Below are 236581 nucleotides of genomic sequence, written 5' to 3' on the forward strand. Positions count from 1 at the left end.
ACATCAAAAGTACGACTTCACTTCTGCCTCTTAGCTTTGTCCTGACAGTGAAATGAACAGGGGGAACCAAAGGTCTTCCTTTCAAACGTGGCTGCAGAATGCCAATTAGGAGAGGCAGCCTCTGATGAGCTAAACAAAAGGGTAATTTTGGGAAACCTCAAGACTGGAGAACAGACCAGGAGGCGCCAATGCATAAGAAATGAGCAGGAACCCAATTTTTAAATGGGCCAAAGATCTGAATAGACATTTCTTCAAAAAAGATACACAAATGGCCAATGGACACATGGAAAGATGTCTATGCTGCCAGGGAATAATCCCAAACCAGACTCAGCCATCAAGTTGATACCGATACGTAGGGATGCTATAGGGCAGCGTAGGATTGCCCCTGTGGGTTCCCAAGAGTAGAAAACCCCGTTTCCTATGGAGCGACTGGTGGTTTCGAACCATAGATCTTATGGATCGTACCCAAATAATTCCACCAGGGCAACCTGTTAGGGATTTAAACAAACAAACTTCCCGCCATCAAGTTAATGCTGACTCATAGCGACCCCCTGTGGGTTTCTGAGACTGTAACCATTTTTGTTTTTTCACTTTTCTGTAACATTGTATGCTACGGGTTTTATTTTGTCAATTGCTGTCATCTTATGTACAGCAGAATTCAACACTTCATCCACATATCATACAATCCAATAGTTCAATCAGATCAAGAGGGCTACAATCATGATCACAATCAATTTTAGAACATCCTATTTTTTTTTCATGGTTCAATCGCTTTTACAATGAGTTGAGGCTATAACTGTTCCCGGGAGTAGAAAGCCTAGCCTTTCTCCCTCGGAGCTGCTGGTGGTTTCAAACTGCTGACCTTGCAGATCACAGCCCAAACCTCCTTCACGCACACTGTAGCTGGAGGCCCATGGAGTTGAGGTTCAAGTTCAGTCGACCCCAGAGGGGTCTGCCCCATCGAAGTTCTTCTGGCTGTAATATTTAAGGAAGTAGATCATTTGCTCTTTCCCCTCGAGTAGCATCTGGGTGGGTTCATACCAGTACCCTTTTGCTTGGCAGTCCAGGCTTCACCACTGCAGCTCAGGGCTCCTTTCCCTTCCCCCAGCCAGGTGCCATCAGGTGTTGGTAAGGATGTGGAGCGATGTCCGAGGGCTTTCACTCATCGCTGGGGGGAATGGAAAACGATGCACATATTACAGGGAAGTTTTAACAGTTACTCAGAAAACATCTGTGTTGTTGTTAGTTACACTGGACGGAGGATGTCCTCCACTCCCCCTGGACAGCCCAAAGAGAGGCAGTCCTCCTGGGTGGAGGTCACCCAGGAAGTTGAGCTTGTTTTGAGCTGCGGTAATCTTCTAGGTTGGCTTCGTTCCTGCTGTGAATGAATCGCCACACACCTGGAGCAGTTTGCCTTTGGCTCCAACCAAAAAGAAAAAAAATCATTTGTTCATTTCTCTCAGGAGGATCAGCTTTTAAGCCCTACAGGGGGCAGTTGGACTGTCCTGTAGGGTCATATTAACGACCCAAGCTGCAGGTTGCCAGTCACTCGATTCTTTCGCGTTGATCGCTGTTCGAATCCCGCTTCTTGGGTTTGGAACAATAACCGATGCATCTGAGAAAGAACCCACCGACTCTTGAGGTCTTTTGTTTTTGTGAACAGCAATTCCTGAAATCTTTAGCTGAGATTCAGTTTGGGGGAGGATTGTTGATCGTGGACCTGTGGATCTGGGCTGAATGGGGGGTTATTGTCTGGGGTAGATGACAGTGTTGTCAGTCATGAGTGTCAAGGTCATCAAAATCTCCAGGAGTCATCTTGTCGTCTTCACTGGGTCACCATAGTTTCGACATAGTCTTACCTGTGTATCTCCCTGGCCTGCCGGCCCCTGACTGTCTGTCCTCTGAGTCACCTGACGCAGGCAGACTGGCAGCTGATGAGAAGCATGTGTGTCTGTCCTGTCATGTCCTCGTATGCGCCTTATCGATCTTGTCCTAGGTGTTCCTTGTTTGTCCCTGGAAATTCACATCATCCTATGGTTGCCTGATTTTTGTTGCTTTGTTGCTATGTTATGTGATGATGTTAAATGTATGTTGCTATGAAAAAACCTCTGGCTTTTTTGAACTTCAAGTCCCATCTGTGGTTGCCTTGGCAGGGCCAGGCCCAATGGTTTTGACGGCCTTTCATAGTCAGAAGGAGCCTGGTGGCATAATGGTTACAAGTTGGGCTGCAATCCGCAAGGCCAGCAGTTCAAAACCACCAGCTGCTTGGAGGGAGAAAGACAGGGCTTTCTCCTCCCGTAAACAGTTACAAAAACCAAACTCACTGTCATCGACTCATAATAGCCCCCTGTGGTTTTCTGAGACTGTAGCTGTTTATGGAGTAGAGAGCCCAGTCTTTCTCCAGAGGAGCTGCTGGGAATTTTGAACTGCTGGCCATGAGGATCACAGTTGGCTTGTAACCACTACCACATCCACATCAGGGCTTCCTGGAAACGGGCAGTTCTACCCTCCCCTATAGGCAATCAATCCTCCTGATATTTCTACTCTCATTGTTGGCCCTGAGTGGGTTTTTTTTAACTCATTTTATTAGGGGCTCATACAACTCTTATCACAATCCATATATACATCAATTGTGTAAAGCACATTTGTACATTCATTGCCCTCATCATTCTCAAAACATTTGCTCTTCACCTAAAGCCCCTGACATCAGCTCCTCATTTTTCTCCTCCCTCCCTGCTCCCCCCTCTCATGAACCCCTGATAATTTATTATTATTTTGTCATATTTTACCCTGTCTGATGTCTTCTTTCACCCACTTTTCTGTTGTCTGTCCCCCAGGTAGCAGGTTATATGTAGATCCTTGTAATCGATTCCTCCTTTCCATCCCACCCTCCCTCCACCCTCCTAGTATCGCCACTCACAACACTGGTCCTGAAGGGATCATCCGCCCTGGATTCCCTGTGTTTCCAGTTCCTATCTGTGGAGGGACAACTTTCAATCTGATACCTACCTGGGGCTCCCTCAGTGAGGCTGAGGGCCCAAGACAGAGCAGATGGAAGTGACAGGGGCAAGCTTGACTTTGATCAAATGAGAAGCAAGCTGGGACTAGAGGCCAGCTCCTGAGGAGAGGGCATTTGAAATTACAGAGCAGGAAGGAGATGGAGGGGATTGTGACTCTGTCTGAGACTGCCTGGGTATGGCCATAAATGCACATGAGGGTGGTGTTAGGGTTCCTGACCAGGAAATGGCTTCAGGGGCTTCCATTTCAAAAGTCTTCAGAGTTGGTCTGGCCACATCTACTTTGACCCAAGCTCTTTCGCCCCAGGGTGATCCTAAGGTTGTGACTGTCCTGTTTACAAAGGTTTATCAGAGCAGATCTGGGCTTTAAGGGATACTCACTAGCTGTGGTGGATTTCTTTCCCCAGAGGAAAAAACTCAAAAAGAGACAAGGAAAAAGAAAAGAAAAACCAAATATACTTCTACTGAGTCCATTCTGACTCATGGTGAACTAACTGCCCCTTTTTGTTTCCGAGACTTCCAATCTGTAGGGAATAGACAGCCTCACCTTTCCCCCTGCCAGGAGGGTGAATTTGAATGGCTAATCTTCCGGTGGGCAGACCAGCAGCAGAAAGGCTATGCTTTAAAGGGTTGTGAAATTAGGAAGGCATTGAGAACCACTGCTCTAGTTCTTTAATATTTTCTCCCCTTACTATTATGATTTTTAATTTGTTTTACCTCACCCATGTTAGACTTGCATGTGTTCATTTGTATCATTAAGATCATTTGATACATGAAAGCCAAGATAGATAACCCTTCAGAAACAGTAACGGGAGTAATGGTTCCCTCAGGGACATGGAAGCGGGTGGTGGTGGAGGGGAAGCAGCCGACAGCACTGATGGCTGTAGAACTCCACTTGAGGGGAGCGAACAACACAACTGTACATTAACGGATATAGTGGACGGTGTAAGATGAGGCAGACATAAAATAAAGTAAGGGTTCCCGGGCTGGGGGTGTTAAAGGAGAGCTGATAAGCAGGAGTCCAAGAAGAAAGAAAATGTTTTGAAAAAAAGAAAATGTTTTGAAACTGACTGTGGTATAGCAATTGCACAGCACTGCTGGATGCGATTGAGCTACGGAATGTTCTGATAGCTGTAAGAGCTCCCAATAAAATGATTATCAATCAATAAAAACAAAGTGGACTGCCGAGACTGCCCGTGAGCCCTGGCTGGAGCAGTATTGCCCTTGGGGACTTGCCTGGAAATGCATTCGATGAGAATTAGGTTATGAATCATGCCCCCATCAAGGTGTCCAGAGGACCCCGAACCAGTTCTGTAAGCTTTTCCTGTGTGTGACGGGCATGTCTCCCAAGCATGGACCCTTTCCCACTTTAGTCGCCCGTCTACAACTGCTGGGTCAATCTGCTGCTTGTCCTGATTTGAGGCCGAATTGCCTTCACAATTTGAGGGTGAACTGCCTTTGTTTGCTTTCTATGCTTCGGAGTTTGCACTCGTAGCTGTGAATCCTTTGAACACCATTATGGCCTCCCACCAGGAGCCCTGGCGGTGTAGTGGATAACGCATTGAGCTACCAGCCACAAGTTCAGCTGTTCAAACCCACCAGGTGCTCCGAGGGAGAAAGAAGAGACTGTCTGCTCCCGTGAAGATTTTAAAAGTTTCAGCAACTTACAAGGTCATTATGAGTCAGAATTGACTCGACGGGCCAGAGGATGGCCTCGTGTTGATGGTCTCCCTCATCTGGACAAGGTCTTTATTCTGTTTCAGCCTTCATAAAGGGACCTCCATTTGGATTGGGGCACCTCCCCCACTTAACAAGGACCATTGTGAGTTGGAATCGACTCCACCACAGGGTTTTTTGATGTGTTTGATTTTTAATATCACTCAATCTGTTAGACCAGTGGTTCTCAACCTTCCTAATGCTGCGACCCTTTCATACAGTTCCTCATGCTGTGGTGACCCCCCAACCATAACATTATTTTCGTTGCTACTTCTACTTCATCACTGTCATTTTGCTACTGTTATGAATCGTCATGTAAATATCTGATATGCAGGATGTATTTTCATTGTTACAAATTGAACATAATTAAAGCATAGTGATGAGTCACCAAAACAAAATGTAATTCTGTATTATGAAATATTTATTTCTAATGACAAATAAATTAAAATTTTGTCTTGAAGCCTGGTGCCGCATGGGTAACAACAGTCTTCACACCGGGTACTCGTAGGTGGGCGTGTCTGCACGTAGGCGGACCTGCCTGGAGACGGATAGAGAAACGGTGCCTCAGTTCCTAAGAAGACCACCGGAAAACACCCTGTGAAAGGGTGGTTCGACTCGCAAAGGGGTTGAGATCCACTAAACCACTGCTTTAGACTAAAACTCTCCCTGTGGGCTGGGCCTGGTGACCAGCTCTTCTGAATCAGGCTGCCTCTCTTACTCCAATCCCAATCTCTGCTCCGCCTGCAGACCTGCTTCAGCCCCTGATGAAGGACCTGCATGGTCATCCTTCCCCCACACCCAGCTCAGGCCTTCTTCCTGAGAGTCTTTCCTTCTCCCCGCTCCCTATCAATCATCCTGCTTGATTTTCTTGATAGCACTCCTTTCAGCTCCAAAGATCTGTCCCTTGATTTGGTCAATGGCTTCTCAGCACTTGGCTCCTCTTGAAGGAAATCTCCCTGCCAGGCAAACAGGACCCTGGTCTAGCTCTCCCCTTTTCTTCTGTGGCTCTGGATCTCAGCAAGACTTGCCAGACATTGGCTCCTGTCCTCCATTCACTCAACAAATGCAAGGGGGCTTCAGAAAGTTCCTGGGAAAATGGAGTGGAAAGACAATGGAATTCTTCTGTGAACTTTTTTGAGCGCCACCCCCCCCCATTGTCTTATGCGAGCACCTACTGTGGGTGAGGTCCTGTGGACAAAGCGGGGCTCAACGGATAACAACCCATCCTCAAAATCCTTCAAGGCTAGTGGCACATCCCGCCCAGCCAGCAGTTGGAGGAGCTGAGTGCCATCAGGGTGGGGGTGGTGGGGATGTAAGGGGTGATGAGGGCTGAGGGCTGTAGGGAAGGCTCTCTGGAGGAAATGAAAGCTGCAGGAGAGCTGAGGTTAAAGAAGAGGTGACTAAAGGGAAGGAGGGGAGCGGGTGGCAAGGACTCCGGGCAGCGGAGCAGTGTGTGCAGCGGCCCCATGGGAAGAAAACCCAGACATTAGAGGCATTGAGAGTAGTGTGGGTCCAGACAGATGCACGCTGGCTGCCCATGGTGTGGATGCTTCTGGGAACACAGGCAGAGCCCGCTGGTGCCGGTCCTTGTGCAAGTGCACTAATGCGGTGAGGAAGAGTGGAAGTGGAGGGGCAGCCCCCACGCCCCCCAGAAGGAAGCTCCCTGTAGTGACAGGAGAGGGAGTTGGCTCAGGTTCAGGGAGACCGTGGCGAGAAATGTGGAGTTGAAGAGACAAGCAAGGCTTGGGGGAATCGATAAGATTTAGTGATGGAGTCGTTGTTGGGGGTGCGGGTCAAGTCAGGTTTTCTGGTTTAAGTCAGCCTTTGGTCATGCTGTTGACTCAACAGGGAAAGCCGGGATTTGGAGGAAGGGGTGTGGTTCTGAGTGGAACAGGCTGATTTCAGGTAAGAACAGGGCACCTGAGTTAGCACTGTATTCGTCTAGGGCAGCGGTTCTCAATCTGTGGGTCGCGACCCCTTTGGGTGGGGGTCCAACGACCTTTTCACAGGGGTCACCTGATTCGTCACAGTAGCAAAATGACAGCTATGAAGTAGCAATGAAAATAACTTTATGGTTGGGGGGGGTCACCAACCACACATGAGGAACTGTATTGAAGGGTCTCTGCGTGAGAACCGCTGCTCTAGGCAGTTTCTCCCAGGGAGGAGCTCTGTCTCATTGATGTGGGTGCTTCCCCATCCCAGTAGGACCTGGCACTCAGAGCAGGAGCCAAAGCTGGTTGGAGATCCAGCAGGATGGGGCAGCCTTAGGAAGTGGCTGGAAAACGGGCTTCAGGTGGAAAATGTGGGGGCCTGGCTGTCTCAGTAGGGTGCACTAGGTGGTGCTGCTCTAATACCAGCCTCAAATCACACTGGTTTCGAAGATGCTTTTACTTTCTCCCTCTCTCCATCTTGAGTCAGAAGAAGTCTTGCTCCAAATGACCTTTCTCCAGGCACGTGGGTTGGTGGCGCTGCCATCATCTGGAGCCCCACTGGCCACCTTGACAGGGGCGGGAACTTGGTCCCTGATGACTCCTGTCCCTGAGGACACTCCCACTCACATTTCCTTGGCTCAAATGTGCCATGTGGCCATGCTGCCGGCAACACAGATTGAATTGCATGTCCAGGTACTACCCCCTATATCTGTGAATGGAACCTTCTTGAGAAATTGAGTCTATGAAGATGTTCTCATGTGGGCTGAGTCCCATCCATATCAAAGAAAAGAGTGACATAGACCACGGAGATACAGCGGGAAGACGGCCATGGGAAGACAGAAGCAGAGACTCAGCTGCAAATCGTGGGACCTTAGCGATTGCCACATACCACCTGCCTGAAGGTAGGAGGAGAGAGGCATGGAACCGATTCTACTTCTGGATCTTCAGGAAGAATCAACATGGCTGATACCCTGAGTCTAGCCAGACTCCTTAACCTCCAGACTGTGGGACAGTAAGGTCCTGTTCTTATAAGCCCACCCGATTTGTGGCCAGGAAGAACAGGAAGTGTCAGTGGACAGTATTGATGGATTGATGGGCAGCAAGAACCTTAGGATTCTAGTGTCAGGTCAATGGGGCAAACTTGGGACAAATCGTTTCTTCTCTTGAGACCCTTAGTTGGTCGTCCTTGCCTGGAGAAAGGGACAATATTTCCCTCACAGGGTTTCAGTTGAAAAAAATGCTGATGAGAGACTGCTGATGAAAGCACCTGTTTAGCTGGAGGAACACGAGTCCAGAGTTAAGACTCTGTGGGCGTGCTCAGAGTAAATGAGCAGGTCTTGGGGTGACTATGACGCTGCCCTGAGCTTAGTCTCTGAGCAGCCTGGGGCTGCCGGGCGTGCAGGGCGTCTACAGTACCGCCACCCTCTCCCTGCTGGGCTTCCTGCACCTGGGGGCATTCCTGCCTCTTATTCCTCTAGTCCCAGAGTCTCTGGTAACAGTGAGTCTCCAAGGGTTCCCTATGGAGACAAAGTGCCCACCAGGTCCTGGCCTGGAACCTAGATTTGGAGCTGGTGGTAGGCCCAAAAGGGGTAGCCCCATCGTTGAATTCCTGGAATCTGTAAATATGTTACCTTATCTGGCTAAAGAGCTTTTGCAGGTGTGATTAAGTTAAGGCCTTTTAGATGATTATATTATTATATATTATCATATTATGATATACAGTATTCTATTCTATTTGTGATTAAGTTAAGGACTTTTGAAATTATATTATGATATTGTTATACAGTATTCTATTCTATGTGTGATTAAGTTAGGGACTTTTGAGATTATTATGTTATTATATATTATCATATTATGATATACAGGATTCTATTCTATTGTGTAATAATAGAATAAATATGATAGGACATGGGGTGAGCGAACAGTGCTTTATTGACTTGGCACTGAGGAAGTATATATATTGTATATATTAATATTCATCATTATTAGTCTAGGTTTCCCACGTGGGCCAGTGTCATCACCCAAACAAAGCTAAACCCACTGTCATCCAGTTGATTTTGACTCACAGGGATCCTGTAGTACAGAACAGAACTGCCCCCGTGAGTTTCCAAGGTTGTAAATCTTTACAGGAGCAGAAAGCCTCATCTTTCTCCCAAGGAGCAGCTGGTGGGTTCAAACTGCCGACCTTGCAGTGAGCAGCCCAATATGTAATCTACTAGGTTACCAAGATGCCTAGTATGATCACAAGGATTTTCAAAAGCTGGCAGAGGGACGAAGAGTCAGAGAAGGAGATGTGGCTTGGGATGGATTAGGATGATGCTATTCCTGGCTGGAAGGCCACTAGGAATCCAATCATCAGCATCTAAAAGCTGGAGAAGGCAGGGACTCAGCTTCTCGCCTCGAGCCTCCAACAGGAACCATTTCTGCCGACACCTGGATTTAGCCCACGAGACCCATTTCTGACTTCAGACCCCAAGAAATACAAGATCACAGGCTGCGTTGTCTCAAGCCACTGAGTCTGTGGTAATGCCATATGGTAGTTATCGGAAATGCAGGCAAGGACCGGAGCTGGACCAGTCCCTGAATCTCAGCAGGCCTGCAGACTGCAGGTGGGATGAGTTACAGGCTGCTCTCTGGATGCCCCCTAGGCCTGCCACTGTGAGTCAGCGTTTCCCGAGCGCTGTGAGCTCACCGGGGATGCTCTCAGGCCACCCTCCACCCTCAAGCTCTGTTCCTTCCCGTGTACTTCCCCGAGGCCACAGAGAATGCACTGGCTTCTGTTTCAAGACACAGGCGGGGGGGGGGGCAATGCTTTATTGACTTGGCACTGAGGGATGGGTGGCTAAGGCCACCAGGTTCTTTGCATCTGCAAAGTGGAAGCTGTGCCACGGGGGCAGCAAAAAACAGAGTGTGGACCCAGCTGCAGGAAGGAGCCACTGTTCCTGCTTTGCCCTCCCCTCCTGCCCCCCATCCCCAGTCCCCGTGTCCAAGCGAAGCACCAATCTGAGCCCAGACCCTCACAGAGTGGGGCAGGGAAATGGCCCGGGTTCCTCTGCAGCTCTGTTGATCTCACATCAACAGCTGTGGTCCTCTCTGCCTCCCCTATTTTGGGTGGGTGGGTGGGGAATCCCAAAGATCGGGGAGAGCGATGGAGAGAGCCACTGAGTCTTCTAAGAGTCTGCATCCCAGCAGGAAGGAGCCCCACAAGGAGGGAGGTGAGAAGTGTATTTCCTTGTCATGTTTCCTACTTGGGTTGAGCAGAACCTGGGGGATTTCATTGAACTGGGACCCAGGAGCGTGATGACAGGCTGAGGTCACAGAAGTTGATGGGGCTGGAGCCAGAGCCCTCTCCTCAGGGACTCACAGTCTGGAGAGGAAGGGCACTTAGTTGTAGTCCTCACCCCAGGAGGAAGGCTTCCTGGAGGAGGAGGAGGAACCAGCCACTGCCAGCTCCCAGAGAGGTGGTCACTCCACGAGGGCTGCTTGGTCACAACAGGTGGCACAGGACACTGGCATCTTCACTGTGATCGCAGTTGTGGGCATCCCAGCGGATGTGAGAACAGAGTAGCAGGGCGCTCTCGTCTCCGTGGCACTTGACGTTGTCCAGGAGGATGGGGCCTCGGCCTGGGCCAAAGTGGGCTTCGCCCGGGGCCGCCAGGGCCTGGCCACAGCCCAGCTGGCGGCACAGGACGCCGGCTGCCCGGAGGTCCCAGGCATCATCGCAGACGGTGCCCCACCGCTGGCCCAGGAAGAGCTCCACACGTCCCTCACACCGATGGGCTCCACTAGCCAGACGCAGATGCCCTGAGGGTGTGTGAGTATGTATGGAGGGGGGTCCTGTTAGGTACATGGCTGGAAGGGGCTGACCCATGCCTGGCCACTCCCAGGCTAGACCAAGCAAGGGGTTGCTGAGGAGGGCAGATAAATGAGACTGAAGTTGGACAGTGTCAACCCAAATTCAGACTCCTAGGATTGGAAGATAAAGGCCACAGGGTATGCTGAGTGCATTATCAGGCCTGTGTTTGAATCTCTGATTGCAACCCCAGATCAGGTCATTAGAGGTCCCCTGAAGTTCACTATCCCTTCCACTCCTCCACCCCTCCTCCTCCTTCATTTTGACTCATATACTGACTCTCTAGATCAGTGGTTCTCAAGCTTCCTCATGCTGCAACCCTGTCATACAGTTCCTCATGTGGTGGTGACTCTCCAACCATAAAAATATTTTCGTTGCTACGTCATCACTGTCATTTTGCTACTGTGATGAATCGGGCGACCCCTGTGAAAGGGTTGTTTGACCCCCAAAGGGGTAGCAACACACAAGTTGAGCACTGCTGCTCTAGATGGATCTAGCTTCCACTCACCTCCCTTTTCCTGGACACCATCCCACTGAGAATGAGGCTGGAGGCCAGCACAAAAGACAAGAATTCAGGCCCTGTGTAAACCCGCTCTGCTGTACAACCCCAGGCCTGGCTTCCCCAACCTAAGTCTCTTCTATCCTGATGTGCCTACCTCATCTTGGGGCCCGTGGGTACCTACCGTCTCTGGGTCGAGGAGTGGGCACTGGGGTGGTCTCAGAACCATCTTGTTGGGCTTGCAGCCCCAGCTCCTCTGGGCCTGTCTCAGCAAGGACAGAAAGAAGGGGCAATCACATGGGAGAGCAGGTTCCTTGGGACCAGGTCACCTCCTACTTGCCCAAGAGAAACCTGTTCTGGGGACAGAAAGAGCTACAGCCTTCTGTCTTGTAGGGTCGTAAGGAGTCAGCTTCGGGGCAGTGGGTTTGGTTTGGGCACAAATCCCCTACCTCTTGGACCTTAGGCCCTGGAACCTAAAGCAAAACCTTCTTAGTCTAGCAAGGCAGAATGGTGGTAAGACCTCAATTCCAATACCAACCAATGATCAGACTCATTTTAAAACGTCCGGCCGGCCCACTGACTCCTCCCAAAGGTCAGATGCTATGATGTCTGATCAACTTTGCTTACTAAAGCTTGGTGGTCCGCAAAGAGCAACCGCTACACATGCCTGCACCATTTTCTGTGCACTTGGCTTTCGGCCTCGCCTCCGCCCCGCCCCGCCCCGCCCCACTCCGCCGCAGAGCGCGCGCCCTCCCCAGGCCGCGCCGCACTCTGCACTCTGCACTGCAGAGGAAACACCCTTTTCGGCCCTGCCCATATCGCGCAGCCGCAGAGCGACTTTCTCGGGCAGCGTGCGTCCTCACGTGGGTCCCCGCCCACTCCTATCAGACCCCGCCCTCCCTATTGGCGCAGGCCAGCAGGGGCCAGCCAATCCTTCACTCCGGTCGGTGCCGGTCACGCCCCGCCACGCCCGTGCCGCAGTGCGCGCCTCACCTGCGCAGAGCGCGCCCGCGTCCTCGTGGTGGCCGCAGTTGTGCTGGCCCCAGCCCAGGTGGAAGCAGTCGCTCAGGCGGCTCTCGGTGCCGGCGCAGCCCACGTTGTCCAGCAGCACGGGGCCGCGGCCGTAGCCGAAGTGGCCGAGGCCCGTGGCGCCCAGCGCGGGACCGCAACCCGCCTCGCGGCAGGCCACACGCGCGTCCGCAAAGTCCCAGTCGTCGTCGCACACGGTGCCCCAGCCCCCGGCGTGCAACACCTCCACGCGGCCGCGGCACGGGCCCGGGCCGCCCACCAGCCGCAGCCGCCCGCCTGCGGGGCGCACAGGCCCGTGGCCAGAGGGGCAGCTGGCTCTGGGTCAAAGCCCCAGCCTGGCCCTGCCCTGGCTCCCCTCCCCCATGCCACCCGTACTCCCCCACTTACTTTTCTTGGGCGCAGCCCAGGTGCTTGTGGTGAGTTGGGTGGGCTCCTTAGAAGGCAGGGCACCGGTAGCTGCGGAGACAAGGCCTCTAGAGCATTTGAAGGAGACAAGGAGGTCAATTTGCTTGAAGCAGGGCACAGGGGTGCTACCGAGGTCCCCTCAAGTGTGCCAGTCCAGCACCCCAGCTTTTATCTCAATCCCCTCCATGTTGTCCCGCCTGGGTTGGGGATTCTCAACATTACCTTCATCTCAGTGATAATTTCCCCAGCTTTCATTCCAAATAATTCTCATCGATTCAGGTGTTTGTCTCAGTCACCAGGTTTCTCAGTTTTTAATCCCGGCGCCACCCCAAATATTCTGTCAACGCTCAAAGATATTTCTGACTGCCCACCCAACTTTTGGGAGTTCTGTGGATTTCATCTGTGCTCCAGCTGCTGATCTTTCTCTCACTTCTTTAACATCTGGCCCAAAGCACTGGCCTGGTGCGTTTAGGGTTCCCATCTGGGCAGCCTTCCCAATCCCTGGCGCCACACACCTTGCCCTCGGCACTCCCCTCCTTACCCAGCGGGTCTGTGCGCCAAGGCCAGTCCTCTCTTGTGGCCGAGGGCGGCAGGGCGGTGAGAGTTGGATTTAACACTAGAGCAGGAGAGAAGGGAAGGACAGATCAGTGGCTTATCCGGTTGCTCCTCAGCATTGGGCTGTCGGGGGAGGGTGGTAGGGTCTTCTGGAAGAAAACAACAGGGCTGGGGGCCTAGCCCCAGCTGGGGTGCCAGGGAGGCTGTCCAGCTTTGGAATGTTGCTGTGCTTCCCCAAAAGCAGAGGACGTTTACAGTTCATGGAGGCGCCCACCAGCAAGCTTCTTCAAGGTTCTTGGCTATGGTGTCACGAGACACGTTCTCAGCGGTGCCCCATTCTAAAACCCAGGACCCGGAGATCCAGAAAGGCCTTATCTTCCAGCGCAGGACACCCAGTCTTGAGGGGTTTGCAGAACAAGTCTCAGTAGAGTCTTGCTCATGTTGCAGACACGATTATTAGATGTATGCATTATGAAATTGTGCTAGAAAGGGCAAGGGGTGCGCAAAGGCGACGTGTTGCTGTGCTTCCCCAAAAGCAGAGGACGTTTACAGTTCATGGAGGCGCCCACCAGCAAGCTTCTTCAAGGTTCTTGGCTATGGTGTCACGAGACACGTTCTCAGCGGTGCCCCATTCTAAAACCCAGGACCCGGAGATCCAGAAAGGCCTTATCTTCCAGCGCAGGACACCCAGTCTTGAGGGGTTTGCAGAACAAGTCTCAGTAGAGTCTTGCTCATGTTGCAGACACGATTATTAGATGTATGCATTATGAAATTGTGCTAGAAAGGGCAAGGGGTGCGCAAAGGCGACGTGTAACCACTACACCACCAGGGCAGCCAAGTCCCCTCCTAAGCTCTGACTTGACTTGGCTTTTTCAATTTTCTCGGCAGAGCCCTACCCTCGGCTGAGGTCGTGGGCCCGCCCCCACCCAGAGACACCCCTGCCGCCGCTGGGCCCGCCCCTGGAGCCTGCACCTGCGCAGAGCACGCCGGCGTCCTCGTGGTGGCCGCAGTTGTGCACGCCCCAGCCCAGGCTCAGGCAGGTTGCTAGGCGGGGCTCGCCTCCTTCACAGTGCACGTTGTCCAGCATGATGTGCCCAGTGCCGTAACCGAAGAAGGCGTTGGTGGTGGCTGCCAGGGCGCCCCCGCAGCCCAGCTGGCGGCAGACCACCGCGGCGTCGGGCAGCCCCCAGTCGTCGTCACACACAGTGCCCCACAGGCCGCCGTGCAGGATCTCCACTCGGCCCTGACATGGGCCGGTGCCCCCCACCAGGCGCACGCTGCCTTCACCTGGTGAGGGGCATAGGGCTCAGCCTCCAAAAGTGGACCTAAACCACCCCTCACCCGCAATGCCCCCACAGACCCACAGCTCCCGGTACCTAGGACCTCACACCCAGGGGACCCTGCTCAGGCTCTGGGCCCCGTGTTCAGCTTGGGGGTGGTGTGAGGGTCGCAGAACAGGTCAAAGAACTATGCTACTCCTAAAACCAATACCAACCTACCATGCCCTGGTCTGGGAGATGCTGCTGCTCCCTAGTTACGCTGCTCAGGGCACCCACCCACCCCACCCACGAATCCCAAGGTCTGGCACCAACAGTGCATTCTCCACGAAGCTTTCCCTGATCTAACGATGGGATGTATTTCCTTTTATGACCTTGCCTCTCTATGTGCCCCTCTCTAGGGACAATTCCCCCTGCTTCCTCATCCTTGTCATTGCTGTAGACCACAAGGGGGGAATGTCCCACCCCCAGGCCATGTAAGGCTTGCAGACTCACCAGTACCAGCTGACACTACGCCCTTGACCAAAGGGAAGCAATCACAGCTGTCACATTCTCACTGCCATCTGAGTCCCACTCATAGCCACCCGAGAGGGGAGGCTCAAACTGCCTCTCTGGGTCTCTGACTCTGTAACTATAGGAGGAGAAAGCCTCTTCTTTCTCCTGCGGAGTGGCTAGTGGCTTTGAACTGCTGCTCTTATGGTTAGCAGCCCGACATGTAAACATTTCACCCCTCAGGCTCCTTAGCCACCACATTAGGGGTGAGGTTAATGAAATGTTTGACCGGTCAGGCCCTCGAATGATCTTATGAATATGCAAATGGCCCTGGACAGAAAAAATTCCCCCATCCATGCAGTAGACTAAGCTCCAGTCCCCACACTCACTTCCCATGTTCCCTAAGTCTGGGCTGACTGTATTTTTAATCATCTCACAGAGTGACCGGTTCCCTGTTTCTCTATCCAGATGAGGAGCTCCCCGAGGGGCTCACAGGGGGTCAGGGCAGGGCCTCACCCATGTGTAATTTCTCTTGTCTCACTACCTAGGGAAAGAGACAGGCAGCGCCCCCTCATCACTGTGACTCACCTTTCCCATTCTGGGCATCGGTGGGGAGAGCCGGGATGGTTAGCACCTTCCTCGTTGGGGGCTGAGTGGGCAAGAACTCTGAGAAAAAAGCAAGGTGGGAAAGAGGAAGATGCGTGACCTTTCTGGATTCCATCCTCAGACCCCCAGGCTGTGTGAGGTGGTGGGGGCAACGGATCCCTAAGGTTTTGGCTAAGAACTCCCCTGGGCAGGGGAGCAGAGTCTCGGGCCACTTGAGGCCAGTGCACTCACTTGTCACCAGCCCAAACCCAAACTCACTGCCATTGAGTGGATTCCAACACATAGCGCCCCAATAGGATGAAGTAGAACTGCTCCTGTGGGTTTTCAGGGCTGCAAATTCCGAGGGGAGTGGAACACCTCATCTCTCTCCCGCTGAGAGGCTGGTGGACTCAAACTGCTGACCTTGTGGTTAGCAGTCCAATGCATAACCCACCACGCCAAGAGGGCTCCTGGAGCTCTTGTGAGAATGGCCAAATCAGAGACTCTGGGGGGTGGGGCTGGCATCTGTCAGTCAAGGTCAAACCTCTCTGAGTGTTCCCTGTCGCTCATTACCCAGTGGAGCTTAGGACCCACATGGCTCCTAGTCAGGTCCTTTGAAAAAGGAGCCAGGGGCTCTGCTGGGACACTCAATGGCATGCATGGAAGCAGTCAAGTTGGTTTTCTTTCAGCCCAAGGTCACATTGGAACCCTGGAGGGGGGTCGGCAGAGGAGGTGCTCAGCCCCAGCACTGTGCAGCCCCTGGCCTGGTCTACACATACCACTTGACATAGCTAGCCTGCAGCCCAGCTGCCTCCCACAACCTGTCTGCCCTCCCGGGGTTCTGGACCCTGCTCACCATCACACAGGACAGCCACGTCCTCATAGTGAAAACAGTTGTGGACGCCCCAGCCCCGGCTGCCGCACTCGCTCAGCGCCGCTTCCTGCCCCCGGCACTCCACGTTGTCCAGCAGGATGGGGCCCCGGCCCTGACCGAAAGCTAGAGGACGGGGCACAGGCAGCGCCAGGCCGCAGCCCAGCTGGCGACACACCACGTTGGCATCCACCACGTCCCAGTCGTCATCACAGACGCTGCCCCAGGAGCCACTGTGTAGGACCTCCAGGCGCCCCCGGCAGCGGCTCGGGCCCCCCACCAGCCTCAGCTCTGTGGAAAGGGTGAAGTTGGCAGTATGGGGATTGCTGGACCCGATCTACAGGATGTCCTTCTTATCAAGAAGCATGGGAGGACCTGGGCTCAGTTCCTCTAAGCTGTATTTCTCACTTGGGTAAAAAGGCGATCCATCCCAGGTGGGTGTATTATTGGTCCCCTCCCTGTCCTCCCGCCCTGCAGTCACCCCCAGACCCCGTCTTCTGAGGGTCTGAGTGCCTGGGGGAGGTGGGGGAGAGCAAGACACTTACCTGGAAAGGGCAGTGGAGTGGGCTGAAGTGCACTGGCTGAAACAGAATGAGGAAAACCATTGGCCCCTCTTCCCTCTATGAGAAGAGACTGCCAACCCTAGTCCCACAACCGCTCCCCCAAGTCACGGTCACCAACCACCCCCCTCCTCTTTGACTCTACTACCCCTGTGCTTCTGAAACCCCAACATCGCTTGCCCTGTCTGTCCCCACCAGCCTCCCTGCCTCACACCTCTTCCATGGGTCCACCCCAAGACCCCAAACCAAACTCATGGCCATCGAGTCGATAGCGAGTCAGAGCGACCCTGTCGGACAGGGTAGAACGCCCTTGGGGGTTTCTGAGACTCTAACTCGCTACAGGAGTAGAAAGCCCCATCTGTCTCCCAAGGAGCTGCTGGTGGTTTTCAACTGCTGACCTTGCAACTAGCAGCCCAGCGCATCACCACTACACCAGCCACCACAACTCTTCTGGCTGTCCCCAGGAAGATCTGCCTCACACCCGCTTCTGCTTATGCCTGCCGGTGCCTGTGAGACCAAGCCAAACCCTTAGACCTTCTTCTCCACAAAGCCTGCTAATAGCCTGACCAGTTTCTCTTTACTTATTATTTTTTCTAATAACACATTTTTAATTGTAATATCTTGTGGGAATTTACATTTCAGATCATCTACTTTGAATTCAACATTTAAGCGACTGGTCCACCCCTCCAAAAGTTTGCCCTTTACTTCTCTTACTTTTGAATCTCCCACCAGCTACTAAACCAGATCCACAGTCCATTCTCCCTTCAGTCTCCTCGGCGTGGACTACCCTGCTGGCTGCCCTGGCTCTCCCAGCCTCGGTAGCCTTCTTACGTCCTCACTTAGAAGTGCTCTCTCCTTGGGAGGGTTGCCTGGGCACCAGGTAGTGCCCCTTTCAGAACCTCTCCTGGTGAGGTGGGCGCGCCTGTCTTACCTGGGTCCAGGGTTCCCTCCTCAGAACCTGCCACTCTATAGATTCTCAGTGGCTCTGCTTTCATGGGCTTGGTGTTCAGTGGCTTTGTGTCAATGGGCTTTGTGAATGATTCTGGTTCGAATCCACCAAAGGAATTCTGAGCCTTTGTATCCTTAGGGAGCATGAGCCAGTGCCTTATCATGTTGGAAAGAGTTTCTCAGAGCACACCCTGGCCTTTTTCTTCCCAGCGCAGTTTTCCATTTTCTTAACATTTCTTTGTAATAAGCCCCCATGAATGTCCTGAGCTCTTTGAGCAAAATCTATCAAGACGACCCTTTGGGAACTCCCAAAAAGAGTTGCCAAGACCTTCGGAGCTGCCCTCTCTGTCTTGAATTGACCTGGCTCAGCAGATTCCCTGGACAGCCGCTGTTTGGATGAGACGTGTTAATTTTTTGAACTCACCCCTGGAGACAGGCGTGTTCCTGGGGAACTTGTGTGCAGCTACCCACCAAGTGCAGGAACATGCTTAAACATGCTGTGTTTGGAAAAAGTCTGTGGGTGTGTATGAATCAGGGAACCCTAGGGCCAGTACTTTTTTACTTTCCCTTGTATTTCTGCCCAAAGGAGTCCTGGGGGCACCCCCGGTTACTCATGGGGCTGCTGACAGCAAGGTTAGTGGTTCAAAACCACCAGCCACTCCACGGGGGAAAGAGGAGGCTTACTACCTCCGTAAAGAGTTAAAGTCTCCCTGTTCTATAGGGTCACTAGGAGTCGGAACCGACTAGATGGCCTGGAGTTAGAATTGACATGTACCTCAGGGAGCCCTGGTGATGCTATTGGAGGAAGTGTCCGATGACTAACTGCAAGGTTGCTGGATCAAACCCACCAGGAGAAAGAAGAGGCTATCCTGTCAAGATTTATAGCCTTGGAAACGCTAGACAGGGTCGCTGTGAGTCAGAATATGTTCCCCAGAGGGTGCTGTACAGTGCGCCGTGGGGTACAGCGTGTGAGAACTGTAAGGCTCTTACATTTTCACCTAACTGCATCTACAAGCCTGTTATCAGACTTCTTACTTTACAGGACAGTGACCCCACTTCTCTTCCCCGCCTGTCCCCTCATGCCACGGGCACCCAGCTGTACCCTTTAGTTGCAGTGTGGCTTTGAGCAAATTGTCTAACCTCCTGCGCCTGAAGCTTCCCCATCTAACCCTCCTACCGCTGCACATGCTCCTGCCCCAGTTTACAGGTGGAGAAACCGACACTCGGCTTTGCCTTTCTGCAGGCCCGAGAGTCTTATGGATTATGCAGGGGTCCTCAAACTTTTAAACAGGGGGCCAGTTCACTGTCCCTCAGACCACTGGACGGCCGGACTATAGTTTTAAAAAAAGCTATCAACAAATTCCTATGCACACTGGACGAGTTGGTGGCAGCAAAAACAGCCGGCGGGCTAAATAAATGTCCTCGGCGGCCTGCATGTGGCCCGTGGGCCATAGTTTGAGGGCCCCTGGATTATGGGATTCGAGTCTACCAGCTGCCTCGCAAACAGCCGCTGGGGCACCCATTCCCTCTCCCTGCTCACGGCCCCTCCCTGGCCATACCTGGGCATGTGTAGCCCTTGCTTCCAACACGGAGTCCCCCAAACTCAGAGCACCCCTCTACCATCCACCCCAGCAGATGTCAGAACTGGAAAGAACAGCACAAAACAACTCCTCCATCGCCCACCTCGCACTGTAGTTGTGCAGCAGGGGAAAGAGAGGCAGAAAGGGGGAGAGTCAAAGATGGGAGGTGACGCACTCACCCAGTGGCAGGAGGAGGAAGAAGGACAGGGCTGGGGGAAGGGGCGAAGGGGCAGGACTCCCATCTCCTGGCTTCCATCCCCGGCTCTTCTCGACCAGCTGGGGACCAATCCTCATCTCGGTTTCCTTGTGCGTCCAGCCAGTGGATGGCCTTTCAGAGGGCACCGTCAAGGGGCCGTAGAGAAGACACAGATGGAACATCTGGAATGAGAGGTCCCCGGATGTTCCTTCCAGCTGGGGGTAGGGGAAGTGAGAATTTCAGAGAGGAGTGACGTTTCCACTGGAGTTTGGCTCCAGCACCGGCAACAGCTTGGAGCTGAGGCATGAGTGAGCTCCTATGGAAATGACTGAGGAGCCACGTTTGGCTGGAGCCAATGGTTGCTCCTGAAGCCCCCTGCTGTGAAGTCACTTCCAACTCAGGATGACCTCATATGCATCAGAGGGGACCTGAGATCATAGAGTCGTCTTTTCTCTCTTCCCTTTTAAACAGTTCCTACACCCACCATGGCAGGAGTCTTGGTGGCGTAGTGGGTAGGCAGTGGGCTGCTAACCGCAAGCTCCACAGTTCGAAACCACCAGTCATTCCTCAGGAGAAAGACGGGGCTTTCTACTCCTGTCCTGAGTTACAGTCTTGGAAACCCGTAGGGGCAGATCCCCCCATGTGCTGTGCTTTAGGGTCGCTGTGAGTCAGAATGCACTCGATGGCAGTGAGTTCGGTTTGGTTTCCACACACAATTTAGTGACATGAATCGCATGTCATGAGTCACACTCTTAATCTGTGCAGCCATTCCCACCTTCCTCTTTTTACGTGAATTAATTAATAACGGTTCTTTTGACATATCATTCACATATACTTATCATATAATCAAATCGTCCAATCATATCAAGAAAGAGATAGATGGACACAGCGGCTGCAACAATAGGCTCAGGCAGAGGACCAATTGTGAGAATGACACAGGACGGGCAGTGTTTCGTTCCATTGTGCACTGGGTGGCTACGGGTTGGAACTGACTCAATGGTATCTATCAAGAACAACAACAACAGTATTTCATTGTGTGTATGTGCCAGATATTTTTTTGATTCATTCTTCTACTGATGAGTGTTTGGATTGTTTCCAACTTACTGTTCTGGTGGACTGTGCTGCAAACGTGGAGAGCACACATCTATTTGTATCTTATCTCTTTGGGAAATAGGCTCAGCAGGAGGATTCCAGTGCCCAGTGGTTTGGGGTCACCTCCATATCGCTTTCCACAAGGGTTGTACCTATCGACAAGCCTGCCACAGTGGATAAGACTTCCAGTCTTGCTAGCATTTATTGTTTAAGATGATTCTCATCATAGTTTGTTTTTTATCTTATTCTCTTTCTCACGGTAGTTTTTGATTCACGTCTCCTGGCTGGCTGGCTGGTGGCTCACTCGTATCTTCTGACCAGCTCCACATTTCTCCTGACTCTTGCATCTAATTTCTGGGTGATATAGACAATATAGTTATTGTTTTCTTTTCATCCGTTATTTTAATGAGTGCCTTCTATTGATAGTAAGGCCGTATTTTTGTTTCTCTGCTGTGTGTAGGGATTGGATGGCCCCAACCAAATTTGTAGCAAAGAATTCTGGTGTCCTATGGATCTGGGCACCATAGCAAGTTTCTCTTGAAACTGAAAGTCCAAGGAAATGAGTTCATTTAAAGCGGAAGGAGAATGAAAATAAAATCACATGGCTGCAAAAATGGTGCCGGGCTGGGCGATTGATGCTGTGTTGGATTCTCTCCTCTTGCGGGAGGGAGAGCCCTGACGGAGTCCATTCGTGGAGCAACTACTAGCCCAACAACTAGCCTAAAGGTTGGAGGTTCAAACCCATCCAGGCTATGCCTCAGAAGAAGGGCCTGTCGGGCTGCTTCCAAAAGGTCATAGTTTTAAGAAAAACTCCACAGAGCATTTCTACTCTGTACACGCAGGGCCACTGTGAGCTGGCATCAAGTCGATGCCAGCTCACAGCAGCAACATTGAGGCCTATCTGTGGGAAAGTGTGTATGCAGTAAGTATAGAGCACAGTGAATATTCACACCAGGGATCCAGCACCCCAGACCTCCCCATGCCCCCCTCTTCTTGCACACACTTGTAGCAAGAGCTAACCATTAAGCATGCGCACAATGAATCAAAAGGAGGAGAGAGAGGAGGCTGGTGTAGGCGCTGGTGCAGTTACCCAGATCCCTGATCATCAGGGGTAGGGAAGGACAGATGTGAACATTATCAGGGAGGCTGAATCGGCAGAACTGGGCTCCCATTGGTTGGGGGCGATTACAGCCTGGGGAGCATCAGTTGATTCTCATACTTAGGGTCTGTCGCTACAGGAGCAGGCGGGGGGCAGGGACGGATGGTTTGGCTTGAAATATATTGAGATTGAGGTGCCAGGGGACATGGGGGTGGAGGGGCCTCCCAGTAGGGAATCTGCCACCCACCCCATCACTCCCTGGCTTTGCCTCTGCCCTGGCCTTCACACAGCTTGGCTGGGGAAAGGATGAAAACCTATCTGCATTCGAGCACAGGGTTCTCAATACCCCATTCATGGGGCCTGGCACAGCCCCCAGTGGAATAATCAGCTTTTGTCCTCCCTCTGCCTGGCCTGGGGACCGCTGGGAGATAGAGCTGGGAGCTGTGGGAGGGGGGACCTATAGGTATCTGGGCCTTATTCCGGCTCCCAGACATTGAGGCCACCCACCTTTCAGGCTGCTCCGACCCTGCTTCCTCCAGCCCCCAGGCCACATCAACTCCTGCCTTGTGGAGGGTGTCGGGGGAGAGCTTCCAAGAAAGTGGCCAGGAATCCTCAAATCCCCTCACTCTATCCCCTACCTGACCCAGGGATTCGAGAGAAGGATCCCTGGCCCTATTCCCACCGACCTCAAATCCCAGTGTATCTAAGAGTTCTCTATGGCTTCCCAAGGCCTCCCTCACCATCTAGTTCAGCGGTTCTCAACCTTCCTGATGCCGCGACCCTTTCATACAGTTCCTCATGTGGTGGTGAGCCTCCAACCATAACATTATTTTTGTTGCTACTTCATCACTGTCATTTTGCTCCTGTGATGACTCAGGCGACTCCCAAAGGGGTCACGGCCTACAGGTTGAGCACCGCTGATCTAGTACTAAGCTTGGGTCTCTCTTGTCTGCTCACGCCCCGTGCCCTGGGGAGCTTAGAGAAGAGGCTGCTTAACTCTTCCCCACTTTCCGTGAATGGCCACTCTCCAGGGCTCTCCGCCTCTGTTAGTGTCCCTCCCGGCCTGGTCTCTAAGCAGGGAGGCAGCACAGCCCAGTGGCTAGACGCGTCTGCTCCATCCCTTACTAGCGGTGCGACCTCACCTCGTCATCCTCACTCTCATCACCTATAACGTGGACTTGGTGAGACCTTTTCCTCTGACCGCTGTTGCTAGATGAGAGAGGAACTGATGAAGACCACGAAAGGCTTACCCAGGGGCTTCAAACGCCACTCGTACCCCCTGCCACCGAGTGGACTCCCACTCTAGCGACCCCAGGGCCTGCCCACCGTAAACCATGGTGGTCATCCTTATGATTTCCTCCCCAGCCGGCCTGGGGACTTCTCCAGCACAGGTCACCTGGCACAGGGGAGGTACTCGAGACATGTTTGTCGAATGATTGAATGCCTTTAGGGCAACTGGAGCATAGAGCATTGAGCCGTGCCAACAAACCATCCTATGGGCGAAAAATGCCACCACCACCAACCCCCCCTCCACACCCCCTACTCCACCCTCACCCCCCCAGCACACACAGGAGGCTCATACCTGGGGAAATGTCTTGGGATCTTCCCGTCCTTTCTTCCGCAGTCAAGCCAAGGTCCAGTGACTTTCTCTGCCTCTGAAAGGGTAGCAGGGGGAAGGGGCCCCTTGGGGCGAGTCCACCCAGTGATCTCTTCTTTCCTTGTCAGAGCTGGCCTGTGAGCAGGGGCAAAGACCCTGTCCATGGAGCTGGCTGGCAGCCCAGCCCGTTCACCCGTCCTGAGGGACAGAGGGCAGCCAAGGGCGGGTGGAGGTGGCCAGCACCGCCTGGAGAAGCCCCAGGGAAGGGACATCCAGAGGAGGAGCTGCGTGAGTGCGGGTGGGAGGACTCTCCGGGCCAGGTAGTCCCTCCTCCCCTTCTCCTCCACCCCAAGGCTCAGGTTTCAGAAAGACCTGGCTAGATCACCTCCCCTTTGTGGGCAGCCAAGCATCCTTGACCATCTCAGACCTCTGGGATCCAAGTCCTAACCGCTTTGCCCTCCCGAGTCCCGCCCCCTGCCCCCTGCTCCCCACTGCACCCTGATCCATGTCCCCGTGGGGGTGGCTGCATATTGTCATGGGGGCCGGACTTCACTGAAATGCTGGTGACTGCCTCACTGCCTGGTTCCTCTTAGGCAGGGATCCTCAAACTTTTTAAACAGGGGGCCAGTTCCCTGTCCCTCAGACTCATTGGAGGGCCGAACTATAGTTTAAAAAAAACACAAAAAACTATGAACAAATTCCTATGCACACTGCACATATTTTGAAGTAAAAACCAAAATGGGGCAAAAGCACCCAGCTGGTTGGATAAATGTCCTTGGCGGGCCGCATGTGGCCCAAGGGCCATAGTTTGAGGACGCCTGCTCTTAGGTGTCTTTGGGACTTTGGGGGCTCTGAAGGTGACAGGAAGTAACACATGGCCTAGTGTGTAGTGTGTAGCTGCAATGAAAGGCTGTGCTGAGGTTTGGCATTTTCCTGTGGGAACCGCAGACTCTCAGAGCTGGAGGGCACTATAGTTAGTTGTGGCCACACCTGGCTGCACGTGACATTCGAGCCCCTCCACTCCATCCACCCTCAGACTCAAAAAACTCACTGCCATTGAGTCAATTCCGACTCATAACAGCCCTATTGAGCAGGGTTGGACTGCCCCTGTGGGTTTCTGAGAGTATAGCTCTTTGGGGGAGTAGAAAGCCTCCTCTTATCCTGTGGAGCGGCTGGTGATTTTGAACTGCTGACTTCGAAGTTAGCACTCCAACGCATAACCACTCGGCCACCAGGGTTCCTCGTCCCTCCCACCCAGGGGACTTTAAAACGATGAACAGAATTCTGTCCCCGTCACCCCTGCCCGAGAGCGTCTGCTCCAGCGGTTAGAGGGTGGGTGTCCCAGCAAACGTGTAGTTTGAACTTCTCCTGGGGACCAGACGAGTCTGAGGACCAGCGGCCTAGTGCCCTTCAAGCTCTTCGTCCTGCAGATGGGGAGACAGAGGCCAGGAGAAACGATGGTCACACAGGACGCAATCTGTGTCTCCCAGGGTCAGGCTTTCTGACCCTCAGCCCCAATCTTTTAAAAATGTTTTAAAACTCTTACTGGGAATTGGGGAAGGTTTACAGGACAGACGATCCATTTTACTGCCCACCATTCCTGGTGTGCATGCTGTTTCACTTCTTAAACAGCAAGAGCCCAAACCTCCCTTCCTATGTCTTGGAGAAAGTCCTGTTGCACTCCCTACTGTCACCTCCCTGCTGTCAGATCTGGTGGGCCCACGCCCATCCCACCTTTCTTCCTGCTTCAGCTGAGCCGCCCTTCCTTAGACCCGAGGAAATCCTTTCTAGCAGCCCAGACCCCATCTGCTCAGGGACCTTCCTCTCTCCCTCAGCTCATCTCTCTTCCACACCCCACTGCTCTGTCCCCACTGGACCCTTTGCTTCAAGCTTCTAAGCTCTGGTCTCACTGCCACAGAGTCGATGCTGATTCACAGCGACTCCCTGTGGGTTTCCGAATCTGTCACTGTTGATGGGATTAGAAAGCCCAGTCTTTCTCCCAAGGAGCCAACCATGCAGATCGTAGCCCAACCCACAACTATACACCCGCAAGGCGCCTTTGCTCTGGTGACTGCCATTAAACTTTATTTTTGCCCCAATGGTTTTATTGGCATATAATTCACATATAAGACAGTTCAATAGTTCTATGACTCCAAGAAGAACTGTATCCACGATCATGGAAGACAAAATGGATACGTGCAAATGTGAAGAAAGCTGATGGTGCCAGGCTATCAAAAGATATAGCCTCTGGGGGCTTAAAGACTTGAAGGTAAATAAGCTTGCTGAGAAGTAACAAAGCCCACTTGAAAGAAGCACACCAGCCTGTGTGATCATGCGGTGTTGATGGGCTCTGGTATCAGGCATCAGAGATCAAGAACAAAAAAATCACATCAATGTGAATGAGGGGGAGGGCGGAGTGGAGACCCAAAGCCCATCCGTAGACAATTGGACATCCCCTTACTGAAGGGTCACAAGGAACAGATGAGCCAGTCAGGGTGCAGTATAGCACCGATGAAACATACAACTTTCCTCTAGTTCTTTAATGTTTCCTTCCCCGACTATCATGACCCCAATTCTACCTTACAAATCCGGCTAGACCAGAGCATGTACACTGGTACAGATAAGAGCTGGAAACACAGGGAATCCAGGACAGATGAACCCCTCAGAACCAGTAATGAGAGTAGTGATACCAGAAGGGGAAGGGGAAGGGCAAGGTGGAGGGAGAAAGGGGATCCGATCACAATGATCTCCATATAACCCCTTCCCAGGGGGATGGACAACAGAAAAGTGGGTGAAGGGAGACATCCGTCAGTGTAATACATGAAAAAAATAATAATTTTTATATTATCGAGGACTCATGAAGGAGGAAGGGTGGGGGAGAGAGGTAAAAAACGTGAGGAGCTGACACCAAGGGCTCAAGTGGAAAGAAAATGTTTCGAGAAGATGTACAAATGTACGTACAAATGTGCTCGACACCATGGCTGGCTGGCTGGCTTGTGATAAGAGCTGTACGAACCCCCACTAAAACGATTCCAAAAAACAAAAAAGAAGAGTCGTACCATCATCACCCCAACCAGGGAAGCAAACATTGTAACCCGATGACCACCCTGCCATAGTCTGTTCACCGTTAATAAGGCCTCTCTCATCCGGGGTCGTATCAGCCCTGGCTCACAGTGTGTGCACAGCTCCTCTGCTCTGCCTTCCATCTTGGTGCTTGTGGTATTATACAATAATTTGTCAATTTGAGGATTACGAGTGAAGGGGTGGAGCCTAGACTGTCAATCAAGATATAACCAGTGCGGCCTCTGTGTAGGCATGGCCTTCTGAGAATTCTGGGAACTCCTGTATTTTCCTCCTTGGAAGCGGGAGACCCAGACCCGCTCTGCTCACTCCCTTGGAGACACTCTACTGACAAGACACATGGACCTGCTACGCTAGTGCCCTTAGCCGGAGAAGCCCCGGGGAGACTCCTGCCAGCACTGAGATGCCTACACCGCCGCTGGATCCAAAGACTTTCTACCCACTGGCCTGTGATCGTCCTGCATTTGGTGTCATTGCATGTGTTTCGTGAGTCTGAAGAGGACTTTGTAGATTGGTATCGGACTTATGGGCTTGGACTGGACTGGGTTGTATCGGACTTATGGGCTTGGACTGGACTGGGTTGGGATGCTTTCTTAATGTGCAACTACCTGAGTTAGTCTGGGTAGATGAGAGAAACAAATTAATAACATGCATATGTATATAAGGGAGAGGTTTATATACAAGAGGAATTGAACATTGAGAAAACATACATACACACATATGCATATATATAAACATATTTGTTTATACAGTGAAAAGGAATTTAACAGCTAATTAGTCCACACAGCAATACAGAGGGTTTAGTTCAACTCACTTCCATGGAACGGTTAATCTACTGGAAGCCCTTCAACTCACATGGGGTGCTGGGTCCAAGGTCAAGGAAGCAGACAGCAGAGTCCTCCCTGGGTCAAGGCAAGCAGTCTGCCCTCAGGCAACAAGCAGCAGGGTGGGACACCAACAGTCAGTAGCTCAGGACTTTAGGGAAGCAGTCCCCAGAGGGATGTCGAATGCTAGCAACGCAAGGTGACAGGATCCACCAGCCTCAGCAAGGTGTGCACCAGCAGCGTGGCAAAGCAGGTCTCGAAGGAGCCTCCAGCTCTAGTGTCACAATCCACAGCCTGGCCTGGCCCCCAGGTGGCGTAGCTCCAGAAGCAGGACAAACACTCAAGCACGCACCAATCACTAGAGAGCAAGAAAGATCGGGTGGGCCTTGCCGAGCCATTTATCTCTTTGCCCTCCAATCAAATTGCAGCCTGATTAACCCCACATGTTCCTATTGGCCAGGATGGCACAATAACTCTGTAGGACAAGGTAGAATTCCCTTGGGACTTTCCAAGTCTGCAGTTCTTTGTTGTTGTTGCTACTTGTTGTTAGGTGCCATCGAGTCAGTTCCGACCGACCTATAGTGACCTTCTGCACAACCGAATGAAACCCTGCCCGGTCCGGCGCCGCCCTCACAATTGTTCTTATGCTTGAGCGCATCGCTACAGCCACTGTGTCAGCCCATCTCGCAGAGGCCCTTCCTCTTTGTCACTGCCCCTCTACTTCCCGGGGACTGACCTCTCCTAACAACATATCCAAGGTACGTAAGAGGACATCTCACACCCTTGCCTCTAAGGCACACGCGGGCCCTGCTTTCTCCTGATTGTCCTTTCAGCCGGCCGTGCCACTTCCAGCAGTCTTCTCCCACACCACAGTTCAGATGCATTGATGCTTTGTCAGTCTTCCTTATTCAAGGTCCAATTGCACAAGCATACAAGATGATTGAAAATAGTATGGCTTCAGTCAGGTGCACCTTAGTCCTCAAAGTAACATCCTTGCTTTTCAATATCCTGAGGGGGTCAAGTGCAGCAGATTTACCTCATGCAACATGTCTTTTGATCTCTCGACAGCTGCTGCCATGAGCATTGATTTGGGATCCAAGCAAGACCAAATCCTAGACAACGTCAACCTCTTCTCCCTTGATCTGGATGTGACCCATCGGTCCATTGTGAGGATTTGGGTCTTCGTTACACCGAGTTGTACTCTACACTGAAGGCTCCAAACCTTTATCTTCATCAGCAAGTGTTTCCACACCCCTGCTTTCCGCCGCATGGTTGTGTCGGCGTACCACCGGGTGTGGCCTTCCTCCGATGCCCCCGTCTTCCTCCTCCTCTGCACCAGCTTGTCAGATGATTTGCTGAGATGATTCCATCTGCATTCAGATTGAGTAAGTTTGGTGAGTGGACACCAGGCGGATGCACACCTTTCCTGATTTTAAACCACGCACCCGTCCCTTGTTCTATTTGAACAACTGCCTCTTGATCCATGTGGAGGAGCCGCATGAGCACGATGAAGTGTCCTGGAATTCCCGTTCTTCTGCAGATTCTCTATCGCTTGCTATGATCCACACAGCTATAACTCTTCAGGGCAGTAGAAGCCCCCCTTTTTTTCTCCCACAGAGCAGCTTGTGGTTTTAGACCATGGACCTTTTGATCAGCAGTCCATGGGGAGCCACCATGCCACCAGGGATGCCCGTTGGGGGCCTGAAAACTGTGAATCACCCGTCAGGTCTAGACATGAACTCCGTTTTCAGTCAAGCAATAGCTGGGTCTATAAAGAGAGTAGTCACACCGGGAGGTATGCATACCATAGAAGAATCAACCATCTGAGAGCCAAAGGGCAGCACTACTCCCAAAGCCAAGGCCCGAGGAGTCAGGGAAGAAGGAATGGCCACAGGAAACCCAGGGAGGGAACAGGATGACGGACGTGACCTGTGAGGTGACCATCACTGACATGGAGCAAATTGGTGCATTGTCGAATGGATAACAGATTTGCTCTGTCAACCATCACTCAGTGCTCAGTAAAAGAAAGCAAGGGGGGGGGGTAATAAACCCCTCTTTTAAAAAAAACGAGAGGCTCCTTCAAAGTGTATCCGAAAACAAAATCCAACCAAAAAAGCTCCAGCAAATTGGCAGGGTTGTCAGATTGTCAGGACTAGAAAGAGATGGTTACGCGTCTTCAACCAAGTCCACGGAAGTAGGAAGAGCCTTTGGAGAAATTCAAGTCTGTCTGGAGTTGTACCTGCCACATCTTTTGAAGCGTTTCTACTCGTGGGCAGAGGTGTTAGTAAACACATGCGATTCACTGTAGGTAGTGAGGGTCCCAGCTAATGTGCCCGGTGGCTTCTCCTTGCGGGCTATTGCCGCCCTGGAGAAAACCCCTATGGTGTCCTGGGGCCCCCTATTCCCACTTCACTGAAGGGGCTTCTGGCTCAAGGCGCTCCTTTATCTTAAAGCAGCCCTTTTCCGACACCGGGTCTCTTGCAATAATTGCAAGTGCAGGGCTGAGGGCCTCCAAAGGGTCTGGTTTAGTCTCCTGATGCAGAGACGGTGAGCGCTGTCCTCGCCAAGCCATTGCTGAGCTGTTGTGAAGGTGGGCTGCTTCCCCTTGGTCTGAGAAATCCACCAGCGATGTAGCTCCAATTGGCACCAGCTGGGCAGTGGGAGCTGCATTCCAATCTAGCTGATGCCTTTTGTTCCTGGTGTGAAAGCTCAGGCAATTACCCCAAGGCTAGCAGTCACCAGGTGAGCACCACAGAGGAAAGAAAGAAGAGGCTTTCTGCGTCTGTAAGCGTGCGGGCCTCGGAAACCCACAGTGACAGTTCTACCCCAGCCCATAGAGTCACGTGAGTCAGAATCGACTCGATGGCTGTGAGTGAGGTTTGCTTTTTAGCCACATCGGCACGGTGCAGGGCTGGGTGGCACAAAGCTTCATGCCCACGCTGCTAAGCTTTCGTTCGTGTTTTGCATTCCTCAACCAACTTGTCAAGATCCTTGCTCCTGCGACGCTGGAAAGCCTGTAGCACTGCTCTCTACGTTGGGGCGCATCTTTTTAACTTAATCATTTTATTGGGGGCTTGTACAACTCTTATCATAATCCATACATTCATCCATGGTGTCAAACACATCTGTACATTTGTTGCCACCATCATTCTCAAAATATTTGCTTTCTACTTGACCCCTTGGTATCAGCTCATTTTTCCCCTTCTTCCCCACTCCCCCTTCCTCATGAACCCTTGCTAATTTATAAATTATTTGTCCTATCTTACTCTGTCTGACGTCTCCCTTCACCCACTTTTCTGTTGTCCATCCCCCACGGAGGAGGTCACACGTAGATCCTTGTAGCGCATCTAATGAGTAAAGTAATATGCGGAGGTCCGTAATAGCCGCAGTGGAACATGTTTTTAAAAGGCATCTCCATGGTAGGCTTTTTTGTGCTCAGCAGGTTCTTCGGGGAGAACGAGAAGTTCAGACAGAGCACTAGCCTAGCAATCTTAGGGCGTAGCCGAGAAACAAGGAGCCAGGGAAGGACACAAGAAAGGTAGTTAGCAAGGGGACAGGGGTTTCCTGGGACAGCTGGAGCAGACATCTGGAATTGCAGCTCCTTATTTTGTTTCGTTCATCATCCTCATTCTCAAAACATTTGCTTTCTACTTGAGCCCTTGATATCAGCTCCTCATTTTCCCCGTCTCATGAACCCTGGATAATTTATAAATTATTATTTTGTCATGTCTTACATGATCTGACGTCTGCCTTCACCCATTTTTTCTCTTGTCCATCCCCCAGGGAGGGGATTTTATGTAGATCCTTGGAATTGGTTCCCCCTTACAGCTGGCTACTACCCTCTCAGCAAGACAAGCATCCTGGGTGCCCTAGGTCTTTTCTTCCTCTGTGCTTTCTAGAACTGGGCATTCTACAAACTTGATACCTTCTAGGGCAGGGAATGGCCCAGAACTTCACACGACTGCTGCTACCAGAGGGAAAGGTTGGCAGTGATTTTTGCAAGACCAGAATGCAAACAGATGAGACGAAACGAAACAGACAAGGACAAAAAACAAAAAACCAAAAGAAACAAACCAAAAAACCCTAGCATCTTTCAATCATTTCCGAGGAGCTCAATGCATGAAGGCTGAGCTCAAGATGTGAGACGCGCTGACCCATCTGTGGCAGTGGATGAGTGTTAATGGGCGCCTGTTGGCCCCCGGACTCCAGGTGCTCATCCTCTCTGGGATACTGAAGGTACATCTCTGCGACTACGCCAGGAGATGGAAGGAGCGGTCAAGAGATGAGTTGCATTGCACGTCGCATTGGGGACATCTGCTGCACAAGAAGCGATCCTGCACCATCCTCAAGATTGTTCTTATGCAAGAGCTCATGTTGCAGCCCCTGGATCGAGTCATCTTGTGGAGGGCCCCCTTCACTTCAGAGGCCCCCTCAACTTTAGCAAGCCTGATGTCCTTCTCCAGGGACTGGTCTCTCTCAACAACGTGTCCAGAGGACGTGAGATGACGTCTCAAGATCCTTGCCTCTAAAGAGCATCCTTGCTGGACTTGTTCCAAGACTGATCTGTTTGTTCTTTTGGCAGTCCCTGGGACTGTGACTCTTTGTCAGCACCAGGATTCAAGTGCATCGATTCTTCTGTATCCAAGGTCCAATGTTCAAGTGCTCATATGAAGCGATTGAAAAGGCCAGGCCTTGGGTCAGCCTCTGTCCTCAACAAAACATCTCTGCCTTTTCAAAACGTTCAAGAGGTCTTGGGCAGCCAGATTGACCCAGTGCAATGCATCCCCCTTTGATCTCTGGACGGCTGCTTCCATGAGCATGGATTGTGGAACCAAGCAAGATGAAGTCTTTGACCACGTCTACCTTGTCTCTGTTGATCATGTGGCCTCTTGGTCCAGTTGTGAGGATTTGGGTTTTCTTTCCCTTGAGTTGTCATCCACACTGAAGGCTACCAGCCTTGATCCTCATCAGCAGGTGCTTCAAGGGCTCCTCACTTTCAGCAAGCAAGAGTGTGTCGTCTGCATAGCTCCAGGTTGTTGCTTTTCTCCGATCCCAATGCTGCATTCTTCCTCATCTGAGCCAGCTTCTCAGCTCATTTGCTCCGCATAGGTTGAATAAGCATGGTGAGAGGATGCAAGTCTGGCACATCTTCCCTGGTTTTCAGCCATGCACTCGTCCCTTGGTCTATTGGCACGACCACCTCTTGATCCAGGTACAAGTTCCGAATGAGCACCATGAAGTGTTCTGGAATTCCAAAGCTTCTCAAGCTCTCCATCGTTGCTATGGCCCCCACAGTCCTCCTCTGGTGAGCTGTCACATGAGCCACACATATGGACGTAATTATAGTGTATTAGATCTCATCAGGAGGGACGACTATAGCCTGTCCACTAAATCGCTGGTCATGCTGGCCCTGCCAAGTTGGCCTACCTGAACCACCACAGATGATGGTATGTACCTAGGAGCGGGATTGTTGGGTCATTTTGCAACTCTGTCTCTCTTTGTGAGAAACTGTCAAACATGAGAAGCACAATGAAGGGTGTATAGGTTGTCTTTGAACTCTCTTTGCTACTCCCTGTGAATCTATGCTATTTCTAAATTAGAAACAAAAAATATGCCACTGTTAAAAGCAAAAAATCTACCCCAAATCCAGACTAATATTTATACATGGAAACAAATTTTGCTAGCACTTCTCTAAATCATCATTTTGAAATGTGACGAGTTGAATCCCACAAGTGTTCTCTCTCTCTCTCTCCCTCTCTCCTGCTATGAGAAGCTGCAGGTGCCCAAAAGCGGGCTGCTTGTTATTGACCTTCTTAAAGATTCTTGGAAGCAGCTGGGCTTGGATGGCTAGCAGGAGAGGCTGGTGTACAGGTTGTGAGTGGATTCTCTGGGCCTCGCCTTCTAGAACACCTTTAATGAGCTGCCCTTCATCTCCTTGGCAGGCCAGTCACACGCAGATGCTCAGTGACCTCACTTGGGTCAGTTCTGAAGAGCCCTGCCAGTACGACACCAGACACTTGTCACTCTGCTCCAGAGTCCCAGGAAATGTGCCTCATTACATCTGACAAGAGGGTCCAAAGGCCGGTCCTAGTGTATTTAGCTAGGCAAAACAATGGAAGGAAGCAGGAATCCACTTGTGGTCGTTGGATGCTTTTATGTCACCTTGAATTTTTATGCAAGTGTTGGGGTGCGGATCCAACCTGTCAATCAGGTCACAGCCTGATGATGCTTCCTTGGGGGTGCGGCCTTCTTATAAGTGGGTTACCTGGGAACCTCCCTCTCTCTCCATCCCCTCCCCTTCCTGTTCGCTGAGACTTTGCTGCCGACCTTGTGAGCTGTCACTGACTTTGGATCCATGCGACTCTGCACCCACTGACCTGTGATCTTTCTGCCTCTTGGTTCACCGTCTGGCATTGCTGCATGAGACTGAAGAGGCCTGCAGGAACCTTCTGGCAACAGCTGTGTCATTCTGTGAGTCAAGCTAAGCCTATTTCCCAGAAAATTGAAGTCATTCTGATTCTTCTTTCTCTGTGATGTCACCGTCAGCACCCATTCCATCAACACATGGTTTCATCCCATCTTCAGTGTCCAGAGCTTAGCCTCTTCTTACCGTCCTCAGGATATATCACTCTACTGTCGTCATTCCCAACGAGGGGTGGCGTTAACCCCAGGGGCCATGTGGTCCTGTCTGAAGGCAGTTTTGGTGGTCATAACTGGGATATGGGGAGTACCGGTGACATGGAGTGGCTAGAGGCCAGCATCTCAGACTTTGTTGTCTGGAGAAGCAAACCTAGTAAAATGGACATCTACAGAGAAGTTCATCTCAAGGAAAAGGCTCACACAGATGCCGAGACTGACAAGTTCCAAGTCTGTGGGTAGACATTGGTCTGGAGGCTTTCCCTGAATCAGGTAGCTACAGGAGCTAGGGGGATCCAAGGTTAGTAGGTAAGATGCTAGACTACTGACAACTCCCAGGACTGGCAGACCACTGGTCCATGTGCAAGGAACCAGAAGTCGGGTGACGAGCCAGATGCAGGATCCAGACCCCACAAAAAGCGAGCAGAATTTGCCAGAGTATCCACACATATTGAAAGCCGCTCACAACCCCAAGGAAACTCCCTTTCCGTTGATTGGCTGCTCCAGGCAAATCTCATCATGGGAATGATGACATCATATTAGATTTTTATCATGGGCACTAACTACATCTTAACAGTCCAACCACTGAGAATCCTGGCCCAGCCAAGTTGACGTACCGCTGAATTCTCATAGCCAGGTATGCGGATCAATATCCCACAGAGCATAGAAACATAGACTCATCGGTCCAAACTGTGGATAGTATTAAGACTGAGAAATCTGCTCTAAGGCGAACCATCATCATCTCTCACCTGGACCTCGTCAGCCGCCTCCTAATTGGTCTCCTTGCTTCCATCCATGCCGGTACATCCTGCGTACAGTGATCCGGGTACCCTTTTGGAAGGGGAATGATGTCCTGTTACTCTGCTGCTCTCACCTTTGAGTCACTTCCCTATAGGATAAGATCTTAAAGCCTACAAACCCTACACCTATCAGTCCCAGGAGACCTCTATGGGCGCATGGCTCACCTCTCCCTCTGCCTCGTTCTGCTCCCGCCACTCAGGCCTCCTTGCTATTCAGTGAACAAGGAGCGAAGCTGCTCCTGCCTCAGGGCCTTCTCATGTACACCTTGCTTTCCCACGGTGGCAGGACTCCCCCTCACCTCATTCCAGGCTGCTTAGAGGCCACCTTCTCAGCACTCCTTTCTGGGCCGCCTTCCCTAGGCTAGCAGACCAGTCTCCATTCCACAGTCCATTCAAAGAGGTTCATGCTTCTGAAAGCCCAGCCTCACATCCCTGGCTTAGCTTTACTAGCCTGGAGGATGTGGCCTGCTTCCCACACCCCCGACCATATGAGGAGACTTAAAACAGTTCAAGGGGTGGGGCAGGGGGAGGAGGGCAGGAGAATTCCTTTATCTTTTTATTCTGTTTTTCCACGAACTTAAAAAAAACAACCTCATAGAAGGTGGCTGGTCCATCAAACACCTATGGTCTTCTGCCAAAATGTTCAATAGCCCTTTGCTTCGAGTTCTAGTGATTTGAGCCCCAGGACAGGCTATAGGAGCAGGGCCTTTGTCTGAGAACTGCTCCACAGGGCAAGCCCATAGCTGCCAGCGAATGTGGCCACATGCTTCCCCAAGTCCTCCCTCCCCAGCACCCTCGCAGACTTTATACTCGTTTGCACCTTCACCTCCACCTCCAGATTCCTCCTCCTCTAGCGTGTAGTTGGTCATCAAGGGCTCAGATCCTGAGGCTGGTGGCCCGGAGGGAGAAACTGAGACTCGTAAAGCTAAGCAGGATGACATGACTTCACAAAAGGAAGATGAACTTTTGAAGCTCAAAGGGTGTCTGTCATCAGCTTCCTTGTCTTGAGTTACAGGGTCCATGGTTCCCTCGTTCTTGCTGCCACTGAGGAAGATGGATCAAGTCCAGTCCTTCCCTGTCCTCATTTCTCTCTCTCTCTCTCCCCCCACCCCAGAACAAAACACAAACTGGTCATCTGATGGTTCCGGTCCTGCATGACCGCACCAATTTGGTCAGTCTTGCTTCAGTCTCTGACCTCTATCTGCATTCTGTTCTCATGTTAAGGTGTTGGGCCAACTTGGCCAATTCTTATCGGTTTGGCAGTTAAGATCCAGGAAGCCTTCTGTGATGGCTTTCCTGGAGGATGTGGCCTGCTTCCCACATAAGTAGATGCTGTGGGAAAGCTTGCTTGCCTTTTGCTGGATCTGGATCCTGCATCTGACTCACAGTCTCTGGTTGCTTGGATTTGAGTCAATGACCTGTTGATCCTGGGAGCTGTCAGTGGCCTTGGATTCCCCTGCCTCTGCAGCTGCAAACCTGTTGTCTTCCTGCAGACTTGGGTTCATCAGCCCCTGCAGCTACAAGAGTCTGGAGACGCCTCCAGCGTAACACCTGAACTATGGACTTGGAACTTGTCTTCTTCTAGAACCGTGTGAACCATTTTCCTGATAGAAGCCTCTTTATATATATGCACAAAGGAACCCTGATAGCATAGTGGGTCATGCATTGGACTGCTAACCCCGCAAGGTCAGCAGTTCAAAACTACCAGCTGGTCTGTTGGGGGAAAATGAGACCTTCTATTCCTGTAAAGATATAAAATCTCAGAGATCCTCATGTAAAGATATAAAATCTCAGGATTTCTATGAGTCAGAATCAAAGTGAGTTTTAAAAAATGTTATTTTATATGTATACACATATATTGGATTTGCTTCTTTAGTGTCCTCAGTATGCCAGCCTATGTCTTCCCAAGCAGATTTCTTCTTGAAGGGATCACCCAGCTGCCCACAAAGCCAGCTTACTTCCACCTCTCCCGACCTTCCTCCAGTAGCCCAGCCGGTTTATCCGCTATGCACCCTTGTGGCCCTGGTCTAGACCTGCCCCCATTAGGGCAACTCTGGAAGTGCATTTGATTGGCGTGATGTCTGCATCTCCCAGGAGACCGTGTGCTCCTCCCGCTAGCTCACGCCTGGTGTTGTGAAGAGAAATGAGCCCAAGCCTCTGCACCAGGCTGACCTGACTATGCACCCTGCCTGGGCAAGAGTGATTGCATCTGTACTCTGCGCTGAGTCACGAGGAGTGCTTGTTATGGATAAAACCGGGTCCCTCTCACATGAAGGCTGCAGTCCCAACGCCTGGTGCCTGTCCTTATTTGGAAACGTTTTCAGTGACGTTCAAGAGGAGAATAGACTCAAAGGGGATGGAATCTCAAGTCTAGGATGACAAGTGTCCTATGAAAGAGAAGGGACAGAAAGACACAGAGAGACAGATGGAGGGAAGATGGCCACGTGATAACAATTACGCTGCAGCTACAAGCCAAGGCATGCCTGGGGGGCACCAGGGAAGACAAGGGAGAATCTTCTTGAACTTTCAGAAAGAGCATGGCCTTATCAACACCTTGAACCATGGCTGCTCGGCCTTAAAACTGCGAGATGAGAGATTTCTGTTTGAAGACACACACCCCCCTGCTGTGGTGGTTGCTTACTGCAGCCCTAGGAAAGGAACGGTGTTCAGCTCACATTGACCTTCCCGGTGCCATGGTGACCTGACATGTAGAGATCGTTCCCAAATGGACCCCAGACCTGAGGATGCCTGTTGACTTCCCTGAACAGGTTCCCTCCACGTGCTCCCCAAGGTGTGCTACAGTCCCGGCATCCTGACCTAGCCTCACCCCATCATATACACTATATTAGTCTGGGTTGACCTGAGAAACTAATCCAGAGGCACTCGTGTGTGTAAGAGAGCTTTCTATCAAAGAGCAATTGCATATTAAGAAAACATCCCAGCCCGGTCCAGATTAAGTCCCTAAGTCAAATATGGCCGATACCAGTCTACACATTCCTCTTCACACTCATACAATGATGCTGAGTACAGGAAGATCACAGTCCAGTGGGTGGAGAGTCTTGTGGATCCAGTGGTGGTGGAAGCATCTCATCACTGGCGTGGGTCTCCATGTGGCTCCTCTAGCTCCGGGGCTCTGGCTGCCACCAGCGTAGGTCCATGTGACTTATCAACAGGAGGAAGACAGGAGTTCCCAGAATTCTCAGGAAAAGAACATACCCACACAGAGGCCTCATTGCCTATGGCCAGACTGGACAGGCTAGACTCCACCCCTTTGCTCGAGTTGACAGATGATGTAATTGTCACATATGCTCACCCTTGGGAATCACTCCCCACTCTCCTCCTCCTCTGCCCCCACCATCTTTTTGTTTTTTCTCTTCTCTGAAGCCCTCCAAGCTCCACGACAGGGAGGGAGAAGAGACAGCTATGAGACTTCAGGGAGGCCCTGCTCTCTGGTCCCCAGCCTACCCCACCCTAATCCCAGCACAACTGGCAGGCACAGCTGAAGATAACAGGCATGCCCATGCCCCTTGCCCAGAGCCCCGCTCCTAGGATTCCGTGTCTCCAGCTAGCTGTCCCAGGGCCACAGCCTTGCTTGGAGGCGAGGATGGCAAGACTTCGTATGTCATTTGGACATGTCAGGAGAGCTCTGTCCTTGGAAAAAGGACATCACGCTCGATTAAGTAGAGAGTCAGAGAAAAAGAGGAAGATCCTGAACAGGGAGGCTTGGCTCAGCGACTGCAGCAATGGGCCCAGAGACAGCCACCCTGAGAGGGGGCCATGGGACTCGTGGTATTTCATTTGGCTCTACATCAGGTTGCTCTGGGTCCGAGCAGATAAGCTTGAAGGCACCCGACCACCCTCCTCCATTCAGATGTCTCCCTACGTCTGAGCCCTTCTCTCCCCACTCCACCCCCCTGCCCTTTTCTTCACATCATTCTCCCTGGCTTAATGGACAGCCCCTCCTGTCCTTCGCCCTTACTGCGCTCCCTGTCAACTCTGATCACACGCACCAGGACTTTCATTCACGGTCTCTCTCCTGGTCTCAGGCAGCCATTGGCTCCCAAGAGGGCTGTGGATTTCCTGAGCGTAGACCCAGCGCAGGGGCTGGGCATGTGTTTGGAATAGAGAGCAGGTCAGAAGTCCCGGCTGCCTGCTCAGCACTCCTGTAGCTCCATCGTGAGTTCAAATCACCTGGAGAAATGCAGTTTGTGATGCAATTGGCTGGGGGGGGGGGAGGGGGAGAGATGCTGTGTGTCACTAACAAGCTCCCAGGTGAGACCCATTGTGCTGGACCAGGGGCCCATCTCGGGAACAAGGGCCTAGCCCACTGGATTGGCTGGAGAAGGGAGGGAGGCAGGTGGGAGCCCAGGTGTGAGTGGGTCATCCTCCCAGGGTATAAGATGGCTGGGCCGGGCCCCTCTCTCCTTTGCCAGCGTGGCTCTGGAGGCACCATGGGGCTGAGCTACGGGCTCTTCATCTGCTTTTTGCTCTGGGGAGGCACCGAGTTGTGCTGCCCCCACCCCATCTGGTTCCTTCACGGTGAAGCCGGTGGCCCCGTGTTGCCTGTTCCCCCCACCCCCCGCTCACCTCCCGTTCTGGTGGAGTGCCTGGAGGCCCAGCTGGTGGTCACTGTCAGCAAAAACCTCTTTGGCACCGGGAAGCTCGTGAGGCCTTCAGACCTGACCCTAGGCCCTGAGCACTGTAAGCCCTTGGCCTCCGAGGACACGGCCGCCGTGGTCAGGTTTGAGGTTGGCCTGCATGAGTGTGGAAACCGGGTGCAGGTGAGGCTGGCCGCTGAGCCCTCGGGTCTGGCTTGGGTGGGAGTCCAGGGAGGTAGGCAGCAGCAGGGACGCAGTGTGACGTGTCCCCATGGAGATGGGACTGGAGCAAGTCCTTTCGTGCTTGTGGCTGGAAGAGGTGGACCATTGAGATCTGAAGCTGGAGATAGGGGTGGGGGTGGGGGTGGGGTCCAGAGTTACCTGTGCTTGGAGTCCTCTGGAGGGTGCATGACCTACAGGCTCCATCCTAAACCAATGACATTGGGAGGGGTGAGGGACAGGATGCCTCCGCCTCCCAGGAGATGCCAGTGCGCAGCAAACTTGGGCAATGCCTTTTTCGTGTGGGGTTCACTGATCATGTCCAGAATCTCTTGGGGCCCTAGCCCACTTCAAGGATGATTACTCTGTGCCCCTCCCACCCTCCGAACCCTCTGCCCATGAGTCCCTGCTGACTCCTGATTGTCCACCAAGAGCTAGAGGGTCCGTCAAAACGGTCCCTCTTCCAGGTGCAGAGAATCTCCCACAGAGCAGCGGGGGGCGGGGGGGGGCGGGGTTGAACGACTGACCTGGTGGTTAGCAGCCCAGCGCTTAACCCTCCCAATGCCCCCTCGGGCTCCTTGCGCTACAACAGGCCTGGGTTCAGGTTCTGCTACTACTGTCCCAAAATTCTTAATTCTTGAATATGGGCCTCTGCGTTTTCATCTTTGCCATCAGCTCCCCCGGTTAGCCACCTGGAGAGTTTGCTAGAAGAAAGCCAAGATGCAGAGAACCCGAAGACGGGGCCAGTCAGGGCAGGGCCAGGTGTGGCCCCTTCTGCGCCTGGGTTTCAGGTACACCATGGGCACAGGGCCCGGTGACTAACCCCTGGTCTTTCCTTCAGGTGACCGGTGATGCCCTGGTGTACAGCACCTTCCTGCTCCACAGACCCCGCCCGGTGGGAAACCTGTACATCCTGAGGACTGACCCGGCCAAGGTCCCCATCGAGTGCCACTATCCCAGGTCGGTGAAGGACAAGGCCTGCCACAGCTCTGACTCAAGCCTCCTTAGATCTGTCAGCTGTCTGGGGCTGCGGCCACTGCGCTTTCTGGGAGGGACTAGGACTTCCTGGGTCTAGCATGTTTCTCCAAAATACCTCGGGGATCTGGCTGCCTCTTAGTTGAAGTCAAAGGAGCCCAGGTGGCCTACTGGGTGATGTATTGGGCTGTGATCCGCAAGGTGTCGGCAGGTCGAAACCACCAGCCTCTCCGAAGGAGAAAGTCGAGGCTTTCTACTCCTGTCAACAGGTAGTCTTGGAAACTGACAGGGGCAGTTCTACCCTGTCCTTATAAGGGTGGCTTTGAGTCAACATTGGCTTGATGTCAGTGAGTTAGGAGCTGAGTGGGAGTCCCAGAATCCTGAGGGACAATGGCCAGAGACCGCTGCCTCAGAAAACGCCTCACGCCAGCCCTGGCGTGTGCAGGGCCAGTCAGCAAAAAGCCGAGGAGGAGGGTTTGGGAACCAAACGTCTGACTTCAGATGTCACCCTCTTCCTGCGTCAGCCCACATGCCACCACAGGGGGAGCCCCCGGGGGAGCCAGAGTTGGATCCCTTGCAGGTGGAAGCAGCCATTCTGGAAGGTCAAGGCGCAGACTCAGACCGCTGGCTTGATTGCAGCTGCGGGCTCTGCAGTGGGGCAGACGTGAGACACCCTCCCGGTTGGGGCCAGCTGGTGTGAGGTGGAGGGTAGGTGTGGGCTGCAGCTGTTTCCCCTCTCCCAGGCAGGGCAACGTGAGCAGCCAGGCCGTCATGCCCACCTGGGTGCCCTTCCGGACCACGGTGCTGTCGGAGGAGAAACTGGCTTTTTCTCTGCGCCTGATGGAGAGTAAGCAAGGGGTCGGGGTGGGGGCCCACAGCGAAATCGCTCCGCATCTTTAAGGCTTGTGGTGGCTTAAGCGTTGGACTCCCATCGAAAGATCACAGGAGTCCACTAGCCGTTCCACAGGAGGAAACAAATTTTTTAAAGTGGCTGTTCCCCTTCGATAAAGATTCCCGGTCTAGAAACTCCCCGGAATAGGTCTGTGCCCCAAGCGCCTTGATCATGGCAGTGGGTTTGCTTTTTCAGAGGACTGGAATGCTGAGAAGAAGGTCCCTACCTTCCGTCTCGGGGAGACGGCTCACCTTCAGGCCGCGGTCCACATGGGCAGCCACGTGCCACTCCGACTCTTCGTGGACCACTGTGTGGCCACGCCGATCCCAGCCAGGACCACCTCCCCTCATCACACCATCGTGGACTTTCACGGGTAAGGGCTCGGCAACCTTTTTCCAGGAACTGTGTAGCAAGGGGCCCGCCCCTACCCTAGCCTCTAAGGCCATCCCGATTCTCTTCCCAGCTGTCTCGTGGATGGGCTTTCCGATTCCGTCTCCGTGTTCCACGCCCCTCGACCCGGGCCAGACATGCTCCAGTTCACGGTGGATGTCTTTCACTTTGCCAACGATTCCAGAAAAATGGTAATCACGTCTTCATTTTATTTTGCCTGAGCTTCAGGATCAACCTGACCAGGCTTAACATTCCGCTGTGATCAATCATGAACGCCCCTGCAACCAACCAGCTGGGCAGGTCCTGGTCCTAGCTTTCCAAATAAAACCATAAACTTGACATATGAGGTCTTTTAGAAGCTCCAGGCAATGTGAACTTTTCAAATTAAATTCATCGGGGGCTCTTGTATCTCATCACAATCCATACATGCATCCATTGTGTCAAGTACATTGTTGCCATCATTTTCAAAGCATTTTCCTATTTGACCCTTGGTATCAGCTCCTTCCCCCCCCCCTTCCTCATGAACCCTTGATACTTTATATTCTTTTTCACATCCTGTCACACTTCACCCACTTTTCTGTTTGTCCCCTTGGGGAGGGGGTTATATATTGACCCCTAGTGATCAATTTCCCCCTCCCCCCCAAACTTCCCCTTACCCTCCTGGTATCTGTTCTCATTGTTGGTCCTGAGGGGTTTATCTGTCCTGGATTCCCTGTGTTTTCAGCTCTGATCTGCAGCAGTGTGCATGCTCTGGTCTAGCCGGATTTGTAAGGTAGAATTGAGGTCATGATGGAGGAGGAGGCATTAAGGACTAGAGGAAAGTTGTATGTTTTATCGGGGCTCTACTGCACACTGACTGGCTCATCTCTCCCTTGTGACTCTCCTTTAAGGGGGTGTCCAATTGTCTACAGATGGGCTTTGGGTCTCCACTCTGAGCCTCCCCACCCTCCCCAATACACATTGGCATGATTTTGTTCTGGGTCTTAGAGATGCCGGATACTTGATCCCGTCAACACCTCAAGATCACAGGTTGGTGTGCTGCTTCCATGTGGGGCTTCATTGCTTCTTAGCTAGATGACTGCCTATTTACCTTCAAGCCTTTAGGACCCTAGACGCTATATAGCAATGTGAATTTTTAAGAGGTTTAAAACACCTCATAAAGGGTAGGAAAGTAAGCCAGAGGCTGCAGAATCAGAACAAATGAGAATGGGGGTGGCGGGGCCCAGAGATGTACCCCGAGTGCAAAGATGAAGACGCACAACCACGGACCAACCGTATTGGCAGGGCAGGAGCCTGGATGAAGGGGGGAGGGGAGGGTGAGTGAGCGACTTGACCAAAGAGTGTAAATGTCAAGGTTTCTGGGGGTTTGAATGAAAAGCAAGAAAGGAGGAGATATAAAGACTTAACAAAAAGTACGCGATTTGGGTGAAGGTTTGAAGGTTTTCGAGCAAATTGATTTTTCTGTTCAACAGTTCACACGCCTGTTTCTTGTCATTGGCTGCCATTCCCACAACGGGACAGCGCTTCCCTGTGGCTGCTTCCCTGCCTTTCGTTTCCATTCGCCTTCACCGATCCTGCCGTCTGGACTTTGTCCTTTGATTCAGAAGGGTTCATGGTGTTAAGGTGTGCAAACCTACCTGATGATCAACTGGTCACCTGTCTACTGTCTGGCTGAAGGTTGAGCCAAGGGGATGGATGCTATTTTGTGATTGAGGGAGGATGGTGACTAAGGGCTATAATCGCAGGTGGCGGGGGGCGGGGAGGAGTGGGTGTGAAGAATTCTTCATAGCATAGCTTCTTGACGTCGATGGTCCTAGACCAGTATTTCTGAAACTTCAGTGCACACAGGTCACCCGGAGGGCTTGCTTGAACGCATTGCTGGAGGTTCCCGTTTCTTCACTTGCCCTGGAGCTGGGTGAGAATTTGCATTTCTAATAAGCATTCAGGTGAAGCTGATGCAGCTGGTCTGCAGGCCACAGCTTGAAAACCAAATCGGAAAGCTCACACACCCCAAAAGGGTTAGAGGTGGAGGGTGGGGAGGGGTGGAGAAGAAAGTAGCTAGAAAGTGGACTCTGCTCCTGATGACTAGGGGGCGGGGCGGGGTGGGGGGGGGGCGGAGAGGGAGCCGGAAGCATGGGAGAAGGACTGACCTCTGGCCTGGACATGCTGGGAGAATCTTAAAAACGACCAGGTTTTCTCTAAAATCCAAGACAAGAGTGGGTGGAGTTGGTGCATTCAGAATAGCTGGTTGGGAAGAAGCGATGTAAGCCAGGGGTATCCAGGCTCTGACTGCCCATCACCTCGGAGGTCAGAAAAACTGCTTGTATAGAGTGCCGTTGACCTTGGACAACACGGATTTGAACTGCTGGGGCCCACTTAGAGCCCTGGTGGCCTAGCAATTACCTATTGGGCTGCTAACTGCAAGGTCGGCTAGCAGATCAAAACCACCCGTAGCTCTGAGGGAGAAGGGGCTTTCTATTTCCATAGTTATTCCCGTCCTAGAACTCACAGGGCCAGTTCTACCCTGTCCTATAGGGTCGCTATGAGTCAGGATTGACTCAAGAGCAACCAGTTTTGTTTTGGGGGGGTGGAGAGGCACTTAGATGCCTACCGTGGTTATGTGTTGGGCTGCGATTTGCATGCTTGCAGTTCAAAACTACCAGCAGCTTTGCGGTCAAACTCTCAGATCACTGAATCGGCATGGATTCGATGACGGTGAGTGATTGGGTGGATTCACCCTGTCCCATGAGGTCGCTCTGGGTCAGTATCCACTGGATAGCAGGCAGCTTTTCTGTTTTATGGCCCTGGGAGTTTTCCTGCTGAAGAACTCGGACACTAGGTGGCGGTCACGGTTCGTAACTTCAGGAGAGGCTTCTGAATGGCATGGGCTCCATTCCTTGGTAAAATTGGATGGGGGGGGGGGGCGGTATTGAAGCCTGCCTAGAGAGGGGGGGGGGGAACTCTGTTGGAGCTATCTCTGACCAGTGGACCAGGGCTTACCTGAGGGGGTGGGATTGGGTGTTGGCTTCACAGCAGAAGGTGGGCCAGGGGACCATGATCCTGACAGCTAAGCTGGATTTTGGGAGTCCTTGGTTCCCAGCCATGTGCTTGAGTGCCTCCTGGAACCCTTGCTAGAGGAGGGTGATCGGATAGCATTTCCTAGAGATGGTGGCTGTGCCAGGTCTAGGTCAGGGTGCTAACCTAGTCACATCTGGTTCACATGCCATGGATACATTGACATGGGGAGCTATCGCTAAGGCAGATAGAGGGGGGTGTCCGTGGTAGAATGCTTACCACCCGTGCAGAACTGGGCTGAATTCCCTCAAGGTACCTCATACAGTGCCGTGACCCACCACCCTCCTGGCAATGGAGGTTTGGGAATTGCACAAAGGCTGGCCAGAGTTCCACAGAGGGACCAGAAAGAGCTGCTGGACTGGCTTCTGAAAATCGGGTTACAGCCATCCTATGGATCCCCAATGATTTGCTTTGTAACTGATCACGGGATATGGTGCTGGAACCAGGGTAGTTTTGGAGTCACAATGAGGAGTCTGGGTTCAGCTTGATGGGAGTTAATGACATAGGGCACGTACAAGGGCACTTCCCACACCCAAATAAGGAGAGATGGAATTGCAAGCTAATGGATGTTTCCATACATTTCTTGGCGCGCTCTGGTACAGCAACCGCTCAGGAGCCATGCCTTAAAGACTAAGGAGAAACCGCCAGCGAGCTAGGACTCCAAGCCTGAAATAAGAATTCCAAAAGTAGTGGAAGGAAGACCCCTTGGTTGCCTAGAGACCTTGAGTCCCCAAAGTGACTTGCACCATTCCTCAGCTGCAAAATGGAGCCCCCCCCCTTGGTGATTTCTCTTGAGAAGAAAAGCCGATTGTTGGCTAGTCAAGACGGCAGTCTTAGCAGGGGTGTTGGTAACAGGGCTCCTCTTCCCCAGCATCACCCTTCATGATTCTCAACGGGGTCAGGCAGGAAAGGCTGCAGACTGGTCGTCCCAAGTGGGATTTGCTACTGGTTCGGCTGTCTTGCGGCAAGTTGACCTTTGCCCCTCTGGGGCTGCATCTCTAGATGGGTGCTCTTCAATGGTCAGAAGGGTAAGGGTTATGTAGGGGCTAAGGTCTCCTGAGAGTCATTAGCATGGCCTACTAATGGTTCTTAAAAAAAAAAATCTTTCTTGGGGGCTCTTATAACCCTTGTCACAATCCATACATCAACTGTATCTGACATATTCGTACATCTATTGTCATTGTTCTTTTCTGGACACTTTCCGTTGAACCCTTGGAATCAGCTTTTTTTCCTCCCTCCCTCCCCCTTCCCCCATCCTCATGGCCCCTTGATTACAGATGGTTATTTTCCATGGTTCTCAACTTCTAGATCTATATCACCTGTCATCTGAAGGTCACTCCGGATGAGCAAGCCCCAGACAGGCTCAACAAAGCCTGCTCCTTCAACAAGACAACCAATAGGTAAGAACAAAGCAGAGCCTATGATGGAAGCGGAAACCCCAACTGACTGCTCCTCTCCAAGTCTGTCCCTGCCATGGAGATGGGAGCATCAGACTTTCCTGCAGGCAGCAAAACCCTGCTAAGCCTCTCCTCTCCTCCTCAGTTGGCACCCTGTGGAAGGCACAAGTGACATCTGTGAGTGCTGTAACCAGGGCAACTGTGGTGTGCCGGATCCTCCCAGGAGGCTGCCCCCCATAGACCAGCTGTCGGTGAGCCAGTGGCAGAAGCTGGTGTCCCGCAAACGGAGACAGGGTATGTCTTGGCTCGGCCGCCGTGCTATCGCTTGCCCCTTCACCTAGAACACCTACCAATGTATGGGAGAGCAGGGGCTCGCCTCTTCTCCCTCATTCTTTCAGGGTGATCATGCAGGGGGGTGGGGAGCTTCAGGGCACCTAATAAAGTATAGGCTTCAATAGGAGGAGCTCCATGCCCCCAGCCCGCTGTTATCCTGAGTCTACTGAAACCTGCCGGGGTGTAGAGAGTAATGCTGGGGGCCAGCGAGCACAATGGCTTAAGCTGATCCTCAGAAAGGGGGAGTGGGAATTGGGGGGACTAAGGTGTCTTTCTTTCTCACAGTGACGGAAGAAGCAGACCTTACGGTGGGGCCGCTGATCTTCCTGGGAAAGGCTGGCGACCACAGTAGGGAGGGCTGGACCTCAGCTGCTCACAGCTCCGTGAGCCTGGCTTTAGGGCTGGTGGTGGTGGTGACCCTGAGCCTGGCTGCTGTGGTCCTGGGCCTTGCCAAGTGGCAGCGTACAATCTCCTACCCTGTGCTGTGTTCCGGGTATGCTTCCCAATAAAGAAAAAGCAACCTCTCGGGTGTCGTGGAGTGACTGCTGATCAGGGGCAGGGGCTGGAAACGTTTGCTCTGGGCTGAAATCGACAATCCAGGTACCAGCAGGTGCTGTGAATCTACCTGTCTGCACAGGGAAGGAAAACCTATATTTCCCCCTGGCTTCTAGGCTAGGCAACACAACCTTCCTGGGGCCAGGGTTCCTTTCCCTGGGGGCTCCTTAGAAGTGAGAAGCGAGACTTCATCTGACAAGCTTTGGCTGTGCCAGGAAAGCCCAGTCCCTGGGAAGGACATGTTTGATCAAGTCTGCCAGTGATACAGGAGGTCCTTCACGGAGATGGATTGACACCATGGCTGGGGCAGGAATGTGACGATGGCACAGGGCCGGGCCATGTCTCCTGGGGTATACAGGGTTAGTATGGGTCGGAACCAACTGAATGGCACCTAACAAAAGTTTGTGGGGGTGGGGGCAAAAGTGGAGTGGGCCTGGTTTCTAGGCTAGCAAAGGGGTCTTGTGTCTAGGCAATAGTGATCTAACTGTAGGTTAGGGGTCATGGCCAAGAGACAGTCGAGCCCCACTTTCCCTAGGGGCAGCAGACAAAGTGTTGAGACGCTGGTAAGAAGTTGAGCGATCTTCCCTCTGCTTCCTCCCTGGTCTTGGGTGTAGCAGTCACCCTGGGCCTGTAGCTCAAACATACCCAAAGGCGTGGACTTGATGTTCACTAAGCCACCAGCTCAGGCAGGAGGCCTCCAGAGGGCTGGGACCTGCGCTGGGATTGCTATTTGGTCTTCCCCTCCATGCCTTGCCAGTCTGCCTGCCTCCCTCTACCCAATCTTAGCGGAAACACTAAATGATTAGAAGTATATTAAATGACTGTGTTTCATGAGCTTAACTCCACGTGGGACCTTCCAAGAACATACCCTCTTTTGCTGGGAGAAATTTTTTTACCTGATAAATTAATACTCTCTGTTCTTCAGTTGATTCTGACTCGTAACCCTACAGGACAAGGTAGAACAGCCCCTGTGGGCTTCTAAGACTTTTAACTCCTGCTGAGTGAGTTTGAGCTGCTACCCTTGTGGGTAGCAGTTCTGTGCATAACCCACTGAGACACCAGGGCTCTTTTTTGGTCAAGCGAAGGGAGGGAGAAGGAAGAAAATGTACAGGTGGTCGAATCACAAGTGTCGTTCCTAGCCCAGCAGGAATTTCTTACATGGGAACTGCTAATCTTTATCCTTCCAATTTTTAAAAATTCAATCGTTTTAGTGGGGGCTTTTATAGCGCTCCTCTCAATCCGTACATCGGTCCATTGTGTCAAGCACATTTGTACATATGTTGCCAACTTCAAAGCATTTTCTTTCTACTTGAGCCCTTTCAGTGCAATTTTTCGTATGTGCTGCCCAAGTGAGCAGCAAACTATGATAAAATGACATTTTTTTAAAGACCTTGAACAGGTGCTTGCAGTTGACTTTTTTAAAAAAAATCAAGCTGTAAACTTATTACAAATTAAAAATGAGGTTCTTAAAAATCTCAACTTGACCAGATAGGAAACAATTTAAAAACCTTTAAAGAGGTATTGAGAAAAACCAGGCTTTTAAAAACATGTTAATACCAAAAAGACATCTTTGGGTAAAAATAAAAACCCTATACTGCATAGATAATGCAAATAGTTCTAGTTATCTCGTCAATGGGCAAAAGGCAAGCACTTCAGGTCTTCAGCTCCAATTTTTTGTTCATTTCTTCTTGCTGGAATGTCATACTCTTGGATGACTAAATGGGATGATGGTACAGATGGGAAGCTACATGTACTCAGCCCTGCCCTGCTCAGCCTTGGGAGTGGACGAATTCCTAGCTAGTGAATTGTCTGCTTTTGTCTCTGCCATCTTGTGATTTAGGGTTATCTGGGTGTCTACATCGGTAATTGAAGTTGCAGTGGTAGCGACATTGAGGTGGCTGTGACCTTGGGTTTTATCTTGTTTTTCCTTATCTTCATTGCCATCCTCTCTAGGCTATTGACAAGGAGGGCCCCTGTGAAATCTTGGCCTATAACCTTGATACATAGTCTGTCTCGCTGGTCTACCTTGTTCTCCTGCACCCTCCATTCTTGCACAGGAGGCTCGGAATACTGCGGCTGACGCCCATAGGGCCTGGGGGTTGAACAACCCTTTCACGGGGGTCGCCCGATTCCTAACAGTAGCAAAATGACAGTGATGAAGTAGTAAGGGGGTCACCACAACATGAACTGTATGAAGGGGTTGAGGCATTAGGAAGATTGAGAACCGCTGGGCTATGAGGTTGAATCAACTTTAAGCGGAAGCCTTTGACATGGGAGATACTGCTTGCTTGGATAAGGGGATGTGACAGGACAATTCACCTGGTAGGTAACAGAGCACCAAGATAAGTTTAGCAAGCACTGTACAATCAATTGGATGAACGAGGCTTTCAGTGGCTCCTTCCTCCTGGGCTCTTCTCCGTCTGGAAGCTCTGCTGAATCCAGTTCACTTTGGGTGACCCCGCTGGCCTCTGAAATACCAGTGACGTGGCCTTCTACTACCCAGCAACACAACTGTGGGTCAGAACTGACTCCAGGACCCCTAACGACCACATGCAATCCTACCACTACTTGTCTGTCAGTTTGTGGTCCCCGGTGGCTTGTGTGTGGCTGTGGTGGTGGATGCTATGTCACCAGTCTTTTTAAATACCAGCAGGGTCGCCCTAAGTGAATAAGTTTTCAGCAGAGCTTCCAGACTAAGAACAGACTATGAAGAAGACCAAGTTAGAAATTCTGGTTCTTGTTTTTGTCGTCTGAAAAGGAAGATTTAAAAAAAAAAGGTCAACTCTGAATGCCTTCTTTAGAAGGGTCGAGATCATGCTTAAAGTGGAGTTTCAGTTAAAGTCTGAGGTCACTATTCAGATATGCTGAAACTTGAAAGCTCATTACCATCTAACCAATTCTCCCCCCATAAATAGTTTTATTTTTTAATCATTTTATTGGGGGCTCATACAACTCTTATCGCAATCCATCCATACATCAATCGTGTAAAGCACCTTTGTTCATTCGTCCTCAGCATTCTCAAAATAAAGTTTTATTGGCATATAATTCACATACAATTCAATAGTTCAATCACATCAAGAAAAGTTGTACAATCGTCACAATCAGTTTTAGAACATTTGCTTCATTCTTGTACTCACCGTTCTTAGCTCCCCAACTTGGCCTGCCATCCCCCCAAGGAACCATAAATCCAGTAGCTGTCTCCATAGATTTACCTAGCCTTCGAGTCAATGCTTACTCATAATTTTCTAAGATTGACTACCGCGTCCCCTCCCCCTCGCTCCTCCCCCTCCCAATTGCCCCTCCCCCTCACGTCACTGTTCTTGCCCTCACAAGACTCTTCTCCCTCTTTTCTCCGCATCACCCTCTCACCCTCTCCGTGACACGAGGACATCTTTCTGGCAGGAAGATCTGGGGCAGTGAAGGCTGTGGTCTGGAGGCCGAGATAAAGGGCATCTTTGGCCCCGCCCCCGGTATCTACTTCCTGCCCTGCTGAGGTTGTGTTGTCGCCCAAACCTGTGGGTTCCTGTCCTGCTTTATTAACCGATTGAAATAAAGTGGACACTCACTGCGTGCAAGAGAAACAGACAAGCGTGGGGTTTCACCACCAGAATGCCACAGGCTCCCCGCACTGAGGGCACCTGGACCCTTTACCCTCTTCCAGTTCAGGGATTTGACCCTGCCCTGCCCTCTCACCAACCTCGATCCATAAACAGAGGTCCGGTAGTGTCGAGTTCTTTAGTTGGACCTCTTAGTTGACAAATAGCCTCGGGTAGGACAGTGCGTTCCCACTGGGGCACTCTGGGGTCCTGGTGAATGGCAGAGGCTGGTGTATTTGCTGTACATGCGCACGGGCCCAGCCCAGCCCCAGAGGAGCCTGGGGCCCATTCTTTGCAAAAAGGTTCTGGGTTGGAATGGTGTGTAAGAGAGAAATTTAAGGAAACAGGTGGGGAATCATAGCAAAGGGGCTTTTGCTTCACTTCGGGAGGACGAGAAGAACTGGGCTGACCAGGGGTTAGTGACCAACTGCGCAGCTGAATCAGGGTTTGTGAAGCAGGCCACTGGTCAGAGACACTGGACCTGGAGCCCAACTGCCCGTCTTAACTCTCGCAGCGTCGTTGCCCGACTCAGCTTCTTTCCTAAGGAGACACCTTCATCTTCATTTCGGATAGAATGATTTACTGGAAGGCTGTCAGCTGCCATCAAGTTACGGTGACCCCAAGTCGACAGAAGAGGCCGCCCCCTCCCGTACCATCTCCATGGTCTCCCGTGGGTTTGAGCCTGTTTGTTGGTGAGGATATCTCCTCCAATCGTTTGATCTGAGAAAAATCGAGCTGCTCTTCAGACCTACATGGGAACTCCATTTAAAATGAAAACCTTCATTGCCACCTTTTATAGGAAGCCGTTCGTTCAGCCTTTGGCCCCTTGACCCAGTGTCAGAACTCCAGTAAGTAAGAGGGTAAGAATCAGAACCTCTTCCTCACGGGGAGAATTGAATCCTGTTTGCTCCACTCTCTCTTACCCGCTCCCAGAATCACCAGGTGAGGTCCTCTGAACAATCTCTGCTGTCCTCCAGCTGGATCATGATTAGAGTTGATTCAAGCATGGCATCTCTGCTCCTTAATGAAGTCTGAACCGCTTTTGCATTTCAAGGGCTTCATCTACAATTGTCCTGATCCCCGCTCAACCACAGACCCCAGATCAAAATCTTGGCATTGGGTGTATCAGGAAATAAGGAAGGTTTTGCTGGGAAATGGTTAAAAGGTCTGTGAATTTGACAGCTCTCTGTAAACTCGCCCTCCCTTCCTCTGCACCGTTCTCTTTGATGCGAAGCCACTTCCCCTTGTTAACTCTGCGGGTAGAGGGGGAGGGGCTGAGGAACCCCAGAAGGACATTCATGTGTCTTAAGGTTCCTTGGACCTCCATTTCATGAAATGCAATAATTTCTTCAATAAAATCTTTCCTAACAGAGCACCAGTTTGGTTATTTTTTTACGGCATGTTGTGTTATCCTGGGTTCATAGCAGCAAGCCAGTGATACATATACTAGTCTGGCTTAAGTCAAAGGCTCAGATGCTAAGCTGGAGGTTTGCCTGACTCAGGGCAGCTGGGGCTGCTGAATGGGGAAGCAGGAAGATGAAGAAGATAGACTGTGGCTGGTGGATGAATTCAATGTCAGCAGGTCAAGTGGTGGACTCATGGCTCCCAGGGTCTGCGGGCAATGTGGCGGGCCATTGGCTCAAGTCCAAAGAAGCAGAAGCCCAAAGAAGCAGAAGCCCAAGAGCCAGATGCAGGATCCGGACTAACAAGAAATGAGCTGTGTCCCTACAGCGTTGACTTAACCATGCAGGTCACGCTCCTGAGGAATATCATTACACCTCACCTGAGTAAGTGATTGCAGTTCACGCTAAGATTACTTCCCACGGCTGCTTGGCCGCTTCAAGTGGAGTTCATCATGGAGTTGATTACATTATGCTAGATCATCTCATGGGGGAGGTCTCAAGTACCAAACTACGGAGAATCTACGGCCCAGCCAAGTTGACACAAAACCTAACTATCACACCAGGCCTTTCCTCCTCTTTGTTGACCTTCTGCTTTCCCAAGCATGTTAGCCTTTTCGAATGATTTGTCTTTACAACGATGGGTCCAAAGGAAACAAAATGCAGTCTCGCCTTCCTCACTTCTAAGGAGCATCGAAGCTATAGAATGAGACTAGGACTTAATATGACACATAGTGTATAGTGAGAGCCACTCTGTAAGCTGATACTAGTCCTAGGACAGCCTAGAGGGATGTTGTCTAGGTATAACACCCATCTGCTACTGGCGGCTGTCCTCCTAGAGAAAGGAAATGGCTGTGCCTGGTGTGGGGAGGAAGTGTGACAAGGACATGACCCCGAATATTAAGTTCCAGATGGGTCTGGCTCAGCAGGACAGCTGGTTTCGCTTGCACCTCCTTGCCTTGTGATGGATCTTGAGTGGTGGGTGAGAATGCCAAACTTAAGGCGCTTGACTGCATTTTGGACCCAGATCTGGGTCCTGACTCGGTCTTGCTTTTACTTATTTCCTTTGCACCCATCAAACCTTCACCCCAGAGTATCCAGCAGCCACTTAGCCAGTTCCAACTCACGGAGCCCCCTCAGGTTGGGGTAGCACCTCCCCCAAGGGTTCCCAACCATTTTTTAAACTGTTTTTTAACTTTACAGACACAGAAGCTTCTTCTTCCTCCCCAGGAGGAGCTGGTGGATTAGAACAGCAGCCTGGAGGTTAGCAGCCCGACACTCCAAACGCTGCTTCTTGTCAAACCCTGGCTGTCGTTGTTAGGGGACCCTCCGTCTGACAGACGGAACGCTGATTCTGCACTACTCTCACAAATGCTGTGTTGGAAGCCCTTGTGGCTGCAACAGTCAATCCAGCTCCAGGAGGGTCTTCCCCTTTGACTGCCCATCACTGGGCCAAGCATGATGTCATTTTCCAGGGACTGGTCTCTCCAGATAACATGTCGGATGTGTGCATGTGAGATGAAGTCTCGCTGTCCATGCTTCTACGGCACTTGTCTGACCGTTGGTTATGTTGCGGTGTGTGCCTGTGATGCTGAATGCTGCGTCACCACCCGTATTTCAAATACTAGCAGGCTCACCCGAAGTCAACACATTTTAGCAGAGCTTCTAGACCAGCGGTTCTCAACCTGTGGGTTGCGACCCCTTTGGGGGTCGAAGGACCCTTTCACAGGGGTCGCCCGATTCATCACAGTAGCAAGATGACAGTGATGAAGTAGCAATAAAAATAATGTTATGGTTGGGGGGTCAGGGCTCACCACAACACAAGGGACTGGATGAAAGGGTCACGGCATTAGGAAGGCTGAGATCCACTGTTCTCGAAGAAGAACAGACTAGGAAGAAGGAAGAGGCTGCCTGCTGCTGCGGAATTAGCCACTAACGCCTGATGAGTAAGCAGTTTAGGGGAGATCATCTTGCCTCAGGCACTGATAGCTTTTGTAGAATGACAATGACTCTCCAGTCCCTGGAGAAGCACATCATGTATGGAACTGCAGATTGGACAACTGCATTAAAGTATCATGAGAGTACTTCGAAGGGGATAAGGTTGTTTTGTAAAAAAAAAATTAATATGTAGTTTTGAAAAAAAATAGGTTTTTTAGGGGGGAGGGAAAGAAGTGGGGGAGGGGGTACTCCTCGTATATAGCCTGAGTGGGCAAGTAGCAAAGCAGTGAAAAACATGACCACCTTCAACAAGATGGGCTGACACAGCGGCTGCAGAGATGGGCTCAAACCTAAGAGAAATTGTGAGGGTGGCCCAGGGCCAGTGTACACGGGGTCACTGTGGATCGGAACCGGCTCAACCACCACCACCCTGCCTGGACCCCACCTACCCAAAAAACCACATGCTCATTGTTTTTTTTTTAATGTGAGGACCATAATGCATTTGGAGTTTGTTCCACTGGGCCAGACCATTCATCAAGCTTTCTATTGATAGGTTCTGAAAAAATGTGTAACAGTGTGTGACAAAAAAGGCCTGATTTGTGGCAGATGGGGGACTGGTTTTGCCACCACAACAATGCACCTGCTCACACAGCCATCTCAGTGCACCAATTTTGGGCAAAAAACAGCATGTCTCTCTTGCCCCACGCATCTTACTCACCTGACCTCCCTCAGGGAGACTTCTTTTTTGTTTCTGTGAATGAAGAGGGACATGAAAGGACAGCGATTTGAGGATGTAGAAGAGGCGAAGAAAAAAAAACAAAAAACGAGGGAGGTGCTGTCAGCCATCCAAACAGATGAATTTGAAAAATGTTCCCAGGAATGGAATTGCAGAGCTGACAAATGTATTAAGTGTCACCAGAGCCCTTTGAAGGGGATGTTTGTTTTGTTAAAAAAAAAAATCAAATACATAACTTTGGGGGGGGGAATTCCATTTTGGGGGGTCCCCCTGTGTTTACTATGTCATTTTCAGAGCACCTTCCCAATACCTTTAGCATCTTTGGGCTAACATGGCTCAGTTCGAATCCTATCTACTCATAATGCATATGTTCTGGTTACATTGTTTTTCAGTGTTTCTCTGCACATTGAGTTTTTTGACAATAGGTAATTCAGGAATGCTAAAAGGAATTTGCTGATGGAGGCAATGATGGCTCCTTCCACAAATTCTATTGCTCCGTGTATGGTTGAGAGAAGGGACTCAATTCAGTCATGAGACCAGGTGGGTTGCAAACAGCAAAGCTTCTTTCTGACAGGCTGAGGCAGACAGTGCATCGACCCAGGCTGACACTAAACCCTGCATCAGCCCTGAGCTGAGGGGCTAGTGCCCTAAAATCCTGTACAGAAATGAGGAGTGGGCTTGGCCTCTCTGGGGTGGAAAATGCAGGATGGGGTCTTTTTGACCCCAGCATAAAAGCTCCAGGCAGTCATTTTCAGTCATCATCATTCCTGGTTTGCTGATTCCTTTGTGGTCATCGCTGTCCTTGGCTGGTTGGTTTCTGACAAAGGCACATTCTTTCCTGTATGTTCAGAACTTTTTACAGGGCCAGCCTTGGGTCAGAACTTTATAGGGTGTGCTCAGGGGCAGCCAGGGAGGAATTTTGGTTCTGAGCAGACTCAATTAAGTCTCACCCATCTCCAAAAACATGGATTATCTGCATTACTAGCCCAAACAAGCCAAAGATGTTGCCAGTGGGTAGATTCTGACTCCTGGGAAGCCTGGGTTCCAGAGTAGAACTGGTCCATGGGGGTTTCTTGGCTGGGTTTAGAAACCTTATGGGAAATGTGGTGAAGAAAGCTGATGGTGCCCGGCTATCAAAAGATATAGCATCTGGGGTCTTATAGGCTTGAAAGTAAACAAGCAGCCATCTAGCTCAGAAGCAACAAAGCCCACATGGAAGAAGCACACCAGCCTATGTGATCACGAGGTGTCGTAGGGATCAGGTATCAGCCATCAAAGAACAAAAAAATCATATCATTGTGAATGGGAGTGCAGAGTGAGGACCCAAAGTCCATCTGTAGACAACTGGACACCCCCTTACAGAAGGGTCACAAGGAAGAGACGAGCCAGTCAGGGTGCAGTGTAGCACTGATGAAACATACAACTTTCCCCTAGTTCTTTAATGCTTCCTCTCCCCCACTATCATGATCCCAATTCTACCTTACAAATCTGGTACAGATAGGAACTGGAAACACAGGGAATCCAGGGCAGATGATCCCTTCAGGACCAGTGCTGAGAGTGGTGATACTGGGAAGGGTGGAGGAAAGGTAGGGTGGAAAAGGGGAACCAATTACAAGGATCTATATATAACCTCCTCCCTGGGGGATGGACAACAGAAAAGTAGGTGAAGGGAGACTTCGGACAGTGTAAGATATGACAAAATAACAATAATTTATAAATTATCAAGAGTTCATGAGGGAGGGGGGCAGGGAAGAAGGGAACATGAGGAGCTAATACCAAGGGCCCAAGTAGAAAGCAAATGTTTTGAGAATGATGAGGGCAACAAATGTACAAGTGTGCTTGGCACAATGGATGGATGTATGGATTGTGTTAAGAGTTGTACGAGTCCCCAATAAAATTATTTTTAAAATAAATAATTTTAAATACATAACTTTGACCCAAAAAAATCCATTTTGGTGAGGGGGGGAGGGTACTCCCTCATAAGTTCTGTTTTAAGATGTTACATATTGCTTTGAGAATTTCTTCCTGGTAGTTGGGGTGTGACACATAACTATAGGGCCCTGAGTCATAATCACCAGGAACGCCAATTTTTAACTTATATCAGATAACACACAACTATTTTCAGTAAATCTTTAGGGATATGCCTGGGCAGATTTCCTTGTTATGAGAGCAAACTGTCTCTCCCTGGGCTTACCTGCTGCGGGCTGGGTATTGTACTAGCTGAGAGCTGGTTGTTCAAAACCACCAGCTACTCAGAGAGAAAGAGGAGGCTGTCTGCTTCCATAAAGATTTACCATCTTGGATGACAATGGGTTTGGGATAGTTTGTTAAGGGTTTGGTTGAGTTCGGTTGGCCTGCGACTTGTAGTCTACTTTCAACCACACTCTAACTGAAGTCAAACTACCCCCTCCGTGGACTTGTTCAGGATTTGGTAAAGCACGGCCACATTGCTGGTTTAATGGCCAGAATGCCCTGGGGAAGTCACATCAGCTGAAGTTAACTAAAAAATAGAGTTAGGATTCCCACTGTAGACTGTAGCCTTCCACAAGCCAAGTGCTGTAGAAATGAAGCTGTATTGGCTTGTTAAAACAAACTTTTCAGATGAGTTGGCTGTGAGCATGACTTGCGGCTGCAAAATGTTCACGGATAAATGGAATGAAAATATAACAGAATTTCCTCGTGACCTTTTTGAAGTCCCCTCGTTATCAGCCTGGCAGTCAGGGAACAAGCAAAAAAGGAAGAGGCGGTTACAAAGTATTCTGAGGGCTGGGACTCGGGGCTTTCCAATAGTTCATTCCAGTTCAATCCCTTACTGAGTCGGAATCCACATTTCAACCAGATCCCCAGGAGACTCCTCTTCTTCGCCCACCTTAGGTTTCTTTGTACAAATTGCACAGGAGGATGTCAGGGGATCCCACCCCTAACACATCATCACAGGCCCGGCAGGCGCAATTGTACAGCGATAATAAGTAAAGATTATATAGTAAAGTCATAGAAAATAAGAGAGATTGAAATAATGGAGTCAGACACGTCTCATGGTCGCATGCTCACCTCAGCGCCTCTTGGTGGTGCAGGGCGGGAGAGAGTGCGATTTATTGCTTCTATATCTTTGGGGGCCGTGCAAGCCCCCTAATTACAGGTAAAGGCATACGTTACAGGCAAGGGTTGTACTATAGGTAATACCACAATACAGCAGTGGGAGGGGGACAATCTAGGGGTACACACTCTATAGGAAGAGGAGGGATTAAGGGTATGCATGTGACAAGATGAGGGGATCCTAGATTCAGGATGGTGACCTAACCTTGGTTGCCCTTGAGCTGGAGACTTTATTTAGCCTAAGGTTTCAGGGGAAGCAATACACTGTCCCTAACAGCAGGGAGTGAGCCCCATTATTGTGGGAGAAACAATGCTGTCTGCTTGCTCTGGATGGTTGGAGTCTTCAGGGAGATAACCCGACAATCATTTACCATTAGTTGCCAGCAGTGTCCTAGGTTTAACATACATATTTGGGGGAGTTGAGCTGAGGATCAGTCTTTGTATCCCCCCATGCAGATGGCAGCTCAGGGTTCATACCAGTTCCTCCATCTCACACGGAGAACTTGACTTTGTGGGAGCCCTGGGCATCTTTGGGAGCTTGAGCTGGTGTCAAGGCCTTGGCTGGAGCATCAGCCTTGCTTTGTGCCTTGGCCTTGGGCCAGCAGAGCCTCAGACCTTTGGTCGTACATGCCTGGGCCCGTTTGCCAAGCTTGGGCTGGGCAATGTGAGCCAGTCAACTGAGATGCAGGTGACATCCACTTGGATCTCAGCCTTGGCCTCCTGAGGCTGCATAAGAGCCTGATAGCCTCGGCACGAGCCTCCACGGCCTTGGCGTTGTTGGCCGGCATTGTCTTCAGGCTCTTCTTGTGGTTCTGAGTGAAATGCATGCTCCTTAGGAACGTGGGGTCCACCCCTTAAAGAGATTTGTATCATTGTGATCGGAGTTCCTTGATGCCATTTCTGTGGTTGGTTGTGCATGGTGTGGTTCTTGGACTTGGCCCTGTCTGTGCTGACACTTGCTACTCCCGATGCTCCAGAGACGGAGGAGAGAGCAGATTCTTATAAATATGCATACATATAAGCATCCCCTGGGGATCTTGCTGAAATGTAGATTCTGATTCGATATCTGGGGATCTTGCGGAAATGTCAACTACGATTCAGTATATCGAGGGTGGAAAGCAAATTCTCAAGAAGGCCTGGAACCAAAAGGAACCCATTCAAAGTGCTAGGATTTACCGAAGAGCCAACCGTGCTGTCCTTGAATCAGTTCCGACTCATCCTGATCCTATGAAGACAGAAGAGAACTTGCCTCTAGGAGTTTCCCAGGTGGTAGATCTTTGTATTTTTCTCAGAAAAAGCCATTTATTGTATTCTTCCGGCCCGGGCAGGAGGAGAGATTGGAGAGCGAGAGCACCTCAGCAGGCTAGACACCATTTTCACAACTAGCCTTCGATTGCATTTTTCTTTTAAAGAACAGAGTCATTTTAAAAAATCTAAATATGTACACCTTAATAAAACATATACAGAAGATCGAGGCCTTATCCATCGATGTGGGATAACATTTTTCTTTTTTGCTCAGAAGCCTGTAGAAGGCGGTCAATCTGGATGGGAGCAGAAAGCTTCGTTGCCCCCTGGAGAGGCTGGTGGGTTCACACAAGGCTCAGCTTTCGGTTCGCAGCCCAACACCTCACCCACGGCAACACCAGGGCTTCTTGGAGTTGCAAAAGAGAAAGCTGTTTTGGACAACCGGCTTCATGCCTCCAGGTTGTTAACCATCACACCTTTGTTAGGTTTGTAGGCGTCACCTGGCTCCTGAGCGCCTTCCCCAAGGGCTGCCAGATGCTGTCCATGAATCACAAATAATGAGCAGAGCAGTTGTGGATCCGAAGCCGACACCATCCCCCCCGAGTGCCGGATGGAGGCCAATTTGCGCTAAGCAAGAGGAAGGCATCCCAAAACTCTCAGCCCCTACTCCAAGGGCTGACTCCGGTGTTTTGCCCTTTCTCAGGTGTGCATGGCTATTTTTCCTACAGCTCAGGTGATCTCAGGGCTGGTTTCTGGATTGAAGACCTTAGAGGGTACAAATCTGCCACCTGAAGTGTACTTAAAAGATTAAAAATATTTTCTCCCTCTTAATCTAAACTTTGGTTGGTCATTCCAGGGCCAACACGCTTGTTCTTCTTCACATCATCCGTCCTGAGTTGCTGGGGAGCACACCCAGGTGACTCAGACCTAAGTGTTTGAGACATACGAAAAGACTCCCTCCAGGCCACCTCCAACAGGCAATCTGGGGGAAAGAGTCCCAGCCAGAAACATTTCAGTCTCTACGTAGATCTCTGTTGTGGGCTTCAAGGCACTGTGTACCCAATATGCCTCATGTATTAGAGCTGAAATCCTGAACACCCGGTTTGCAGAAGGTTCTAAATAACAGCGAAAGGCCAAAATTCATTTGCAGAGTCACCACGTGGATTAAGCCTCCCTGGTGGCCTGCTTGCTGACTGCTGGGAGCCATCAATGGTCTGTATGATCCTGCCGACCTCAGATCCATGTGATTCTGCACCCACCGGCCTTGGATCTCCCAGCTTCCCACTTTGCCCTCCTGCTTCATTGGCCGGCAACTGTGTGAGTCCAGAGGGACCTCCAGCTAGCCTCTGGCCCATGGACTTGAGTTGTTCTGGGCTGGGCTGCTTCCTTGATTGACATTTCTTTTCTGATAATAAGTATCACCGATTTTGTTTCTCTAGAAAACTCAGCCTAGCACCATGTAGTTGCTTATACCGAAGGGTCTGGATGCATAGCGCTGTGGACAGTGACCTTCAGCATCAGGCATGATTGAGAAAGCACTTTTTATGGTAGCTTACCCCCAAACCTGCCCTGTCTTTGGTCCTGTGATGACCACCCTGTAACACACTGAAAGCACGTCTGCTTTTATACCCTGAATCATGCCATCTCACGTATGTTTTATCTGCGTTGCACGTGTCATCAGAAGAGACTAGTCCCTGGGAAAGGACATCATGCTTGGCAGAGAGTCCGCGGAAAAGAGGAAGACCCTCAGCGAGATGGAGTGACAGCGGCGAAAACAATGGGTTCAAATGTCACAACTGTGAAGATGGCACAGGAATGGGCGTGCTTCATTCTGTTGGACCAACTCAATGGCAGTGCCTATCAGCACGAACAGCAATCCCTGCTGCAGCCTCCCTTTCAGAGAGAACCCACCCTTGGCCCCTTAAATGCTTTTAGCCAATTACAAGTTTGTAAGCCTTAGGTCCTGTCCCAGCTCTACAAACATACCCTGGTTCTCATTGTTTGACGGAGTGGCATTTCCTCTCTGTGCAGTCAGCTGTCTTCCTGACCCAGACCCTCACTACCCCGAAATCAACCTCTGTTACTTCTCTTTGACACCGCGGCAGAAATTTAATAGGGAAACTATTTGTCTCTTGAGATGCCCAAAGGGCAGAATTCTTGAGGGGAGTGGGGCTAAAGAGATGGAAACACCATCTTTGACCTAGATGGAGGGGACACCAAGAAATGGTACCTTCCCACTTTGATAGCTTTGCTTAATAAAGGTTTCTGTGGTGTGTTAGGCAGGGTTCTCCAGAGAAACAAAACCAGGACACTTAATATAGATAGATAGATAGATAGATAGATAGATAGATAGTTTTATACAGCACGAAGGAATATAACAGCTAATTAGTCCACACAGCAGTACAGAGGGCTCAGTTTAAACCACTTCTGTGGATCAGTTAATATACTGGAAGTCCTTCAACTCATGAGGGCTGCTGCCGGGTCCAGGTCAAGAAAGCAGACGGCTGAGTCTTCCCTCAGGCAATGCAGGTAAAGTCTGCCCATGGGCAACAAACACCAGGTGGGTAACCAATAGTCAGCAGCTCAGGAGCTTAGGGAAGCAGGCCTGGATGAGATATCAAACTCAAGCAATGCAAGACGACAGGTTCCACCAGCCTCAAGCTCCAGCGATGTACGCACCAGCCACGTGATGAAGCAGGTCTCAAAGGAGCCTCTCAAGCTCTAGCAACAAGATCACGGGTTGGCTTGTCCCACAGGTAGTGTAGCTCACAAGTTGAGGCAGAGAACTAGCTAAAGCAGCTGCAAGCTGGTCCCATCACCAGAGAGCAAAGGGGGTGGGGGGTGGGCCGTGCAGAGCCATTTATCCCTTTGCCCTCCAATCAAACTGCGACCTGATTAATCCCACATGTTCCTATTGGCCAGGTTGGCGCAATGAGCCTACCTATCACACACGGTTTGTGGTCATGCTTCTTACAACCCCTCGTGGATTCGTTTCAACTTCAGTTCTCAACTCACCGGTCCTCTTTCCCTCGTCTCCAGGATCCTAAGGGCCATCATAACAAGAGGAAGGCCCTCAGCAAGCTAGATGGACAGCGTGGCTGCCTCAGTGGGCTCAGATAGAGGGATCCTTGTGCAGATGGCACAGGGCCGTGCGTGTTTCCTTCTGTCATGCACGGGGTCGCTAGGGGTCAGCGCCGACTCGATGGCCCACTGACAGCAGCCTCAGAACAGCACCTGCAGCTCCCTCTGGCCTCCGAAAGGAAAGCTCCTGTGCCTCCCTCCTGCTGCTGTGCCATTCTTCTCATTTCCACGACCAGCACTCTCAGTTTTCCACACAGAAAACGGGGCATTCTTGTCCAGTTTCTTAAATGGAAGCCGCTCATGGGCGCACACTCCAATCCGGAGATAATACGAAGCAAAAACACCTGCCATTGTCCCTTTTGGCTAGCGGTACCTGGAAAGAAATGCCTGGTGATCCACTTCTTAAAGGTCACTGCTTTGATATACCTTGTTGTTGAGGATGAGGATGGCAACGAATGTACAAATGTGCTTGACACAATGGATGGATAGATGGATGATGGATTGTGATGAGTTGTATGAGCCCCCAATAAAATGATTAAAAAAGAAAAGAAAGCCTTATGGCGTGCCATCCTGTTCTGTACACAAGGGGGCCACCATATTGGAATTGAGGCAGCTGTCCCAGGATACGCTTCCCTAGAGTCTAGGTCCCAGAACCTTTCCAGCCCAGTCTCTACAAGTATTCTACTTGTTTAAGAGGCTAAAGGGTGTGTGTGAGCAGTGGAATTTGGGGTTCAATAACCATTACTCCAGTATTTTCTTGAGGAAGAAGGAAGTCTGAAGAAAATATCTTTAAGTATCAAAAGTTTTTTCTAATGAGCTAGGCCAGTGGTTCTTAACCTTCCTAATGCCGCGCCCCTTTCACACAGCTCCTCGTGTTGTGGTGACCCCCCCTCAACCATATAATTATTTTGGTTGCTACTTCATAACTGTCATTTTGCTATTAGGAACCGGGTGACCCCTGTGAAAGGGGGGCTCCACCCCCAAAAAAGGTTGTGACCCACAGTTGAGTACTACTGAGCTAGACCATTTCACCTGCACTACCCTCTCGACCAGGAGACCAATCGTATGGGGTGCTCAAATCTGGAGCTGAACACTGCCTGCCTCGAAAGGCCTGCTGTACTAGTTACCTGCCACTGATATGGTCTAAGACCTGTCACTTCAACTCTGTGCCTCAGTGTCATCTCTAGATTGGGGTTAATGATGGTATATCCCTCACTGAGAAGGAGGCCGAGCAGGTGCAGTGGATTACGTACTTTACTGATAACCAAGGGGTAAGTGGTGGGAACACATCAAGGAAGAAAGGTGTAGTAGTTTGTTTCTGTAACAGTTTACAGTCTTGGAAACTCCATGGGGCAGTCCTGCTCTGTCTTACAGGGTCACTATGAGCCGGAACTGAAACTCCATGGGGCAGTCCTGCTCTGTCTTACAGGGTCACTATGAGCTGGAACTGAAACTCCATGGGGCAGTCCTCCTCCGTCTTACAGGGTCACTATGAGCCGGAACTGAAACTCCATGGGGCAGTCCTGCTCCGTCTTACAGGGTCACTACGAGTCAGAACTGCTTTGACAGCAGCGGTTTGGTTTGGGGTTGCATCTGTTTGAGAGCTTAAAATCAGAAGTACTCTGTGGGTGGGTGAAGGGAGACATCGGTCAGTGTGGGACGTGACAAAATAATAATAATATAGGAATTATCAAGGGTTCATGAGGGAGGGGAAAATCAAGGAGCTGATGCCAGGGGCTCAGGTGGACAGAGAATGTGATGATGGCAACAGATACACAACTGTGCTTGACAGATGGATACCGTATATACTCGTGTATAAGCCGACTTTTTCCAGCACGTTTTTTCCTTTTAAAAATCATTTTATTGGGGGCTTGTACAACTCATCATATTCCATCCATCCATCCATCCATGTATCAGGCACATTCGTACATTGGTTGCCCTCATCATTCTCAAAGCATTTTCTTTCTACTTGAGGCCAGCACATTTTTATGCAGTGTTCGTGGTAAAATTAGGTGCCTCGGCTGATAGTTGGATTGGCTTATACTCGAGCATGTACGGCATATGTATGGATTGTGATAAGTACTGTATGAATCCCCAATAAAAATGATTTTAAAAACAAACAAACAAACATGAAAAGTGGAGACGGTCCCCATTGACAGCAGGGTGGAAACAAAGCCCCATCATTGTTGGCACGCTCAGCCAGCCTCGTGTTCTTGGCTCAACACGGATGATGGTCTATTGTGCTACAACTTGTTTTTACATATTTTGGATCTTTTTCGAAACACTGTCAAATCACCAAAAGAAAAGGAAAGGAAAGAAGAAGTACCCGGTGTGTGTGAAGTAGGGCAGTCTGAATGCAGAATTTTGTGGGGGAAGACTTCGGTGCGGCCAAATATGGCTTCAGCTCTTCCTTGCCGCTAATTTACTCCATTTGCTAAGTGACTGTTATGTAAAGCTTGCTGGAGTAACTTTGGAGTCAGGGCACTGCCACCTTGGTTCGCCAGATCTCTAAAAGCCCCTCTTGGGGGTCAGGGGACACAGAGACTCAAGACTGGCCTTGCTGCCACCCAGAGGTTCCCCTCGGCAAGCAGCTCCGTAACAAAATTCCAATGGGACCATCAGAGAGTTGCCAGCCTCTTTCTCTGGCCTCTCTGGGGGCAATTTTCAAGAGACAATTACAGGACCAGGCATCTGCTGTGCAGAGAACCCTGTACCAGGAGTTGAATAACCAACAGTCCCAGTTTCCCTTCCCCCGGGAGAGGGAAGAGACGTGGACCCAGTCCCGTTATGTGTCACTGAATGGTTGCTAGGGACCTGGCTGACCTCTTTTCCTTTAATTCCATGACGTGGAGCACAGCCTAGTAACAGCTGAGGATGTTTCTTGATGACAAGCGTGTCCGGATGCTCTAATCACCAATCTGCCTGGAGAGAAGGGGCCGGGGAGCTTAAAAACATGAGAAAGCGGAGATGGTTGGTGAAATTCTGATGGGCCCTTAGTGCAGGTAAGCCCCGTATGCTGCCCGAGAGCAGGATTGATAAGATACAAACCACCTCTAGGACATCAAACAAGTGTTAGCCTTTGTGAGGTCTCTTTCGGGGGTGAGGGAATTAGAGGGTATTTACAGTGCTTGAGACTCTTGATTGGTTTAAAAAGAAAAAGATCGGGGAAAAGACCATCAGCAAGCTTTCCCGAAAGCTGCAGTGTTCATCAATGCAGGAAGGGTTACCTGTCAGGGTGACCTCCCGAGCACAGGCGAGCTTGGCCTCAGCAGGGAGGGGAGGACCCACTGCCAGTAGATTGCCGGGTTCTCGGATGACTCCACACTGGGGACAGTGCCTCCACGGAGACCACCGGGATTGAATCAGGCTCAGGGAAGAGTAGCCAATGGCCTGCGTTCAGGGCCGCTTAGATGGTCAAGACGCACACACCCTGGTTCTTCCCCCGTTGGGCTGTGGGTGAGTGGCATCGATTAACAATGGAGACTGTGGGTTCATTCTGTGGCTCAGCCAATGGCACAGGTCATGAGCAAGGTTCTGTGGGGAAAGCCCGGCGGTAGCACACCTGAGATTTTCCCCTAGCCTCGGGCACGGACCTGTTTTTCACATGCCAGCCCCTTCACCCCTTCCGCTGCCACATAGTGAGGAAGCAGAGGCTATAGCCCAAGTGAGAGCATCATGTCCAGAAATGATTTGCCAGAAAAGTGGGTACCATCAAACTGTGTTGGTTGGAAAATCGCTAGAGACACAGGCCCAGCAGTCAAGAATAGTGATTTGGCGATTGCTGTACAAAACTGCCTCATGTCACCATGCTACCTCCCCACACGACCCGGAATAGACCCCACTGACACCAACCTTGCTGCTGTCAGGTTGAGTCAGACAGATTAGAACTGCCTCTGAGGGTGTCTGAGACTAAAACCCTCTATGGGAGCAGAAAGCCTCCTTTTTCTCCCACAGAGCAGCCAGTGGTTTCGAACTGCAGACTTGGAAGTTAGCAGCCTCAACACAGAGCCACATAAGAAATCGCCAAACTAAACCTACTAAGCGCCTATCAGTGAAGGACTGGTAGGTAGAGCATCAGGCCACGTTTTCCTGGTGGGATACCTGGAGTGATGCCTGAGGCTTTGAGGTCGACAAATCTGGTTCCACTAGGGCCTCTGTCTGCCTGGCTTGGAGTCCCGATTGATCCTCCACCCATGAGTGGAGTGCTACCACAGACTCCACAAACCTATCTAACCAGGGAGTTGCCCAAGCGAAGGCGTGTGGGCCTCCCACTGCCTCAGAACATGGCCCCAGGCAGTGGTACCATCTATTTGCGCTTGGCCTGGGTGATCCCACTGAAGGAAGCGGATCAGTTACTTCATCCCGCTGGAGATGGAGGAACTGAACAGCCTACCATGGGAATCCAGCATCCTGCTATCTGGGGAGCTCAGCTGTCAGGATTCACCTGGCCCAGGATGAGAGCAATAGCCTGAGAAATGGAAGAGGGGTCTTTTCCCGGCTCACAACCCTTCTAGTGTACACCTGGCTCATACCAGACGCCTGGCTTTACAACCATAGGTATCCTCTACTCTGCTTTGGCCCCTCCCTGGCTGTCAGGGGCTTCCTAGGGAGGCTCACAGCTTCTTAGAAGTTCACCACCAAGGCAGCTGCCTGGTCTGTGGGCAGCTTGCTCCCCTTCTCAAGTACATGTGAAATACACATGTGAACGTTGGTCATTGAATAAGGAAGACTGAAGAATTTATGTGTTTGACTAATGAGGCTGGCGAAGAATCTTGGAAGTTCCGTGGACTGCTAAAAGGACAATAAACCTGCCTTGGAAGAAGTACAAGCGAGATGCTCCCTAGAAGCAAAGATGGTGAGATTTCATCTCACATCCGTCAGACGTGCTGTCAGGAGAGACCAGACCTTGGAGAAGGACATCGTGCTTGGTAAAGTGGGGGGACAGTGACAAAGAGGAAGGTCCTTGACAAGATGGTTGCAAAAAAAAGACCCTCCTCAACACCCCAAAAGCCAGAGGGGAGAGTCTGTCATGGAACAAGTAAGAGAGAGTTGCACCCAGAACCAACTCAGGTCGGGTCTGAAGGGAGGTCATCTGGCCACGTGTCGAGTTTGATTCAGCAAAGTCAAGACTACAGTGATCTGTGCCTGACAGCAAGGAAGTTTGAGACTCTTGCCTATGGCTAGAGGCGATCTCCCACTGGCTCATCTGACCACAGACTCTGCAAATGGGTTTGGGCTCTCACTGTCCTCCTTAGCCTTCTACAAACTGGGTGTTCATAATTACAGCTCTGATAATTTCCCCTTCACCACATTCCAATTTCTTAATTGTCATCTTTGGGACACACAAGCTGGTGTGCTTCTTCCATCTCGACTTGGTGGACTCCTCCCTTCTAAGGCTACTTATGGACTACAAGCCTTTAAGACTCCAGACACTATTCTGATTGATAGCTGGGCACCTTCTACTTTCTTGACCATACTCTGCTGTAGCACCCTTATCTTCAGTGATCATTTCATGAAGATGAGTATTGATCAGGGCCGTGTTATCAGAACTGGTCTTGAATATTGGAGCCAGAATTAAGTAGGAGCCCAGACTCCATCTGCTTGTGCATGGGTTTGTACGTCTCAGGTTTACTTTGGTGGTCGTAATATGACAAAATCACAGCCCTATAAGGTCAACGGCATCGTGTACTTATGCAAATATATTTATATATGACGATGGGAAAATAGATCTATGTGCATATATTTATAGGTTTAGTATTAAGGTAGCAGATGGACATTGAGCCTCCACTCAAGTACTCCCTCAATGCAAGACCACTTTGTTCTATTAAACTGGCATTCCATGATGCTCACCTTCCTGACACGATCACTGAAGACACAGCGGGTACATAAGCAAATGTGGTATAAAAAGCTGATGGTACCCAGCTATCAAAAGATATAGTGTCTGGAGTCTTAAAGGCTTGAAGATAAACAAGCAGCCATCTAGCTCAGAAGCAACAAAGCCCACATGGAAGACGCACACTGTGTGATCATGAGGTGTCGAAGGGATCACGTAGCAGACATCAAAGAATAAAAAATCAAATAATTCTGAGTGAAGGGGAGTGCAGATTGGGAACCCAAGACCCATCTGTAGGCAACTGGAAATCCCCTTACAGAAGGGTCTTGAGGAGGAGAAGAGCCAGTCAGGGTGCAGTGTAGCAATGATGAAACATACAACTTTCCGCTAGTTCCTAAGTGCTTCCTCCCCCACCCACCCCCACTATCATGATCCCAATTCTACCTTACAAATCTGGCTAGACCATAGGATGTACACAGGTACAAATAGGAACTGGAAACACAGGGAATCCAGGACAGATGATCCTTTCAGGACCAGTGCTGAGAGTGGCGATACCAGGAGGGTGGAGAGAGCGGGGTGGAAAGGGGGAACCAATTACAAGGATCTACATATAACTTTCTCCCTGGGGGGTGGCCAACAGAAAAGTGGGTGAAGGGGGACATCGGACAGTGTAAGATATGACAAAATAATAATAATTTATAAAGTAAGCATTATCAAGGGTTCATGAGGGAGGGGGGAGCTGGGAGGGAGGGAGAAAAATTGAAGAGCGGATACCAAGGGCTCAAGGAGAAAGCAAATATTTTGAGAATGATGAGAGCAACAAATGTACCAATGTGCTTGACACGATGGATGAACGTATGGATTGTGATAAGAGCTGTACGAGCCCCAAATAAAATGATTTTTTAAAAAAAGATCAGCTGCACCAATAGCCGCCCTAAGTCAATCAGCAACCAAACAAACAGAACACACACCTGTTAGAATGGGATTAAAAGGAAAGCAGACCCAAAGCGTGGGTTTCCATGAACAAGTTGTATTAGTGTTAACGACCTGCCCGGATGTTTAGATTGGAACGAGAGTCAAGGGGGCAGGGTGAGGGAGATTGGAAGACAGAGTGAAGAGAGATCAGCAGAAAGTAGGAAAGGGAGAGCTACAGAGAGGAAGCGACTGAGGGAGGGACGTGCAGCCACTGGAGAAGATGAAGAGTCAGAGAGAGAGTGAACAAAGGAGTCCCGTGTTCATAAGCTTTGGGGACAGAAATAAAGGATCATGTCTAAAAGGAGCCCATGCTCCCCCCACCCCACCCCCCAGACTGGGGAAAGTTTCTGAGCAGGCGAGGCGGGGATAGAGAAGGGGTTAGAGACGCTGGCTCTAGCTGGGAACCACAGTGTTACTGCTGGGACCTTTAACACGAAAGGAAAGGAAGGGAAAGAAAAGGAAGAGGAAGGGGAAGGGGAAGGGGAAGGGGAAAGAAGAAAAACCCAAATCACCAAAAACTGGTGTTCCTTCTGTTGTGTGCAGTTGCTGTAAGTTGGAGCCCACTTGAGGGCATCGAACAAGTTCAAAGAGACGTTAAATACTTGTGGAAAATCCCCGCCTCTCTTATTTCCATTTCTCCCACGAATGTTTTCAAGCCCCCTCACACTTCAGAAGCGGTCCAGACGGTTACAACTGAGATCAGCAAAACTCTATGAAGGCAAGTGAAACGTTCTCGTCCGAGTCTGTCACTGCTGTTGTCTCAGAGGAAGCCCAGGCAGCAGGCCCCCACTCCATTGTCCCATGAAACTAACTTGAGTGCCTGTCTGTCTTTGCTCACTTAAGGCAGCGCTCAGGCTCTCAATGTGGGGGTCGCGACCCCTTGGGGGGTGTCAACGACCCTTTCACAGGGGTCGCCTGATTCATGACAGTAGCAAAATGACAGTGATGAAGTAGCAATGAAAATACTGCTATGGTTGGGGGGGGGGGGTCAGCACCACATGAGGAACTGTATGAAAGGGCCGCGGCATGAGGAAGGTGGAGAAGCGCTGTTGTAGAGTCTTGGCCTAATGGGCAGGGAAGAACCAAAGAGAGAGAACACCATGATGGGGGGGGGGGGGGGGTTGAGCGGGGTATTGTTGCTGATTTCATCTGTTGAGATGGACGGTGCAACTATAGAGGATCTGTGTCTTTTTAAAAAATTCGGGTAAAAGGTTCACAGTCTTAAAAAAGCCTCCAGACTCCTGACCCCTCAGAGCTACATATTGGTCTGAGTGGCTTAAAGAAAAAGAAGAAACACAAAACTGAAGCGAACTTGGGAGGCGTTAGTGGCAGACAGGTCCATTTCAAAAAATAAAATATAACCACGAGGTCCTGGCCGGTGCGGCTCCTTCCTTATGAACCACGCGGCTACTCTCCACTTGCGGATCCTCTTTCACAAAAGGAAGCCCTTCAACCCAATGAGAGGGGAGGCCCCCTCTCCTTCTCAAGGAGTCTGCATCTGTCTGAACCCCCTGAGAAGGTAGGTGGGACCTTAGGTGGGGACATTAGGAGAGGGCAAGACTTGCTGGAGCCCCAGGGTCCGAGGACCCTGCTTTCCCTGAACTGTATGCGAGATGGTCTGGGTTTGCAATGTGTGTGTCCACAGATGTCAGCACTCACCTCTGAGCATTTTATTGCCAAGACTGTTCTTCAGATTTTCCGTGGGAGTCTCTGAAGTGTCTGAGGGCTTACATTCTGAAACACGTGGCTCAGGGAAGGCTGAGGGCTACCACGGGAGCCCTCCCTCCATTTTGAGTCTTGTCATAAGTTCAGTTGTCATTCGAGTTCTTTATGTGACTTTCCCAAGGCTTGTGGCCCTTTCAACCAGCAACGGCGGTTGTGCTTAGAGGAGGCCTGGGCAAGCCTGGACAAGTCCTGGGAGGGATCGTCTGCCCTCAGAAGGAGTGGGGTTGAAAGCAGATGGCTCACACAGCACACGAGGGAATTTGGGCATTTACTATACGCAGCCAATCAGATGCATGTCATCTAGTTGACGTTAGAGGTTGGGGTCCTGCAAAGGTCGCCTAACCACCTTGTGACGATGACCACCTTGTGGTTGGAGCCCCAGAACCAATCCTGTTATAGCATCTCCCACAGTAGTATGAGCCTTTCCCACGCCTGTGTCCCTCCAATGACCGTGATGGATTGGACCTGCCACTAGTTGTGATGACTTCCTTTGTTCTTTGTGGCTGCAGTTCCAGATGCCATCGGCATCTCAAGAAAGGTTTCCTTCATCCACCTGGATCATAATGCTTCCTTTGTCTTTGTCCTGTTGAAAGCTTAATAATAGGGTCTCTATGAACCATGTGTGAATCTCGGGTCTTTTTTCCATTCGCAGGAATCTCTAAAGAGCAAGCCTCAGCCTGGTTCCAGCTTCATCACCTTGTACTAGACCACGGCAACAGGCTCTGGGCTCCCTGATGATCATCTCTCACTTACCTCACAGGGCATCCTGCTCAAATACCTGCTTAAGTATTTCCATTGGCTCCAGTTGCCCAAATTCCTTGCATGACCTTTAAAGTGCATCTTTTCCAGCCTTCTCCCATATTTAACTGCTGTTATATTCCTCCGCACCCTCATCACATACTCTGACGCAGAGTCTTATCTGAGGTATGACAAAAGAGAGTAAGAGCAGGGTGCCACCTGAAGGGTCCCCCACAAAGCCGTTTCTATTCATTCAGGAGCCCTATGCTTTGGACATGCTGTCAGGAGAGACCCGTCTTTGGAGTAGGACATCATACTTGGTGGAGTAGAGGGGTGGTAAAGGAGAGGAAAGCATACATTGATGAGATTGATTGACCCCGTGGCTGCAGCAATGAACTCTAGCATAGGATCACTTGTGAGGATGGAGCAGGACCGGGCAGAGTTTCTTTCTGTTGTGCATCGTGTTGCTATAGGTCAGAACCAACTCCGCGGTACCTAATGGCTAGTGGGTTGTGCCTTGAGCTGCTCACTGCAAGGTCTGTGTTCAAACTCTGAGGATGCTGCTCTCAGGGAGAAAGATGAGGTTTTCTGTCCCATAAAGATTTACAGTCTTGGAAACCCACAAGGGCAGTTCTACTCTACCCCCCCCCCCAAAAAAAAAAAACCCTCACAGCTATCGAGTTGATGACTACTCCTAGGGACCCTATAGGACAGGCTAAAACTGTCCCTGTGAATTTCCAACACTGTAGCTGTTTATGGGAGTAGAAAGCCCTATCTTTTTCTCATGGAGTGGCTGGTGATTTCGAACCACAGACCTTAGTGGATCACAGGCCAATGAGTAACCCCTGAGCCACCAGGGCTCCAACTCTATCCCATAGGGTTGCAATGAGTTGGAATCTACTGGATTGCAGTACGTTTGGTGGTTTTCTTTCTTTGTTTGTTTGCTTTGGTATTAACCCAATGAGGCCTACCGCCCTTCCTCAAGCCCTGTAGACATGAAAGGCCCAAGGAAGAGTGAGCCAAAGTAGTTCAAGGGGAAGGGGGGGGGGTACGCAGGGGAGGCAGGGAAGACATTCTCGGGCACACAAACGTGGAAGATGAGATGCTGTGATCAACATCTGTCCTTCTGGAAATCTCACAAGGGCGCAATCAGAGATGCTCCTTACTTTCTACTCCTTCCTCTCATTAAGACCCTGCTATGGCCACCACATAGGAGTAAGCCCTGGTGGCGTAGTGGTTGTGCGCTCAGCTGCTAACCACAAGGTCAGCAGTGTGATACCACCAGCCGCTCTGCGAGAGAAAGACAATGCCTTCTACTCTTGTCAAGAGTTACAGTCCTGGGGACCTACAGGGGGCAGCTCTACCTTGTCCTGTAGGGTCTCCATGAGGCGCCATTGACTTAATAGTGATGAGTTTGGTTTGTTTTTGTTTTGTTGTCTTTATAGCCACAGGGAACTGTAGGACTTTCCACCGCTTCCAGAACGCGTCAGGAACTTTCACAATCTCTCTTTGCCGGGCTTCACGTACTCCATCTGGTCGAACCTGCCAGGGGCTCCAAGCCCCTCATCTGCGCTGTGAAATCCACCAGCTGTGAGTCACACCCTTTCTACTCCTGAATCATAGCATGGGTCACACTCGGCATCGTATGTGTGTCTGTCTCCCCAGCTGGATGGGAAGCTCTCTCATGAGAGAAATCGCGTTTGTTTTACCGTTTAATCTCCAACACCCAGCACAGAGCCTGACACCGCGGAGTACTGGTCAAAAGCAAACCTTTTGAATGAGTCAGCGAATAACGAAGCAGTAAATTAGGAGGGAAAACTTCATACTTCTGTAAAAAATCTCAGAAACACCCCCAGGGACAGTTGTGGTCTGCCCCAGAGGGTCGCTATGCGTCAGCATTGACTGGAAGGCAGCCAGTTTGGTTCTGAGCGAGGTGATGGGGAGCGCGGGTACCTGTACAGGTGCGAATGGGTTGCCGCCCCTCCCCCGTTGGCCCGCCGGCACTACATTTCCCAGAAGCCCGCGCGGCCCGGGCATGCGTACTAGGGCGCGCCGAAGCTGCGACGCCGAGTTTCACTCAGGCGGGGTCGGAGCCGGAGCCGGAGCTCCGCGCAGGCCGAGCTGGCGCCGGCGCTCGAGCGCAGCGCTGCCCGCAGCCTCCCTCCTCTTCCGCCTCAGCTCCGGTGAGAGGGGCGGGCCGGGGTCCGCTCGTCGCCAGGGCTGGGGTCCCGGGGTGAGGGGAGCCCGACCGCGCTGGGCCGGAAGGGGGCGGGCGTGGGCGTGAGGGAGGGCTGGGCCGGGCACCGGGGCGTGAGCTTTGGGGGGGCTGGCCTGGCGGGCTGGGGGTCCCGGAGGCGGAAGTTCAGGGGATTGGGAGGCGCTGGGGCTCGGCTCGGGACGGGGTGCCGGGTGGGAGGGTGAACGCCGGGGTAGAAGTGGGAAGGCTGCCGGGGAGGCACGCGGCCCGTCGAAGTTTGAGTCGGTCGCTGGGAGGGTGGGGGGCGTGTTTCCCCCGCGGGACCTGGAGGCGGCGGTGACCCTAGCTCGGGTCTGAGGTCGGCCTGCAGGTGGAGGCCTCCCTGGGGCTGGGGCTGGTCGGCGGGCTTGACCGCCTCACTGTCCCCAAACGGATTCCTCCTGCCGGGAAGCTCCGCTTCCTCGTCGCTGGGGGGGGGGGGGGGTTGGTGGGAGGGCGAGTGACTTTGCTGGAGCCCGTTTCTGTCACTGCTTCCGTGTCCCCGAGCCCGGCACCGGTGGAAACGGGACAGACGCTTGGCCCCTTCCCAGAAAAACCCAGACCAAACCAAACACTGCCATCGAGCCTATGCCGACGCAGAGTGACCCCATAGGTTAGGGGGGAACTGCCCGGCACGTTTCCAATCAGTCGAAAGTCTATTGTAAGTGCCCCCAGTAAAGTGATCTTAAAAAAAAAAAAAGTAGAAAACCCGTCTTTCTCTCTCCGAGCTGGCTGGTGGTTTCAAACTGTTGAGTCTATGATTAGTAGCTCAAAGTGTAGCCCATTTGGCCACCCAGGCTCCCTCAGCTCCCCAAGGAATTGCCAGTCTAGAGTTGGGAAAAGTAGAAATCCCGGGAGCCCAAATCGGCCTCACAGAAGTCGCCGAGGGTAACCAGGCCTCTTGCTCATTTGCTGTGTGACTTTGGCCAAACAGTGACCACTCTGGTGTGGCAACTTCCTGGATGCCCTCACTGCAGACTGGCATCTGAAGTCCTTTTGGGCCTCTCAGTGCCCACGGTACAGGTATAAAACACACACACACACACAATCAATCCTCTTGACCGTTGAATGGGTGGACAGCGGGTGACTACCTTGTGCCCTTCACAGGCCGAGCAACCCTCCCCCCCTTCTTCCGCCCGCAGCAGCCCACAGAGCCAGCATCTGTGCTTCTGTTTTCACAGAGGGCTGTTTCTCCACGTAAAACCTGATCTCTCCCTTGTTGCTGGCAAAGGTACCTTGGAAGTGGTGTCTGTCGCTGAGTCAGCAAGCCTTTTCAGATTCGCCTGGGTTTTTGTTGTTTTCGTTTTCTATCTAGATGGGAACCCAAACAAGTTATTCCTGCTAAAGATCTGGTATCTCCATCAAGGAAGGAACAGGCTGTGCCAGCTATCCAGGGAGAAGAGGTGAGAGTGGTAGTGACTTCATTTTGCGGCCTGCTCAAGAGGGAGAAAGTAGGGCCTGGGGAGACGGACAGTTCGAGGGTGCCGGGCTGGAGGGGAGTCCTGGGAGTGAGTGGCTGGTTGCCAGCGGGCCAAGATAAATCTAGTGGACTCCTTGCTGATGGCTTTGCCGGTTTAACCAGTCTTAGAGGATGTTCTCCACGTCAAGACGTGCTTTCTGAGAGTGAAGGACACAAGTCATGGTTTCTGAGACGAGAAACTAGACAGTTGTATTTCTTTGGTGCTTCTAACCTACTGAGTTCCTCCTCTCTGTCAAACATGGTCTTGGGCCAGCTTGCCAAGAGGAGAGACAAGATCTCTGCCCTCTGTTGGATGAAGGAGAAAAAGACAGAAAGGACAGCAGCCAGAGTGTGGCCCATGCACTGTGTGCTGAGGTGTGGGGGAAGCCCAGGGTGGAGGTCTCAGATCCAGCCCGGAAGGGGTGAGGGAGAAGAGTGGTCAGGAAGGTTTATTGTCGGGGATGAGGACAGAGGACTGGGAAGGATCTGTGGGCCTTCAGTAGAGTAAGAAGGTTATGCAAAGTTAGGAGACCACAAGGCACCATGACCCCGAGGGCGAGTGTGGGCCTGGTCACGCAGGAAAGGTAGGCAGCGTGGAGGGCTCTGGGAGCGGAGCCACACCTCTGGGAAGATATTGAGCAGATCTTTTCCACTTGGGGCATTTGAAAAGAGCAGTCTGACTGGAAAGTGTGGCCCAGACTGCATGGATTAAAGTCTCTGCTTTTCAGTCTGAGATTCATCTCCCCATTCCCTTGTTGGCTGTTTATCTCCTCACACCAGGAGTGGGAGACAGGAGGTTGTATTCTTAGGTAGTTCAGTATCCGGTTGAGGAGAGAAGAAGGACGTAGAGAAACTTTTTAAGGACAGTGCTGTGTACGTTGTACGGGGGCAGTGACTTCCTGTTGTGCACAGCAAGGTGTTGTTTACATCGGGCCTGGAAAGTACAGTCAAGTTGAAGCTGGGTAGTTATGTAGGTGAGGTTCTGGCTAGAGCAGAGATGGCAGTGGAGAAGCCATGGATGTAAATGGCAGAGAGAGCACCTTAATGCTTTTGGAGGGATTGAGGAGGTGCAGATGAAAGAGGGTGTGGAAGGGAAGTGCCCTGGCACAAAGAGGTGGACTAGGGAGAGACCTGTTTGCGTTTTGAAGGTCACCCTGAGGCACTGGAGCTTGGGGATGGTGTGGAAGAGCAGGGCCAGTTGTGGCACTGATTATCTGAGGTGAACTGAGAAGATACGGGAGTTGGAGCAGCCAGTGAGGAGGAAGAACTTGTAAGGTGAGGCCTGAAGAGCCCACAGCAGTGAGGGCTGAGGGAGGAGCTTAGTAGGTCTTGGCAGCTGTGGGCTGTACTGGAACTCCCTACCATCGAGTCATAGCAACCCACTAGGACAGGGTAGAACTGCCCCTGTGAGCTTCTGAGACTATACCTCTGTATGGGAATAGAAAAGAAAGCCCCATCTTTCCCTCAAAGCTGTCAGTGGTTTCAAACTATAAACCTTGTGGATCGCAGCCCAACGTGTAAGCACGACACCACCACGGCTGTAGGGAGAAGATTAAAGGGGTAGCACGAATCCCGGATTTTTGAATTGGAATTGACTCAGCAGTACTGAGTTTGGCTGGTTGGTTGGGGTTTTGTTTTTTATAAGGCCGAGAGAATCCAGGAGGAAAAGGGAATTAAAAAGGAAAATGGGGTTAGACTGCAGATAAATGAAAGGTTTCTAAGAGACCCAACAGGAAATGGGCCCCTGGGCTAGAGAGAACAATCATTGGTTCCATAATCACTTACTGAAATTTCGTGTGCCAGCACTTGGGCTTGACACTTGGATTGAGTGTTTTCTCTCTCTCTCTCTCTCTCTCTCTCTCTCTCTCTCTCTCTCTCTCTCTCTCTCTCTCTATCTCTATCTCTCTATCTCTCTCTCTCTCTCTCGTGAATTTTTACTTTAGCCAGTAAGAACTAGATTAACACACTCAACAGAATTCACTCTTGATTTATTCAGATCTTTCAGAAAGTCTTGTAAAAATATATGTAACACAACTGTAGCCAATTCATTTAATAAGTTACAGACAATCTTCAGGTTATGAACACCCAATTGACGGGCAACTCCTACCTGCCCTTGAATGTAGGGCTTGCAACCAGTTCTGACATGGCTGACGACGATGGGAAGCAGGAACAGACTTGAGTGTACAGTCTCGTGATTTGTCACGGTTACTGGGAGGGGGAAAACGCTGGGGGAAGCACTGGAATGGGACAGTGCTGGGAAGAGGCGCCAAGAGAGCTCTTTCAGGGGCCTGGTGTGTGAGGTCGGATTCTTGGCAGGACTGGGGCGAGGCTCTCAGGAAGCCCTGCCTTAATGGTCTGTAAATCTGCCTTCACTTTGAAACTGTGGAGCCACCTCCTACTTGCAACAAATTCTTCATCGCAATCACTCTTACTTCCTGCACGTGCGGGCTCTTAAATCCTTGAAAAGGCTCCAGGCCTTCTCTTGCACAAAAGGAAGGCTAAGTAGGGCCCCCATGCACCTGTTCCCACTCATCTTACAAGTTCTTAAAGACACAGGAGCAGCTCTTGTTAGTAGGGGACAGCCTGTATTTTTAGGCACATAGTGTTCACCCATGATCCAGCTCCCAGAGAGGAAGCTAGGATCTTAAAGCAAAAGCAGGCATGTCATTTACCACTTGATCTTTCTTCCCTTTCTCCTCCCGAGGTAACTATCATCCCATCACGTGCTGTAGAAATTGGTCCTAGCCTTGCGATTATGTTGCCCAGTTGATTCATATTGTGCACATGCTGCCCTGTTCACTGGTTTTCACTACTGAGAAATAGCCATAGTTCACTCATCGGCTCTTCCGGGATCAGGGATTCATTTGTCTCCAGGCTTTTGTTATTGTGCTCAGAATAGTTCTGTATCCATCTGTCACGCGAGTGCCAGGGTTTTATTGCGTATAAACTTGGGTGGCGCTGATGGGTCATGAGGGAAGTAGTGTTCAATTCTAGTAGATACTGCTAAGCTGTTTTCTCTTGGTGGGATATCAGCTGCTCCAATCCTTGTCACCACTGGATGTTGGTTTTTTTTTTGCCAATGGAGGGGGCAGAAAATGGAATCTGGGATCTTGATTTCCAAGCCCCGAACATGTTGGTGAATGGCTCTTGTGTTTGTGTACTATCTGTGTGCATTTTTGTGAAATATTCATGTTTCTGCCAGTTTATATGTGGGTTCTTTGTGCTTTTATTTTAAAAATGCCGTTGTAGGAATTCTTCCTATGTTCTTACGAACACATTCTCCATAGTTGTCACTTCACTTTTTTAGGGGATTCGATAAGCATACTTAATTTTAACAGTGAAATGTATGTTTTCCCAGTAAGTTCATGTTTTCCATCTTGTTTTGTTTTTTTTCTGCCCCCCCACCCCCCCAATTTTCTTCCATCTTGTTTTTTAAAAATTCTTTTGAAAACACAATCTTTCTTTGCCTTGAAGGAGCTACGGTCTCGTGGATGAGACAGACACCTAATTACACTCAGCCACACGTGGGCATTCATGGGTAGAACTGGCCGTTTCTCCACAGGAAAGAGCCAGTGTAGACGGTTTTCTGGGGCAGAGATTTAAGAGAGAAGTCAGTTCCTGGTAAGGATGGGCATTCTCAGTGCGTTGCCAAGGACACGAAACAGCCTGGTCGATTCTGAGCACTGCTTTGATGTCTGTCTATACAGTTGGAGCAGAGGTGTGAGGGGCTCAGGCATGAAAGAACGAGTAAGGATCAGCAGGTAGGCAGTAACTGAGGCCGAGGAAAGGCCGTGGATAGGAGGAAGAGTGACAGACCAGAGCCCGAGTTTCTGATACGGTGTAAGGGGTCAGTGCCTTGTGTGGTTCTAACCTGGGAATTGATTCGGATCCCAGAGGTGGGCCTTACTTAGGCACCTGGATGGTGTGTCCTAGAAGGTATTTTCTTGAAACTCGGGGAGGGAGTTATGTGTTGGCAAGGAGGTAGGTACCTGCTATTTCAATTCAAGTTTTATTGGAACCCGGCCATGCCCATTAGTTCATCGGTTTTCAGAGACTGCTTTCTTGTGAGCTTAGTGAGTTGAGCAGTTGAGAGCGAACATGTGGCCAGCCACGAGCCCATCACTTTCAAGCTCTGCACAGGAGAGGTTTGCCGAAGTCTACCATTGGGAGTAGTGGTGATTGGTGCCGTGGAGAGCACAGAACAGCCACCACTCTGGTCCAGCCATCAAGCCAGTTGCTGCTGGGTGGAGTCATGTTACTTTATTTTCTCTTTCCAAGGAAAGCTGGAAATCTGCATTTTTTAAGATGGTGAAGATACCAAATTTTAAGCATCAGCTCAATTAAAATAACCAAAAAGAGTCAAGTCAGTGCCAACTCATTGAGCCCAAGCGACCTTACTATGGATTTCTGAGACTGTAACTGTTTACGTGAATAGAAAGTCCCATCCTTCTCCTTCCGAGCGGCTGGTCGTTTCGAACTGCTGATCATGCGTATCGCAGCCCAACTTGTAACCACTACATCATCAGGGCTCAGTGAGCCATTTAGTATGGCCTCCCTGTCCCCTTCTGCTTGGTGAGCAGGCCCAAGGACGTGAGGAAGGGATTTTGGTTTACTTAGTATATGTGCATGCTCAAGCCAGTTGCTCATCTTTTGCCTCATTTATAAACCTGTCTGTAAAATGGGCTTAATGCCTCAGGATTAGCTGAGGATGCGGATGGCCTGTATTCCTCCACCCACTCCTCACTTGTCAAAATGATTTGGTTCCAAAGGCCTTCTCATTATTCAAAATCATCATTTACATGAAGAGGACAAGGACACGGGCCGCCCTGGAGCTGGACCGTGGAACTGCTGTGCTTCAGATTCCAAGGCCCCTCCACTGGGCCTGGCACTTGAGTGGCCCTGGGAGCCTGGTGGCTAGACTAGGAGGTTCAGGGCACAGCTCTGGGACTTGGGCAGAGGTCAGTGGAACTTAGGCAAAGGTTACCAAGGGTTGCTGCCAGTGCCTAGGGCCACCACAGGGCTCAGTCCTGTGACAAGCCGTGGGTGGTCAGGTACCCCCCTGGAGGAGAAGACTGGCTCTTGATGCTGTCGACTAAAGGGTTCCACAGGGGACACTTGGTTTGCTGGGGCCTTTGTCTGGCTGCCTGTGACTTTCTGAGCCCTGCGTGGCAGGGTCTGTTTTTGCCTACCCCCAGAGGGCTCAAGTCGGGCACCTAGCCAAATCAGCGCTGCCCTGTCCTTCAGCTTTGGTGTGTGAGGGGTGAAGCCTGTGTTGGTTTCCCTTAATCTCAGAAACTTGGTAATAGCTGGAGACACTGAGTGATCTGTCTTAAGACACAAGCGTCACCGTGCAGTTCTCAGAGCTCTTTGATAGCACAGGCACCCGGGTGGTCTGGTGTAGGATGTATTTTCCTGAAACGTGGAGAGTACCTGGTATTAAGTGAAATCTCAGTTGAGCAGGAGCACCATTTAAAGCGATGAGACCAGAGGATAGTGGTTTTGTCTGTATTTATGGTCTTCCTGGTAAATGTTTGGCCACTTAAAGAGATTGTTTTCTGATGCTGAGGAGTGCGTTCTGCAGAAAATATGAAAGGAGATATTTTTTGAGGAGGTAGAGCACAGTCATTCCCTGTAGCTTCTCTACTCAAATGTAGCCATTGTTAATATTTCATGTGCTGCTTGTCAGCATTTCTTTGACTCAATTGAAATAGTGCCTTAACAAATACCGTTTGGTTGAAATTTTTCTGGAATCTCCTTATTGAGTCAAAGGAAGGAAACACTATTAAACTCCTTGATACATACTACCATATTTTTTTCTGGAAAGAGCTGATGATTCCCAGCAATATGAAGTCTCAGTGTCATTAAGTTCTTACTAATTTGGTAAGCAGAAAGTAGTAACCATTGCTTGTACCTTAAAAAAAGTTTCTAGTACTTAGAAACAGAGGGCCAGAGTAGGTTCCGTGTTGTGCTACTAACGGCAAGATCAGCAGTTCGATACCACCGGCTGAGTTACAGTTACAGAAACTCACAGGGGCAGTTCCACCCTGTCCTGTAGGGTTGCTGTGAGTCCGATGGGGTCAGTGGCAGTGAGTTTGGGGTTTTGAGTGTGAGTGCCTGGAGGGAATATGGCTTGTGCACAGGACTTGACTTTCCCAGAACTCTGGGAAGTCTCCCCTGCCTCTGGTGATGGCACACTCTGAGTTCATATTCTGAAGGTCATGTTCTAATTACAGGACCTGCTCCTAGTGTCAGCCGATGGAGTGTGGTGTTGCAGGCACGTGCACCCTGGGAAGAGTCTGACAGAGGCGTGACCTAGGAAATGGACTTGAAGAGTCAGGTGGGCTGAGTTTTCTGTGCCTGCCCATTAAGGTCCAGAGGGAGTGACGCTGCCAAGTATGCTGGTAGTTCCAGAGCTAGAGGAGGCTCTAGATCAGCGGTTCTCAACCTGGGGGCACAGCCCCTTTGGGAGTCAAACAACCCTTTCACAGGGTTCGCCCTATCCATCACAGTAGCAAAATTACAGTTATGAAGTAGCAACGAACATAATTTTATGGTTGGGGTCGCCACAACATGAGGAACTGTATGAAAGGGTTGCGGCGTTAGGAAGGTTGAGAACCACTGCTATAGATGTTACTTGGCCTTGCTGGCTTCAGCCCAGGCTCCCAAAATGCCCTGGTTTGCACAGTGGCTTCAGGAGCCCCCAGAGGAGAAGGAACAGAGGTCCACTTTGGTGTCACAGAGGGTACCCAGTGCCCTGCGGGTTGTGCATTAATGAACAGCAGATGGCATGTTGAGGAAAAAGGTTCTGCAGCTCATAAACCAATGCACCTGCCTCCGCATTAAAACCCAGAGAATACTGGTAAAGCACGCCAAGATCACAGCGCGCTTGGGAGGCCAAGTGGAGGCACCCTGACCATCTGCACCCTGCCTGCCCCACTGCAGCACTCAGCCCAGGCACATGCAGCCTGAGTGAGGATGACAAAGCATTCAGTGTTGTGGTAGGCTCTGGAGGGAGACGGGAGTCGTGGGTTAAGCACTAGGCTGCTCACAACGTTGGCAGGTCAAACCCACCAGCCACTTGGAGGGAGAAAGGTGATCTCCTCCCATTAAAGATTTACAACTTGAAAACCCTGTGTGTAGCAGTTCTGCTCTGTCCTTTTGGGTCGATGTGAGTTGCAGTTGACTTGAGGTCAGTGGATGTTGGTGGAGGAATGAAGAAATGGCCGTTTTAAATGGTCTGCCCCTCACTCAGCTGAGTGGCAGTGTGTCGTCAGACCCACTGGCTTCCCAGGGCCACCAGCAGGCTCCCAGGCAACAGGATGATCGTCACTTGATTCCTCTGCCCGCTGAGACCTGGTTCTGAGGCTTATTTAAATCCTCTGAGGATGAAAAGATTCTGGATGCATGTGGTTTGTTTGTATTTTTTCTTTGTGAAAATGTCTCTGATAAAGTACAGCTTTGTTCTTGGACCTCGGAATGGCCGAGTATGCACCGGGTTCCACAACCAAATCAGAAGCGGGGGGACTCGGGCAGGCAGGGCACAGTGGTGGTAGTGGGTTTGAAGAATATAGTCTGACCCTAGAAAGTACTATAACCATTGGAGAACTTTGGAAAGTACATTACCCATAATTCCATTATCCCAGTGACCCTTTTAGTGCTATCCGTCCAGCTTTATAGAAATGGCTCATATGAGATAGAAAGGACCAGGGCTTTATGATTGGACTGACCTGAGAGGTGGCCCACGAAAGCAGATTGTGCAGTTCTGTATCCATATTTTTAACTTCTCATGAGCATGATCACAGGCCCATTTTTGTTCCACCAGTAGGATGTGCGTAACTGATTCAAGCAATCCTTACCAGAGTTGTGTAGGTTGCTTCTGGATAGAGACTTCTCTCCTAGCCAGTATGATAATGATGATAAAAATTGGTTGTAATAAAATACATTTTTTTAAATTCCCGTTTTAATTTTTTTTAACCTTTCGAAAAAACCTTGATTATGGTAAAAGTCTATTATAACCAATCTTGTGCCATTTAAACAATTTTTAGATATATAATTTGGCGGTATCAATTACATCATTTACTGTGTTAAGACAATTGTCATCATGTTCCATTTCCAAAAGTTTTCCATCCACTGCCTCCTGCCTCCCACCCCCCAAATCCAGAAAGTCACTCTGCTTAAGCAGCGGCACCAATCACTGGCCAGCCCCCGGTGACCACTAGCAAACTCTGGTCCCTGTCTGTTGGCCTGTTCTAGGTATTTTAGGATCGCACATATTTGTCATTTGTGCCTGACTGGTTTCACACGACATGCCGTTTTCCAGGTTTATCCTCTTGTAGTGAGTCTCAGAACTTCGCTGCTCTTTGTGAATGAATAAAACTCCATGCCTTTCTCTGGATAGGTCCCCTTATTGTCTGTGCCCCAGCTTTGGTTTCTCCATTCATATGTTGATGGACACTTTAGTTGTATAGCCACCTGTTGGCTGCAATCCCAAGGTTGGCAGTTCGAAACCACCAGCAGCTCTTCAGGAGAAAGGGCTCTCTACTCCGGTGAACAGTCACAGTCTTGGAAACTCACAGGGGCAGTTCCACCTGTCCTATAGGGTTGCTATGAGTCAGCATCGACTCAGTAGCAGTGAGTTTGGTTTTTGTGTGTTTTTAGCTACCATAACACTGCACTGAACACTGGTGTGTAAGTACCTGTGTAAGGCCCTACTCTCAAGCTTTGCATACACACCCATGAGTGGGATGGCTGGGCCACGGGTTGGGTCTTTTAACTATTTGAGACCCACTACACTGATGTCCACAGCAGTAGCCTCATTCCACATTCCCCCAGCGGTGCGAGTGTGTTCCACTTTCTCCCCAGTCCGCTCAGCAATTCTTATTTTCTGCTTTCTGATAGTAGCCATTCTAGTGGGTATGGAGTGGTATCTCGCTGTGGGTTTGATTTGAATTTCCCTGTGGCTAATGTCAAAGGAGTCCTGTCTTAGAGGGTCACTATGAGTCAGAGGGGACTCGTCAGCCACCAGGTTAATGATAAGGCCGCCTGAAGGCACAGTGATTAAGCACTCGGTTGAAAAGTCAGTGGTTTGAATCTAGCAACCTGCTTTATGAAGATTAATGTGAGACAGTTCTGCTTTGTGCTGTAGGGTGGTTAAGAGTTGGAATTGACTCAGCCCATGTGCCGATGAGTGGCAAGCCTTTTGTGATCATTTTTTTACTAGTTGGGATTTAATACATGTAACGTATCATTCCATATTTCAGTCACGTCAAGTAGAATTGTACAGTTGCTACCACAATCAGTTGCCAACCATTCTTTTTCTACATGGACTCCTTGACATCATCTCCCTTTGACCCCTCCCCCACTATATTCCCTTCCCCCTGAACCCCTTATTCTTCTTGCTGTCCCTTATAGGTTCATCAGTCTTGGGGTTTATATACCGAAAAACAGAAAAGCATACAATACAACTTCAAGAGGGTGACTTCCATTGACACAACACCTCTGAGATACACTCTACTATGAACGCATAAAGTGTAATCATTTTTAGAATTAAAAATACCCTGAATGGCCTCAAGATCTGGGATAAAGTAAGTTTGTGTACTGCTGTTGAGTGGTGGCTAAGGTGGTCGAGGTCTGTTGACCCCACAAGTTGCAGCTGGACCCCATAGCAGCTGGCTCAGGTTGTGTTTTTATTTGTGTGAGAAGTTGATGTGACTGGACAGATGATGCCAAGAGTGTAGGATAGGGGGCCCAGTCAGGGCAGGGCTGCAAGGCTTGCCTTCCTCATCTCAGGATCCCTGGACCACGGCATGCCCTTGGGCCACAGACCTGATGTGTTTTCAGGGAAAGCCTCAGCTGCAGTTCTTGACTGTATTTTTTGGACTGTCTCTGAGTTCTGTTTATTGGTTCATCAAGCAATATGTGGACATGCTGAAACGTCTCACGTGTACAAGTGATGTGGGAGGCCCAACTGGCTGGGAGATGAGTGACACCTGGCAGAAGGACTCAGGAGTAATTGGCTTTTGAAGCTTGCTCTGTGATTTGTACCTGGATGTGGTTATAGAGACTTGTAATTGCTGACGCTGAGCTAAAGGGCATCCCAGGTCTAATCTTCTAGGGCTTTGTCAGAGGCATTAGCAGCTCAGTGCTGGCCTGCCTGCCTCCCTGGTGTGTGCAGCCTTAGTGCATGCAGGGTTGGCTCACCCACACCCCCCAGGTTCTCATGCTCTGTGCAGTTCAGTTCTACCCTTTGCCACCAGTCTGCAGGGCTGAGGAGTGGGTAGACACCTGAGTTAAGGGAAAAGACTAAGACAATGTGCCTTACAATGTGTGGGCCAAAAGTGGGAAGATGCCGGTCCCTGTGTATGGATTCACGGTCGGTGTTGAGAGTTGCATTTTTACATGGGGGAATAAAAACTTGGAGAGCTAGTGCACTCTGTCCAGAGGATACGGTGGGGACACAGAAGGGTTGGTGGCTCGCCCATCTTTCTACACTCTTCCCAGAGCCCCTGGGTGCTGCATAAGCTGAAGCACTCAATTTCTTGCCAAAAAAAAAATAGCACTTTGAACCCACCCAGAGGTACCTTGGCTTATCCACCTGCTCCTGAAAGGTCGCAGCCTTGAGAAGCATGGAGCAGTTCTGCACTGCACACCTGGGTCCCTGGGAGTTGGGGTAGACTTGAAAGTCAACTGCAACCATTCCAGCTCTGTCTTCCAGGGCAGGGGCCTCGGCTTCCTTCCAAACCGTGATGGTCTAGTGCAGTAGAAGGGGCTGTCCCAGCCTTACTACTAGCCACCCAGGCTCCTCCAGCTGCAAAACGAGGGCCAGGTGAGAAGTGTGACTGGGGGTGTGTGAACTCTCATGGTGGAGCCCCATGGGCACCCAGGTTCTCCTTTGGTTTGTTGGAACAGCCGTATGTACAGAGGGCTTGGGGTGCAGCTTCTTCACCCTCCTCCTTCCCCAGTTTAAGTGGAGGTACGGGTTGAGCCTGTCTCTAAGGAAATGGATGCTAGAGCCAGCTCAATCGGGATTTGCTGCACTTGGTAGTGCAAGTGTGACCTTGACTAAGTCACTGTACCTCCTTGAAGCTTGTCAGTCCATTAGCTTTAATGAGCTGAGTACATTTGGTTTTTGTCATGAGTGTTAATCCCTGTTGCCTCGCTCTCTGCTGGAGCTCTGGGAGGGCTGCTATGATAAAACCCTGTCCCACTCCCACTGCTGCCACCTCCCAGCAGAGCCATCATCCAGTGTCTTTTAAGTTTATTTTTCCCCAAATGTTTTGTAGCTCCCTTGTATGAATCTCACAAGCAAGCTTTCTTTGAAAGGTTTGAGGGATTAGGGTAGCCTCAGTCCACAGAAGATTGGGGTGACTCATGACAGTGTATAGTAAATACATATGTTAAGTAGGTGGATCAAAGGGAAATCAATGGGGAAAAAAGAAACAGAACTAATGAGTAGCCCCTAAACTGAAAGCTTGAGAGGGAGGAAGGTTGCGTGGTTGACACTTGAGTTCTTCATGAGCATAGAGACAAGATCAGAAACTTGATTCATGACAATCCTGGAGGTATTGGGGGAAAAGTGGAAAATCATTTTATTATTACATGCAGCAAGGTACACTGTAGGGTTTACAATCAATTTGTCTTAAAGAAATTGGTCTTTGCCCTGGGTTCCTGTTTTAGGATACAAAAGAAATCCCAAATCACCCATATAGTTTAAGGAGAAGATTTGTTAAGCATCGCACAGGGAAAGACGAGACAAAGACACATCATCCAGATGGAAGAGACCATTAGCAAAGGCTGTTCTGACTTCAAGGGTGTACAGAGAACCACAGACTTATATAGGACATGGAAGGACAAAGGACACTGTCCCAGAAGGGTGACTGACTGAAGATCAATAGCTCTGTTTCAGGCAGAACCACAGAAGCAGGAATGGGACATGGGCATAATGTTAGACAGAAGAGCTTCTAAGAGTGGTCCTGGGCCCTCCAATGTGGGCAATCAGTATGTGACTCATGACCCAGTGACCCTAGCACTCCCATGTCCATTAAGAACACTGTCCCGGCAAGTCCCCAAGGGCTGTGCCACTTGTTCCTGAACCAGCTATAGAGTGACTGTAATCCACTCTAATGCACTGGGCCTGGGGGCAAAACCTTTCAGGCTGTCAATGGTCTAAAGGAATTGAGTGGAGGCTGAATTCCTGTGGAGACACACAAAGGGTCTTTGTGCTTCCACTGTAAAACCATAGCTTTCCACAGACTCAGAAATTGAGGTTCTAATACAATCTGGAAAGTAAGCCTCTAAATCCCGGAATTTCTTCAGTGATTGAAGTATCTTTTGATAAGATGTCCAGGGTGTACCTGAGGGTTTACTGAGGAGCCTCTTGGATCCGTCTGGCTAGGCCAGAGAGACCCACCTCCTTGGTGATACAGTTTGGGTGGTTTTGATCCAACCTTTTGAGGAGGGCTGGGGTGGGGAGGGGGACAGGCTGATCCACTCAATCATGCTTAGGTGTGCAGCCCCAGGAAGCTCTCCTGGATGTACATGATTGGATAGTAAGTACCATATAGACTCGAGTATAAGCTGACCTAAATATCAGCCAAGGCACCTAACTTTACCACAAAAGCTGCATTAAAAATGTGCTGGAAAACTCTGCTTATATGTGAGTATATACGGTAGCCTGTTTTTGAGCTGTCGGGATGGAGTAACCTCTGGACACTGCCCTGAGTTCAGTGGGTGGTTCTAGCGAATTACCAAGCCTGAGGGAGGGACTAATTGGCAAAGTGAGGAGGACTGTCTATGGACCCTGAGCTGAGGGAGAGTGGGAAACTCCACCTTTGTAAGCTTGGACTCCTCTTCCTCCCCTCCCCCAACAGACATGCAAGCAGTGTCTAAAGTCTTAGCAAACTGGGTGTCTGAAAGATGGGCCCTTTAACTTGAGCTCCGGCCCAGTTCTGGTGGGCTGAGGAAGAGGGGCTGTGCATGTGGGCTTGGCGCCACAATGGAACAGAGTGGAACTGTTGGTTTCTCTCAGTTGATGTCTGAATGAGAAGCACTGATTCGCCATTGATGGAGCTGAGCCCTGGTTCTGGAAGGGCTATTGACGTGTCACTGTGTCTGTTCTATTTACAGGTCTGCGGGAGACACCCGGCAATGAACCAGAGGCTCCAACCCAGAGTAGTCTGAAGCTGCGTGGGCAAGCAGTGGGTGTCCGGGGGTAAAGATGGCCATGCCCCCAAGCTCTTCCCTGGCTCAGGTGTACACCAGCCCCATGGCAGTGGCCGTGTGGGAATGGCAGGATGAGCTGGGCACCTGGCACCCCTACAGCGCCCCGGTTTGCAGCTACATTGAACAGCAGTTTGTCCAGCAGAAGGGCCAGCGCTTCGGGCTGGGGAGCTTGGGCCACAGCATCCCCTTAGGTCAAGCTGACCCCTCGCTGGCCCCTTACATTATCGACCTGCCCAGCTGGACCCAGTTCCGCCAGGACACTGGTAAGACCCTTCCTTTAGTCCATAGGTTCCCAAACTTATGTGGCCTACTCACCACCCTACTGGCAATGAAAACCTTTTGTACAAGCACCTACAATTAGGATAAAGCCCCCTTTGGAAAACACTAAACAGCTCAAGTTTAGCAACCACATTTCGGTGTCAACTTCAGACTCTGGGCTAAGTCAGGCATTCATGGTTACAGAAGTAAATCCCAGCAAAGTCTTGCCTGGAAACACAGGGTTGGGAGGTGTTCCTGCATGGTAAGGGGTGTACCACTTAACAGTAGAGGGGGCTGAGGGTCATGGGCACCAGCTGTCCCAGTCCCTGCCTCCCCTCTGCCCTATGTTGCTGACCTCAGAGAGGTCTTGCTCATTCAGAGGTTTTGCTCTCACTCCCTCCTGCTCAGAGACCTATGTTTGTCAACGTGTGGAGCCGTTGTTTTAGTGTCATGACCTGGTGGGTGGAGTGCTCCTGGCATCTAGTGGAAGGAGGCCAAGGAGGGGCTACTAAACAGCCAATGCATGGGATAGCTGCCACCCCCCCCACCCCACCCCCCACACCAGTTGATGAGTGATCTGGCCCAAACATGGATCCTGCTGTGGTGAGAACCTGCTCTTAAAGCCCTGTCACCAGCATCCCCAAGTCTCCTGAGCCATCTGCTGCAGGTAAGAGCCCTGCCTGCAGTGTTGGGCTTCGAGCGTAGACAGGCAGCTCAGAGGCCTGGCCTGTTAAGCTACAGAACATATGCTTGGCCCCTGTGTTGGGTAACTGGGTGCTAAGGAGGTAAGAGTAGGGTGAGGGAGGGGGTGTCAAGTTTTGGGGAGAGGATGACGGAGGTGATCATGGCCTGAAGGAGGGGGATAGGGGCAGGTCCTGCAGAGATTTTCCTGCCTGAGGCAGATAGGGGGCAGAGAATGACATCATCTGACTTGGGGTTTCAGAGTGTCTCTCTGGCTATTGTGAAGGAAAAGGGTGGGAGGCCAAGATGAATGAGGGGGAGACCCCTCTGGGAGGTAAATGTAAAAAGCAGCTCTGGGCTCAGGCTTTTAGGAGTGAGGCCCAGGTGGGGTTCCCCCCTCCATCTTCCGGTTTGCTTCATTAAGAATAATAAGGCTGGAGCAATCAGAGGAGGGGATAGCCATAGGAGAGGGACCTCTGTAACAGCTGATACATGAGCATCGCAAGGAAGATCCTGACTGTGCTCCGACACTAGCCTTGATGGACAGAAATGCATCGGAAAATAGATTGTGTGCTTTTACTCTTGGTGGTGGGTGATTTCATTTTCTTCCTACTTTGAAGTGTTCTGGTTTTAAAATCCAAGGTTCTGTGACTCCAGTTGTAGGTTTGTAAAAGCCTTGTCAGGTCTGAGCACAAGCTGTGTCATGACCTTGGCTTCCAACAATCTCCTCTCCTGCCTCGGAGTGCTGACAACCCTGCTCTGTGCAACTCCTTTGAGCCAAGGCTCTTGAGCCCTCGAAAGTTCTCCATCCTTCACCCCACAATTCCAGTAGCAACGGCCAGCCTCGGGGCTGTGTAGCAGCACAAGACTGGTCTGCGTGCGTTCGGTTGGGGGACTGGCAGACCAGAAGGTCACCTGTAGCCTTTCCTTTTAACCAGGCACCATGCGGGCTGTGCGGAGGCACCTGTTCCCCCAGCAGTCAGCAGCAGGCCGGGGCATCGTCTGGGAATGGCTGAGTGACGATGGCTCCTGGACAGCCTATGAAGCCAGCATCTGTGATTACTTGGAACAGCAGGTGGCCCAGGGCAACCAGCTGGTGGACTTGGCCCCCATGGGCTACAACTACACAGTCAACTACGCCACCCACACGCAGACCAACAAAACTTCGAACTTCTGCCGTGGCGTGCGGCGCCAGGCAGGGCCCCCTTACCCAGTGACCAGCGTCATCGCCTCACTGGGCCACACAGGCATCGCCTGCTCTTGCCACCAGTGCCTCAACGCCAGTGGAACTGGCCCCGTCTCAGGCCGCTACCGCCACTCCATGACCAACCTCCCCGCGTACCCGGCCCCTCAGGCCCCCCACAGGACCGCTATTGTTTTTGGGGCCCACCAGACCTTTGCCCCATACAACAAGCCCTCACTCTCTGGGGCCCGATCAGCACCCAGGCTGAACACTACCAACCCCTGGGCCGGGACACCTCCCTCGATGGGGAACCAGCTCCTCTATCGCTCCAGCCTCTCTCACCTGGCCCTGCAGCACCTGCCCCCAGCCCCCACCACCTCCAGTGGAGCCAGGTACAAGGCTGGGGCTGGGCATTTGGCTGTCACTGGGTGTGGGCCAGACTTTTACTTAGTTGGGAAAATTCATCCTAAACCGAGGGCTGACATCTGCTCCCTCGCTACCTGTGGGCTGTCACTTGCTCCTTCGCTCCTCCGTCTGCATCCCCTCGTGTGCCCCTGCACATGGGTGCGGATGGACGCAGTGTGCAGAACATTGGCCTCTCCTCTGTGTACTTGAGTTCTGTCCATTCCCACTCTCAGGTAACATGGGGCTCTCTATGTAGATCTCAGTGGTTGAAGACCCCTCTCCTGTGCTGGCACACCTGACGCTGCTGTACCAGTGCTGGGGACTCAGTGCCGAGGCAGAGCTGGCAGGGACCCAGGTCTTGCTCCCAAGACCAGTGTCCAGTAGAGGGAGGCTGCCATTCCAGCGTGGTGAGGAGATGACCAAAGTTGAGGGAGCATGACAGCCCTAACAGGCAGCCCTGCCCAAGTCTCCCGTGTCCTGGTGTGCTTTCTGAACTAGGAGGAAGCAGAGGGCAGAGTGGACCAGGCAGCCATTGATAGTGAGAACATTCACTGCATTTGGCCATTGAGTCGATGGTCCTGGCCTTGCCTATGGCTTAGTTGGCTGAAGCTAGCCGGCTTCCTGATGGGAAGTATTGGGCAAAAAGCACATTATGAGACTTCAGTGTTGGCTTGCATGAGGGCTACATTCCAAGACAGTGACCTGATGGGGAGTAGCTGGTCTTGTACAAGGCCCTGTGCCTGCCCTGCGTCCCAGGTAGGTGAGCATCCTGGTGATTTGGACTGACAAGCCACCTGGCCTCACCTCAACCCCCTTTTCCCTGGTAAGAGCTGAAGTGTCACAAGAGAGGCTAAGACCACCTCAGCAGTTTCTTGGCCGCCAGTCTTTTCCGAAGCTGGATTTCAGAGGTCCTTGCCAGCGTCTACGAAATGTGTTCATAGCAGCTTGCGTCCATGGAGCACGCCTGTGACAGGCCCTGTTGAGCAGGCAGCAGGAGAGATTGCAACAGTTCTAGTGGCCGGGAGGTAGGGAGTGTCCACCTCAGGTGAGGCCACGAGGTGGACAACTCGTCGAGCGCCCAACTAGGCCTAATCTACAGGCCCCGAGAGTGTTCCTTGGGTGAAGTGCTTGCTGTTCTATTAAAGGTCGAGGGAGGAGGGAGATAGAGCCTATAGACACCCCGGAGGGGAAGGAGTGAGGGTGTGGCATGCTTCTCCAGGAGTCCTTTCCAGGGAGTGGGGCTGGGACAGATGAGGACTCTGGGAATTGGGAGTGTCGGGAGATCCTTCAGGGCCTTGTCTGTGGATCTGCACATAGACATAAGCAGGGCCTCGGAGGTGCCCCAGTGCTATGCTGGCCTGGGTGAGGTTCTCCCCAGCCCCTGGTGGTCAGCCTGCCGGTCACTCTCCTATTGAGAGAAGCGTGCCAGGTACCCATGCTGGGTCTTCTGCATCATGGGCTTTGCAAGGCTCTCACAAATTACTCTGAGGCCAGTTTCTGACTCACTGTAGATTCTGGGACTGAGCCAGGTGACGGCATAAGCTTTTTTCTCCTGGTGATGCAGGGGCTTTCTGGCTGGGCTCCTGGGAACGCCTCCTCACCCTGTTTTTCTCTGGGCTCTCCCTTCCTCTGGCCTGGGGGCCAGCTGAGGCTACTAATGATGCCCTCCTGGTGCAGGCCCTCCTCATTCCTGGAAGGAAGGTGCGGCCAGCCACTCTTCCCTCCTCCTCCTCCTCCTCCTCCTCGGCTGGGCGGCATGTTGCAGCTGGCTCAGCTCTAAGCCCCAAGGGGACTGGGCCAGCAGGTTCTGACATTTGAAAGGGACTCAAGGGACCTACCTCTTGGGGTAGGTATTCATCTTCGTTTCCAGAAGGTGGGAAGGGTGCCTCTCTGAGCTTTGGTTGCCCACATCCAGTTCCTTGGGTTGGCCTCTGCACCCAAGGCCTGTGTGAAAGTTCTCAACTCCAAGTGCATGGCAGTATAGTGGGGGCGGAGATGACCCATGTATGGGGGCAGGGCAGACCGGTCTAAAGACAGAACCAGGACTGCAGATGCCTGTCTAGTCCAGTCCACACAGGCACTGTCGGTATTTGTGGCACCCATATGGATTGAAACAGTGTCTTGCTTCATATGGGTGACATGCTGGCTGGGCATGACGTTGGCGAGCCGCCCAGGTTTATTTAAGCCAGTCTCCTGGAATCGGGAGTTTATGACTCTAAGCACTAAAACTTGTGTTTAATCATGTCTGGTGGCAAACTTTCTGGAATGTGTCATGCACACTCTTGGTGTCATGAATAGAGGGTGTGACTCCCTGTTCAGTGTTTGATGGTTTGGGGTAGTAATTAGGACCAGCATGTGGCATGCTGTGATGTGGGCATGCTGACGGGCACTTGGCCCCTGCTTGAAGCGGCCGTAGAAAATGTTTCTCCTGGTCTGCTGCTGTTCTTCCCGCTTCTGGGAAACACCCTCCCTCCCTCTCTCCCTCCCTCCCACTGGGGGCCAGCCAGAGTCCTGGGTTCCAGGCCAGATTTTGCTCCTCACTGGTCCTTGGGTCAGTTCTGTGCCCTCTTTAGGCTTGCTTTCTCCCTCTTTTAGGGTTAGAGAGTTGGCCTGGCTGGCTCCTGTTCTTGGTTGGTTTTCAGGGTTTAGTGAGGGCCCCCTGTAGAGGATGGTGCTTGATACCCCTTAGAGCTTTGCTCTTGGGTCCCCTTGTGCCTGTGATGCCTGGACAGCCATGAACCTTGAACCTCACAACCACTCTGGGAGCTTTTGGGTTTTGTCCTCTTCTGATGGCAGCTGGAGAAACTGATGTCCAAAAAGGGGACACAATCCGCCCAGGCCCCACAGCTTTGTGTGTGTGTGTAGGGGGGAGTCAGTCTCCAGACTCCCCAGAAGCCAGTCTCCAGACTCCCCAGCTCAGGCACATTGTCCTGCATCCTGAGGTCACATTCCTGGTGGGGGCTGGTTTGCTAGCCAGAGTCAGAGATCTTGGGGAACTGGAGGGAAGCTGTGGGTTTCCTTACTCCCCAGCCTCCCGGCTCTGTCCCTGGCCTGGGACCGTGAAGTGAGACAGCTGGAAGCCCCCATGCCCCTGTCTTTGGAAAGCTCTGTTTGGAAGCACCTTGAGATGGCTCCAGACAGGAAAGCCAGTAGTCGGTTGGCCCTGGAACAAGGAGTGTGAAAGCAAAGCCGGTGTTATGCAGTTGAGTCCGCCTCAGGTGAAAGCAGAGTCCAGCTGCAGTGACTCAACAACAGCCCGCTGCTTAGCAGCCTGCCACTTCACAGTTTGCGTCACCAGGGACTCCAGGCCCAGGTAGGAGGGAGGGCTTTCATTGTGCAGTGGTGTGCAAAGACGCGGACCTGAGTTAGTGAGAGGAGAGCAGGCACTTAGTGTGGCAAATCGAGCCTCACCTTGGGGATGATCTTTGAGGATTTGGGTGTGTAGAGGTCAGGGCCTGAGAGTTGAGAGCTCCCATCCTGAAACTACTAGATCCTTTGGACTGCCCCAGTCCCAAGCTGCTCATGCAGGGAAGTGTATGGGAGGGGATGCAGGCTAAGCATGTGGGCACGTGGCACACATTGGAAACCCCTATGTGAACTGATACTGAGTCCCTGGGCTCTGGTTTCAGGGTGAGGCACTCCCGTTGGCAGACTCCTGAATGCCCACTCTGCCCTGGTGGAGCTGGGCCTCTCCCTGGTGGAGGGGGGCTGAGGCAGCGGGGGCTTCATCTCTGTGGGAACCGAAGCCTTGGCTGCTGAGGAGCCTGCTTATTGTCTGGCCTTGGACAGCCCCACTGACATCTGGCTTCAGTGACCAGCTGCTGGCTCAGGGCTGAGCTCCGTCTCCCAGTGCAGTGGGGAAAACAGAGCTGGAGAGGAATGGGGCCTGAGCCCTGAGAGAGAGGTGAAAGACACCTGGAAGGTTATGGCCTCTCAAACTCCTCCTTCCATCACCCTCAGGTCAGTTCTAGCTCTGAGCCATCCTGTAGGGCAAAGTAGAACTGTACCCTCGGGTTTCATAAGCTGTACATCTTTGTAGGAGCAGACAGCCTCATCTTTCTCCCTTGGAGCAGCTGGGGGATTCAAACTGCTAAGGTTGTGGTTAACTGCCTAGCAAAGAACTCACTATACTACTAGGGCTCTTCCCTCTCCTGTAGAATCTGATCATTGAAAAGACTCCAAGACCATCCACACTTTAAAAAAAAAAGCATGTGTGTGGAGGGGGTGCTGGTTTAGAGGAATTCTGAGCCAAGCCTGGGCATGCCAGACGGGCTGCCAACCTCAAGGCCAGCGTTTCTGAGCTGTTCTCTCTGTCCTAGAGAGCCACCATGAGCTGGAGTCAGCTTGATGGCAGTGAGTGCGTGGCATTACCCCGCGCCTGGGATCAGGATCTCAAGGGGAGGCTGAGCCGCGCAGCCATACAGTTCCTATTTGAGGAGAGCACCGAGGGACAAAGCAAACAGCCTCATTTGCTGCTCAGACAGCACTGGGGCCCTTGCCCTGCTCCAGACCCCAGCCCTGGCCTGGCAGCTGCAGCCCCTGCTGGCTGAGGTGGCCTGGTTTGGAGGAGCACCAGCCTGCTCCATGGAATCCTCATCACCATGGCTGGTGATGCTGAAGGGTCCGTGGCTACGTCCAGAGGCCATTTGCTGGAACCAGGCACTTTCTCTGGTCTGGCCCTGCAGGATGAGACCCTGCCCTGGGGCATCCTGGAGCAGGCACTTGGGGAAAGGATTTCCCAATCCTTTGTGTTACATCGTCTTGAACACGGTCAAGGCCTGGAAGGAGAAGGAGCAGGCTAAGGTCTCAGGCACCTATACTAACTGTTCTTCCACACAGGGCGCCCCCTTAAACCATCATGGCATGGATTTATGACCATTTAACAAATCAAAGGAGGGGCTCTACGGAGACTGGGCAGCCCTAGTTGCCTCCCTGGAGCAGCAGGAAAGCACACTGTGTGGGCTGGGAAGAGTAAGGCGGGAGCTGACTCAAAAAATGTCCTTCGGAGCAATTCTGAGTGTCTGAGCTCAAGAACGTAATCAAAATGGGAGCTTCAGCTGTTGATGTCAGGTGCCATCAAGTCAGTACCAACCCCAGTGACCCCATCCACCCCCAGGAGAACAAAACGCTGCCTGGTCCTGAGCCAAACGGCTTTGCCAGTCCACCTCATTGAGGGTCTTCCTCATTCTCGCTGACCCTCCTCTTGACTAAGCAAGATGTCCTCCAGGCACTGGTCTCTCCTGACATGTCCAAAGTATGCGAGACCCAAGTCACACCTCTAAGCATTCGGACTGGACTTGTGAGACCGGTGTCTTTGCTCTCTGACAGCCATGGTGCTCTTGCAGTTCAAGTGCAGTCCTCAGGCACTGTCCAGCTTGTCCGTGCATGTGAGGTAGATGGCAGTCCCCTGGCTTGGGTCAGGTACTCCTTAGTCCTCAAAGTGACATCTTGCTCATCGACACTTTAAAGAGCTCTTGTCCTGCTGACTGGCCAATGCAGTACCTCCTTTGGTTTCTTGACTGCTGCTTCCATGCCCACTCATTGCCATCCGCAACTGTGCATCTAAGAAAAATGAAGTCCTTGACAGCTTCAGTTTTGTTTTTCTGTTCCCCTTTGTTCATCATGATGTTATCAATTGGTCCCTCTCTGGGGGCTTTAGCAGTAACTCAGAAGTAATTCAAACCAGGTAATTCAGACTCATGGTGACCCCATTAAAAAGCCAAACCCACTTTCTGAAGCAGTTGTATAGTAAAGGAAAGTTGGGAGCGTGTCCAGGTGCCCGTCACCTGACTTTTCAGGTCAGTGTCTCACGGCAGTCGGTGTTAAATAGTGGGAGTCAGACAATTAGCCTGGTTCACACTGTTGGCTAAACCAGAGACTTTGTGAGTTCACCGTTTCCAGTAGTACCTCTCTTCAGGATCTTGTCTAGGGTCTCAGCAGGCTGTGACAGTGTCCTCTAATCTGTGACAGGTCCGTAGTCTATCTTCATCTCTCTGGTGGGTGGTCCCCAGCCTGGACACTGCACACTTCGTCTCTCAAGAGTCTGTGGGCTGGCCTGGTGTTTGCCTATGATTGACCTGGGGTCATGCACTTTGGGCAGAAATACCCACAGAGTCGCCTTGTGCCTTCTCTCTGGTTCGTCCTGGGCTTCATGGTGTTGACTGGTCACATCGATCACTCATCCAAGTGGTTTCCGCTGGTTTTCTCCGCCTTGGAGTTAACTTTGGGAGCCCTTGGGTGGGGGAACTCTCTTGTTCAGCTGCCAAACCAAAGGTGGGAGGAAACCATTTCACCAGAAAGACCTGGCAGTCTACTTCCAAACTGAGTCACTGAGATCCGACACCGACATGCAGAGGGTGTCCCTGAGTCTGACTCCGTTCCACAGCAACTGGTGTTGGTGTGAAAACAGGGTGACTTTTGTCGTGGATGGAGGTTTATAAAACATCAGTTTTCCATTCACCGATCCTGACACACCTTGTTTCATGTCCTTGATTGCAGTCCCCACCATGTGACCTCACTCATCTCACTTCCCCCTGTGTTTCTGGTTTCCCCTGCTCCTCTTCTGGCCTGTCCTGTTTTTGGATTCTTTGTCTTAGAGCAAAGGCTGCCTTTGTGAACTCAAATGGTTGATTGTTCTAAGGAGTCTGTAGGTGCTCTTCACCTGTTTGGCTAAAAATTAAGTCATGGGCTCCGTTTCCGGTCTGAAGCAGGGGTGGAATCCAAAGCTTGAACCGACTGTGTTGGTTGGCATCGGCGCATGCAAGCATAGCTAGTAGTCCAGGTTGAATTCATTCTCTCCCTGCTGAGTGGCTGCCTGGGCAAGGGGAACCTGGAAAGTACCTGGGAACCCCACAGAGTGGCTGCCTGGGCAAGGGGAACCTGGAAAGTACCTGGGAACCATTCTTTCTGCTTGGCTGTGCTGTGACTTACGCTCGCCTCTGTCCCCCAGTGCCTCCCTCCTCAGCGGTCCTGCCAGCAGCCCTGGGAGTATCCCCACCAGTGTGTCCGTGCCTGTGCAGATGCCAAAGCCCAGCAGGGTCCAGCAGGCCCTCGCAGGTAGGTGCCTCACACCCAGGCTCAGGGACAAGGCCTCCAGGATTTGGTTTGGGGTAGGGGAGCATGCATGGGGGTGGCAGGTAGGGAGCTCTGTTACCATTTGTTCCCCCAGAAACCTAAGGGGCATCCTGTGGAGCAAACCATCTCCTGGTGAAGGCTCAGTGGCAGGACGTGTCTCATGTTATTGTTAAGAGTCGCTTCTCTGTCTTCGTCTGCTCTGGGGATTCAGAACCATCTAGATGTTTAAGAAGTTGCTTTTCTGTCTGTCCAGTTAGGTCATTTGTTAGGCAAACACCTTGGGAGTCTGGTTAAAGTTCCTTTGACAGGCTGGAAGGAGCCGGTGACTCAGGAGAAATCAAAACTGCAAGGGGGCTTCAAAAAGTTCCTGGAAAGGACGTCATTGACTATCTCTGTGAACTTTTTGAAACCCCTCCTATGTGCACCGTGGGAGGGCGGTGAATAGTGTGGAAACCTCGTATCACTAAAAGACTGCAAAAAGAGTCAGAGCATCAGCTTGTGTCTGGGGAGTCCCGAGGGCCTGGAAGGGACCAGACTGAAGCAGAGAGGCCAGTGTGGAGCCGGCTGAGGCCTGCACTAGGGTTTTGGGGGTGAGAGGCTGGGGTTAAGAATTCAAAGGTTAAAGCTCCTTCTGACTTGGTGACCAGGGTTGGTTGAGTGAGGAGGAGGAGGAGGAGGTGTGGGCTGCTGGTGTACAGCTCCGGCTGGCAGTGCCGTTGTAATAGCGATGACGAGGAAGCACCAGGGGCCTTTCCTGTATGGTAACTTACTTTATCCCTGCCATAGCTCTGTGATATGGTGGGTTCCATCACTCCCTTTGGACGTTTGAGGAAAGTGTGTTGCAGTAGTGTAAACTCGCCCACGACCAGGTGAAATGCACTTGGCAAAGCGGGTTCTATGGCGCTGACATTCTGACCTCAGGACCCGGGTTCCAGCAGACCTCAGTAGAGGGGATGGAGGGTGGGGGTGGGGGTGGGGAAGAAGCTCTGGCCAACAGCACGACACAGGAGCTGGTATTCGAGGACGAGCCCACACAGGAAGAGGAAAAGCTACAGAGATGGTGAAGACAGAGGGCACAGAGGAGACACTAGCCTGGCCTGTGCTCACTCTTCCAGTGCCCCGTTCCTTCACCTTTGTTTTAAAGGCATTGTTGACTGTTTGGTCGCCTTTACATGCCGTTCTGAAGGGGAGAGAGAGAGAGTGCACGTGTACTACCATCAAGTGGATCCCAACTCATAGGGACCCTGAAGGGTAAAGTAGACCTGCCCCCCTGAGTTCCCAAGACTTTTGCATCTTTAGAAGAGTAGACGTCCTCATCCTGGTGTCACAGAACAGCTGGTGGATTCGAACCGCTGGCCCAGTGGTTAAGCAGCTCAAAGCATAACCCTCTACACCACCAGAGCTCTCCTCCAGGAGCACAGGACTTCGTTATTCATTATCTTTTGAGCTACTTTGTTACTAAGCTAAGAGGTGACATTGGGTTGGTTGGGGTCCTGGGTTTGAAGTGCGCCCCGGCAGTCGTCGTCTCCAGGCGCCCTCCATACGCAGCCAGTCCAGTGGGTCTGGTGTTGGCTTGCTTGGTAGGAATTGGAGCTTCCAGTCCACTGCTGCTCCCCTCCTCTAGTGAGGCCCAGATAGAACCGTGAGTAGCCGTAGCTCCGTCATCTAGTTCTTCCGGCCATGACCCATGTAGACTATTGGTCCAAAGACTAGTTTTCTTCTGAGTCTGTGGTTTCCTTCATTACCTTTTGCTCGGAGTGGATGGAGATCAATAGTTGTTACTTTTAAGACCCATACACTACTTGATAAATGAGGATGTAAAATATAACTAACTGAATTATATGATGCCAGCTGACCACGATGTCCCGCAAAACCTGATCCTTCAAACCCAGAGAGCCAGTCTTATGAAGAATCCATAACTGTGCCCCTTAATCTATTTTATTATTTATATGAATTTATATGCCTATAGTCACCTAGACACATGCACACATCTCTACATATTTCTACACATCTCTGCTATAGTATATGTACCATAATTCTGAAACGACAGCAAAATAACCCAAATTTATATATGCAGGTACATATATGCCACAGCAGTTTCATGTGTCCTTTTCAGTAATGGCGTTTATCACGGCTAAGTTGCTTGGTCTCTGCCTTCAAAGTGGTGGACCCTTTCTAGGCTGGTCCTCAGCTTGAACTTAGGATCGGTCCTGGGGCTGTGGTCAACTCTTCTAACACCCACCTTACTGATGGAAGGGGCCCTGCGGGAGGCCCAGTGCTTAAGCAGTTGGCTTCTAACCAAAAGTTTGGTGGCTTGATGGTACCAGCTGTTCTGTGGGCCTAGGACGTGGCAATCTGCTTCCACAAAGACTTAGAGCATTGGAGACTGTCTGGGCCACTCCGTTTGCCTTGCTTGTGTGGTGAGTCGGAAGTGATGTGATGGCAACCAGGTGTCAGGGTAGACCAGCCCCTAACACATCATCACGGGTCCGGTAGGTATAATTGTACAGGGATAATAAGTAAAAATTATGGTAAAGTCATAGAGAGCATGAAAGAGATTGAAATAATGGAGTCAGACATATTTCATGGTAGCACGCTCACCTCACCTTCGCTCAGTGGGCTACATGGAGAGAAAGAGAGAGAGAGCACGCGGGAGGGCAAGAGAGGGGAGGGAGAGGAGGGACAAGGAAAGGGAACAGGGGAGTGAGGATGGGGGAGAGAGGATGGGAAGAGTGGACGAGAGGCCAAGGGTGGTCTTTATTGCTAACCAAGGCTTATATTTCTTTGGGGGGAGTGCAAGCCCACTAATTACAGGTAAAGACATGCGTCACAGGAAGAGGTTATACAGCAATGAGGGGGAACAATCTAGGGATATACACGCAATAGGAAGGGGAGGGATTGGGGATATACATGTGACAAGAAGGACAGATCCTAGATTCAGTATGGCAGCCTAACTTTGGATGTCACTGAGCAGGTTTGACCTGTTCTCTGGATCTCCATAGAAACCATTATCACTAGGGTGTAAATCTCATCTACAAGGACCAGACTGATGGCTGCAAACCTTTAGGTAGAAGTAGCCCATTGTCCTTAATGTCAGGGAGTGGGTCTTACTTGTGGTGGGACCAGACAGTGGTCTGGCAACTGACTGCCTTCAGGGAGGCTCTCTCAGCATCTGACCTCCCACCGTGTGCTGGCAAACAGCCTCTAATGTTTGGCATGTCTTTGGGGGAAAGTCTCTTTATAATCCTACAACTAGGCTGCCATGGTTTGAGGAGAGGTTGCCTTCCAGGAGCCTGGGCCCAAGACCCAGTTCTCTGAGCCCAATTCGTACCTTTGTGGGCCTGCTGGGAAGGTGGTAGCTAAGGAGCACTCAGAGTCCGGGGGCTGGGAGGTATTGGGGAAGCAGCCCAGGCCTACGGTCTCTGAGGAAAGAGGTACCTGGTTCCATTTTCCCTCGCGTTGCCTGCCTGTCATTCTGTACCTGACCTCAGCTCCACATTTGCACCCAGGAGCAGCCTGGTGGTGGCATTGCTGCTGCTGCGACTAAGTCCTCAGTGTGGCCCGGCCCACACCTGCTACCCAGGCTGTTGGTGCCTGCATGGCTGTCCCTGGGCTGGCTGCACTCACTGGGGGGTGAGGGGGGGGCTCTTGTTTTTCCTGTGGAGGCCAGAGAGAACTGACTTGGCTGGCTGCCAGGCTCCTTGCCCTTCTCTGTCAGCTGCTGGTGGGGGCAGCACTGCCCTGGGGAAATAGGCTCTGTGAGGAGCTCCATTTCTCGGAGGGTGGGGCCTGCTTTGGGGCTAAACTGCATGATGATGAGTGGATGGTTGGGGCAAGTCATGGTGTGTGGGTAGCAGGGTAGGCAGAGGGCGTGGCCACGAGGCCCCTGGGTAATCAGTATGGGGAGAGGGTCCCATGGGTGTGTGGAGCATCGGCTATCTCTGAAGGCCAGATAGAGCACTCTTAAGCCCTGGAGGAGGAATGTGACCAGGAGGGGGCCCCTGAGGGAGGAAAAGGGCGGATGAGCTCCTGATGGCTGCTCAGCCCTGGGCTCCACGCTGTCTGTGGGGCTGTTCCTCCAGGGCAGCTCTTTGGCTCCTCTGCTGACAGGGCACTTTGCTGGAAGACGCCACTCTCAACTCTGCAGGGGGCTTTCTGGAGTGGCATTCTGTCCCCTGTCCATTGACGCCGTGGCCCTGCCCCGCTGCATGTCCTGAACGCTGCTGATGACTTGCTTGTACCGACACCTGGGGCCTTTAGGCCAAGGCTCCGCCAAGCGCCAGGCAGATGGCAGGCTCCAGCGTTCCCAGCCTGCGGTTCAGCCCCGCTGGCAAAGCTTGGCCCTGGCAACCTAGAGTGGCCTACGTCCTCAGGGAGCTGTGTCGGGCCTGGTGGCCTCACCAACTGCCTCCTTGGACTTGGCTGGGTTTGTGAATGTCACCTGCTGAACAACCCCTCTAATGTTTGTCCCCCTCTGCATGTCTGATCTCGCACCCGTGTAGGCATGACGAGTATTCTGATGTCAGCCATTGGACTCCCTGTGTGTCTTAGCCGCGCACCCCAGCCCGCCAGCCCTCCCGCCTCCCGTCTGACCTCTAAAAGCCACAGCTCAGTTAAGAGATTGAGGAAAATGTCCATGAAAGGTAGTTGCTGCTCACAGCACTCTGCAGCCTCTGCTCAGCCTCTTCCACATCTTGCTGCCTCTGAGCTCCCTCGCCAGTTGTCCTTCCTTGGGCCCACGCCTTTCTCTCTCTCTGTGGCCTCGGTCAGCAGTGGGCCCTTCAGCCCCTTCTTCCTGCCTTCCACTGCCGCTGGGCTGGCCCGGCCCACTTCACACCCAGGTGCAGGCTTCCTCTTCCAGGTGCAGGCTTCCTCTTCCTGGCATAGCTTGGACAGTCACCAAGGTGTCAGCCTGGCCACTGTCTGCACATGGGAGAGGCAGCTCTGTCCCTTCCACTGGGGCCAGTGTATCTCACTGGGACGAGAAAGGCTCATCCTCCTGGCCTCACCTGCCAGCCCTCTCTGACCTCCAGCTGGAGGCCCTTTGAGGGCATCCTTGCTGACCAGGGCCAAGAGCTAGCAATTACTCTCCGTGCTACCTGAGGAGGGCATGGCCTTGGCACTGAATGGGATGTTGGGGCATGCAAGCCTGTCTTGGCTCCAGCAGAGACTCAAGTTGCCAAGCTGGTGCCCCGTGCATCCCCCTCCCTCTCCCCGCCCCCTCCCCCCAGCAGGTTGGTTGTGTAAACCAACATACGTGCTGGCATTGAGGTGATTCTGACTCAGCAACCCTGTGAGTAATTACATACAGAGTAAGAAATGCCCCCTCCCCCTCTGGCAGACCCTGGCCCCCAGTGACGACCTCTCCTCTTCTTTCCCTGTGGGCACCGGCTTCTCTGACATCCACCCTGTCTGCAATGGAGGAGGGGGCTCAGGACGGACAGCTTTCACTCAGCCAGCCATTGGGGTGGTCCTCGTGCTCCTGGCCCCAGTCCAGGGCGCTGCCCAGAGGTTAGGACAGGACCTCTGGCAGGCAGGCAGGTGGCTCCCTGTGGCCCCCGAGTTGTCCAGGAAGAACACAGGCTAGCAGTTCTTTCATGGAGCAGTTGGCAGTAACCCAGCTGACCCCTTCAGAGAAAGTGGCTAGTGGGAGGTACCTCCAGTGCTTACCAGTGACTGAGCCGGCCATCATCGCAGGGCCCGACCAGCCTGGGCAGATAGGGCCCTGCACTGTGCTCTGTAGCCAGTCCAGGCTTTCCCAATGCTTCTCTTAGAGCTGCCCAGTTAGCAGGATGGCCACCCAGTCCCAGTGGTCAGTGGGTGGTGGTCTGGCTTCTCAGCGCCGTGACTAGGGTTAGGGTACTGGGAGCGTGTGCGTGTATGGATGTCCTTTGTGGCTGCCTTTCAGGTAGTGACCGCTCAGATCTATGGGGCCATCGCAGCCTTGGTGTAAGAACCTTGTGTCCCCTTCATAGAGGAGGGAATGGACACCACAAGGCGACAGAATTGGGTCATGCAGGAAAGCCAGCATCATCTCCAGGTTCCCCACCCAGCCTCCACCCTGCTGCTATATGGGCCACCTCTCCTTGCAGCCCATACCTGGGAGTCAGCTATGGGTCTGGGGTCCAGCGGAAGCCCCCTGGGCTGGGAGTGGGAGGAGCTGCTGTGTAGACTTGCTTCCGTAGGGCTGTGCTGCTGGCCTGGGACCTCCTGCTCCTGCATGAGCTTCACTGCCCTCCTTATGATTCTGCCGCTGCCCCACTGTGCTCATTTCCTGTCTCACTAAAGGGATGGAGGGGGTCCTTCCACATTGGGGGCCAGGGAGAACCCTACCTGGCTTAGGACTCACCCAGCTCCGTGCTCATGTGCACAGAGGAAGAGGGCATTCCGGGGGTGGGGGTGAGGGTGGGATGCTGGGGGGGGGCGCCTGGGATCCTGAGGTGGGGGGGACATCAGAATGCACTTTCTTGGCCACTTCCCAGAATCCCTCAATTTAGGAAGGGAACAGCGTGTGGCTGAGAATCCATAGTCTGCAAAGACAGGGCAGGGGTCTTTCCAACAGCAAAGACAGACTGCGGCGTTTAGCGGGCCCACTTACACGGAAGCTGAAGGAGGGCCTTATTCTGATGGGCAGGTGCCCTGACCTTCAGAATAAGTCCAGCCCTTCGGTGTGGAATTCAAGAGCCTTCAGGAGCTGGACATCCCACCTGCCAGTACCACCATCCTCCGGCTAGTTCCTCTGAGAGGCGTGGCTGGGCGGTTGGCATCAGGGTGCCTGTGCACTGGCGCCCTGAACTCGTTTGGCTCCTCCAGCTGACATCTCTGGCTGAGGCTTTCATACATGAATGGTGGACGTTCAAGAGATGCTGCTGCCAGGACCCGTTCTACTCGATCCCGACTCAGCAGTGGCTCTTCCCCCAGAGAGCTGTACCTGCTGGAGGTCCTGGGCCTGGCTGCCTGCAGGCTGCAGCTCCACAGCCAGTGCAGCTCTGAGCTGAGTGGGGCTTGCGCCTACCCCATTCCACAGCTTTGGGCTGCCCTGAGCCCCCATGGGATGAATGCGGCCTCAGCTCGGGAACATCTGGCCTGCTGCACAGCTGCCCTCTTGCCCGCTCACTCTCCAGGCGTGTCTCCTGCATCTTGGACCTCTGCCCTGTCTGGGCTCTGGTCTGGCCTTCCCGGTGGGTGCTCCTGGAGATGGCACTCACCTCTCCTCTCTCCTAGGAGGGCCCCCAAAGCCAGAGCCGGAGCAGGTGATAAAGCACTACACCGAGGAGCTGAAGTCTCCCCCAGATGAGGTAGGTGTCCATATGGGAAGGCAGCCCTGCGCTCGGGGAGAGAATTCCCAAGATCCCTTGGGGGTCAGGACCATGCCTCCTGAGACTTGTAGTCCAGCCTTAGTGTTTGCACAGGCAGCTGGCTCTGTGTAGTAACCCTCCCTGTGTCTAGGACTGCGGCTGAGCAGGCCTGGGAGGGGCCCTGCCCCCTACAGACACAGACTTAGGTGGAATCACCCTGGGTTGGTGGGCCCACTGCCACGCCTACCCAACTTTGGGCTGTTGAAGAGTACTGGTTGCAGTTCCTAACTCAGCAGGCCTTGTGGACCCCGGGGCAGCTTCAGAACCCCAGCCCCTCTCTCCTGAGTGCCCACTCCCTTGAGAATGCAGCATCCTGGAGCATTGGTAGGGGCGTAGATGCGAGGAGAATCAGACAGCACAGAAGCTAGGGCTCTGCACTGGCCTGTCTCCTGAGAAGAGCCGGGGCAGCTAGGGGCGGCATGCAGAGGCTGAAGTCCTCGAGTTCCTCTCTCCCTCCTCACCCTCTGGCCCTCTGCCCACCAAGCACTGCTCCGTCTGGTGCCTCCACCCCCTAGACATGACCAGCACGCAGAAGTGAGCGTGGTGGTCTTCCTGCGTCAAGCCTTCATCAGGACCATGGGACACACAGAATGAAGGCCAGCTCCTGGGAGTGGCAGGCTCTGGTTCTCTTCCCCTCCCGTCTCTCCCTACACCTCAGTCATGCCCACCTGCTCTGTGCTTGTCCCTTCTTCGGAGCATCCAGCTTTCTCCTGTGTCCGGAACAGTAGCCCCATGCTTGCCCACTTTGTCGCAGGGTGGGGAAGCCCGTTTCCCCTGCTGTTCCCACCTGCTCTGTACTGCATCCCCCACCAGGCTGTGTCACTTTCTTTGCTGCTGCAGTGAAGTCCTGGGGGACATCTGTGCTGACTCTGGAGTGAATGCTGCTGGAATCCTGGTGCCGCCGTGGCAGGTGAAGTCTCTTCCCCCGAGGCGGTGCCAGTGAGCGCACCTGTGTGGTCTCCCTCTAGGACTGCATCATCTGCATGGAGAAGCTCTCTGTGGCGTCCGGCTATGGCGATGTTACTGACAGCAAGGTCATCGGACCCGTGGCTGTGGGCCGCCTCACCAAGTGCAGCCACGCCTTCCACCGGCTCTGCCTGCTGGCCATGTACTGCAATGGAAACCAGGTGCCTGCGCTGGGGCTGTCCCCATGTTGTCTGCACAGCCTGGCCCTGTAGAAAGCTGGGCGTCAGCCACAGGGAGGGCCATCGGTGGGATCACCCCTCTGGCAAAAGCCAGTCGGCCATGGAGCTGGCCTGAAACCCTTTCTCCAGGTCCAGCTGGCTCTCCGACCTGCTCCCATCCTCAGGAACAGAACCAGCTGGCTGGTCACCCCAGCCCTCTAGAGTCAGGGCCTCCTGAGCAGTAGAGCCCCCTCCTGGCCTCTGATCACCTGCCCCAGTGCTTCCTCTCCGAGAGGGGAGCGTGTCTCAGGACATGTGTCTAAGATCTGGCGTCCCCTAGGGTGAGGAGTCAGACTGCGGAGCCCAGGGAATTTAACCTCATGGAAAGGGTCCACTCAGGCCCCACAGCCAATACTGGGCCATTCTCCCTTTGGTGCAAGGCAGCGGGCCTGGGCAGCACTTCTGGCAAGCTGTGGGCCCTCTGCAGTGTCCCTGGGATGCCTGTGCCAAGCAGAGCCTCGTCGGTGAGATCTGTACAGGTCCTCTCAGGCTTCGGATGCTTTTGCACACACCTCACCAGATCCTGCCTGACCTTAACCCTTGCTGGGGATCACATAGCAAGCGTTTGATGCAAAATCCATCTTGACAGAATCTGGCAGGGGCGTTTCCGGGAGGGGGACCTGGCAGTGGCCCTGTGGCCGACCCATGCCCTGCCTCTCCCTCGAGACTGACTTCCCCGTGTTCTCAGAGCTCACCAGCTCAGTCTGTTGCCCTCTTACCTTGTTTCAGGACGGGAGTTTGCAGTGTCCTTCCTGCAAAACAATCTACGGAGAGAAAACAGGGACTCAGCCCCGCGGGAAGATGGAGGTGTTCCGCTTCCAGGTGTCTCTTCCTGGCCACGAGGACTGTGGGACAATACTGATAGTTTACAACATTCCTCATGGCATCCAGGTAAGGAGGACCCCAGCACAATAGCCTCGACCCTGACACATCTGGGCTTGGGCTCCCAGGTCCCCTTAAGACCTGGGTTGGGAGGGCCAGGTAGTGTAGGACAGGGATAGGGACAGGCTCATAGGGATGTGGGAACAGATGGCACCAGCCCTTTCCTGAACCAAAGAAAACTTCCTGGAAGAGGTGACATCTTAGCTGGACTTGTATTGGGCAAAAGACTTAAGTTGATCAGGACATGTGTTGTGTTGAGTGGCCAGATAACTAGGGAGCCCATGTGTGTGGGAGGCATTGAGGGGCCCTCCCAGGTGGCGGAGCACGGGGCTAGCAGGACCATGGAGGGCCGGCGGAGTTCCCTTTTTCATGGAGTCGTGTGGTGAGAAGACACCCAGCAGCAGCACACATACAATTCAGCAGTTCCCACACGTGCACTTTCGTAGCGATGACGACAGCCTTGAGCCTTGACACGTGCTCCTCCACCTCTGCCTTACTCCACCCCCGCTGGTTCCCATCTAACTTCTCAAGGTGTCAGTCCCTCTGCCCTCGGCTGAATTCCAGCTCCTAGTGATAGTTCCAAAAGCTGGTGTTTTTGTCCACTTTTTGCAAGAGACTCAGGTGGGCTGGACCTTCTGTTGAAGTCTTCCTGTTGCCTCACCTTCTGTGATAGCTCCTTCTTCCCTGGTCAGAGTTAGATCAGAAAGTCCCTCATCTCTCATAACAACACTGCACACAATGTGCTGTGGTCAGTCTGTCCTTCAGGGGGCACAGCACCCCAACCCCCAACCCCAACGGTTCTTACTGCCTCTTCTGTTTCCCACACACAGCAAATCCCCTTCAGAGCAGTGTTACCCTCAGAACGGCCTGGAGTTGTCTTCCTGCCCTGTGGGCGCTGCTTGCATCTGAATTGGCATTCAGGGGAAGCTCAGGCAGACTTGCCTCTGTTTCAGGAAGCTGTGGGACACCCCCACCCCACCCTACTCCACCCCAACCAAGTCTGTTGATTTCAGACTTGAAACCGGTAACCAGTAGTAACCAGGTAGCTATGTGTGTATCCTCCCCTCAAGATGACTGCTTCCTAGACCACAGTCGCCTCAGCCGGCAGTCCTGGGCATCCCCTGTAAGGGAGCAGGCAGGCCCACACAGATGCACAAGAGCCTTGCTGCAGAGACCTGAGCTCTGGGGTGGTGCCCGAGACCAGGAGTCTCCTGTGGGAGTAGACGCCGCTGCACAGGCCTTCTTGAGCGTCTGCGGCAGGGAGGCGCTGGCACACTACAGGTGAACCCCTGGGGAAGTCTGAGCGCAGGCTGACTGTGGGAATGGCCACCCCTAAAGACTCCTGCGGCGGGGCACAGAGCCGCCTCTGGTTGTGGTTGTCAGCACTGACTGGAAGGGGAGCAGACAGACCAGAGCTGCCTCCCTGCTGGGTCCATCCTGTTGGTTTCAGCTCGGAGCTCTGGCGTGGGCAGGAAGACAGGGAGGGCGGGAGCTGTGTGAGCAGACTCCAGACACAACCCTCCTCTTCTTCTGTAGCAGCGGTTCTCAACCTGTGGGTCATGACCCCTTTGGGGATCAAATGATCCTTTTCACAGGGGTCGCCTAGTTCATCACAGTAGCAAAATGACAGTTCTGAAGTAGCAACGAAAATACTGTTATGGTTGGGGGTCACCACCACATGAGAAGCTGTCTGAAAGGGTCGCAGCGTTAGGAAGGTGGAGAAGCACTGGTCTGTAGCAATGGCAGTAGGCTTCCGACCAACAGCATCTTGGTGGTGGGTACTGCCTTGTTGATTGCTGGTCAAAGCTGGGGGTGCTTTCTTTGTGCCCGCAGCGGCTGTAGTGACTAGGGAAGCCCGCTCCTGTTCTTGAGCCACTGCCCCTGTTCACAATAGCCAGTGGCCCAGGGGGGCTGGGGCAGGCATGGGCGTGGGGGAAAGCCATTGCCCTGCCTTTTGTAACATTCGGAGTTGTTGATTTTGCCTGTCTGCAGTCACCTGTTGCTTTCCTCTGCCCTCTTCCACACCCTTCCCACCCCACCCTCCCTCTGGCTCCCAGTCTCTCAGAGCTGAGCCCTGAGCCCTTGTTGGAGTGGAGTGGGGGAGCCCAGAGTAGTGGGTGGCTCTCAGAGTCAGGATCCCTGTGGTCCAGTGACAAACCCAGACGGACTGGGTGGGCAGTCTGGATGTCAGCAACAGAGGAGCCTTGGACCTCCATTCTCCTTCCTGGGGCCCAGGTTGATCTCATAGCCTGGGACAGGGTTGGAGAAGACGTGAGGCTACAGGACCAGGAACCTGTACCTGCCCAGGTACCTGTTCTGCCGAGTCACATGCCTCCCCCACCCCCTTTACTCCACTTCTCTCCAAGGCTCCACGCCACAGTGAGCACATGTCAGGCAGGGCTAGAGCCCACGTGGGAGATGTCCCCATGTCATGTGACAGAGGGTCAGGAACCTGAGCTACCCACCATCCCCACGCCTCATCCTTTTTTTTTTTTTTTTGCTGCTGCGTATTCCCATGTCCCTGCGTGTTCTGTGTCTGTGTCATGGAGAGGGGGAGCATCACCCACCACCCAGGAAGACCCCCATAGGCCCAACAGCCGGTGTCCAGGAGAAGTGGCCCCAGTCTCTGGAGGGCTTACTCCCAGGCACTCCTGGCGGGGTGGTTGTGAGTGGAAGTGACGTTTCCGTGGGGTCCTGCAGGGGCTGGGGTTTCATATGGGAGCTGGTTTGGTCCCATTCAGTAAGAATGGACCCCATTCAGGCAGACGGGCTGTTACTGGTGTCTGGCGCCCCTACGGCCAGGCCCAAGCAAGCCCTCTTTAGCCCCGCTCATCCCTGCTCTTTGTGCTTTTTCTGCAGGGCCCTGAGCACCCCAACCCTGGAAAGCCATTCACTGCCAGGGGTTTTCCCCGCCAGTGCTACCTTCCTGACAGCACCCAGGGCCGCAAGGTAAGGCCCGCCCCGGAGACTCCTGGGAGCTTGTTTCTGTTGGTGGGTCAGAATGGACCCCTCTCTCTGGGAAGGTGTCGAGTGCAGAGCAGGCTGGGGTGTGGGAAGAGCCTTGCCAAGGCTGCCCTCTGTGGGGTGACAGAGGAGAACCCGCTGTGCTGGGGCCCTCGCCCTCCTGCATCTTGCCCTGGCGCTTGTTGCCGGGCACCCTGGGAGCTGGGACACCGGCGGTGTTGGCTCCCCTCACCGCAGCCGTCTCCCTTCTGGAGGCTGAGCCAGACTAGGACTCGGGCGTGTGCAGGGGTCGTGCTCACGCTGAGCTTGAGGAAGGGCCTTCTGTGTCTCCCTCCCCTTCTTGGTTTCTTGACTTTCTTTGGAGGGTAGGGGGGCAGGGTTCTTCTTGGCCTTGAGTGTCGCCGTCACCGTTTTCCCGTTTTGCCTGTGGTTCTTCCCCCTTCGATCAGGAGCCCTTGGGTGGACTGGCACCCGCCCTGCTGTGGTCTGGCCTCTGGGGACTTCATCTTTAGGGGCCAGTCCCCGGACTTGACCAGGGCCTCTAGTGAGGAGACTCTCCCAGCAGCCCCATGGGTGGGGGAGCCTCCATGCTCTCAGCCAGTGAGAATTGCGTGATGTGATGGAAGATGGGGGGCAAGATGGAGGTTATCTGAGAAGTGAAGTCTGCACCTGGAGCTTCCCTCCTGGAGGGTCCTAGAAGCCAGCTGAGGGGTGGAGTCTGAGATGGCAGGGACTAAAGCCTGGAGGTGGGAGCGGGGACCAAGGAGCAGGGGGAGGGTTATTCTAAGTGGCTGTGTGAAGCTAGGGTGGGGGGATTGCGGGGTGTCCACAAGTGCAGGCTGAGCGCACAGTAAGAATAGGAGGGGCTGGGGAGACCGGGATTCCACAAGGGAGTGCATCCAAGATGGACCCTGGAGGGCCTGGCTTTGTGCCTGAGAGACTGGGTTCAGGGCGTGCAAGGCAGGGACAGAGTGGGTGGAACACAACCTTGTCTCTAGCAGGTTGAGTATTATGAGCCTCTATTGGGCTGTTGGGTAGGCAGGTCTAGTTCCTGGGGTTTGGTGGGGGAGCCTAGAGCCAGAGGTTGGACTCCCCCCACGACCCACAGTGTTGAGTGTGATGAGGCCACTGGGGTTGCACCCATGGAGAGAAGGCCAGAAGCCCCCCTCCCTCCCCTGCACACGGCTGGCAGGGCATTTGGTTGGGGGCATCCTCATCCCCGGGGAAACATGAGTTAGGAAGTAGGGTCGGGGTAGGTGGCTGCAGGCAGACTGCATCTCCTCCCCAGTCCCGGGATGACAAGAAGAGAGCTCAGGCTGGACTCCTCGCCACTCTTGTCCCCCGCTGGCAGGTCCTGGAGCTCCTGAAGGTGGCCTGGAAGAGGCGGCTCATCTTCACTGTGGGGACGTCTAGCACCACGGGCGAGACAGACACTGTAGTCTGGAACGAGATCCACCACAAGACGGAGATGGACCGCAACATGACAGGCCACGGCTACCCTGACCCCAACTACTTGCAGAACGTGCTGGCCGAGCTGGCTGCCCAGGGTGTGACCGAGGACTGTCTGGAGCAGCAGTGACCACCAGCCTGAGCTGCCCTGCCCCGCCCTGCCAGGCCTCCTCCAACGGCCCCCTATGCCCCCACCGCTGTCTGGGATAGCGGGCAGGAAGGTGCCTTCCCGAGAGGCTGGGGTGTGAGTTCTGGTACTGGGCGTGCCCCTAGATGCCCGGTTGCACCTGTCTGTCAGTCTCCTCTTCTCGTCCCCCCCTGAGCAGGAGTCTGTGAGGGAATCGGGCAACCCTGGGGAGTTCTACTTGAAGCCAGGGCATAAGATGGAGCTACCTCACTGCATGGGGCCCCTCTGCCCTCCAGAGGGCTGCTTTGGGCCCCCAGTGCCTGGGACCTGGCACAGGGTAAATGGAGATTGTCCCATCTCCCCCAGTGTGGGCAGGGCATCTGGGTCAGCTTCTCATACCTCATATTTTCTGTTTGCAATAAATGCCCAATAGCCAAAGCCAACAGACCTTGGTGTGTGTATCAGTGGAGGGGAGGGTGTGCGTGCATGAGAGGAGAGAGCATGGGCCCCCACGTGGGAAGGCCAGCACACACTGTGGGGCCGGGAAGCACTTACTGCCCTGCTGCAGACTGCTCTGAGCAAGGGGGTTTCCCTGGCTGCCCATTTCCCACCTGCTAAGTGAAGAGGCTATGGCTGGGAGGACAGACCACCTTGTCCATGAGCAAGTGCAGCCCCACTACCCCATTCTCCTTCCCGGGTTCAGACCAGCAACTCTGCCCCCTGAGCTGCCCCACCCTGGTGCAGCACCCCTGGCAATCTGGTTTAGAGCAATGTTCCCTCTGGGCAGGTGGGGAACATGATGTGACCACAGGCTAGCTCGGTGATGAGGGCCTACTAACAGGACCCCTCGCCGAGACGCCTGGCCACCACAGGGAGGGCCCAGCCCTACTCTGCTGAGGAGAGGGACGAGGGGCAGGGAGGTGGCTTGGCTTCTGGCCCTTACGTTAAACACGTACACATGTTACATAGTGGGGGGCGGGCAGGGCAAACAGCTCCAGCCTCCAACACTCACGAGACACACTCAAGAGACACACACATTTTATTTCATATCATGTTGGTATAAATGTATTGAGTAGCCAAGAAGGGTCTGTACCCTTCTGGAGGCAATCTTTCCATCTCTAGCCCTTCCTCAAAGAATTCTTTGCTTTTCAATTTACACCACAGCAAAGCAGCAGTTTGGGCAACCTTGAGACTCCCAACACGGTCCTTTAAAATGTTGTCTGCGTTTGGGGAACCAAAGGAAGTCCAGAGGGGCAAGGTCACGGCTGGAGGGTGGTGGTCAGTTTCTCAGGGAAAGTCTCGGGCAGGACAGTCCTTACCTGAGCCATGCATGTGGAAGGAAGAGCGCCCTGGGAAAAGTCACTTCTATGTCAAGAAGGAGGCCCGTGCAGCGCAGCGCAAGCCACGGTCCGATGCTGGCCGGGCCTCTTCAAAAACGATCTAACCAGGGCGTCCTTCGTTCCCTGTTGAGCATTTGTGCTCTCCCACAAAGTGATGTTCATTGCTGCATTCTCCTCTTCAGGTCAGCCAGGGTTGATGATGGAAACTTGGGATTCACCAGCCACACCCGCGTGCCTTCCCCTCTGTGCACTGCATCCCTGAGAGCTAACTGGTCACATGCCCTCGTTCTTAGGCTGAATGAGGAACAAGACAAGGAAAATAGGAGGCCTGTCTAATCTTTACCACTTACTGCGTCGACACGAACAGTTGGCAGCCTAGCATGAAGAGCAACCAGCCCCTTTTACAGGTTTTGACTCTGAAGATGTGATGACGGGAGCTATTAACTTATCACACACCGTCTCCTGAGCCAGCCCATCTGCAGCCCTCGTAACGCCGTGTAGAGCACTGGTTTTCTTCACCTTCCTGAACCAACCTGGTCTCCACCAATCACTACTGTCAGTAAGGATAATAAAAATTTAATCAAGGCAGTCAAACATCTTACAGTTGGAAGCGTTTTTGCATCTCATCAAGTCTCCCTCCTCCTTCTCGTAACTATCACCTTGTACCTGAAAATGACCGCTTTAACCTTTACTCTCTCAGCCTTTAGTGTCACAATTGAACTAAATCCCCTTACCCTTACCCTAAAATATTTTCATTCATCCACAGCCTACAAATTCTCAACTAGGCCACTTTCCATCAAGTGTTCATTGTACCGACCCGCAGATAAGTCTACCAACAAGCCCAGAACTCGCCGCCTCTTCTCTTGACCTCATTTAGCTAGAGAAAGGCTAACCTAGAAATATTTCCTACTCCCATGTATTAGCAGCATCTTCAATCTCTAGCCAAAAAGGAATAGTACCATTTTATTTTCTATCCTTTTTATTTTCCCTGTCATTATTTAACACCCCTGAGTAATTTCCATTACTATAAATAACTTATAAACAAGCACCAACGAGCCAAAGCTATTATTTTTTTAAAAAACACTTTATTAGGGGCTCATAAAACTCATCACAATCCATGCATATACATACATCAATTGTATAAAGCACATCTGTACATTCCCTGCCCCAATCATTCTCAAAGCATTTGCTCTCCACTTAAGCCCTTTGCATCAGGTCCTCTTTTTTTTTTCCCCTCCCTCCCCGCTCCCCACTCCCGCCTCCCTCATGTGCCCTTGGTAATTTATACATCGTTATTTTGTCATATCTTGCCCTATCCGGAGTCTCCCTCCACCCCCTTCTCTGCTGTCCCTCTCCCAGGGAGGAGGTCACATGTGGATCCTTGTAATCAGTTCCCCCTTTCCAACCCACTCAACCTCCAATCTCCCAGCATCGTCCCTCACACCCTTAGTCCTGAAGGTATCATCCACCCTGGGTTCCCTGTGCCTCCAGTCCCCATATGTACCAGTGTACAGCCTCTGCCCTATCCAGTCCTGCAAGGTAGAATTTGGATCATGGTAGTTGGGGGGAGGAAGCATCCAGGATCTGGGGGAAAGCTGTGTTCTTCATCGGTACTACCTCGCACCCTAACCCATCTCCTCTCCTAAACCCTTCTATGAGGGGATCTCCATTGGCTGACACTTGGGCCTTGGGTCTCCACTCTGCACTTCCCCCTTCATTCAATATGGTGTATGTATATATATATATATATATACACACACACATACATATATACACATACACATATCTTTTTTTTTTTTTTTGCATGATGTCTTATACCTGGTCCCTTTGGCACCTCGTGATGGCACTGGCCGGTGTGCTTCCATGTGGGCTTTTTTGCTTCTGAGCTAGATGGCCGCTTGTTCATCTTCAAGCCTTTAAGACCCCAGACACTATCTCTTTTGATAGCCGGGCACCATCAACTTTCTTCACCACATTTGCATATGTACCCATTTGTCTTCAGCGATCCTATCATGGAGGTGTGCAGTCAATGATATGATTTTTTGTTCTTTGATGCCTGGTAACTGATCCCTTCGGGACCACTCGTCACACAGGCTGGGGTGTTCTTCCATGTGGACTTTGTTGCTTCTGAGCTAGATGGCCGCTTGTTTATCTTCAAGCCTTTAAGACCCCAGTCACTATCTCTTTTGATAGCCGGGCACCATCAGCTTTCTTCACCACATTTACTTGTTCACTCCCTTTGGCTCCAGCAGGTGTGTTGGGAGAGTGAGCATCATAGAGTTCCAATTTAATAAAAGAAAGTATTCATGTATTGAGGGAGTGTTTGAGTAGAGGCCCAAGGTCCTTCCACCACCTTAATACTTAACCTATAAATATAGACACATAGATCTATTTCCCCATCCTCCTATATATATTTGCATGTACATGTCTTTGTCTAGACCTCCATAAATGCCCTTTGACTCCTAGCTCTTTCCTCCATCTCCCTTGACTTTCCTCCTGCCCTACTACCATGCTTCGTTGCCACCTGGGCTAGAGAATACCTCTTCTCTAAGCAACCTTACCCTTGATCATTCCCCACCAGGCCTGCCACTCCCCCCTCACTACCATTTTGGGTCCCATGTTGTTCCCTTGTCCCTGTGTTTGTTAACACCACTTCCTTACCCCCCTACCCCCCCACCCCAAGTCCCCCCGGAACTGTCGGTCCCGTTGTTTTTCCTCCAGATAGTTCATCCAGCCTGTCCTATTCAGACAGACCTGTGGAGACACTAACATGCACGAAAACAAGGCAGAGGAAAACAAAGCAACAGTATACAACCAGACAACAAAACAACAAAAACAAACCACTGACAAAGAACAGAAAAAAACAGTTCACAAGAGAAAAGCTTGTAGTTAGGTTCAGGGATCGTTTGCTGGCCCTTAGGAGCGTTTTCCAGTCCAGTCTGTTGGGGCACCACGCCCTGGCCCCAAAGTCCACTTTCAGCATTCCCTGGGGACCTTGCTGCTCCATTCCCTTGCTGTTCCGCTGCACTCCCCCAGTGATTTGCCTCGGTGTGGTGGGATCAGGTCAGGTGCAATTCCCACACTGTGTCTCCGGTGCTGTCCCCTGTATCGCCCTTAGTCACTGAGGGGCATCATTTCTCGTAGTGGGGCCAGCCATGTTATTCTCTCTGTGGACTGGCTGCTCTAATCAGGAACATCATCCTCACGGCCTGGTGGGCCAGGCTGTGCTCCACTCTCTCCTCCTGCCCCTTCTTCTGCTCCCGTGTGCTCTGATCAGATATGTCCATCTCCCGGAGCTGCAGAGTCAATGTCGTCCTTTGGAACAAATTCTTTTGGGGGGAGGGGCAGGAATCCACTTAATTTATGGTGCTGGGGCCAGCCTCCCAGACCTCTCCACTGGTTCCCTACTCCACACCGGGATATTGCATTCACACCTTGCAGCACTGGGTTGAAGTCTGGTCCCACTTTCCCTGTGGAGATATAAACAATACCCTCCCCTTGGGTGGATTAGTGCCCCATGCCCCCCGCTCCCCTTTTCTTCCTTGTATTCATCCTTTTGTTTTCCTTTCCCCCCCTCCTCCACCATTGTCTACCATGTGCATCCCTGGTTTTGGTCTGGTCCAGCCAAAGCTATTATATAGCTTCCCTCATTTTATAAAGTTGAACCCCTATATAATCTTCCCGAACATAAACCAATTTCTTCACTAAATACCATTAAACTTTATAACCCGCATGCCAAATTCTCATTTAATAAAACACCACAAATCAGCCTAAGCAGAAAGCACCTATAACTGCAGCATTTGATACCAGTCTCAGGAGAGTCCTCATCGCTATGCTATCATATAGCCCGAGCACCATTAGTATCCCCCTAAATACCTAGAAACACTATTAATCCCAAAATGAGCCACCAAAATGTTACACAATCCCACACCCTACTCCACTGCCCACAATGAACCTCCAGCCCACCGTCTAGAGGGGAAGGCCTAGAAGCAAAAACAATACTAAATTATGTAAATTTCATCATTATTCCATGGACATAAACCATATAGCCTGTGACATGAAAAACCACTGATGTCACTCCCAACTATAAAAACTTAACCAACCCTCATAGAGCTCCAGAGCCACGCAGCCAAAGGCGATGACACAGAACGTAGAAGCCGGCGCAGCAGTCTTGGGCTGAGGTGCCGAGTTGCCTGCATCCAGGGCAACTAGTGCGTGGGGACAGGACCTCTGCGGTGGGGCTTGGCTGGCCTTTCCTCCCAGGACAGGTTCCCATTGCCTTAACATCTCTTCCTGTTAAGCCTCTGGTATGGTCCTTGTCCTCTAAGATTGCCCCTTGGAGTCACCAGACTCCTCAGAGTTGACCTCTGCCTGAGTTCATCTGAGATCCTGGTGACTGTCCTTAACACGCTCGGGCTGTCTGAACACTGGTTTTCTGTGGGGCTGGGCAGCATTCCCAGGATCGGGTTGGAAGCTTTAGTGATAGGGGAAGATGTCCATCTGAATTTTGTTAAAAATTGGATTTCATCCGTGACCTCAAAACCATTGTTTTCCATGGTGCAGGAAGTACCCACCTTTTTAGAAAGCTTCCTAGCAAGACTGAGACGAGTGTCTTACTGAGAGAATGTGCCTGCAGCCTCCACAGATGGCAGGGATGCATTTCAGCGTATATAATAGTAATTGTACCTTAAGAAGACATCCCCCCCCCTCAAAAAAAAACACATCCCTGTCCAGATCAATCCATAAGTCCGATATTAACCCATATGTCTGATACCAATCTATGAGATACTGGACTTACGGACTTCATCTAGACTGGGTTGGGAATGCTTTCTTAATGTACAAGTACCCTTTCTTTTTTTTAATTAAAAAAAATTTTTTTACCCTTTCTATAAAACTGACAAAATGATGATAATTTATAAATTATCAAGGGTGAGGGAGGGAAGGGGAAAAATGAGCTGATACCAAGGGCTCAAGTAGAAAGCAAATGTTTTGAGAATGATGATGGCAACAAATGTACAAATGTGCTTGACACAGTGGATGGATGGATTGTGATAAGAGTTGTACGAGCCTCCAATAAAATTATTTTAAAAAGATGAAAGACAAAGCAAAAATTAAAAAAACAAACTCAGGTACACATGAGTGTCTATGAATTTGTTTCTCTAGTCTACCCAGACTGACACAGTGACCCAGCAGTGATGACCCTTGATCCCATCCCTGTGCACACATCGGATGCCCTGCTGTAACCGACAGAATGTGAAGTGTTGTCTTGGGCCCTACTGTACATTTAAGAATGGATGTTTGTAATACAGAAAGAAACATAAGCGGTTCATCTCTAGTTCTCCCCCCTCAGCTGTTCCTCTCTCAGCTGTGAGGTCAGAAGCCTGCCAGAGCCGCTCTTCCGTCTTTGTGAGGCCCAGCATCCTGTACCGCCGGAAGTGAAGCAACACATTTGAATAAATAAACATGTCTCGCTCCTACCGATTCCTAGTGGCCCTACAGCACAGAGTAGAACTGGCCCCCTGGGTGTCAGAGACACCTATACAGGAGTAGAAAGCCCGGTCTTTCTCCCGTGGGCTGTAACTCCATACAGGAGTAGAAAGCCCAGTCTTTTCCCATGGACTGTAACTCCATACAGGAGTAGAAAGCCTGGTCTTTCTCCCGTGGACTGTAATTCCATACAGGAGTAGAAAGCCTGTTCTTTTCCCGTGCACTGTAACTCCATACAGGAGTAGAAAGCCCGGTCTTTTCCCGTGGACTGTAACTCCAGCCACCAGGGCTCCTCTGAGCAGGATACAAAGGAGCAACAAGCACATGAAAAAATGCTCAGCATCATTAGGCATGAGGGACACGCAAGCTCGGGCCACAGTGAGATGCCACTTCCTACCCATCGTGGGCAGCTGCCTATCGAGTGGGTTCCAGCAGCTGGGAGCCTGCACATGCTAGAAGGAGACTGCCCATCCTGTGCCGTTGTCTCGGGCTCAGTCCTCAGAGCAGCCAACCCAGTGAAACTCGCCACAATTTCATCACAATCCCCTTCACTTCCTGCGCGTGCGGCCTGTACGGGGCACAGGCCTCCAGCCTTTCTGACACTGCCAGCGAGTCCAGGCAGACCCAACGGCGATGCTGGACGGAACAGAACCGAGCCCTCGGGTTCCAAACAGCCTTTCCCAGAGGAGGCAGCCTCCTCTTCTGCCTTCGGAGAGACAGGTGTGTTTGAACTGCTGATCTGATATAAGCAGCCGAAGGTGGCGCCCACGATGTCGCCAGGGCCGCTCCTGCATGCCACCAAACCCGCTGCCTGCCGGTCGGTGCCGACTCACAGTGACCCTGTGTTGTGGTGCGGGCCGTGGGGTTCTGAATCAGCAACCCTGGATGCAACGGCACACAACACGGACCTGCACCATCCTCACATTGGTTACGCTTCAGCCTGTGGTGGCCGCCCCGGTGCCGCTCCACCGTGTCCAGGGCCTTCTTGTTCACTGCCCCGCAGCTTTCCCAACCGTGATGCCCGATCACATGTCCACAGGACAGGAGACCACATCTCTCGATCCGAGCCTCTAAGGCGCATGCTGGCTGTATTTGTGCCAAAAGGAACTTGTTTGTTCTCAGTCTCTGGTACTCTGAATGTTCTTCGCCAACACCACAGTTCAAATGCATCGGGTTTGTCTGTGGTCTTCCTTATTCCATGTCCAACTTTCCCACGCAGATGAGGCGATTGACAATAGCATGGCTTGGGTCAAGCCCAAGTGACATCCTTGCTTTTCAACACTTTCCGGAGGAGGGCCCCCTTTCCCTGTGTATCTTGATGGGAGCAGACTGCCTCATCTTTCTGCCACAGAGTGGCTGCGGGATCCAAACTGCTGACCTCTGGGTTAGCAGCCCTCTGTGTGAGCCCAGGACATGGCCAAGGCCCCTCTCACACAAAAAAACAAAAACCTCACTGCCATCAGTCAATTCCAACTCACAGCACCCTATAGGACAGTGTAGAACTGCCCCTGTGGGTTTCTGAGGCTGTAACTCTTTGGGGGAGTAGAAAGCCTCCTCTTTCCCCTTCAGAGTGGCTGGTGGTTTCGAAACTGCTGACCCGTGGTTACCAGCCCAATGTATCACCACTGTGTTACCAGGGGTCCCTTTCTCTAAGGTCAAGATAAATAAGCATAAGCAACTCTTCTGACTTACCTTCAAATTTTTCTTAAAGCCCAGGGACTGGCTATATGTCAACCAACCAGAATAGACAAATCTCCAGGGACAGGAAAGCAGGCTCACAGTGGCCAGGGGTTGGGACACAGTGGTTACAGAGTTTCGTTGGGATGATGAGAATGATCTGGAATCAATTATATGATGAATGGAGGATGGCACCCCTTCCACAGACTCATTCGCTATAAAAGGGTATTTTATGATATGGAAATTCTAACTCAATAAAACATATAGACCCCCCACTCGCTGCCACCAGATTGATTCCAACTCAGCAATCCTACAGAACAGGGTAGAACTGTCCCTGTGGGTTTCTGAGACTGTCACTGTTTATGGGAGTAGAAAGCCTCATTTTTCCCTTGGCCTAGCTTGTGGGTTTGAACTATGAACCTTAAAGTTAGCAGCCTAACATGCAACCACGCTGCCACTAGGCTCCTTGATAAAACATGCACAGACCCAAAAGGAGTAACGTAGGTAGAAGGTCTGCCAGAGGCCAAGGGGCCCAGGTCTGAGTCCAGTGGACACAGGAGCAGAGGAGCCCATGCTGGCCATGAGGGATGAGGTATGGCCTAGAGACGGTGCTGGGTTGTTTGGGCCTGCCCTGTTCCCTGGCCCCTCCATCCCACCACACCCTGCTCCCACACACCGGGTGGGACTAGGCAGCTGTGGGTGGCTCCTGGCACCCGGGGCTCAGGAATCTCAGGCTCGAAGCAGCCTCCACTAGCCTCCACCTCTGTTTCCCTGAGGTCAGCCCCTCCTCCCCGGCCTGGTCCAGATATTTACTCTGGGTACTAGGGTGCCTCAGCTGGCATCTAGCGTTCCAGTGGCCACTTTCCCTCACTGGGGTGGTGGAGCCTGACCCGGGTGGGGCCTGGTATCACAGAGCGCTGGCCACGCCTGCTCCCAGTGACGGGCTGGACTGCTGAGGGGAGCTGGGTGTTTGCAGCTATAAGTCTTTTTAACCCCCACCCCAGCTTGGCAGCCAGACTAACCAGCTCTTCTGGGGTGGGGGTAGGGTGCCCAGGAGGCCGTCCCTGCTCTCCTGTGGATATGCAAGTTAGCTGGGCGCTGGCTGGCGCCATGGGGATCCCCCAGAGGCAGCTGCGCCCCTGGCTACTGCTCCTGGTGTTGAGTTGGCTCCGGCCCAGCAGAAGCCTGGGTGAGTGGGGGTCCTGTAGAGGTGGGGGGTGAGTCGGGGCAGGGAGCTGGCCTGGGCCTAACCCTAACTCACCCCCAATTGGGAGAGACAGTGCCCATTACTCCCAGTGGCCCTGCATTCCTCTGCGTGGTCACCACGGCCTACCCTTGTCCCCCAGACTTGATCCCCTACACGCCTCAGATAACAGCCTGGAACCTGGAAGGCAAGGTCACTGCCAGCACCTTCTCCCTGGAGCAGCCGCGCTGCGTCCTTGATGGGCACGCCCAGGCCACTGACACCATCTGGCTGGTGGTGGCTTTCAGCAATGGTGCGTGGTGGGCTGGGGCTGGAGGGGAGGGCGGGGGCCGGAGAGTGGGACCTGGACGCCCGGCCCTCGCCAGTTCTTGCCACAGCTGCTCGAGTGTGAATGTGCTCCAAACACCCCCGGTCTTCGTAGCGGGGTCAGCGCAACTCTGAGCGACAGGGCGACCCGCCCCTGTGAGTTTCCAGGCTGTCACTCTTCACGCCGGTGGAAAGCCCGGGTACCCAAATGCCTGCTGGGCTTTGGCCATGGGAGGGGCCGGTGAGGGGATGCAGGATGCTGGGAGGGGGCACATGAGCTGGGGCTTTCTGGGCTGGAGGAACTACTCAAACTCACTGTCACTGCCATGGAGTCGAAGCCGACGCCTAGTGACCCTAGAGGACCGGGTAGAACTGCTCCTGTGAGTCGCGGAGACTGTACCTGCTTATGGGAATAGAAAGCCTTGTCTTTCTCCTGAGGAGTAGCCGGTGGTTTTGAACTGCCAGCCTTGCCGTTCGCAGCCCAACGGGTCACCACTACACCACCAGGGCTTGGAGAAAGAGCCACTGGGTATCTGGAATGCAGAAGGCAAACAGCCTGGGTGGGGAGCGGGGTGGGGCAGGGGCTCCATCCAGACGGGGCTTTCAGAGAGTATCACAGTCTGATTGGTGTCCAGATGGTGCCTCTGGGTCCTGCTGGGGAGGGGTGGCCTGCTGGGCTACCAAGGGACTATTGGAAGGCAGGGGAGGATAGGTCAGCACGATGCACTTGTCTCTCTGTCCACCTGCAGCCTCCAGAGACTTCCAGAACCCCAAGACACTGGCTGAGATCCCTGCCTTCCCTGAGCTACTGACCAGTGGCCATTATATGACGCTGCCCCTGTCCCCGATGCAGCTACCCTGCACGGACCCTGCTGGTGGTGGTAGCAGCATCCCGCTCCTGCGGGTGGGCAACAATGCTCGCTGCCTTGCTGACCGCCAGCTGACCTACTGCAATGGCCCCCTGCCCAGCCCTGGGCCTTACAGGTGAGCCACCACACCTCATGGCTGGGGTCAGGGTTCTGCTTGGGGCTGCATGCTGTCCTCTAACACCCCTTACCTTTGTCCAACCCCCCACCCCCTTTCCTGTTTGCACATATTGGTCAGCCCTCCTCCCAGTGGGGGCCGACAGGCGCTAGTCTTGTTCCAGACGTAAGGGGAGGGCCCCAGGGAGTGCCCAGCCGGAGATGCCCCACTTGTGCACTTGCGCCTCCCACCGGAAATCTGGCAGGAAGCTCAGGCTGGGGGGCTTAGCCAGGTGGGGAGAAGGAAGTTAGGGGTACAGGAGTGTTGGCGATCACTCATTTTGGAGACAAACTGCGGTGCACACTGTCAAATGGTATGTCCATATTAAGGGCGTATGTGGAATGATTTTAAAAAAGAGAGGCGCAGCTGGGAGGAGTGGGAGGAGGGAGGAGGGAGGAGGGAGGAGGGAGGAGGGAGGACAGGGCGGGGCCTGAAGCAGGAAGCGGAAGTTTGCCCATCGACAGCAGCACCCTGGACCTGGTTCTCTGCCCTCTCACCCACCGGGGCTCTGCGTCTCCCCCAGACCCCGTGTCCCCAGCTCCAGCAGCCATCAGAGCGATTTCCCTCGGAATCCACCGGCGGGCTCCCTTGTGGTCCAGAGACTTCAGAAAACCCCCACTGTGCACAAAGATAAAATGGGCGATTCTCTGCCCAGCCCCGGGCTCACCCTGCCTCTCCCCCACCCCACCGGCCCGCCCTCCAGCCCTGCTCTTGGGAGATTGCATATGACACACAATCTCTGGGACGCCTTAAACCTGTGGGCCGGCCCAAATCGGAAGATCTACAAGGATGGGGCGGCTGGCAGAGGTCCCCGGGCCAGAGAGAGGGGTGCGGGGCCGGGCCCTAGCTGGCAGCCACCCTGCGGGGAGACCCGCCACCGTGGACTGGGCCGAAGGCCCGGCACAGAAGTCCGGGGTCTGCCGGAGGGAGGGAACACCTGTCGGCGGAGGCATCTAAGAAGTGTCCCCGCCCCTTCTCCCCTGCTCCCCCGCCCTCCTCCCCTAGGGTGAAGTTCCTCCTGATGGACGCCAGGGGCGCTCCCAGGGCCGAGACCAGGTGGTCAGACCCCATCGTTCTCCTCCGAGGTAGGGGCTGGCGGGGAGATCCTGACCGGCTCTCGTGGGCCAGCTTGTCGCCTTCTGCAAAATGGACAAGCGCACTGACCTCTCTGCCCGGCTCCCATGATGCTGGGGAGTTGGGGGCGGTTCCCAGGGCCTCTCACCCCGCAGCCCCAGTCTCCCTAGCCTTAGGAGCAAACGACCTGGGGGAGGGGCAGCCCCGAAGGAGGCGGGGTCAGAAGGGAGGCTTCCCTAAGCTGCACCCCAAGGGGCTGCAGGGGTAGAGCCGGGGAGGGCTGGCCTCTGCAGGTCCGGAATCCAGGATCAGCCCTGAGTTATCTGCTTCTATGGGCCAGGCAACGTTAGGGTACAGCCCGGGCCCTGTGATCAGGTGCTGGTCGCTGAGGCCAGGCTGAGCTAGACAGATGGGAGGGGTCCCCAATCCCCCCCGCCCCCCCCCGCCCGCGGAGGCTGCCTGGGCAGCCAGGCCTTGGGGAGCGAGCGTTGGGGGAGGTGGTGACAGCCTGAGCATTACTGTGTGTGCAGGGAGGGCCCCGAGCTCCATCGACACGTGGCCAGGGCGGCGAAGTGGGGGCATGATCGTCATCAGCTCCGTCCTCTCCTCTCTGGCGGGCCTCCTGCTCCTGGCCTTCCTGGCCGCCTCCACCATGCGTTTGTGAGTGGCCTGGGCCCCCAGATTCCTGCAGGCCCCTCTTCTCCCTCCTCTCTCCCCCTTAGCCCCACCCCCACCCAGTCAAGGACCCCAGTGAAGTAAGGTCTCCAAGGGGTGCAGGAGGATGGCCCCCACCGCTCCTCTGGGGACAGGCCTCCAGAAAGGACTTCAATCACCTGTCCCCCAATGTGTCAGTCCTTCTCTCTGTGGTGGCCCTGACGTGACCAGGCTAGTCAGGGGGTCCCCTGGAGGAGGCAGGCATTCTCGGGTTATGGAAGGGAGGAGGCTACAGGGATCTGTGGGGCATGGCCATGGCAGTGGGGAGGTGGTGATGGGGGTGGGGTGGCTGCAGGGTCTCAGCGAGGCCCTTCCCACCACAGCTCCAGTCTCTGGTTGCCTGAGGAGCTGCCTACCCCCGAGCAGCTGAGGATCGGCTCCTTCATAGGGAAGCGCTACACGACCCACCACATCCCGCCCAGCGAAGCCACCACGCTGCCCGTAGGCTGAAAGGTCCTAGCCAGGCTGTGCGACTAAGCAAAGGGAGATGGGAGTTGGGGGGGAGGAGATGAGGTGCAGGGTTCATCTCCAGCCCCTGCCCCCACCCCCAGCCTGGGATCCTTGCCTTTACCCACTTCGTGCTGCCCCCAGCTGCCCCCAGCCCCAGCTGAAACTGCCCTCCATCAGCACCCACCCCAAGCCCCACCCCTCTTCTGCCTGCCCTCCTGTGGAGGAGTTTGCGGTCTGTGACCAGGGAAGCCATCAAGGACCGTGCTCAGCCACCTGAGGTTTGAGTCTCCCTCTGCCCCGTCCCAGCCACCAGAGACTGGGGTTGGTATCAGGCTCAGGCAGCCCTGCCTGAGCGGGAATTTCCTGGGAACAAAGGTCAGGCGGTGTGGCTGCCCCTAGGAATATGTAGTCACCAATTCCGAACACATGCAAGTTGGTCCGCCGCTCCATCATCGTTGAGAGCTGGCTGTGTGCACGTTCAGTGTGGGGCCTCAGGGCTACAGACGGGCCCGGAAGCTCCTGACCTCGGGGCCACAGCTGACCACGTGTTCAGAGTCCCCTGTTCAGAGTCCCCTGTTATTGCTGGGAGATGGGACCCTTGGATACCCTCAGGCCGGTCTCCCCAGCTAGGGCTCTGGGAGGGGGCTGCGTTTCCCAGCATGGCCACAGGGGCGCGCCAGCGCGCCGCTGCAGACGCTCACCCGACGCTGCCAGTTGCCTAGTACCGCGCATGGCCCTACTGGGGGGCCACTGGAGGGCCCTAGGGAACTCAGGGGTCCTCACCATGAAGGACACCCCTGTGGTGTCCACACTCACAGCCATAACCATTTCTCAGTGGGGGAGACCGAGTGGGAAGGTGGGTTACACGGGATCTGCCGTTCAGAACCACCCTGTGCTGTAGGGTCACTGTTCTGGAACAAGAGCTGAATTGAGGTCCAGGCTTAGTGACTTGCCCACCCCCCTGGATTCACTGCTACCCCCACCCCCCATCCGAGCCCCTGGGCTCCTCTCCAGTACCCTGGGCTGGCCATGAGCCTTCCCAGCAGGGTGACCGGCAGCACCCACCCATCATTGGGTTGAATAAACGTGCTCTGAGTGCTACCTGGTATTGATCCTGAGGGGGTGAGAGGGGCGTGAAGTTGTCACCCGTAGAGTCTGGCCCTGCCACCAGCCCAGGGCTGCCCCTCATCTGTCCCCGGACTTGGACTAGAGTCATTGCAGCCGGTGGCAGTGTTGGGGGAAGAGGTGGGACCAGGGGTTTGGTGCAGAGGATGGATCCCTGGAGACCAGGGGACAGGGCTGTCTCCGATCTGACATGGTTTCACATGGGGGCGTGTGTTTTGCCGAATGGGAGGGGTGGGGGCCCCCGAGGTATGAGGAAGCAGAGCAAGGTCTGTGTTTCCCTACAAAGCACCCCAGGAGTAGGTACCCCCCACCCCAAGCAGATCCACAGGAACATTAGTCAATGAGGAGGGGGGATTCTTCCAGAAGGAAATGCACCGACTCCAGGCTGGGGCAGGGGCGGGGGTGCAGTGCCTGTGCTGAGGACCCCAGAACCTTGCTGACTGGCCTGCCAGCAGGACCTCAGACCTCCACCAGCTCCTGTGGAGCAGAACCAGGCTGGGGAGGGGGGGGAGTGAGGGCCCTGGAGACGCTTGTCTTTGCCCATTTCTCCAGGACACAGTGTGGGGGCGTGCCTTGAAGCCATTGATCCGTAACAAAATGGCTGAGGTATTCAAAACAAGTTAGTCCTCAGAGGCAAAGGAGCAAGGGCCGTGGGGGCGATTGATCCAAGATGACTCAGCCGGCCACTGTGCAGAAACTCAGAGGGAAGCCGGGCCAGGCGGCAGGGCCCACGCCCTCCCTGCCCCCTCCGTGCTCACGGCCCCTCCTCCCGGTCTCCCAAGCCCCTCTTTCTCCCCCATCATTATCCCAAGCCTCAGGCCATCCACCTTGGCCTCTCATAGGAGGTCAGCAGCTGCCCCTCCCTGGTCTCCCCACTTCCATTCCAGACCCCCCTCCATACCCATTCCCCTTGGAGCCTGTTATTAACGTCACTTTCCATCCCTGCTCACAACCTTCCAGGGCTTCAATGTCCTTCCCTGTTTCCCCGAGGTGTCACTTGGAGAGTGGGGTGGGGGGTGGGGTGACAGACTGCAGTCCCTGACACTGTCAGAGATGAAGGCAACAAAATGACCCCAGGGTTCATGGGGGAGGTGGAGGTGGAAGTGGTGGTGGAGGTGGAGGTGGAGGTGGAAGTGGAGGTGGAGGTGGAGGTGGAAGTGGTGGTGGAGGTGGAGGTGGTGGAGAAGGTGGTAGTGGAGGTGGAGGAGGTGGTAGAGGTAGGGGTGGAGGTGGTAGTAGAGGTGGGGTGGGGGTGGAAAGATGGTAGTGGAGGAGGAGGAGGTGGAGGTGGAGGCATGGTGGTGGAGAAAATGGTAGTGGAGGTGGAGGAGGTGGTGGAGGTGGTGGAGGAGGTAGAGATGGTGATTAGGGAAAGGGGCCACCAAGGAATTGGCATCACTCGCATTGGCGTCACTCATTACCTACAGAGGTAGTGCACCCAACTCCCACGGTGGGAGGAGGCATCCCACAAGCTGGCCCCACCCATGGGGACTCCACTTATGTTTAGGGCTCACTCAACTGCAGTTTGGCCTCATGTACAAAGACACTTTCCAAACACGGTCAAGCTTATAGGCTAGAACTTCAACATAGACAAGTCACCCCATGGCAGGGTCAAACGTGGAGGGCCACCCAAATAAACCTCGGTCACCCTATCAAGTCGGTCCCTTAGGGGGCAGGGTAGAACTGCCCCTGTGAATTTCTGAGATTTTACATCTTGAATAGAGTGGACAGCTGTAACTTTTCCTCTTGGTGGGTTCAAACCGCTGGCCTCATGGTGAGCAGCACTCCCACGTCACCACCACCACCATGGCTCCGTAACATGGAAGACCACGTTCTGGTTTGGACGATTCACTACTGCCCCGTCAGGGCCCCCAATCCTCCCCCAGGCTGGGGACTCAGACCCCTGAGCCCCATCTCTCCTGCCACCCACCAGCACGAAACCGAAGCCCAGGGTGGGCAGTGTCAGACTGCTCTTGGCCACACAGCTGGGCAGTGGAGCTCCTGGCTGCTGAGCCCACCGCCTCGCTGGACTCGATAGGGACCCCTCCTGTCGCTGCCCCAGCTGAAAACCCGCCTACAGCAGCCTCTGCCAAGGAAGCTGCCCAGGCTGCTGTCGAGGGACGGGCAGGCCCCACTGCCCATGACTTAACAGGAGCCAAGAACACACCCATGCCCTCTGCTTACTCTGCCCAGCCAGAAGGGGCAGGCATGGGGTGGGCAGGGTTTCTGTCCCCACCACTAAGCAGAACACCAGGCCTAGGGACCCGGTCCAGAAACCTCCCTCGGCTCAGTTGTGACCCCCCATCAGGCGAGAGTATCCTGATAACTGGGTGCTTCTGGGCGCGCTGGTCCTGGTCTTCTGCCCACCACCTCCCCTAGGAGCACCTTGGCCAGCTTTGTGGACGGCCTTCCTCCTCATGTGCAGCTAGAGACGCTGGGAGCTCCCGAAGCCCAGTCCTGATCTTGCCCCCCCCCCTCCCAAGATGTCCCCAACTCCTTGGGATGCCACACAGTGAGGCGAGAAACAACAAAGTGAGCTCAGCCAGGCACCCCCAGCCTCAGTTTCCCCTCCATAAATACGAGTCCTCCCCCTGGAAGATCTTCAAGCGCCTGTCGGCTCGGACATTCCAGACCCAGCCTCCTGGAAACCCTGCCCCCATGGGTGGCGCAGGCCTGGGTTAACTGGGGATGGGGGGTGAGGGATGTGTGTGCAGAATGTGTTGCCCTTGACTATCAGTTTTCTTGCTGACGTCTCCCCCTGAGCCACCGAGAAGAAGAATGCCCATGAATCATCTGGGCTTGTCCTGCTCCCCTCCAGCACCACTCCCCTCTCCCCCTCCCTCCTCCCTCCTGAAGGGTGGGGGGCGGACGCCAGGTCTCTAGGAGTATTTCCTGGAGCGTCTGGGCTAGGCGTAGACCCAGGAGGCCTGTCCAACTCCATCAGGCCAGGGCAGTGGGAGGGTGTGGTGTAGCCACAGAGAGGAATAGGGGTAGTGGGCTAAGCAGGAGAGCTGGAGGATTGAGTCTGTTTAGATCATCAGACATCTTGGGGTACCCCTTCTCTATGGGGTCCCTGGTGGGGTGGAGCTGACCGAAACCACAGACCCAGTACAGACCTGCAAGGGGGCTCTGAAGGAGGCATCGTGGGCACCTGCGGAGACAGCAGACAGACAGACATCCCTGGAGACAGCAGACACATCCCTGGAGGAGGTGGTGTCTGAGCTGGCGTCTTCCCAGAGGCTGGAGAAGAGGAAGGCAGGTGTGCTGAGGCGTTGTGGGTCAGGATGAAGTGTGTGTGGGGCGGCGGCGGCAGCGGGAGATTGAGGCAGTAGAAGTGGCCTTGGGCGGAGCATGGAAGCAGGTGGGTGCTGGGCCAGGGGGCAGACTTCAGAGTCTGAGGTGGAATCCGGGGAGAAGTGGTTTCTGGGCAGTGTAACTGCGGCCCTGAGAACACCCCTCCCAGCCACTCCCAGGGCCGGGGCTGGATGCCTGGTCCGACTCAGGCTCCACGTCCCCTGCCGCAGACAGCCCGGCTTCAGCAGCCGTCAGAACAGGGAGACTTCGTCACATAGCCACCGGGCAGACAGACGTTTCAGGAACACACAGAGAAACGTGTACCCCCTTTCGCACGAGGTGTTCTGTGGAACACCAGGCTGCCACCCCGTCTCTCACCCGGCTGACTGTAGTACCCCTTTTGCAGGGTCCCCTAAAGCCCCTTCTCTTTTGCCCACAGCAACCAGAAACTTCTCAGTAAATTCTCGATCGACCCTCGCCCCCTCTGTTCTAAGCCCGCAGTGACTCCGGGCTCCCCGTGATACAAGCCGAAGGCCTAACAATGACCTGCAGGACCCTGCACCTCCTAATCATCACACACAACAACATGCTCCCTGCTCAAGGCTGGCCTCCAGCAAGCCCACCTGGCCGGCACGCACAGGGCACCGCATCAGGTGTGGCTGCCCCTCCCCTCCTCTCGAATCTCGGCTGCGCTGTGGCCGGCTTGGCTCTTGGTATAGCAATGGTGTGTGTCAGGACTTTCAGTCTCACTCCCTCCAGGGGCCTGGAAGCTTCCATTCGGGCTCTGTTTGGAATTCTCACGGCCAGTGTAAAAAAAAAAAAAAAAAAAAAACTCAAGCTGGGCCACTTCAAGAGTGCCAGCCACCTCAAGCGTGGGAGTGGAGTTTCACTGTGAGTGACCACAGTTACTCCTGCTAATGCAGCAGAAGGACCACCCAGCTGAGCCCCGCCCTCACTAAGGGGCTGCAGGAGAGATGTGCTCCGTCGCTGTTGTGTTAAACCGTAGCCTGGGGGGGTGGGGGCCTTTCATCATGCAACGCAGTCAGGGTCCAAGACACCATTCTCTCTCCTAAACGTTGCGACAGCCTCCCAGGTCTCCTGCTTCCACCTTTGCCGTCCTATAGACCAGCGGTCCTCCACCTGCCTCAGGCCGCTACCCTTTCATACAGTCCCTCCTTGGCGGTGACCCCCCCCTAACCATAACATTATTTTCATTGCTACTTCATCACTGTCATTTTACTACTGTGATGAATCATACAAATATTGGATAGGCAGGATGTATGTCCATGGTTACAAAGTGAACATCATTAAGGCATAGTGATGAATCCCAAGAAGGATATGTCATTCTACATTGTGAAATATTTATTTCTAAAGACAAATAAATGAAATTTTGCCTTGAAGCATGGTGTCGCAGTGGGCAGACCCTCCTGGAGGCAGATAGAGGAACGGTGTCTTGGTTCCTAAGACCATATGAGCTATGTGTTTCCCCATGGTCTTAGGCGACCCCTACGAAAGGGTCCTTTGACCCCCAAAGAGGTCTCGACCCACCGGTTGAGAACCGCTGCTACAGAGTTATCACCACAGGGATCAGACTAAGCTCCACTCATAGGAAGACAATGCTCACCCTGACCTGCAGGACCTTTGCCCTCTGACCTCTCTTTCTAGAGAACAATTTCTCCCAGAATCCCATTGCTCGTCCTCTCCCTGGTTTGTCCAAACGTCAATTCCATGATCTTCCTGCCTGTAGTACTCTAGCCTCCAGTAACTCTCATCTTCTAGCCCTGCTTCTAACCTCTGGAGTCTGCATGCATCACCACCTGGCATTCGGTTAGACCGGTTTGCACTGGTTGAATATCTGTTCTTCAGCTCCATCTCAAGGCTGAGACCCCCAAACTTGGGACGGTGCCTGGCCCAGAAAAGGGCCTATGGCTATCGATTGAAGAAGAGAATGGAGCAAGTCCCCTCCCTGTTCCCTGTCTTCTAGAGCGGTCTGCCCACCGCCTGTGGCCACCACAATCCTGCCCCTGGCAGGCTCCCAACCAACAGAGTGTCAATTCCACGGAATAGAATGAAAACGTCCACCTGCCTCGTGTCCAAGTGGACAGACAGAGGCCCAGGCAGGGAGAGGCTTGGCCATAAATTTAGGAGGCTCAGGGAGGAACCCCAGTCTCCTGCCCCACAGCCTCAAAATAGTGACATTTCATCAAAGAAAGAATCCTACTCAAAGAAAGAATTTTCTGATTTTTTTTTAAATTAATTTTACTTAAAAAAAAATATTTTTTTCCTGGTTTCTAATTTGGAGTGTGTGCTGCCTTGGTTTGCTTGGCGAAACGGTAAGCCGACTGTCCGGGGAGACAGGCAAACAGGCCTGGATGGGGCTGGACCACCACATAGTCGAAAGGTTCACTGTCAGGTGAACTGCCTGGGCTTTGCCTTTGACCATAGCACAGATGACAGGGGTCCAGCTGGCGAGGGCGGGGGAGGGTGGGCAGAGCTGGAGGCCCAGACGCTTCCCCTCCCTGCCCAGACAAAGCCCGGGCCCCTCTGATCTCCTGAGGCTGGAAAAGCACGTGCCTCCCTTGCAGGTGTCCGCTTCTCCCTGTGAACCTTCTCCAGGAGGGGCGTGATGGTTGCTATGACACTGGGCCCTTGTTTGGTGACACAAAACTGAGTGGGCCTTTGTGTGCCCTCCCTGGGTGAGGAGGTAGGTGGGAGCCTCGCCCAGTGAGTCACAGCAAGGTATGACCTAGGAAATGCATTATTCCCCAGAGTGGGGCCTGGCCCGGCTCCTGCCCGCATGAGCACTCGGGATCCGTTGCCCTCACGTCGGGAGGCGGCGGGGCTGGGCAAGTTCAGACCGCAGAGAGAAGACTGGAAGTTAGAGTCCTAGTCTTCTGATCATCAGTTGGCGCTGCCGACAAGATGGGCCCATGTGGGGGGAACCGCCCCCCACGATAATCACGGGTTCAGTAAGAGCAATTGTATGGTTGAGGTATATGAATGAAGATCATAACAGTCCTCGAGAGTAAGAGTGATAGGAGAGAGTAAAATAAAGAAGTCAGACTCATTTGATGGTCGCACGCTCTCCTCAGCTCCTCTTGGTGGTGCAGGGCAGGAGTGAGAGGGATTTATTGCTAACCAAGGCTTCTATATCTTTTGGGGCCATGCAAGCCCCCTACTTATGGGTAAAAGCATACGTCACAGGAAAGGGTTGTACTATAGGTAATACAGCAATGGGAGGGGGACAATCTAGGGGTACACACGCTATAGGAAGAGGGGGGATTAAGGGTATACCTGTGACAAGATGGGCGGATCCTGGATTCATGATGGCGGCCTAACCTTGGTTGCCCTTGAACTGGAGACTTTCTTTAGCCAAAGCTTTCAGGGGAAGCAATCCACTGTCCCCAACAGCAGGGAGTGAGCCCCATCTATTGTGGGAGAAACCATGGTACCTGCTCGCTCTGGATGGCTGGAGTCTTCAGCTCCCTGACAACCATTTACCATTAGTTGCAAGCAGTATCCTACGTCTCACATGTATATTTTGGGGAGTCGAGCTGGGGGAACAGTCTTTCGTATCCCACAGGCCCATGGGCCCCTCCTCTTGTCAGATACACTGGAGCAGAGACCTGCTTATATTATCAGTCAGAGGAATTAAGCACAGCTTTTGTGTCAGACCTGGGCTTCGGCACTGGGAGTCAAAGCAGACCCAGTCCCTGCCTTCAGGGGGTTCAGTCCAATGGGGTCTAATGGAGACACGAGGGCTTCGTCCGATCATGATATGATCAGTGAGTTGATTGTGATTTTAGGGGTTCATGCTCACCACGGGAGAGTCAAACATGGGCAAGTTACAGCGATTTCAAAAGTCTGATCCTACATCACCTGGCAATTTGAAATGAAACTTCCTGGGCTTCACCACGGATGCATTGAATCAGAAGCTCTGGAGCGAGGTCCAGTCATTTGTGTTTCAGCAAAGCCTTCTGGGTAACTCCGATGCTAAGATCGAGAACCACCGGTTTCTGCTCTGCCTTTCTCTATCGTTGTTGTGGTTCGGTGCCGGCCAGTTGGTCCCAGCTGGTAGCAACCTTACGCACAGCGGAACGAGATAGTGCTTGATGCTGGACCGTCTGCACACCGGCTGTTCTGTTTGAGCCCAGGCTTTGAGGCGCCGTGTCCATCCATCTTGTCAATGGTCTTCCTCTTTCTCACTGACCCTCAACTTCACCAAGTACGATGTCCTTTTCCAAGGACCGTGCTATGACGTGTTCCAAGAACCTGAGATGAAATCACTCCATCCTCGCTTCTAAGGAGCATGCGGGCTGTAGTTCTTCCGCAGCTGTCCATGGTACCTTCAATATAATATACCGACACCGTAACGTCAATGCATCAATTCTTCTTTGGTCTTCCTTATAGACTGTCCAGCTTACGGATGTATAGAAGGCCATTGAGAATGCCGTGGCTTGGGTCATGTGCACTGTGGATCTCAAAGGGACATCTTTTACTCTTTAACACTTTAAAGAGGTCTTTAGGAGATTTTACCTAGCATATTTTTCTTTCTTTCTTTTTTCAATCATTGTATTGGGGGCTTGTACAGCTATTATCACATTCCATCCATCCATCCATTGTGTCAGGCACATTGTACATTTGTTGCCATCATCATTCTCAAAACATTTTCTTCCTACTTGAGTCCTCGGTATCAGCTCCTCATTTTCCCCCTCCCTTCCTGCTCCCCACTCCCTCATGAACCCTTGATAACTTATTTATGATAAATGTTGTTGGGTTTAATAGGGAGCTTCATTTCTTTTTCTTCTTCAGTTTTTAATCATTTTATTAGGGGCTCATACAACTCTTATCACAATCCATACATATATCAATTGTGAAAAGCACATTTGTACATTCATTGTCCTCATCATTCTCAAAACATTTGCTCTCCACCCAAGCCCCTGGCATCAGCTCCTCAGCCACCCATTCCCTGTTCCTCCTCCCCCATGAACCCTTGATAATTTACAAATTATTATTTTGTCATAGCTTGCCCTGTCCGACATCTCCCTTCACCCACTTTTCTGTTGTCCATCCCCCAGGGAGGAGGTTATATGTAGATCCTTGTAATCGGTTCCCCCTTTCCAACCCACCCTCCCTCCACCCTCCCAGAATTGCCACTCACCCCACTAGTACTGAAGGGATCATCCGCCCTGGACTCCCTGTGTTTCCAGCTCCCATTTGTACCAGTGTGCATCCTCTGGTCTAGCCAGATATGTAGGTAGAATTGGGTTCATGATAGTGTGGCTTGGGGAGTGGGGGCGCGTGGAACTAGATGAAAAGTATGTTTCATCGTTGCTACATCGCACCCTAACTGGCTCATCTCCTCCCTGACACCCTTCTGTAAGGGGATGTCCTGTGGCCTACAAATGGGCTTTGGGTCCCAACATTCACAATGATAAGATTTTTTGCTCTTTGATGCCCGATACCTGATCCTATGGACACCTCGTGATTACACAGGCTGGTGTGCTTCTTCCATGTGGGCTTTGTTGTTTCTCAGCTAGATGGCCGCTTGTTTATCTTCAAGCCTTTAAGACACCAGGTGCTATATCTTTTGATAACTGGGCACCATCAGCTTTCTTCACCACATTTGCTTATGCACCCGCTTTGTCTTCAGTGATCTTTTTGGGAACATGTGGCAGTTACATAATCTCTTGTCAACTTGAGTGAAAGGGTGGAGTCCAACCTATCAATCAGGTTATAACCAATGATGCCTCTGTGTGGGCGTGGCCTTATCACGAGGATTCTGAGAACTCCTGTCTTCCTGCCCGGAGGCAGGACACACTCTCTCTGCTTTGTCTTCATGCTGACAAACTCATGGAGCCACGCTGACGTCAGCCAGAGCCCTGGAGCTGGAGGAGCCACATGGAGAGCTGTGCCAGCGCTGAGATGCTTCCACAAGACTTTTCACTCCCTGCCCTGTGATCTTTCTGCTTTCAGCATCATGGCATGTGCTGCGTGAGTCTGTAGAAGAATTTATGGACTTGTATCAGACATATCGGCTAATATCAGACTTATGGAGTTGATCAGGACTGGGCTGGGATATTTTCTTAATATCCAATTACCCTTGGATATAAAACTCTCTTACACACATATGAGTGTCTCTGGATTTGTTTCTCTAGTCAACCAGGACGAACACAGATCATTTGTCCATTCAGCCTCTTTCAGGTGTATGATTTACTGAGCTCCACTACATTAATTCTATTGTGCAATGGCCACACATGATCCTTGTCTGGTTTCCCAGCACGGTAACTCTTGTAATATACACTTGTAATTAATGGTTGCTTGTCTGTCTCCTCCATTGGACCATCAGGTCCATGAGAAGGGACAAAATGTCAGTCTTTCACCCTGACCTATCCCCGCTGCCCAACAGGATGACATAGCTATTGGTTGTCAATATTTGTCGATGACATCGATTTATTTAAAAAATAGTCTGATACAGATGATTGAGTAGACAAGCATTCTTGAGCCAAGGAATGAAACAGGCAGTGCACAAGCCGATCCAAATACACTAATGTACACACACATACATATGAGCACACACGATGCACACACATGACATGAATGTGTTATGTAATAGGTGTACATGTCTCTGTCCCTTGAGGTATCAGACACGTGGAACTCCTTATTTTTCTAGGGCACATCAAATCGGGCTCCCCATGTTAACCTCGGGGCAGGGGATCTAGGTAGGACCAGTCACTCTCTCTGGCTTCTCTTCCCACATAAACTCATGCAGCTGCCCTTCCCCTCCACCCCCCGCTGCCCGGTGCCCAGGGCTAACTTAGACTAGGAACATGGTAGGAGGTGGAGGGGGGCGGAAATCTCTGGTCCCCCGTTACTGTTGTCCTCTCTGCCATCCAGTGCCACTGCTGAGAGCTGCCCCATTTGAACTGATGGTTGTCCCGCAGACAGGGTGGCGGATGGGCAGTGGAGAAGGTAGGTCACCTGCAGCATCCTCAGGGAAAGTACAGGACCTGAGAGGACTCCTGGACCCTTGAAGATCTGGGAGGGGCCCTCACTCCTGCCCTTGGGGACTGGACCCCCCCAGTGCCCCTCCCAGCTAGAGCTGAGCGCTGACCCTGGGGGCCGACAGAAGGCTGAGTGTGTGATCAGAGCGGCATTCCAAAGGCACAGGGAAGGATGACAAATCCGGTACCTTCGTGTGTGAACAACTGGCTGACTTCTCAGACGAAAGGGAAAATAGTCCTTGGCCGCTCCTGTCACACCAAGAATAAACCGGGAGAGGATCTTTCCGCTCGTCCCACAGATATCTATTTACAGCCACTTGGTCCAGGCCCAGCATGAGGTCCGGGGCTTCTGGGTGCTCTGTCTCCTGGGATGAAGACACAGGAGGGGTGGGGGATGGGCAGTCCCCAAAGGCCCTTTGTTCCCTTCCTCTTGCCCTGGAGGGGCCTGGGTCTTGCTCTTCACTTCTTCGTGACCATCTGACCATCGAGAGCTTGGAGCAAGTGCCCCCAGGAAAGGCCAGGCTTGGGAGCTAGGCCTAGTGAGGCAGTCGGAGTCCCAGGAGAGGGAGAGGAGACTTCTAGACAAGTGCATGTGCTATTCTGGGAAACCGGGACAATGGGGAACGAGAGGAAAAATGCCTAATTTGTAGAAGTGGCTCGGTTCCCTGGTGAAATATTCCTTCCGTGGTCGTGTCCCAGCAGGACGTCACGGAGTGCAGATTTGGAGAGAGTCGGCCCAATCGGTTCTCGAGGGAGGTGGTGGAGGACCCAGCCTGCCGAGCTGCACCCCCCTCACCCCCACCCCCGAGTGTTCTTAAAGCTGGCCTCTGCTCAGCCTTGGGGAATAAGGGTCTCTTGGACTGTGTTGTTGTCTTACAAGCCTGAGGGTGGAGAAGAGTTGGGGGGAAGGGTTGTGTCCTCAGACCCTGAGATTAACGGAAACACCTCCCCATTCTAGGAACTGGCTAAACGATCCCCGGTTGTAAGACCTTGGGCTCAGCCTGCTGGGTAAGGCTGTGCAAATTCCCCCTACAGCTACCAAGACAAGTCGCTCTAGCAACCAACCTTAGAGTCACCAGAATTACTCTCACTCAGAACGTGCCTACGCTCCCTACCAAGGTACAGTCCAGGTGGGTTGAAGCCCTACGTGTGAAAAGCAAATGCAGGAGTGTGTCTTTTTGAGTTAGATTTAAATTTATTGTGACCCTTGGGTTTCTGAGGCAATAGCTCTTCATAGGAGCAGACGGCCTCATTTTGCTCCCTCGGAGGCTTTGTGAGTTTGAACCAGCAACCTTGTGACTAGTAAGTCACTCCTTTACCCAACAGTGCCACTAGCAAAGAGCAGACTGGCGAGCAGATTAAATAGATAGAACAGTGAAAAGAAACAGCCCTGTCTCCCCCTTTCCTGAGTCTAACGCACGCAGTAGCCCCTGGTGCTGTTCAGAGGGCGGGCTTGGTCCCAGGGATGCATTCTGGGATATCCACATTGCAAAGAGTGCATATATATATATATATATATATATATATATATATATATATATATATATATATATATATAATATTTATGATCCACAGATTTGATTACTTTGCATAGGCAATGAGGCACAAGTAAATTTGTCTGGTATTCTCTGCTTTGGCCAAAATCCATCTGACACCAGCCATGATCCCCTTCAATCTGCAGTCTCTCTTAAATCTAGGATGGATGCTGGCAGTTCCCTGCTAACGTACCGCTTCAACCACTTTCACATTATTTTCAGCAAAATTTTACTTCTTGTTACGTGCCCTTGAGTCGGTTCCAGCGCATCCTGAACAACACAGCTATCATCCTCGCAACTGCTCCTGTGCTGGAGCCCATTGTTGCAGCCCTGTGTCCGTCTGTCCATCTCATCAGGGGCCTTCCCCTTTGTCACTGCCCCTCCTCTTTACCAAGCACGATGTCCTGTATGTTGTTGAAAACTGGTATTTACGGGAAGGCGCGGGGAGAAAGGGGAACTGATCGCAATGATCAATGTATACCCGCCCCCCAGGGTGACGAACAACAGAAACATGGGTGGAAGGAGACAGCGGATGGTGCAAGATATGATAATAATAATGATTTATAATTTATCGAGGGTCCATGAGGCGGGGAGGATGGTGGGGGGAAAGGAGCTGATACCAAGAAAGAAAATGTTTTGAAAAGGATGATGGTTGGCCAGTGTAAGATATGAAAATAATAATAATTTATAATTTATCAAGGGGCCATGAGGGTGGAGGGGGAGTGGGAGGGAGGGGAAATGAGGCACTGACACCAAGGGCTCAATAGAAAGTAAATGTCTAGAAAATGAGAATGGCAACAGAGGTCCAAATGTGCTTGATATGGGTTGTTATAAGAATGTAAGAGCCCCCAGAAAATAATGTATCAAAATAAATGAATAGATAGAATGGAATTTACAATGAAGAAGCCACTGGTCTTACAACATTCTGTCATGTGCTCACCAGCTTCCTTTCTCTCACCAAGACCAGATTTTCCAACCACTGTTCCTTCCTCCTTGTTTCCAACGTTTGCATCCCAATAATTATCACTGCGTCTTGATTGCGTGTTTGATCAATTTCCCGCTGAAGATGTTGGTAGAATCCTTTAATTCCTGCATCCCTGGCTTGGGTGGTTGGTGCATAAATTGGAATAACAGTTGCCTTGATTGGATTCGAGATCGATCTTGAAACGTCCTTTCTGGCGACGAATGCCACACCATTTCTCTTGACTGTGTCGTTCGCAGCACAGTCGAACGTAAGGTTTTCTGATGCCCAAGGGCCAATCCCAGTCCACGTCAGCTCACTGAGGCCTAGACGATGAGGACGTACGTTCCACTTCATTTCTTTTTTTTACCTTTGTCTTTCAGGTAGATTTCTTTCTTCTTTTTTTTTTAACATTTTATTAGGGGCTCATACAACTCTTATCACAATCCATACATATACATACATCAATTGTATAAAGCACATCTGTACATTCTTTGCCCTAATCATTTCCTTTTTTTTTTCCACTTCATTTTTGACAGCTTCCAAATTCCTAGATTCATCTTCGTACATTCCGAGTCCCGGTGATGAGTTGACGTTTGCAGTTGTGTCTTCTCATCTTGAGTCGTGTCATATCAGCAACTGAAGGTCCCACGGGCTTTGCCCCGGCAGGCTGTACCCCATCCGTGTGTCATTATGGTCAACTCTACTTTCAAAAGGCTCTGTTCCTCAGTTACAGTTTGAGGTGCGCCCAACCTGAGGGGTGCACCTTCTGGCCCAATCTCAAGAGTGTTCTGCTCCCATTCATCAGATGTTCAGTAGCCGACTGTGTCTGTCTCAGGGCTATCCAGGGGGTTTTCAGTGGCTGACTCCTCTGATGTGGGCAGCCTCTTCCTTCTTGGTCCTCTACCCTTGGTCTGGAAACTCTGCTGAGACCTGTGCACTCTGGTTTGTAATTCCAGAGACACAGCTTCCAGCATCACAGCTAAACACCAGCCAGCCCAGTCTGACAAGCTCACAGGCGAGTGGCAAGTACCTGTGTGTCATATTTGTGCTATTGTTTAATAAGTCTCACCGTCTGTCTCATCAGCTTTCTGTGGAAGGGCACACATACGGGTGCCTTGGAGTTGGTGGACCCAGAGCAGTGAGCAATGAGAAGGTGTCATCCACTTGCTGAAACGTCTCCCTTGGTATCCCACCACTTCCTGGAGCCCTGACCTTTGCCAATGTCTTCAGAGAAGCTTGGAATTCTCCCTGCAATGCCATCCTTTCATCTAAGACCGTATGCTTCCTCCTGCGATGGTTGAGCATCAAGCCGTTCTTTGTCAGTTCAGCGCACCTGTGTTCTCTTTACATCGTCCTCTGTTGCTTCCTGCATCGTTCACTATTCTGCCCATAGAATCTTCCAATGCTGCAACTTGAAGCTCGGAACTTTCTTTCTTTCTTTCTTTCTTTCTTTCTTTCTTTCTTTCTTTCTTTCTTTCTTTCTTTCTTTCTTTCTTTCTTTCTTTCTTTCTTTCTGTTCTTCCAGCTAGGGAAATGCTGAGAGTGTATCTCCCTTTTGGCTTGCTGACTCTAGGTCCCTGCACGCTTCATAATAAGGAACGTTTCAGACTTGACTTTGTCTCCCCAACCTTCCCTTTTGAAATCATCTGCTCTGCTCAGCTCTTTGACTTCATCATTGCTTTCACTGGCTTTAGCAACTCCACGTTCAAAAGCAAACTTCAGAATCTCATCCATTTGGCCTGTCCCCCGACTACTACCCCCACCCCACCCCATCTTTAAAATGGCCGTTGGCTTTCTTCATGTCTGATGTCCTTGTTGTCATTCCACAGTTCCTCTAGTCTTTGGCCATTGGTGCTCCAGGAGTAAAATCTAGCCCTGAGACAGTCTCTAATTCACATGGGCTATATTCAAGGTCGGCCTTTGGCTCTTGTGGAATTGCTTTCATTTTCTTCAGTTTCAATTTGAACTTGCCTACGAGCAACTGATAGCCTGAGCCACAGTCCGCCCTTGACCTTGGTGTGACTGGTGATCTGAGACTTCCCAGCATCTCTTTCCACCCACGCCATCTGTTTGATTCTTGTCTATCCCATCCGACAAGAGCTGCCATTTGCATTGTGGGGATCACAGGTCTTTGCAATGAGAAAGCCCCTGAACTTGAAACATTCTATCGTGGGCGCTCCAGGAGCATCCTTTCTGTCATCAAGGCCAGGCAGTCCAGCTCCCAGTCCTTCTTTGCTTCTGCCTTTCAACTTCCAGCTACTAGTCATTCTCAGTGCATCTTGCATGCATGCTGACTCAATTTCAAACTGCCTACATTGGTTAAAAAACAAAACAAAAAAACCCCAAAACTTCAACTTCTTCATCTTGACATTAGTAGTTGGTGTGTGCATTTGAATAATAGTCCAAGAATAATAATTCAAAAAGTCGGAATACCTGAGTAAGAAGGTGACATCACTTCCTGGTGGGGTTTGATCAAGTACAATGTATCCAAGAGGAATTCCTGAGAGCCGAATGGAGGGTGAGCATGATAGTGGAACAGGAGGAAGGTGAAAGGAACTAGAGGAAAGAAATAGGAAGTAAAAGCTATTTATAGAGGTATAGCTATAGTCATGTAAAAATGTAAATATATTAATTTATAATGATGGGGATATAGGCCAATGTACATATATTTATATGTTAAGTATTAAGATACCAAACAGACTTGGGCCTCTACCCAAGGGCTCCTTACACACAAGAACACTTTGTTCTAATAACCTGGTGAGGCAGTTAGTTAATTGTGCCAAGCTGGCCGATAAACACATGTGGGGTTAATTGAAGGGCGGAGAGATAAATGGCTCAGTGAGCCTCACCTTTCTAGTTCTTGGGTCTCTTGCTTTGTGATGGTCGGACCAGGGTGTAGCTGCCTTAACAGTTCCCTGCTTCAACTTGCAAGGCTGACTTCCTGCAAGACATCACCAAGGAAAAGCCACATGGACCTACCCAATGCAGCCCTGGGTGCTGGAGCAGACATGTAGAGACCCCTACCAGTGCTGAGATGCTTACACATTTGCTGATTCGGTTTTCCTCCTGCAGTCGGCATCATAGTGTATGTTTTGTGAGATGGAGGAGGACTTTGTGGATTGGTGTCAGACATATGGGTCAATGTTGGACTTGTGGGCTTGGGCAGCACTGGGTTGGGATGTTTTCTTGATGGGCACTTACCCTTTATATAAAACTCTCCCTTATACATAGGAGTTTTGGTGGATTTGTTTCTTTAAAGTACCCACACTAATACACCTGGACCCTTTGATACTCACCTTCCTGACATGATCGCTAAAGATAAAAGGATACATAAGCAAATGTGATGAAGAAAGTGGATGGTTCCCAGCTACCAAAAGATATAGCATCTGGGGTCTTAAAGTATGAAGTTAAACAAGCACCCATCTAACAGGGAAGCAAATAAGCCCGCATGGAAAAAGCACACCATGAGGTGTCTACAGGATCAGGTATCAAAAGATCCAAAGCAATTATATCGGTGTGAATGAGGGGGTTTGGAGTGGAGACGCAAAGCCAGTCTGTAGACAATTGGACATCCCCCCACAGAAGGGTTACAAGGAAGAGATGATTCAACCAGGGTACAGTATAGCACTGACAAAACACACATCATTCCTCTAATTCCTGAATGCTTCCTTCCTTCCCCAACTCCCCCCCCCCCCACTACCATGACCCAGTTCTACCTTACAAATCCAGAGTACACACATTGGTACAGATAAGAGCTCTCGACACATTGGAATTCAGGACAGATAAAACCCTCAGGAACAGCAGTGGGAGTAGTGGGATATCATGAGAGTAGGGGGATGGTGGGGGGTGAAAGGGGAGAAAGGAGGAACCCATCACAAGGTTAGCTATATAGCTCACCCCCCAGGGGGACCAATAACAGAAATGTGGGTGAAGGGAGACAACGGACAGTGTTAGACATGAAATAACAACAACAATATATAATTGATTAAGGATCCACAAGGGTGGGAGGTGGGGAAAGGAGCTGATAGCAAGGGCTCAAGCAGGAAGAAAATGTTTTGGAAATGTTGATGACAACCTATGTACGAGTGTGCTTCCTACAACTGAACGATGGATTGTTATAAGATCTGTAAGAGCCCCGCAATAAAATGATGAATAAAAAAAGAAAAGACACCACACATGGAAGAATCAGAGAAGGAACCAAAATGCCAGCACGGGAAAGCATTTGCTTCCAATCTCTTTAAACGACAGGAATAAACCTTTATCTTGCTTATGTTACCGCAAACAACAACAACAACAAAGACTGTGGCATCAGCATGAAGGAAGACTCAAGAACAGATTACAATATGCAAATGACACTAGAGGACGTGAAGCACTTACCGATGAAGGTCAAAGACAGCTCTTCAGTATTGATTCCACCTCGGCACAGAGAGAAGAAGAAGAAATCCACCCACCTAGACCAATAAACATCATGATAAACGGAAGACAGTGTTGAAGTTGTTAAGGGGTTCATTTTTCTGAGGTCCACAAGCAATGAAGTCAAGCAGCGATTGCACCGGGCAAAGCTCCTGTGAGAAAAAAATTCACCGTCATTGAGTCAATGCTGATTCACCTTAACCCTGTAGCACAGGGTAGAACTGCCCCTGTGAATGTCAGAGACGGTAACTCTTTACAGGAGTAGAAAGCTCTGTCTTTCCCCCGAGGAGTGACTGGCGGTTTCATGCCCTATGGGTGAGCTCCCTTAGATATGGATCCACCCAGACCAGTTGAGCCTCCGGATGCCCGCGGCCCCAGCCAATAGGAGAGACCGTGATCCAGAAGCACCTAATTGGGGATGAAGAGAGAAGAATGGCAGGACCATACAGCAGGTTCCTGTGCGGGAGTGCTGAAGTAGGCAGTGCGCCAACAACCGACTTTCCCTCAGTGACCTGCTCCTGCGGCCCCAATTAAACCCAGATTTTTATAAAGGAAAAGGATAGCGCTCCCTCTGGGCCTCTGACGACATGAGATTGACTTCTAGCTCCACTGCTGGCCCACCGTGGGGCTCCAGGAAGTTCCTCTCATCTGTGTAATCAGATTACTCATCATTCCTGCCCTGCCCACTTCTGGGGATCCGATGAGATGGGTCAATGAGCAAGAAGGTGTTTTTGAAATGCTAAAGCAAGCGCCTCCCATGTCATGATGCCTACTTTCAACAGACTTTCAAGTGGTAGAGCGGTAGAGCGTCTCTCTCTCTCTCTCTCTCTCTCTCTCTCTCTCTCTCTCTCTCTCTCTCTCTCTCTCTCTCTCTCTCTCATACACACATACACAAAGGACAGAGCAAAGATGGCAAAATGTGCATCCTGGTTGACTTGCTGGAGTGTACATGTGAGAAGAGGGCGCTCCTCGTACCCGTCCGTCAGCTTCCCGATAGGTCTGATCCAAACCCTGACGGATACCAATCCTACAAGACAGAGTAGGACTGCCCCATAGGGATAGGGTTCAAAGGCTGTAATCTTTACAGAACCTATGGCCCCTTTCTTCCATGGAGTGGGTGGTGGTTTTGAACTGGTAACCTTATGGTTAGCACCTAGTACTTACCCACTGTGCCACAAGGGCTCCTTATAGTACGAACACGTGTGTGTGTGTGTGTGTGAATTAGGTGATGGTTTACAGAACACATCATAGGCTGACATTCTTGAGTTAGTTTATTGTGCCAACCTGGCCGAAAAACACAGGTGGGGTTAATTGAAGGGCGGAGGGATAAATGGTTCAGTGAGCCTTGCCTTTCTAGTTCTCTTGTCTCTTGCTTTGTGATGGTCGGGCCAGGGTGCAGCTGCCTTAGCCAGTTCCCTGCTTCAACTGACAAGGCTCACTTCCTGGCAAGACACCCCTGAGGAGAAGCCACATAGACCTATCCCAATGCAGCCCTGGGTGCTGGAGCAGCCGTGTGGAGACCCCTGTCAGTGCTGAGATGCTTACACGTTCAGCTTTCCTCCTGCAGTCGGCATCAACGTGTGTGTTTTGTGAGATGGAGGAGGACTTTGTGGACTGGTGTCGGACATATGGGTTAATGTTGGACTTGTAGGTTTGGGATGCTTTCTTGATGTGCACTTACCGTTTGCATAAAACTCTCTCTCTTATACATGAGTTTCTGTGGATGTGTTTCTCTAAAGTACCTAGACTAATACAATTCTCATCCAACCTATCCCTTGCAATCCCCTCATCACATATCCCACTTCCTCCTTGCGTTCCTGTGTCCATTCCTCCTCCCTTCCGAACCCTCTGAACTCTGTCCTCAGCACATGCTGTCCTCAACACCGTGCGCTGGTTGATGATCCTCACCTGGCGGGGAGTTCCCTGTGGGACAGACCTGAAGGATAAGGGTCAGCATCTTGGGGGTCCTAGTAGACAGGCCAAGGCCAAGCCCAAGAAGAGCCTCTATTTCCAGACAGGGAAAGTAGCCCTCAAAGGAGGCAAAGGAAATAGCCCACCAGGAGATGAGAAGAGAGGCAGGTGTGTGGCGAGCAGAGGGAAAAGGGGTGTCATCGAGAAGAGGAGGGTGCCGAGGCAGAGAGAGCTTTCACGTTCGGAGAGGGTGGCCAGAGCTGCTGAGCCTTGGTGACCTCGACAAGAACCAAGATGAGGCATGAGGACCAGAGCGGGGTGGGGCTAGGGTGAGGAGGTGATGGTGAAAAAGGGGGGCCACCTCGTGTAGACACGTCTCTGGTACCCTGACCAAGAAGCAGCTCCAAAACTGGAGGAGAGAGGAGGATGGCCTCTCTTTTCTCCCCAGGTCTTTCCCTTTGACTTATCACTCAGTTGTTAGGGTCAAGGATGCTGGCAAGACCAGAGAGGATTGTCTCGGTTGAGAGGGGCTGGTGATCGTGCTGGTCCTAACGGGTCATGCGGCTCTGGAGACCAGGCTGGGGGTGCTCAGGGCTCGTTCCTACAATGACAGCTCCTCCTCGGGGATAAGAAGTCGCATGAGTCTTCCCCATGGTGACCCAGGGCTTTGACGGGACAGGGCTTTCAGGAAATGCCAGCTCCCCTGAAGACGGTCAGCCTCCCACTCACCCCAGGGCAGACAGTGGACAGCGCATGACTGGCTAGTTATTCGGATCAGGAATTGCACAGAATGCCATGGGAAAACTAAGAAAGAAGAGATTCCTTCTGTTTGGGGGTCTGGCAAACAGGCTGGGGGGTGGGGAGGGCTTTATCCAGGAGGTGAATTCTCCACTGAGTTAGAAGTAACCCTTGGAACACACTCCTTCGAGGCAGGAGAACAGCACATGCAAATGTCCCAGGTCATGAGAAAGCACTAGATGCTTCAAGACGGCTGCGAGGTAGGCGAGGTAAGACGATGTTGGGTTTTCACTGCCTGGTGACCAGTGGTTCACTCTCGTCCCACCTCACCCTGCATGAGGCTTCTGACTGCACAATGAACTGGCCTGGCAGCCGCTGGTTTCAAGACCGATTAGGAAAGAGGTGGAATTCTTCCACCTTCATATTTCAAGTCCAGCTGACTTTAAGGAATTCCTCCAACCCACAGTGTACACACTTAGTCACACCCCACATCCAAGTAACATTTTCACTTGGGGCGTATTTCAATAACCTGTGTCATTTTCAATCCCCCCCCCCCCACCCGAAGAACAATTTGTTCTAGTTCCACACCCTTGCCTGGCAGCATTCACCCAGTGGACCAACTTAAAGAGTCCAAGGACAGGAGCCAGACCGGACGACTGTAACCTGGAATTGAACAAGAGCAAAGAACAGGGGCTGGGCAGGGGACTTGACTGCCCAGCACATGTACACCGACCCATAATCAGCGATGACCCCCTACCCAGAAGCCTTAACGCCAGACTCCATTGGTGAACCCCTGTTGTGTGTGCACCCCATTACCATCCCCCTACCCATGGAGACCAAATTCCCACAATTCTCCACCTCTGTCCAGGAAGAAACAATGTCCTTCCTGCCCATGGTCCTTTAAAAGCCTCTCCTGTTTCCTTATCAGGGAGCCGGGGTCTGCTTTGCCTTAGGGGCCCCAACACGCCTCCCTGGGCAAGGCGCCTTCTCTCTCTAGTCCATCCTTTTGCTTGCTTGCCGGGCAACCTTGGCTCCGGCCTCACTATTCATAATTGGGCCGAAGAAAGAATCCCGTCGGTGAGACACTCCTGCAACGGTTTCTGTAAGGCAGGGTGGGCCACCAAGACCCCCAGGGATCAGGCTAAGGGACAGTGGGCTGGAGGTTTAGAAGGACGGCTCAGGCCAGGTGTGGAGGCTAGGCTGAAGGGTCCTGTTCCCATTCAGGAGAGTGGGGGTCAGTGCACGCTCTGCTGCCCCATGCTGGGCCCCCTCTGGAATCCTCTCTAGAGAAGAGTGGCCAGGGATGGGGGAAAGAGACGGAGGGCAGGCCCGAAGGTCACTTGGACAGGGGGAGGAGGGAGGGTGGTGTGAGGGAACCCTCTCCCCAGGCCTGGGCAGCTGGGGGTGCAGCCAAGCTCGCAGTGGCTCCCCACTGGCTGCCTGGGTGATCCTGGAGCAGCCACCTTCCGGTAGAGACCTCTATTAGTAAAGGAAGCTAGTCCCTCCCCCAGGTGCTGTGAGGAGCCTGGTTACCAGGTGGGGGAGTATTTGGTGGAGAAGATGTCCTGTGATAGGTGTGGCAGGGTTCTTCTCCGGGTGGCTGCCCGGACCCCTGTAGGTCTGCCTCCTCCCTCTCGGCCCCTCCCTTCCCCGGGCACTCCTGGGAGGTGGGGGTGTCTAGGCTTGTCCTGGCCACAGCAGCTGATTGTTTCCTTCAGACCCCTCCCTGGTGATGCCAAATCCACAAGGCCTGAGATTCTGCCCCCAAACCTGTCTGACCAGTTGTCTGGAAGGAGGGGGGTTCTGGGGAGGGGCAGCAGGAGGGGCTGGAAGCAGCCTCCCCCAGCCCAGCAAGGCCAGAGCCGCCTCTGGGGCTGTGGACACTATAGACCGGTCCTGGGACCTTGCACGGACAGAAAGTGGGATGTTTGGCCTGGCCATGGGGCTCAGAAGGGGACCGTTTCAGCTGCTGATGCCGCCGCTGCTGCTGCTGCTACTGACCATTCTCCAGTCGGGGACAGGCATAGGTGAGTGAGGGTTGGAGGCCAGCTGTGTCTGACCCACACACCTCCCCCCCCCCTGGCTGCTTCCCAGACCTTCCCATGTCTGGGAACTGGGGCCACCCTTCTGCCAAAAGTGGCCTCTAGAGAGACACCTGCCCCCTCAAGAAAGGAGAACCAGGACTACTGCCCTCCATCACCACCCCCGTCCCGCGTGGACTCCTTGTCACTGCCCGGTGTCCTCACCCCACTCACTCACTCACTTCTCCCCAAACGTTCTCCTCGCCTTCGGCCTCAGGAGGAGAGGCTTCACTGAGCCTGGCTGGGACAGAGGAAGGGACTTTGGACTTTCAGCAGATGTGGGGGGATGGGTGGGGGTCTCCCAGCCCACACCCACCTCTTACCCCCAAGGCAACTCTCTGAGGGGGTGCTAGAGGGATTCCCCCCTCCTCTGCTCTTAAACCAAAGCTGTTTGGAGAGCCAGGGCTCCCCACCTCATCTGCTGCCCCAATCACTTTTCTTCCAGAAGCAAATCTGGTCCCTGACCATGCTCACAGGCATGCTGTGTGCACTGGTGGGTCTCAGAGCAGGCCTGGCCACTCTGAGGAAGGAGGAACCTAGCCTCCCCTCCTCCCCACCCACCCGCACTCTCCAAAGGTCTAGCCCTGACCCAGGTGTTTGCTTAGAGCCCAGTGGAACTGAGTGGGGACGAATCGCATTGAGCTGAACTGAAAAAAAGATAGCAGGTTCTCGAGACCCAGTTTGGGGGGCTGGGAAGAGGAGGGGCACGGTGGCCTTGTGCCTGACCTTGGGGGGAGGAGGGGGGGCAATAGTTAAAACAAAACAAAACAAAAGCCCTCCGAACTCACAGCCATGGAGTCGGTGCTGACTCAGGAGACGCGCCCCTGTGGGTGCCTGAGACTGAGCCTCTCTCCCAGACTAGACGGTCTCGTCTGTGTCCTGTGGAGCAGCTGGTAGGTGAGCCGCTTAATCCACTGTACCACCAGGCTCCTCATCCTCATAACCTGTGATGCGAGGCTGAAGCACTGAACTTTTCGTTAACACTTCAAGAAACAAAGCTCGCTGCTATCAAGTCAATGTCCACTCTGGCGGACCCTGCCGGACAGGGGAGAACCGCCCCTGTGGGTCCCTGAGACTAACTCCTGCAGGGACTGGAAAGCCCCATCTTTCTCCTGTCAGTGGTGGTGGCTGGTGGCTTCCAACTGCTGGCCTCGAAGTTAGGGGTTTTGAACTCTCTGAGGGGCAAGATTGTCCATCGTGAGTCCCAGCAGGCATCTGGGAGGAGGCTGCCCTCTCCCCATCCCCGCCCCCAGGAAGGACGGGGAGAGCTGAGTGGGGAACAGGCCTGAACGGGAGGTGCCTGGGGGCCAGTTGGGAACTGGGTGGGAAGGGAGAGTTGTTCAATACTCTGAACCTGGTGATGCTCTCGGTTAAGATTTGCACTGCTACCCCAAGGCCAGCAGTTCAGGCTCACCAGCCACTCCGCAGTAGATGTACCTCCTGAGAGACCAAAGACAGGGTCATGATAGGTCGAAATTGACTCCGTGGCAGTGGGTTGGGTTGGATGCTCCTCAGCCAGCCTCAGAGCTGAGTCACAGTCTCAGTGGGGACCTGCCTGGGCTACCCCTCACCCCCACCCCCCGCCTGAGCCATTCATGTCTGGCAAATACATGTGGGCGGCATTGGATGGAAAGTCTCGATGGAGAAAGTCTGAGTCCCAAGCCACTGGGCACCCCAGGACTGGGCCTGTATCTTGGGGGGCCTCCTGTGCCTTCCCTGGCTACCATCACCTGGGGACCCCAAGAGTGATGGGGAATTAAAGTGGGGTTCATCGAACCTCTTCTAATCTCTCATAGTACCCACCCCAGTAGGGTCCCAAGCAAGAGAGCAAGGAGCTGGAACTCTGGCCACCTCCCTCTGTCCAGGGGCACAGGCTGGCCAGGGAGGGTTCCTGTCTGCCTGGCTCCCCAAGGAAAGAGCCCAGCTCCTCCCTCAGCGAGTGTGTGGCTCCCCGCTCAGACTTTGATTCCCAGGGCAGTGGGGGTGCCTCCTGCCTCAGCTTGGATCTGGGGAAGGCCTGCCCTGATCTGTCTCTTAGCCACCAGCCCTTTCTCCCTGACCCCAGAGCGCATCGGCTATGTGCCTCGGCTCGCAGACGCCAACCTGGAGGGCAAGGTCACCCAGTCCACCTTCACGCTGGAGCAGCCTCGGGGTCAGTTCGGCCACCAAGACATCTCCGACTCTGATGCCATCTGGTTGGTGGTAGCCCGCAGCGACGGTGAGTTGACTGGCCGGCCCTCGACTTCCCTTCTATGAAATGGGCAGGTGGGCCAGGAACCAGCAACAAAGGTGTGTGAGGGTGTGCGTCCCGCCCCTTGGGGCCCCACCAACTGACCCACGGTGCCATCCCTAGCCATCCGCAACTTCACCGCTCCACAGACGATGGAAGGCTTGCCTGCCCCGGCTGACCTCCCCTGGAAGGGTTACTACCTTACTCTGCAGGCCCACCGAGCCCTCTACTCCAACAGCCAGGCCCTCAACCAGCTTCAAGTCCTCCGAGTGGGCAACGACACCCACTGCTCCCCCAACAAAACAGGGTGCAACCACCCCCTGCCCGGCCCTGGCCCATATCGGTGAGTGACCCTGCCCGGCCCCTCTGGGGGATGGGTGCACCCCACACTCCCCAAGCCTGAGCTGGGAATGCTCTTGGGCCCCACTTCCTGGTCTAGTTCTGCAACTGGGAGGTGGGACAGTGAGCAGGACCAGGGGCTTGGGAATTCTGCTCTCTTGAGCAAGGGGTCCCTCACCTTGAGCCCCGGGCCCCATGATGGAGCTAACGAGGGTGTCTCCCAATCCAGACTGGGCATCCCCTTGTCTCCCGACCCTAACTAAGTGCTTGATTCGCTGATGTTAGCTGAGAGATCGAATCCAGCACACACACCCCACAACCCCCGCCAAATGAGGACGCTGACCCCTAGGGGGTGAGCAGGGAAATGTCTTGGCTGGGATACGCACCACTCTTTGTAAAGAGTTGCATTCTGGAAACCCACAGGGGCAGTCCTACCTTGTCTATTCGGTGAATGTAAGTCAGATTTGACTCTAGGCAGTGAGTTTGGTGTGGTGGGGGGAGGGGTTGGGGCCAGCCCTTGGTGGTGAAGGGGGTTATGGGTTGGGCTGCTAACCACAAGGTCAGCGGTTCGATACCACCAACTGTTCTGCAGGGGGGAAAAAAGTCTTTCTACTCGGACAGTTCTACCCCGTCACACAATAGGGCCGCTGGGATTCGGAAACGCCTAGATGGCCCTGCTAGGGTTTGGGTTTTGACTGGGCTCTGAGCTCCTGCTCTACGCTCCACCCCCTGGTGCTCTCCCCAGGCCCTGGGAGTCAAGGGTACCCAGTGTTAGGACCCAGGCCCCCCTATTCCATGCTGGGTCTCCCCATCAGGGTGAAGTTCCTGGTGATGAACCACAGGGGGCCAGTGGCAGAAACTGAGTGGTCTGGAGAGACACGGCTGCAGAGAGGTATCGGGAGAGGAGAGGAGCGACTGCAGTACCAGGGGCTGGAGGCCTGGGGCTTGGGAAGGGCTCCCAAGAATGGGGTGGTGGGCACCCCATCCAGGGCCCCTAAACCTTCCTGCTGTCTCAGGTGCCTCCCTCCCAGCCCGGGGGTGGGGGGATGGGGCTCTTCTCAGGTCAAGCAAAAGCTCCTTTCCTGGCTTCTCCCCCTCCCCCTCCCCCTCTGGGTGCGGTGTGGTCCCCTCAGCGGAGGTCCTGCAGGGGACTTCGGGGGTACAGAGTGCGGGCACTGTGGTCATCATCGCTTTCCTGTCGCTGCTGCTGGCCGTGTTCCTTGCCACCCTCCTGGTCCTGCTTGTCTACACGTGGTGAGTGGGACCCTCGTGCTTTTGGAGCGGGCGCCCCTCTCCCCCTAGTGGCAATGGGCGATATTGCAATTGGCGGGCGGGAGATGCGCTTTCAAGGTCAACCACTGACTTTTGCTCCAGACATCAGAGCCGCTTGCGCTAGGGCCTGGCCGAGGGGTGGGGGTGCCCGTGAGGGTTTGGAGAGGAACGGGGAACCTGGCCTCTGAAGTATGGGTGGAGGAGGGCCAGGGAGTTAGGATTGGAGGTGGCCAGGCAGTGGGACCAGGAATCTTTGGTGCCCAGCTAAAAAACAGGACAGAGGAAGTGGTGGTGGGTTTTGCCCAGGGGAGATAGGCAGGGCTCCCCTTGGCATGGGGGGGTGGGGTGGGGCGGGGGAGAAGGGGAGAGCATCAGGACCAGGTGATGACAAGGGGGGGCGGGGTTAGAGACATGGAATCAAGGTCTGGCTATCAACTTCAGGATAACAGCTAATGGATCCACTTCTGGTCGGGACCAGGTAGCAGTTAGTCCCACTGGGCCTGAGGTCACAGGTCACGGGCAACGGGACTAGCAGCAGGGAAAGAGCCCATGTCTGCTAGCCGAGCTGGCCCGTGGCACCTGTTTCCCCTGGGCAGTGGCTGTGGGCCCGCCACCTGCGAAGTCGACCCCCCCTCTCTCTTCACTTCCCAGCTTTGACACGTGCGGTAGTACGAGCATTTCAGGCCCCACAGTGCCGGAGTACATAAGCCGATACAGTGCGCACCAGACGGCCAGCCCTGCATCCTGGACCCCCGCACCTGCCCTGCAGCCTCAGTTGTAGTCCAGGCTGCAGAGGCCTGGGAGGGAGGCCCCCCTGCCACGTCTCAGGCCTGGGAGAGATGCTCTTTTTCTGAGGGTCGGAGGAGGGTGTCTTCAGCCGAAAGGCTGGGCCGTCCTGGTGAGAAATAAACGTCCCAGTCCGCCTGCCTGTCCTTGATGTCTGCCAGCCTCCCTCCCCACAGCTTCTCTCAGCTAGGCAGGGCAGGGGGAGGATACAGGGCCAGGGGGAGGGCCAAGCCCCCCTGTCACCTGAGACTCCATGGACCATCTGTAAAATGCGGAGGAGGGAGTGGGCCCCTTTGGGTCGAAGCCGAAAGCCAGGTACGCTGAGCATGCGTGAGAGGTGCCTCCCCAGTCCTGACCACCTCCTCTTATTCCAGAGGTCGGGTGCTGGAGGACCTTGAGCTTTCCGTTGACCCATCCACAGACCCCTCCCTGGAGGCGGCTGCTTAAGTTACCCACCGCATTTATCACAAGGAGTCCTGGGGCATCATGGTTACACCCGGGGTGGCTAACCTCCAAGTCAGCAGTGAGAAACCACCAGGCTCTCTGAAGAAGAAAAAGGAGACTTTCTACTCCCGTAATGAGTTACAGTCTCCGAAACCCACAGGGGCAGTTCTCCCTTGGCCTCCTATGAGTCAGAATCAACCCGAGGGCAGTGTCACATTGTCACACTTGTGGGTAGAGCCGGCCCAGGCGGGGCGGGGGGACAAGGGAGCATGTGTGAAGCTTGGACTCTGCCCAGAGCTGGGGGACTCCAGACCCCCAATTATTCAGGGCACCCAGCACTCTTCATCATGGCCTCCCTGGAGGGGCTGTAATGGCCCAGGCCAGGCTCTGCGTCAAGATGCTCACCCCCTGGGTGAGGGCTGCAGAGGGGCTTCCTGGGGGGGGGGGCACAGCAAGGGGGCCTGGGAGCATTCGGTGGAGGAGGGGGGGGACACTGGTGAGCTGCCCAGAGCCATTAGACCAAGAGGAGGGCCTGTCATCAGAGGGGCCTCAGCCTGGGCGACGGCGGGAAAAGGGGGTGCTGACCCAGGAGTCCTGGTGTGCAGTGGGCACACGTGGGGCTACTACCAGCAATGTCTGAGGTTCAAACTCCACCAGCCGCTCCAAGAGGCTCTCTATTCCTGTAAACAGTTCTGGTCTCAGAAACCCACAGGGGCAGGGCAGGTCGCTGTGAGTCAGGAAGGCCTCTAGAGCTGTGACTTTGTTTTTTTGGGGTGTGCGGTTTGGCTGGTTTCCCAGGTGCCCTGATTAATGGATGAGCCAGAGGAGACACATCCTGCTCACGCTGCCGGAGGAAATGCTCCCTGACCTGGCGGAGGATGGGAGGGTGTCGAGTGCCCAAGCCTTCACCCTTCCTCCAGGACCTAGGACAGATACGTGCCCTCCCTGGGCCTTGGTTTCTCCTGGTATAAACAGCAGAGATTGACCTGTCCCCACGTACCTTGACCAACACTCCATCTGGGTCAGGGACACTGGCAAGGTAAAGATGCAGGCTGTCTCATCTCCAAGGGCAATGAAGGAGTGTGTCAAGGTGGGTAGAACCGGGGGAGGCAATAGGAGAGGGGTCAAGGTCCAACATCCATAGGGAACCCCAGTTCTCCTGTCAGGAGGGAGAGGGTGGCGTTTCCAGAACCAGCCAAGAGGAGGCATGGTGAGGGTCGGGCCTGCAGGAGCAGGGGCTGTGGGTACCAGGATGCAGACGCTGTCACATGGTGGCCTGCAGGCCAGGAACAAGGGACTGCCTGCCCCAGTGTCTTTCCTCCTGCCCTCTGGTCTCAGACTGGCGCCTCCACTGGTTTGGAATATTCAACCCATGAGAACAACCTCCTGGCCTTAGAGAAGGACACAGGACGGCCAGGAGGAGCCCAGAGGGCTTTGGCCAACTGGAGCCAAACCTGGGAAAGCTGAACCTTCCTACCCTGCAGACTGAGGACCAGGCAGGACACTGTAAAGTCCTGTCCCAGACAGGCTTTCCAGGAGCCAGCATGGTCCCTGAGCCTCCGAGGACAGGGGAGAGTGGGGCCCCAAATACCTCCTTTTGGGGCCTTCTTGCTTCTTCTTTGAGGACCCCCCTCCCTAAAGCCCTCTTGGGTGAAAGCATCTCTCAAACTTCAGGAGAACAAGGCAGACTTGGGATCAATGGCCATGCCTCCCTCCTGCCAAAGCAGTGGCCTCTGTGAGGGGATCCTGCCTTCCCTAGCTCCACGCCCCACCCCTCACCATGCACACACCATGCACACACCCTCCCTCCCTTCTGACCAGACATCCCAAAGGCCCCTCACACCAAGCATGTCACCCCACACACAAACCTGGACCGGCTGCCCCTGCCCTTGTCCTCCTGGTTCCCTGGTCCCCTGGCTTCTGGACAGACCCAGAGCACCCTAACCCTGACCTCCAGGTCCCTCAGGCCTGTGACCGATGCATCCTGGCCATAAGTCACCTCCTCAGGGCCTACCCAGTGGGGAGTCCTGGGCCCCCTTGCCAGGAATGGGTGAGGAGCCCGGCCCCATAGAGTGAGGGTCTCCCTAAGCTCATTTCCCAGGGCTGCTCTGCAAATGGCCACACTGGGGGGCTTAGATCACCCGAATGTGTTCTATTGGAGGTCTGAAAGCCAGGTGTCTGCAAGCGGGGCCAGGCTCCCTGGAAAGGTTCTGAGGAACGCTGCCCTTCCTTGCTGCAGCTCCTGTGGCTGCTCCGAGCCCCAGTGGGACAGAGGCCAGACCTCTACTCCCATCAAGAGTGACAGTCTGAGAAGCCTGCTGGGCCGTTCTACCCTGTCCTGCAGGTTCGCTGGGACTCAGAATTGACTGTTGGCAGTGAGTTTGGGGGTGGTTGGCTGGTTTCTGGAGGAACCATGGTAGCATAGTGGGTTACATGTTGGGTTGATGACCTCAAGGTCAGTAGATCGAATTCACCAGCCGTTTCGTGGGGAAAAGACGAGGCTAAGAGTTCCAGTCTCGGCAACCCACAGGGCAGTTCTACCCTGTCCTCTGAGGTACTAGAGTCGGTGCTGACTCGAGGGCCGGCCTTGGGTTTGGAGTTTGGGACCATCCTTTGGCTGTGGCTGCAGCTCTGCAGTCGCTGCCTCTGCCTTTGCCAGGCCCTGTGCTCTCTCGTTGGACACGGAGCCGCTCTGAGTCAGAATCGGTTCCATGACAGTGGGTTGGTTTCTGTTCTGTTTTCTTAAGCAGTTTTATTGGGGTCTTATCCACATGCCGCACAATCCAGTGGTTCAACCCTATCGAGAAGACGGCCCTTACCACCGTCCATCTTCTTTCCCCCATGCACAGCCTTGTTCAGGCGATGATTTTTTTTTCCATTTTGGCAGAAATATACACGACCGAACATCTCCAACACAGCAGCTTGTACGCGTATGACGTTGATTATCTTTGTTGCGTTGTGTAACCCGGATCGATAGCCCTCCTCAAGGGTCCCACCACCACTCCAACGAGCTCAAGACCCCCAAAGCAGGCTCTTCCTCCTGCACCCATGGGAATCATTGGTCAAGTTTGGTTTCTCTCTTGTTCTTTTGTTTTGTAGTGTTCTCGAGAGAATAGTCACATGTCCATAGTTCAACCGCTTCTAAAAAGTGGGGTGTGCATCATCACAATCAGCTCTAAGGCCCCCCTCTCCCCACCCGACCCCCCACTTTGTTCTGTTTCTATACCCAGGGTGGGTGCTACCTGAGGGCCTTAGCTGATGCCTTCTGCATGGTCCCTCTTTCTGAATATGGCCAATTCTGAGGGTCTCGGGGGAGAGGAGGACACGGCTCAGTCCACCTAGTGCCTCCCATCTGATCCACGGAGGAAGACTTCAGCCCAGACCGGCTCCATGGACTTTTCTGGGGCTGGCAGGCGGGAAAGCCTGAGCCAGGGCCCCCAGCTCTAGAGCAGTCTTTGGTCCGCCCTCTGCGGAGCTCAGAAGAGGCTGCTGTCCAGCTCGGGCCTCAGGTCTCTTGGTCCCTCCTTTGTCACTCATTCATCCCCTCCTCAGCACACAGTCCCTGACACCAGTCAGGCAGGGGCAGGGTGCTGGGGCTGGGGCCATTCCTCATCTCAGGACAGAGTGTGGGGGAGGGGTGTGCACCTGACAGGGGAGCCCTGGGAACAGGAGGGGTGGACTTTGAAAGACAAGCAAGAGGTGGGGGGGGGGGGCACAGGGACATTCCTCGGCCCACACAGCCTGGCAGGCTCCCTGGACAGTCACAGAGCAGCGGGCCCATCAACACCCCAGCTCCCAGGTACAAGTCTGAGGAGCAGAGACTTGAGGACATTGTGAAAGAAGTAGGAGGGGCCCGGGACTGGGTGGTCTCTCCATGACCCTGCATGTCAGTCTGTCGGTCACCCTCTTCTTCTCCCCCTCTCTGCCCGTTTCTTGCTCCCCCTCTTGACTCTTATTTTTAACTCGGACCAGTCCTGGGAGCTGGCTCTGCTTCCATGGGGTTGGGGGAAACTGAGGGACCGAGCTCATGGTCTCCCCATAAACACGGATAAACCACTTCACTGGCCTCAAGTCCCACATTGAGCCCAGAAGGATGAAAGAACCAAAAGGGGGAGCAGGAAGGGAAGGGGAAGAGAGGAGACAGGAGGGGGAGAGTGGGTGTCAAAAAGGACCCCCCTGGAACCCGTCCTCACTGGCCCAGCCCGTCTCGGTCTCTATGCCCTGGGCCCTCTTCTGGCCGCCCACCCAGACCACCGTGTCCCTCACACAGGAGTCCGGGGGGCTGGAGCAAACTTGCAGAAAATTCAGTAGCTCCCCTTTCTTCCTCCCACAGTGGACATTGGCTGGCATGCCCAGTTTGACCAGAGAGCTAGGTGCTCTTGGGAACCCTGTCGGCCTGGTTGTGGGCAGGCTGGCCCCAGGCATGTAGTATTAGAAGCTTGCAGGACGGGAGGGGCGAGGAGAACAAGGAGAGGGAAGGCTCCACTCCTCCAGCATCTGTGACACTTCCCATCACAGGAAGATCCCTGGCGATGTTTCCAGCTCAGAGGCAAAGAGGCAGATGGTGTGGGGGTGGAAGTGGGGTCCCAGACACACTGTGATGGGGCCCCCTCTGGGGGATGACAGCCTAAGTCGAGAGAGTGTCCTCCTTTCCAGCGCCCAGGACCCGACCCGGCTGGTCATGAGGCCTCCTGAGGACTTGGGGGTACAGAGGCACAGGACTCCCCACTTGCCGGGTGGGGGCTTCCTGTGCCCTCGGGACAACGCCCTCGACCAGCATGCCATCCCTGCTGCCGACTCAGCCCCCGTCCATCAAGGGGACCCGACAGTCCTTGTGGCCACCCTCCGTGGCAGGAGGTGACGACAGCGGGGTTAACCCTGCACCTTATGTCCCAGGCGACGGGAACTGGTCTAAGCCATCCAATGATACCACCAACCAACGGGTGGCGAGGCTGTCAGTGACCCGTGCCCGTGTGTGTCCCAGGAGCGCTGGGCTCCAAGACACTTGGGAGAGTTGCTTCTTCCGTCAGTCTCCAGGTCTTTCCTCTGCGTCACTTCCGGGCCTGCTTGAACTTCTGGCCTTTGGGGCTCGCTGCCCAGCCTATTGGGCCTCCGCACAGCAGGCAGGGATGCTCCTGTTTGGGGGCCCTGTGGGTTCCTGGCAAATCCCATTACGGAAAGAAACGTTGGTGCTGAGTACCCTATGTGCCAAGAGACCCAGCTGGGGCATAGGGGACCTGGGGGCCAGGAACCTCACCACGAAGGTGGAAGGGGTGGAGTCTGTGATGACATTGAGGAAGGAGGTCCCCGCCTGACTGGAGCCCAGGCTCAATGGAGTGGAAGTGAGTGGCGGGGGCTGGGCCGGCCAGGGAAGGGCAAGAGCGGCACTGAGTGCAGGGCGGCTGCAGGGAGCCCTGGGGTGGGGGAGCTCTGGGCAGGGGCATCGTATAGCACACCTGAATTGGCAAAGTACAGTGGAAGACAGTTACAGCAGAAAGGGTAAGTGGAGGCTAGAGCCAGCTGGGGTAAGGCTAGAGGGGAGTGGACTGTGGGGCCCTTCCTGGGAAGCAGGGACACTCCCAGTTCTCCCACCCTTCTGCTGTGGGACCCTGCTGGCAGAGCACCCCATCCCAGGAACAACACTCTGGGAAGCTGCCCCAGGGGGGCCCCCCTGGAGCCCCACTCCCCTCCCACCCTCAAGCACTGGCTTCCTCAGTAGGGTGTGACCATTCCCTTTCTGGAAGGTTCAGGAGGTTAACAAGGGCAGTGCCCGTAAGTTCATCCAGGGGGGATGAACTTCTGGGAAAAGCGGGATCTGGGGCTAGGCTGAGGGCCAAGGCGGGTGGGTGGTGGCCCTCTGGTCACGGAGCCTGTCCACCTGAGCCCAGGCCCTCAGCGTGGCCACCTCGACCAGGGAGTGTCCGAGGCATTGAGTGGAGACCCCTTCTCTCCCCACTGTGACCGACCCCAGCCCGAACTGGGCAGAACTCAGGCCCTGGGGGGATGTGGCCCTGCCTGAGAAACCCCCCTCAAGGGGCTGTCATCACCAGATCTGTCGGCCACCAGACACGGCTGGTCTCCCCTCCACTGTTCATGGCCAGCAAACCCCCCTGTGCCCAGGTGCGGGCCAGGAAGCAGCAAGACAGACAGAGACTGCATGGGGTCCACACGGAGGGGCCCAGGCCTTGCAGGGGCAGAGATACGAGGAGCTAGTTCCGCTGGGCTCAGGGTTCCAGTTGCCCACAATGCACTAGGAGCAGTGGAAACAGAGGAGGCAGCAGCAGGGGATGATGGGAAGGCTGCCCCTGCCCCCGGAGGCGTTGGGAGGCAGGCCTGGAACGTGCCAGCGCTCTCTGGGCAGGAGTTGGCTGAGAACTACTAACCCCACCCTCCGTGACCACGCTGCGGCTCCAGCCTCCAGGCCCCCCTCTGTCAAGGGTCCTGGTTCCTGTCAGCGGAACCAGGGCCCTGTTCCAGGCCGGCGAGGTGGCCCTGACGCCAGAAACCAAGGCAGGTTTACATTCTGGCTCCCGCTGCGCTGGCCTTTCCCACATCTCCCGAGTGCTGCCCTTAAACACACATCCGTCTTCCGACGATGACGACGGTGGCGCCAGGCCCGTGACTTCTTGTCAGACACAGTCCCAGGGAAGCCCAGAGGGACCTGTCACCTGCACACCGGACAAGTGATCCCTGAAGAAAGCGGATGGGCGATCCCCTTCCCTGCGGATGAGGCTCGGGCACTCTCTCTGCCTCTGTTTCTCTTTCTGACTTCTTGCCTTTTGACACCATTGGCCTCGGCTGCTTTCTCTCTGTTCCTCTCGCTCTTTCTCCGAACAGCGGGAGATGAGCAGGGTCCTCCTAGAAGGGCTTCCTTCCCCGGCGGGGTTCGGTTTACAAAGAGATTTCATAGCAACCCTCTCCTTTGAGATAGAAATGACCCTGGGGAAAGAGAGAGAGAGAGAGATGACAGATTGAGGGACTTTGCCACTCATGGACTACAGAGGAGGAGCCCTGGTGGCGTAGTGGGTGAGAAGTTAGGTGGTTAACCACAAGGTCAGCGGTTCAGAACCCCCAACCGCTCCTCGGGAAGAAGATGAGGCTTTCTACTTTCACATTGAGCTATTGTCTTAGAAACCTGCCAGGGTAGTTCTACTCTGTCCTAGAGGGTCGCTGCGAGCCGGCATCGTGGGCATGCCCTTGTCTTTGGGCCTGGAGTTGTCCACGAGGACTCAGAGAGTCGAGGCATGGCCCAGGTGTGGCAGGGACTCAGCACACGGTTTCTCCGTCCACACAATGGGGTGAGAATAACAGGGTTCTGGTTCGGTGAGGGCCCAGGCGGCCACCCCTGAAATGCACCACAGGGAGATGTCATCTGAAGGCTGCCGGCCAAGTGGCCCATTGGCAGGGGTCAGCTGACATCAAGACCAACTGCTTAGTCTCTGTTCACAGCCATTTGGTGGTGTGCAGCCGGGGCAAACAGTGCCCAGAGAGATTGAATCACACGCCTAGCACCACACAGCAGGCCCCCCTATAGAAGTGGAGCTGGGATCTGGACTTGGGCAATCTGGCTCGGGAGCCCACATAAGCGTGGGCCTACTGCTTTACAAACAGCATGCATGCTGTGTGGTCAGGTGGAATAAGTAGAGGTGTCAAGATGAGCAGAACGGGGGTTGGGCTGGAGCTAGGGATCAGCCCCCTCCATCAGACTGCTCCGGGGAACAAGAGGAGGCTGTCTGTCCTGTAAGTTTACAGCCTCGGGGACCCCGTATCAGGTCACTATGAATTGGAATAGACTCAACGGCAGTGGGTTGGCCCTGTCTCGAGTCTAGTCCAGACTTCGCCACACACTGCTGTCACTGGGCCAGGAGCCTGCCAGGCGTCCTGGGGTCCCAGGTGGCCAGCACTGCAGGTTCCATAGCTGGGGGGCTCACCTTGCCTCCCTTGACGCCTGCCAGCCAGCTGCTTCCCCAGTCCTTGTTCCTGCCTTCTGTCTACTTTTCTCCAATGTTCCCTTCTCCTCCCTCATTTCCATCCTCTTCCCAGAAGCCTCTCTGCATTTCACTCCTCCTTCTGTGGGGTGTGAACCCAGAGTCAGCCCCTTGGGGCTGCAAGGTCCTGATCCTGGCATGAAGCTTGGCGTCCGCCAGGCAGGCAGCAGGGGCCCTGGGCAGTCTAAGGGAGCAGGGGTGGGTGTGGAGGGAGGCAGGCAGGGGAGAATGAGAAGTTTTCCTCTTGGCCACTACCCCTCTCTGCCCCATCCCCCCACCAACAAAACAAGACTCAGCAACCCTATAGGACAGGGAAACTGCCCCTGTGGGTTTCCTAGGCTTATTTTTGAGACTAACTTTAGGGGAGTAGAAAGCCTCGTCTTTCTCCCTCCAAGCAGCTGGGGGTTCAAACGCATAACCCATGACGCCACCAGGGACCTTCCCCTTGGCAGGGATCATGCTTTCAGGAGGCCCATGGGAAACGGCTCTCCGGCCGTGAACATCGTGAGGCCCGAGTTGGAGGAAATGAGGTTGGCTCCCAAACGTGAAAAGAACACAAACAGAACACAAGGAAATATTGACTTAAATGTCCCCGATGTGTAACATGACACCAGTTTGTGAGACGTCGCATTTCAAGACATGCCGGTGCACGTGCAAACAATTTGTGAGTCACGTTTCCTCGCTTGGACAGAAGCCCTGAGATTCCCAGGAAGGCCCGATGTTTGCCGAGCCCGCAGTGAATCACACGGCTTCCCAAATAGCGCCCAAAGCGAAGTTAGACAATCTCGTTAAATATGTTTGCAGCCAAAAACAGCCCTCCCATATAAAGCTGGGCTTTGGAGGCGTTTAGAAATGTTTATTGGGCTGTGGAGGGGGGTACTCCCTCCACCACCACCCCCCACACTCTTATTGCAGGTCCAAAAATAGTTTTCCACTTGTTTCCCTTGCCCCCACCCCCACCTAGGAGAAGCAATGCCCAGTTCCAGGAGCCCCCAGAGCAGAATGTTCTGGCCTTTTAGACTAGCTAAGAGCCCCTTGGATGCCTTTTCCAAAGTACCGCCCTTCAACAAACCCAGTCTTTCTGCTCCAACAAAAACCAAAAGAATGTTCTTTGCTTCCCGATCCCTCTGTTTAATCTCAAGTGCTATTAAAGTGCGCCCCTTCCCCAGGAGGCAGAAACTTCTTCACCTTCCACTGGCCCCCAAGGAGCTCATCTTGGTCCAGGGGTTCTCTCCCCACCTCCCGTGGAGGGCAGGCACGGCCCACGGTTCCCATCTGCTGGTGCTGCCCTGGCTCTTTCAGATCCATCGTCTCCTCTAATGCTAAAAGGAATTTAAATCAGAACATCTTCAATGTTTCCTCAAGGTATCCCATGGGCGGAACAAGGCCAGCTAGCTGCCCTGATGGGCGAGGGAGACAGGGGGTGGAGAGAGGGGCAGATGCATACGCAGACATGTCAAAATGGCAACTCGCTGCACTCCCAAACCCCACGTGCACCCACATGACCTCCCTGCTCCAGAGCTGTCACAGAAAAAACTCAAGGCTAAGGTGGCAGCAGCGGGGGACAGCCTGGTAAAGAGCTCATCTGAGTGCAGTGAACAGTGTCACCTCGGGGCCAGTCATCGCCACGCTTGTCTTGATCCAGAGGCCTCCCTCTCCACCCCGCCCCTGCCTTCTCCGTAGGGAAGCCACTGGCTTCCCCAGCCTGCTTTGCAGCAAGCAGGGTAGGATGTCCTGCTGAGAGGAAGTAAGCAAGCAGCAGGAGGAGGGCTAGCAATCCTGAGGGAAAGAGCTTGGAGCCCCGGGTGGGGGCCCAGCCACCATGGTGGGAGGAGAGCTGGCCTGGAGTAGAGCAGGTGGAAGACTGAATATGCCTGGTTCAGGCTCAGAGGGCCGGTCTGTGGGCTCAGTTGGGGAGGGAGGGGTAGCCGGGGCTCGCTCATAGCTGGAGTCCTCTGAAGAGAAGATGTCCCTTGGGAGGAGGGGAGCCTCCTGGGCCTGAGGCAAGCCAGCAGGAAGTCCTGAAGTGAACTACAAACTCCCAGTGGCCTAGGCTGGGCCTCTCCAGGTTAAAGGGGCCGGCCTACCACTGGACCAGCCACAAGGCCTCCCTGCCCACCACGTGTCACATCAGGTCTCAGGAGCAACCTGTGGAGAGGCAGTGCACCCCCAGTCTTCCCCAAAGCCAGCCAAGCTTCATCCCACCTGCTAAGTGGCCTGAGGGGGAGGGGGGTTGAGGGATGTTGAGGCAGAGGCAGCAAACCCCAGGAACTCAGGGCAGCTGGCAAACACCTGCAAGGAGAATCTTCAGGCCCCTGATGAGTCATGTTCCCTCTGATCACAACTGACGGAAAGCCAGTGCTGGAGAAATCGGGTGCTGCTGGGGGCGGCGCTGGCTGGCCTGCCCTCCTGTGTTGGTGGCAGTTACACCTGAGCAGCTGCTGTGGCAGGGACGTCGGCAAATCCGGTGGCAGTCACACACACACATGCACACACACACACACACACGCCCCTTCTAGCCCAGCAACTCCACCTCTGGAAATGCATCCTTGGTGACACTTGACACACATGCAAACTGACATGTGAGCCAAGCTGTTGGTGGCAGCGTGGTTAGTGAGAACACACACTGGCAACAAGCTGCCCTGTTCCTCACAAGGGGAAACGTCCAGGAGAACGAGGACTCGGTGTATCCGGAGCCACGCATGGCCTGCACGCTAAGATAAGAAAATGGTGACGTGTAAGCTACTAGTTGTTTGAAAATGGGGGTGGAGGAGGTGGAAACGCCTTCGTGTTTATGCATGGATAGGCAGGCTCGCTCTGGAAGGATAGGCAAGGGGCTGGGGACAGTCCAAGGTCCTCGGTGGCTGGGAGGAGAGAGAGACTTGTTTTCCATTGGGAGCCTCTCAGTCTCTTTTGTAAACCGTACACGTTCACACTCTCAGTAACAAGACTGGAGAGGGAGGTAAAATGTAGAGAAAAGAGAGAGATTTATGGTCCTTTGGATAGCGAACTCTTCAAAACCTTTGGAATCTGCTAAGTGTGGAAAATAAACAAAAAGCCCACACCCACGGCCATTGTCTCGATTCCCACTCCTGTCTATAAGACAGGACAGAGTTGAACTGCCCCTAGGCTTCCAGAAGAGGCTGTCAACCTTCACAGGAGCTTCTGTGGATTTAAAGGGCTGGCCTTTCTGGGAATGGTTCAGTGCTTAGCCCTCTGTATGACCAGGACTCCTCACAGAGGAAATGCACCAGAAACCTGAGGCTGCCTCCAGCCCCCACCCTGCCACCCCACAGGATCTCAGGACAGCTGTTTCTATGCAGATGATAAAATGATACCCACTCCTGGAAGGTCATCCAGCGGCCCACGGGCGCCCAGCAAGCGTGTCACTAAGGTGGGTTGGCACCCAAGTCTGCAGTCACACTTGGGGGAGGCAATTCTGCCCTGGGGAGTCGGCTGCCCAGGGCTAGTCCCCAATCCCAGAACTGGAACCGCTTAACCTGGGACAAAACCACGTCAAGTGAACAAGTCTAGACTTTCCACTCGGGACACTGGATCTGGCCAAGGATGGTACCCCAGTAGGGCCCACCGTCATGGGAGTGCCTGATCTCCAGAGGGAACGTCTCCACAGCGGTCTTGAGCACCTCATCAGGGCAGTAGCGTGCAGATTCCCCTGCGGAGGATGGGGTGGTGGTGGTAAATGAGTTGGCCCTAACCCAAGAACTGTCTGCGAAGAGCATCCGCTGGTTCATTCTTTCCACAAACATCTGCCCAGGGCTCCCGCGCGACCCACGCGCTGGTCAGATTCCGGGCTCGTGAGCGTGAGCACCTCCTGTACTTGACCACGCCTCCGGACTCGGACGCCTCCTGGAACCCCGCCTGTCCCTCGCCAGGCCTTCAGCGCAGCGTGGCGGGGCGCTGGGCGTCCACACGAAACTCGAGGTGGTACCTGCCCGCAGCTCCTGGCTCCCCGAGGGCCCGGAGCCCGCGCGGCGCCAGCGCCTCCGCACAGATCCCGCCCCGCCCCCACCCCAGGCGGCCAATGAACATAGCGGATCGGAACGGCCCCGCCCACCCCGGGACCCCGGCCGCTGATTGGCCTGCCCAGGATCAGGGTCCCCCCACACGTGGGGCGGGGGAGGGATGAATGAAGTGGAAGCGAGGCCCCCGCCCCCGCTCGCCTCCCTCTGCGGGCGCGGCCCGCCCCCCGGGGTGCCCTGTCCAGCGCTGGCAGGCGGCGGGCGGCTGCTGCTCCGGGTCCTCGCTGGCGTCCTGCTCTCCTGGCCTGGACCTTGCGACGCGACGCGGCCCCGCGATGGCCAAGCGCAGCTCGCTGTCCATTCGCATCGTGGAGGGAAAGAACCTACCCGCCAAGGACATGTGAGCGCCGCCGGGGATGGGAACCCCAACTTTCCGGGGAGGGGTGCCGCCACTCACGCCTGACCTCTCTGGGGGCCGGGGAGGTTCTCACAGGCCGCCCCGCAAGTTGAGCAGCAGCGAGTTGCCACGGTGGGAACTTCAGAGGGAAAATGGGGACCGTGAGGTTTCCGGCGAGCACCGAACTGGAGGTGACCACAGAGGGAAAGGATGTCACAGAAAGCTGAGGACTGAGGAGGGGGCTGGGGGTCCCAAGAGAGTGGGCAAAGAACAGACGGAGGGGGGAGGAGCTCTGATTGGTTTGGAGCTGGGAGCCATGAAGACATGCTGGGGAGACACCCTGAGGGCTGCCAGGGGTGTGGCTGGAGAGAGGTGGGGTACCCCCTGGAAATTAGGAGTCTTCCTTAATAGCTCAGAGACCCCAGTGCCCCAGACTGACCACCTGCCACACACCTGCCAATCCCGAGTTCCCCTGGGTCTGGCACCGGGCTTCATGTGGGCATTTGGGAAGGGCAGGACAGGTGTGGCACGGAGGCAGTATAGGTCAGGAGGCCAGGACTCGTGCAAAACGGTGGGGGGAGGTGGGGGCTGGCTAGTGCCATTCCTTATGTCCTCAGTGCGACCAAACCACCCCTCCAATTTTGGGGCCCACCCACCAGCGCTATTCTCAGCATCCCATTTTGCAGATGAGAAACCAAAGCTCAGCCCAGAGGTTTCAGAGACCTCTCTTTCCACTCTTGTAGAACGTTTCCAGGCCTGAGCTGCTCCCCCACCCTGGCTCCCACTGTGGGTCTGCCACCAGTTGCCTTGCATCCACCTTGGGCCTGTCTCTGTGCCCAGGGCCTCAGCTTTCCCTTCCGCAAAGGGAGGGTTGAAAGCCCTCCGGATGGGAGAAGTGAACACAGCCACAGCTGGAGTGGGGGAGGCCATACAGGGTCCAAAGTCTGCTGGGCTGGTGTGTGTGTATGTGTGTGTGTGTGTGTGTGTGTGTGTGTGTGCTGGGGCATCACGCTCACTCTCTTGCTGCTTCTCCTCTGCCTGCCTCTGTGAGCTCCCTGCAGTTCTAGTTCAAGCCCCCCCTCCCCCTTGCCAAGGCCAGGCTCAGGAGTTGCCATGACAATGACGGAGGGAGGGGCAGAGTGGTTGCAAGGTGGGTTTCTGTGTTGGGAGGAGGTGGGGCAGGAGCTAGGAGTGGGGTCTCTAGAGAGGGAAGATGGATGAGCTCAGAGAAGGCTCTCAGCCCCCAAGCCCGGTCTAGAAGCAGCCCCCTGGCTGGCACCAGTAACTAGGTCATCTTGGCCTCCCTGGCTGGTGGCAGCTGGGAGGAGCAGCCCCTCCGTCTGTCGCCTCCTTCCCCATTCCAGCAGCAGCTGGCTCTCACGTTTGCTTCCGGCTTTCACCAGCCCAGGATGGTGAGCTGGTGGGCTATGCCTACCTGACAACCAAGATACCTGCCCTCCCCCACCCCCGCCCCCAACCCAGGCTTGTCTGTATAGCTGAAGGACCCTGGGCTGAGTGCCTCCTCCCAGGATGCTGCCCACCTCCTGTTGATCCTGCCTCTAGCATCTATCTCTTTCCTCATCTGCCCCTGCTACCTGCCCTTGCCACCTCCCCTCATCACCTGGACCCTAATTTCCTAACATGCCTGGTGTACTCCTGGACCACAGCTCAGTCCTGTCAGCCCACCCTTAACCCTGGCCATACATACTAGCCCCCTCAGCCCCACTATTGTCCTCCATAGACCTGCCTTTGCATCTACTTAAGGCCTTCTGCCCGTATCGCTGTCCTACTCAGAGTTCTCCAGAAAACGATTCCTCCTTCAGGCGCCGTGGGGAACATCTCCCCTTCGGAGCTTTGCCTGAGCACTCGCAAGGGCTTGTGGCCCCTGCTTTGTGCCTTCCGGCACGTTGGGTCCGCTGGGGCCAGAGGCTGCCTCTGGGTAGTAGCTGTTCCTCGCCCATCTGCCTTATGCCAGGGCAGGGCCCGTGACTCATCTGTCTTGACATTCCGCCTCCCTGAAGAACACCTGGTCCAAAGTAGGAGGAAGGAGAAGTCCAGGATCTCCCCCATTTAATCTTTTTATTAGCCGGAGAAGGTAGCCACGACTTGATTTACAGTTGGGGATACCCGGATGCAGGATGTTAACGGTGTTGGGTCAAGATCACACAGCAAGCAGGTCCTTCGAGAAGCCCGGGTGCAGAGCCACGGCGTCTGGCTGGACCGAGGTCACAAGCTTGCTGTGGAGCTTAGTGGACACCAGGCCTGGCAAATCCTATGCAAAGCATTTGGCTCCTGGGGCTGCAGGCGTTGGGCACCCACAGGTGGCCCTCATTGAGTGCTGTCTGCAGGGAGGTGTCTCCTCCAGCCCAGGCCTGGACACTGCTGGGGGCAGGGAGCTCACCCCTTCCTTGAGTGGGTCCCTTTGTTGTTGCTGTTGTTGTTGAGCGTCTACACAGCAAAACACACACCCACTCAGCGGTGGCTACATGTGCAGTGACATTAATTAGGTTCTTTGAGTTGTACACGAATTCCTGCCCTCCTCTTCTGCCTGGCTCTTGCCATCAACGCACGGGCCTCTAAGGTTCGTGGCTGATCTCTTAGGCTGCTGCTCTCAACTGGATCCCATTTAACTGGTTCTTAAAAGAGCTCCTGTGTGTGGCTACGCACTGGGCTGCGATCTGCAGTCTGAAACCACTGGCGGCTCTGCAAGAAAGAGGGAGCTTTCTTCCCCCTAAAGAGATTCAGTCTCAGAAACCCATGGGGCAGTTCTGCTCTGCCCTGGATGGTCCTATGAGCCGGAATTGACTTGATGGCAGTGAGTGAGAAATGAGACTGCTGTTTGGCGTTTGAAATATTTCTGGCTTAAGGTTGAAAGATTATTTAGTGCCATAGTTTTGGGGGGTTCTTCCAACCTTCATGGTTCCGGGAAGCCTAGTGTCTAAGCGGATTTGAAGTTTCTGTTCTGCCTTTCCCCCCTCTTGATCAGGAGTCTTCTAAAGAATACGTGATCAAAATATTCAGTCACAGTGGTCAGGTCCCATCCAGTTCTGGTCTCATGGCAAAGGAGGCTATTGTTCTTGGAAGCAGTTAAGCACACGTCCTGTGTCCCCCTCCTGTCCCTGACTCCCCTTTTTCCTCTGTTGCTCCAGATAAACAGAGGCCGACTATGGTGCCTTGAATGCCCACATGCAAGCTTTTCAGACCCCAGGAACATGCAACACATGATGACATAGAACAGAAGACTAACCAGATGATTAAGCCAGTAACTAGGGTGCTCCATGACACTGTGCCCCCAAACACCCACAGAGGCCCAGTCAGTTCTCAGGAGGGGGCCGGCCTCACACCAAGTTTCCACCGGCTTCCCTACCCTACCACTTTCACCCACGGATTTGATTCCTCAAAGGCCTCAAACATGGCTCCAGGCCATACCCCCAACAGCCCCAGAGCCTACCGGCTCGGGTGGCATCACGAGGGCTGATGTCACCCAGGAGGGTAACTCTCGGCCAACCCCCATGGGCAGACCCAGCCAGCAAACCACCCCTGGTGGGCCCAGCTGCCACCTGTCTCCGCTCCCCTAGGGTGGAGGCCTGCACTGTGCAGCCACGCCCCTCCTTGGAGGGTGGAGCAAACTTCCTGAGGCTCCTCCCTCTCCCGTTGGCCAAGTGAGAGACCCTCCTGTTCACCCAGTGGCAAGTGCCAGCCTTTTCTTCTGCCAGCATCCTGGTGGCAGGTGGGGCGGTGGTGCTGATGACAAGCTTCTGCACTGGGGGAAGGGTCACATCCACCCTAGTGATGGTACTGCCCGGGCAGGTCCTGCCCTCACACTCACCCCCTGGCTGCCACCACAGACCCTGGGATCATTTTGCTGTCTACCCCAGTGTGCCGTCTACCCCCCAGCCCTGGGATGGCTCCTGCCCAGCTTCATCCCGCTGTCCCTCTCATTGGGTGCTGGAATCAGCATGATGACCAGTGACCCGCTGCCTCCCACGCCCAGTGGCCCTGGGGATGGGCCTGGGGCTATTTTGGAGTTTGCCCTGATCCACCCCCTTCTGGGAACTGCCAACGCCCTAAATATAGAGGCCCCACAAGGAGCCAGGCTGGGCCGGAGATGACTGGCTGGAGAAGGAGATGAGGTAGCAGGGACCAGCTCAGGGCCTCGCCGAGGTAGTGGGGGTGGGGGACACTGGCAAGGGGAATGGGTCCCAATAGTCCCCCGGGGAGCTATGCTTGAGCCTCAGCCTGCTCTTGACACTGTCCCTTTTGCTCCCCTCTGACCCTGCCCCCCACCCCCACCCTGACATTTGTCCCAGCTCCCAAGCCTTTGCCTGAACTAGCGAGCAGCCCTGCCTGAGACACCAGCCAGACCTCACCATTCTTCCAGAGACCTGCCGAATACATAGTCCTTTAGAGCTCTGAGCAGCGGGCAGTCCTGGGCCCGAAGGGAGAAGCAAGAGGATTTCAGTTCCTAGAGGTCTCGCCCCTGCCCAGAGCTGGTCACAGGGCAGACTAGACCTTGGGCTGAGGGGGCAACCGAGAGAGTTGCATGCCCGCCTTAGCCAGAACTGGTCTCCCGCTCCTCTGCGGGACTCTTCCGAGTCCCTGGTACTAGCACAGGGGTCACTCTTGTGGGCAGCCTGTGTTTGCAAATTCTCCAACTGTCCTTGGGACTCCAACAACCATTCCCAGACAGGTACGGTGTAAGTTGCAAAATGCCAGTCGCCCGCCGTACACATGCCCAGCGGAGGTCGCACAGCCAACGCATGGCCTTCTAGCCACAGCTCTCGTGTGAGAGCCGAGGGGCTGTCTCGCTGGCTAGTGCGCAGGGCCACGGTCTTTGGCGCTGTTGATGGAGATGGTGCTGTTTCAGACGCCTCCCTAGCATTGTGCTGAAGTGTGTCACAGTGGGGTATGCTGCAGGCAGGGGTGGGTGGAGATTCTTTGGGTTAGATACACTTGGCCGAGTCCGGTTTTCAGTGCTGTTGGGCATGAGTTTCGAGGGAACGAAGCCTGCTGCAGATTAAAGAAGGTGCCTGGAAACAGAAACACAGGAAACAACAGATGTTGAAGATCACAGAGAGACAAAATTCAGACCAAGACTTGCAACAACCTACCCTGCGCGCGCCACCTCCCCCCCCCCTACCGGAGCCTAAGCCAACTGCCATGGAGTTGATTCCAATGCCTAGCACCCCCATAGGGTTCCCGAGACTGAACGGGGATCTTATGGAAGCAGACAGCCTCGGTTTTCTCCTCTAGAACGGCTTCTGGGCTTGAGCCCCCGATCTTGTGGTTAACAACCCAGCACTTCCACAGCAGCGCCACCACAGCCTCCTTGCCAGGAACAGTGGCTCGGTGCTCTCAAATTCAGTGTTCTCGACAGCGCTACCTGTAACGAGGATCCCTGGTGGCATGGTGGGCTAGGTGTTGAGCTGCTAAACCCCAGGTTGGCGGTTCAAACCTACCAGCCACTCTTTGGGAGAAAGATGAGACTTGATGCTCATGTAGAGATTTGCAGCCTGGGAAACCCATAGGGGTCAACTTTAGGGTTCCCCTGAGTCAGAATCGAGTACAAGTGAACTTGGTTTGGTGTGACTTTTGTGGGCCCACCCATAACAAGCTCTGGAAATCTCTGGCTTTGGGATGGGTGGACACAAGGTGAGTTGTCCACAGAGGGCTTCCTGGAGTAAGGGCCCTTGAGTAATGGCAGGGGGTGGGGAGAAGTGGGAGGGGGGTGGCGGGGGAGCAAGGACAGTTTACAGGCCAATGAGCAAGGACTCTGCTTGTGCTAACCTCACTGAGCACGCCTCTGAACTGGGATGGCAGCCCCACCTTCTCGATGCCGACAGGGTAGAGCTGCTGTAATGTAGCTGTATACGGGAGCCACATCAGGCTCCCCCAGAGGGGCTAGGATTCAAACTGCTGACCTTGCGGTTAGTAGCCCAGTGTGTAACCCAGGACGCTTCCAGGCACCCACCCCCACCACCAAGGTAGGAGAGCACTTTTGGCGGGGATTTGATTTTCTTTTTTATTTAATTTAATTAAAAAATTTTTTATTTAGATTTGTTTTTCTTAGGGATGTTTTCACCCCTTGAGGCTTCCTCTGCTGACAAAGCCCCTTCGAGAAGGGAAGTAGGGCTTGGAAGTCCCCCTTTTCCAGCATATAAACACACTTCCTCTTCCAGGGGGCCTCCCAAGCCTGGCTGGAGGCCCTTTGAACATTCGGACTCCCCACAGCCAGGACACGTGCCCCTGGGCAGCCCCTGGCCAGCTGTTCCGTTCTTTTCATTGTCCAGTTAGCAGGCTTTGGTGTAACCCACTGCACAGCACCCCCAGGACACCCCTACCCACCTCATATGCCGCTGCTCGTTCCCAGGGATACAGCCTCTGTGCCCTCCACAAATCCCACTCTCTGATAGCTCAGTCACCCGGGGCCACTGCTGTTTTTGCATCTTGAGCCCTGTTGGGGCAAAGGGCTGGCACCTGGGTGTCCAGGAACCCCTAACCTTAGAGATGGGGGTTTCTGAAGAGGGAAGCACAGGCTGGGAGAATTTGGTGGGGGTGCATTTCAGGAGGTAGGAGGCCCAACAGGAGCCCTGTCGGGGAGGGGTGTCACCTCCTGGACGTAATTCTGACTGTGGTCTCCTCCCGCACAACCTGCTGGGGTGGGGGTGAGGCGGGCAGGAATTAGGAACTGTGACCCCTCCCTAGACCTGGGTGGGGACCAGGGGGCTGCTATGGGCAGAGGCCTCTGTTTGGGGCTGTGAAGCCTTTGGGCCCTGGACCAGAAGCCCACGTTGAGCCCTCGGCATGGGGGGAGGGCAGGCAGCTAGCCGCGAGGTCCACACTGGGTCCCAGCTCGCACTCAGCTGCTCCTCTCCTCTGTCTCGCAGCACGGGGAGCAGTGACCCCTACTGCATCGTGAAGGTGGACAACGAGCCCATCATCAGGTACCGTCCCCACCCACCGCCCCCGGGGCTCAGATTGGGCTTCCTTCCTGAGCACATGCGCACACCCTCCTCCATTTACTTTCCTGTTTATTCCATCTCCCCCGCCTGACGGGCGTGGACTTTGTGCAGGGAGGGGTGATGGCTGGAGGACTCCCCTGGGATCCCCAGTGGGCCCTGCCGTGCCTCACAGGACAGCCAGCCTGCTAATCATGGGCCTGAACACTTGTCCAGAGATTACCCAGGAGCTTCTGGCCAGGCTCCAAACAGACACCTTTGCATTCTTCACAGCCCTGTGAGGGACAGGTGCCCCTTGTGATTGGAACCTGGTAACAAAGCCCTCCTTTCCTGGGGCACTGTCTCTTCACGTCAGACAACGGGCCAGGTAGTAGAGGGAGCAACAGACGGACAGAGGAGGAAGCTGAGATGCAGAGATACTGCTCGACAGGTCACCTACCTAGCAAGGGGCAAAGCCAACCTGGAGCCCAAGTCTCCATTGCTGGCCCCGGCCCATGCCGAAGCCTCCCTCCCTCCCTCGGCAGGGCTCTGTCTGTCCTTAGATTTGCTTTGAATCCCAGGCACCAAGGAGGGAGAGGGCCATATGGGGCCTCAGTCTCAGTGACAGACAGGGACACTGAAGCCCCGGAGCTCAAGTGTGGCCTGCCTGAGTCAAGGGTGGTTCCTTGAGTGTTGATCCTAGTCAACACACAGGTGCACACACACAAACACACACACACACATACACACAGAGACACAGACACACACAAATGCAGAGACAAGACACTCACATACAGACACACACACACATACACACAGAGACACAAACACACACATGCACATACACACAGAGACACAGACACACACAAATGCAGACAAGACACTCACATACAGACACACACACATACACACAGAGACACACACAAACACATACACACAGAGACACAGACACACACAAACGCAGAGACAGACACACACATACATACACACAGACACACATATACACACACACACAGAAACACACAAGTCACAGGAACTGAAAACTCTCACCCTCAGGGGTTTGGAGAGCGAGGCGAAGACTCCTGTCCCCGACCTGGCTGCCTGCACCGCAGCCTCTCCAGAGTGAGCACAGCCCCCCTGCGTCCACCCTGGGGGAGTCCGCTCACAGCATCAGGACTGGGGGGAGCTAGGCGGCCAGCTCAGGACTGGGCTCTGTGGCCCACATGCCAGCTGCGGTCCCTCTAGTGTATGTTTCTCCAAGTGTAGGGTGACTCAAAGACCCAGCCCTCTGGCCCACGCAGGCTGGAGGGAACTCAGAGGGCATGAGGGATGGTAGAGGCGGGAGGGGAGGGCAGGGGGGCTCTGGGAAAGGCAACAGCAGTCGTCACACAATGAGCCAGCTGTCACTGCTAGGGGTGAAGAGGGCGTGTGGCCGGTAGCCCCCTTCACCCAGCCCCGCCTTGCTCTGATTGGGGTCCGGTGTGGGCTGGCCTGGCAAGGTGCTGAGGCAGCCCCGTCTTCTCCAGGACAGCCACCGTGTGGAAGACCCTGTGCCCCTTCTGGGGCGAGGAGTACCAAGTCCACCTGCCGCCCACCTTCCACTCCGTGGCCTTCTATGTCATGGATGAGGATGCCCTCAGGTGGGGGCTCACTCTTCCCCTGGGGCCCAGACCCTGACATCGGCCCCGTCCCTGACCCACTTCCCCTTGGGTTCTGCTGGGTGCTTGGGTTCCTCCTGTCAGCCCATCCGTGTGTCCTCCCGGAGCCAGAGGGACGGGTAGCCCAGGAGGGGTTGGTGGTTCTGGGTGGGAGTGTGGACCCAGGGTCCCTGCACCACATCATCCATGTGCACGCGTGGAAACTGTGTGTGTGTACCCGAGGGAGCCATGAGCTTGGTATGTGCATGGTCACACATGTTGGCCTGTGAGCAGAAGCAGTGCATACCCGTGAGTGTCCAGAACCTCGTCGTTAGTCCTGTCTTGCCTGGTGGGCACCCCCCACTGGTGGCTGCAGTAACAGCAGTGTGCTCCCCAGGGCCCGAACTGGGTGGGAGGGGGTCCTGGGTTCCCCTGGAACAGGCGCTATGGCCCCACCCAGTTCTGACTTCCTGCCCCCCACCCTTCCCTCCAGCCGAGATGACGTTATAGGGAAGGTCTGCCTGACGCGAGACACCCTGGCCGCCCACCCTAAGGGTAAGACCCCACAGGAGAGAGTCTGAGGCCAGATCCCGCTGCCCTCCCCCCCCCCATCTCCCTCTCTGCCTCCCTGTCCCTGCCTTCCTCCTATTGACACCCTCTGGCTTGGCCCCGTTAGGCCATTCCAGCTCTCTCCAAAGCCTGTGGCCCTCCCTTGCCCCCCCCCTGTTTCTGAGCCCCCCTTTAAGCCTCTGACTTGGGAGGACATCTTTAGGATGAAGGGCTGCGGCTGCTGCTGAGAGAGGGGACCCGCTTCCCCATCAGACAGCTCCTTCTGAGGACTGAAGGGCTCCCGGGACACTGACCCAGCCACTCTGTGTCCTGTGTGTCTAGTCCATCCCAGTGAGGGCTCAGACCAGAACCTCGGGGGAAGGCGGAGGGGAGGTAGCAACCTGTGCAGTGGGCACCTCTCCCAGGCTCCGAGCTCCAGGCACACACCTGTTCCTGTCCATGAGGCTGGGGCGGGCATGGGGGTGTGTGTGTGCTGACTCATGGGACAGCTGGGCCACTCCTGCCCAGCCTTGGCCATCGCCTCTGGGCCACCCTTGGGTCATTTGCCATCTCCTGTCCGGGACTCAGGCCCGTCTCCAAGCAGTCCCCTGTGAGAGGCACTGTCTTCCTGCTTTCAGACGGGGAAGGGAGGACGACCAGGTGACAAGTTGGGGTTGGGACTGCGGAAGGCAGTGAGGCTACTGGCCCTGGGACCCCCGGGATTTGGATTCCCACCTGCAGGGGATTTACTGCAGGGCCTCAGTTTCCCCATCCGTCACCGGGAGGCACAGCCCCCACCCCACAGGGGTAGGAGAGGATTTTGAAGAGAGTTGGAGAGTGGGGTGGGGGGCAAGGTTGGAGAGCTGGGAAGGTGAGGACCAGGCTGGCTGAGCGGCCCCCCCACCACCCCGCATCCCACAGGTTTCAGCGGGTGGGCCCACCTGGCAGAGGTCGACCCTGATGAGGAGGTACAGGGCGAGATTCATCTGCGACTGGAAGTGGTCCCTGGGCCCGGGGGCTCCCGGCTGCGCTGCTCTGTGCTGGAGGCCAGGTGGGGACAGGGCCTGGGCTTGCAGGGACCCACCACGCTGGGAAAGCCCAGGCTTGTTGCCCAGGGCCCTGCTCCTCCACCTCTGGGCCCTGCCTGCACTGCCTCTGCCCACGCAGCTGGCTCTGGAAAGGGGCCCAGGCTCCACCTGGCCTGAAGGTGTCTCCTGGGTGACCTGCTGGGAACTTGGCCCCTTAGGAGATCAGTTGGCATTTTGACCGTGGGATTCCGGGAGTCATAGGGAGGGTTTGCCCCACACAGACTTGGCATAGGGGGGTAGGATGTGTGTGTGTGTGTGTGTGTGTGTGTGTGTGTGTGTGTGTGTGTGTGTGTGACAGAGAGAGAGAGACATAGAGACAGAGAGAGCGAGAGCGGAGTCTTGGCAGTGTGGAAGGAGGTATTGTGTGTGTGTTGGGGGTGGTCTCCGGCTGTGTGTGTGTGTGTGTGTTGTCCCCGGCAGGCAGCATGGATCTCTAGGGGAATTGCTAGGAATCTCCAGATGGCCGGGGTGGGGAGAGGTCCCCTGAGCAGGGGCAGTGACTCCCTTCACTGGGTAGGTAGGTGCTGCCTGAATTGCCTGCGACTGCCCCCCCCCCCCAGGTATTCTTAGCTGCAGGCCCACCCTGACTGGGCCTGGGGGTGAGTCCCTCCAGGCTCCAAGGCCACCTTCACAGGGTCCACCCAGCCCCGTGGGGCAGCGTGCCCAGGTGGGTGAGGCAGGGGGCTGGGAGGAGCATGGGCATTCTAGGCTCCCCTATCTTCTCCTCCACACACCCCCAGCTTTGCTTTTGCTCTGGAGCTGGAATAGGGGGTGACAAGGGGTACAGACTGGTGAAATCAGCTGACTGTGTCCCTCCTGACACCCACCACTCCTCCCATGCCAGCACACACCCACCCGCCAGGGCTGCCTGGCCTAGACAGTGGCCTCAGCACCTCTGCCCATAGCCAGCCAGTCCCCATAGTGGGGACTGCCCAAGAGTCCTGTCCCCCCCACACCTCCCTCCCTTCAGGAAGTGCCTTCCTCAGCCCTCTCCTCTTGAGACCTGGGGACCACAAAGGCTGGGCCAGTCTGGTCTCAGTTGTCATGCAGTGCTGAGGAAACTGGGGCTCAGCGAGGCTGCCTCCCATGAGGACCCCCTCTCCCATCAGGCTGGAGAATCTTTGGTCTGGCAGGTGCCATGTGGGGCTGAGCGGGGCCGTTGTCGTGGGTATCAGGGTCCCGAGGGGAGTCACCCTATTTGGAGGGGCTGCCCCAGGAGCCCAGACATTCCCCCAGGTCTAGTCTCCCATAGTGGAGGGTAGAAGTCAGGGAGGAGGGGCAGGGGGGTGCTGGGGAAACAAGTTATTGGTGGCCTCCTTCCCCAGGGACCTCGCCCCAAAGGATCGGAATGGCGCCTCGGACCCCTTCGTCCGAGTGCACTACAATGGCCGGACGCAGGTGACCTCGGTGAGGGGACAGAGAGGCTCCAGGACCTGTCGGCCCCTACCGATGCCATCCCCGTGGGTCGTCAGCCAGGCAGGGTTGGGGCAGGGGTCAGGGCACAGGCACTGAGCCACCGAAGTCGCCCACATTGCTTCTGGGAAATGGCGGGGTTGGGGGCCTTGGCCTCGCAGGGGGTGCCACTGTGCTGCTGTGTGGTCTAGGATGACACCCTCCCCAACTTTGGGCCCTAGGGTCCCTACCCGAGAAGTTGGGGGGTGGGGAGGTAGACAGGAAGTTGTTACCTCTGCCTGGCCCTAGGAGACGAACGGTATCAGAGCCCACTGCTGAAAATCCTGGGGGTGGGCTGGTGGGTGCTTTGCCCTTGGCTGGGTCTGGGGGCCCTGAGGAGCCAAGGCCCCCCCCTCCCCACTGAGCCCCTTTCTGGGCAGATCGTGAAGAAGTCTTGCTACCCGCGCTGGAACGAGGCATTTGAGTTTGAGCTCGAGGAAGGGGCTGTGGAAGAACTCAGCGTGGAGGCCTGGGATTGGGACTTTGTCAGCCGTAACGACTTCCTGGGCAAAGTGAGCTGCCCTGCCCCCCCACCCCCACCCCCCAGACTGCACCTGTTGCTGTCAGCTTCTGCCCTCCTCCCCCCACCCCTTCCAGCCACCCTACCCATCACGGCCTCCCTCCCGCTCCCCCCAGAGGTCCAGGGAACTCCCCAGAACCAGAAACCCCCTTCCTCTTTGCCCTTAAGGTCTAGCACCCAGGGGAGGTCCCTTCTCCCCACCAGACCGTGCACTGGCAAGGAGGGGAGCCACGTGTCCCGACCCATGCAGGTGACCTCCCCGCTCTACCACCAGGTGGTGTTCAATGTTCCCCGCCTGTGGGCGGCCAGGCAAGAGGAGGGCTGGTTCCGGCTGCAGCCTGACAAGATCAGGAGTCACCTGGAGGAGTGAGTGCGGCCCGGCTCCTGGGTGGAAGCCCAGACTGGCTACCAGCAAGGGATCGAGGGGGCACAGCTCCGGGTTACTTTCAGGCCAGGATTCTTCTCCATCCCGAGCTGGGCCCCACTGCCTCACCCTCCCGATGGCCCTGTCCTTCAAGGCAGTCTGTGTCTCCATATTTTTGCCTTCAGACAGTTTGGGGAACAATCCCCCCCACCCAGGGGCCCTTTCCCTTGGTGGCATTTGTAGACATCCCATTGTTCTCAGGCTGGCATCCCTGGGCTCCAGCTCCTCCAGGACCTGCCAGGCCCAGCCAGGACACCTGCCCAGTTCCAACTAAAGTCCCAGAAACCGCCACTGCACCTCCTCCATGTGTGAAGGCGCTAGCTGAGGCTACACTCCTGCCCGATGCCTCCCATTGGAGGGGAGATCTTGTACTTCCCTTTTTCTAAATCTGGCAGCCCTGTCCAGGAAGGCCCCTTGGCCTTCTTACTTGCCTACCCCCCACCACCCCCACCGCCCTCAGCCCTGGGGAGGGAGGCTGTAGGCAGGGGCCAGGGGGCAGGGCCAGGGGCAGGCCTGGTTCCCAGTGGAAAGATCATGGGCTGCCCATTCCAGGGGCAACCTGGGCTCCTTGCAGCTGGAGGTGTGGCTGCGGGACGAGACTGTGCTGCCCTCCGGCTGCTACCAGCCCCTGGTGCAGCTGCTGTGCCGGGAGGTGAAGCCAGCGACTCAGGTGAGGGGTCCTTGAAGGGAGGTCGGAGGCTCCCCCCGTCCTCCTAAGCCGCCTCCACAGAACGAGAAAACAAGGCTGGCCAGTGTGGCTCCTGCCTCGCCCTGCCCTCTCTGCCCCCTTGGGAAAGAGGCCTGGCCCCGTGGTGCTCCAAGTCCCGGCCTCGCCTCCCCCCCCCCTCAGCCCCACCTGTTCCTGCTGCCCCTGCAGGGCCCAGGGCAGCTGATTGCACTCGTGGAAGAGACCACAAGCACTTCGTGCCGCCAGGAGGTGGCCACCAACCTGCTCAAGCTCTTCCTGGGCCAGGGGCTGGCCAAGGACTTCCTGGACCTGCTCTTCCAGCTGGAGCTGGGGCGCACCAGTGAGGCCAGGGCCAGGGCTGGGGTGGGGACACCCAGAAAGTCAGCTTAGAAGAAGAAGAGAGGAGCGGGCAGAGGGGGGCAGGGGAAAGATGACAGGGACAGAGGTGGGACAGCACATGGGGCAGTGGCAAGGAGGCTCTTTCCCGAGGGGCCTGCTTAGACTGCTCAGCTCCAAGACTGTCTGTCCTCCCGGAAGCCCCGTCCCTCTCCCACCTCCGGAACTTTCCTTGTAGGTGAGGCCAACACCTTGTTCAGGAGCAACTCTCTGGCTTCAAAATCCATGGAGTGTTTTCTGAAAGTGAGTTTGCATGGAGACTGTCCTCGTCACATACAGGAGGGGACCGAGACAGGCCATGGGCCCCAGCCCCCTGTTTCCACAGTCTGTGTTCCATAAGGGGAGCATTCTATTCCCCACATGCATGGGGACCCCCGAGGCTGGGAGGGGACTCCTGGGAAACCAGATTCTTGACTGGGGCTGGGAGAAGGGTCAGGCCAGCTCTCCTGGTCCCCAGGTGGCAGGGATGCAGTATCTGCACAGTGTCCTGGGCCCCATCGTTGACCGGGTGTTTGAGGAGAAGAAGTACGTGGAGTTGGACCCCAGCAAAGTGGAGGTCAAGGATGTGGGGTGAGACCTGGGGCAGTTCCTAGGGAGCGGGGAGCTCAGGCCCAGCCCTCTGGGTGTTTATGACTTTCTGCCTGGATTTACCCATCAACTCTGCCACGTTTCCACCTTTGCCTTGTCTCTGTGCCACTGTCCCCCCACCCCCACCCCAGCCTCCCCCGCGCCCCGGCTGCCCCTGACACTGGGTGCTGAGCACGCCTCTGTCCTCCTGGTCTGCACCCCCCACCCCGCGCAGGTGCTCCGGGCTGCACCGCCCACAGACCGAAGCCGAGGTGCTAGAGCAGAGCGCGCAGACGCTGCGCTCTCACCTGGGGGCGCTGCTGAGCGCGCTCTGTCGCTCGGTGCGCGCCTGCCCTGCCGTGGTCCGCGCCACCTTCCGCCAGCTCTTCCGGCGCGTGCGCGAGCGCTTCCCCAGCGCCCAGCACGAGGTGTGTCCCCTGCGGGGCGGGAGCTCGCAAGGGTGAGGAGGGGAGAGAGACTGCGGCTCCAGGACAGGGGTGAGGGTGGGATACTGGAAGCCGAGGAGGTACAGGGCGGGGTCGTGGGAGGAGACGGGGACCAGGGAAGGGAGCCGCAGGAGCCCAGGCCCCCCCACCCCCACCCCCCCCCCCACACACGGGAGAGCACAGCGCGGCTGGCCCTTGTCACCCCTTCAGAACGTCCCCTTCATCGCCGTCACCAGCTTCCTGTGCCTGCGCTTCTTCTCTCCCGCCATCATGGCGCCCAAGCTCTTCCACCTGCGGGAGCGGCACGCGGACGCCCGCACCAGCCGGACCCTGCTCCTGCTGGCCAAGGTGCGGGCCTCCAGACGGTGGCTGGCTGCCCAGCCTGTACGGATCGCGTGCACCTGGTTGACCCCAGGCAGGCCTTGCGACAAGGCCAGTGGTGGCCCGCTCACGGCCCAGTTTCCAAAGATGGTTTCCAGTCGGCTCACCTGAGCCCAACCTCAGAGATAAGGCAAATGCGGTCCGAGAAGGTGGTACAGCAGGGGCTCGGAGCCCAGACGTACTGGTTCCCTGTCCTTGTGGGGCAGTGCCGCGTAATAAGCCTGCAGAAGAGGCTTAATTGGTTGAGCTCAAATAGTCTTAACTACCTTCGTGGCGCCGTGGGTTAAGCGCCGCAAACCGCACCTTTCACTATTGTGAGAGAAAGGAAGCTGTCGGCCCCCATGAAGATTGACAATCTCACAACCCTGAAGGGTCGCCCTGAGTCGGAATTGATTTGATGAGAATGAGTGGATGGGTGGGTTGATAGGTAGGTAGGTATGGAAGCCCGAACAGCGTCAGCATGCCGCTTCTGCCTCCATCGCCACAGCTGTGTGGCACAGCCTGTAGGGGTTGGCCCCTTACCCAGTGAAGCTCCGTCCTTCCTGCCCCCAGGCGGTGCAGAACGTGGGCAACATGGACACGCCAGTGTCCAGGGCCAAGGAAGCGTGGATGGAGCCCCTGCAGCCCACTGTGCGCCAGGGTGTGGCCCAGCTGAAGGACTTCATCGCCAAACTGGTGGACATCGAAGAAAAAGAAGGTGGGCGTGTCCCATCGATGAGCAGCCGCCCTTGGCCTAGCCCACAACCCACCTGTGATCCCTTGCTCCGCCCAAGGCCCCGCCCACCACTGCCAGTGCCTCTCATGGCCCCGCCCACTGCAGACTGCCTCTCATGGCTCTTCACTTAGCCCCTTTTGCTCCGCCCACCGCGGGGTTGTCCTGTTCCTTTCGAGGCCCCGCCTACAACCTCGTGTTTGGGGTCTGCCCCACCCCGCCCCTGCTCACCTAGCTCACTTTTCGCCCTTCCTCCCGGCCTCTCCTCCGGCCCAGCAGAGTTGGACCTGCAGTGGGCGCTGAGCTTGCAGGCCCCGCCTGTGAAGGAGGGGCCGCTCTTCATCCACAGGACCAAGGGCAAGGGCCCCCTCGTGTCCTCCTCCTTCAAGAAACTCCACTTCTCCCTCACCACCGAGGCCCTCAACTTCGCCAAGACGCCTAGCTCCAAGGTGGGTAAAGAGGGAGGCGCTTAACTCTCAGGAGCCCACCAGTCCCAAGGTCTACGGAGCCCTAGAAGGAGCCAGGCTGGGACCCCACTTCCCGTGACTGACCAGCTTTGCCCCTTCCAAAAGTCACTTTCCACTGGGGAGGTCGAAGGGCTTCTGCACACTCAGGGGTCAGTGGCCCAGCGGGAAGTGTGTGGCCCTGAGTCCCCTGGCCAGGTGCGGAAGCGGTAGTAGAGGTCGGGAAAACAGAGCGGGCCTGAGGGCAGTGTCTATATCCCAGCCCCTGCCTCTTGGCTGGAGCGTTTGGAATAACAGTTGTGGATTCTACACCTGGTAAATTATATTGAAGACCCTTCACCCGCCTGGGCCTGCGTCTCCTGGGAGCTGCAAGGCTGGAGCTCATGGCTCCCTTGATGGATCTGCCCTGACCCCTACTCAGCCAGGCCCAGTAGAGGGTCTGCCAAGGATGCCCTGCCCTGCCCAGCCCAGCCCTGAGCAGGTAGGAGGAGCTGAGGAGAAATGAAGGAGCCCCTCACATCCTGTCCTGGAGGTGGGGAGGGCTCGCTGGCCCTTGAGGGGTCCCACCAGCCAAGAGGGTTCAGCCACTTCCCCACCAAGGACCCCTCCAGTTAGTATTCTGTGCCAACTCCAGCATTGCCACAAGGCATGATTCTGTTCACCGTCAGCATGGGAGCCAGTCACATGGCCCACCTGGCAGAGAGAGCTGGGGTCACAGCTGGGGCTTCCCCCCTGAGCAGGGTTCCCCTTGGTGGGCTCTGTCCCCATCAGAGGAAGCCCACACACAGTTCCTCACCACCACCACCCACCCCAATCCGGGAGCTCTGCAACACTAGAAAACTCCCTGGAGTGTCTGCTATGGGCCAGACACCTGTTACCTCCAGGCACCTACCTGGAGCCAGGTCACTGCTCAACAGGGTCCCCAAAGCCTCTTGATGGAAAGTGGCAGAAGTGGGACGTGCGTTTGCCTGGCTTCTGCAGCCCAGTTCTCTTGTGATGCCACTGTTTGACAGCGGGGAACTCAGGACTGGATGGTAGCCTAGGGCTGGGCCACCTCTGACCCTCTAGACCTCGGGGCAGGGGTGGGGAGGAGGAGGAGGAGGATGCTTGAGGCAGGAGCAAGCCAGGATCCAAACAGCAGCCTATCTGCTAGAGTGAGGAAGAAAGGGAAACAATGGGGGGCGGCTTCCTGGGACAGTTGGGGGCATGGAATCAGGGGCTCTAGGGACTGGCAGAGATCCCAGAAGTCATCCTGATCAGCCCTGTCTGGACCATGGATTTACCTCTCCAAGGAACACCCCCCTACCCCACCCCTCCCCAGAACACTCTGCTTGCTTGCTGATGACCACGGGGAGCTCAGTACTACACAAAGTGTCTCCTCTCTTGGCAGTTCGGTTGGAAAGTTCATTATCTTCCGTGGGAGACTACTTGCTTGTAGCCGCCTTCTCTGTTCTCTGGTCCTCCACCCTTCTTCTATGCAGAAACCATAGCCAGGAGTGTGGTTGCTTCTAGAACCCCGAGCCCCTGAGATTTTAGCCATTTGCTGAGGGCTTGACACCCCTTTGACTCGGTCTCTGACGCTGCTTCCTGCCTTTCTCAGTCATCTTAGCATACTGTCACTGACCAGCTCGGACTCCGACAGCCGGAATGGAGCACAGCTCTGTGGGCGTTGGCTGAACACCGAAGACTAGACACCTCGCTTCTGGCTATGAAAGCTTTATCAATACTGCCTTAGCACAGCTGTAATTGGCATGGGTGTTACATCTCACAGTAGATCCCACGAGACCTCTCACAGATGACTCAAGTTATTATTTATTTATTTTTTTTGGTTTTCCTTTCAGATGAAAAGAAAAAGATAAAGTAAGCCCTTCATGCAGGAGGGAGCGCTAGTATTGATCATTTCCAACCTCCACCTTAGGATCCCTGTGACGCCATGGGTGGCAAGTTAGGCTGCTAACCTCAAGGTCAGCAGTTCAAACCTCCAACTGCTTCAGACACCCAAGAGGGGCAGTTCTGCCCTGCCCTCTAGTGGGGGCGCTATGAGTCAGAGTCCACTCGATGGCAGCGAGTTGGGGGTTGGAGCTTTAACTTCATTGTGTTTAGTTCCGCCCCTGGCACCAGTTGGCTGGAACACTTTTTGGGTCCCACTCTGAGCCTCAGCCTCGGTCCCCACGGGCAGCCCTAAGTGAGGGCCATGCTCAGAACCTGCTTCCGAGGCTGACGAGGGGATGGCACGTGCCATTAAGACTCACCCACCGTGGTGGCCCCACCTGCTCCTGGCTGTGATTTAGGTAAAAAGATGAAAGGTGCTTAGAGGGGACAGCCCTCTGATCACAGCTCCTCCTGTAGCGGCTTTACTGCCTGAGAGCCAGGCCCAGGACTCTGCTCGGGGCAGTGGTGGGCAGACTGAGCCAGCTTCACCCTCGGGAGACCACAGTGGTCGCCACGCCGCGCCGCGCCGTCAGCTCTGCACACCTGACCCGGGCTCCCAATGCCTGAGAGAGATGGCTGCCCCGGCCCACCCCCCCTCTGGGTGCTCTCACACAGCCCCTGGCCCACCAGGGCATCTGCTGGCAGCACCCCCCTCAGCCTACAGGGACACCTAGATGGAGGTGACCTTTTCTGTCCACTGGACTGGCCCCTAAGTCAGGGGGCCCCCTTCCTGGCCTCCCCATCCCATGAAGCCCTTTAAGCCCCCCTGCCCCCTTCCCACAACACACACACACACACACACACCAGCCCCAGTGTCTCTGCTGTGTGTGTCTTAGTGTCTGTCTGCATGCACGTGTTTGTGTATTTGTGTGCATCCGTGGGTCTCAAGCCCAACATCTGCCTCCAAGGCCTCCCACCACTCAGCACCAGAGAGAGAGAGGTCTACGCCTCCTGTGCTTGTCACCAAGGCCACCAGGTGTGGCAGGCCCTGGATTCCAGGCCAGGGAGTGTGGGCGGCCACCTGAGGGCAGCCATTCATTGACGGAGCTGGCAGGCATGCCCAGGCGGCAGGAGTAGGATCCAGGGTGGGTACCCTTCAGGGATGTGGCTCTTATAACATGGGAAGCTGCTCTCAGTCCTGTTTTGTATTTCAAACACCAAATTCCGGGCGCTGCCCTCAAGTGGAGGCCGACTGACTCACAGCGAGCCTATAGGACAGGGCAGACCTGCCCTGTGGGTCTGAGACAGCAGCTGTTTGTGAAAGTAGACGGTAGCCGCCGACCTTGGGGACTGCAGCCCAGCACTAAACCACCTGGTCATCACAGGGTAACTTATGTCGTCCTTGTCCAGCTGGGGCATGGCTGAGATGCTTAGAGGCTGGGAAGCTATTTACAGTGAGCAGGGGAGAGTCATTTCCAGCCCCAGGGAATACTGGGTGTCCAGACGCTGACCTCCCAGGACCAGGCATTTCCTTACCATCTCTGCCCTCTGTCTTGCTGAGGTTGCTCCTGGCCAGGGGTGGGTGCCAGGGGTCCCCGTAAGTCCATACTGCAGACAGGGAGCCTGAGGCTCGGCCTCCGATGGGCCCCTGAGCAGCCCTTCCTGTACTGGCCCTAGAAAAGTGCCCTCCTCAAGCTGGCCAGCATCCGGGCAGCGGAGAAGGTGGAGGAGAAGAGCTTCGGCAGCTCGCACGTCATGCAGGTCATCTACACGGACGACGCCGGCCAGCTGCAGACCACCTACCTGCAGTGCAAGGTGCTGCGGCCGCAGCTGGGGGCTGCCAGGGGCGGGCATGAGGGTATCCCACGCCCCGCAGCCACGAGTGCCTCAGCAGGATGTGTCTGCCTGTTTGTCTGTGTCTCTGATACATATGTCTATGTGTGTGTGTGTCTGTCTACTGTCTATGTGTCTGTCTGTGTGTACCTGTGTGTGTGTCTGTCTCTGTCTACTGTCTATATGTCTGTGTGTCTGTCTGTATTTGTGTGCCTCTGTGTGTGTCTGTCTCTGTCTGATGTCTATATGTCTGTGTGCCTCTGTCTATCTATCTGTGTGTCTCTGACTCTGTTTTTATGTTTCTGTGTCTGTGTGTGTAGTTATTCAGTGTGCATCTCTGTGTATCTCTATCTCTGCCTGTGTGTATCTCTGGGTCTCTCGTATGTGTCTCTATCTCTGTGCGTCACTCTGGTTGTCTCTGTGCCTCTCTATTTGTCAGGCTGTGTGTCTGGAGACCCTGGCCCAGGTCTGAGCACCATCCCCACCTCCTCCGCAGAGCGTGAATGAGCTGAACCAGTGGCTATTTATGTGTGTGTGTGCATGTGTGTGCGTGTGTATGTGTGTGTCTGTCCAAAGATCCTGGCTCAGATCTGAGCACCATCCCCGCCTCCTCCTCAGAGCGTGAATGAGCTGAACCAGTGGCTGTCTGCGCTGCGGAAAGTGAGCATCAACAACCCAGGCCTGCTGGGCTCCTACCACCCCGGCATCTTCCGTGGGGACAGGTGGAGCTGCTGCCACCAGAAGAACAAGACAGGTGCGGTGGCTCCTGGCCTCTGCTGGTCTCAAGCCCTGACTGGGAGATGGGGTGACCAGGCATGCCTTATTGCCCGGGCAGGGTGCCCGCTGCAGGAGAATAACCTGCAGAAAGCCAGTCCCCAGATGGTGAGGGGGCAGGATGCTGCAGGGTGGGTGATGCTCTGAGGGGGCCGCACCCTCTGAAATTCTGTCTCTGCCTCTGTGGAAGCTCACCCTTTCCAGCCTCACCAGGCAGAGGGGCATCCTGCCCAGTGAGCTCCTTGCAGAATGGTGAGCTGAGAAGCTCTGGGCATCTCTACTCGTCAGGGCTGGCGAGAGCCTGACACAATGCCCGGTGCGGAGCAGAACTAGGGTGTCAGAGGCCCTGAACAGGGGCACAGGAGGGCTAGCAGCAGGGAGCTTTTTGTGTTTACAGAAATGGGGCATCTGTGGCCAGGTGGTGCCCTGATCAGAAGCACGGGTGGCTGTTGAGCTCACAAAATGTGGGCAGTAGAGCTGAGGAACGGACTGGGTTTTTAACCTTTTAAGATGTTCACCTTTTTATTCCTTTAGTTTTAAGTAGCCTGTGGCTGGTGGCTATCCTATTGGACAACACTGTTCTAGCACCATCCAGACGTGTCCCCTCCCCTTATCTTTACTACCTCCCCCCAGGCAGAGAGTAGACCCACGTGGAGCTCCTGCTCCTCATGCTGGGCTTGGTCTCAACCGCAAGGCCCCACAGGAGTGGTTGGAACCTGACCTACCAGCCCTGAGCCAGCCCAGGATCTGCAGTTAAGCTGTGGGGTTGGGGTACCAGCAAGTAACACAAGCTCTGGAGAAGGGAGTGGATCCTTCTTAGGCTAGAACGCTCAGCCCAGCTATTGGTGTTTTCCCACAACCCTACCAGGGTCCTGCAGGTGGCTCCTTACAGGGAACAGTGCAGATGGCAGCCTCTGGCTGTCACCACCATAGTGACCTCAGCATGGCATTGTGGGAAGGCCCTGGAAAGGGGAAGGAACCAAGGCTTAGGGAGGATGACTTGGCCAAGACCAGTGTGTCTAAGGTATAGACCCCTCATGACCCACTCGACCAGAATCTGCCAGAAAGTTACGCACATTCCCCCGAGGAACACCTTGCACAACTCCCACACTATGATCATGAATTTCAGATCCCATGGTTCAAAAACTGAACCCAAGAGGAGCTGCTGCCCTTCTGGGAGGGTTGGGGGAGCCCCAGGCTTGGACCAGGTGTCCCCAGCTCTGCTCCCAAACCAGCCCTTCACTCAAGGGCCCAGGCCCGCCTCTCTCACCCGGTAGACTTCCCTTGGCTCACCCCTACAACCGGAAATTGAGCGTGAGCGCACAGTGTCTAGACCGCTTCCCTGCCCCCAGAAGGGCCTGCCTGTAACTCTGGCCTCTCTCTGCCCCCGCAGTTCTGGGTTGTGATAAGACCCGGTCGCGGGTGACCCTGCAGGAGTGGAATGACCCTCTCGACCATGACCTGGAGGCCCAGCTCATCTACCAGCACCTGCTGGACGTGGAGGACACGCTTCGGTGAGGAGGGCTGCGCTGATCACACACGGAGAGGGATGTAGGCACTCCGCCAGGGCCGGACAATTCTGGGTCTCTTCTTGCTCATTGGACCAGCACCTTCCTCACCCTTGCTGCGGCACATTGAGGGAGGGGCACCCAGGTCTCTGTTGATGGACCAGGAAGGGTCCCCAGGGCTATGGGAACCCAGAGTCAGGGCCAGTCCTCCTCTGGCCTCCCAAAGTCAACTGCAGAGTGCACAATCTATTCCTCATGGGCCCCTCCAGAGTTTACCTCCCTGTACCTCTAGACACCTCCAGAAGGTCTCTCCTTGCTCCTGCAAGCCCTCTGACCACCTGCTGTCAGCCCAGGACTGCCAGGCTACCCTGCCGCCACCTCCTCCTCTGGCTCCCTGGCACCCTCCCTCCGCAGCACACACCTCCTCCCCTGCCAGGTGACGTCATCCTCCCGGTGTGTTCTCACCCCATCCTCTCAGGACCCACCTGGACCCTCCCCACTATGGCCACACCCTGGCACCTGCCCATCCTTTCCCCCGAGTGCGCGAGCCTCCGATTTTTAATCCACTTCACACGTTTGCTCATTCGTGTGGGTGCGCACCGAGTCAGCTGGCTCTTACTCCTGTCCCTAGGTAAGGGAGTGAGTGGCAGAGCTAAGAATTGAACTCAGCCCATCTGACTCCAGGGGCCATGGCCCTAACCACTGTGCCCTGCTGCCTTGAGAGCCTCACTGCCTCCAGCACCGTGGCAGCTCCCCCTCCTCCCCCTTCCTCCCGTGAGAGCCTCAAACACCAGCCTGTCCACGGCCCCCTGCTGTGTGAGCTTCAATGGCTGCAAACGGCATGCCCGCGCCTCGCTTACCGCTATGGTTAGGTCCCACGGCTCCGGTGGTTCAACACGAAAATTGGCATTAGGTCAAAGTGGAAGGTGACCAATCCCATCAGCTCACCCCGTGGAAGATGACATCATCACGGCCTCACTGTCTAACTCCCTAAGCCCAATCGTGCCCTAACTGCCCAGACTCCACGAAGACCATGACCCAGCCAAGCCGCACACACCCTCGACCCTCACAGCCAGGGTTCCTCTCGCCCCCTCTCGGCGTGCGTTGTTAATGCACAGATTCACTCGGTACGGGTTCTTCCACTCGGGGGGTAAGGGGACATGTCAGAGGATGAGATGGCCGTGTGTGCGTGTGCGTGTGTGTGTGTGTGTACATTTTGGAGGCAAGCAGCCTGATGGATGAAATTCAAGGTGTCAGCGGGCTGGTCCCTTCCGGAGAGATGAGAAGAGAGCATCCATTTCTTCCACTTAACACCTTCTAGAGGCGGTTGGAGGAGCCCTGCAGGTAGACTGGTTGGGAGCTGGGCTGCTAACCACGAGGTCAGCAGTTTGGAACCACTAGCTGCTCTGAGGGAGAAAGAAAATCATCGGGCTTTCTACTTCCTTGGAGAGTAACGGTCTCAGAAACCCACAAAGGCTGCGCTGCCCCGCCCTGCATGTAGAGGGTCTGCGTGAGTGGGGACTGACGCGGTGGCAGTGAGTCTGGAGAGGCTGCCTGCTCTCCTGGGCTTGTGGCCTCATCCTCCATCCTGAGAGCGAGTTGCTCCAGCGTCCAAGTCTCTTCTCACATTGCGGGGCTCCTCTCCCTGACTCAAATGTTGATGGGAAATGCCCTTCTCTTTTGAGTCCTCTCCGTGTCGCCCAGGCGTCTTGCAGCCCCATCGTATTAGGAAGGAGCCCTTAGCAGTTGCACGCTGGCCTGAACACCGTGAGGTTGGCGGTCTAAAACCACCAGCCACTCCCCGGGGAAAAGATGAGACTGTCTACTCTCTTAAAGGGTTACGGTCTCCCCTGTCCTCCAGGGTCACTGTGAGTGGACATTGTCTTCATGGTGCTGATTGTGGTGTGGTTTTTATACTGGGAGCTTGTGATTGCAAAGAGGGGTCCCCCCCCAATTCATGCAGGCTCATCTTCCACTCAATCTCATGTTTGTGAAGCCCCCCTTGCCCTAGAGCTGTGCTCCCCAAAGTGGACAATGCCACCCTGTGGGGGCTGGGGCATGGGGACAATCCAGGGAGACTGCAGAAGCAGAGACCTGTACTTTATAGGATGGAGGACAGGAATTTTTCATGGCCGGGGACACAATGAGTAATTTTTTGCCTCCTCTGAAAAGGGGCAGTAGGCCAAATAAGTTTGGGGGCATGATTCAGCTGACTCTACCCTCCCATCATCTACCCCCATTTCCCCACTTTAGCAGTGAAGATCCGGGCACCTCTTTCTATAAGGTGTCTGCTGTATGCTTCGGCAACCCACCGGCCAGCTCGCCTTCTGCTATGAGCCTCTTTCCTGGGTAACGGGTTACCCAGCCCGTATGGAGAGGGTGGTGGCAGTGCCAGCTGCCCCCACTGTATGTGCATAACCCCAGACAGACCTGGGATAGTGCTGCCGGTGCCGCCACCACTGCCAACCTGTACCCTTTGCCTGGTGGCTCTATTGGGGGGGTGGGGGGGCTTCACTTCCAGCTCTTTCTCAGTTCCGGGCCAAAGATAAAACCTTCACCTGCCCTGCCCTCCACCTGCAGCGGACCTGAAGGCCCCGCCCCCTCTCTAATTTTTTACATGAATGTCTTCTTGTTACTTAGGTGCAGGGCTTACATACATTTCAGACCACCATCTCTGCACGCAACAGTTCCAACCCCCACCCCCAGTACCCTATCGCACCCTTCCTCCCCGATTCCTCTTCTCCCTCTTAGGGACCTCCCACCCGAGTCGACAGTGGTCAGCCTTCCAGCTCGCTGCTTCATCTCCCAGTCCTTTCTCCCCCTCCCTTGTAGTTAGGTGCCCCCGAGTTGATCCCAACACACAATGACCCCCAAGTTCAACGGGGTGAAACACCCCCAGGTCCTGCGCCATCCTCTCCATTGGTCAGTCGCTGTGTCCATCCATCCTGGGAAGGCCCTCCCCTCTTTCCACCGTCCCGCTGCTTGACCAAGCGAGATACCCTTCTCCAAGGACTAGTCTCTCTGGATAGCATGCCCGACCCGGCCTCCCGAAAGCGCTCTGGCTGCGCTGCTTCCCAGACAGGCCCTGTGTCCCGTGGCCAGTCCGTGACCTTCACCAGCACCACCGTGTCGGCACAGCTGTCCTTTGGCCTCCCTTAGTGGACGCCCTCCCTTAGGGACCTCCCACATCTGTTCCTTTTGGTGTGAACCTTCTTTGTCTCGGCGTTCACCCTTGTAGTCGTGGCCTGCCTCTCTCTCTCTCTCTCTCTCTCTCTCTCTCTCTCTTTCTCTTTCATTGCTGGCTGACTTTTGCAGGTCCCCCGGGCCGTGAGGCACATGGTGGTTTCCTCACTCTTTTCCGGGGCTGCACAGCCTTCCACGGAGTGTCTGCCCCAGTCTCCTTTTATCCATGCATCTCTGGGTGGCCCTATATGTCGTTGCCACTCTCTTGCTCCTGCGAACGGGGCTGCTCAGAAAGTGCTGGCGGAGCCCCTGAAGCGAGGGAGGGAGCAAAGGCCGGCTGAGCTGGCCCCCACATCCCCAGTGACACCCTCACTGTCTGCACCCACAGGGAGAAGCACCAGGCGCTGAGGGGCACCCTGGAGGCGGACACTGGCCCAGGTAGGTTTCTCCCCTCTGGGACTCGTGGGGTGGTCCGAGCCCCCTTTGAGGGTTCTGGGGGAAGTGGAGGCCAGAGCCTATACCCAGTGAGCTTTCAGGCCCGACCTGGCAACCTCTCACCCCCCCTCCTCTCAGACAAGAAGGGACAGGGGGGAGGGTGCCTGATCCAGCTGTCCTCACAGCAGTCTGCTCCCAGCCCCCAGGGACAGCCTCGCCCAGCTGTTCCAGGTGCTGCGGGACCTTCAGCAGGCCCACAACACCAGCCTGGCCGCTGCCCCGCCCTCTGCACACAGACGCCTCCTGGAGCTGCAGACGTGAGGCCGAGGCTCCCTCACCAAGCCCCTGCCAGGTGCTGGGAGACCCTGCGGGCTCTCAGCCCATCACCCAGCCCCCTCTCTCAGTGCCTCCCCCGAGGGGATGGGGGTAGAGGCTCAAAGTCCTGAGTGGACAAGGCTCTGTGACCTGCTGTCACCACTGCCTGATCTAAGACTTGCTGCTCTTCCTGCATCCTGTCCCTGCCAGGCTCCTCTCCTGCCCCAGCAGGGACAGCCTGGGGTGGGGTTGGGGTGGGGCACTCTGTGGGCCCAGTAGTGGAGGGAGCGCATTCCCTCTGCATCCCACCACCCCCCCACTCCCCGTGTTCATGGGACCCAGGAAACCAGTCTCAAGTCTCAGTGGCCCCCTCACTCCTGACTGCCACCCACCTACCCAGGTGTGCCCTGACCACAATAAACCTGCTGCCACTGCCTGGGCTGTGGAGTCTCATGATGGGGTCAGGGCAGAGAGGGGCTCAGGGGAGCCCCAACAACTGCTGGTGGGGGTGACCAAGGGTGCGGGCCCCCTCACAAACTCTGTGCAGCCCCCATGCCTCCCCTTTGCTTACCTCCACCCTGGCCCCACCCTCAGTGCCCACAGGCAGGAGGCCTGGCCCTGGCAGCATCCAGTTCCCCAAGGGGTCCCCCCCACCGAGAGCCTATCCCCATAACCCAAAGCAGAGACCAGGTTGACTGGAGACATTCTTGCTCCTGAGAACACTTGCAGGACTAACAGCCAGGTGGCTCCACTGAGCTGTTTGAGTTCCGCCCTGACCCCGCCAGTGAATAGAGACAACCAACAGATTTTTACAGTGATGTTACAATGTCGCAGAGTACAGTCTACAGTTGATACTGTGTCAGTACAACTTCCCAGGGGCCCCTAGGTCACTATCCTCTGAAGCTTCATGCACCACATTTATCTAAACCAGGGGGATACTGTTACTTCGTGTCTGGCTACTTATTTCAATGAATTTGCTAGCCCTGTTCCTGAGGCAGAACACAGAACATCCCTACTGATGAAGCCTTGGAGGGACTTTTACTGTCATGGAGGGGCTGCGACCATTTGGATTTCGAACAAGCTAAACAATGGGTGCAGAAGGGAGAATTGGTGCAGGGCCGGCCAGTGTTTCCTTCTGTGTGCGTCAGGTCGCTATGGGTCAGGACCGACTTGATGGCCTCCAATGACCCCTCTTGGGTTGTCCTCCCAGCAGTGATGTCCCTGGACCACTGTGCTGTGCGGGCTGGTGCCACTGGCATACAGACTCTGGGGGGTCCTGGCACAGCAGGAGAGAAAACCCTGAGCCCCGCCCCCTCCCACAAAGCCTCTCTCACCCCGTCTTGGCCACCTAGGTGCCTCCTTTGCCCTCTGACCCCAGACCTCAAGGATCTGCCCTGCCCTTGGCCTGCTCCTGTCCCAGAGGGTCAAGGTGAAGCCTTCAGGATCGGGGAGGTTCCAGGCGATCCTGCTGGCCCAGTGTCTCTCCCTCTGCTTTGCCTCTCGGAGCTCCACCCACTCAAGGCCTGCATCAAGCCCTAAAGCGTGGCCCAGAGGGGACCTGTTCTCTGCGGGACAGAGACGATGGTCTCTAGATTGCCCCTGAAGGGGTCCTATGGGCTGACTACACAGGCTGTGGATGGTACCAGCTCCGGTGGCTGACCTGCTGGCAGTGCCATGCCACCCAGAGACCTCCAGACAGGGCTTGGCGGGTAGCCCCTTCCGACTCCTGCCTCCCAGGGCTCGCCAGCAGGTGACTGGACCAATAAATGCAGAGATCTGCAGGGCCTCAGACTGACTGCACAGCCAGCTAACACACACACACACACACACACACACACACACACACAGTTCCCTCAGGCTCAGACTCACTGCACAGCCAGCCAACACACACACAGTTCCCCCAGGCTCAGACTCACTGTACAGCCAGCCAACACACACACACACACACACACACACACACACACACACACACGGCACACCCTGAAGCGGGCCCTGCTCGGAGCCTTCATATCCATTCTCGTATTCCTCCCCACAGCCCCGCCCAAGTCCCCAGAAATCCCAGGTAAGATGGTCATTTGCTCGGGTCCCACAGCCCGAGCACAGGGAGCAATTGGGTTTGAACTCGGTGCTGGATCCAGAGCTCAGATGGCCTGCTGAAACCATCCCAGTTGTGAGGAGGGAGGGGCCCCGCCTAGTAGAAGAGTTTTTTTTTTTTTTTAGTAGAAGAGTTTTGAGAAAGAGCACAACCAGATGCAGAAAAGCCGTGCCATGAATGAAATTACTTGCTAAGGCTCCACTGTTGATAGTCTTTGTAACAGTCACTGGGCAGGCGTATGCAAATGAGGTGCAGAGGGCTCAAACTCAGGGATTGGTCAGTTTGGGCATTGTGCTGGGTATGAGTGAGCCAGCTGAGAAGTAGGAAGAGCAATTCCCCCTCCCCGCCAGACCATCAAGTAAGAAGAGCCCCCTGCAGAGGGCATGGGAGATCCCTGGCAGAGGCACGAGAGAGGCCACAGCACTGAGACCATGAGACACAGCAGAGGAGCGATGCTACCTCGTGAGACAGAGCAGGGGGCCAAGGAATGAGTAGTTGACAGCCTCTGGGCAGGAGGCTGGCTTGCAGAGTAGGGTGGCCTTTGAGGCACCTGTCAGCAGTCAGGGACCTTCCTGGCACTTGCTGGAGCAGGGCAGAGGGACCCCGTGACCGACAGGCCAAAGACCAGAGAGAGACATGCCTGCCAGTGTGACGGAGGTGTTACAGACAGAACAACTGTCTCCTTAATGTTTTCTGATCCGACATGTGGTCACTGGCCTGTAGGCTTCCTTGGTAAACCCCCTGGTCACGAGCACTGGTTGTGAATTCTGTGTGGCCACTGCAGTGGGCTGAGGAGCCCCCCAAGAGGGAGCGTGCCAGTGGGGGACTGCCATCGTCAGAACAGGCTGTAGACATTGGAGGGTGGAGGCATGCCTGATCTCAGGGCAGATGTGGAGCTGGGTTCTCCTCCCTCGTGTAGCTGGTGGGAATCAGACATGCCACCTGCCCCCCAGGCATCTGTATGAGACAAGGAGACATGTAGCCCTTGAGTGCCCAGGTAATGAGCTTCGTAAAGGCATGATAGGACATAAGGTCGTGTGGGTATTTAAGGGGACTTTTTTTAAATTAAAAGATAATTTTATTGGGGGCTCTGACAGATCTTATCACAAGCCATGCATCCATTGTATCGGGCATATTTCCACCTAGGTTGCCATCATCATTTTCTAAACATTTTCTGTTTGAGCCCTTGGGATCACTCCTCTTTTGTTCCCTCTTTCTACCCCTCCCACCCTCGTGACCCCTTGATAAATTATAAATTATTTTCATATTTGATACTGACTATTGTGCTGTCTCCTTCCCTCCATGGTTTCTGCGGTTCACCCCCCTGGGGGTGGGAGTTTATGTGTTGATCATTGCAATCGGTTCCCCCTTCCTCCTCTCCCCTCCTCTCCCCACCTTCGCCCTACCCTCCTGGTATCGCTACTCCTGTTCCTGGGTGCCGTGTGTCGTGAGCTCTTATCTCTTATCTGTACCTGTGCACATGCTCCGGTCTAGCCCGAAGTGAAAGGCAGGACTGGGGTCATGACAGTGGGGACCGAGGAAGCCTCAAGGCACCAGAGGGCTCTTGGGTGTTTCATCGGTGCTCAACCTAAGGGCCCTTTTTCAAACCACTGTCAGTCCTGCCTATTGCTATGCCGCTGGAGGGCCTGCCGCTGGTATTTTTCAAATCCCAGCAGGGTGACCGACAGAGTGGATGCATTTTACGGGTGACAAGGGCGTGAATTTTGGGAGGCCAAAGGGTGAGATGTCATGGATTGAACTGTGCCCTCCAGAAAGACATGTCAACCTGGCTAGGCCACGATCCCCCCTGCTGTGTGGTGGCCCTCCGTGTCCTGAGGCCTGTTGTCAATCCTAACCTCTTCATGTGAATGGGGCAGGGTTCAGGGGAGTCATGGGAGTCCAGGGAGGCTGGGGGCCAACAGGGAGCAGATGGATCCCAGGATGAAGAGAAGGGTCCACAGTGGATGGTGGTGACGACTGCACGACTCTTCTTGAATACACTCAAACTACCGGACTTCATCTATTTAAAGCCATTGATGAGGCAGCTGTCAATCACACTTAAAAAAAAAAAGGGTGTGAGTCAAGTCCTCCCTTATGCACATCACTGCCCTCACTCAGGTCACCGCTGCTTGAGTCACACAAGACAGAGACATGAGCAGAGCAGGGAACTGGCTACCCCCAAGGGAAACAGCTGGAAGAGGACCTGGGATCCTGTGCTGAGAACCTTCTAGACCCAGGGGTCAGGCAGATGCCAAGACACACGGAGCTCTCCAGGGAGCCAGGCAATAGGAGCCGAAGAGACAAGGACTTTGATTCAGAGCGGACAGAGAAAGCTTTCCCTAGAGCCGGCGCGTCTAGCGTCGGTGAGAGGATGACACTTCTGTTTGTTGAAGCGATCAACTTGGTGTTTCTCTCACAGCTGCACCGGGGAGCTTGCACAGTCACCCGTGACAGACAACTCTCAGCAGAGCTTCCAGATCAAGGCACACAAGGTGACCTACTTCTGAAAATGAGCAATCGAATGTGGTCCAAGAGACTGATGGAAGGTGAGGCCTGTGGGCTGCAGCCACGGACTGGAGCAGACCCTCGTGACGTGGCGCTGGGCAGGGCAACGCCATTCAGTGCCAACTCTCTGGATAAATGATAAGACCCTCTGTGTTTTGACTTCAAAATAACTTAGACACGGGAGGTGGGCAGTAGGTCGGAGCAGAAACGGGACAGTTCCGGCTGTGACTTGATCATGGTTGGAGTGCATGCTCGGTACCCGTGGGCTTCTTATTGCGTGACTTAACTCCTGTTCTCTAACATACTTTTCTTGTGGTGGCGTAGTGATGAAGTATGGGGCTGCTAATTGCAAGGTCAGCAGTTCGAAACCACCAGCTGCTCCACAGGGGAATGATGGGGGTTTGTACCCCCGTCAAGAGTTCCAGTCTTGGAGGCTCACAGGGGCACTTCTACCCTGCCCTAAGAGGGTCGCTGAGTGAGAATTGCCTCGATGGCAGGGAGGTGAGGGAGATGTTACTTCTTTGGGTTCTAATATCTGTGTAGCCATGGCTACATAGAAATTCACAGACAAAATTCAAAGGTCATTAATAATGGAAGTGGACACGTTGTCATGTGATTGAGCAGTGCTCGGTAGTTGCTCACCAGGACATGTTAAAACGGTTCAGGCTGCTCATCAGTGCCCAGAGGGGCAGACCGCTGCGGTGAGCCCCAGCCAGAGGGCACTCAGCTCAAGCTCACCGGGTCAGCAAACCCAGAATTCAGTGTCCAGAGCCCCCACCCCATTCCAGTACGCCTCACCCCAAAGGCACTTCACTCCACTGCCAGGGGTCTGCAAGTTCAGCTTCCCCAATTAAGTGCCCAGTAGCACCCACTCCCCCCAAAAAGCCTCCTGCATAGAAGCATTCATCTTTACTTGCTCCAAAGGTTGGGAAATCCATCCCTCTGGTCCACGCTCTGGCTTCTGGTTCTGTTGCTGCTCCTTTGATGGTAGAGCTGTCACTGGATCCAGGAGGATGCCTGAGCAGGGATCTCGGGTCCAGCACGCTCCACGCCTGATTCTTGCTGGTGATGAGATCCCTCCTCCTGCTTTTTCAGAGGGCTCATTTTATACACAGCAGGATGCCTCTCCTGAGAATCCTCTTTGCAGTGACTCACAGGTGAGTCCTGTCAGTCTCTTCCCCCACCTTCTTACCAGACCCGTGCAGCGGGTCGTTAGGTGGGAGTTAGAGACTGGCTAGAAGAACCACCTTAAACCATTCACGGCCCCTGCGATTATGCTATGCAACTCACCTCCGGGGATTCTTTTTGGGTTTTTTTCTTCGTGTATTCTTGACATTTTTTTAAAAATATAAAATGTTTTTTTAAAAGTGCATATGCCTAGGTCCTACCAAAGACTCATGTGCTGTAGACCTTCGGGTCTGTGTTGTAAGAACTCTCCAGGCACCTCTGCATTCTCAATCTGCAGAGCCTTGTACACACACACACACACACACACACACACACACACACACACAGTTCAAAGCATGGCTCCCACATCACGGCCTTCATCCCCATCTCTCAGTACACAGTAAACTGGCACCTAGTTAACAAGAGAGCATCTTCTTAACATGCATCCAACCCATCTCAGAGCCTGCCCCACGAGTCCTAGGCCTAGGCCAGCCCCCAGAGGAGCCCCCTAACCTGGCTGCTCAGCCAGGCTCTAGGACGACCTGTGGGGTAGGGTCTATTCTGGATTCTTCTGGGAATGACATAGAAGGTAACGAGTGAGCATCATCAGCTTCCTGTTTCAAGATGGCAGCCTTCCACTGCAGCAGGCAGAGGCTGAGCCCCAGGTGGGTAGAAGTCCTCTCTGCACCTTGCCCCACATGCAAACCAAATTCACTGTCATCGAGTTGATGCCGGCTCATAGTGACCCTGTAGGAAGTAACACCCCACCCCCCCACTCTAAGTTCCTGAGACCGTAACTCTTTATGAGACTGGAGAGCCCTGTCTTTTCCTGCGGAGCGGCTGGTGATTTCAACCTGTTGTCCTTGTGGACTGCAGCCCCCCCCACCCCCCCCGTGCCATGATGACCCCACTGGGGCCCATAACCCTAAGGAACTGTTCATCCAGTTCCTGCCTCTGATCCTGGACTTGTTTCTGATTTGAGTTCTGTTCCACAGCTTTTCTCCTGCTGAAATGCGCTCCCTCTCAGAGCAGTTGGAAGGGGGAGCACTGCCCAGTCCTCCCAGTCTCAAGGCCATGGAGGCTGATGGTCTCCGGTCCATTAGTCCTTTGGACTAATTGCTTCTGTGTGTCTCCAGTGCGCTCCACTCTTCTTCCTTCGGGACGGGGAGAGGACACCAGCAGCACTTCAGACTGCCACTCATGAGCTTATAAGACCCCAGTCACTACTCACCAACGCAGGATGTAGAACGTTGTCTTTGGGGCTGTTATACCAGCTGACCTTGGTGTCCCCCAAGACCGTGGTCCTGAACCCCGAGGCCCCTTGATTCATTCTTTTCAAGATGTTTGGCTGGTCTAAGAAGTCCCCATAGCTTTTTCCTGGACCCACACTTTTCCAGGGTGACAAAGAGGAGCAGGGGGTAGGACCTCAGGCAATCATGACCCTCACTGCCTCCAATCCCTCACCAGTTAGCAACTTTGGAGGATCCAGTCTCCATGTCAGTCTCCAGGGCAGGGTCCAAGCAGGGAATGGCTCGCCCTAGAAAGAACAGTGTAGCTTCAGATTTCCCGGAGGCCTGGCCAGCTAGCTGCCACTCTGTGGGGCAGTGGTTCTCAACCTTCCTCATGCCACGACCCTTTCACACAGCTCCTCAGGTGGTGGTGACCCCCAACCATCAAATTATTTTGTTGCTACTTCTTAACTGTCATTTTGCTACTGTTATGAACTGTAATATACATAAATGTCCGATGCAGGATATATTTTCATTTTTACAAATTGAACATCATTAAAGCATAGTGACGAATCACAAAAACCATGTCATTCTATATTGTGAAATATTTATTTCTAACGACAAGTAAGTAAAATCTTGTCTGGAAGCATGGTGGAGCATGGGTAACAGTCTTAATATAACAACAGTAAATTACATTGCTACATTTTGCAACAGTATTCATAAAAAGTCAACCTCAGTGTGAAAGTTGAGATAACGGTGTCTCAGTTCCTAAGACCATCAGAAATATGTGTTTTCCCGTAGTCTTAGGCGATCCCTGTGAAAGGGCTGTTCAACACCCAAAGGGGTCGCAACCCACAGGTTGAGAACCACTGCTGTGGAGAAACCCTGAAGCTGTTATGATTCCACCAGCTCATGAGTCCTCTGTAAAAGTCCGACCAATGGTACCCTTGTGCCAAGTACAACATGAATCCTTGGTTGGCCCTTTGAACATGTTGTCAGGAGACTCCAGTGCCTGGAGAAGGTCATCATGCTTGGCAGAGGAGCAACCGATGACACACGCGACAATGAGAGGAAGACCCTCGACAAGATGCATTGGCATGGTGGCCAAACCCATGGCTCACACATACGAACAGATGTGAGGATGGCGCAGGACCGGGCGGTGTTTCGTTGCGGTACATCGATGGCACCTGACAACAACAATGCCCTTCCCCAACTGCCCCTGCTAACTAGAAGTTCCCAGGTACTCCAGACTTGGCAAGTCAGTGACAAACCGCCCAGGAGTTTTGTACTAGTCTGCGCAGCAGGCAGCCTTGGCAGGGGCTTGGTTCATCCATACGCATCCATCTGGCTCATTAGATGGAAGCGCACAGAGCTGCAGTGCCTCCCCCGCCTTGCTGTTGCTCACATTTAACCCACGACTGCATGGCCCCATCCACCGCTCAGTCGCCTCTCTCTGCGTCCCATCGAGGGGTCCCATGGAGGGTCCAGCAGTCAGGGGCGGGGAAAGACACAGCTCTGGGGTCGCGGCAGACCTGGCGAAGGCTGTTTGCACCAGCGAGCCCGCACAGATGCCGCGCAAACGCTGCGGGGCACATCCACCGCGAGCCAACCGAATGGCCTTCCAGACTCAGGCCAGCGCAGAGCAACCGCCGCGCTCGCGTTGGCACCAGATCCTCCAGGCCAGCAGGGGGCGCTGAGCGGGGAGGGGCTGGTGCCGCGGACGTAAGCTGGAAGCGGAAGCTAACCCGGAAACAGAAGCTAACCCGGAAGCGGTCGCGTGACGGGCTTTAGAGCTGGCAGCAGCTGCGGCTTTAGGATGAACGCCCCTCCGGCCTTCGAGTCGTACCTGCTCTTTGAGGGCGAGAAGAGGTACGTGAAGCCGGGGGGCCGGGCCGAGGGTCGCGGGCTCCCCGGCCTTCCGGCCCCGCACATCTTGGGGCGCCTCCTGCCCAGCCCCTGCAGCGGGGCTTTGCCACGCGTTTTGCAGCCGAGGCACCCGAGGCGTAAGGGTGTTGGGAAGTGGTGGGGCCTGTATTCCTCTGATCTGTCCGTCGGCCCCTTCTCGACTTTCCTCCCGCCACCTCCGTCCGTCTCGCCGCAGCGTGTCCGATCCGTCCCGCGCCCGGTTAAAACAAAACACCGTCGGGATCAGTGTGTAGCGGTCAAAGCGCTCTGTTCCTCCAAACAACGAAACCAAACTCCATGCCACTGAGTCGACGCCGACTCACAGCGACCCTATAGGACGGGGTAGCCCTGCCCTGCCCCTTTGCAAGGCGGACTCTGTACGGGAGTCGGTAACTGGTTTCGAACTGCTGATCGCAGCCCAGGGCCTCGGGGCTCTGGCTTTGAACCGGCAGTTACCGACCAATTACCGGCTCCGGATCTCTGGGTCGCAGTCGTGTCTCAGGCTGAGTTTTCTTGTCTGAAAAGTGGGCGGGTTGATATGTGCAGTTGATATGTCTTTTTCGCTCCCCATTCCTCCTTAATCCGAATTGTTGTTCTCTGGGGGAATGCCGCCTCCCTCTTGGTGGTGTTATTGTTTCCACTTCCTTTGTGAGCCCGGTGAAAGGTGTACAAAACACATCATCACGTTTTAGTCTCTGCAGCAGCGGTTCTCAACCTGTGGGTCACGACCCCTTTAGGGGCTCGAACGACCTTTCACATGGGTCGCCTAAGACCATCGGAAAACACATATTTCTGATGAACTTAGGAACCGAGACGCCGTTCCTCCATCTCAACCTTGGAACTGACATTGGCTTTTTAAGCATACTGTTGCAAAATGTAGCAATGTTGTTATATTAAGACTGTTACCCATGCTACACCATGCTTCAAGACAAAATCTCATTTTTTTAAGAATCATTTTATTGGGGACTTGTACAACTCTGATCGCAATCCATACATCCATCTATTGCATGTCAAGCATATTTGTACATTTGTTGCCCTCATTCTCAAAACATTTGCTTTCTATTTAAGCCCTTGGTATCAGCTCAATTTTCCCTGCTCCCTGCACCCCCACCTTCATGAACCCTTGATAATTTATAAATTATTTTGTCATATCTTACACTGTCCAATGTCTCCCTTCGCCTACTTTCCTGTTGTCCTTCCCCCAGGGAGGAGGTTATATGTAGATCCTTATAATCAGTTCCCCCTTTCTACCCCACCTTCCCTCCACCCTCCATTATCGCCACTCTCACCACTGGTCCTGATGGGATCATCTGTCCTGGATTCCGTGTTTCTGGTTCCTATATGTACAAGTGTCCATCCTCTGGTCTTGCCAGATTTGTAAGGCATAATTGAGATCATGATAGTGGGGGAGGGGAGGAAGCATTTAAGAACTAGAGGAAAGTTGTATGTTTCACCATTGCTACAAAAATTTCATTTATTTGTCATTTGAAATATTTCACAATATATAATTACATCTTGTTTTTCTGATTCATCACTGTGCTTTAATGATGTTCAGTTTGTAGCAATGAAAATACATCCTGCCGATCAGATATTTACACGACGATTCATAGCAGTAGCAAAATGACAGTGATGAAGTAGCAACAAAACAATTTTATGGCTGGGGCTCACCACCACACGAGGAACTGTATGCAAGGGTCTCGGCATGAGGAAGGTTGAGAACCACTCTTCTATAGTTCAGACACGTGGTTTCAGTTGATCCACGGTCCCATCCCTGATCGTGCTTCCGCCCTGTGTGAGCTGTGGACTTCCCTCCTATATCAACTCTGGCCTTGCATGAACACAGCCCTTTGGGTATTAAATGGTTTTAATTAACATTGGGGGGGGGGTTTCAGTTGCAGACCTGCAGGATGACTAAGGGCCATGGTTTCAGAGCTTCCACAAGTCAGTCCGACCAACACGCCTAGGCTCCCTTATGGTTTTGCATTTTGTTCCCCCCTTTTTTGGTCTAAGAAGTTCTCACAGCTTTGCCGCCTGTATGCTTCACCCCCTTCATGGGTATCTTTGCCGCTCGCAGATACACACAGGCACATATCAGATTTCCCTTCCACATCTGGTTAGCCCGTGTGTCTATCCAAGCACCGACTCCAAAGTCCTTGATTTTTACAATAGTGATCTCATAAAACATCAGGTTCCCAGGAGGCGGGACTTGGGGAGAAGAGGGGGAGGGCTGCCCCTCACACTCCTGTCTCCCCCCCACCTCCCCAGGATCACTATTAACAAGGACACCAAGGTTCCCAATGCCTGCTTGTTTACCATCAACAAAGAAGACCACACGCTGGGGAACATCATTAAGTCGTAAGTTTGTTTTTTTCTGGCCAAGTGCAAGCTCTGCAGGAAGCTCTTCCTCTGAGAAACTAGGACCCGTGTGTGCTCACAAGCCGTGAGTTTGTGTGCAGGTGAATGAGGAGCAGGCTGCCTCCAGGGACAGCCGGCCACATGGAAGGGAGGTTGGACTATGGTTAGCTGGTCCTGACAGTGGATGCCTGACCGAGGTCGGGGGCCAGTGGTTTACCGCAGTGATGTCCTGGCCAGGTGGTCAGGGGTGTAACTGGTGTTACCACATCAGGAGGGGCAGTGCAGCGTCTCCGATTCCCCTTGGGAAAGAAATTGTTCGAAGCTCTGTTATTCCAGCTAGGGGGGTGGGGGTGGGGGGAAGCAGGGACTCAGATGGTGTATCTTCATCCAAGCGCCCGTTGCACCTGAGAGGTATTAGGACACGTCAAGAGCAGGGGACCGCGAGGGTCAGTCCCCAGAGGCCTGGCCTGATAGGCAAGCTCCTGGCCCAGGTTACAGGGTACTAGGCACAGCCTCCCTCCCCTGTGTTTCAGCCAGCTGTTGAAGGACCCCCAGGTGCTGTTTGCTGGCTACAAAGTCCCCCACCCGCTGGAGCACAAGATCATCATCCGGGTGCAGACCACACCGGACTACAGCCCACAGGAAGCCTTCACCAACGCCATCACCGACCTCATCAGCGAGCTCTCCCTGTTGGAAGAGCGCTTCCGGGTGAGGGATGAGTGGTTCTTAATGAAGCCCCAGGATCGCTGACAGTAGCTGCTAGGAAGCTTGGACTGATGCACACACGTGCTCACTCAAGTCCTCCAGATGCCCCAGGGCCCACCTTCCAGGTCGCTTCAAGGGGTGGTCAGGTCCACTGTTTACAGTGTTGGTCTCTGGCAGGAGCTCATCCCAGGCCCTGTGTTCCAAAACTGCCCGTGTCGGGGGCATCAGAGCAGGCTCAGCTTTTAGGGGGCAAGGTCCCTGGCTAGTCAACTCTTCCTCCAGGCCCCAGGGAAAGCTTGCTCGGGAAGCTGCTTCGCTGGACTCCCACTCCAGACAGCTGGGTGTGGATGATGGGACCAGCCCCAAGGGTGGGTGGGTTTGGTACCTGGCTGCCCTCCACAGTGGGTGACCAGGGGTACTAGCCTTTTGTTTCCCAGGCCGGTCTTCACCTCCAGCCATTCCAGCTAAGCATGTTGGCTTTTTCCATCCCCTCCCCCCGCAGGTGGCCATCAAAGACAAGCAGGAAGGAATTGAGTAGTGGTCTGAAGGAAGCTGTGCCCTGTACCCCCTGGGACTTCTTTCGGGGTACCCAGCAGAGGACACCTTTGTATCCTTGTGAAGCTACCCCAGGAGCCCCTCCCACGACACAGATGTCCCCTGTACATAGGCTCTCTTAACCTTAATAAAGTCTGGCAGACACCTGGGTGTGGCTGGGTATCCCTCTCCCAGGGAAGGGGACTTCACAAGCAAAGGGCCTTGGGGCATTTGGGAGCTGCTCCAGTCTGAGGGCTACATTTCAGAGTGGGTGGGGTGAGCATAAAGCTGGGCTTCTGTCTTGAGAAGTTGGCAGAGATAAACTCATTCTGGACCAGACCCTGGGGGGCTACCAGGATAGGGCAGCAGGGGGCCTGGAGACACATCCTCTCCAATTTCTGCTCTAGAACCTCAGGAATTGGCTGGGCTAGGGGTGGGGTGGGTGGTGGCAGCAAGAACTGTCGTCGACCGACACTCGCTCCCTTTTGCCTCACTCGCTGCCACTCAGCGCCCCCACGGTGAGTGCGTTCCAAGACTAACGACGGGAGTAGACAGCCCTTTCTCCTGTGGAGCGGCTGGTGGTTTCAAACCACAACCCAATGAGTAACCACTATGCCACCATCTGCTGATAGAACGTTTAATAAAAAAACACTCATTAAAAACAAGACCCCTGTGACGTGCCCTGGTACGCTCTGCTCTCTAGATAAGCTCAGCGTGAGTGGTCCTCTGCTGCGTGGAGCAGCAGGATATATGTACCCGCACACCACCTCACTAACACCTTCATACTATCTAGAACTGCCTTGTAAGTCGAAGCTGTGTGGGCATTTGTGCTTTAAAAGAAAATAAACGGATAACTACAAAAACAAGACCCCTGTGCCCTGGCCAGGGGCAGGGTTGGGCTGCACTGCCGACACTACTGCCGTTTCCAGATGGCGACGATGTTGGAATCCGTCAGCGCCGTGAGGTAGGTGAGGGAGGGGCTGGCCACCACTGTGTTCACCATGGTCTTGGTCACCATCTGCTTAAGGGCCCAGGGTTGCGGCCACTTGAGGATCTGGATGGAGGCAGCAGGAAGGGGCTTAGCTTCTGTTGCCCTGAGGCCAGGCTACCTGACACGTGGGGGAGGGGCTTCGAGCTGGACACAGGTACCTGCGTGGGGGCCTGCGGGACTGTCTGCTGTGGGGGCCGCTGGCTTAGGAGTTGCTGGACGTCATAGATCCACACATTGCCCTCCTCGTCCCCACAGAGCACGATTCCCTCACCTGCCAGGACATTGAGGCTGATACCCAGGGAAGGGCAAGGCCAAAAGGGGCCCAGGGGATTACCAGGACACACAAGTTGATGCCCAGAGGAAGGCAGCAGGGCAGGGCCCAGGGGCTTACCAGGACAGGTGCTGAGAGAAAAATAAGCCAGCTCAGTGGATGACCACTGCAGCCGAGCTAGGACAACCACTGGCACGGAAGCCTGGTGGCCCCGGCCTGCCCACGTCTGACTCCAGCTCCACAAGCAGATGGTGCCCAGGCAGCTCCCCTTGGAGGCTGTGGGGAGAGCCGAGCACTGAGCCAGGGCCAGCCCCAGCCTGCCTCCCCCTGGGGCCTCCCTGGCAGGCAGGGTGCAGAGGCCGGGCTCACTCACCCACAACATCCTCGTTCACAAAGGCCAGCCCATCCACTCTCCGTCCAGAAGCTTCCGAGCCCTCTGGGAAGGTGAATTTCACCTCACAGGCCCTGTGGGCAGCAGACTTTGCTAGGCAACTGGACTAGGCTGTTGTCCCATGCAGGCAAAGGCCCCATGCCAAGGACTGTGCCAGGGCCTGGGGACCTCAACCTCGACGGGTCCAGACCCCTGACACTTGGCTGCCCTCGAAGCTGGCACAACCCCATCACAGCTGTGGGAAGCCCACTTCCTTCTGGTGTCACAATCACAGCTCAGAGGGGCCTGGCCAGCCTGCCCCTGCTGCTGGCCCAGGTGAGGGCCTGCTTTCTGCCAAGTGCAAGCACAGCACACAGTCCTGGGAAGCCTAGCAGCTGGAGCCCCACCCAGCAGAGCCATTCTGAGTGGCAGTGCCCCGCTCAGAGGTGGGGCTCCCACTGTGTGCCCCCTGCCCGCCTCACCTCCTCTTCTGAGGCCGCTCCAGCTGCACGTCCCAGCAGCAGCAGCCTCCCTCACAGCCGGCCAGCAGGTAGGTATCAGGGCAGGAGGCCACTGGGCAGAGCCGCAGCGGGATGGAGGTGCTGTCAAGTGTCAGCAGCTGGCTGCAGGGGAGGATGAGAGACAGTAGGAGCCCATGAGCCCTCCGTCCCCCAATGCTGGTAGCACCACCCTCAGCCCCCAACCCAGCAGGTCACCTGGCCTGGAATTCGCAATCATCAGTGGGCATCCCGAGGTCCCACAAGATGATCCGCTTGTCATAGGAGGCGGCTGAGGAGGGCGTGAGGGCGGAAATGAGGCTGCAGCCCAAGGCCAGAGCCTGTCTGAGCCCAAACATCAAGGAAGGAACCCAGCCTGACGCCAGACTTTAGACCCCCGGTCCCACCTAGCAACCCTGTGAACAGGCCGGCCCCACGCAGCCATCTCTGGCCAGGCCTTCGCTCTACCCTGCAGGGCCAAGAGGTTGCCCCCCTGCCCCCAGCAGACTCGAGGCGGCAGAAAAGGCTGGGGCTTGAAGCCTAGGGACTGACCATGAAGGCCGAGTCACTTCCTACGAGGCTGGAGCCAGACACTGACCGCCCACCCCAGCCTGTTGACAAGTCAGGGAGCTCGGGGACCACCACAGGGGTCCCAGAGAGGGCCCTTACTGAAGAGGTGGGTCTTGTGGGTGGGGCTGAAGCAGAGGGTGGCGATGGCTTTCTTGTGGGCCCGGATGACCCCGCAGCAGAAGCCGGAGCGCACGTCTAGCAGCCGCACTAGGCCCCGCAGGCCTGCTGCAGCCAGCACGTTCCAGCACTTCTTGTGGCCCGACTGCATGACGGCTGTCAGGGCTGTCCAGGCCACTGAGAAGAACTCCTGTGACAGGGGGAGCAGGGGGGGGTCACCAAGGCAGTGGCGGGGGGGGGCCATGAGAGAAATGGCGGCACGGGAGTGGGAGGGGGCCTCACCTCGCCCGGCACCTTGTACTTGTGGAGCACAATGCCTGTCTGGCAGTCGATCACACACACAGCCTCCCCACCACAAGTGGCCACGGTCTGGGACGCGTCCCTGGAGGTCCCTGGTGGGAGGCGGTCAGCCAAGTGACACGGCTCATTAGCCCTTCCCCCTCAGGCACCCCCCCCCGCCAGGCCCAGCCTGGACCTGGCTCTCCAGAAGGCCTGTCTGTCCCGTCTCCCTTCCTGGAGCACACACCCTCGTCCCAGGCCGGCTCGAAGGCACATGCCCACAGCTGAGTCTCCAGGTCCCGGGGGCTGTTGTTCCTGCTATGACACTGTAGGAAATGCAGGGGCTCCAGCTTCACGGCAGGCTGGGGGGAGGGGCACAGGGGTCACAGCCAGCCCAGGGCTGGCACCCCACACCCCCAGCTCCCTGCTGGCCTGCCAGCTTACCTGCTTGTTACCACTGTCCCCGGGGTTGCCCTCCACCTCAGCCGACAGGGAGGTGCGTGTACGCTTGGTGGGACAGGGGCTGCTGAGGGGGACATTGTCCTGTCGTTTCGAGGGACCCAGTCTGGCCTGTGGAGGTGGTGGAGGCAGGGTGAGGGCCTTGCATCCAGTGGGCCTGTCTGCCCAGGGTGGGATCTCAACCTCCCTCCCTCCCATCACTTAGCAGACAGGGTGGAGGGAGGGAGGCGGCCGGCCTCGGAGAACCAGGGGGCAGGAGCTAGACCAAACTCACCTTGGTTTCCTGGGCAGCTCTCGTTCCTACAGGACTCTTGGCGCTGTCTGCCTTGGGCACCGGGATCCCACGGGAGGTCACCAGCTCCTCAGAGATCATCCGCACCTGGGTGGGGCCAGGCAACCTGCAAGCTGGGCCTAGCCCTGAGTGCCTCCCCAGAACCTGGCCCCTCACTGGCCAGACCCTCCCAGGACCCAGCAAGTCATTGGGAGGGCCAATCCCTGAACCTCAGGGTGAGGACTGACCCGCCACTGCGTGAACTCGCTGAGGGACTCCGGTCCGTAGCGCACCTCCCGGATGGCCGACCTCACAAACTCCGCCCTTGCCTTCTTGGGCTCCTCCTCTGGGCTCAGGGCGGCCACGAATTTCTCCCAGTAAGCGCTGACCTAGGACAAGAGGGCCCAGATGCAGGTGCAGTCCACAGCTGCTTCACTGGGTGCCCCAACAAACAGGGTGGCAACACCAGCCCCAGACAAGCATCTCCAGCTCAACACCACCTTCTGGAAGCCTCTCTGATAAGCAGGTGGCACAGCCCGGAGGAGCCTGGGCTCCCAGGAAGGACCTTAGCATCTAGGACTGCACCCAAGTCAAGCCTGGCAGGAGAAGGGGGGTGGGGGTGGGGGCATCACTCAGCTTGTCCTGCCACCTCAGAGGACAGAGTCTCTTGTGACCACTGTCACAGGGGGGCTTAGCACAACAGGGTCTGGCTCCTGCGCTCCTCCAGGGCTCTTGCTGCCTTACCCGGCTGGCTAGTTCCTTGCTCAGGCTCTCCAATTGGGAGGAGGTTGAGGACACCTCCTTGCCGTTCACCTTCCGGAGCTTAGGCAGCAGAAAGGAGATCTTCAGGTGGTCGCTGACCTGGGAGACAATGGAGGGGACAGGGGCTCAGAAGAGGCCCCCCCCCCCAATCCCTGGCCCCAGGGCTGCCCATCTGAGCCCAACAGAGTCCCGGCCTGGCTGTGGGGCCACGCACTGTCAGGAAGGGGTTGCCCTCCAGGCTGAGCTCCTCAAGCAGGGGGAACTGGTCCAAGATTGTGACGTCCCTCAGCTGGTTGTTGGTGCAGTGGAGGGTGCGCAGGTGGGGCAGGCCCAGGTTGGCAGGCAGCGTGTCCAGCTGGTTGTCCGACAGGTCCAGCTCCTGCAGCCCTGTGAGGCGGCACAGGAGCTTGGGGTCCAGGTGCTCTGGGCGCAGCTGCAGCCCTGACAGGCTGAGGAGGAAGAGGAGGAAGAGGGTCGTGGAAGGCTCAGGGGACAAGGCAGAGTGGGCAGGCCTTCCACCGGACCCCAGTGGTGGCTGGGTCTGCTTCAGGCCAACTCCCCACTCAACCAAAAGGCCAGACTCGGGTCATCGAGCGGATACCGACTCACAGCGACCAGGCGAGGCTGTAACACTTTAAAGGGCCAGAAAGCCTCATCTCCCGGTCGCCCCCCACCCCCTGCATGGAAAAGCGGGTGGGTTCGAAGCACTGACCTAGCGGTTAAGCTATCCAACCACATTCCAGCCCGCCCCAGGGCTCCTCCCGCCGAGGGCTCAGCCAAACAAGGCTCACTCCACGGTGCTTTTCCACGACCCTCCCGAGCTCCCCACAAAATCCCAACACTTCCAATTCTCCCCAGCCGCCCAGGCACTCGGGGCTCCGAGAGCACGCGCATAGAGCAACCCCCAGAGGAAGGCGCAGGGCGAGGCGGACGGCATCCTTTCCTCCCGACCCCCGGCGACCCCGGCCCGAACAGCACTGGTGGCGGCTGTGCGGTCCTGGCCCCGTGGACACAGCCTCGGCCCCGACCCGGCCCTTACTCCAAGCTCCGGATCCTCCCAAGCCGGTCGCTCTTGGGACGGCCCCGCTGAATCAGCAGCTGCGACGAGAGGTGAGCCATGGCGGGCAGGCGGGCCTAACGGGCCCAACAACAGCCTCCGCTCTCGCCTAGCCCAGTACTGGCGCCCGCGGGCAGCCAAGCCCACTATGCGCCACCCAGCGCGATTGGACGACCGGAAGGAAGCGGACGACTGGCCTCGCGCGCGGACTACAACTCCCAGCAGTCCTCGCGGCCGCCGCGCCTGCGTCCTGGCTGCCCGAGTAAGGTTATGGCGGCGGCGGCCGTGGCGGAGGTGCCAGAGGTCCTTCAGGAATGCGGCTGCAAGGGCATCCGAACCTGCCTGATCTGCGAGCGGCAGCGCGGTGGTGACCCGCCCTGGCAGCTCCCTCCGCAAGTAAGAGCTGGCGGAGGGATGGCGCCCATAAGTCCCATTCTACAGGGGGGAAACTGAGGCCCGGGTTGACCTGGAGACGGGCCGCAAGCAATGTGTCAGCAGCCCTGGGTTGTTGCGGGAGGGCTGGAGGGCTCTCAGGAGGTCCTCCCCGCGGGGTGTCCTCCCGCGCCTGGACCTTGGGGAGCCAGCCAGCGCCCCTCCTTGTCTAGTGCTGAGCCTCCGGGGACCTGGGGAGACCACCGAGAATGGGGAAGGCCAGGCCAAAGGGATCCCCAGTTTGCGGGCGGAAACAGGCAGGAAGGCTATTCCTGGAGCTAGTGGAAATGAGCCCAGACCCTGGGGCTGGGCCAGCGAGTATTTTAGCTGGTTGGAGCACCGTCAGGACTGGGGAGAGTTGCGTGGGCTAGAACCTGGGCAAGTGCGCGTGCTCGGAACCTGGGGCGCTGCTCAGGCTGGAGAAGGCCATGGAGTCTGCCCAAGGAGTCCCCCCACCCCCACCCCGTGTGTCCGTGCAGCAAGCCGGCCATATTTTCAGAGCCTTGGAGAGCTCCCGAAGGGTCAGAGGTAAATTCTAGAGAGCAGATTGGCTGGAAAGCAGGTTCAAAATAGACAAGCTGGGCCCCAAAACCAATCAGGCCAGGGACCCTGGAAGCTTGGGCTGCTGGGATGCCAACTGGGATGGCGGGAAGGAGGAGGAGAGCAAGCTGCCCAACGTGAGGGGCCCAGGAGATAACAGATAAGGGACCAGATTTTCAAAGGCATCTGAACTGAAGTCATGGGGGGCCGCCTGGGGCTTAGGCCAGGAAGAGAAGCCAGGCCACAGGGAGCCAGGGCAGGGCAGGGCTCTGATGGGCTCCACAGGGTGGACTGGGGAATTTCTGGCTGGAGCCCCAAACGGAGGGCCATCTGGGCCCTACCTCCTGTCGTCCCCTGGATTCAACACGATCCTGCACAGGATCCAGTAAACATTCCCTAAGCTGTAGTTCAGCAAGTCCGAAGAGATAAGTATATTAGAAGCTAAGAGGTTACAGGGGCAGTTGGTGGCAGTGTGGTGCCTGGTCCGGGCTGACGATGTGAAAGACTGAGGGGAGGGAGCCCTGGGAGGAGATGCTAGAGACAGGTCTGGAGGTGTGGATGGTGGGTCGGCTGTGAGTGCGGGAAGTAGGCAGGAAGGAGGGGCTGGTTGGAGCTGGAAGGAGACAGGGCAGGGATGATGGGCATGTTCCGGGCCGGACTGTGGGGCGGAGACGATGGGGAGATGGAAGGCGGGCTGTGAGTGGCAGCGATGAGGAGCCGCTGGACTGGGAAGCTGTTGGATTTGAACGGAGAGGAAGAGCTAGGAGTGAGGCAGAGCAGTCAAGGAGGGGTGGGGTGTGTGTGGAAGGAGCCCTGAGCTGAAGCAGTAAGGCCTGCCGCTCAGCCCTTGGGTCTACTGGCTGGGGTGGGTGGGGGTGAGGTTGGGGCATGATCCTGGGTCCCCTGGGCACTTACTCCTTCCAGAGGTGACAGGCCTGGCCAGTCCGTGAGAAATTGTGGTGGAGGCATCTAGACCCTGGAGAGTTTGGGTGTGCCCAGATGTGGGAAGAGAAGCCAGTGACTGTGTCCATTGGGATGTTGCTAGAAGCAGATGCTGAGGCAGGGCTAGGAGTGGGGAAGAGACTTAGGGGGTCAGCAGTCATCTTTTCATGAATCAAGAATGGGGAGGAAGCCGAATTGATGGGGCAGAGAGGACTAACTGTCGTGTAGACATGGCACCCAAAGCCACACCAAGCCCACTACCATTGAGCCTTCCAGACTCAGACCCTAAAAGGCTGAGGGGGACTGGCCTCCTGAGGGTTTCTGAGACTGCAGATCTTGACAGGAACAGACAGCCTCGTCTTTCTCCCTTAGAGTGGGCAGGTGGGTTAGATGCGCTGGCCTTGTGGTTAGCAGCGCAATATTTCACTGTACCACCAGGGCTCCTCAGCTGTGGCACAGTCCTGTGAGCCCCCCCACCCCCCACCCCCGGCAGCCCTGGGCACAGAGCCATCAGAGGCCAGCTGCATGGGGCAGGAATGGCCAGGTCTGGGCTCAGCATTGTTAGGGCTGTGCGTGATGAACTTGGCTTTGGCTTGGAGCCTGCGGCAGGTCCTGACAACTATAGCTGCCGTCACTCTTCACGGTGCTCATGTTTGAAGAGAAACCCCAGCCGTGTGTCTCTAGGGTGGGTCTGCAAGCTCCAGCTGCCTTCCAGGGTGGCTCTCGGGCCCGGGCTCCCTTGCTCTGCCGAACGTTGGCAGGCAGAGGCAGGAGTCCCAGGACTTCACCAGGCGAAGGGTAGAGAAGACTAGTCCCTGGGAGGAGCCTCCACGGTGGGGGGCTATGGGCAGGGGCTGCTCCTGGCAGGGAAGCTTCAGTGGGCATTGGTGGCTCCAGTCCCGCCCCCCCTCCCCGTCTTGCTTTGGCAGAACCCTGACCGCTTCATTTACTGCCCGCTGACCGGCTGGGCGCTGGGCGCCGAGGAGTCAGACTTTGAATGCTGGGCCTTCCCCTTCCCCGGAGTCATGCTGATAGAAGACTTCGTGACCCCGGAAGAAGAGGCCGAGTTGGTGCGTCTGATGGACCGTGACCCCTGGAAGCTGTCGCAGTCGGGACGGAGGAAGCAGGTGGGCTGGCCCGAGTCTCTGTAGACACCTCTTCTCAAAGACACTTTGCTTCCTCCTTCTGCCATCTCTCTGACCAGCCCGCTAGGGGTCCCGCCACCCCCGGCTCCTCCAGGGTCATTTGTGGGCACAGTGAGACAAGGTGGGGGCTGTGTGTAAAGGCAGCTTTCTGCCCCACTGCTTGGCTGGCTCCCTGCTTTCTGCCCCACTGCTTGGCTGGCTTTGGGGTGGTGATGCCAACGCCAGACTGCCCAATGCCTTCAACTCCAAGCCTCCCTCCATCAGCCTGTTATCTCGTCTTGCAAGTTCCTGCTCCTACTCTGGTTTCAGGGGCCCTCGGCCACCTCTCCCAGGGGGCAGCTCCCCTCTTCCCTCACTCCCTCCTTGGTACCTGCCACCATCCACCTTCCAGCACCCGCGGCCCACCCATCCCACCCCACCCTGCCTACTACCTTCCCTGCCCAGTGTTTACCATCACGCTCAGTGCCCAAACCCCCCGTCACGGTCAGTGCCCTGCGGACGCCCTCGCCCGCCGGCCACTTGCTTAAGTACAGCCTTGGTGAAGCCCACCAGCCCACCCTGCACCTGCTCACAGCACTGATAGAGCCTGTGACGGGCCCTCAAGGAGGCTCACCGAGTAGAACTGCCCCGGGCTCTCCACGGTCACACTGGACCTCCCAGGTCACTCTCTTGTCACTCTGAAGCTGGCCACGTGTCACTGAGCACAGAGCAGCGCATGTCCCACGGCCTGCTCTGTGTTCCGGAGGCTACAACCCAAGACGCTCTGTCTGACCTCCTGCAGGGTCCTGACCCCGCTCCTCGGCGGCCCCTGCGAGGTTCACTCGGCCCTCTGTATACAGAGACTTGGCTTGTTTCTCTCATGGCAGGGTTCCCCGAAGGAGTTGCTGAGCCCCACTTTCCCAGGTTCCTGGTCACCTGCTCAAACACAGCCCGGCCCACCCCCAGCCGAGCCCCCATCTCATCTCAGGGTCTCCCTGTTGCTTTGAGCAGCCCCCGATGTGGTGGGTCACGCCTTCCTTCTGGAAACACCCCCTCAGCACAACTGCCCCTTTTCCTGGCCACCTCGGTGGCATGTCCCCAGGCCACGTCCCTGGACCTCTCCTTGTCTCCGGGCTCCTGCCCTCGGTCAGCTGTGTTATGGCTCTGAGCACCGTCTGTGTTCAGAATTGCATGTCAGCCCAGGCCCCTCCAGTGGGCTCACCTCCCCCCGGACCCACGGTGGGCCCCAGCTCTGAGAACTCCGCCAGTCGTCCACCAGCTCAGCCCTGACACCAGTGTCTCCCCGTCCTCATTTCCAGCCTGTCTTTAGTGCAGCTGTCTGTCTGTCTGCAGAGCCCGTCCTGAACCTGGGCAGCTGCCCCCTGGAACTTAGCCCCCTGAGCTCACCAGGGTCCTGCCCTGTTCCTCGCTCCCCTGCCTGGCCCAGCACAGCAGGGTCGGGGTTCCCCAAGCCAGACCATCAGCTCAGTCTAATGCTGCCCCGCCTCTCCCACCACCCTCACAGGCAGGCGCCCTGCCCAGCAGGGGCAGCTTACAGGAGCCAACTCGCCCAGCACCCCTGGGCAGGTCAGGTGTCACCTGGAAGGAAGCAGACGTTGCCAACTTCTCAAGGGCCGGCTCTCTCAGTCCACGGGTTCTGAGGACCCTGTACAAGGCTCCTCCCTGATAGTCTCTCTCTTGCTCGCAGTCTCTGGAACTCCCCCTTTGGTGTGTGCGCTTGTGAGTTTTAGTCCCGTCACAACGTGCAGCCACCTGTGCATCTAGTTCCGGAACATTCCATCACGCCGCAGAGCCACCTGAGACCCTTTTCTCTCTTGCCCATGCCTTAGGCACCCACTAACTTACTGCGTGTCTCCGCGGATGGGCTCGCGTGCACGCTGCGTGTGTTGTGCTAGGAGTCTCTGCGGTCCCTGTGTCTGACTTCCTTCGTCCACTCCATGTGGCGGCTCACAGGTTCCTTCCGCTTGCCTGGTTACAAACCAGTCCTCTTGTCTGCCCCGCTTCACTGTGTATCCACTCACCTATTGATGGGCCCCTAGGCCACATCTGCTCTCGGGCCACTGTGACTCGTCCCCGTGAACATCCGTGCAGACGTTTGCCGTTGTGAATGTTTGGTTGTGGGCTGGGGAGAGATTGGCAGCGCCGGTCAGTTGTCCATTCTCCCCACAGCGAAGGGCCCAGTCCCGGTCCCACAGCCGATTCTTTCCTAACCCTTCGACGTGCTGTCTTTGGGTGGGTTCTGCCTGCCCCAGGAGCTGAGCGGACTCGTCCACGGGGAGCGCGCCTCCCTGGCGTCACTGTGGTGCTGTGTGCACTGTGACCGAAACGCTGGGGTCTCCAGCTCGGTTCTCCCTCATGGTCTGGAACTTCACTGGGCTCCAGGCTGACCAGCTGCTCACTGCCACCACGGAGCCGCTTCCTCCCCGTCCCCTCTCCACCACATGTGGGGGCCACATCCCAGAGCAAACTCCCTGGATCCAGCCAGCCTCTCTGTTTCTCGCCCTGCTTTCTGAGAAGCAAGGCTGAGACAGCCCTCTCCCATGGCACCTCCACCCTAGGGCTCCCGCCTCCCCATTTCTGTTCTGTTTTCCCCTCCAGGACTATGGCCCCAAAGTCAACTTCCGGAAGCGGAAGCTGAAGGCCGCCGGTTTCCGAGGCCTGCCCAGCTTCAGCCTGGAGTTGGTGCAGAGAATGGCCCTCTACCCCGGCCTGGAGGACTTCCGGCCTGTGGAGCAGTGTAACCTGGACTACTGCCCCGAGTGGGGCTCGGCCATTGACCCCCACCTGGATGATGCCTGGCTGTGGGGGGAGCGGCTGGTCAGCCTCAACCTGCTCTCCCCCACAGTCCTCTCCATGACCTACGAGGCGCCTGGCAGCCTGCTGCTCTGCCCGGCACCCCCGGGCGCCCTGGAGCCCCTGGTGGATGGCTTGGCCGCCTTCAGCAGGTCCGCCCTGTGCCAGGACGTGGAGGTGGCCATTGCCCTGCCCCGCCGCTCTCTGCTGGTGCTCTCTGGCCCAGCCAGGTATCAGTGGCTGCATGCCATCCACCGGCGACACATCACGGCCCGCCGCGTCTGCGCCACCTTCAGGGAGCTGTCGGCTGAGTTCTGCACCGGAGGGCGGCAGCAGGCGCTGGGCCAGGAGCTCCTGAGGATCGCCCTCTCCTTCCAGGGCAGGCCCACGTGAGCCTCCTGCCCAACATCGCCTGCCAGGACTCGGGGCGGGGGTGGGGTGGGGGGACTGGCCCAGCTCACAGGGAGATCCACTGGACCTCCCCTTGCCCCCAGCACCACGGACAAGTTCTGAGAGCCCACCTTCAGTGCCACTTCTACTGGCTAGCATTTTGAGGGAGCTGAGCTTGGGGCGGGGGCGGGGGCAGGGGCGTCGCCCTCTCACCCTGCCAGCAACTCCTATGGTAAAAAAGCAACAGGAAAACACAATACATGCTCCTGCCTCTCCCAGGACCCTGCACGGTGGCTCACTTTCTTGGTGCTGGGGGCAGGGCGTACGGGGGGAGGGGGGGCATCAGCTGCAGCTCCAGATAAAATGCACCCACTCGCTCCCTGCTCGTGCTGGGAGCCCCAAACTACATGGGGCAGTTTGTGCCAGGCCGGGGCCAGCGCCTGAGGGGGATGGGGACAGCCAGCTTAGCCTCTTTCCAAGGTTAGGATACCCCCCACACACACCCACACACAGGGTGAGGCAATTGAATGCAAGCCCACCCTGACCCGACATCCCTGATCCGTCTGCGCCCCAAGCCCTCCCTGGGAGAGATGGATAGGGGGAGGGGAGCACACCAGAACTGTGGCAGGGAACCCTTACTAGTCTCCCAGAGCACACGTCTGTGCCCCCACCCAGCACCCAGGCTCAGCAGGTGGGGACGTTTCACCCTCTGGGTTTCCTCCTAGCTCTGCCTGGGCACAGGCCAGCAGACAGCAAGCTGGAAAGGGGTCCTTGGGTTTGGGGAGACCTGGTGAGGTGTTTCTGGACCCCCAAGGGACGCTGTAACCAGGGCTTCCACATTGAGCTATCAACAGGGCCCCTGGGACACTCCCAAGAAGACCCAGAGGGACTGGCCTTGCGGTGGGGGGTGGGTGGAGGGTGTGGAACTTTCTTGCTTTAAGAAAACTGCTCCCACTTTGGGTGTGGGCTTGCTGACATGGGCACTGGGGAGGCAGTGTGGCCGCATCGCTGTGTTGAGTGACAAAGATGGCATGCCTTCCTGAGCAGGTGGCCCTGGTCGCACAGGTACCTGTGGTTGGAGGTGGCAGAGAAGGACCTGGGGCTTTGTGGCTCCCTGCTTGGGCAGCCTTCGGCCTCCCCATCCCTCCAGCCCCATCCATTTGAGTGTGGGGAGGGGCTCAGCCACACACTGCTGCCCCTTCCTCAGTTTCTGGGAAGGGCACACTCACCCAGGGAGGAAAGGGGCAGCCAGAGGTGCATTCCAATGCACGGGACCATCTTGTCCCCAGTGGCTGGGAGCCTCAGGGGGTTTCCAGGTGCATCAGTCTGAGCACCCTGCCTCTCCACCCCAGAGAAGGCCACCACCACCCACAGAGAGGGGAGAAGGCGTTAACCCTTTCATGGCTGCTGTTTATTCAGGACAATGATTTGGCAACCTATGTGGTGCCCATGCATAAACGGTGAGGTGGCTTGGCCAGGAAATCACTCCCGGGGGGGCTGGTCCCTTCAGATTGGGGGGCTTCCGCCTCAGCAGACAGACCTTTCTAGAAGACGGTTCCGGCAACAGACACACTGGCCATTTAAACTGGTCAAGGGGCTCTGCATGGCATGCCACTGGGAGTGGGCTTTCCAAGCACCAGGATGGGTCTTAACAAAGGAGGGCCAGGCAGGTGGCTGCTTCCCTCCCTTCAAGGCCACTGCCGCCAGACCCCCATCCAAGCTAGGTTAACCCTCTAGATGCCAAAGATCTAGTCTGCCACTCCCTTTCTTCCATCACTCTGTTACCTGTCCCGCTGCCGGCTGGCTATCCCCACAGTTTGCCCTGGGCCCTTGGATGAAGGACAGGCAGTAGCAGGAAGGACTGCACAGCAAAATGACAGGACAGTTGTTGTGTCTCCCCCACCTGTTGTACCAACAACCAGGTGCCTTTGTTGAATCCTGATGCCCTCCCACTCCCCGCAGGCCAGAAGCTCCCTGTGTGGATCAGGTGTGATGGCTGGGCCCAGGGAGAGCTGGGGGGAGAGTGAGTGTGTGTCAGGTGGCCCAGGGATGTGGGAAGCAGGGCCCAACAGAGATTTATCGGGGTGGAAGGGATGGGGGCAGGGGCCCAGGGATGCGGGAGCGGCAGAGCTCAGGCCACAGAAGGGGAGCAACATTATCCGGCCCTGAGGGCCTGCCAGGCCTGCTGTTTGGAGTGGCACTGGAGTTTTTATGCAAAGCAAACAAATGAAGCTTGATAGCCCTTTACCCAAAGCTCCCGGAAGGGGGCACATGCAGGAGAGGGCTAGCAGGTCCCCCCGAAGGTGGGTGTCTGCAGAGGATGCATCTGCGTCCTGCCGGAGTCACCAGGCTCTTCCTGGGTCCCAGTCAGCACATCTATGCCTCCATCCCCAGGGCTCCCCAGTCTCAGTGACAGGTGGGGTTTGTGGTCTCAGGAGAGTGTTCTCGCTGGCCAGGCTAGCCTGAGCCCTGCAGGGGGGATGTTAGGCCTTGAGGCCGCATCTGGGTAGCTGGCCCTGGAGCTGTCCAGCACCCACTGAGAACCAGAAAAGGTATCCCTTACAACTGGTGCTTGGAAAACGTCCCTCTGGCTGTCAAAGGCCACATGGAGCCTGAGCCTCCACATAAACTGCTTTCCTGAAGGGACAGGCCTGGGGGCACCAGACGCCTCTGGGCAGAGCTGTGTAAACTGGACAAGCCTAGAGCCCCAGGAGGGGAGGCGGGCACCCTATAAGGCCCCCCTCCCCTGCAGAGGTGTGGGGTGTCGGGACATGCACCTGACGGAGGCTGGCTCCCTGCTGTGCTACCCCCACACCAGACTGGCTGCTGAGGGTGGGCATGTAGCCAAGCTGGATACTGCGCCCCCTCCCCTAGCCTGTCTAGCACAATAGTGGGGAACCACCAGATGTGAGGCTCCCTGCCCCTGGGACCTCGGGGTCTCTGAGACAAGACTCCCCTTGGCCACTGGCCGCTGCTAGGAGCCCTTCCTGGGTGGACCCCGACCCTACCACGGGACCCATTCCCACAGCTCACCCCCCCCACACACACACACCCCTACCTGCCTGCTCTCCCCCCTGGCCCTGGGGCAACTGGGACCCAGGAAATATTTGAAGAGGAGGCCACCCACCATTGTTTCCTTTCACCAAGTGCTTCCATTGCCGAGGGGCAGCTGTCCAGAGAGGGCTAAGGATTAAGACAGGAGCAAAACTTTGGTCTTGAACTATCTTGGCAGTGTCTTCACTCAGCCTCTTGGATGCCGGGCATTTGGAAGCTCCGCCCCCACGGAGGCCAGTTCTGCTTGGCTGTGCGCCCCCTGGCGGCCGCCCCACCCGCAGTCGGCCCGCGGGGAGGCCCGGCGCCCCCTGGCGGCCGCACGGCACCGGCAGTCCGGCGCCCCCTGGCGGCCTCACACCACCTGCAGGCCGCGCTCGTGCCCGTCCAGCTGCACCTTGAGCTTGTGCAGCTCCTCGATCTCGCGGTTGTGGCGCTCCGTTTTGTGCCGCACCAGCGAGCGGTAGAAGTGGATGGTGAAGACCACGAAGATGAGGCCCACGGGCACCATGATGATGGTGGACACCAGGGCGGCCTGCCAGCCCGTGTGGCCGCCGGGGCCGGGCGGGGGCCCCAGCTGGGGCCGCGAGTCCACTGGCAGGAACTTGATCCAGCAGAGCAGCACCACCTCGGCCAGGAAGAGCAGGATGCCCAGCACGGTGGAGAAGCCCCAGGCCAGCTCGATGTAGGGGTGCATGCGCTCATGCGGGGACTCGCTGATGGAGTTGAGGTTGTGGATGTTGCTCACGGCCTCCACGTTGGGCAGGATGCAGGTGCTGATGAGCAGGGCGAACAGGTGCACGGCCACCAGCACCGTGGTGCAGGCGCTGAAGGCGATGAGCAGCGGCCGCGGGTACTGGTACTGCGTCTCCAGCTGCACCTCCACCATGGCCACCTGCAAGGGGGGTGCGGGGCACCGTCAGCTCAGACCGCCCATGGGGCGCAGAACACCTCCGGAGACACAGATGACCCCCCACTGGCGGGCACAGCTAGAATCCAGAGAGGCGCAGAGGCAGAGGTGGATGAGTGGCTGCCTGAGGGCTTGGGGAGGGGTGAGGTGGCGTAAGGGGGGCTGAGGATGTGTTGGGGGTGGGTAAGCCATTTGGGGAATGGGCAGCATGCAATTGTCACGCCGGAACTGTCCGCTGAATACTGATTCAAATAGCAAAATGCGTGTTGTGGCTATGTTAGGACAATATAATGTATAATTTATCAATGGCTCATGAGGGAGGGTGGGGAGAGGGGGAGTAAGAGGAGCTGACACCAAAGGCTCAGTAGAAAGAAAATGTTTGAAAATGATGATGGCAACATTATGTACAAATGGTACTTGATACAATGGGTATATGGAATGTTATAAGAACTGTAAGAGCCCCCAATAAAATGATTTATTTAAAAATAAAAACACTAATCAGTGCTGTAGGGGTCGGGCAGGGGGCCGGTGTCACCTGCCAACAGCACTGAGCCTTGCAGCCAGGGGACACTGCCCACTGTTTACACATCTCTCATTTGTCTTTTTATGGGTTAACTAAAAACATCTCCAGGAGCCCTGGTGGCACCGTGGCTCCTCACCACCAAGTCAGCAGTTCAAAACCACCAGCCGCTCCACGGGAGGAAGATGAGGCTTTCTACACCCATCAAGAGTTACAGCCTCGGAAACCCACAGGGGTGGTTCTACCCTGTTGCACAGAGCGCTGAGTAAGGATCGAAAGGGTAGCAGTGAGTTTGAAAAGGATTCCAGGAAGCCCGTGGCCTCAGGGGTTGCGAGTTCTCAGCTATCCTCAGCGAGCCATAGGTCTGAGAAAAGCCACTGCCTTGTTATGCTTTTGTGATTCTTCCTTTTAAACTTCGGTCAGCAGCTGTTTGGGTCAAACCTCTCAGAGAGAAAAGCTCAGAGGTCCTAAAGGCCCCAGATTTGGAGCTGGACCCAGGAGGGGACGGCGCAGGCCCGGGCAGGGCAGAGCAGCCTCACACCACCACGTGGCGCTCTCCTAGAACCCTCCTCTCCAGAGCAGGGAGTGTGACTGGAGCGGGTGCTGGGCGCATAGGGCGGAGGAAGCTGTGGGAAGGGGGCGGGACTGGAGAAAGGGCTGAGTCAGTGACCATGACCACTAGCCCGGCCAGGCCTGGCCATGTGTGCACCACAGTCTGCACTGGCACTGAGCTGCAGGGAGCGCTGCCAGAAGAGCCCACAGAAGTTCCCCTGGGTCGGGGGTAGGGGTAGGGCTGGGCTGGGCTGGGCTGGAGGATGCTTGGTTTTGTTATAAACCTTTTATCATGGCTGCATTTTATAAGACAATGGGCATGTGTTATACTTTCTTTAAAATTGAAAAAAAAATACATGTATCTTTCAATGGAGAATAAAAAGCCCACAGGGTGATTGGGGGGGGGGGCACCAGAAGCCTGCTGATCTCATGGGCCCCGCCCTGCCTGCCATCTGCCTTTGTTGCTACAGGGCCCAACCAGGTGCAGGGTTGAGGCCAGGTCCCAGCAAGGACCCTGGGGCTCACTCCCCAAGGATACACCAAGGGGCTTTGCCCAGGCCCCCTAAGGGGAGAACCAGCCCAGCTGCTAAGGAAGCTGGAAGGGGAGGAGAGGAGGGGGAGCACAGAGGAAGGCTTTTCTAGCCTCTGTGCATCAGTGCCGGGCAGCCCTGGCGGGTTAGTGTGTGGGGGGGGTGGGGGGGGAAGGGGGTTGTCAAACCCACCTCGGGAGAAAGGTGAGGTGCTGTCTGCCCCCACAGAGAAGTAGGAAGCCTCGGTCATGAGGCGGGAGCGACTGGATGAGAGTGGGGGATGGGTTTTCTTCCAGTGTTTACACTCTGGAATAATCCATGCTTGTTTTTAAAAATCTACAAGAATGCAGGCTTCCCAACTTTGCCTAGCCGCTCCGAGCCAGAGCGTGGCAGGCTTCATCTCCTGTCTTGGGGGAAAAGAAACACATGGTGGAGAACAAAGAAGATGGGTAGACGGTTCCTATGAGACCACGAGCTGCACAGCCTCCCTCATGACTGGCTGGAGGCAAAAGCCAGGCCTGAGGGGTGGGGGTGGGGCGCTCCCTGTGTGCCTTGTGGCCTGGGATAAACTTGTGACTGCCAAGGGCTAACGCTGATTATTATTAAAGTGTGTCGCGTCGCAGACCCTGTGGCAGGAGGTTCCTAGATAAGAGTGAGCAGCAGCAGCGGCAGGGGCAGCAAGGCACTCCCAGGCAAGCAGAGGGGGGTGCACCTCGCTAGAGAAAAGGGCGGGCAAAGAGCCCTTTTCCAGGGTGATGTCTGCAGGGCGGCCTCTGTTCACGGGCTCTCCGGGTTAGGAGAAGGGCGGATTCACTGGAAGAAATGAGCTTCCCATTAGATACGCGCTGCTGGGTGCTGGGCACAGAAACGGCCCCAGCATGCCAACTAGTGGAATGTCATAGCATCTCTTGGTACTTCAGGGAAGAACTGCGCTTCAGTGGCTGATATTGTTTGGAAAGATCACCGGGCCTTTCTTCCGAGCCTCCCCCCCCCCCGCCCCCGCCGTGGACGCCAACTTCCAGCCTTTCAGTGGGCGGATGAGCACCTTCGCGTGGGTACCGCCCAGCACTGCCGCAACTCAAGGCCAGCAAGGGGCCTGCTTCCGTTTTCCCATCTTGGATCCCCTGCCCGGTTGGACTGCGGTTCTCAGAGCTGAGGTGTCCTGCTGCCCCACTGACCAGGCTGCATTTACAGTTCTGGTGGCCTGTCCACTCCCCCAGCAGCACAGGCCTATTGTGTGTCCCCAACAATTCACCCAGGTCTGGTGTTTGGGCAACCCTGCAGTGTACGTGAGGTGGGCAGAGTCTTTGTGGGAGGGCACTGGGTCCCCTGGGGAAGGTCCCCCAAATGTCATGGATGTGCCTATGGGGACAGAGGAGGTATGCCACCCTGGGGAGGAAATGGACTCTTAACAGCAAGTGTGATCCTGCTGAGCCAAGGACAGGCAGCTCTGGGGGAGCTGAGCCCAGGAGGAGCTGAGGGTACCGAGAGCACCCTACGCCTCCCTTCCCGACTATATCCAGCCCTCAGAGGCCCATTCGTAGCCCACTTCCTCAGGCTGGAAACGCCAGTATTTGGAAGATGGGGTCTTTGAGAGAGACAGCTGCTGTCAGCAGTTCAAAACCACCAGCCGTTCCGTGAGAGAAAGGTGAGGCTTTCTACTCCTATAAAGAGTTACAGCCTCAGAAACCTGCAGAGGCAGCTCTGCCCTTGTCTTGCGGGGTTGCTATGAGTTGGCATCGATGAACTAGATGGCAGCGAGTTGGAATTTTTTTGCGTCTAGAAGTGGTTTAAAAGGTGGCCAGCAGTTGCTCGGTTGGAGGCAGCAGAGGCTGCCTGCTTCGGGAAAGACTTAAAACCTCAGATGCCCACAGGGCACTTCTCTGTCCTACGGACTGCGTGAGCCCCAGTCAAGTTGATGGCAATGAGTTGTTTTGTTTTGTTTTTCTTTTGCAGGTGGCTTTGCTCACCACAAGGTTGACGGTTCAAACCCACCAGCTGCTGCTCGAGGGAAAGAGGAGGCCGTCTGCTCCCCTCGAGATTGACCACCTCACAAACTCAATAGAGGGCGGCACTGAGTCAGAACGGACTGGAGGAGGTTCGTTAAAACTCAGATACTCCGTAGGGAAGGAGAAAGCCCGTCTTCCTCCCAAGGAGCAGCTGGTGGTTTCACACTGCGGACCTTGCAGATTGCAGCTAACTGCATAACCACTGAGGCCCCGGTTGGCTGGAGCCCTGCCGTGCTGGGCTCGGTGGCTCCCAGTGACCCAGGGTCAGCAAAAGCTGACACCTGCACTTTTTTGTCCTGGATGTTGGGCGATAAGAGTAAACAATTCTTAGTTGCCAGGCGAGCGGTAAGTCATGACTTTTTTCTGAACAGGGGCGTTGGGCCGAGGGCGTGTGGAAGCCCAGGGCCTTGGCCATGAACTGAAGAGCAGGTGTTTCCAACCCCGAAGCTCTGAGGGAGAAAGAGGCAGCAATCCGCCCTCGTAAAGACGACAGCTTTCAGCTGACACCAAGGGCACAGGGAGTGAGCAAGTGTTTTGAGGATGATGATGGAAACAAATGTACCTATGTGCTTGACACCACGGATGGATGTCTGGATTGTGATAAGAGCTGTACGAGCCCCCAGTAAAATATTTTTGAAAAAAAGACAACCGCTTTCGAACCCTTTGGGGGAAGCTCATCGTGGTCTTAAAGGGTCACTCTGAGTTTGTACGGTGCTTGCTACAGCTGGTGCGTGCTGATCTGGAAGACAAACGATGTGTGGAGCATGACAGAAAGACAGACTTTCTGAGGGCTCTGGGGCGTGGGGAATGGAGCACGGGGTCCCGGGGGGTTCTCACTCACTCACCATGGCGAAGCCCGAGAGCAGGGCGGAGGTCCGGCTGGAGGCCTTCAGCTTGGCCCTGCTCAGGTAGAGCTTCCTCCAGGACAGGGCCTGCACGGAGTGGTGGTTGGAGGTGACCAGTTCCAGGTAGCTGCGGCGGACCCAGTCGCGGTAATCCATGCCCTTGTTGCCGGGCTCGGAGCAGGCAGGTGTGGAGGGGGCCACGGGCACGTTGAGCTCAGCGCTCATGGTGGGAGCCAGGCTTGGGGCAGCAGAGAGAGGGGCGTGGGCATCCTATGGCCTCTGTAACCTGGAACAGCCCAGAGGGGGTGCTTGTTGTACACAGCTTTCTCTTGCCAAGGGCTGTGGAGTCTAAGGGTAGGCGTGTTGGGATGGAAGGTTCTGGTTTCCAAGATGCTCTTAAACCAGCACAGGAGGGTTGTTCAGAGAGAGGCAGGGTCAACTTGCAAAGCTAGACACCCTCATAGCACCCAGCGGTGCTCCCAAGCTCAGGAGTGGCTCCTGGGTCACCCCCAGGGGGAAGTCATTCGAACATTGACCTAAAGTGCCCAATGGAATCCTACCACGTCCCCCTGCCCTTGAGCTTGTCGGGTCGCTACCTACAAGGCTGGCAGTTTGAAAGCACCGGCCACTCCATGGGAGAAAGCCAAGGCTTTCCGCTTCCCTAAAGAGTTGGTCTCAGAGAACCACAGGGGGCGATTCGACCCTGGCCTTCAGGGCAGCAGTTCTCAACCTGTGGGTTGAGACCCCTGAGGGGGGTGTCGAACGACCCTTTCACAGGGGTCGCCTGATTCATCACAGTAGCAAAATGACAGTGATGAAGCAGCAGCGAACATAATTTTAAGGTTGAGGGGTCACCACCACATGAGGAACTGTATGAAAGGGTCGCAGAGAACCGCTGCTCTAGAGTCTCCGTGAGTCAGAAATGGGGTTTGGAATTTTAAGGAATGGACTCGTGTTTAGCTTACAGAGACCCAGAGGGTGACACAGGGAAACAGTGACAGATATGTGTTGGTGCATTAGGGAGCCCTGGTGGTGGCATGGGTTATGCGTTGGGCGGCTAGTTGCAAAGTCAGCAGTTCAGCTCCACCAGCCGGCCTTCAGAACGATGAGGCTTTCTCCTCCCCGTACAGATGTAAGGCTTCAGTAACACACAGGGGCAGTTCTACCCTGTCCTATAAGGTTGCCATGAGTCAGGATCGACTCGGTGGCAGTGAGTTTTTGTTTGGTCCACCAGTTGACATGGGGTGTCTGTTCAGTAGAAGCGGACACAGGAGACATCCCCTGAGTCCCCAGGGGGCGGAGAGGGGTGTTGTCACATCGGGCTTGACAAGAAGGCAGGCCCAAGATCAGAAGGGCGGCTGGGCTGGATCTAGATTTGTGAATTAAAACCCCAATCTCCACTGATCCAAATGGAGGCTTGTGGACGGGGCCAGCCTAGATCCCGCTCCAATTAATCTGCAGAGCGTGTTTCAAGGGCGAAGGCACCTTGCCGCTCACTTGGCATCGGGTGTGAGCGTTTAGATTCCGGCTCACACGGGCCCCAGGGAAAGCCGATTGAAGGCAATTACACACCAATCTCAGAGTGGCTGGCTCCCTGGGGGTGGCTGGAGAGGCAGGGCTGGGCTGAAGGAGGGCCCCAAATTTGATCTAGAAAGGCCCTCCACGTGAAGGTGCTGGTGTTGGGGAGAAGGCTCCCCTTCGGCACTTGCTCCCTCTCCTCTGCCAGGCTGCAGAGCACAGCTGACATTTGTCAACAGGCTCCCTGGGGACCAGTTCTGGCCTCAGCTGGTTCCACGAACAGGAGGAAGCTGCTTTCAGGAATGCCAGCTTGGGAGCTACGCTCATCTCATCTCTGCCGGCTCAGCTCACCTGCCTCTGCGGCCAGAAGCTAACCGCCTGTGAGTCTTGGTCACTGCAAGGGTCCCTCCCAGGGGGCAGCGTTCTGAGACAGGCTGTCCCCTGTCCCATTGGTGGGTCTGTGCCAAATAGTTAACAGGACATTTGGAGCTGCACTCTCTCTCCCCTCCTCCCCATCTCAGCCACAGTTTGGATGGGAGCAGCCTGCAGCCTGTGGGAGGGTGAAAGGGTAGAAAAGCAAGCCCTTGCTCTTCAGAAGGAGGCCTGGTGGCGCGGGGCATTTAGCACCGGGTTCCTAACCACAAGACAGGGCAGTTCCAAGCTGCCAGCTGCCCAGTGGGAGATGGACGAAGCTATCGGTTCTGATAAAGATTTACAGCCTCGGAAACCCTAAGAAGTAAGTCCTGAGATCATCAACCCGAAGGTGGCGGACATCCATCCCTCTGTCTTGCTGGCTACATCCCAAAGACGCCCATGGCTGGGTCCTGGGCTGCCTGCATCTCTGCCAACAAGGAGACAAGGGGGAAAGGCGAGGCAGCCACCTTCAGGGGACTCATTGCCTGGTGGGGCAGAGAGCTCGGTGCTGCCCCAAGAGCAGGGGGTGGGATGGGCACTGTAAGGGGGCAGAAAGACAAATTCATGGACCCCGTGTGGGGGTGTGGGAGGGCTGCCAGCCTTCCAGAATCAGGGCTGGAAGGCTGGCTGGTGTGGGGGGTTGAAGGGAGTGTGGGACAGGATGTTGGCAGCAGACCAGTGCCAAGCTGGGTGGCAGGGCTGCCCCTCTGGCTGCTGGATATTGGGGTACATGCAGATGGGAAGAGCTGTCGAGGGGAGCATTCCAGGGATAGAAGCATGAGGCATGGAGGGCTGACACGAGGCCTCGGGTGAGTGACCAGGGAAGTCTCAGCTGTGCCTGTGTCCCAGGGAGGAAGGGCTGCCCGCTTGTGTGGAGCCTCAGGCTCGAGAGAGATGTGCTGGTTTTATAGGGAAGCCACGTTTTCCAGAGGGAGCTGCTCAGGACTGGACTCCTGTCCACCCAAAGGCGCTCCTGTCCTACCCTGTGGCCCAGCCTGGTTCCCCAGCTGGAGGGGAGTCTTAGTCCGGCTCCAGGGCTTGGGTCTTCTTACAGCGCAGGGTGCTCAGCGTGAGAAAAGTAGTCTTGCGGAAGGAGCTCAGGTGGCAGAGTGGGTCAGCAATTGGGGAATGAGATTTACAACCTCAGACACCCACAGGGGCGGCTCCAGTGTGTCCTACAGGGCCACTGGGAGTCCAGATCCACTCTTCAGCTTCTTGGTTATGGATGGGATGTTTGGTTTTTTTGCTGGGGGGGGGGGTCATTATTCTTTTTGAGGTGGTCAGGTAAGTGAAAGGTTGCTAACCACAGGGCAGTGGTTCAACACCCCAGCTGCTCCTGGGGAGGGAAAGGGGACGGCCTTTCCACAAAAACCTCAGAAAGAAGGTGGACGGCCCCCAGGAGTGGACAGGAGGCTTCTCTCTAGAGGGAAACGGCTCCCCTGGGCAGGTGTTTGAAACAAGTCCAGGGGGTCAGTTTGGGGGTCTGACTCTCTCCACTTCATTTAAACACTTGGGACAAGAATACTGTGCCCCCACTGGCCCTCCCCAATTCCCCATGTCTCTTTATAATACTATCGTGTCTCTCTCACACACACTCACTCACACACACACACACACACACACACACACACACACAAGAATACTGTGCCCCCACTGGCCCTCCCCAATTCCCCATGTCTCTTTATAATACTATCGTGTCTCTCTCTCTCTCTCTCTCTCTCTCTCTCTCTCTCTCTCTCTCTCTCTCTCTCACACACACACACACACACACACACACACACACACACACACACACACACACACACACACACACACACACACACACACACACACACGGCAGGGGAAGGAAGCGCTGCGGGCGTCCAGCAGACGTTCACCTGCATTTCCGTCCCTTTCCCTGGGGAAGTCCCAGGGGCTGCGGGACCCCGAAATCAGCGGGCGCCTCCACCGCCCAGTCCTCCCTGCAGCTCCCAACTGGGGATCCTGCGAGCTGGGATCATCTGGCCGCTCGGGCTCGGCAGCTGTCCCCTCCCTCGGACCTCCCGGCTCCATCGACTCCCCTGGTCCAATTCCGGGCTCCCGGCTGGGTGGGGTCCCCCCTCCGGCAGACACCCCCCACGCGGTCTAGCACTCACCGGAGCTGCCTTGTCGCCCGCCGAGCTCGGGCTCCGGGTTCGGGGTGAGCAGCAGGCGGCGGCGCGGAGTGGCCCTGAAGCCCCGCAGGGCGCCGAGCGCCGCCCCCTCCCTCTGGCCGGCGAGTCGCCAGAGCCCCCGCCCCGCGGCCGCCGCAGCCGCTGCCAGGGCAACCGCGCTCCGCCGTCACGTGACCGGCCCGGCGGGGGCGCGCGGGGGCCACGTGACCGGGCAGGGCGGGCACCCTCCCTGGTGGGAGCCCAGGGTCCTCGGCGCGTGGCCGCACTGGGCCGGCCCGGCAGGGTAGAGCAGCCCCTCGCGCGCCCGCGTTGTCCCGGCGCCCCGCGCCCTGCCCGCCGGCCTGGGCTGCGCCGGGTGGCGGCGCTCCCTCGCTCCCCATCCCCACGGGCCGGCGAGACTGACCAGCGAGGTCCAGGTCCGGGCAGCCCTGCTCGGCCGACGGGGTGTGGCTTGACGCCGAATGGGAACCCCGGGTTTCCCCGCGTGCGCCCTGGGGGTGCTCAGACTGGGACCGTCCCCTGGCGAGGTCCAGGCAGAAGGGCGAGGAGCTAACCCCACTGGGAGGCCGGCTGGGGAGGCTGTTGGAGGACCCAGTGGCCACCACGAGTGTGCCCTGGTGTCCCATGGCCTGGGGCCACGCTGCAGGGGGCTGCTCCCCAGGTGCGGCCCAGCGAGACGTGTGGGGTCTGAGCCTCAGGAGGCCTCGGAGGCGGTGTCCCGTCCCCCCTTCCGTTTCCCTCCTGTGGGAGCCCCGTGGTAAACTCCCTGCGGTTTTACGACGACGGGACGCTTCCGGAAGTGCCCGTCAATAATTCACACGGTCAAAGAGAGAGTTCTCTCGGGCGCTTGCTCGGTGCCAGGCGGCCCCTTGGAGTCCTTCCTTTCTGCCTGCCCTAGATCGCGTGCTCCCATCTGCAACAAGAGCATTCGACTGTGACACATTTATCCATCAGAAGGAAAAATTCCACTCACGGCAGGGGCAGGTTTTCTGACCGTCGGAAGCGTAGATGTTACAGATCTGTTACTCCTTCCAAAGTGCACTTCAGGGGCTACTGCTGAGGACCAGGGCGAGGCCCTTAACACGGAGGGGGAGGGGATGTGAAAGCTAACCAAGGAGCCCTGATGGCAGCCGCTGGGTTAATGTTTGAGCTTCTAACTGCAAGGGCAGCGGTTCAAAACCACCACCTGCTCTGAGGCTTTCTACTCCAGGAAAGCGTTCTCTGCTGGGGGCAGTTCTGCTCCATCCTCTAGGGTCTCTAGGTTACTGACCTAACCTGCGTGCTTGCTAGGTTGATAGACAAAAACCAAGGGCACAATGAGCCCATTGTGATTCACAGCAACTCTATGGGGCAGAGTCCAGGCTCCCTGTAAATCCTGGGAGGAGGCAGCCTCAGCTCACATCTAAGTGGCCTTAGGCAAAGGGCTGTGATCTCCGATTTGTTTTCAATCATCTTGACCTACATCCTTCCAACTCCACTTGCACCCTCAGACCCACCAGCCAGCAAAGTGGCAGCTTTGTCCAGGGGGAGGGAATCCTGTTTGAAGGTAGATTACAGCTCTGGAGTCAACCCAGGGACAGGCAGCTTGTCCTCAGGGAATCTGCCTTGGGGGTGTTCTGAAAGAGTTACTGACAATAGCCACTTGTCATCTGAAAGCAGGGGGCCTGGTGGCTATGACTCAGGAATGAATGACCATGAGTCACCCCCTAGCCACCCCCTAGCCCCACCAGAGAAGGAATCCTGTGAGCGGTTCCCACCTGCCACTGTATACACTATCCAATCAGGACCCTCTATCTCCTATAATCCTGCCTCCTTGCGACAAATCGTAATGAACTGATCTGCCATCAGCCATGACCTGGTGGTGGGTGGTTTCCTTGGTCCCCTCATCAGGTCTAAGGCACTTCAAGGCTGTGAACCTGGGGACACCGTTCCTGCTTGTCCTGTGTGAATGCTCATGGTCTCCTTCATTCAGGGATGACTGCCTTTGTCTTATCTCAGTCTCTTCAGAGCTTAAGAGAAAGGGTCTCAAATATGTTTGCATGTGGGGTCATTCCCCGCGCCCCTTAAAGATGATGGCTACAGAGAGACATCATGTATGTTTTCAATGGCTGAGGGGTCAGGGATTGAGTACTCAAAACATAACCCTGCTTTGGCTCCCCGCCCCCTCGAGTTCTCCGTAAGAGGAAGTGGAACTGGGGGATGAAAACAGGCTGTAAATTACGGCGGTTGCCTCACAGGCTAGAATTCTTTCAGCAAGTCCGTCGCTTACTGCGTTGCGCCCTGTAAGCTCAACTTTGCACATCCTTTCGAGAGCTGCCCATGCCAGCGAGCAGAGCCTCCGCCCCCGAGCCAATTTCTGCAGCATGCCCAGACAGAAAGGGGGAAGCAACGTGCAAGTCACAACTAACAGGGCTTTTCAGAACCAGTTTTCTAGCCAAATACAGGACTTGCCCTTTTCTTTCCACCCCCCTAGATGGCACCATGTTGGGAAGAAACGGGGCCACCACAAATCTTCGTGCTGGAGCAGCCCAGGGAGCACAGATGGTGGAGGAGGAGGTATGCAGAGGGGGAGGAACTTCAAGCAAGAGCCCACAAGGCCAGCCAGCCGTCAGCCAGGAGGGCTGGGCTGTGTCCCTCATTGGCTCCTCACTTCCTCTCCAGGTTTGCAATGGGAAAAGGACAGGTCTTTGCGGCACCCATCTGGCCTCCCCAGTGCTGTCCCCTGATTCAGTGAAGTGTGGTCTCTGCTTTCCTTGATGGCCCAAGACTTACCATCCTGGCTGGCCCTGGGCTTGCCAGCTCGTGTGGCCTGGCCACAAGGCCACTCATACCCATGGAACCTTCATCATCAGCCACCAGCTCCTCCATCAACGACTCTCCTCACTACCTTTTTTTCTGTTTCTTCCCCAGCCCCCACCTTTTCACCCTGACCCTGGCTCAGCCACTCTCCTGAGAGCATCCTCATCAAGTCCAGAGCTGTCAGCACCACCACCCCTTGCTCCCCAGCCCCCTGCCATCCTCTGGCACAACCTCCGGGGGGGCTCTCAGTCTAGTCACAGGGAACACGCCTTCCCCAGCTCTGGTGCCCCCACGAGCCTCTGTGGGGTCGTCTGCGGCGTTTTCTTTACTTCACTCGATCTTGTTGGTTCCCATGGTCAGAAAGACCCAGGTGCAGCTGGGAGATGCCCCATCTCATTACCTCCAGCCCCCAACTCTCCTCAGCCTTGTGGCCATCCCTGCTGGGGGTGTCCCAGGAGCCGCTCACTTCCCCATGCCCACTGCTCATCCCTGTCCCTTCCATAATGGCTCCACTTCCAGGCCACCCAACTCGGGGTATGCTCTATCATCCCATGGCTTGGGGCCCAACCCTCGTCCCTCCCCCCCCCCCCCCCCCGTCAAATCCTGTGAATTCTATGTCCTAAGGCATCCGGGTGGCATACTGGGCAACACACAGAGCTGTTAACCCCAAGGTCAGTCATTCGAACACACATCTCTCTGAAGGAGAAAGACAGCTGTTTGCTCCCATGAAGATTTCAAGTCTCAGAAACCCACAGTGGTGGTTCTACTCTACCCTAGAGGGGCATTTCGAGTCACAATCAACTGGACACTGCGGTTTGGTTTAAATGTCTAGACTCTTCCTCAAGGAGCCCTGGTGGCACTGTGGTTACGCATTGGGCTGCTAACTGCAAGGTCTGCAGTTCAGAACCAACAGCCAGCTGAGGGAGAAAGATGGGGCTTTCTACTCCCATAATGAGTTAGTCTTGGGAAATCATGGGGGGGGTCACTCTCCTGTCCTACTGGGTCACCAGGAGTCCAAACTGATGGCATGAGATCCTCCCCAAGTTCTGTGCCCACTTGCCTCTATACTCGGTGCCATCAGGACCTCTGGTTGTGTTACTGTCCACGCCCATGCCCTTCTCAACTTCACCCCCCCACCTGCCCACTGCATGGAGGATAGCTCTGGCCTCTCACCCACCATGCCCAGGAAGGATTCGCTCCCCCTCAGCTGTACTGTCTCACACCTGTCATTCGGAACTGCCAGCAGCTCAGCTCCAGTCCAAAGCTCCACACAGCACCAAAACCAAACCCAGCTTGACAGGACAGGGTGGACTGCCCCTGTGGGTTCCTAGATGCGAACTCCTAATGGGAGTAGAGAGCCTCCCCTTTTTTCGCCACACAGCACAGGGGGTGCAATCGCACGCCTCTCCTTGTCTGCTCTGGAAGAGCCTCCTGGAGGCAAGGGTGCTCCAGGGCCCAGCCAGCTTGGTGCACCCTTTGGATGAAGCACTTACATGTTTGTTTCACTCTATGGAATAAGAAAGATGGAAACTGTTTCATAAGATTTGCCCTTTGGATCATTTCTCCTTAATGAAATATATGATAATGTATGGTAATTGTGTGTGCCAAAGCATCAACAGAAATTAATTTGCAAAGGGGGGTGAGGATCAACCAGCCTGCTTCTGAGAGCAATTATACGGGAGTCTCTCTTAGACCCTGACCCCCCTTCAGCTCTGAGAAGCTGGATCTACTTACAGTTCTAGGCCCCCAACATCACCATGCCATCTTCTCCTGGTGGCATAGGAAACACTAGCCTGCTAACCGTAAGGTTAGCAGTTTGAAACCACCAGTTGCTCTCCAGAGAGGCTTTTTACTTCCGTAAAGTTAAAGTTACAGTCTTGGGAACTCACAGGGGCAATTCGACCCTGTCCTGTGGTGTTGCTAAGAGTGGGCATTGAGTTGATAGCAGTGAGTTTGGTTTTTTATTTTTGGTTAACGCCCACCTCTAACTCAATCCAGGGACTACCTACCATTTTTCAAAAGACCGGTGTTAAAAACATTAGAAATAACTAACAGAATTTAGTAAGGGATGAAACCAGTCATTTTCAAAGGACGCCGGGTGGGGTGGGGGGTGCCCCTGGTCAAGTCCTTCAATGCCTGTTAAAAATACCTATTTTGAATCCAGTATGTAGTTACCTGTAGAAATCCACTCTGCAGTTCCTCCCACCATACACGGAGCTACTTGGAGGTCAAGGACTTACCTGCTTGCCCCCAGTTGCTGGGATTGGGCCCATCACCCATCTTTACTGGTCATGTCATGCCGGCACTAGGGGGATTGCAAAGGACAAGACCAGCAAAACCTATTTCTCATGGGCTGCAGGTGTGGGGCTTGCCCAGAGGGCAGGGTATGTGCATGTCAACGAGTGACGACAGGTGCAGTGTGAGGAAATGGTATGGGACAGTGGTGGCAAGTGGGCAGGTAGGAAGGCTGCTCCTAAGAGGCAACATGTGAGCTCAGGCCACTCTTAGGGGCAGAGCCACCCGGGTGCAGGCCCAGAGGGCAAGGGTCCTGAGGCAGCAGAGTGGCTGGTGCTGGGCAGCTGGGGTGAGAAAGGGGATTTGGAGGGGGAGGCAGAGGTAGGACAAGAGCTGGCTTGTTTTTGAAAGGTCTCCCGTGGCTGTCTGCAGAATGGGTTTGGGCAGGGCAGGGCAATGGGAACCCGGAACCGTGGAGGCCGTGGCCTTCACCCAAGCTAGAGCTGGGGGAGGTTTGGGCTGGGGTGGTCCAGGCAGAGATGCGGGCAGATCCAGCACCTGCCTGGGTGGGATGTGGGAGGAGAGGAACCAAGGGGGATCGCTCGGTTGGTTGACTGAGTAAGGCGGTGCCACTGAGGAGGTAGGACCAGAGCAGTGGTTCTCTACCTTGCTCAGGCCGCGACCCTTTCATGCAGTTCCTCATGTGGTGGTGACCCCCAACCATCACATGATTTCCATTGCTACTTCATCACTGTCATTTTGCTACTGTGATGAATTGTCATGTGAACATCTGATATGCAGGATGTACTTTCATTGTTAAATTGAACATCATGAAAGCATCGTGATGAATCACAAACAGTATATAATTATATCTATTGTGAAATATTTGTGTTTTCCGATGGTCTTAGGTGACTGCCGTGAAAGGGTCGTTTGCTCCCCAAAGAGGTCTCGACCCACAGGTTGAGAACCGCTGGACTAGAGCAGCAGCATGCTTGCTGTGCGTCTGACTCGCGCGCGCCCCGTGACGGAGAACTGCCCTCCAGAGGTCCTCGTAAGGTACTATTTGGGGAGCCAATTGCCTCTCCCCGAGTCTCTCGGGTGGCTGTGTGAAAAACCTTCCGTGGGCAGGCGAGTGCTAAACCAGTGCACCAGTGGGCTTCTTTGGAACACGAGTGTCTGACCCAGAGCCAGGCCTCTGCCACGGAGCCGAGCCTGAGCTGCTCTCAGCCCACTCTGGGCTTCCCCGTACGTCAGCTGCATCTGCATCTTCCTCGGGCAGCAGAGCGGCTGTGGGCCTGACCCACCATGACCACAAGCTGTCCGCTCATTCCTTTCGGGCTATCGACCAGCTCTTGCGAGAGCGGTGCTGCAAAGCTGCACAAAGCCTCGGAAGACTTGGAAGGTCCGAAAGTGGAGATGCCACTTTCCATGAAGGTGCACCTCGCCCAAGCCATGGTACAGTGAGTCCTTTAACAGGACACTTCTAACCAGCCTTTGTCTGACTGCAAATAAGGTGCCTGGGACCCACTAAGGGGACCTGAGAGCAAGGCGACTGCACCCTGCAAGCTGTTAGGCGGGCTGGCAGTTACTGTCAGGGTGCAATTATCCACTCTGTGACCGGGTAGTTCTAGTCTCCATGCCTGTGGCTTGGAGTCCTGCTGATGTGGTGGTTAAGCATCGGGCTGTGATCTGAAGAGTCGGCAGTTCAAAACCACCAGCAGCTCCGTGGGAGAAAGACTGGGCTTTCTACTCCCGTACACTTGTCTCGGACACCTACAGTGGGTCCCTGAGTCAGCACTGACTCGATGGCAGTGAGTGAGTGAGAAGCCTGTGGTCCTCTTTGGGAGTGAGCTATCTGTTAGCAAAGCAGCATCGGTGCAGGATGTGCCTCAAGCCACACTGGTGTACCTTCTGGCTCACAAAGGTTTTCCTGGAGGGCACCGTCTGCTCTCATCCAAAAGCTACATTCCTGCCAAGTTCTCACTCCTCTTCTGGATCCTGCATCTGGCTCACCTGACCTTGGAACTTGAGTCCGCAGCTTATCACTGGGCCGGACTCACCGTCTTCCCAGCCTGTGAGCTAGCCGCCGGTTCTCTGACTCGATTCATCTACCTGTGTAACCACGCTGACTCAGGAGAAGCCTCCAGTGTGACAGCCAATCCATGGATTTGGGACTGGGCAGCATGATCCACGTGGGACATCTTTACTTCTACCTTACGTATCCCTTGGGATCTCTCTGAGACCCTCACTCCCCTGGGTCTTCAGTGGCCTCAGTACTGAGAACGCTGGGAGGAAGACAGAGAAACTAGAACAGCTAAACTAGGCTGCTGGTGAAAACAGAACCGATCATGGATGGCCAGGAGGAGGTGTCCTGGTGACACTGGAAAGACTCGTAGTTTGGACCCACCGGCTGCACAATGGGAGAAAGGTGTAGCCATCTGTCCGCAGAGACCGACTACCTTGGAAACCTGACGGGGCAGTTCTACTCTGTCCACCTGAGTTGCGATGAGTCCTGATTGGCTTAAAGGCATTGGGTTTGGTGAGGCCAGGACAAGCCAATCTGAAAAGAACTACCATGGGAAAGTTCTTCAGGAAAGACCAGTAAAGGGCACCTTCTTTGTGAGAGTCAGCACACCGAGACAAGCACTCAGGCAGCCGACTGCTCCACTGATAGAAGATCATGAGATGGTGGGGCCGGACACCACTTCCTGTTACGGACACACAAGGTCCCCAGGAGCCAGAGCCAATCTGATAGCAACGACCAAGTGCTATTTCCACACCACCA

General features: G+C 54.6%; 10 protein-coding genes across 15 annotated transcripts; 7 read left to right on the top strand and 3 right to left on the bottom strand.

Moving 5' to 3' along the window:
* Nucleotides 1–9759: 9759 nt before the first annotated feature.
* Nucleotides 9760–20735, bottom strand: SSC4D (scavenger receptor cysteine rich family member with 4 domains). The gene is made up of 11 exons (XM_075528140.1): nucleotides 20730–20735; nucleotides 19498–19729; nucleotides 16776–16811; nucleotides 16216–16521; nucleotides 15363–15440; nucleotides 13978–14292; nucleotides 12992–13066; nucleotides 12433–12501; nucleotides 12010–12321; nucleotides 11201–11278; nucleotides 9760–10468 (listed from the first exon to the last, which is right to left on the bottom strand). The coding sequence occupies exons 1-11, from the start codon at nucleotides 20733–20735 to the stop codon at nucleotides 10152–10154; spliced, it is 1824 nt and encodes a 607-aa protein (XP_075384255.1). The 3' UTR covers nucleotides 9760–10151.
* An 18359-nt stretch (nucleotides 20736–39094) lies between these two features.
* Nucleotides 39095–50570, top strand: ZP3 (zona pellucida glycoprotein 3). The gene is made up of 9 exons (XM_075528141.1): nucleotides 39095–39424; nucleotides 40302–40420; nucleotides 41179–41282; nucleotides 41523–41700; nucleotides 41791–41908; nucleotides 46101–46192; nucleotides 46335–46483; nucleotides 46808–47015; nucleotides 50480–50570. The coding sequence occupies exons 1-9, from the start codon at nucleotides 39095–39097 to the stop codon at nucleotides 50568–50570; spliced, it is 1389 nt and encodes a 462-aa protein (XP_075384256.1).
* A 22934-nt stretch (nucleotides 50571–73504) lies between these two features.
* Nucleotides 73505–112359, top strand: DTX2 (deltex E3 ubiquitin ligase 2). Of its 5 annotated transcripts, XM_075564892.1 has the most exons (12): nucleotides 73511–73623; nucleotides 74992–75079; nucleotides 81369–81472; nucleotides 88261–88619; nucleotides 90234–90870; nucleotides 97833–97939; nucleotides 102460–102600; nucleotides 105182–105255; nucleotides 106284–106442; nucleotides 107229–107390; nucleotides 110241–110330; nucleotides 111697–112359. In XM_075564892.1, exons 4-12 carry the CDS (start codon nucleotides 88352–88354, stop codon nucleotides 111922–111924), a joined length of 1866 nt encoding a protein of 621 aa, XP_075421007.1. In that variant the 5' UTR covers nucleotides 73511–73623; nucleotides 74992–75079; nucleotides 81369–81472; nucleotides 88261–88351; the 3' UTR covers nucleotides 111925–112359. The 5 variants fall into 5 exon arrangements, with proteins under 5 accessions (XP_075421009.1, XP_075421008.1, XP_075421007.1 ...); XM_075564893.1 differs by lacking the exon at nucleotides 74992–75079 and having other exon boundaries at nucleotides 73508–73623; XM_075564890.1 differs by lacking the exon at nucleotides 81369–81472.
* A 9176-nt stretch (nucleotides 112360–121535) lies between these two features.
* On the top strand, nucleotides 121536–125358 carry UPK3B (uroplakin 3B). Its single transcript, XM_075564896.1, has 6 exons — nucleotides 121536–121614; nucleotides 121772–121921; nucleotides 122685–122919; nucleotides 123964–124043; nucleotides 124563–124692; nucleotides 125070–125358. The coding sequence occupies exons 1-6, from the start codon at nucleotides 121536–121538 to the stop codon at nucleotides 125194–125196; spliced, it is 801 nt and encodes a 266-aa protein (XP_075421011.1). The 3' UTR covers nucleotides 125197–125358.
* Nucleotides 125359–148037: 22679 nt separating this feature from the next.
* LOC142422935 (uroplakin-3b-like protein 1) lies at nucleotides 148038–165415 on the top strand. The gene is made up of 6 exons (XM_075528142.1): nucleotides 148038–148207; nucleotides 150327–150479; nucleotides 150615–150834; nucleotides 151646–151722; nucleotides 151964–152084; nucleotides 165214–165415. The coding sequence occupies exons 1-6, from the start codon at nucleotides 148105–148107 to the stop codon at nucleotides 165413–165415; spliced, it is 876 nt and encodes a 291-aa protein (XP_075384257.1). The 5' UTR covers nucleotides 148038–148104.
* A 220-nt stretch (nucleotides 165416–165635) lies between these two features.
* On the top strand, nucleotides 165636–191885 carry RASA4B (RAS p21 protein activator 4B). Of its 2 annotated transcripts, XM_075528505.1 has the most exons (21): nucleotides 165636–165700; nucleotides 172585–172641; nucleotides 174162–174275; nucleotides 174766–174827; nucleotides 175743–175872; nucleotides 177235–177316; nucleotides 177742–177873; nucleotides 178156–178234; nucleotides 178830–178975; nucleotides 179183–179333; nucleotides 179568–179632; nucleotides 179847–179959; nucleotides 180192–180384; nucleotides 180613–180750; nucleotides 181336–181480; nucleotides 181775–181944; nucleotides 185509–185646; nucleotides 186283–186418; nucleotides 187832–187952; nucleotides 191518–191571; nucleotides 191753–191885. In XM_075528505.1, exons 1-21 carry the CDS (start codon nucleotides 165636–165638, stop codon nucleotides 191883–191885), a joined length of 2424 nt encoding a protein of 807 aa, XP_075384620.1. The 2 variants fall into 2 exon arrangements, with proteins under 2 accessions (XP_075384620.1, XP_075384621.1); XM_075528506.1 differs by lacking the exon at nucleotides 185509–185646.
* An 8743-nt stretch (nucleotides 191886–200628) lies between these two features.
* POLR2J (RNA polymerase II subunit J) lies at nucleotides 200629–204539 on the top strand. Its single transcript, XM_075564901.1, has 4 exons — nucleotides 200629–200744; nucleotides 203046–203135; nucleotides 203669–203843; nucleotides 204343–204539. Exons 1-4 carry the CDS (start codon nucleotides 200692–200694, stop codon nucleotides 204376–204378), a joined length of 354 nt encoding a protein of 117 aa, XP_075421016.1. The 5' UTR covers nucleotides 200629–200691; the 3' UTR covers nucleotides 204379–204539.
* Nucleotides 204540–204997: 458 nt separating this feature from the next.
* On the bottom strand, nucleotides 204998–210182 carry LRWD1 (leucine rich repeats and WD repeat domain containing 1). Its single transcript, XM_075564897.1, has 15 exons — nucleotides 210001–210182; nucleotides 209176–209410; nucleotides 208944–209060; nucleotides 208448–208588; nucleotides 208203–208307; nucleotides 207914–208039; nucleotides 207717–207831; nucleotides 207473–207582; nucleotides 207173–207380; nucleotides 206723–206795; nucleotides 206489–206629; nucleotides 206010–206101; nucleotides 205757–205912; nucleotides 205524–205636; nucleotides 204998–205428 (listed from the first exon to the last, which is right to left on the bottom strand). The coding sequence occupies exons 1-15, from the start codon at nucleotides 210078–210080 to the stop codon at nucleotides 205288–205290; spliced, it is 1953 nt and encodes a 650-aa protein (XP_075421012.1). The 5' UTR covers nucleotides 210081–210182; the 3' UTR covers nucleotides 204998–205287.
* Nucleotides 209758–220376, top strand: ALKBH4 (alkB homolog 4, lysine demethylase). The gene is made up of 3 exons (XM_075564898.1): nucleotides 209758–210414; nucleotides 212862–213059; nucleotides 215676–220376. Exons 1-3 carry the CDS (start codon nucleotides 210289–210291, stop codon nucleotides 216261–216263), a joined length of 912 nt encoding a protein of 303 aa, XP_075421013.1. The 5' UTR covers nucleotides 209758–210288; the 3' UTR covers nucleotides 216264–220376.
* Nucleotides 217650–228936, bottom strand: ORAI2 (ORAI calcium release-activated calcium modulator 2). Its single transcript, XM_075564899.1, has 3 exons — nucleotides 228745–228936; nucleotides 224678–224963; nucleotides 217650–220206 (listed from the first exon to the last, which is right to left on the bottom strand). The coding sequence occupies exons 2-3, from the start codon at nucleotides 224900–224902 to the stop codon at nucleotides 219667–219669; spliced, it is 765 nt and encodes a 254-aa protein (XP_075421014.1). The 5' UTR covers nucleotides 224903–224963; nucleotides 228745–228936; the 3' UTR covers nucleotides 217650–219666.
* Nucleotides 228937–236581: the final 7645 nt, after the last annotated feature.

This window comes from Tenrec ecaudatus, chromosome 12, assembly GCF_050624435.1.
Source record: "Tenrec ecaudatus isolate mTenEca1 chromosome 12, mTenEca1.hap1, whole genome shotgun sequence".
NCBI lineage: Eukaryota > Metazoa > Chordata > Mammalia > Afrosoricida > Tenrecidae > Tenrec > Tenrec ecaudatus.

Excerpts from the sequence above, each read along its gene's own strand:
- SSC4D (XM_075528140.1), bottom strand. Across the intron at positions 16,812-19,497 it reads CTTCCTCCTCCTGCCACTGG|CCAGTGCACTTCAGCCCACT; the intron begins GTGAGTGCGTCA and ends ATTCTGTTTCAG. Across the intron at positions 16,522-16,775 it reads CACTCCACTGCCCTTTCCAG|AGCTGAGGCTGGTGGGGGGC; the intron begins GTAAGTGTCTTG and ends CCCTTTCCACAG.
- ZP3 (XM_075528141.1), top strand. The coding sequence starts at position 39,095 with ATGGGGCTGAGCTACGGGCTCTTCATCTGCTTTTTGCTCTGGGGAGGC. Across the intron at positions 41,283-41,522 it reads TTCTCTGCGCCTGATGGAGA|AGGACTGGAATGCTGAGAAG; the intron begins GTAAGCAAGGGG and ends TTGCTTTTTCAG. Across the intron at positions 46,193-46,334 it reads TTCAACAAGACAACCAATAG|TTGGCACCCTGTGGAAGGCA; the intron begins GTAAGAACAAAG and ends TCTCCTCCTCAG.
- DTX2 (XM_075564894.1), top strand. The coding sequence starts at position 88,352 with ATGGCCATGCCCCCAAGCTCTTCCCTGGCTCAGGTGTACACCAGCCCC. Across the intron at positions 97,940-102,459 it reads GGTCCAGCAGGCCCTCGCAG|GCATGACGAGTATTCTGATG; the intron begins GTAGGTGCCTCA and ends GCACCCGTGTAG. Across the intron at positions 105,256-106,283 it reads TGAAGTCTCCCCCAGATGAG|GACTGCATCATCTGCATGGA; the intron begins GTAGGTGTCCAT and ends GTCTCCCTCTAG.
- UPK3B (XM_075564896.1), top strand. The coding sequence starts at position 121,536 with ATGGGGATCCCCCAGAGGCAGCTGCGCCCCTGGCTACTGCTCCTGGTG. Across the intron at positions 121,615-121,771 it reads CCGGCCCAGCAGAAGCCTGG|ACTTGATCCCCTACACGCCT; the intron begins GTGAGTGGGGGT and ends CTTGTCCCCCAG. Across the intron at positions 124,693-125,069 it reads GCCGCCTCCACCATGCGTTT|CTCCAGTCTCTGGTTGCCTG; the intron begins GTGAGTGGCCTG and ends TTCCCACCACAG.
- LOC142422935 (XM_075528142.1), top strand. The coding sequence starts at position 148,105 with ATGTTTGGCCTGGCCATGGGGCTCAGAAGGGGACCGTTTCAGCTGCTG. Across the intron at positions 150,835-151,645 it reads CCCGGCCCTGGCCCATATCG|GGTGAAGTTCCTGGTGATGA; the intron begins GTGAGTGACCCT and ends TCTCCCCATCAG. Across the intron at positions 152,085-165,213 it reads GTCCTGCTTGTCTACACGTG|GCCTTCAGCGCAGCGTGGCG; the intron begins GTGAGTGGGACC and ends GTCCCTCGCCAG.
- RASA4B (XM_075528505.1), top strand. The coding sequence starts at position 165,636 with ATGGCCAAGCGCAGCTCGCTGTCCATTCGCATCGTGGAGGGAAAGAAC. Across the intron at positions 177,317-177,741 it reads GCCGGACGCAGGTGACCTCG|ATCGTGAAGAAGTCTTGCTA; the intron begins GTGAGGGGACAG and ends CTTTCTGGGCAG. Across the intron at positions 181,481-181,774 it reads GGACATCGAAGAAAAAGAAG|AGTTGGACCTGCAGTGGGCG; the intron begins GTGGGCGTGTCC and ends CCGGCCCAGCAG.
- POLR2J (XM_075564901.1), top strand. The coding sequence starts at position 200,692 with ATGAACGCCCCTCCGGCCTTCGAGTCGTACCTGCTCTTTGAGGGCGAG. Across the intron at positions 200,745-203,045 it reads CTCTTTGAGGGCGAGAAGAG|GATCACTATTAACAAGGACA; the intron begins GTACGTGAAGCC and ends CCACCTCCCCAG. Across the intron at positions 203,136-203,668 it reads CTGGGGAACATCATTAAGTC|CCAGCTGTTGAAGGACCCCC; the intron begins GTAAGTTTGTTT and ends CCTGTGTTTCAG.
- LRWD1 (XM_075564897.1), bottom strand. The coding sequence starts at position 210,080 with ATGGCTCACCTCTCGTCGCAGCTGCTGATTCAGCGGGGCCGTCCCAAG. Across the intron at positions 206,102-206,488 it reads GAGCGGCCTCAGAAGAGGAG|GGCCTGTGAGGTGAAATTCA; the intron begins GTGAGGCGGGCA and ends TGCTGCCCACAG. Across the intron at positions 205,429-205,523 it reads TCCCGCAGGCCCCCACGCAG|ATCCTCAAGTGGCCGCAACC; the intron begins GTACCTGTGTCC and ends GCCTCCATCCAG.
- ALKBH4 (XM_075564898.1), top strand. The coding sequence starts at position 210,289 with ATGGCGGCGGCGGCCGTGGCGGAGGTGCCAGAGGTCCTTCAGGAATGC. Across the intron at positions 210,415-212,861 it reads CCTGGCAGCTCCCTCCGCAA|AACCCTGACCGCTTCATTTA; the intron begins GTAAGAGCTGGC and ends TTGCTTTGGCAG. Across the intron at positions 213,060-215,675 it reads AGTCGGGACGGAGGAAGCAG|GACTATGGCCCCAAAGTCAA; the intron begins GTGGGCTGGCCC and ends TTTCCCCTCCAG.
- ORAI2 (XM_075564899.1), bottom strand. The coding sequence starts at position 224,902 with ATGAGCGCTGAGCTCAACGTGCCCGTGGCCCCCTCCACACCTGCCTGC. Across the intron at positions 220,207-224,677 it reads TGCTCTCGGGCTTCGCCATG|GTGGCCATGGTGGAGGTGCA; the intron begins GTGAGTGAGTGA and ends CCCCCCTTGCAG.